The sequence below is a fragment of the Bufo gargarizans genome, chromosome 5 (genome assembly GCF_014858855.1).
Source record: "Bufo gargarizans isolate SCDJY-AF-19 chromosome 5, ASM1485885v1, whole genome shotgun sequence".
NCBI classification, from domain to species: domain Eukaryota; kingdom Metazoa; phylum Chordata; class Amphibia; order Anura; family Bufonidae; genus Bufo; species Bufo gargarizans.
The window spans coordinates 360,093,382-360,381,739 of NC_058084.1; the positions used below are offsets into that span (position 1 = coordinate 360,093,382).

Consider the following 288,358-nt stretch of genomic DNA (forward strand, 5'->3'; position numbering starts at 1 on the left):
ATCCCGATCGTCACCTAGCAACCATGCTTGCGGATGCTTGCGATTTTCACGCAGCCCCATTTACTTCTATGGGGCCTGCGTTGCGTGAAAATCGCACAATATAGAGCATGCTTCGATTTTCGCACAACGCACAAGTGATGCGTGAAAATCTCAGCTCATGTGCACAGCCCCATTGAAGTGAATGGGTCCGAATTTAGTGCAGGTGAAATGCGTTCACCTCACAACTACTAGCAACTACTTTTTTTTATATTTTTCCGTCGATAGTTGTATGAAGGCTTGTCTTTTGCGGGAAAAGTTGTAGTTTTTAACAGCATCATTTTTGGGGTACACATTTTTAACAGCATCATTTTTGGGGGTACACATAACTTACTGATTCATTTTATTAACTCTTTTAGGGGTGATAGTAAAAAACTGAAATACCGCAATTGAGTGTTAACATTATAAATTTTGCAGCATTCATTTTTCGGCATAAATAACACGATAAGCTTATTCTCTTGGTCAGTACAATTACAGCGAAACCAAATATATTTTTACTTCTTTTGCATAATAAAACCCTTTTAAAAAAAAATAATAATAATAAAATGTTTTTGCATCGCTGCACCTCAAGACCCATAATTTTTTTTTTTTGTTTCTACAGAGCTGTGTGGGAGCTTGATTTTTGGGCACAACTCATATTTTTCATTGGTATCATTTGGGGTACATAACATTTAGTTTTTTGTGGCAAATAAGAAAAAAACTATAATTCAGCCATAGGCAATCTTTTGATTGCTTCTATAAAATATTGCATTGTTTATGCAATGCACTGTATTATTTTGTCAGCGCTATACTGTCATCCACCAGCAGGCCGCGCCAGAGAGGTACAGCCTGCTGCCAATACACTTAAGGCAGGCCTGGGCCTTCATTAGGCACCCTACTATCTCATTTGTGAGGGGCTAATGGGAGACAGAGGGAGTTTAATCCCTCTGTCAGGGGCGGATTGGGAACTAAAAGCGGTGCTGGAAAAAAACGTAAAAGTGGCCCCATGTTGTAGATGGGTCCAAATTGACAGACGTTTCGGTCAGCAGCCACTGGCCCGGCATCGCTGGGGGGCCCAACGCCGGCCCAAATGCCCACAAACTACGGCGGGGCATGGGAGCGCATAGTTCCCTGTCCCGCCGATCACTGCTATAGGCTTCAGGCCTAGTAGGCACAAAGCTTATGTGGTAGTAAAATCTCGGCGCAGGCGGGTGTGAGGATGTCATCACGCGCCTGTGCTGGGACGCAGCATAGTGACGTGTGCATGCCTGACTACCATCTACGAGCGAGCGCCAGGAGTCTGGGACACAGGTAAGTATTCGCTTTAATTTATTTTTTTCTGTGCCAACTTTGGTGGACATTACTGGGGGGCACAGGAAGATATTAATAAAGGGACAGTGGGGGCAAATTACTACATGGGGAGCAAACTACTACATGGGGAGGTGTGTGGGAAAATTACTACTGTGGGGCTGTGTGGGGGAAAATTACTACTGTGGGGGCAGTGTGGGGGAATATTACTACTGTGGGGGCAGTGTGGAAGTAAATTACTACTGTGGGGGCAGTGTGGGGAAAATTACTACTGTGGGGGCAGTGTGGGGGAATATTACTACTGTGGGGGCAGTGTGGAAGTAAATTACTACTGTGGGGGCAGTGTGGCGAAAATTACTACTGTGGAGGCAGTGTGGGGAAAATTACTACTGTGGGGGCAGTGTGGGGGGAAAATTACTGTGTTGGGGCAAACTACTATATGGGGGTAGTATGGGGGATGTTTCTATTGGGGAGGAACTATGGGGGCATTTCTATTGCATGGACATATTAGGGGATATTATTTTTCAGGGACACTATACAGGCATTATTACCTGGAGCACAATATAGGATGTTATTATTACTGGGTGTACTCTAGGGGACAATATAATTGCTGTCGACACCATAGGGACATTTGGGGGTCATTTATCAAACTGGTGTAAAGTTGAACTGGCTTGGTTGCCCATAGCAACCAGATTCCACCTTTCATTTTTGACAGCTTCTTTGGAAAATGAAAGGTGGAATCTGATTGGTTGCTATGGGCAATTAAGCCAGTTGTACATTATACCAGTTTGATAAATGACGTTCTGGGTCAAACGGAGGAGAAGAGGAAAGAGAAGGTCTACATGACAGGAGATGTCGCTGGAAGTAAGAGGTATGTGGTGCTGTATTCTACTATATTTAGTGCTGGCTCACTAATGTGAGCTGCGTCTTTTTTTATTATAATTGATGTATTTTAAATTTGGCTCCTAAATTTTTCAGTTTAGGAGCCAATGGCTCCTTGGTATTTTTGCAGTCCTTGCAGTCCTATGTAACACTACAGATAACATAATGTAAAAGGGTTCTCTGGGATTGATATATTGATGGCCTATCCTCAGGATAGGTCATCAATATGAGATTGTTGGGGGTCCCACTCCTGGCACCCCAGCCAATCAGCTGTCTGAGGAGACCGTGATGTTCCAGTGAGCGCCCTAGCCTCTTTGTTCGTTACCAAGCACAGCTCTGTCCATTTGACAGCACTGTGCTTGGTATTACAGCTCAGCCCCAATCACTCGGATGGGACTGAGCTGCACCTAGGCCACGTGAACAACGAATGTGATGTCATATGGCCAAGGAAGAGACTGTGCCGTTCACAAAGCACCACAGGCTCTTCAGATAGAAAAAAAAACTAAACTTAAATTGAGGGAGGGGCCTGAGTTGGGTAGACAGCCCCAGGCCCATCACATCATGCTCTCAATCCGCCCCCGAGTCTATGGCCAATCCACCCCTGCCCTCTATAACCCCTTAGATCCTGCGGTCGCTATTGACCGCAGCATCTAAGGGATTAAATGGCCCTGATCAGCACTTCTGCCTATATGGGCCGTTACAGCAGGAGCCTGGCTCTCATGCCCCGCTAAAAAGGCTATGGCCTAGCCTAAGGCCCCTTAGTGACTGCTGTGAAAAGACGTATTGGGAGTCACTAAGGGGTAAAAATCCAAGCTCTTTCTATGCTTATGAGTCCAGTGGGCGGTCCTACTCATTGATGGACATCTATTTATGTATGCACACTCATAAAAGGAGGCGTGCTAATCACTGTGTAGGACTATTTGTTCCACTGTGTATGAATGCTGTTCCTCAATGTTGTTGGATAGGTCATCAATATCAGGTCTGCGGGGGTCTGTCTCCCAGCACTGAACAGCTCCGGGGCCAGAATCAGGCTCTGAAACAACACGGCTCTGCCACTTGAATGGGAGCGGGGCTGCAGTAACCAGACCCTGGCACTACCCTGTGAACGGAACCTTGTAGGTCCGTGGCCTGATTCTGGTGCTGGAGTGGGTACCCCGCCAATCTGATACTTAAGACCTCTCCTAAGGATCACTGAACTAGGCAATTGCCCAGGGCCCCGATGGTCTAAGGGGCCCCCTACTTTAGCACTGTTCAGGTCCCTGTTAGGGTGGGTTCACACTAGCGTTATGGAGTCCGTTATGGCTTTCAATTATAACAGGGTTATAACGGAATATAACGGAATCTATAGGATGGAATGCAAAACGGAAGCCTTTAACCCCTTAAGGACCAGGCTCATTTTCACCTTAAGGACCAGGCCATTTTTTGCAAATCTGACCAGTGTCACTTTAAGTGCTGATAACTTTAAAACGCTTTTACTTATACAGGCCATTCTGAGATTGTTTTTTCGTCACATATTGTACTTCATGACACTGGTAAAATAAAGTCAAAATTTTTAATTTTTTTGCATAATAAAATACCTAATTTACCAAAAATTTGGAAAAATTAGCAAATTTCAAAGTTTCAGTTTCTCTACTTCTGTAATACATAGTAATACCCCCAAAAATTATGATGACTTAACATTCCCCATATGTCTACTTCATGTTTGAATTATTTTGGGAATGATATTTTATTTTTTGGGGATGTTACAAGGCTTAGAAGTTTAGAAGCAAATCTTGAAATTTTTCAGAAATTTACAAAAACCCAATTTTTAGGGACCACTACAGGTCTGAAGTCACTTTGCGAGGCTTACATAATAGAAACCGCCCAAAAATGACCCCATTCTATAAACTACACCCCTCAAGGTATTCAAAACTGATTTTACAAACTCTGTTAACCCTTTAGGTGTTGCACAAGAGTTATTGGCAAATGGGGATGAAATTTGAGAATTTAATTTTTTTGCCTAATTTTCCATTTTAACCCATTTTTTCCACTAACAAAGCAAGGGTTAACAGCCAAACAAGACTGTATCTTTATTGCCCTGACTCTGCCGTTTACAGAAACACCCCATATGTGGCCGTAAACTACTGTACGGCCACACAGCGGGGCGTAGAGTGAAAGGTGCGCTGTATGGTTTTTGGAAGCCAGATTTTGCTGGACAGTTTTTTTGACACCATGTCCCATTTGAAGCCCCCTGATGCACCCCTAGAGTAGAAACTCCATAAAAGTGACCCCATCTAAGAAACTACACCCCTCAAGGTATTCAAAACTGATTTTACAAACTTTGTTAACCCTTTAGGTGTTGCACAAGATTTAATGGAAAATAGAGATACAATTTCAAAATTTCACTTTTTTGGCAGATTTTCCATTTTAATATTTTTTTCCCAGTTACAAAGCAAGGGTTAACAGCCAAACAAAACTCATTATTTATGGCCCTGATTCTGTAGTTTACAGAAACACCTCATATGTGGTTGTAAACCGCTGTACGGGCACACGGCAGGGCACAGAAGGAAAGGAATGCCACATGGTTTTTGGAAGGCAGATTTTGCTGGACTGGTTTTTTGACACCATGTCCCATTTGAAGCCCCCCTGATGCACCCCCAGAGTAGAAACTCCAAAAAAGTGACCCCATTTTATAAAGTACGGAATAGGGTGGCAGTATTGTTGGTACTAGTTTAGGGTACATATAATTTTTGGTTGCTCTATATTACACTTTTTGTGCGGCAAGGTAACAAGAAATAGCTTTTTTGGCACGTTTTTTGTTGTTGTTATTTACAACATTCATCTGACAGGTTAGATCATGTGGTAATTTTATAGAGCAGGTTGTCACGGACGCAGCGATACCTAATACAATAACTTCATTTTTAAAACCAAAAAATTGTTTAGTGTCTCCATAGTCCGAGAGCCATAGTTTTTTCAGTTTTTGGGCGATTATCTTGAGTAGGGTCTAATTTTTTGCAGGATGAGATGACAGTTTGATTGGCACTATTTTGGGGTGCATATGACTTTTTGATCGCTTGCTATTACACTTTTTGTGACGTAAGATGGCAAAAAATTGCTTTTTTTACACAGTTTTTTTTTTTTTTTTTTTACGGTGGTCACCTGAGGAGTTAGGTCATGTGATATTTTTATAGAGCCGGTCCATACGGACGCGGCAATACCTAATATGTATACTTTATTTTTATTTATGTAGGTTTTACACAATGATTTTATTTTTGAAACAAAAAAAATGATGTTTTAGTGTTTCCATAGTCTAAGAGCCATAGTTTTTTCAGTTTTTGGGCGATTATCTTGAGTAGGGTCTCATTTTTTGCGGGATGAGATGACGGTTTGATTGGTACTATTTTGGCGTACATGCGACTTTTTTGATCACTTTTATTACTTTTTTTGGGAAGTAAGGTGGGCAAAATTTCAATTTTCTCATAGTCTTTATTTTTTTTTTTTTATGGCGTTCACTGTGCGGGGAAAGTAACATGACCGTTTTATAGATCAGGTCGTTACGGACGCGGCGATACCTAATATGTGTAGTTTATTTTATTTTTTTAATTTTTATTCAGTGATAAATGTTTTTTTTTTTATCTTAACTTTTTTCACTTTTATTTTTTATTTTTTGACCCAGACCCACTTGGTTCTTGAAGATCCAGTGGGTCTGATGTCTGTAAAATACAGTACAGAACCTATTTAGGTATCTGTACTGTATTTTACTTACACTGAACAGATCTATGCTTTCAGCACAGATCTGTTCAGCACCATGGACAGCAGGACGCCTGAGCAGGCGTCCTGTTGCCATGGGAACCTTCCCCGTCTGCCACAACTTCGCAGACGGGGAAGGGTGAGGACTGGGGTGTCGGGGGGCTGTCTGGGGGCTCTCTCCCTCTCCCATCGGGGGGCTGCAAAGGCACAGCAGCCCCCCGATCGGAGAGGGAGGGAGCTCCCTCTTACTGTTAACCTTTTCCATACAGCGGTCCGTACGGACCGCTGTATGGAAAGGGTTAAACGGCTGACATCGCATCAACGATGTCAGCCGGTTATACCAGGGTGCCAGCAATGTGCTGGCACCCTGGTATACCCACTGTACACCAACGATTACGCAATGGGAGGCGGGCGGGGGATCGCGATCCTGCCTGCCGCACCGCCCGCCTCCCGCAACGCCCCCACTGCCTGCGACACCCCCCCTGCACCGCCCGCCGCCATCAAATCATGCAGGGGTGCAGGGGGGGGTGTACTATATCGATTTTAGGAACTCTAAAGCTTCTGATCCCCGCGGTCAGGGACCGCGGGGATCAGAAACTGCAAAAAGCGCAGCAAACCGCAGGTCTGAATTGACCTGCGGTTTGCTGCGATCACCGACACGGGGGGGTCAAATGACCCCCCCTGGCATTTTAACAGGATGCCGGCTGAATGATTTCAGCCGGCATCCTGTTCAAATTAACCCCTGCGGCGCCGGAATGCCGATTTTAAAGTCAGGACGTACCGGTACGTCCTCGGTCCTTAAGGACTCGGGAAATAGGGCGTACCGGTACGTCCTCGGTCCTTAAGGGGTTAAAAGGCATTTCGTTTTGCTCCGTCCTAATAGAAGTCTGTGGGAAAGCATAACAGATCCGTCTGGGTCCCGTTATGCAAGACGGAAAACAAAGTCCTGTCGACAGAACTTTGTTTTCCATCTGGCATAACGGGAACCAGACGGATCCATTTTAATTCCCATAGACTTCTATTAGGACGGAGAGCAAACGGAATGCCTTTTAAAGGCGTCCGTTTTGCATTCCGTCATAATGCAAGTCTATGGGCAGCAAAACGGATCCGTCCTTCCATCTTATGGATTCCGTTATAACCCGGTTATAACGGAAAGCCATAACGCTAGTGTGAACCCACCCTTAGTGAGGTAAGCCAGCAAGTTGACAGATAGTCTGGAGTCTCTCTGCTCTGACTCCATATATGGCTTGCGAGTCCTTGCTCTATGCCCATATATGGAGTCAGTGCTTCTGGGAGTCCCCGCTTTAACTCCATATATGGCTGTGTCCATATATGGAGTCACTGCTATAAAGATGAGGGGGTATGCCCAAACATTGTAAGTGTTCTTGGGGATACCCTATGTATTTGTTTTATTTAGCCTGTATTTTTAAATAGTTTCTGCCAGGATGAGAACTCACAACCATCCATATTAAAGGCAAGAGACTTAACCACTTAGCTATAGAGCTCAATGTTTAAATACTGTAGATATATCATGGCTAAAAATCTTAACCCAAAAGTTTGATATTATTAGGGAAAAAAAGGAGAAAAAAAAATACGATAAAATAGCACTCGTGTTAAGCCATGTCCCCAACCACCCCAACCTTTTTAACTTGTGTAAACTTGGCCAGCATTTTTTGTAGGGAAAGGTGACAACCCTAACAGAACCCCCCCCCCCCCCCCGCTCAGGACCTCTTTAGGCCCGCTCACTGCAGCAAACTCAGCCTCAGTCAGTGCTCAAAACGTCAGGGCGCTCTGTGAGGAGAGCGAACCTGGTGCCGCCTCCCCCTTCGAAGGAGGTTTGCGATGTTGTTGGTCGCATGCTCCTTAACTCTTTCCTGATGTGGCGATTTTCCGTTTTTTATAGTTATGTCTACTGAAATGTGCGGGAGATAGTTTTTGCAGGACGATCAGTAGTTTTTGACAATACCATTTTGGGGTGTGTATGACTTTTTGATAGCTTTTTATTCAATTTTCTTGAGAGGTAAAGTGATTACAAAACGGCGAATCAGCCATTTTTTTTCCGTTACGCCAATCACCTGTATGGGCTAACTTCTTTTATATTTGAATAGTATGGGCGTTTACGCATTCAGCGATGCCCAAGGTGTTTTTAATTATTTATTTTTTATTTTAGGTAAAGGGGGGGTGATTGGAATTTTAATATTCTTTTTTTATTTTTTAAAAACTTTTTTTTAAACTCTTTGTTAGGTCCCTAAGTGGACCACAACTTGCAATCAACAGACTCTAACTTATACAGAATAATGGAAATTGCTCCATAAGGATACATGCACACGACCGCGCCGTGTTTTGCGGTCTGCAAAACACGGATTCCTCTCGTGTGCGTAATTTGCGGAACTGAACGGACCGCCCATAGTAGAAATGCAAAACGGACAAGAATAGGACATATTGTTGTTTTTTTTTGCTGGGCCATGGATGGCCTTATTCTGTATAGAAATCCCTATATCACAGTTCAATGCTGCCACCTAGTGGCGTGAACTGGGATATACTAATAATGAGCCTGGAAGCTAGCACAGGCTGGGGCTCATTTTTAGAAAAGGGTGCTTTAGGCCTCTTTCACACTTGCGTTGTCCGGATCCGGCGTGTACTCCACTTGCCGGAATTACACGCCGGATCCGGAAAAACGCAAGTGAACTGAAAGCATTTGAAGACGGATCCGTCTTCAAAATGCTTTCAGTGTTACTATGGCAGCCAGAACGCTATTAAAGTCCTGGTTGCCATAGTAGGAGCAGGGAGCGGTATACTTATATGTGTATACCGCCATGTGATCACGTGATCCATTCGCTTGGGGCGCCCTGACGTCACTCTGGAGCGCTCCGGGAGCCGCACAGACGGTAAGTATACTGCTCCCCCGCTCCCCACTACACTTTACCATGGCTGCCGGGACTTTAGCGCCCGGCAGCCATGGTAACCATTCAGAAAAAGCTAAACGGCGGATCCGGCAATGCGCCGAAACGACGTTTAGCTTAAGGCCGGATCCGGATCAATGCCTTTCAATGGGCATTAATTCCGGATCCGGCCTTGCGGCAAGTCTTCAGGATTTTTGGCCGGAGCAAAAAGCGCAGCATGCTGCGGTATTTTCTCTGGCCAAAAAACGTTCCGGTCCGGAACTGAAGACATCCTGATGCACCCTGAACGGATTTCTCTCCATTCAGAATGCATTAGGATAAAACTGATCAGGATTCTTCCGACATAGAGCCCCGACGACGGAACTCTATGCCGGAAGAAAAGAACGCAGGTGTGAAAGAGCCCTTACCCGATCTCTACCGGGGGAAAGAGCGCCTGAACTGGAATCGTGCGCTTCCGGTTTATAACACTCTCAGGTGCCGTGGTGACATTTGAGTGGTTAAATGTCCCAGGTCAGCAGTACCGCAGATCACAGACATTGGCCGCGGTTGCCTGCTATATGAACTGCAAGCACGCGGTTGCTATGGCGCCCACTCTACTCCAGAGCGGGCGCCATCTTTAAAGACCCGACATGTGCCGTACACGTATGGCAGGTGTCAGGATGGGGTTAATGGTCACATGACCAAATGTGTCAAGGACAGAGCTTTCTTTCTGCACAGACACTGGAGCTCTTGGGTGGGTGGAGGGCGCAGATCTGTGTGTGTGTTTTTTTATAGGGTGTAAACCTGTGAGGAGGGGCATGTGCTGTGTTCTGGGGGACATGAGGTGCGGGTCTGTGTTTGGGGGGTCTTATGGGGTGTAAACCTGTGAGGAGGGGGCATATGGTGTGTTCTGGGGGACATGCAGTGCGGGTCTGTGTTTGGGGGGTCTTATGGGGTGTAAACCTGTGAGGAGGGGGCATGTGGTGTGTTCTGGGGGACATGAGGTGCGGGTCTGTGTTTGGGGGCTTTATAGGGTGTAAACCTGTGAGGAGGGGGCATGTGCTATGTTCTGGGGGACATGAGGTGCGGGTCTGTGTTTGGGGGTCTTATGGGGTGTAAACCTGTGAGGAGGGGGCATGTGCTATGTTCTGGGGGACATGAGGTGCGGGTCTGTGTTTGGGGGTCTTATGGGGTGTAAACCTGTGAGGAGGGGGCATGTGCTATGTTCTGGGGGACATGAGGTGCGGGTCTGTGTTTGGGGGGTCTTATGGGGTGTAAACCTGTGAGGAGGGGGGCGTGTGCTGTGTTCTGGGGGACATGAGGTGCGGGTCTGTGTTTGGGGGCTTTATAGGGTGTAAACCTGTGAGGAGGGGGCATATGCTGTGTTCTGGGGCACATGCAGTGCGGGTCTGTGTTTGGGGGGTCTTATGGGGTGTGAATCTGTGAGGGAGGGCCAGAATCCACAGAATGTAACTGTTGCTGGTACACAAGATTTGGGGACCCACTTTTGTTTTTGCCTGGGGCCACATTTTGTGTAAAGCTGTCCCTGGCTCCCTGGGCGTAATTCTGGAACAGCTGTGGGTGTTGCGTTTTTTCAGATGATTTCTAATAGACTTCTCTATAGGAAAACAAGACTGAAAAACATTGTGCGACTAAAAAAACGCATGAAATGTCATGGTGGCATTAAATCATACCCAAACCCCCTTATTCCATAGGACAGCCTGTGGCACTGAACGGCTGAGGGGTATACAGGATATTGGGGTTATAGCGCCCCCTAGTTTAGAATTATCGGCGCATACACCAGGGGCCCCGCCCCCCACACTTTCCCGTGAAGAAGACGGGAATAGTCCGGTCGGCTCCTCCACCAGGGCCACAGACCGAGCTGAGCTCGCGGGGGATCGTTCCACGGAGCAGCGGCCGGCGCGACCTGACAGCAGCCATGGAAGTGGACAGCAGCAGTACTACGGAGGGAGGAAGGAGGAGGAGAGAGGCAGGGGAGGCGGTGATGTGCTCCAGCTGCCTCCCTGCTGGGGGAACGGCTGCAGATCTCGTCACCTCGCCCAGGGATCTGTGCACCGGAGGAGGCTAGGGGGCATTCTTCTCCCCGGGCAGGCTCCAGGGCTCCTGCAATGTCCGAGGCGGCTGCAGACGGAGGCTCGGTGGTGGGCAGTGCGGCACCCCAAGGTTCTCCGGCCGTTGTGGTAGCGGCAGCAGCGGCTACGGTTGCAGCCGGAGGAGCAGCCCGGGGAGCGGAGAGTCCGGTATTGGGAGGTGCTGGAGCCGTACCGCTAAGAATCGCTGCCAAGAAGGGGCAGCACCGCTCAGCTCCACGGGCCAAGAAACTGGAGAAACTCGGAGTGTACTCCGCCTGTAAGGTAACGTGTGAGGAGTGTGTGACACAACACAGGGTGAGAGGAGGAGTGTGACAGTGACAACACAGGGTGAGAGGAGGAGTGTGACAGTGACAACACAGGGTGAGAGGAGGAGTGTGACAGTGACAGCACAGGGTGAGAGGAGGAGTGCGTGACAGTGACAGCACAGGGTGAGAGGAGGAGTGTGACAGTGACAACACAGGGTGAGAGGAGGAGTGTGACAGTGACAACACAGGGTGAGAGGAGGAGTGTGACAGTGACAACACATGGTGAGAGGAGGAGTGTGACAGTGACAACACAGGGTGAGAGGAGGAGTGTGACAGTGACAACACATGGTGAGAGGAGGAGTGTGACAGTGACAACACAGGGTGAGAGGAGCAGTGTGACAGTGACAACACAGGGTGAGAGGAGGAGTGTGACAGTGACAACACAGGGTGAGAGGAGGAGTGTGACAGTGACAACACAGGGTGAGAGGAGGAGTGTGACAGTGACAACACAGGGTGAGAGGAGGAGTGTGACAGTGACAACACAGGGTGAGAGGAGGAGTGTGACAGTGACAACACAGGGTGAGAGGAGGATGTGTGACAGTGACAACACAGGGTGAGAGGAGGAGTGTGACAGTGACAACACAGGGTGAGAGGAGGAGTGTGTGACAGTGACAACACAGGGTGAGAGGAGGAGTGTGTGACAGTGACAACACAGGGTGAGAGGAGGAGTGTGACAGTGACAACACGGGTGAGAGGAGGAGTGTGACAGTGACAACACTAGGTTGAGTAGGAGAGGAGGAGTGTGACAGTGACAACACAGGGTGAGAGGAGGAGTGTGACAGTGACAACACAGGGTGAGAGGAGGAGTGTGACAGTGACAACACAGGGTGAGAGGAGGAGTAGTGACAGTGACAACACAGGGTGAGAGGAGGAGTGTGACAGTGACAACACAGGGTGAGAGGAGGAGTGTGACAGTGACAACACAGGGGAGAGGAGGGTGTGACAGTGAACAACACAGGGTGGAGAGGAGGAGTGTGTGACAGTGACAACACAGGGTGAGAGGAGGAGTGGTGACAGTGGACAACACAGGGTGAGAGGAGGTGCTGTGACAGTGATCAACACAGGGTGAGAGGAGGAGTGTGGACAGTGACAACACAGGGTGAGAGGAGGAGTGTGACAGTGACAACACAGGGGAGAGGAGGAGTGTGACAGTGACAACACAGGGTGAGAGGAGGAGTGTGACAGTGACAACACAGGGTGAGAGGAGGAGTGTGACAGTGACAACACAGGGTGATAGGAGGAGTGTGACAGTGACAACACAGTGGTGATAGGAGGAGTGTGACAGTGACAACACAGGGTGAGAGGAGGAGTGTGACAGTGACAACACAGGGTGAGAGGAGGAGTGCGTGACAGTGACAACACAGGGTGAGAGGAGGAGTGCGTGACAGTGACAACACAGGGTGAGAGGAGAAGTGTGTGACAGTGACAACACAGGGTGAGTGGAGGAGTGTGTGACAGTGACAACACAGGGTGAGAGGAGGAGTGTGTGACAGTGACAACACAGGGTGAGAGGAGGAGTGTGACAGTGACAACACAGGGTGAGAGGAGGAGTGTGACAGTGACAACACAGTGTGAGAGGTGGTGTGTGAAAGTGACAACACAGGGTGAGAGGAGGAGTGTGACAGTGACAACACAGGGTGAGAGGAGGAGTGTGACAGTGACAACACAGGGTGAGAGGAGGAGTGTGACAGTGACAACACAGGGTGAGAGGAGGAGTATGACAGTGACAACACAGGGTGAGATGAGCAGTGCTTGACAGTGACAACACAATATAAAGAGGAGTGTTACACAACACAGTGTGATGAGTGTGTTAGAGTGCCAACACTCTGAGGAGTGAGATTTTCAACTCAGTGACAACAACCTGTGAGGAGGTGTGTGTAGGACTCACAACACGGTTTGAAGAGTGTGTGACCCCGACACCACAGTAGGAGTGTGTGACAGTGGAAACAGTGTACAGGTATTCTGCTTGTAATTTATTGTGTGACAGTGGAAACAGTGTACAGGTATTCTGCTTGTAATTTAATGTACAAAAAGAATTTGCAACATTGACAGTACAGTGTGACAATGACAACAAAGTGTTAGAGGAGAGAAGTGTGACAGGGACAACACAATGTTATGAGTGTGTGACACAGTGTTATAAGGAGTGTGTGACAGTAACATCATAGTGTACTCTGTAAGGTAATCTGTCAGGAGGAGTGTGTGACTGTAAAAAGACAATGTACTCCAACACTAAGGACACCTTTGAGGACTGACAGTGAAAACACTGTGCGCTTAGCTTGTAATTTAATGTGCAAGATGGGAGTGTGACAGTGACAGCACTGTAGGGAGCAGTGTGACATTGACAACACAGTGTAGGTAGGAGCATACGACTGTGATAACACAGTGTTCTCTGTCTTTAAAGTAGTGCATCAGCACAATTCACAGGACACTGTGTGTTGACACAACATTGTACAGTATGATAAAAAAAAAACTCTGGGCACCGACTATTCACACACCATTGTACAGTATAACACGCCAATCCCTGACTGCTGACACAAAGTTCTACTGTAGGATAATACTACATCTGACAGACTGTTGACAAATGATATAGTATAATAACGCACCTGGTACTGACTGCTCACACAATACTATGCAGTATAACAGATCAGTCGCTGACACATTATACATATACAGTATAATAAAAAAAACACCCAACACTGACTACTGACACATTAGCAAAAATAGAAGCAAAGTGAGCCGATGCAGTTGGATCGCGCTGCTGCTGATTCTACACTATAATACATTATACAGTATAATAATACCACACCCAGCACTGACTGCGGACACAGCATTATACAGTATAAGGCCCCTTTCACAGGAACTATACAGATTGTGTCAGGATCTATTCAGGAAAAAACTGACGGTTTTGCAGGCAAGTTCAGTCAGTCGCGATTTGCGATATTGTTCAGCGTTTCAGTATTTTCCACGTGGGTGAAATCAGTTTTGGATACGTTTTTTGTGCGTGTGAAAAAAAACTGAAGAATAACAACCTACATCTCCTAGCAACCATAACTGAAAAACGCATTGCATCTGGACGCAATACATTTTGCAGAAATGATGCGTTAAAAACAACGCTCATGTACACAGATTCGTTGAAATGAATGGGTCAGGATTCAGTCCGGATCCTATGTGTTTTCTTCATGCATTACACCCGGATGAAAAACTTGCTCATGTCAGAGAGCCCTAATGGTAACAAACCTGGCACTGACTGCTGACACATTATACAGTATAATAATAACACACCCGACACTGACTGCTGACACGTTATACAGTAAAATAATAACACATCCGACACTGACTGCTGACGCATCATACAGTATAATAATAACACACCCGGCACTGACTGCTGACGCATCATACAGTATAATAATAACACACCCGGCACTGACTGCTGACACATTATACAGTATAATAATAACACACCCGACACTGACTGCTGACATGTTATACTGTAAAATAATAACACATCTGACACTGACTGCTGACGCATCATACAGTATAATAATAACACACCCGGCACTGACTGCTGACGCATCATACAGTATAATAATAACACACCCGGCACTGACTGCTGACACATTATACAGTATAATAATAACACACCCGACACTGACTGCTGACATGTTATACAGTAAAATAATAACACATCCGACACTGACTGCTGACGCATACAGTGTTATAACACACCCGGCACTGACTGTTGACATGTTATACAGTAAAATAATAACACATCCGACACTGACTGCTGACGCATCATACAGTATAATAATAACACACCCGGCACTGACTGCTGACGCATCATACAGTATAATAATAACACACCCGGCACTGACTGCTGACACGTTATACAGTGTTATAATAACACACCCGGCACTGACTGCTGACACATTATACAGTATAATAATAACACACCCGGCACTGACTGCTGACACATTATACAGTGTATTAATAACACACCCGACACTGACTGCTGACACATTATACAGTATAATAATAACACACCCGGCACTGACTGCTGACACATTATACAGTGTATTAATAACACACCCGGCACTGACTGCTGACACATACAGTGTTATAACAACACACCCGGCACTGACTGCTGACACATTATACAGTGTAATAACGACACACCCGGCACTGACTGCAGACACATTGTACAGTGTAATAACACACCCGGCACTGACTGCTGACAAATTATACAATGTAATAACAACACCCGGCACTGACTGCTGACAAATTATACAATGTAATAACAACACCCGGCACTGACTGCTGACACGTTATACAGTGTAATAATAACACACCCAGCACTGACTGCTGACACGTTATACAGTGTATTATAAACACACCCGGCACTGACTGCTGACACGTTATACAGTGTAATAATAAACACACCCGGCACTGACTGCTGACACGTTATACAGTGTATTATAAACACACCCGGCACTGACTGCTGACACGTTATACAGTGTAATAATAACACACCCGGCACTGACTGCTGACACGTTATACAGTGTATTATAAACACACCCGGCACTGACTGCTGACACGTTATACAGTGTAATAATAACACACCCGGCACTGACTGCTGACACGTTATACAGTGTATTATAAACACACCCGGCACTGACTGCTGACACGTTATACAGTGTAATAATAACACACCCAGCACTGACTGCTGACACGTTATACAGTGTATTATAAACACACCCGGCACTGACTGCTGACACGTTATACAGTGTAATAATAACACACCCGGCACTGACTGCTGACACGTTATACAGTGTAATAATAACACACCCAGCACTGACTGCTGACACGTTATACAGTGTATTATAAACACACCTGGCACTGACTGCTGACACGTTATACAGTGTATTATAAACACACCCGGCACTGACTGCTGACACGTTATACAGTGTAATAATAACACACCCGGCACTGACTGCTGACACGTTATACAGTGTATTATAAACACACCCGGCACTGACTGCTGACACGTTATACAGTGTAATAATAACACACCCGGCACTGACTGCTGACACGTTATACAGTGTATTATAAACACACCTGGCACTGAATGCTGACACGTTATACAGTGTAATAATAACACACCCGGCACTGACTGCTGACACGTTATACAGTGTATTATAAACACACCCGGCACTGACTGCTGACACGTTATACAGTGTATTATAAACACACCCGGCACTGACTGCTGACACGTTATACAGTGTAATAATAACACACCTGGCACTGAATGCTGACACGTTATACAGTGTATTATAAACACACCTGGCACTGAATGCTGACACGTTATACAGTGTAATAATAACACACCCGGCACTGACTGCTGACACGTTATACAGTGTAATAATAACACACCCGGCACTGACTGCTGACACGTTATACAGTGTATTATAAACACACCCGGCACTGACTGCTGACACGTTATACAGTGTAATAATAACACACCCGGCACTGACTGCTGACACGTTATACAGTGTATTATAAACACACCTGGCACTGAATGCTGACACGTTATACAGTGTATTAATAACATGTCCAACGCTGAGCAGAGTAATGGATAAACTGCAGTACTGTTCTACTATTGCCAGTCCATATGCATATATATACAGTACTTTCGATGTAGCTGCATGGCAGCAGTAGTGTCTCGTACAGAAGGTGTTTTTCACAAGGCTCCTGAATATGGTGCCCTTACAAATCATTGCGTGTGACTCGAGACTATATCTTTATGTGTCAGCAGTTTTATATGCAGGGGTACAAAGTTTTGTTCCTGCAGGTGAAATGTGCATGAGGCCTAATACTATCAGAGTACATTTTCCACACTCCTAGATAGGTATTGTGAATATTGCTAATTCTGCAGGTTAATTGAATGGTATCATTTAGGGTCATTTTACCAGGCATTAAGGGTTCGGTGACAAGAAAGTTGTGCGACATTTTTATGTAATTTTTTCAATGATGTCACAATACGACATGCAGCCTGCTGCAATCGCGAGGTGACAGTTGCAAAACATCCAGATATGTTGGATTTTGTGTTGCACGTCACAGATCGCACACAACTTTCACTCCATTGACTTTAATGTACTGTAAGTTGTGCACGAGACTTTTCTGCTACTTGACTGTGTTTTCAGAGAAAAATCTCAGTTGTAAAATAATCGCCTGATTACAAGTTGCAGACATATTTTTGTGTAGCGCGACTTTTCTGCGTCTTGCTGCCATGCAACACATGTCGTCATGTAGCTTAACCCTTAGGGCTGTTTCACACGAGCCGATGCCGTGCATGACATCCGCTCTGTGAATGACAGCCAAGACCCGCTGCAGACTGCAGAAGCACGGAGCAGTAACATGACTGATAATGCTCTGTGCCTCTCTGTGATCTCTTTACTACAAAATCACAATGACAACTTTATCTCAATGTGATTTTGTATTAAAGAGGTCACAGAGAGGTACGGAGCATTATCAATCATGTTACTGCTCCGTGCCTCTGCAGTCTGCATCGGGTCTTGGTTGTCATTCACGGAGCGGATGTCATGCACGGCATCCGCTCGTGTGAAGCAGCCCTTAGGCCCCTTCACACAGGCGTTGCGGGAAAATGTGCGAGTGCGTTACGGGAATACCCGCGATTTTTCTGCGCGAGTGCAAAACATTGTAATGCGTTTTGCACTTGCGTGAAAAAAATCGCGCATGTTTGGTAACCAAACCCGAACTTCTTCACAGAAGTTCGTCCTTGGGATCAGTGTTCTGTAGATTGTATTATTTTCCCTTATAACATGGTTATAAGGGAAAATAATAGCGTTCTGAATACATAATGCAAAGTAAAATAGCGCTGGAGGGGTTAAAAAAAAATTAAAAATGATTTAACTCACCTTAATCCACTTGTTCGCGTAGCCCGGCATCTCTTCTGTCTCCTTTGCTGAACAGGACCTGGGGTGAGCATTAATTACATGAACAGGACCTGTGATGACTTTTTTTTTTAACCCCTCCAGCGCTATTTTACTATGCATTCTGTATTCAGAATGCTATTATTTTCCCTTATAACCATGTTATAAGGGAAAATAATAATGATCGGGTCTCCATCCTGATCGTCTCCTAGCAACCGTGCATGAAAATCGCACCGCATCTGCACTTGCTTGCGGATGCTTGTGATTTTCACGCAACCCCATTCATTTCTATGGGGCCTGCGTTACGTGAAAAACGCACAAAATAGAACATGCTGCGATTTTCATGCAACTCATAAGTGATGCGTGAAAATCACAGCTCATGTGAACACCCCCATAGAAATGAATGGGTCGGTATTCAGTGCGGGTGCAATGCGTTCAACTCACGCATCGCATCCGCGCGGAATACTCGCCCGTGTGAAAGGGGCCTTAGGGACCCTTTCACCGGCATGTTAGGCTACCATCCTGCTTATTAGTGGATATCAGGAGGCTGCTGCTAACATTACATTTTCACCCATTGTGACTGTGGGGGCCCCCATATGCTATTGATGTATTTTTCTGATTGATGTCTTTGATGTATGCCACTGCGCATTCCTCTCCCATAGACTTCCATGTCAAAAAAATGAAACCATGCCGTACTGGGCTATTTCATACAGCTGAAGAAAATGGCGTACTGACGGCAAATGCTGAATGGGCCCTCTTTTAGCCACCAGAAGGTGAATGGGGCCTTTGGGTCCCTTAGGCTGGGTTCACATCTGCATTTCGGCAGTGTTTTCCAGCAGAGGAACAGACTGATGGAATTCATCTGGCCGAAATTCGTCATACATGCCAGAAAGCAGTGGTGCATGGTGGTATCCGGCCGTGCCGGTTACAGTGAACTCCGACAGTCTGTTCCTCCGCAGGAACAGACTGTCGAAATTAAATGCGCAGGTGTAAACCTAGCCATACAAGAGTGCATTGGTTTCTGTGAGGGTACTTTCACCCGTTCACTTGTACGGAAAAACCTGCGTGTAGTACAGTACCAGCAAAGTGTATCAGATTAGTCAGATCTCTTGTACACTTTGCTGATGTTTTCCGTGCAGAAATTCACCCGCCGTGTGGATTTCTCCAGCCTGTCTATTATATTTGTGGTTGCAGCTGCGTATTTAGCTCTTTTCTAATGAATAGTGAGATCAGCGGTAAAACGCATCAAATCCACACCAAATGCACAGACATTTGTGCGGATCTTCTGCACCCGGGTTCAGATTCCCTTAAAGGAGTTATGAAAAATAAATGAAAATCAGACATCGTATAGCACATGACAATCTCTTTCTAACAAAGCTAGAACCAGCCCTGTACCTCACATGGATCCTGAGATCTCCTCATCCCATGTTGTAGGTGGGTCCAAATTGACAGAAGCGAGGGTAACACAAGTCGGCAGGGCGAGCAGTGCCATAGTGCAGCACAAATTACCGTTCCAGCAGACAATTCCTCCTCCTGAGCTGTCCTTCTGTGGTGGTCATCAGTAGTAGGTCATCTGCCATGTTCTGTCCTCCTCCTCTAACTAAGATATGGAGCAGGGGGCTTAGGAGGTGAGAATGTAAGCCAGTCCTTCAACATGCTGCCTAAACTTCCCTTAGTAATGGGGCTTCCAAGTCACCATCTCCAGTGTAGGCCACAGGCCTTTTCTAGCCTGTGTCCCTGTGCCATTTGTACACTGCCTCATATAGTGGCATGTGACCTATGAGGGTGAACAGCAAGGAGCCTCTGCAGTATTTCATTGTATCACTGTCCTGAGGATTCGGTAGGGCACCTGTACAGAAGTCCCTGATGCTTCCAGCATTAGTTATGGCTACTTTCACACCTGCGCTTTCCCTTTCCGCTATTGAGATCCGTCATAGTATCTTAATAGCGGAGGAAAACGCTTCAGTTTTGTCCCCATTCATTGTCAATAGGGACAAAGCTGAACTGCAGGGAACAGAGTTTACCAGAATGCATTCCGTTCCGTTTCATTGCGTTCCCATGACGCACACACAAGCACTGCAAGCAGCGTTTCTGAGTGCGTCCTGGGATGCAGAGCAAGACGGATCCGTCATGACTCAAAATGTAAGTCAATGGTGACGGATCCCTTTTCTCTGAAAACTGATCCGTCCCCTATTGACTTACAATGGTTTTAGAGACGTCATTGCCGTGGTAAAGATAATTCACCCATATCCGTTCATAATGGATCCAGCAAAAACGCAGTTGTGAAAGTAGCCTAACGTTGAGAGCATTAGATGATTGTGGACTCCGCAGCAGAAATTCCTGTGTGGAAATTCCATCGTACCTTCAGGCCATGTTCACACAGTGGATTTTCATGTGGATTTGGCACATTTTACGCACCAAAATAGGCATGGAATACTCTGTTAATTTGCCCAGTGTGAACCGCATCAAAATCTGCACCAAAGACCAATTAAAACAGAAAAAACACTGTATAAAAAAGCAGTGTGGAATTTTGATGCTCATTCTTTGTGTACGGTACCATCAGTATAAGCAGCCTGTGGCCCTGGGTGTACATAGAGCATTCCCGTGTATGTCACTCATTGGCAATAGAAAAATAACGCACTCAGATAGACGTCGGATTTCTGCAAAACTCGGCAGGTATGTAAATGGTGTGGTCTGATTAGACACAGGGTTTTGCCACAAGAAGAAATAAGTGTGCTTCCCTGCTGCTCTATAAAAAGGCTCTCAGAGGCTACCTTTGGGTAGTGTACCTTTTGGTGAGCGATCATTGACTGCTAGACATGCCTCTACGATGCCCAAGACATTATATTCAGTTGACAGACTTTGAGAGGGGTGCATCATTGAATTGGGAGAAGCAAGATGGTTGTCTCAAGCAATTGTCCACCATGTAGGCCATGTAGCTGTTAGGAAGTGTTAGGAGCAGTGGTTACTTGAGGGCCTGCAGACACGGAGAACAGGCTCTGGATAGCCTAGACAGACCACCAGTAAAGAGGATTGCTTGATCTGCTGAAATTACACCCCCTTGTCTCTGCCCAGAGTCATTTCCAGGCAGTTAGAAGATGGAAACTTGGTGTTATGGTGCCGATGACTTGGTCTGTCATTGACAGGTAGCTACTGTTGCCTTTGTTTGCAGTGGTGTAGTGAACCAGAAACCTGGACTGCTACTGCCTGGAACTGTATTGTCTTTACAGACGAATCCGGGTTTTGTTTGGGATCCCACAATGGTCAGGTTCGAGGATGGTGGATAAGTGGTCAGCTATTCCATCTTGCCTTTGCTGTGGAGCGACACACTGCCGCAACTACTAGTGTGGTGACCTGGGGATCCATCACATGTTACAGTCCGCACCCCTGGTACTCAAACGAAGGACACTAACAGCTCAGTGATATGTGCAAGACATCCTGCGGCCACGTGTGTTGCCTCTCGTGGCATGGCTTCCAACTAGCATTTTTCATGAGAATAATGCTCGGCCACACACGGCAAGAGTTTCCCAGTAATGTCTCCGCCAGATTGCAATGCTTCCTTGGCTGCCCGATTGCCAGATTCATGGGACTAGCTGGGACACCAGCTTTGTCAACCTAGGATTGTGAAGGATCTACAGGCCCAGCTGGAACATCTGTGGGCAAATATCCAGCAAAATACCGTAAGAAACCAGTATGCCTCCAAGTCAAGCGTATCTCTCTTGTATCCATGCTACAGGCGGCCCAACAGGGTACTACTAGAGCCTCCATTCAGTTGTACAGTTTCTCCAATAAACTTATCCTTTCTCTCTAATATTGCAATCACTTACATATATCATGCTTACAGTCACACATGGAAAGTTTCATTTGATTTCAACAACCTTTCATTGTTCTCCTACGTTAACCCGTTTTATGCAGAGTTTCTGACCTCCCTACATGCTAAGCATGACTTATATCTTGAAAACCTAGTGCCATTTCTTTTCGTTGTCCCACATTCCCCGCTGAGGTCCCATCCTTTGACACGTTGTGAACATCCTCTACATCCAGAGTATGTCCTGTGTCACAACACCGACTCATTGTTCACGGTTTCCATTAATGCATTGTGTCTGGTCATGAGAGGGAAGATAGCCATGCATTCATGTGTGAAAGTAAATCCTGTATGTTATGTAACCCTGTAATCCTCACGGCAATAAACTGTATGCGGCTTTGAAGTATGGACCTATTGGAATGAATGCGGAGGCCTGATATACGTGGGAGCTTTTCTCGGACAGCTGTATACATAATACTCACATAGTTCAGATAATTGCATTAATCTCATTATACTGCACAGCACTGTGTATTCTAGAATGTCCCACATAAGATCCGTCATGTGAGTGACACCATGAATAGCGGGGAGGTAATTCCCATACCATTTCCCATGTGATCTAATTGCATATGATTCTGTAGCACTTTATAAAATATAAGACACTGACAAGAGAGGTGCAAGGTAAGACCCTCAATGTGCAAGTCATCTGACTTCACAGTGGAATATACTGTACATTCATCTCCATGGGGCAGCCACAACTTCACCTAACAGAGGTATTACCTTTTTTGACTTGGTTGTGACCACCCTATCCAGACCCAGCCTAAAACCACTGACAGGTGAAGTGAGTGATCTTCATTATGTTGGGGCAATGTTGACCGGTCAAGTGGTGGGATATCTTACTCAGCAAGTGAACAGTCAGTGCTTTGAAGTTGACATGTTGGAAGCAGGAAAAATGGGCAAGAGTAAGCAGGGAGTCAAAGTTGTGAAGTCAGAGTCGAAGCTAGTTTGGTTGGAAGTGGAGCTGGAGTCGGAGAGTAAAAAAATACAGGAGTTGGAACATTGGTTTCCCGACTCCACAGCCCTGAGAGTAAGGACCTTTTCAACTTTGACAAGGGCCATATTGTTATGGTTAGACGACTGGGTCAGAGCATCTACAAAACAGCAGGTCTTGTGGGGTGTTTCCAGTGTGCATTGGTTAGCACCTACTAAAATTGGTCCAAGGAAGGACATATTTTGAACCTGTGACAGGATCAAGGACTCCCAAGACTCTTAGATGCAGGAGAACAAAGGCTAGCTCTACTGGTTTTGTCCAACAGAAAAGCTACTTTAGCACAAAATGCTGAAAAGGTTACTGCTGGCTGTGATGGAAAGGTGTTGGAACGCACAGTGCATCACAGTGATGTATGGGGTGGCATAGTCACAGACATGTCAGTGTGCACATGTTGATTCCTGCCCATAGTTGAAAGTGCTTACAATGGGCATGTGAGTCGGAGAACTGAACCATGGAGCAATGGAAGAAGGGGGCCTGGTCTGATGAACTACATTCCCATTTACATCATGATATGGACGATCAGATGTGTTACGTGGAGAAGAGATGGCACCAGGATGCACTATGAGAAGAAAACAAGCTCATGGAGTCAGTGTGATGCTCTGAGTAATGTTCTGCTGGGAAAGCTTGGGTCTCGACATTCATGTGGATGTTACTTTGCACATACCACCTGCTTAAACATTGTACAGACCACATACACCCCTTCATGGCAGCAGTATTCCCTAATGACAGTGGCCTCCTTCAGCATGATAATACGCCCTGACACACCGTATATACTTTTCAGGATTGCTTTGAGTAACGAACATGACAAAGTGTTCAAGGTGTTGACTTTGCCTCCATATTTATCAGATGCCAGTCTGATTGAGCATTTGTGAGATGTGCAGAAAAATAAATTGATTTATTCACGGAGGTCCCACCACAAAACCTGCAGGACTTCAAGGATCTGCTACTGAAGTTGGTGCCAAATACCGTAGGAAACCTTCAAAGGTCTTGCGGAGTCCAAACCTCAGTGGGTCAGAGCTGTTTTCAACACACAAGGGAAAACTACAGATTATTAGGCAGTGGTTTTAATGTTATGATTGGTCACCACTGTGCACAAGCACTTCTAGGTGCAGGAACCTATCCTAGCACCCTTCTCAATGTAGCACCATATGCTGTCATTCAGCAACCCTTTTCTAATTGGCAAGCTATCATGTGTGCTCATAACATCTGATATCTCCTAATCTATAGGGGTCATTTTCATGCACACTGTTGCAACCACTAGTTTAGCTTTTTTAGGGAACCTTGTACATGCCTACATTTAAGGAGGTCCGTCTTTGTCACGGCTTCCCTTTCTTTGTCATTTAGTAATGTCCCAGATTGTGTCAGGCAAAGATATTAGGAAGGGTTGTTTGCTTTTGTCAGTCTTTGTTTGTTAAAAGGGTTCCCCTAAAATAAGCATATCACAGAGTGTCTAAGGCTAGAATTCCAATGTAATGTTCCATCATAGGAGCAAAAAACTGGAATTCAAGGTGTGATGACCTGTCAAAAGACAGACACCATTGACACCCAACAGACCCCACTGACTCATAATGGGGTCTGTCTGGTTTTCGTCATGGTGTCTGTCATTTTACTGGAAAAACTATGTATGCTGTGCTGTTTTTCTGGTATTTGGAATCTGCACCATCAATGGTCCTCACAGTACGTCCACGGGGTACACACGTTAGTGTGCAGGAGGCCTTATAGAGATTGAGTGGAGTGGCAGTGTGCATGCATGAACACCGCTGCATTCAAACTCCTTAGGAATGGAGTTTCAGACTTCCAGAGTTATGATTAATGGGGGTTCTGGTGGTGGGGGCCTCAGCGACCATACATTTATCTCCTATGCCATTGAGTAGTGATTGATGTTGTTTGTGGGATAACCATTTTAAAGGGGTTGTGTGGTTTAGGCTTGTTGGCACTGTAAGGAGTTGACTGTGGGTTTAACCCCTTTAATCCGAAATAATACATGTGGATTCCAATTTCATTTCTGCTTTGGCCGTGTGTATGTCATGATACTTTTGATGAAATATAAAGAACATTGCAGTTAAAGGGGTTAAATCACTTCAGCCAGTGGCACTTATGTAGAGAAAGTTATTATAAGGCACTGTCTAATATATTGTTATTATCCATATTGCTTCCTTTGCTGGCTTGATTCATTTTTCCATCACATTATACACTGCTCGTTTCCATGGTTACGACCACCCTGCAATCCAGCATCGGTGGCCATGCCTGGACAGTATAGGAAAAAACACCGGCCTCTAGTGGTCAGGACTAGGGATGAGCTAATCGACTTCGGATACTTCATTGGCATAAAACTTCATCTTAATACTGTACTGTACAAACCTTTGTATCGAACTACAAAGGTTTTTTTTTACAGTAGAAATTAATTTCCGAAGTTATTACACGAAATCTCGCGAGACTTTGCGAAGTAGTAACTTTGGCTCAGCGGAGCCAATACATTCTAATACTGGACAGAGCACCCGCTCTATACAGTATTGAAAGAAGTTTTCAAATCTCTTTTTATTGTAGTAAGTAGAACACAAACCCAGGTGGGTGAAGCATATGAAACATTCACAGAGTGAAACGGAATGTCGTCACGCAGGACACAAAAACAATGAGTGTCCGTGTATATGGTCCATCACAACCCATCAAACATTATAGTAACTGTTGAGTACTAACAGAATAGTACATAGTAACTTGGGGGTAGTATATTGTATTATCGGTTTTTATTTTTATGCTAAGAACAAAGTGTAACTTAAACTGAAATAGGCTGGTGCTTTTTCCTGTAGTGTGCAAGCACGGCCACTGCTGCTGGATTGCAGGGTGGTCGTAACCATGGAAATGAGCAGTGTATACTGCGATGGAAAAATGAATCCAGAAGCAAAGGAAGCAATATGGATAATAATACATTAACAAGTGCCTTGTATCAACCTTCTCTACATAATAAATACTATTTGCTGAAGATAGACAACCCCTTTAAGGCCTCATGCACATGACCGTTCCGTTTTTTGCGGTCCGCAAACCGCGGATCTGCAAAAAACTGAAGCCGTCCGTGTGCCTTCCGCAATTTGCGGAACGGAACGGGAGGCCCATTGTAGACATGCCTATTCTTGTCCGCAAAACGGACAAGAATAGGACATGCTATATTTTTTTTGCGAGGCCTCGGAATGGAGCAACGGATGCGGACAGCGTCCAGCTTTACAAGTCATTAGATTCATTGACCAGGGGGCATGAAGGCTATAAACATGTTGTTGTGGGGCACAGAGGGATAAGGGCGGCCAGCCACTGGCAGGATTTCTGTGTGACTGCCTAAATACAAGGTGGACAGATTGTCATCAGCGCTGCGCGCTCTCTAATATCTCCTCTGCCAGCGGGGGGAATAATCAGAGTCAGTGCCCGGCTTATGTCTTCTCTTAATCTTTACTGAGTGATTAAGGGCAGCAGACAGAAACATGGCTTTATTAAAGGCCACCTCTTAGCTACTGAGTCGATTAATTTTAGGTTTGTGCCATAGTTGACGTTATATAGAATCAAATACAATTTTACATGTAAGACAAATATGTCACGAGGGGTTTTCCTGATTAAAGGGGTTGTCCAGGCTCCTCCCAGAAGCAGCGCTACACCTGTCCATGAATTTTGTCTGGTATGACACTTCACCTCCAGTGAAGTGAACAGGAATACGCTGCAATACCACATCCAACCTGTGGGCAGGTGTGGTGCTATTTTTGGAAGAAAGTTTTCATGTTTTTCTAATCTCGGACAACCCCTTTTATTTCTCTCAAGGATGGATTTTAGGCTGTGTTTGCACTGTATATGTGAACGTATTCATGGCGCCCTAGAGAACCGGATGATGCCAGACCATCGGGCAGGTATACATTGTATGGAATGGCATGCTTTGCTGTACTTTTTTATACAGAGGCATAGTGTAAAACACATATACTGCATGGTATACGTTTCTTATTCTTATTGTGGGAGCCTTTGGGCGGCAAATGCCACTGTATGCCAGAGGAGCAGACGACCGAGGGCGGCCTGCAGTTATTAGAGCAGGCTACTCTTGGCCGATGGCAGACCTTATGGAGATACTGCCGGTGTGTGTAGCCTAAAGGTGGATTTACACTGGTTGATAATCGGGCAGATTATCGGGAATTAACGTTCCTGACAATCTGCCCATATAAGGGTCCATTCAGATGGGCGTTTCGCAAATTGCGGATCCCCAAAACATGGATATCGGCCGGCCCTATGATAGAAATGTCTATTCTTGTCCGCGATTGCAGGCAAGAATAGGACATGCTCTATCTCTTTTACGGGGTCGCGGAATGGAACTATGGCACGGTGTGCTGTCCGCATCTTTTGCGGCCCCATTGAAATGAATGGGTTTGCGGAATAGATGCAGACCCAGAACTACAGACGTGTGAATGGACCCCTAAGGTGCAGCCAAACGCTCGTTCATCGGGTGAAATGTTCGGTAGTGCAGGCACATTAATTATTGTTTCTGGGCAGCGGATCATGCGGTCTAAACAGCACTCTGCTGCCCAGAAACAATGCATGGGGACCAGCGATCACAATAGCGTCTGTTCGTCCTCATACTGTGGAGGTGATTGCTGCATGTAAATGCAGCGGTCTCCTTCACTGAGCGAGCAGCCGACTGTCAGAAAGGAACGCTTCCTTCCCAACAATCGGCTTTAGCTCAGCCCATCTAAATTCACCTCAAGGGCTCATTCACACGGCCGTTGCCGTATGGCGGCCTGCATATGGGGCACCGGCCATGTGCATTCCGCATCACGGAATGGATCCGCAAATCCGGAGATGCGGTGCGGAACAGAACCACGGAATGGAACCCTACGGAAGCACTACGGAGTGCCTCCGTTGGTTCCGTTCCGTGCCTCCACACCGCAAAAAGATACAGCAAGTTCTATCTTTTTGTGGTGCGGAGGCACGGAACGGAACCCACGGAAGCGGACGGTTCGCGGACCCCATTCAAGTTAATGGGGTCGCGATCCGCATGCGGCAGCCCCACGGCCGGTGCCCGTGCATTACGGATCGCAGCACGGGCACGGAGGGGCAACGGTCGTATGAACAACCCCTGAGACTCACCAGAGACCACCACCATCATCATTAGTTGTGGCTAAGACAGTTATGGAATGTTTGTGCAACAGTCAAGTATGTGTGCCTCTCTGTGTGCAGATTGCAGTTGGCTTTTAGTGAAATTGTTGTTGCTTCATGAAAACCCAAGTTCTGCCATTTCTTTAATGCCTGGGGTTGCTCACCCACCCTTAGGGTCCATTCACAAGTCCGTTATAACACTCTGTTTCCGTTCCGATTTAAATCAGAACTTTTTTCGGATCCATTAGTTTCAATTGCCTCTGCAAAAATGTGGACACCAATCATAGTGCTGTCCGAATCACGGAATCCGTTCCGTTTTCCTATTTTCGAGTATGCGGATTCTGAAAAAAAATTAAGCTTGTCCTACTTTCTGTCAGTTTTTCGGGTCCGTTGTCCATTCAAGTCAAAATGTCATCCGATTTAGCGGATCCGTTAACAGGAAAATGGATGAAGAAAAAAAAAAACTGAATAACGGAAACACGGAATGGATTCGGAAGCACTTTAGTAAAAAAACGGAAGGTTGTACTGTAAAACTGATCCGCAAAAAAAAGGAACGTTTATCTGGAAAGGTAAAAATACTGACGTGTGAATGGACCCTTACACCTACAAAGTCCGACTGACAAGAGAATGATAGTGTCCAGTTTTCAATTTATTCATACCTTTCCAGGAGAAGGAACGGCAGAATGTAGTTCTAAGAAAAGATGCTCCAGCATTATGATATTGTGAGGTATAGAATAATTTACTAAGGCCTCATGCACGCGACCGTTGTTGTGTTCCATTCCGCAAAATGGGGTTCTGTTGTTCCGTTTTTGTTTCCATGTGTCTTCCTTTCTTTTTGGAGGATCACCAGACATGAAGGAAAGTAAAAAAAAGTCTAAGTCAAGTTTGCCATGCAAATGATAGGAAAAAAAACGGACGCGGATGACAATCTTGTGTGCCTCCGCGTTTTTTCACGGACCCATTGACTTGAATGGGTCCGCGAACCGTTTTCCGTGAAAAAATAGGACAGGTTATATTTTTTTGACGGACTGGAACTACGGATCACGGACGCGGATGACAAACGGTGCATTAGCCGAGTTTTCAACGGACCCATTGAAAGTCAATGGGTCCGCAGAAAATCACGAAAAACGGAACAACGGACACGGAATGAAACAACGGTCGTGTGCATGAGGCCTAAGCCAAATTCTTCCGGATACCTGACCGATCCTCTTCACGTGGTCTGTGCTGGGGACTTTTTCATACCTCTTTTGCCAAATGTGAATGGTAACCATGACATAAAAGCAATTTACACAAATAAGAAAGAAATATATAATAATTGGGATTGTTTATAAAATATGATGTTTGTGCAGGTATATAAATGGTGGCATATCCAGGAGATTCGCCATAAATGATAGATATGGGTTCCACCTCCTGCATCAAGAGAATGGAGGTCCCCAAACCTGGTCATGTGGCTGCAGTGAACGCAGCTCTCTCCACTCACTCATATGCTACAAATTGCCTGAGAAATAGGAAGACCCCTTTAAGTTGACACAACATATCCACGCCATAATGTCAGCAACTTGTAGGCTAGTTCCACACCTGCGGACAGTTTGTGCTCATACCAGAAACCGGCCGGATCCCATTCTAGTCAATGGCATCTGGTAGTGAATAGCAGTATCCGGCAAGGCCGAATACGGTGAACTCTGGCAGGCTGGTTCTCTGCCGGATAGGTTTACCGCAGGTGTGGCACTAGTCTTAGGGTACTTTTACACTTGCAGCAGAGGATTCCGGCAGGCAGTTCCGTCGCCGGAACTGCCTGCCGGATCCGTCAAAACGCATGCAAACTGATGGCATTTGTCGGACGGATCAGGATCCTGATCCGTATGACAATTGCAGTGAGATGCCTGATCCGTCTCTCCGGTGTCATCCGGAAAAACGGATCCGGTATTTATTTTTTTCACATTTTTTGCGGTCTGAGCATGCGCAGACCGCAATGCCGGATCAGTTTTGCCGGATCCAGCATCCCGGCAAGTGTTCCGGAATTTTGGACGGAGATATGGTATTATCTCCGTCCTGAAAAGTCAAAAAGACTGAACTGGAGACATCCTGATGCATCCGGAACGGATTGCTCTCTATTCAGAATGCATTAGGATAACTGATCAGTTCTTTTCCGGTATTGAGCCCCTAGGACGGAACTCTATGCCGGAAAAGAATAACACTAGTGTGAAAATACTCTAACCAGAACTTTCCTCTGTTTAGAAGCGTGCCCCTGGAGATGCAGAACATTGACCACTTCCCCTTCCAGAACATTTCTTCTGTCCTTGGCACCGGTCCAAAATTGTAGGCATTTCCCAGTGTAAATTTGGCACCCGCATCGGCTCTATTTTCCAGGAAAACTCTGTCACAACAGCCCTTTAGGAATGCCCCCCTTCCCCTTTAGCTCTCACGCTTCGGATATTTATTTGGCTTTTATTGACCCATCTGGAATAAATGTGGGCACGCAAATAGCGACCGCATTGTATCGATGGCTCGCTGCAGAGGTTTTAACACTTTCAGTACCACAATGTTAGTGGGGAGGATAAATAATGCTCAGCGACTTCTAGTTGCGTGGATTTGAGCCTGGATGGCCCTGCAGTTTACTTGGTGCCTGTAAACCGTCTTTCTTGTACCAACACACATCTGTTCTCCCTCTGGCGGCCTGTGAGGAGGGGGCACTGCTGGGTGCAGTTAGGCTCCCGTGGTCTTGTTTTGACAGCTCAGGAAGGTGGCGCTTAACTTGTTGCTTCTTCTTCCCAACCGAACACACCCCTCCCTGTGGAGGGACGTGCATTTTTTAACCTGTGATCTGCTGGATAAAGCTGCAGTGACTGCATTATACGTTGTATGAAAGCGTAAAACACATTCTATATTTGGTAATAGGGGCAATCATAATAATAATAATCAGGTATTTTTTAAGTATAGTATTTTATTTAGAGGAAGATTTGCACCATTGAGAATCATTTTCATATGCCACCCCCCACTGAGTGACACAGCGATAGAAAGCCGGGACAAAGGCCCGTAGAAAAGGGGGGAATTTGCCTTTCCAGAGCTTATGGATATGAGGTAAATAGGAGAACGCATCTGTATAGCACTAATCCCACAAGGGATCAGTTGGACTTTCACAGGCTTTGTGAATTACGTCGAATAAGGAAGTAAACAGGAAAAAAATGTATATTGTATTCCAAAAACCATCTTTGCCCTAGTTTGTGGGTGTCGGTGTATAGAAGAGCTTTTGTCAGTAGAACAGTGCTGGTGCTATAGTATGGCATTCCTTCTGTACTGCCAAAACCTCTGGTACCACCATAAATGGTCATCAGCATGAGATTGGTGGGGTTCCGACCAGGGGCGTACATAGAAATCACTGGGCCCCATAGCAAGAATCTAAATTGGGCCCCTAACCCCACCCACTACCCACCCCTGGCCCATCCCACCTCCTGTCCTGGCTCCACCCCATTTGCCCATAAAGAAATGTATACATACGTTCGTACGTATTCGTACTGACCCAGAGAATTAAGGGCACAGGTCAGTTTTGTGGCAAAGGGAATGCCATAGGAATAAAACACTGTGGTATCTGAATCTATGGGACTCCTGTGGATATTCCATAAAAGTTTTATCTGCAGTCCTATGTAACATTTCAAATAACAGTGATAACTCTCTGAGTACAGATAATGATGTAAATGTCACCTGCAGTCCTATGTAACACCACAAATAACACAGCGATAGCTCTCTGAATACAGATAACACAGTGATGGCTCTCTCTGATTACCGAAAATGTAGTAGTGTTACCTGCAGTCCTATGTAAAACCACAGATACCACTAGTGCTGATAATGTTGTAGTGTTACCTGCAGTCCTATGAATAAAACCACAGATAGCACTAGTGCTGATGTGGTAGTGTTACCTGCAGTCCTATGTAAAACCACAGATAACACTAGTGTAGATCATGTGGTAGTGTTACCTGTGTCCTTAGTGTGCCTCTCCCACGGACTCCATGCTGGCGGCGCTGCCTCCTCTTTCTTCTTCTTTCTCTTGCCCCGCACACTGATGCAGCTGCGTCAAGACATAGGAACACTGTGGGCATGGTGATGGTGAAACAAACACAGACACAGGGACAGACACACACACATACAATAAATATGATTACTTCACACATCACTGCTCCTGCCTGTCTGCTTTGGTGAAGCCGGGCATAGATGGCTATGTCAGGTTTGAGCAGAGTGGGCACAGGACAGTGGACACAGGACGCGATATATATGCGAGCACAGCTGAGCGAGTGCAGGGCCGGAGCCCGCATACACATCGCTCCTCCTGCCTGTGTCCGCTGTGCTAAAGCCTGACGTCACTAATCATATGCCCCCTCCCCAAAGGTGACTGATGTGTTGGGGGGTGGGTGGGTTGGGGGAATATGATTGGTGGCTATGTGTACACTCAGCATCAGCAGCAAGGAGTTAGAGGGGTTATCCAACCCCTAATGCCCCCGAAATGTCTGGGGGGGGGAGTAAGGGGAAAGCACACTGTTCTCTATGAACCCCCCCCCCCCCCCGAGTCCTCTATGAGCCTATATGAGCCCCTCCAACCCCTAATGCCCCCCAAAATGCTCAGGACAGTGTGCTTTCCTCCTAATCCCCCCCCTTGGTATTTTGGGGGGCATTAGGGGCTGGGGGGCTCATTGAGGACTCGGGGGGGGGGGATTCATAGAGGACAGTGTGCTTTCCTCCTACTCCCCCCCCCCCCTTGGTATTTTGGGGGGCATTAGGGGTTGGGGGGGACTCATAGAGGCTCATAGAGGACTCAGGATGGGGGAGGCAGATAAATGACAGATAAATGACAGAGTAGGAGGAAAGAACACTGTCCTCTATGAGCCCCCCCATCCCTATGAGTTCTCTTGCTGCATCATGAACCAACTAGACCTTGCCCGGTCAGGAGCGGTCCTTCAGTCTGGGCCAGGGCCTTGGGCTGTACTCACTGCCATTGCACTCGCTGTCGGCTGATGACTTTAGCCAGGCGGGCGGTGAGGAAGGATGCCGGGGCCCGGTGCAGGGTGCAGCACGTGTCGCCTCGCTCTGTATGTAGTTGAGCGGCTGCGGCGCCCGCTCCTGCTGCCTGTGCAAGCAATACACTGGCCAATCAGCAGCTGCCTCTTTGCGCTGATTGGCCAGTGTAAAATGCAACACACCTGCAGCCTGGTCGGATCATTCAGGTCAGAGTCCTCCAGAGTCAAATGGGGGGGGGGGGGGGGGGCGGAATGGGGGGCGGACGAACACAAGTGCCGCTGCGCCAGATATTAACTACTGGCTGTGTCTTTGCACAGTAAACAGAGGGGGTGGGGCCTTCCGTGCGCTCCGGGCCCCCCTGTGCTCTGGGCCCCATAGCAACGGCGTGGTCTGCCTATATTGGCAGTACGCCATTGGTTCCGACACCCACCACCCCGACCAGTCACATAGTTTGCGTGCAGCTCAGTCTCATTGATATGAATGGGCCTGGGCTGCCGTTTCCAGAATAGTCACAGGGCTTTCGCTTGGTTTGCCGTGAGACGGCCATAGCACTCACTCTTCAGCTGATTGGTGGAGTCGGACGCCCAGTGATCGGATATTGATGACCGAGGATAGGTCATTAATATTGTTACTCCCGGAAAACTCCTTTAAGGCCCCTTTCACACGGGTGTGTTTTTCCGCACGGGTGCAATGCGTGACGTGAACACAGCACCCGCATTGAATCCTGACCCATTCATTTCAATGGGTCTGTACATATGAGTGATTTTTTTCACGCATCATTTCTGCGTTGCATGAGAATCGCTATATGTTCCATATTCTGCATTTTATTTTATTTTTTCACACAGCCCTGGCTCCATAGAGGTGAATGGGGCTTCAGTGAAAAACGCATTGCATCCGGATGTAGCATGGACTGAACTTGCTTGTGAAATGGTGCGAGTTTCACTGGACGCATCCTGACACAATCCGTATCGTTCGTGTGAAAGAGGCCTAAGGCTGCCATCATATACAACTTTGGTCTGATGTTTATTGACCACTAAAAAAGTGCAGTATAAGTCACTTGCAAGTTTTTCTATATCGCCTGCATTTTTATGGGGAGTTTTAGTGGAGTTTTTTCAAAACAGTTGTGTGTTTCGAGCTTTATTTTATTTATTTTCTCCCCTATAGAGCAGATAGACACCTGAAAATACTCCATTGCTTCAACATGCCACTTTAATAAAAAAATGCATGAGACAAAAATTGCCACCAAACTGAACAAAAACGTCAGTAGCCCAAAAAAAGAAGAAAAAAAACCTTGTATGTTCTGAATTTTATATTTTCTGTAGACTTTCTGCTAACATCTGGATCTCGTAGGTGTTTTTCAGTTTAAAAAAATGCACCAAAACCACACTAAAAACGCATGTGGGATTTTCAGCCATTTTTAGGGTGGTGTTTTTTTAATACAGACATTTTTTTACATGCATTTTGTTCCTATAGCGAAGTATCAACCCATATGCCATATCTACAGCATGTTGCAATTTGAAAAAAACTTTACGGACCCTGCATCAGATGTGATGGAAAGCCCTGCAGTGTAAACTAACATCTGGCTGCAGCTTAAAAAAATGGCAGGAAAAAGGCAGCATTTTTATTAAAAATTTAATGTGTGAAGCCAAACAGGAGGTAAGGGCAAGGGGACATATTTCACAGGCACTAGAGGTATAATCTGGCACCATACTGGGCATATGTGACTGGAATAGGAGCGTCTGTGGCCAGCGTTATAGAGGGCATCGGTAGCTGGCACCATAAGGGGTCACTTGTGGTGGGAGATCTGTGGCCAGTACCTTTATGGTATTTCGAGACCTCACTGAGACAGTTGTTATATGGAATGTCTCTTTAAAAAAAATGTCAGCAGTATTTTTTTAAGAGATAACACATTCTCCAGTCATTTCTAAATATGTAGTCCCCTTATCATCATGTACACAGCTACACCCCAGAGGTAGAATTAGAATTTAACCCCAAATCCGTGACCACGGTAACATTTCATTTTTAGTTGTTTACTCGAGAGCTGGTGGTCGTCAAGGATTTCTATTCTTAAAAAAACTGTGGTATTACATTGACCGCAAACAATTTCTCCGAATCCACAGCCTCAGGAAAATGTCCTTATGACTGGTTTTACCACGTAATGTTTTAATGTGTTTTTTGGGGCATATTTTGCTCAACAAAAATGCAGCAAGATGTTACTTTACAGTCTGCAGTAAAATGCTGTGATCTGCATACACAGGGTCAATGCTGGCCCATTCGGGTCATGCACACACCTATTTTGTCATGGAACTGTATGTCCCATCTGTAAGTTTCAGCACAGGTCTTATTCTTGTCCATATTTGCTCATGAGCCCTCTTTATTCATGGGAGTGGGAAAATACGGAATTCTCACATAAGCTATCGGTATTTTGTGGCTGAGTGCATGAGGCCTTAGAAACGGTTAGAAACACAAAAATCTAGCATCTATGAAGGATACATTTTTGCATGTATACAATTCTTTAACTGCTTCCGTACCGCCCATAGCCTGAGCGGTCCATGCGTACAGAGCTTTTCCCATCTGGGACATTGATGGCATATTGGTAGGGTATGCTATCAGTGTCAGATAGATAAAGGTCCCGCCTCAAGGGCATGCTCCGATTTCCAGAACAGACCCCCTGAATTAAAGAGAAAGCAGTCATGTATGCGTAGCCATTCTTTGTTCACTGCTATGGGACTTCCTAAAATAGCGCTCGCTTGGCTATTTTCAGAAGTCCCATAGTAGTAAATAGAGAGCAAACCCCGTGTACATGGTGTGCCTGCTTTCATCTCGAGGACCTTGTTCTGGATACATTCTAGCGATATGCCATCAATGTCCCAGGTGGGGATATCCCTTTATTTCTGTAAGGACAGTCTTGAACATCCTTGCAGAGTTAGCAGCCACATGCTAATTGCACAGCTGCAGGAACGGGGAGTCCACTGTCACTGACAGCTGATGCCACATAGAGAACACAGATACAGTTTTTACTGTCCCTGCCTTGTCCATCGCTGTATTCACAGTGCCCAATGATCACTGTGTATACAGGAAGTGGCAGCGCTGTCATTTCTTGCTCTGGACTTAGCGATCCTGTGATCACTAGAGGCCATTTACCTGCACAAGTTGCCCAGTCTTAGCAGACCCATATCAGCTGTGCAGTCACGCCCAACAGACTTGTTCAACATCTGGGTTCTGTATTCCCCCTATAACTGGGGCTAATATGTCAGGAGTAAAATAAAGACTAAATAAAAATCAATTCTACCACATTCCCTACCCACGCGACCATAACACATGCAACCCTATATCAAACCAGGTGTTATGGAAAGGCACATCATTAAAAAAAAAATGCATTTTTGTTGCACTATTGCAGACTATTTTTCAAATTTTCTCTAATGTTTTCTGGGTATAAGAAAATAAATAAAACCCAAAAATGGCAAATATGGTAGTGCCTAAAAGATCCGAGTGGCATGCTCGGCTATTTTCAGAAGTCCCATTGAAATGAATAGGAATCACACCGCACAAGTGTGGCCACTACTCTATCCATTTCTATGGGGCTGACGGAAATAACCAAGCCAGCGTGAATGGAGGGGGCCGCGCATGCGCGCTGCGCCCTCCTGGACTTTGCAGGCTCCGTTCTAAGTTTAGGTACAGGTCCCAGAGGTTGGAACCGCACCTATTAGACATTGGGGGCATATCCTAATGATATGCCCCCAATGTCCGAGATGGGACAACCTCTTTAAGGCTTTCAAAAATACATGTCCCAAAAAACGTGAACATTTATTTAGAAGAAGGGGGTAAATGGCCCAATCTTGAACTGGTTAATGTAATAACTTTGTTTTACTTTACTTAGTGTACAAAAAACCTATTGCTCCCTCCCTCTGCCACACTGTAGTCACGCTTCCTCCCCTCTCCATGTTAGCTAGGCGGAGCAAGCTCTGTGAAGCATTAGAGAACAAAGCAATGCAAGCCCAGATGAGCTGATGCACAGAATAGGGGAAGAAAGGCGCGTAAAATCACATGTAAACCAGGAATATGCAGTGTGTAGGGTACTCTGGGCAGATAAAAAATGCATTATGAAACTGGTGAACCCATTTAACCTACTGCTGACACCTCTTCTGAGAACAAAAGCACTGGGATGTTAAATTCCAAATCCTTTTCCCCAACGACAGATGTTGGGAGACACCTCCATACACCTTAGGCCTCATGCACACGACCGTTGTTTTGGTCCGCATCTTGCGGACCCATTTACTTCAATGGGGCCGCAAAAGATACGGACAGCACTCCGTGTGCTGTCCACATCCGTTACTCCGTTCCGTGGTCCACAAAAAAAATATAACCTGTCCTATTCTTGTCCGTTTTGCGGACAAGAATATGCAGTTATATCAATGGCTGTCCGTGCCTTTCCGCAAATTTCGGAAAGCACACGGACGCCATCCGTGTTTTGTGGATCCGCAATTTGCGGACTGTAAAACACACAACGGTCGTGTGCATGAGTTCACATCACCGTTTAGCTTTCCGTTCTTCATATCCGTCAGAAGAAGAGAGAGAAAACAAAAAACAGATCCTGTTGCATCAGTTGTCAGACAGAAATGGCTCAAACGGATGACAACTGGATCAGTTTTTTTTTCTCCAGGATCCATTTTTTTTTTCTCCAGGATCCATTTTTTTTTCTCTCTTCTGACAGATCAGAAGAACGGAAAGCTAAATGGAGAAGATGGTCCTGCTGAAGCCTGAGGGTTTAGCTGCTGTTAGTCTGATCTGTACGTCCAGCGTAAGTTGAAGATAAATATTCACATTTCCTAAAAGTCACAAAAAAACGTATTGGCTTTGCCTCAGGGTTCTTGCACACGACCGTATGTATTTTGCGGTCCGCAAAAAACAGATGCGCAAAAAATACGGATGACATCCGTGTGCATTTTGTATTTTGTGGAATGAAACAGCTGGGCCCTAATAGAACAGTACCATCCTTGTCCGTAATGCGGACAATAATAGGACACGTTCTATATTTTTGCGGAACGGAAATACGGACATATGGAAACGGAATGCACACGGAGTAACTTTCTTTTTTTTTTGCGGACCCATTGAAGTGAATGGTTCCGCATATGGTCCGCAAAAAAATAAAACGGTACGGACACGGAATGCATGAACCCTCAGAGAGGCAATACGCTTTTCCGACCGGCCGTTCTGCCCATTTCAGGGGGGCTTCACAGTCACCGTTCTCTTTTGGTGCCAGCAGTAAAATCCCCTACTGATCTAATACCGATAGTTATCCCCTATCCTGTGGATAGGGGATAACTTGATATAACTGGAATACCCCTTTTTAGTAGTAATGCCTCCTACACAATCTTCAGTTTTCTTGGCGGACCCATTGAAGTGAATAGTTCCGCATACGGTCAGCATAAAAAACGGAACGGACACGGAAATAAAATACGTTTGTGTGCATGAGCCCTCAGATTGTAATTGTTCATTGAAACTGATGGAGTGTTAGAAGCCTTTTTATTTTTTCCAATCAGTCCTTTCCTGCGCTGGCATTGAGTAGATTGTATTACTAGCGAGCACTGATCCAATTTACTTGGCAAGCAGAGAGGAACGTAAACATGAAACAACTTGCGCCTCTTATTCCTCCATATAAATAACCTAATCTGCTCTTGTAATTGCTGCAATTGTTTATTCGGTAACTTTTTTTTACATTCACACATTTACACACTTAGGCCTCATGCACACGGCCGTGCCGTTTTTTGCGGTTCGTAAAAAAACGGAAGCCGCCCGTGTTCCCTTCTGCAATTTGCCGGCAATATAAATGCCTATTCTTGTCCGCAAAGCGCCGTCAAGAATAGGACATGTTATATTTTTTTTTGCGGGGCCGCGGTCCGGAACGAAGCTACGGATGCGGACAGCACACGGAGTGCTATCCGCATCTTTTGTGGCCCCATTGAAGTGAATTGGTCCGCATCCGAGCCGCCAAAATGGCGGCTCGGATGCGGACCCAAACAACGGTCGTTTGCATGAGGCCTTATTATTAAATTTATTATTAAATTTAAAACAACTGTGAAGCAGAGGTGTACTTAGGGGTTAATCACAGGTATGGGCGAAAAACACATCTATAACATCAGTGGGCCCCAGTCTTAGGTAACACCACTACCTATACTACTAAATAGTGGCTGAATAATACTGCCACACTGTTACTAAACAAAACACTATCAGTTTCACACAGGTCCTCTGCAGAACATGTCGGTGATTACAGTGCACTTATGTCCAGTGACTCACAGTTGACGCCTTTGATTGTTCACTTTCCCTGTATTTTTCATCTGGCTGGATCACCATTCTAGCCACAACTTGTGTCTGCAGAGAAATCTTTGCTCCCTTACTTTTTTCTACCTTTCCCTAAGCTACATAAAGTTAATTGGGGAAAATGCCATCTTTTGTAACCCACAGAGTAAGGCCTCATGCACACGACCGTGCCGTTTTTTGCGGTCCGCAATATAAATGCCTATTCTTGTCCGCATGTTATATTTTTTAGCGGGGCTGCGGAACGGAGCCACGGATGCGGACAGCACACGGAGTGCTGTCCACATCTTTTGTGGCCCCATTGAAATGAATGGGTCCGCATCCGAGCTGCCCATGCGAACCCAAACAACTGTCGTGTGCATGAGGCCTAATACTGATCTTCTCAGTGTCCAGAAAGTAATAATGCCCACCACGTGTAGTATTTGTGCTCCCGACCTTAACTCTAAACAGTAATAATTTTTTTACTTCATCATAATATTGTCCCAGTGTGCACCCTAAAAAGTAATAGTGCCCATGTGGATCTTTTGCAGCCGGAGTGGGAAGCTGCCACCTACTTTTTGTTTTGTACACCTTGCCTCGATCTCATGTTTCTTGTTACCTGTGCACAGCTGGCGGCACGATGCAGACATATTATAACACCAGGACGTTTATGTCCTGTAGGCCTAAAGTGGCCTGTGCCCACAAGATGTTGTATGGCTCCCTGCTCTTCCACACTCATCAACTGCAGACAGAGTGGTGGTCACCCAGGCAGTCGTCCCCTAGTAAGTGGGCTCCACTAGCTACATCTCCGGTCTGGAGTGCTAGTTTAAATAAGGCAATGAGATCCTTTTTTTCCAAATTTAAATTTTCCTCTTGTTTATTTTGTTTTATGTATTTTTGGTAGTAGTAAAGTATAGATTTACCATAATGTACATCCTGATAACGGCTGAAAAGATAATGGCTGCTCACCGGCTGAATCTGTGCATGACTTGATATTTCACCAGGGTGATCCAACACACGATTCATTGCCCATATATTTTAATCTAATGTTGATGGCCAACACCTAACTGATAAAGAGTTGATTGCCCAGACTTGATATTTGTCAGCAAATGCCTAGAATACTGAGCGAGTAGTTTTTGGGGGGAGCTGGCGTCATAACCTGACCATTTCTCTGCCGCGATAAAGACTTTGCTCACCCTTGAATTGCTTGCTAAAGAAAGCAATTCAACATTTTCTCCAGGGCATAAATCAGCAGTGTCCACCTGGCAGCCTGTGTGTGTCCGCACAGGGCATCTGGCACAGGGCCCAAGTTGTTGACAATGCCTACAACCTTTCCCAGGATCATCAGGCAGGGAGTGCTGTATCAGCACAGGGACGCTATGGTCCAAAAACTAGAACAGATTTTTGATATTTTGCTCTACTGGGTTCACTTCCATTTATACCAACCTAATAGAATAATCACAGGCCTTCCTTCAATATGCCAAAATAGGCAAGTCACCAGGTCCAGATGGCATACACCCACGTGTTCAGAAATTATGCACTCTGATACAATTCCCTTTTGATAAGGACTTCCTTGTGATACAATCTATTCTGCAAGAGTGTAACATATGTATTACCAATATCTAAAAAAAGGAGCAGTTAACTTTCTGAGGGGGGGGGGGGGGGTGGAGTTCTGCGCATTTCAATCACTTTTAAAGTATTCATAACTAAGAATAAATCATTACTTGACTCTGAAACTTAAAGGGGTTATCCCGCAAAAAATATTTTACATCAGCCCCCTGATATGAGCTGATGAGGTGATGATATTCTTTGCCCTGCAGGGCAAAGTCTTTTTTGGGAGATCTGGTGATGTATCGGGCTCCCCAGTGTAAAAACATAAACAAAAAAGCCCTTGCCCTGCGCGATACAGCGCATAGCAAGGGAGAGCGTCAGAACATGAAATGCTCCAATGCTCATATCAGAGGGGCTGTCTGGGGGAAAATGGAGATATGTGCAGGTTTAACTCTGAACCCGGACAACCCCTTTAAAGCAGCACCTGGATCTGAATCCTTTTGTGCATTGCAAGTGCACGGCCCCTAAGCTACCTCCTTGCAATAAATCTAGCTGAGCAATTGGAAAAATGAATGTGGAGATCTCCGGACCCATGTGAGGTACAGGGCTGGTTCTAGCTTTGTTAGAAAGAGATTGTCATGTACTGTATGATATCAGATTTTTATTTTTGACATTAATCATGGGATAACCCCTTTTAAAATCTTTATTATTATTATTTTTTCTTATTATGTTTCTGTCTTAACTGACTGGGAGTGTACTAGTGAAGAAGCTTGCAAAGACAAAGGTTGCTTCTCTAGAACTGTGAAGTGTTAATGCATTCCATGCTTTGCAAGGGTGGGATTGAGATAAAAATGTAAGATGACGGGCTCCCTTTAAAAAAGGTAAAAAAAAATAGATTCTATCAAATTACCAGTGGGTTTCAGGGGGTCCCATTCCTTCAAAATATGTATTAGTGACCTTGGTTTTGCAGAACATGTTCCATTTGTGCAGATATTACCAAACTGTGTAGGGCATTTGAAACAGAACATGACGATATTGAATTGCAGAGGGTTCGGAGAAATTGAAAGGTTAGGAAAAGATAAAACAAATTAAATGTAGGAAAATATGAGGTTGTCTGACGTACGTGAAAGAGAACATTTCCAACAAAAATGTAAGTCTCTAGTATAACCTTTTCTATAAAGTTTTCTGTAAAAAGTTTTAATATACTGTTGAAATATTTCTGCAGGTGTCACCATCAGCTCCTACTGGGGATGTTTTTTATGCTCTAGAACCAAGGCATCATTGACATAGGGGTTGTAATCAAATTAACACAATTCAGAATTATATTCTTATAGCCTGTCCACACCTAAATATATTGTATATACACTAAAAACACTTAAACTCCTTGCCTAATATTTTGTAGCTCCCCTCATGCTGCCAAAACAGCTCTGTGATATCTAGCACCAAGACCTTAGCAGAAGATCCTGTAAAGGGTTTGTCTGGTGGGATACATTATTTTTGAGAAAGGACAGAATGGTGTGAAACAATAAATGAAGCATTACTCACCTCACCGATTGTAACAGTCCTACAGGCTCACCTGAGTCAGAGGACAGCTGGCTGGAGGTAGGAGTGGAGCCCAGTGGCAAGGACCGCAGGCAGGTAGTAGGTGCAGGAAGTCTGGCAGAGGCGTAGTCGGTAGGCAGGCGGTGGGTCAGGGCATGCGGCAGTAAGCGTGGTAAGACAATCCGGATGGCAACGGTGGTAGCAGTTCAGTAGGTAGGGACAAAGCAGAAGAGTAGTCGGTAGGCAGGCGGTGGGTCAGGGCAGGCGGCAGTAAGCGTGGTCAGACAATCCGGATGGCAACGGTGGTAGCAGTTCAGTAGGTAGGGGCAAAGCAGAAGAGTAGTCGGTAGACAATTCCTGGTCAGCAGTGGACTTCCAGTAGTAGCAAGAGCAGCAGATGAGGAGAAGCTTGATCAAGGCTCAGGAGCTCAATAATCAGCAAGCTAGAGTGCAAGGGGCTGGACTTATATAGGGAAGTATCAGGTGTGGGGAATCAAGGGTGATGAGCAAGGCTTGGCAAGACTGAGGTTACATAATAGGTTTCAGGGAGGAATGTCCAGAGAGGATGGTAGCCTAGTAAGCAGGGCTACTGCCTGGGATGTGGCTGGTCACGGGTTCGAATCCCGACAGTACTCCCCCCCCCTTCCAAGGTGACCTCCGGGCACCACAGGGGCAGGCTTACCGGGGTGCCGTTGGTGGAACTCTTTTACCAGTCTGGGGGCGTGGACATTCTCTTCTGGCTCCCAGGAGTTATCCTCGGGAGGGTAACCCTCCCACCCAATTAGGTATTGTAGTCTTCCCCGGTGGATCCTGGAGTCGAGGATCTTTGCGACAACGTATTCTTCTTCACCCTGTACCCTCACGGGTGGTGGTGGGGGCGAGTGGCGGCCTGTGAAGGTGTTCTCCACGTATGGCTTGAGGAGTGAGCAATGGAAGACAGGGTGCACCCTAATGGAGTCCGGAAGGTCGAGCCGGAACGTGACCTCATTGATTTGTGCGGTGATCGGGAACGGACCCATGTATCTTTGGGCCAACTTTTTGGAGGGGACCTTCAATCTGAGGTTCCTGGTGGACAGCCACACCTTGTCTCCCACATGGAAGCCCGGGGTGGGTTTGCGACGTCTGTCTGCTCCCTGTTTAAAACGCCTCTGGGCGAGGTGGAGGTTGTCTATAATGTTCTTTTGTGCCTCCTGTAGGGTTGTTAGGCGTTCGGCCACTGCTAGGAGGGTGGAGGCGACGGGCAGGTGGGGAATGAACACCGGGTGCGAGCCTGTGTTAGCAAAGAAGGGGCTGTGCTTGGTTGAGCTGTGCTCAGCATTGTTGTAGGCGAACTCGGCCGTGGGGAGATGGTCAAGCCAGTCATCCTGCAGGTGGGAGCTGAAACAGCGTAGGTACTGCTCTAGGGTCTGATTAGTTCTCTCAGTCTGCCCGTTTGACTGAGGGTGGAAAGCAGAGGACAGGTTCACTTTAACCCCGAGCGCCAGGTAGAAGTTCTTCCAGAACTTTGAGGCAAATTGTACGCCTCGGTCGGAGACCACGTCGTCCGGGATCCCATGCAGCCTGAAGACCTCTCTGAGAATTAGATCGGCCGTCTCTTTGGCGGTGGGTATGCCTTTGTAGGGGATGAAATGGGCCATCTTGGTGAGACGGTCGACCACGACCAGGATGGTGTTCATCCCTTTTGAAGGAGGAAGGTCTACCACAAAGTCCATGGAGATCGAGCCCCATGGGCGGGAGGGAATAGGGAGGGGTTGTAACAGACCCACGGGAGAGGAACGAGGAGTCTTATTGCGGGCACAGACCGCTCATGAGGAGATGTACCTCTTGATGTCCTCCTTTGTATGTTGGCCACCAGAAGGAGCGGGAGACAAGCTCCTGGGTCTTTCTTGTGCAAAAATGGCCGGCCAGCTTGGAGTCATGGTTGAGTTTGAGCACCTTGAGCCGTGCGATTTCTGGTACATATAGTTGTAGGTCCTGATGAAACCAATGACCGTTCTTAAACGTAAGGCTGATATTCCCTGTGGGGTGGGCGAGGAAGGGGTCATTTTCATATCCTTCTTTGATTGTGCCCAGGAGTTCTTTAGAGTAGGTGGCCCCTACGACCCTTCTCTCAGGTAAGATGTTATTTTGGCCCTTGTTACTCTGTGAGGGCTCGGAAAACATTCTGGAGAGGGCGTCAGCCTTGCCGTTTTTTGATCCGGGGCGATAGGTGATGAGAAAGTTGAAGCGGGAAAAGAATAGGCTCCATCTGGCCTGTCTGGCTGAGAGTCTCTTAGCGCTGCGGATGAACTCGAGGTTCTTGTGGTCAGTTAGTACGATTATGGGGTTGGTGGCTCCCTCCAGCAGGTGTCTCCACTCAGAGAAGGCATCCTTGATCGCCAGTAGTTCTTTGTTCCCGATGTCATAGTTCTTCTCGGAGGGGGACATCTGGCGGGAGAAATATGCGCACGGGTGTAATAGCATCTTCTCCCCTGTCCGTTGTGACAAAACTGCCCCCACCGCGGAGTCTGATGCATCCACTTCGACTGTAAATGGGAGCTCGGGGTTCGGGTGGATTAGGATTGGGGCAGAAGTGAAGAGGAGTTTCAACTTGGTGAAGGCCTCCTGGGCCTCGGGTGTCCAGGAGAAGGGGACTGCCTTCTTGGTGAGTTGGGTGATTGGTGCTATGACCTTGGAGAAGTTCCGGATAAACTTCCGATAGAAGTTGGCGAAGCCAATGAATCTTTGTATCTCCTTCTCGTTTTTCGGAACGGGCCAGTTCATCACAGCTTGGACCTTCCCCGGGTCCATACTTAGGCCCTCTGGGGAGATGATGTATCCGAGGAACTGAGTGGTGGTTCGCTCAAACTCGCATTTCTCTAGCTTGATATAGAGAGAGTTCTGTCGGAGTCTCTGCAGTACCCTGCGGACGTGTTCGCGGTGCTGCTCGAGGTCTTCAGAGAAGATCAAGATGTCGTCCAGGTAAACGACTACAAACAGATCCAGCATGTCCCTGAGGACGTCGTTAATGAAGTGCTGGAAGGTGGCGGGAGCATTGCAGAGTCCGAAAGGCATGACCAGGTACTCGAAATGACCATAACGTGTCCGGAAGGCGGTCTTCCATTCGTCCCCAGGGCGGATTCGGACGAGGTTGTAGGCCCCTCGAAGGTCGAGTTTAGTGAAGATCTTCGCTGCCCGGAGTCTCTCAAGGAGTTCTGAAATCAGTGGGAGCGGGTACCGGTTTTTTACGGTTATGTCGTTAAGCTTTCTGTAGTCTATGCAGGGACGCAGGGAGGAGTCTTTTTTCTCTACGAAGAAAAAGGGGGCTCCCGCGGGGGAGGTGGAGGGCCGGATGAACCCCTTCCTCAGGTCCTCGTCCAGGTACTCTTTCAGAGCCTTGAGTTCAGGCTCTGAGAGGGAGTAGATACTGCCAAAGGGTATTTCGGCCCCGGGCAACAGTTCTATAGGGCAGTCGTAGGGTCGGTGTGGTGGCAGCTTGTCTGCGTTTTTCTTGTCGCAGACATCCTGGAACTCGCGGTATTGAGAGGGTAGCAGATCCTTGACGGATAGTTTTGAGATGGTGGTGTCTTCGGGTGGAAGGACGGGTTTGTGGGAGCAATTTAGCGAGCAGAACTCGGACGGGAATCGTATGCAGCGGGTTTCCCAGTCCACCGAGGGGTTGTGGGTGGCCAACCATGGGATGCCCAAGATCACTGGGAACTTCGGGGAGGCGATCAGAGAGAAGTGGATCTTTTCACGGTGATCTGGTTCTATGAGGAGTTGTAGTTCGGTGGTCTCGTGAGTGGCCGGCCCCGAGGAGAGTGGAGATCCGTCGACGGTTTCCAGGTCAACGGGGGCTGCCTTGATTGTCAGTGGAATATTCTTTTCGCGGGCGAAGGTTAGGTCCATGAAGTTGCCTCCCGCCCCGGAGTCTAACATCGCTGAACAGGGGAGTTGTCGCCCCTCAATCTCGATGAGGATGGGGACGATGAAGTGGGATCCATGAGCCGCCGTGTTGTTATTTTCAGGGGCTGCTGGTGGGGTTGGAGTCTGTGGTTGCTCCTTTAGTTCCGTGACGGCAATAGTCTTTCGGATCTTATGAGGACATTTGATGGCAAAATGACCCGGCTCCCCACAGTAGAGGCAGAGGTTTTCGGCCACCAGTCTCTCCTTCTCAGCTGTGGATAGAGACCTACGTAGAGCGTCGACCTGCATAGGTTCAGTTGCTGACTGGGGGTCGCGCTGGGCGGTGGAAGAGAAGGAATAAGTGGGTCTGTGGTCCAAGGACCAGAGTCTTTCTTTCTTCCTCTCGGAGAGTCTCTGATCTATCCGGATGCATAACTGAATGAAGTCATCCAGATCGTCCGGGGCCTCAACTCTGGCAAGTTCGTCCTTTATTAATTCGGACAGGCCTCGCCGGAATTGGCTCCTCTGTGCCGCTGGGTTCCAGGTGGTGTCCGTGACCCAACGGCGAAACTCAGCGGTGTATTCGGCGACGGAACGTCTCCCTTGCTGCAGACTATGTAGTCGCGCCTCGGCTGTCGCACAGCGGTTGGGGTCGTCGAAGACTTGGCTCATTGCGGTGATGAAGTTGTTTAGGTTGTTCAGGAGCTGACTGTTAGTCTCCACGTATGGTGATGCCCATGCTAATGCTTCATCCGTCAGGAGATTGACCATGAATAGCACCTTCTTTTTCTCGGTGGTGAAGGGGGCCGGGTACATCTGAAAATACATGCGGCATTGGTTTAGAAACCCCCGATACTGGCGTCTGTCACTGCAGAATCTTGATGGGAGTGGCATGCGGGTGTCTGCAGCCGTGCCGCGGACGTCCAGGAGTTGCCTCTGTAGTTCAATAATCTCGCTCTGTTGGCTTTGGACTACGACTTGGAGCTGGGCAAATTTCTCCTGATATGTAGTACCAAATTCTTGAAGTTCAGAGACCTGCTTACGCAGAGTGGCCATTGCGGACTCCATAGTGTGGCTGATTATTCTGTAACAGTCCTACAGGCTCACCTGAGTCAGAGGACAGCTGGCTGGAGGTAGGAGTGGAGCCCAGTGGCAAGGACCACAGGCAGGTAGTAGGTGCAGGAAGTCTGGCAGAGGCGTAGTCGGTAGGCAGGCGGTGGGTCAGGGCATGCGGCAGTAAGCGTGGTAAGACAATCCGGATGGCAACGGTGGTAGCAGTTCAGTAGGTAGGGACAAAGCAGAAGAGTAGTCGGTAGGCAGGCGGTGGGTCAGGGCAGGCGGCAGTAAGCGAGGTCAGACAATCCGGATGGCAACGGTGGTAGCAGTTCAGTAGGTAGGGGCAAAGCAGAAGAGTAGTCGGTAGACAATTCCTGGTCAGCAGTGGACTTCCAGTAGTAGCAAGAGCAGCAGATGAGGAGAAGCTTGATCAAGGCTCAGGAGCTCAATAATCAGCAAGCTAGAGTGCAAGGGGCTGGACTTATATAGGGAAGTATCAGGTGTGGGGAATCAAGGGTGATGAGCAAGGCTTGGCAAGACTGAGGTTACATAATAGGTTTCAGGGAGGAATGTCCAGAGAGGATGGTAGCCTAGTAAGCAGGGCTACTGCCTGGGATGTGGCTGGTCACGGGTTCGAATCCCGACACTGATTCCCCACCACTACTATTCCAATAGTTTCCTCGTCCCCATTAGTCTCAGCTTCCTGAGGAGATGCCCATTCAGCCAGTCATTGGCTTACGTAGGTCCCCATTGCAGCCTGTGATTGACTGAATGGGTAACCTGGTTAGTATTGGAATGTCAAGAGCAGAGGATCGGTGCGGTGAGTAATGCTTCTTTCATTTTTTATATCTTTCTGCTCCTTATCTAAAAAACATACAGACAAAAAACTCCTTTAAGTCCTTTAAATTGTGAGGTGGAGCTGTCATGGAGTGAACTTATTTTTCGAACACTAAATATAAGGAGGTGGATGGGCACGAACTGTATTTAAAAAATTGTGGGGCAGCCTGCGTGCATCATATAAACAATATGGAACAAAAAGCAGACACATGCAGCAGAATAGTGCACACCGGTATACAGCAAAAAATAAAGTAAAGTGTTGTCTGCCTGGGGCTGAATGTGAATTGTTTCATAGCAGTGGCACTGTGGACCTTTTTTGGGGGGGTTGGAGGAAATTACCATGAGGGTAATAAGTGTAGTCAGTTTTGCTTCAGTCTGTGTTGGAGTATTTTGCGCCAAGTTTACAAAATGTTGCACGTTGTTTGTTAAATTTGGCAGATCTTTAAACCTAAAACTTTTGTGCCTAGAAAAGCTACTCCAATTTCTTTTTAACTCTTTCCTCGCCTATTGGAGTGAATTTGCTCCTTGTTTTTTCACGACTTTTTTTTTAAAGTTGCAGCGATTTTAAGTCTGGAAGGACACTAATTAGCATGGCTAACCATGACCACTTTCCCATCCACTTTTCAAAACTGGAGTGAGTGGCATAAAATGTAAAAAGTGGCACATTTATGTGCAAAATAAGCCCAAAAAGTTGCAAAAGCACTCCTTTGTGACTTTTTAAAGCCAGAATGGCAAGTGCAAGGCTTGCTAAATCCTCCCTTTCCTTGTATTTGCCTTAATATGAATTTGGTTTTTGTCAAGATTGATTTTGTTGCACATTTTATCGGATAGATTTTATTGACCTACGGCTCTGTGATAGGATCCTCTGCTCACGTGGTATAATCATTTGCATCTAGTGTGTTTTCACTGCTAGTTGTATGTATTTCTTTAGACAATCTTTACATTACAGATGAGCCTCCATCAATCAAAACCATTACTATCATGTCAGAATGGGAAAGAAAGGTGATTTAAGCAATTTTGAGCGTGGCATGGTTGTTGGTGCCATACGGGCCGGTTTGAGTATTTCACAATCTGCTCGGTTACTGGGATTTTCACGCACAACCATTTCTAGGGTTTACAAAGAATGGTGTGAAAAGGGAAAAACATCCAGTATGCGGCAGTCCTGTGGGCGAAAATGCCTTGTTGATGCTAGAGGTCAGAGGAGAATGGGCCGACTGATTCAAGCTGATAGAAGAGCAACGTTGACTGAAATAACCACTCGTTACAACCGAGGTATGCAGCAAAGCATTTGTGAAGCCACAACACGCACATCCTTGAGGCGGATGGGCTACAACAGCAGAAGACCCCACCGGGTACCACTCATCTCCACTACAAATAGGAAAAAGAGGCTACAATTTGCACGAGCTCACCAAAATTGGACTGTTGAAGACTGGAAAAATGTTGCCTGGTCTGATGAGTCTCGATTTCTGTTGAGACATTCAAATGGTAGAGTCCGAATTTGGCGTAAACAGAATGAGAACATGTATCCATCATGCCTTGTTACCACTGTGCAGGCTGGTGGTGGTGGTGTAATGGTGTGGGGGATGTTTTCTCGGCACACTTTAGGCCCCTTAGTGCCAATTGGCCATCGTTTAAATGCCACAGGCTACCTGAGCATTGTTTCTGACCATGTCCATCCCTTCATGACCACCATGTACCCATCCTCTGATGGCTACTTCCAGCAGGATAATGCACCATGTCACAAAGCTCGAATCATTTCAAATTGGTTTCTTGAACATGACAATGAGTTCACTGTACTAAAATGGCCCCCACAGTCACCAGATCTCATCCCAATAGAGCATCTTTGGGATGTGGTGGAACGGGAGCTTCGTGCCCTGGATGTGCATCCCTCAAATCTCCATCAACTGCAAGATGCTATCCTATCAATATGGGCCAACATTTCTAAAGAATGCTATCAGCACCTTGTTGAATCAATGCCACTTAGAATTAAGGCAGTTCTGAAGGCAAAAGGGGGTCCAACACCGTATTAGTATGGTGTTCATAATAGTTCTTTAGGTGAGTGTATGTAAGGGTTCTTTCACACTAGCGTTAGAAGAATCCGGCAGGAACTTCCGTTGCCGTCACTGCCTGACGGATCTGGAAATCCGTGTGCAAACGGATATCATTTGTTTCCAGATCCGTCTGACAAATGCATTGCAATACGGGATCCGTCGTTCCATTGTCATCCTGAAAAAATGGATCTGGTATTTATCTTTTTAACAGATTTAAAGGTCTGCGCATGCGCAGACCGGGAAACCGGAACCGTTTTTCCAGACCACTTGGTACCGAATCCGGCATTAATACATTTCAATGGAAATGAAGTGTTCTGGGATTTTGGCCGGAGAAAATACTGCAGCATGCTGCGGTATTTTCTCCGGCCAAATACCGTAAAAGGGCCTGAACTGAATACATCCTGATGAATACTGAACGGATTGCTATCCATTCAGAATGCACTGGGACAAAACTGAAGCATTTTTATTCCGGTATTGAGCCCCTATGACGGAACTCAATACCGGAACTCATTACCGCTAGTGTGAAGGGGGCCTTAGATGACTATGTTTTGGTGTAGGTGCACATTATAACCATATCCCAGTGGCGCCCCTCTCTGGAGGCTTGCGGTTGTGTTTCTGAGCTCTTTTAGTGCCTTTCAGGAAAGTGCTAACCAAGCCTTTAATTAGCCTGACTGAGTGTGAATGGAATGCCATTAATTTGTGCCCTCTCTCCATCACTTCTTACTGTGATACTTTGTTGTATTAATTTGCTAGAGTAAAAACTGCCAGGCATCCATTATTTTATATGTCGATGAATAAACCTAATGGTTACTGTTAAATAGAAAGATTACAGGATAGGATTTCTCTGCAGTCCATGGAATATTTAAGTGCAGACATTAAAATGTTGCATTGGCAATCGGCAACCATTCTCATTTTTTATATTGTGCTGTAAAAAAAAAATGAAAACAAAGCCAAAGTAAAATTAACTTTTTAAAGGGGCTTTCTGAGATTAAGATTTTGGTGACCTATCCTCAGGCCTTCAGCTTGCCAGGCACCGCGCTGTTCATTGTATAGCAGCCATGTTGGTATTGCAGCTTAGCCACATTCACTTGAAGGGCACCGAGCTGCACCTAGGCCACGTGACTAATGAACATGATTGCACTGGCTGCGACACTCACTGGAGCGCCCGCTACCTGTTCAGCAGATCGGCATGGGTGCTGGGTGTCGGACCCCAGCCCATCTGATAATGATAACCTCTCCTGGGCATAGGCCATCAATATCAGAATTGATAGAAATAATTAACTTGTGAGGCAGTGGAATTTGCTGCACTGATGAATGGTTTAGGCTAGTTTCGCATATGCGGCAGCAATTCTGGCAGGTTGTTGCCAGATGCAATCGGATTGCCTGCCAGCCCCATTAACTATAAAGTGGTCCGGCAGAGATCTAGCTGCAATCCGGCAAAAATGCCAAGTGTTGACCAGACAGAAATCGCTGCATGCTGTACCGGAACTGGCAGCCGGGTCAGATGTGAAAGTATCTTAAAAAGTGTAAATACCCTGTAAACTGTTCCCCTTTACAGATGAATGTACCGTATATCGTTATAGATGCATTTGGTTGTATTATAGTTATATTTGGGAATTCTTTAACGTAGATGGACCAAACAATGGAACACTAAGCGCTCTTTTTACACGAGCGGATGCCGTGCGGGTAATCTGCTGCGTGAAAGACAGCCAAGCCACGACGGTCTTAATAAATGTGCCCCTTAGGGCTCTTTCACACGAGCGGACGCCGTGCGGGTAATCCGCTGCGCGAAAGAGAGTCAAACTCTGTTCCGGACAGCAGAGACACGGAGCATTAACATGATTAATAATGCTCTGTGATCTTTTTATTAAGACCGTCGTTTTAGAACCTGCGCTTTCAGTGGATCCACCTGCGCCTCTCCATAACTTCGGTACATTTAGACCATTTTCTACGCCTAAAACAGGTGTAGAAAATGGTAAATGAGATGGGCCTACCCGCCTGTACCCTTCCCCGCCCACTCCATGCCTACTTTTTTAGACCTGGCGCAAGCGGGGAAAAGTTGCATCTAGCAGTGTGCGATGCACCTTTGCACTGCAATCTGCAACAGAAATACACAGCATAATATAGGCGTATTTCTGTTTAATAAATGACCCCCTTATTTTTCTAAACCACTAAACCTCCCCTTCACAGCTGCCACCTTCCTCATTGAATGGGGTTCCCTTATCAAAACGACTTCTTTCAATATGACCTATTTGGCCACATAGAAATCACAAAGGCAGTGGCAGTCATTATCACCAAGCAAACCACACAAAGACAAGGGGCACAAGAGATCAGGAGGCCCTTTGCTGCAGGGGCGCTTTAACAATAGGGCACAGAATGCATCTTTCCCAGACAACCTGGCAGCTGGGCCCCCGGCAGTAGCACCACTTTCACCTGCATCTGCATCCTCACTACACAGATACAGGTGAATATGCCAGCTTCCCACTCCACTATTGACTCTGCAACTGGTGGTTTTGTGCTGGTAGGCATGGTGAAGTGACGTCATTATGCCTGCTGAGCCTAGCCGCCAGGCAGACCGGAGCAGATCTGCACGGAGAGATCTGCCTCCTTCTTCATGGGAACAAGGGCTAGTTGAGTATTCATTGTGAAGACAGTAAAGGGGCACCATATTGTGTTCAGGGTACATGACAGTGTACTGAATTGCATTGCGAGTACATAAGGGACATTATATGGTGTTACGGGCATATCATTGGGCACCATATTGTGTTGGAGCCGTAAAAGGGGCAACATAGCATATGAGAGGCGCATAAGGGTGCATTATACTCTTTAGGAAATAGAAAAGGAATACTGCAGCACTCTGTGTCTTTCTTCAAAGATACTTCAAATGTATTCACCAAGACGTATGGCTAGCCGGAGTCGATCATCAGGGCTTTTGAAACTGGAGACGTAGAGAAGAATTGCAACATAAAAAGCTGTTGTTTTGTGACTCCTGTTCTTCAGATCAGGTCTCCATCCTTTGCTTTGTCTTGCTACCAGTGAAAATATAGCACTTCAGGTGGATTGTCTGTTGCCCAACGTACTAGGTACCGGAGGTGTTCAGTAAGAACTTACTAACAAAAATTGGGAAAATAAAATAAATCAGTTGTCACCATGTTGAACAAGAGACGTGAGGAAAGTGAAGTTCTTGTAATTGCTCATTCTCATCAACTTATCCTGTAAAGTAAGACATTACAAACAATACATTGAGTCATTTTTGCATTACATACTAGTAATATTATCTATTCATATTTCAGGCTGATGAAACATGTAAATGCAATGGATGGAAGAATCCCAACCCCCCACCCACACCACCCAGAATGGATTTACAGCAGACAGTTGTGAGCCTCACTGAGCCATGTCGTAGTTGTTCTCACACACTTGGTAAGAAAGATTTTTTTATTGTGACTTTTACTAGGATTAGAATATATTAATCATGATATTTTTACACTGAACAAAAATATAAATGCAACACTTTCGGTTTTGCTCCCATTTTGCATGAGCTGAACTCAAAGATCTGCAACATTTTCTACATACACAAAAGAACCATTACTCTCAAATTCGCAAATCTGCCTAAATCTGTGTTAGTGAGCACTTCTCCTTTGCCGAGATAATCCATCCCACCTCACAGGTGTCGCATATCAAGGTGCTGATTGGACAGCATGAATATTGCATAGGTGTGCCTTAGACTTCCCACAATAAAAGTCCACTCTGAAATGTGCACAGTTTTGCCTTACTGGGGGAGGGCGGGGGGTCAGAAAACCAGTCAGTATCTGGTGTAGCCACCATTTGCCTCACTCAGTGTAATACATCTGCGTCACATAGAGTTGATCAGGTTGTAGATTGTGGCCTATGAAATGTTGGTCCGCCCCTCTTCTATAGATGTGCGAAGTTGCAGAATATTGGCAGGAACTGGAACACGCTGTCGTATACACCAATCCACAGCATCCCAAACATGCTCAATGGGTGACATGTCCGGTGAGTATGCTGGCCATGCAAGAACTGGGATGTTTTCAGCTCCCAGGAATTGTGTACAGATCCTTGCAATATGGGGCCGTGCATTATCATGCTGCAACATGAGGTGGTGGTTGTGGATGAATGGCACAACAATGGGCCTCAGGATCTCGTCACGGTATCTCTGTGCATTCAAAATGCCATCAATAAAATGCACCTGTGTTCGTTGTCCATAACATACGCCTGCCTATACCATAACCCCACCGCCACCATGGGCCACTCGATCCACAACGTTGACGTCAGCGAACCGCTCGCCCACACGACGGCACACACACGCTGTCTGCCATCTGCCCTGAACAGTGAAAACCGGGACTCATCCGTGAACAGAACGCCTCTCCAACGTGCCAGACGTCATCGAATGTGAGCATTTGCCCACTCAAGTCGGTTACGATGACAAACTGCAGTCAGGTCCAGACCCCGATGAGGACGACGAGCATGCAGATGAGCTTCCCTGAGATGGTTTCTGACAGTTTTTACAGAAATTCTATGTTTATGCAAACCGATTGTTGCTGCATCTGTCTGGGTGGCTGGTCTCCGACGATCATGGAGACGGCTTATGGTAGAGAAATGAACATTCATTGCACGGGCGACAGCTCTGGTAGACATTCCTGCAGCCAGCAAGCCAATTGCACGCTCCCTCAAACGTTGCGACATCTGTGGCATTGTGCTGTGTGATCAAACTGCACATTTCCGAGTGGCCTTTTATTGTGGGAAGTCTAAGGCACGCCTGTGCAATATTCATGCTGTCTAATCAGCACCTTGATATGCCACACCTGTGAGGTGGGATGGATTATCTCAGCAAAGGAGAAGTGCTCACTAACACAGATTTAGACAGATTTGTGAAAAGTATTTGAGAGTAATAGGTCTTTTGTGTATGTACAAAATGTTTCAGATCTTTGAGTTCAGCTCATGCAAAATAGGAGCAAAACCGAAAGTGTTGCGTTTATATATTTGTTCAGTGTATTTGCATTGCCTTTAAAGGTTATTGTCACTTGAACCTGTTGACCTACTTACTGCCTAGTTTGAGCCCAGGCAGTTTTAAGATGTAAGAAAGTAAACGGAGGAGATAGACTTAAGGATGAAAAATTAAAGCATAACAAGAGAAAGCTAATCTGCTGGCTCTGAATTTGACCCTGAATTCTACGATGCAAGATACTGCAGCTGCCTGACTTCATTTTAGAATTTCTGTTTTTTAAGTTGTGACCTTACATTTATGGATGAGTTTCCAGTGTAGTTTCTGTTTGGTTTGGCCACCACAGTTCTTGTTAGTCAACACTCTGGTTCCAGGTTCTGATATTACAACAAGCTTTAGAGTTTTATAATAACTGTTACAGCGGCGGCTGCGAGCCACCACTGCTCCACCCACTTCGCCTGGGGACCTAGACCCGCCGCCTGCTACCTTCTTCCTGGCGGGCTCTGTCACTCCACGCAGGCTCCACGCAGGAGCTGTCGGCCTGGTGTTTCTCCTGCAGTGAAGTTCAGATCCCTGTATAGAGGGTAAAGGTTGAATTTGAGGGGACTGGCAGGATAATGCCATTATGATTTGACCAAATGCAAATCTGTTGGTTGACACATTGGTTCCGCACCCACTGCCAAAACAATAACAAGATATTACTCTCAGAATTGGCTGTTAATTAATATGATGGTTGGCAGGATTGGGTGGACATAGCCCTAACAGTGTTTGCTGACCAAAGACAGTATAAGATATGCTGTGACTGTCTATGGAGTGGGAACCAAACCTCTGAGACTTGCACAATGTCCAGAATTAAAGGGGTTCTCAGGTCTCATAATGAATTTTTTCATCTGTATTCAGTACCCCAAACAATGCATATTTCTACTCCAGATACTTGATTTGCATATCAGCACTTTCCTTTCTTGACATGAAGGGGCGCCACTGGGCACTGAGTAGAGGCGGGCTTGGGCTCTTCATGGAGCCGGGCTTGGGCACTTGCAAGAGGTGAGCTTGGGTTCCTGCAACTGATGGCCCGCCGGGCACTTGGATCAGAAACAGCAATATTGCTAACAAAGGTAGAGTTGTGATTAGGGTTGAGTTGCTGTATCCAAACCCGATTCTTTAGAAAACTATGTTAAGAATACTGGCTCCATCCTATTGTAAAGTGTATTGCCCTCACAGAGGTGTTTCCGAAGTTTCAGCAAATATCGCGAGACTTACTTCGTCTCACCTCTACCATGTGTCACTTTATTGGCATAAATTACTGTATCAAAATACGAAGCCGAACTCAGCTTCGTGCCTCATTAACCAAGCAGAGTTCAGCTTCGTATTTTGATAGAGTAATTTATGCGAATAAATTAAGTGACACGTGATAGAGTCAAGACGAAGTAATTCTCGCAATATTTGCTGAAACTTAGGCAAGACCTCCGCAGAAGCAATACATTTTACAGTAGAACAGAGGCGATATTCTTAACATAGTTTTTAAAAGAATCCGGTTCAGATACAGCAATCCGAACGCGATTTGCTCATCCCTAGTTGTGATGATGGTAAACTGAAATAGAATGGATTGCCATTCACTACACGCTGGAAAGAGGTGACAGATTCCCTTTGATATATGATTCTGTGATATCATGCAGTGTGATGGATAGCCGTGAAAAATCTTTTTTTTTTGTGGCAGCACTGCATTAATAATGAGATGTTCTGGAGAAACACTGTCCAGTAAGATTTGGCTAAATTATATCTGTAGGTTGACACTTTATCGTCATCGTGAACACGCTATGTACCCAACTGGACCACTTAGCCTCTGTGTATCTACGTTATAAAAGACAATATCCCGGCATCATTTCTTTCTTCACTTTACTGTCTTTCAGCTTCACATGTTTCCCAGTTAGAGAATGTATCGGAAGAGGAAATTAATAGACTCCTGGGGATTGCACTGGATGTGGAATACTTGTTCACTTGTGTACACAAGGAAGAAGACGCTGATACCAAACAAGTCTATTTCTATCTCTTTAAGGTACTGCGAGATGTTCTCAGTCTGATGTTGTTACATATACATTTATCTGGTCAGATGACTTGAGTGCCATGCCTTAAAGGAGTTGTCCAGAATTTGCAACGGTGATGTGTTCGCAAGCAGTACATCACTGCAGTCACGAGCCGATTATGGGACATGTCATCGCTGAGGCCAGTCGTTGGCTGCAAAAGCACATGTGTCTCTGTCCCTTCTGGAAGTTTACATGCAGGGAACAAAATGCAGCGAATACAGCAGTGGATCCAGACAGTTTGAACCGAGTGACGGGAAGCAATTAAGTATGCTTCTATTCACAGGTCCAGCAAGGATTGTTTAGGGGGGGTTAAGGTAGAAGGGAATCCTGGACAACCCATTTAATCCAGACCTGGCCTTCTTGCTACTCTACAAGTTATCAAAAAATCAACATGGTTCCTCAGGACCAGCACTGACGATACCATACTAAAACCATTACTTGAGAATTTTACTTAGCCTCTACATTTATATGGATTGTTATCATTATGGTATGAGGGAATCAGTCGCCCGTTTAGAGACCCTGAGACTCTGAGCAAAATGTCTTTTTGCTAAAATTCGTATTGAACAGCTCCTAGTACATACAAAACACTACACTTGCCAGGGAGTTATCATATTTATGAGTTCCCGGATCTCACCGCCTTCCTAACCCCTTGCGTTGGCGTCACTCTATACAGATTTCAGTAAAACGGTGGCTGGGGCAGTTCAAGACATTAACCCAGCATTTTGTTCAGCGTGTCTGCCACCAATGTATACTGCCCTCAAGTGGAGTGGCATAAAACTGGGGACCGATTCCTTTAATTTATGATGAAGCCATCTTTATCACAATTATAAACTAGTACATTATAAACATCTTAGGTTTTGTAGGATTGTTGAATGAATGCATATAATCTCCCCCACCCAAGTTAATAAACTAGGATAGGCTCAAAATGCATACTTTCTATTTTATCTAACATTTTACCTTTCATATTTAGCTTTTACGAAAATGTATTCTGCAAATGGGGAAACCAGTGGTGGAAGGATCTCTGGAAAGTCCGCCATTCGAGAAGCCCAGCATTGAACAGGTAATAGATCTGTAGTAGTTTCTCATTAGAACACCTGCCGCACTGTCTGCAAAGAAATGATTACCTTTTTCTTGAGAAATTGTTTTGTCCCTGAAATCTTTTAATAGACTGTACTGTACTGACAGCTGCTGGTTTGCTTTTTCACTATGTCTGTATCATAGGTTACAATGAAAATATCGCTAAACTGTGAACAGAAAGTCAGAAAACCATATCTTATTAGCAGCAGTAGATTGCTGGAACTGGTGCACTATTTTTCCTGCTACGTGAAGTTGTCTCTTTCAGAGAACAACCCAGTGACTAGAGATCATCTGTTCTCACTAGGCAGAGAGCGCTGGGAGTGATTACTTTCCCTGCAGTGACTCTGCAGAAGAAATGAAGAATTAAAGGGAACCTGTCATCAACTTTATGCTGACCGTACTGAGGGCAGTATAAAGTAGTAATAGAAATGCTGATGTCAGCGGTGTGTCACACATCAGCTAAAAGTAAGTGATTGCTGAGAACCAGCATCATAATCATTACAGCCCAGGCTTTGAAAAAAAGAGTCATATCTACACGAGAAGAGTCCTGGTTATACATAATCTCCTGCTCTCTTGTCCATCTGCTGCTGATTGGCAGTTCTCTACTAGAGAGAAAGGGGGAAAACTAGGTAGAAGACTGTCAGTCATCAGCAGATGGCAGGAGAGCAGGAATTCATGTATGACCAGGACTCTTCACAGGTGGCCGGGACTCTTTTCCAGGCCCAGTCTGCAATGATTGTGATGTTGGTTCTCGGCAACCACTTACTTTTAACTTATAAATGACAGACCGCTGAAATCAACTCACCTGTCACTACTTTATTCTGACGTTAGTATGGGCGGCATAAGGTGGATGGCAGGTTCCCTTTAAGGCACTATGTGAAATATATAGAAGTTCATATAATTCATCACCGGTCCTCTAGAGAGAGAGCTACTCTACCAAACGCACCAATACTCGGCTAATATTCCACGCTCATGTGAAAAGGGAACAACCATTTTAAGATTTAACTGTGTAGCTTTAGCTGTGTCAATTTAGAGGGAATATGTCGCCTATACTTTTTTTTTTGCCAGTTGAAACTAGATAGTGACACATTGTAGATTTATTAATTCTTTTTCCTGAGCAGGCTGCCATCTTGACTGGGGTGTTAACATTTAGAGATATGGTTTACATTAATATTACGATTAATCGGCATGATCCACAACACGCATATGTACTGTATGTGTAATATATACAGTGGTCAGCCATAACAGTACACTGTCAGGTGAAGTGAATGACAATGGCACCTGCCACAGTGAGATGTATTTCCAATGTTTTCTGTCCATATGGCTTACGTTTGCATAGTTTTATACTCCACCACCACTTTTTAGTATTAGCTTCTTCAGTTTATTTTCTCATTCCGTTGCGTGGGCAGTTTAGTTCATTTAACATTCCAATTCTTGTGACTGCACAATTTCAGACCTAAAAATCGCTGAATCAAGAGTCTGTCATCGTGAAATCATTGTGGCTCCATGGTCAGTGCATACAGCCTTCTTTCAGCTTGTCACAGGGAAAAAAAACAAATCAGCCATTTTAAATCCGGGAAATCTGAATTTTCTGTAGTCAATACGCTTGTTTACGTCGGTCCAATGACATACAGCAGATGTAGCACAAGAAATCTCATGGAATAAAATCATTTCCTCAAACGTTCTCCGATTTTACAGATTCTCAGTCATCACTCTGTATGCTTAGGCCTCTTGCACACAGTTTTTTTTTCCATTTCCTTTCCGTTTTTTGCGTTCCGTATACAGACCGTATACCGCAAATTTGCGGAACGAATCCATTTATACTGTCGTGTGAATGCACCCTAACGGACAAGGATAGTACTGTTCTATTAGGGTCCAGATGTTCAGTTCCGCAAAAAAACGGAATGCACACGGATGTCATCTGTATTTTTTAGCGGATCCGTTTTATTGCGGACTGCAAAACACTGAGCAAGCCATACGGTCGTGTGCAATAGGCCTTAGATTGTCCACTACAGCCTTGTGTTTTAATGCATTATATCAAGATCTGTTGATACGCAGTGCCAGAGCAGCAGCCATTAGCCCCTACTTTGGGTGGTCTTATTAGGTCTAGCACCAGGTGCACAATGCAGCCATTGCATATCATGTACGTGTAGTTCACTGCCGGTTTTCCCGTTTTCAATAGTGTCGAACAGATTTCATTGAAAGTCAGTTAAATCAATTGTATTAAAACACATGTAAAGTAAATTCCCCCTTCTTCCGCCTCACCACACCATAAAATAAGTTAGGTGTGGTTATGACCTATATGACACCCATTATTACACAAGGGGTCCCGAATTGCAGTTTTTGGTGGGAGAGGAGGATGAGCATGCACCATCAGGAAAATATAGGAGACACGAGTACTTGTTTTATACAAGGTCCAGTCATTTTTTATACAGAATAGGGTAGTACTGTTCACATAAAGCTCTAGTTACGTGGCCAGGATCTGTGTATGCAGAGAAAGGGAGTGGATTACGGTGTAAGGAGTGCAGGGGATACTGGAAATTATTTTGATAAAAGTGGAGGAGTCCGTTGATAGGCCTGTCTAATAAAATGGTTTTTTAAGGGGACTTCGGCTACATTCACACAAATGGGAAAAATGGCCGTGTGACTGCTGTTTAAGTAACAGCCATCACACAGCCATTTTTAAAATCAATGGGCTAGTCATATGGCCGTTTTCTTAACGGCCAGTGAATAGGACATGTCCTATTTTGCCCGTTTTCATTGCCGGACAGACCCAATTGAGATCAATGGAACCGCTTTTAATGACCCTTTAGACAGGAGTGCACCTGTTTAATGGCTGTTAAAATGGGTACAAAAAGGGCCTTAAAAACAAAACAAAAAACCTCATCCACTTGACGTCATCAGCGGGGGCTCAGGTCCTGCTGTCTCCAGGGAGGAGGACACTCACTCCTCACAGGAATGTGCTCCCAGCGTGATGACGTCCCCATGCTGAGAGAGCAGGTCCTTTCCTGCTGCATTCAGTGAGGAGTGAGTGTTCCCGCACGTTCAAGTGGATGAGGTTGTTTTTTTTGTTTTTTTTTACACAAGCAGAATAGGGGCCAAAGAGGGACATTAATAATACTGGGGGCCACTAATTGGGGCCTTAATAATACAGGGAGCTGCCAATGGAGGCAGGGACGGACTGGGAACTTAAAGTGGCCCTGGAAAAAAATACTAAAAGTGGCCCTGTTTTGTTGTCCGGTCCACATTGATGGAAGGCAAGGCCAGCAATACCATAGTTTGGCACATTATACCACCTCAACAGAGCCAAATACCAAAGTCCATCACAAAATACTGCCGCCAGCAGCACAAAATACATCCCCAAAAACTTCCACTGGGGGGCTGTGATGAGGGCCCAGGCAGCCCCCTGGGCATCGGCCCACTGGGAAATTTCCCTGTAAAGTCTATGGCCAATCTGCCCCTGAATGGAGGCATCATTCATACTGTGGGCTGCTAATGGAGGCATTATTAATACTGGGAGACATTATTAATACTGGGGGCCACAAATTGAGGCATTAACAATACTAAGAGGGCACTTATGGGGGCATTAATAATAGTGGGTGCCACAAATGGAGGCATTAATCATACAGGGGGCACTATGGATGACATTATGGAGGGCACTGCAGGGGATGGGATAAAAAAAAAGAAAAAAAAAAGAAAAGGCAGTTGAATTCATCCATTTTTTTATGGCCATTAAAAACTGATGCAAAACTGCCATTAAGGCCTCATGCACACGACAGTATTTTTTCACTGTCCGCAAAACGGGGTTCCGTTGGTCCGTGATAGTTTTTTCGTCCGTGGGTCTTCCTTGATTTTTGGAGGATCCACGGACGTTTTGGTGTCCGCCTGGCCGTGCGGAGCCAAACGGATCCGTCCTGAATTACAATGCAAGTCAATGGGGACGGATCCGTTTGACGTTGACACAATATGGTGCAATTGCAAACGGATCCGTCCCCATTGACTTTCAATGTAAAGTCAGGAGTCCCTTTTATACCATCGGATCAGAGTTTTCTCCAATCCGATGGTATATTTTAACTAGAAGCGTCCCCATCACCATGGGAACGCCTCTATGTTAGAATATACCATTGGATTTGAGTTACATCGTGAAAACTCATATCCGACAGTATATTCTAACACAGAGGCGTTCCCATGGTGATGGGGACGCTTCTAGTTAGAATATACTAAAAACTGTGTACATGTCTGCCCCCTGCTGCCTGGCAGCACCCGATCTCTTACAGGGGGCCGTGATCAGCACAATTAACCCCTCAGGTGCCGCACCTGAAGAGGTTAATTGTGCGTATCATAGCCCCCTGTAAGAGATCAGGGCTGCCAGGCAGCAGGGGGCAGACCTCCCTCCCTCCCCAGTTTGAATATCATTGGTGGCAAGTGCGGCCCCCCCCTCCCTCCCTCTACTGTATTAATAACATTGGTGGCACAGTGTGCGGCCCCCCCTCCCTCTATTGTAATAATAACATTGGTGGCCAGTGTGCGGCCTCCCCCGGCCCCCCCCCCTCCCTCCCTCTATTGTAATAATAACATTGGTGGCACAGTGTGCGCCCAGCCCCCCCCCCCCCCAGCCCCCCCTCCCTCCCTCTATTGTAATAATAACATTGGTGGCACAGTGTGCGGCCTCCCCCCCCCCCCCGATCATTGGTGGCAGCGGAGTTCCGATCGGAGTCCCAGTTTAATCGCTGGGGCTCCGATCGGTAACCATGGCAACCAGGACGCTACTGCAGTCCTAGTTGCCATGGTTACTTAGCAATAGTAGAAGCATTATACTTACCTGCTGGCTGCTGCGCTGTCTGTGACCGGACGGGAGCTCCTCCTACTGGTAAGTGACAGGTCTGTGCGGCGCATTGCTTAATGATCTGTCACTTACCAGTAGGAGGAGGAGCTCCCGGCCGGTCACAGACAGCGCAGCAGGTAAGTATGATGCTTCTACTATTGCTAAGTAACCATGGCAACCAGGCCTGCAGTAGCGTCCTGGTTGCCATAGTTACCGATCGGAGCCCCAGCGATTAAACTGGGACTCCGATCGGAACTCCGCTGCCACCAATGATCGGGGGGGGGGGGGGGGGGTGGAGAGGGGAGGCCGCACACTGGCCACCAATGTTATTAATACAATAGAGGGAGGGAGGGGGGGCTGGCGCACACTGGACACCAATGTTATTATTACAATAGAGGGAGGGGGGGGCGGGGAGGGCCGCACAGCTGTGCTACCAATGTTATTAATACAATAGAGGGAGGGGGTGGGGGCGCACTACCCACCAATGATATTAATACAATAGAGGGAGGGGGGGGGGCCCGCACTGGCCACCAATGAAATTAAAACTGGGGAGGGAGGGGGTCTGCTGCCTGGCAGCCCCTGATCTCTTACAGGGGGCTATGATATAGGGGTTAATTGTGCAGGGGGCAGTCATGTACACAGTTCATAGTATATTCTAACTAGAAGCATCCCATCACTATGGGAACGCCTCTGTGTTAGAATATACTGTCGGATCTGAGTTTTGTGTGCATCCGTGTTCTTTCACGGGTCCGTGAACCGTTGTCCGTCAAAAAAATAGGATACACGGATCATGGATCATTGATACACGGATCATGGAGGCGGATGACAAACGGTGCATTGTCCGAGTTTTCAACGGACCCATTGAAAGTCAATGGGTCCGCAGAAAATCACGGAAAATTGAACAACGGCCACGGGTGCACACAACGGTCGTGTGCATGAGGCCTGAAATGGACAGCTGGCCCGAAAATTAATCCAAAAGTGGTTTAAAAATAGCCTTAGACTACATTCACACAACAGTGAAAAAAGTCCACTAAAAATGGCAAAATGGTCTTTTTATAGCAGACCTTTTTTCACAGACTTTTTGAGAAATGGACATTAAAAACCGTCCCCTTCAGTTATATGGAGGCTCTCGGGCCAAAATGGACAAAATAGGACATGTCCTATTTTATGACGTCCATTATTCACTGGTCATCAAAATAACCGGCATGTGGATCCGCAAAACACGGAGACCGGCTGCATGAATTCCGCAATTAGAATGCCGATTGCAGACAAGAATAGGACATGTTATAGCTTTTCCGTGGAGCTGTCGGCATCTTTTGTGGCCCTGTTGAAATGAATGGGTCTGCATCCGTTCCGCAAAATTGCGGAACGGATGCGGATTCATTCATACGGACATCTGAATGAGCCCTCAATCTGATTGGGGCAGCGCATTTCAGAAAACAGTAGTCGAAGGTTTGTATTATGGAGGAGGTTAAAGGACCACTATCCCAGCCTTTTCATCTTCTGCTGGAGAACGACTAGCGTGTACACTAGCATGAGCTCACAGGCAGACAAGAAGTTTAGGAAGGGGGTGGAACTTAACGCTGTATTAACTTTAATAAACATCCAGAGCAGTGTAAAAGAGGTGGGAGCTGAAAAATTTCAGCAGCTTCTTATAAAACCTCCTCCTTTATGTGTGCAGGGTTACTAGACAGTACCAGGCCACTAACCAACTTTCCGAAGAATGTCTGAATGTCAAGTTTGCCTATATAGCCAGGAGGGATTTCTCACTCTCTGTCTAGGAAACTATGACATTCATCAGATTTGGAGACCTGGATTACACGTCTCATGGAGCTGTACACACTGTCCATACAATGTTACCCTTACATAGTGCAAGTAATCCAGCTTTCCCAAATCTGCTAGCTATAGCTCTATTTAGGAGTGAAGAGGGGGATTTATCTTGAAAGATTTAGTATTCTGCACTCTATTACAGTTTCACCTAGTTCTAACCCAGCTTTCCTGAGACACTGAAAGGCAAATAAGCCTAGCTATGGCACTATTTAGGAGTGAGGAGGGGGATTTATCTTGGTAGACTTAGGGCTCATTCACATGGCCGTATGCTATCCGCAAAAATGCAGATCCGTTTTTTTTTTGCAGATTAGATGCTGTCTCATTCACTTCTATGGGACCTTTTCTTCCATTGCACGGCTCAGCAAAACAAATTAAACATGTCCTATACTTGTCAGTGAAAATCAGGACATGGCCCCATTGAAGTCTATGGTTCAGCAAAAAAACAGAATATAATCCGTTTTTTGCGGACATGCTGAACTGTCCGCAAAAAAACGGATCCGCATTTTTGCGGACAGCATTCGGCCATCTGAATGAGCCCTTAGCGTTCTGCAGTTTATTACAGCTCCACATGATTGTGTGGGGGTTTAGCTCTTCTTCGGGGTCATTCTCACAGATACGGCTTCAGGACACCAGGTTTCAGGTCCAAACAGTGCATTTATTGCGCCTCAGCAAACCAAACATAAATACAAAATAAACACCTGCCCGGCTGGGCTCTAACTAAACATGACGTTCCTGACTCACCTAAGTCACAGTCCACACCCTGTGAACCCATGCGGCTTTGTCAGCCAATGTCCCACAGCCTCCTGGCTGCTCCCACAACAATGTCTCCTTGGGGATAGAGATCTCTCAGCCCTCTCGGCTCAGACCACACAGAGCCACTCCAGCCTTCTGTGTGCAAGTCCCCACCCCCTCTCACTCTGAGGATTCCTTTATCCCCAGGTGATTACTGCACCTGGTCTTTCTTCAGACCTGGCGATTCTGAGGGAAGACACAGCAAATCCTGCCATATATCTCCCCTAACAACCATGAGGCATGTCCCTGCCTCACAGTTGTAACCTAGCTTTCCAAGGACCCTGAAAGGTAAGCCTGCCTAGCTATGGCATTATTTGGGAGTAAGGAGAATGATTTATTTAGGCAGACTTATTATTTAGTAGTCCCTACTAAAGGTCCATATAATTTATTTATTTTACTCACTTATATAATGCCAACATATTCCACAGCACTTCACAAGCATTATTATTATTTATTTATTACTCAGCTATCCCCGGACCCTGAATGACAAATCTGTCTAGCTGTGCTTCAGTTTGGAGAATTTGTCACTGGGATTCTTACTACAGGGTGGGCCATTTATATGGATACACCTTAATAAAATGGGAATGGTTGGTGATATTAACTTCCTGTTTGTGGCACATTAGTATATGTGAGGGGGGAACCTTGGCAGCCATGGCAGCCATTTTGAAGTCGGCCATTTTGAATCCAACTTTTGTTTTTTCAATAGGAAGAGGGTCATGTGACACATCAAACTTATTGGGAATTTCACAAGAAAAACAATGGTGTGCTTGGTTTTAACGTAACTTTATTCTTTCATGAGTTATTTACAAGTTTCTGACCACTTATAAAATGTGTTTAATGTGCTGCCCATTGTGTTGGATTGTCAATGCAACCCTCTTCTCCCACTCTTCACACACTGATAGCAACACCGCAGGAGAAATGCTAGCACAGGCTTCCAGTATCCGTAGTTTCAGGGGCTGCACATCTCGTATCTTCACAGCATAGACAATTGCCTTGAGATGACCTCAAAGATAAAAGTCTAAGGGGGTCAGATCGGGAGACCTTGGGGGCCATTCAACTGGCCCACAACTACCATTCCACATTCCAGGAAACTGTTCATCTAGGAATGCTTGGACCTGACTCCCATAATGTGGTGGTGCACCATCTTGCTGGAAAAACTCAGGGAACGTGCCAGCTTCACTGCATAAAGAGGGAAACACATCATCATGTAGCAATTTCGCATATCCAGTGGCCTTGAGGTTTCCTTTGATGAAGAATGGCCCCACTAACTTTGTACCCCATATACCACGCCATACCATCAATTTTTTGGTTCCAACAGTCTTGGAGGGATCTATCCAATGTGGGTTAGTAGTCCTAGAAAGTCACACACATATATAGTTGATAAATCTTTATTAAATAGAAAGATACAATGACAAATATTACATATACAGCAGTTTCAATCAAATGGTAAAAGGCTGCAGGAGGATAAAGTGACGAGTGCACTGGAGCCACCAAACAATCCCTAAACTGATATCTCAGATAGGTAAGATGGTACATAGGGTAAAAAGGACAAAGTGTTATATAAACTGATATAATAAATGGTTGTATGCCAATAAATAATTACACAGAAAGCACAACGTCCCTATTACGCAACCACACATCACAAAATGAGAACATAAAATCGCAATAATGTTGCAGAGAGGTCAGCCCAGTGATCACAACTGAGTGATCCAACGCTGATCCGCCTGCAGCCTGCAATACAAAATACAATAGACGGTGGAAAACCAATACTGACCAGAGTGGATAGAATGATGGCTCTTTGCCCGACGAGCGTTTCGCCTTGCTTCTTCAGGGGGCGCTTTCCACCGTCTATTGTATTTTGTATTGCAGGCTGCAGGCGGATCAGCGTTGGATCACTGAGTTGTGATCACCGGGCTGACCTCTCTGCAACATTATTACGATTTTATGTTCTCATTTTGTGATGTGTGGTTGCGTAATAGGGACGTTGTGCTTTCTGTGTAATTATTTATTGGCATACAACCATTTATTATATCAGTTTATATAACACTTTGTCCTTTTTACCCTATGTACCATCTTACCTATCTGAGATATCAGTTTAGGGATTGTTTGGTGGCTCCAGTGCACTCGTCACTTTATCCTCCTGCAGCCTTTTACCATTTGATTGAAACTGCTGTATATGTAATATTTGTCATTGTATCTTTCTATTTAATAAAGATTTATCAACTATATATGTGTGTGACTTTCTAGGACTTCTATTTACGTACACACATTCTCCTACACGCTAGCCTAATATCTTTGGTTGTGTATACTAATGTGGGTTAGTGTCAGACCAATAGCGGTGGTTTTGTTTGTTAACTTCACCATTCACATAAAAGTTTGCCTCCTCACTGAACAAAATCTTCGGCGTAAACTGAGGGTCCTGTTCCAATTTTTGTTTTGCCCATTCTGCACGCGCCGATCTGGGTCATCCTCGTTGAGATGCTGCAGTAGCTGGAGTTTGTAAGGGTGCCATTTGTGAGTAGCTAATATCCGCCGAAGGGATGTTCGACTAATGCCACTCTCCAGTGACATGCGGCAAGTGCTACGCTGTGGGCTCTTGCTGAATGAAGCTAGGACAGCCACTGATGTTTCTTCATTAGTGACAGATTTCATGCGTCCACATTTTGGCAAATCCAACACTGAACCAGTTTCACGAAACTTAGCAAGCAGTTTACTAACTGTAGCATGGGAGATGGGTGGTCTCGTAGGCTGTCTTGCATTGAAATCTGCTGCAATGACCCGGTTACTGCGTTCACCAGACATCAACACGTGTTAACCTCGGCGACATGTCAATGGCTGTAAACAAAGAGAAACTTGTAAATAACTCATAAAGTTACGTTAAAACCAAGCACACCATTGTTTTTCTTGTGAAATTCCCAATAAGTTTGATGTGTCACATTACCCTCTTCCTATTTAAAAAAAAAAGTTGGTTTCAAAATGTCCGACTTCAAAATGGCCGCCATGGTCATCGCCCATCTTGAAAAGTTTCCCCCCTCACATATACTAATGTGCCACAAACAGGAAGTTAATATCACCAACCATTCCCATTTTATTAAGGTGTATTCATACAAATGGCTCACCCTGTAGTCTGATTAGCAATGAGTTGTCTCATGATAAATATTCTGCAGTTTACAAACCAGTACCTGGATCTGAATACTTTTGTAATTACATGTAATTAAAAATTTTGCATAGCTACTGAGCTATTCAATAAAATCTATCTGTATAGCGCCACCTGCTGTTTGTTTTCTTTCTTATTTCTTTGTCTGTCACACTGAGATGGCCGCACGTGCTCAGTTTCATCCTTCAACTGCCTCCTGAGCTGTGATAGGTAGAGCTGAGACACGCCCCCTTAACTACAGCAGAAAATACACTCCCCTTGAGCTGTCAGCTTGATATAAATCTAGCAGAGCAATGGATGGGGAGTTCTCTGGATCCATGTGAGGTACAGGGCTGGTTCTAGTTTCGTTAGAAAGAGATTGTCATGTACGATATATGATTTTCATTTTTTACGTTAGTCATGGAATAACCCCTTTTGAAGGGGTTGGCCACTATACAAGTACTTTCCACTATATAGTGGGAGGTAGTGTAAAAAAAAAGAGTTTCCTAATATACTTTATAAAAAAAAAGTCTGAATGGTAATGTTTTTATAGTGAACCCCACCCCCTCAGCCCCGCTCTGCACGCAGCCAGTTTGCCCATGACTGCACGCGACATGGAGGAGCTTTAGAGAAAGCTCGTCCATGGCTTTATTCTAACTGCACATGCGCTGCTTTTCCTAATAAGAGCAGCGCATGCCCAGTCTGCCCCTGCCACTAACACGCTCTTACTTTTCTTCCCGCTCCGAACTCTGACAGGAATAAGCCGGTTGTAGAGACGGAGTCCGAGCAGGGAGCGCGCCAGTGGCAGGGGCAGACTGGGCATGCGCTGCTCTTATTAGGAAAAGCCATGTTAGAATAAAGCCATGGACAAACTGGCTGCAGGCAGAGCCGGGCTGAGGGGGTGGGGCTCATTACCATTCAGATTTTTTTAATAAAGTATATTAGGAAACTCTTTTTTACCCAACCTCCCACTATATAGTGGAAGTACTTGTATAGTGGCCAACCACTTTAACCGCTTGCCGTCACGGTAACCCCGATAGGCGTCCGGACGGCAGCGCTCTCAGGTCTCAGTGACGCCTATTGGCGTCATCTCGTAAGACCTGAGATTTCCTGTGAACGCGCGCTCACAGGATTGCGCAGTTCACAAGTTTAATTACAGCCTGCCAGCGCTGATCATTGGCTGTCAGGCTGTAGATTTTTAAAAGAACCAATCAAATTGGTATATCAGACACTATTTTGTAAATAGCGTCTGATATACCTGCTACCTGCTCCTCTGGTGGTCCCTTTTGCTTGGATCGACCACCAGAAGACACAGGCAGCTCTGTAAGTAGCACCAAACACCCCACACACACATTACACTCCCCCCCCCCGTCACTTATTAACCCCTTATTAACCCCTGATCACCCCATATAGACTCCCTGATTACCCCCCTGTCATTGATCACCCCCCTGTAAGGGTCCCTTATCACCGCCAGTTACTTAGCTACTTGTTAGGTAGTTAGCGCCCACCGCACCACAGTCACTGATTAGCGTCATCGCTGTCGCTAATCAGCACTGGTACTATATAGTATCTGTAAGTGATCAAGACTGATCGCAATCAGATCTATATCAGTACATTAGGGTCACCTTAGGCTCTACAAAAAACACAGTGTTCGCCAGATCAGGCCTGATCTTGTGCGCACAATTGCGTTTAGTCCACCCCACCGTAAAAAACACCGTAAAATCGCTGCGGCGCTATGAAGATCACTTTTGAGCTTTTTGGATCTTTATTAGCAATCACAGCTTTACTTCGCAAGCACTCCTTTTTTATTAGACAGGTGTGCTCTTTTTCCTGGGTAGTCTCAGAGGAATACCCCCTAAATTTAGTTAGCCCAAAATGTCAAAAAAGGGGCATTTTTAAGCATTTAAATTCCAAACTACTTCTCACACTTTAGGGCCCCTAAAAATGCCAGGGCAGTATAAATACCCCACAAGTGACCCCATTTTGGAAAGTAGACACCCCAAGGTATTCCGTGAGGGGCATGGCGAGTTCATGTAAAATTTTATTTTTTGTCCCAAGTTATATGGAATATGATTTGTGGACTTTGATTTTTATTTTTTTCTTACAAAGTCTCATATTCCACTAACTTGTGACAAAAAATTAAATTTTACATGAACTCGCCATACCCCTCACGGGATACCTCGGGGTGTCTTCTTTCCAAAATGGGGTCACTTGTGGGGTATTTATACTGCCCTGGCATTTTAGGGGCCCTAAAGCGTGAGAAGTAGTTTGGAATCCAAATGCGTAAAAATGCCCTGTGAAATCCTAAAGGTACTCATTGGAATTTGGGCCCCTTTGTGCACCTAGGCTTCAAAAAAGTGTCACATGTGGTATCGCCGTACTCAGAAGAAGTAGGGCAATGTGATTTGGGGTGTATTTTTACATATACCCATACTGTGTGTGAGAAATATCTCTGTAAATGACAACTTTTTACATTTTTATACAAAGTTGTCAATTTACAGAGATATTTCTCTCACCCAGCATGGGTATATGTAAAAATACACCCCAAAACACATTGCCCTACTTCTTCTGAGTACGGCGCTACCACATGTGTGACACTTTTTTGCAGCCTAGGTGCGTAAAGGGTCCGAAAGTCCAACGTTACCTTTAGGCTTTACAGGGTTGCTCACAATGTAGCCCCGCCCAAAATGCCAGAACAGTAAGCACACCCCACAAATGACCCCATTTCGGAAAGTAGACACCCCAAGGGGTATTCGCTGAGGGGCATAGTGAGTCCGTGGTAGATTTTTATTTTTTTTGCCAGAAGTTAGCAGAAATGGAAACTTTATTAAATATTTTTTTTTCCTCAGAAAGTGTCATTTTCCGCTAACTTGTGAAAAAAAATTAAATCATACATGAACTCACCATGCCCCTCCGCGAATACTTTGGGGTGTCTTCTTTCTAAAATGGGGTCATTTGGGGGATATTTATACTATCCTGGCATTCTAGCACCTCAAGAAACATTACAGGTGCTCAGAAAGTCAGAGCTGCTTCAAAATGCGGAAATTCAAATTTTTGTACCATAGTTTGTAAACGCTATAACTTTTGGGCAAACCAATAAATATACACTTATTGGATTTTTTTTTTTATCAAAGACATGTAGCACAAATTCTGACACAAACCTGTATAGAAATGTAATTATATTTGAACAATTTTACCAGAAAAAGTTAAAAATACACTTTTTTTTTTAGAAAATTGCGGTCTTTTTGGATTAAAGGGGTTGTCCAAGTTATATTTATTGATGACCTATCCTCAGGATAGGTCATCAATATCAGATCGGCGGGGATCCGACACCTTGAAGAGAAGGCGTGCGCGGTGTCAGCGCTGCCTCCTCTTCACTGTTTACCTTCTAGCCGTTGCATCTGCAGTGGTGAGCAGGTGTAATTACACCCAAGCCTTCCTATTGAAAGGAATGGGACGGCTTGGGTGTAATTACACCTGCTCACCACTGCAGATGCAACGGCTAGAAGGTAAACAGTGAAGAGGAGGCAGCGCTGACACCGCGCGCGCCTTCTCTTCAAACAGCTGATCGGAGGGGGTGCCGGGTGTCGGACCCCCTCCGATCTGATATTGATGACCTATCCTGAGGATAGGTCATCAATAAATAGACCTTAAACAACCCCTTTAATATCATAAAAATGAAAAATCTCAGCAGCAATCAAATCCCACCAAAAGAAAGCTGTATTTGTGAGAAGAAAAGGAGGTAAAATTCATTTGGGTGCCAAGTTGCATGACCAAGCAATAAACCGTTAAAGTTGTGAAGTGCCGATTTGTAAAAAAGGGCCTGGTCACTAGGGGGTATAAACCTGTGGTCCTTAAATGGTTAAGTAATGAAGGTGATAGAAGAGTGTTTGAAACAGTGTCTAGAAAGACTAACAATTTAATTAGTTTTCCTGACCAGACAAGCCATTTGACTCCTTGCCATGTGAACAGTACCGGAAAAATCAAGCTCAAACCATTATAGTATATCATGTTTTCCTATAAATGTAATAATTTTACACAATAAGAAAATAGTATTTAACAGTAGACATCCACTTAAGGTCCTTCACACATACATTTAAGGCCTCATGCACACGACCGTTGTGTGCATCCGTGTCCGTTGTTCCGTTTTCCGTGATTTTCTGCGGACCAATTGACTTTCAATAGGTCCGTTCAAAACTCGGAAAATGCACAGTTGTTCATCCGCATCCGTGATCCGTGTTTCCTGTCCATCAAAAAATATGACCTGTCCTATTTTTTGGACGGACAACGGTTCGCGGACCCATTCAAGTCAATGGGTCCGTAAAAAAACACGGATGCACACAAGATTGTCATCCGCGTCAGTGATCCGTGTCCGTAGGCTACTTTCACACGGACGGATTGCAGATCCGTCTGCATAAAAGCTTCTTCAGAGCTGAGTTTTCACTTTGTGAAAACTCAGATCCGACAGCATATTCTAACACAGAGGCGTTCCCATAGTGATGGGGACGCTTCAGGTTAGAATATACTGAAAACTGTGTACATGACTGCCCCCTGCTGCCTGGCAGCACCCGATCTCTTACAGGGGGCTGTGATCCGCACAATTAACCCCTCCCCTGTATTACATTCATTGGTGGCCAGTGCGGCCTCCCCTCTCCCCCCCTCCTAATTAAAATCCCCCCCATATACTATGGCCCCAGTTGTGCCCCCATCTTTATATTTTGGCCCAAGTTGTGCCCTCATACATATACTATGACCCCAGATGTGTCCCTATACATATATTTTGGCCCCAGTTGTGCCCCCACAGATATATTATGGCCCCAGTTGGTGGCAGCGGAGAGTTCCGATCGGAGTCCCAGTTTAATCGCTGGGGCTCCATCGGTAACCATGGCAACCAAGATGCTACTGCAGTCCTGGCTGCCATGGTTACTTAGCAATTTTAGACGCTTTATACTTATCTGCGCTGTATGTGACCGGCCGGGCGCTCCTCCACTGGTAAGTGACAGGTCTGTGCTATAAGCAATGCGCCGCACAGACCTTTCACTTACCAGTAGGAGGAGCGCCCGGCCGGCCACAGACAGCGCAGGTAAGTATAATGCTTCTAAAATTGCTAAGTAACCATGGCAGCCAGGACTGCAGTAGCGTCGTGGTTGCCATGGTTATCGATTGGAGCCCCAGCGATTAAACTGGGACTCCGATCGGAACTCTCCGCTGCCACCAACTGGGGCCATAATATATCTATGGGGGCACAATTGGGACCGTAATATATGTATGGGGGCACAACTGGGACCGTAATATATGTATGGGGGCACAACTGGGACCGTAATATATGTATGGGGGCACAAATGGGACCGTAATATATGTATGGGGGCACATCTGGGGTCGTAATATATGTATAGGGACACATCTGGGGTCATAGTATATGTATGAGGGCACAACTGGGGCCATAATATAAAGATGGGGGCACAACTGGGGCCATAGTATATGGGGGGGGGGATTTTAATTAGGAGGTGGGTGGAGAGGGTAGGTCGCACTGGCCACCAATGAATTTAAAACTCGGGAGGGAGGGAGGGGGGTCTGCCCCCTCCTGCCTGGCAGCACCTGATCTCTTACAGGGGGCTACGATACGCACAATTAACCCCTCAGGTGCGGCACCTGAGGGTTTAATTGTGCGGATCACAGCCCCCTGTAAGAGATCGGGTGCTGCCAGGCAGCAGGGGGCAGTCATGTACACAGTTCTTAGTATATTCTAACTGGAAGCGTCCCCATCACTATGGGAACGCCTCTGTGTTAGAATATACTGTCGGATCTGAGTTTTCACGATCTAATTCAAATCCGATGGTATATTCTAACATAGAGGCGTTCCCATGGTGATGGGGACTCTTCAAGTTAAAATATACCCTGACTTTACATTGAAAGTCAATGGGGGACGCATCCGTTTGCAATTGCACCATATTGTGTCAACGTCAAACGGATCCGTCGCCATTGACTTGCATTGTAAGTCAGGACAGATCCGTTTGGCTCCGCACGGCCAGGCGGACACCAAAACGACTTTTTTTTTTAAACTTTTCTTCATGTCTGGTGATCCTCCAAAAATCACGGAAGTCACACGGAAAAAAAAAACGATCACGGAACAACGGAACCCCGTTTTGCGGACCGTGAAAAAAAAACAGTTGTGTGCATGAGGCTTTACTCTGGACTTTTTTTCCCAGAAAAACGCCACCACATTTTTTGCCACCTGCAGATTTTTTGCACATAGTGGCCCAGATTTACTTATCATGTAGATGGCATAAGCTTAGACATTCTGTCTAGACCTGCACCAGATCTGTCACAGGGACTCAGGCTGGATGACACTTTTCTCTGACTCTATCAACTATTGGTTGGCTTAATGTGAGACGAAATGGAGCATCTTAACCCCTGAGGTCCTTAAGGACACATGACGTACCGGTACGTCATGGGTTTAAAACGCGATTGCGGCGTGGTGGGGGTTAATCGGAACAGGATGCCCGCTGAAATCATTCAGCAGGCATCCTGTCACAACGCCGGGTCATATAACCCCCCCGTATTGGCGATCGCAGCAAACCGCAGGTCAATTCAGACCTGCGGTTTGCAGCGCTTTCTGCAGTTTCTGATCGCGGGGATCAGAAACTGTAAAATGCCCAAAATAAAGATTTTTTCACCCCCCTGCACCCCTGAATGATTTTATGCCGGCGGGTGTTGCAGGGGGGGGGGTTTCAGGCGGTGCGGGAGGCGGGCGGTGCGGCAGGCGGGATCGCAATCCCCCGCCCACCTCCTCTTGAATATTCATTGGCGTCCAGTGGGTATACCAGAGTGTCAGCACATTGCTGACACTCTGGTATAAACGGCTGACATCTGTGCTGTGATGTCAGCCGTTTAACCCTTTCCATACCGTACGGACCGCGGTATGGAAAAGGTTAACAGTCAGGGAGCTCCCTCCCTCTCCCATCGGGGGGCTGCTGTGCCTTTGCAGCCCCCAGACAGGATGGGGTCACAGAGGGAGGGAACCCCCCTCCTTCCCCTTCCCTGTCTGCTCAGTTGTGGCAGACAGGGAAGGTTCCCATGGCAACAGGACATCCTGCTGTCCATGGTGCTGAACAGATCTGTGCTAAAGGCATAGATCTGTTCAGACAAAGTGTAAGTAAAATACAGTACAATACACTATATAGTGTACTGTATTATACAGACATCAGACCCACTGGATCTTCAAGAACCAAGTGGGTCTGGGTAAAAAAAAAATGTAAAAAAAAAAGTGAAAAAAGTAAAGATAAAAAAAAACATTTATCACTGAATAAAATTTTTTAAAATTAAATACACTACACATATTATGTATCGCCGCGTCCGTAATGACCTGATCTATAAAGCGGTCATGTTACTTTCCCCGCACGGTGAACGCCATGAAAATAAAAAAATAAAAACTGAGGAAATGAAATTTTGCCCACCTTACTTCCCAAAAAAAGGTAATAAAAGTGATAAAAAAAAGTCGCATGTACGCCAAAATAGTACCAATCAAACCGTCATCTCATCCCGCAAAAATCATACCCTACCCAAGATAATCGCCCAAAAACTGAAAAAAATATGGCCTATTTTTTTCACGGACAACAGTTTGTGGACCCATTCAAGTCAATGGGTTCGTGAAAAAAAAAGGAGGCACACAAGATTGTCACCCGCGTCAGTTTTTTTCCTATCATTTGCATGGCAAAGATTTTTTTTTACTTTCCTTCATATCTGGAGATCCTCCAAAAATAAAGGAAGACACACGGAAACAAAAACGGACACGGATGACGGAACAACGGAACCCCTTTTTGTGGACCGCAAAAAAATATTGTCGTGTGCATGAGGCCTTACATAAATAAAAAGTATACATATTAGGTATCACCGCGTCCGTTTCGACCGGCTCTATAAAAATATCACATGACCTAACCCCTCAGATGAACACCTTAAAAAAAATAATAACCGGTGTAAAAAAAGCCATTTTTTGTCATCTTGCGTCACAAAAAGTGTAATAGCAAGCTATCAGAAAGTCATATGCACCCCAAAATAGTGCCAATCTTACCGTCATCTCATCCCACAAAAAATGAGACCCTACCTAAGATTATCGCCCAAAAACTGAAAAAACTATGGCTCTCAGACTATGGAGACACTAAAACATGATTTTTTTTGTTTAAAAAATGAAATCATTGTGTAAAACTTACATAAATAAAAAAAAAAAAAAAAAAACTGTCAAGGTAGGGAGGCTCAACACTTGGATGGACGGATAGCGGTGGGTTCACTGCTCACTGGGTCACCCACCCAGTTTAAAGTGAAAATGTAGCAAAAGCAGACTAGCAGGCACACCACCTTCTGGAAAAATGTGGAATACTCTATAATACTGTATTTGAATATTTAATCAATTGTATAGTAAACACTTCAATAGTACAGGATATCACACAATGTGTATAAGAACACTCAATAGAAATACATTCAATAAAGCCACAAAATAAAATCACTAAAACGTCACTGAATGACCAAACAGAAATGTTCAGAGGTGTGGCACTCTCAACTAGTGCGGAGTCCAATGTATACAATCTCCTGAAATATATCACAATTATCGCATAGGAATATCCGGCTGTAACAAAAATAGATGCACTCCACTTTTCTAATAGGCTGGCCATTAGCGTCTGCATAGATAATTGCCAAGCTTATCAGATTGTCTCTATGAGGCTCTTACCACTCCGTAGTATCGGTTTCCGTTGATGTATCAGCAGAATCGCTGGATCATATACCTGCACGGAGAGGTGGAAGGTGTATGCAGGTATATGATCCAGCGATTCTGCTGATACATCAACGGAAACCGATACTACGGAGTGGTAAGAGCCTCATAGAGACAATCTGATAAGCTTGGCAATTATCTATGCAGACGCTAATGGCCAGCCTATCAGAAAAGTGGAGTGCATCTATTTTTGTTACAGCCGGATATTCCTATGCGATAATTGTGATATATTTCAGGAGATTGTATACATTGGACTCCGCACTAGTTGAGAGTGCCACACCTCTGAACATTTCTGTTTGGTCATTCAGTGACGTTTTAGTGATTTTATTTTGTGGCTTTATTGAATGTATTTCTATTGAGTGTTCTTATACACATTGTGTGATATCCTGTACTATTGAAGTGTTTACTATACAATTGATTAAATATTCAAATGCAGTATTATAGAGTATTCCACATTTTTCCAGAAGGTGGTGTGCCTGCTAGTCTGCTTTTGCTACATTTTCAAATAAAATAATTGTATACATATTAGGTATCGCTGCGTCCGTGACAACCTGCTCTATAAAAATACCACATGATCTAACCTGTCAGATGAATGTTGTAAATAACAAAAAAAGTGCCAAAAAAGCAATTTCTTGTTACCTTGCCTCACAAAAAGTGTAATATAGAGCAACCAAAAATCATATGTACCCTAAACTAGTACCAACAGAACTGCCACCCTATCCCGTAGTTTCTAAAATTGTGTCACTTTTTTGGAGTTTCTACTCTAGGGGTGCATCAGGGGGGCTTCAAATGGGACATGGTGTCCAAAAAAACAGTCTAGCAAAATCTGCCTTCCAAAAACCGTATGGCATTCCTTTCCTTCTGCGCCCTGCCGTGTGCCCGTACAGCAGTTTACGACCACATATGGGGTGTTTCTGTAAACTACAGAATCAGGGCCATAAATAATGAGTTTTGTTTGGCTGTTAACCCTTGCTTTGTAACTGGAAAAAAAATATTAATATGGAAAATCTGCCAAAAAAGTGAAATTTTGAAATTGTATCTCTATTTTCCATTAAATCTTGTGCAACACCTAAAGGGTTAACAAAGTTTGTAAAACCAGTCTTTAATACCTTGAGGGGTGTAGTTTCTTAAATGGGGTCATTTTTATGGAGTTTCTACTCTAGGGGTGCATCAGGGGGGCTTCAAATGTGACATGGTGTAAAAAAAAAAAAAAAAACTGTCCAGCAAAATCTGCCTTCCAAAAACCATACGGCGCATCTTTCCCTCTACGCCCTACTGTGTGCCTGTACAGTAGTTTACGGCCACATATGGGGTGTTTCTGCAAACTACAGAATTGGGGCAATAAATATAGCATTTTGTTTGGCTGTTAACCCTTGCTTTGTTACTGGAAAAAATGGATTAAAATTGAAAATTTGCCCAAAAATTTAAATTCTCAAATTTCATCTCCATTTGCCAATAACTATTGTGCAACACCTAAAGGGTTAACAAAGTTTGCAAAATCAGTTTTGAATACATTGAGGGGTGTAGTTTCTAGAATGGGGTCATTTTTGGGTGGTTTATATTATGTAAGCCTCACAAAGTGACTTCAGACCTGAACTGGTCCCTAAAAAGTGGGTTTTTAAAAATGTCTGAAAAATTTCAAGATTTACTTCTAAACTTCTAAGCCTTGTAACATCCCCCAAAAATAAAATATCATTCCCAAATTGACCCAAACAGGAAGTAGACATATGGGGAATGTAAATTAATAACTATTTTTGTAGGTATTACTATGTATTATAGAAGTAGAGAAATTGAAACTTTGAAATTTGCTATTTTTTACAAATTTTTGGTAAATTTGGTATTTTTTTATAAATAAAAATGATTTTTTTTTACTTCATTTTACCAGTGTCATGAAGTACAATATGTGACGAAAAACAGTCTCAGAATGGCCCGGATAACTCAAAGTGTTTTAAAGTTATCACCACTTAAAGTAACACTGGTCAGATTTGCAAAAAATTGCCTGGTCCTCAAGGTGAAATAAGGCTGTGTCCTTAAGGGGTTAAGCCATACCTCTTTCCCACAAAGCTCCTCCACTTCCCACTAAACCCACCTTCTAGTTGGGCAAGTCAGAAAAAAAAGTGTAGAAACCCTAGTTGTGCCAAATTGTGCTAAAATTCCTCCAATTTGCACCATTTTTAGACACATTATTAAATATAAGCAGTTGTGCTTCAGGGTGTTTTTCCCTTATAGAGAAGGTGATGTGAAAACCCATGAAAGAAAGCCAAGAGCTCCAGCATGCTATGTTTTTGAAAAAAGATTTAAAAAAAACAAAATCCCGTATTGCGGCACAGAACCATTGACTTGAATGGGTCCACAATTCCTATATTTTGGGGTGTGGAGGCAGCACGGACACAAAAGCTCACAAAAGAGCTTCTGAGTGCTTCCGATCCATGTCTCTGCTCCGCATCTTGCGGACTGCGCACACATTCATCCTTGATACAGAATTCACATGGCCGGTGCCCGTATATTGCGGACCCGCTGTTTGCGGTCTGCAATAAGGGCACGGATGGCTTACCATTGTGTGAATGGGCCCTAACAAAAATGCCAGTAGCAAAAGCGCTTGTGTTTCCTGCATTTCATATTTCCCATAGACCTTCAGCCCACATCTGGAGCTGTCGTTTTTGCAGTAAAAAATGCTGCAAAAAAAAAAAAAAAAACACAGGTGCAAAAAATGAGGCCACTAAAAATGCAAGTGCAGAAAAATGCCAGCAAAAACCTGCATGTGAAAGCACCTTTATTAAGTGTTAATATGTTGTAACTTTAAAGGGATTTTGTCACCTCGTTTTAGCCTATAGAGATGCGGACATGCACGGCTAGATCGCCGCTAGCATGTCCGCAATATACCTGTCCCATAAAGCGGTGTCCTTTTATTGTGTTTAAAAAAAGATTTTTAGAGATATGTAAATGAGCCTGGTAAGGAGTCCAAGGGGCTGTACTAACCTTCTTGGTGCCCAGCCATGCCCACCTGTGAAGGAGCCCAGCACCGCCTGCGTCCTCCGAATCTCCTCCTTTCTTCACGGTTAGATTGCCGTAATCTCGCGAGCTTGCACGTGCGCAGTGCCGGTATAGTGTTCTTTCCCTGTGCTGGCATCAGCTGCAGGGAAGGAACTGCGCATGCGCGAGCTCGCGCATCACGAGATTACAGCAATCTAACTGTGAAGAAAGAAGGAGATTCGGAGGACACAGGCGGTGCTGGGCTCCTTCACAGGGGGGCGTGGCTGGGCACCAAGAAGGTTAGTACAGACCCTTGGGCTCCTTACCAGGCTCATTTACATATATATAAAATCATTTTTTAAACACAATAAAGGGACACCGCTTTATGGGGCAGGTATATTGCGGACATGCTAGCGGCGATCTAGCCGTGCATGTCCGCATCTCTATAGGCTAGAGCAAGGTGACAGAATCCCTTTAAGTTGGCTATTAATACATGCACCCAGAAAATTCTGTATGCTCATATACAGTAAAGCTGCTGCTTCTGAACATCTCATTTATTTTCATTTTGTTTCCTTTAAGGGTGTAAACAATTTTGTGCAGTATAAATTTAGCCATCTACCTGCAAAAGAACGACAAACTATTATAGAGTTGGCAAAAATGTTTCTAAATCATATCAACTACTGGCATCTAGAAACTCCTTCACAACGAAGGCAGAAATCCCCTGCTGAAGACATTGCTGCCTACAAAGTCAATTATACAAGGTATATATTTTATCAGGTAATTATAAATATGGTTAATTTTACTGGGTGTTCACTGAAGTGCATGTGCAGAAATAGGAATGTGTCCTCTGAAACAGCTGATCACAGTTTAATAACTTGGGGGTTGCGTTTTGAATTTTCATTAGGGAGTGTACCCTGGAAATATTATTATTTACTAAAGGTGTTGTCTCACTTCAGCAAATGGCATTTGTGATGTAGAGAAAGTTAAAGGGGTTATCCGGGTTCAGAGCTGAACCTAGACATACCCATATTTTCACCTAGCATTGGAGCATCTCCTGCTCCGATGCGCTCCCTTGCCCTGCGCTAGATCGCGCAGGGCAAGGGCTCTTTTGTTTACAATAACACACTGCCGGGCGGAGGCTTCCGGTGATGTCACCGGCTCATATGGGCATGCTTTAGCGCTTCCTTAGCTGTTTTACTGGATAGGGTAGTGCTAAAGTCTGCCCATCAGTGCCGTTGACGTCACAGGGCTTCCTGGCAGCCCCATGGAGAACCCGGTTCGTCACCGGAACTCCTGAAAATGCTAAATCGCGCAAGAAAAAGGAGAGCATCGGAGCATGAACTGCTCCGATGCTCAAGTCAGGGGGGCTGCCTGGGTGAAAATGGAGGTATGTCACCCGGACAACCCCTTTAATACAAGGCACTTACTAATGTACTGTAATTATCCATATTGCTTGCTTTGCTGGCTGGACTTATTTTTCCATCATATCATACACTATACCTATTATACAGGGTGGTCGTTTCCATGGTTTTAACCATGGAAATGAGCAGTGTATAATGCGATGGAAAAATTAGTCTAGCCAGCAAAGGAGGTAGGAGCTCTAGGGATCGCACCGTGGCACCGTGGGAGCTCTAGGGATCCTAAAGATATGCCACTAATGTCTGAGATGATAAAGCCCCTTTAAGCAGACTCCTCAGGGTCAGGGTCCATTCACACATCCGCAAGTATTTGGCGGTCCGGCCATGTACGTTCCACATTTTGTGAATAGACCCTTAAAGGGATTCTTTCACTCAGATTTTGTACAATTATCTATGGAAATACATGAGTAGTACTGCAGATATGGAAGCTAGATCGCTATTTTTGATTTTAATACTGCCCCCCGCTCCTCTGCTGTCAGCACTCAGAGGTGCATTGAAATACATTTTCAGGACTGCTGTGCATGCACGAGTCCTCTCCGTTATGTTTGCAATGCACAGCAGTCCTGACTTTGTATTTCAGTGCAGCCTTTAATGCCGACAACGAGGGACCGGGGAGCAGTAGGAAAATAAAATATAGTGATCTGGACTCCTTATCTGCAGGACTACTCATGTATTACTGTATACAATAGTCCAATATTGGGATGACAGATACTCTTTAGGGGGCATACACACCACCATAGTGTCACGATGGGGAGTGGGGAAACCCCTCCACCGTACAATGTCACCAGCAACTAGGCCATAGGCAGGGAAAAGGGGAGCTGGTCGCCTCCTAAGGCTTCCCTAAAATAGCCCTAGTCTCCTGGCTGTATGAGCCGCCTTCAATGGTAAGGGAGCTCATACCCACGAACCTAGAAGTCTAGGAATCCCTGCATCGCCCTCAACATCGTGACAACGCAGAGACCTCCTGTTCATCCATCACCACGGATGAAAGGCGTCTCCAGCGGCCCAGTAGCTGACAGGGATGAAGACAATGCAGCAACTGCGCTGCAGGTAAGAACACTGTGTAACAACAGGACATCAAACACTTACCTGCCGCAGCAAAGATGGAAAACACCAAAACAACCTGGACCCCCATGTGGACACCAGTGCAAGCAGGCTCCAGGCATGGCTGCTAATATCTTTAGGTTCATTCATCCGGGAAACCAATGAGACCCCCTTTCGGAGGTAACACACACAAAGGGAGACGTCTTGCACACATGCAGGGACAAACACCAACAGCATCCCAGACATGCAACCACAAATAAGACGTACAACAAACCTCCAACTTGAACCCACACCATAAACGACACACCAGGAGGGGAAGGAAGACAAGGAGGAAACACTCAGTATGACATTGCTAATAACCTTGATGTCAAACTTCTCTCATGCAAGGCAGACAAACCAAACTGATCTCAGTCTCAAGGCCACAGTATATAAAGAGACCTGAGACAACACCCAACTCACCACTATGCTCCAGCCAGTGACTTAACCCCACACACACCACACAGCAGGGAGACTACAGACTACCGCAGACAACACAGCAGGGAGACTACAGACTACCGCAGACAACAGTATGCGTGCTCAGCAAGTCACGGCGCCAAAAGCAAAACCTGTGACACTGCCACAACATGCCAAAACAGCAACATGTTGCCACCGGCAACAGCAAGCGGGGCAACAGTGTCACGGCGTACACCATAGACCGTGACACATAGTTTCAGTCCACATCTGTTCTGCATTTTTTGCGGACCGATTCACTTCAATGGGACCGCACAAGATGCGGACAGCACGCAGTGTCCATTCTGTGGCCCCTCAAAAAAGATAGATCATGTCCTATTCTTGTCCATTTTGCGGACAGGAATTTCTAGAAGAGGCAGGAAGTGCTTATCCGCTAAATGTGGAACGCACTCAGCCTGTATTCGTGTTTTGCAGATCTGCAATTTGTTGGCTGCAAAAAGGATACAGCCGTGTGAATGCCCTCTTAAGCGGTAGTGGCATATTTTGTATTAGCATTTTATTTCGGGCAAGTCTCTCTAACTCTATTATTATTATTAATAATTTATTATTAAAGCGCCATTCATTCCATGGCGCTGTACATATGATAAGAGGTATACTGTACATAATACAGACAATTGCACTAAGCATGAACAAGACGAGTCACAAACTGGCACAGAAGGAGAAGGGCCCACAATCTACAAGTGAACTACCTTTTACAAGTGAATGACCAGCCAGTAATCCAGAACATGAACTGTGCATCATACGGAGGTGTATAATGAGCTCTTATGTACTAATATGAATGTGCTTGATGTTGTAGGTGGCTCTGTTACTGCAATGTCCCGCAGTTCTGCGACAGCCTGCACCGATATGAGACAACGCAGGTGTTCGGACGTACGCTGCTGCGTTCAGTCTTCACGGTTATGAGACGGCAGCTGTTGGAGCAGGCCAGGCAGGAGAAAGATAAACTTCCACAGGAGAAGAGAACTCTAATATTGACCCATTTCCCAAAGTATGACATACTTACAACTCCATGTAACTATCAGGCTGTTGGGCTGTTTTATCAGATTCCCCTGTGATCAGCTGTGTGGTCTGTGTAAGTGGGAGGAGTTAGGGGCGGGGCTCAGAGGAGTCCGTGGCAGTTGGTGAGTCGCCATTTTGAATGAGTGGTGAATCCCTGAGAGCAACTGGCATTTGACGGGCAGCAGTATATCAGGCGGCCTGTAGTGTGTGGAGTGACCTGCTCATATACACAGATCCAGGCGGGACCCCTGCAAGGTTGAGTTCTCTGACCTGTATACCAGGGATCAGACACCTTCAGCACTCCAGCTGCTGTGAAACTACAACCCCCAACATGCACACTTACTCAGCTATCCTTGTAACGCCTCTAGAAGTGAAAGGAGCATTCTGGAGTTTCAGAACAGCTGGAGAGCCGGAGGTTGCTGATCTCTGCTGTATACCTTCTGCAGCCATAAGTGACCAGTAAAACAAGTATATCCCTGTCATATTCATAGCAGGCCCTGTTTCTGTTGTACGTCAAGCGGATGCGTTTAGAAATGTATGGCTCGCCGTACCCATAGACTGTGATTGGGCAAACATTATTCAGAAGTGCATACTTGTCATTGGTCACGTTTCTGTACATTGTTTTGCAGGACTGAATAACGTTGCATACCACGTGTACTTTTTTTTACATTGCAGCGAATGGGAGACGGATGGAAATGTAAGGGCGGGTTCATGTTACGTTTTTCCCATCCTTTTAACATATACAAAAAACTTATACGTTAAACGGATGCCTCAGACTGATGCCATACAGTGGCATCCGTTCACCATAGAGTTTCACTGTAAAAAAACAAAAAACTTATACTTTTGATTACCATTGTAAAAAAAAAAAAAAAGTATACGTTTTTTACCGGACTGTGCAGGATACAAGAACGTAGTGTGCGTTTTTGTATCCTTTTTTTGTAACGTATACATCAAATGGAGGCATAAAACATGATGTGAATCCAGCCTAAGGATCCATTCACACGTCCATAGTGTATTGCGGATCCACATATTGCGCCTTCGCAATACACCCAGCCAGCACCCTCATAGAAATGCCTATTCTAGGACATGCTCTATTTTCTTGCTGAGCTGCGGACTAGAAGATGGGGGGGGAGCGCTCCGTAAATGCGGATGCGGAGAGCACATAGTGTGCTTTCCGCATCTCTTCCGGCCCCATAGAGAATGAATGGGTCCACACCCTTTCCGCACAATTGTGAAACGGGTGCGGAGAACACTTGCAGACGTGTGAATGGAGCCTAAGACAATACATTTCCATCAGTTAAATGTATGTGTTTTTTTCAGATAATGCTTTAAATCTTTATTTAAAAAAAGTTAAGTTTCACAAAAACGTATAAAACGGACACAAACTTATTGAAATGTATGCACATCTGTCTAACATTTATGTTAAAAAAAGGATAGATAACCGCCAAATTGCATATGTTTGTGTACTTTGTTTTTTCTGCATGTCTAAACATATCCACCTTACGTACAGCAAACACGAGATGTGAACATCGCCTAATATCACCATACATTACCAAAATAGTGCTGCTGTATGCCGACTAGTCACCAAATAATGTCACAGGCTGAGCAAATACTGTAAGGGCTCTTTTACACGAGCGTATGCCATGCGTGTCATCCGCTGCGTGAAAGAGAGCCAAGCCCCGTTCCGGACAGCAGAGACACGGAGCATTAACATGATTGATAATCCATGCCTCTCTGTTATCTTTTTACTACAAAACCACAGTGACAACTTTATCTTAATTGTGATTTTGTAGTAAAAAGATCACAGAGAGGCAGAGAGCATTATCAATCATGTTAATGCTCCGTGTCTCTGCTGTCCAGCTTGGCTGTCTTTCACGCAGCGGATTACCCGCACGGCATCCGCTCGTGTGAAAGAGCCCTAACTCTTGCTTTCTCCACCCTTGATTAGCATACTTGGCATGCTTTATGAATTTGGTTACCATGAAGCCTGGTTCACATGTCCATGTTTGTTCAGTGATTTTCATCAGTGATTATGAGCCAAAACAGGGACTGGAGGCTACACAGCAATAAGGTAGAATGGAGAGATTTGTACCCGCTGTGTGTTATTGACCAGCACCTGGTTTTGGCTCACAATTAGGCCTCATGCACACGACTGTATTCTCAGTCGGCATCTGATCTGCGGATTCATTTCAGTGGTGCCACAAAGGAGGCGGACAGCACACCGTACAGTATGTCCGCATCCGTACAGTATGTCCATTCCTATTTTTGTCTATTTGCCATTAGTGCAAAATGGATGCAGTCGTGATGGAAATCACTGATCAAAACACTGACGAAATGGCATTGATTCAAGGCCCTTTATTTTCCACACCTATACATCTGAAACTCATATAGAGATTTGACTATACATACATTTCAGTTATAGCAATTTGCTGAAATGAAGTAAAAAAAAAAAACTCCTCCTCCTCTGAAAGTCAGTTAATAAAATAAATGAGAACCATAGGAGCTTTCCTCATTAGTGAGCCTGCGTCAGTATATGAGTCCAGGCATGGACTTGCCTATCCTGATGCTGTTTGTTGAGGATCAGGCTAGGGCTACACGACGACATGGGCACAACTACACTGCAACATGTGTCGCGCGACATTGATGTCGCACGACAATGTTTATAATAATAGCCTATGGTGTCGCACTCCGACATGCCGACTCTATTTATTTCAAATGGATTTTTTGCGACTGTGGTGTCACAGTCACAGCATGTCGCAGTGCGACACCATAGACTATCATTATAAACATTGTCGCGCGACATTGGTGCGACAAAATGTTGCGTGACAAATGTCATCGTGTAGCCCTAGCCTTAGAGATGAGCGAAGTTATGAAAATTTTGATTTGGCTGCTTCAACGAATTTCACAAAGGGGGCCCAGTAACTGAGAAAGGTGATCTTGTACACGCCCCCCCCCCCCCCCCCCCCCCCGTCATTGAACCCTCAGATGCCGCGTTCATTACTGTTTGTGGCATCTGAGGCTACCATTTAGGCCGTTCTGGGGTTAATCAGAATTAAAAAAATACTCACCTTATCCATTTGATCACGTAGAGGCCGTCGCGGGCATCTTAATTGAAGACACAGCATGAAATCTTGCCTGTTGACATCATTACGCCATCAAGCTGGCCACCGTGGTGACATCATACATCACCGCGCCTGAGATTTCATGCGGTATCCTCAATCAAGATGGCCGTGACGGCGTCTTCGCGCACAAATGGTGGAGGTGAGTATGTATTTTTTTTGTTTTTACCTCCATTTCAGGGAAAATTGATTAATTAATACGAAGCGCAAGGAAATTTGGCTTGAAATTCAGATCGAAGTCAATTCGTTTGACTTCGATTCGCTCAACACTGTTGAGGATGGAAGCATCGGGGAGGCTATTGGCCATTTGTGACGGTATGCAAAGCTTTCAGAAGCCACAACTTGGCCTGAGCAATTCATTACCACAGCACAGATCTTTATTGTAACCAAGACGTATGACGGTAAAGTTGTTGGCAGGCGTCACAGGTACATAAAACCACTTCATTAAATAAAGTGTGCACAATTGTTATCTAAGTAGGAAGCAGCAGTGAAGTCAATGGAGTGTGTTCAGGAGATAAGGACGAGGAAATGAATGGGAAGGAACCTGTTAACAGGCCAGTGTACTGCTGTAGTCTCCTATAAAACTCTTCATTGTATCTTTAAGATAACAGCTCGTATAAGATGGTTATAAAGTGACCCTCAAAACATAACCTGCTCGTTTACTGTATGCTCTTTTAATATCACCTAAACCACAAGTATTAAAACTGGGAATAGGACTATTTTTATGTTATGAAGATCAAAATAGGTTAGAAAGATGAGAATCGTTTCTACATTACCAAGCAAGCTGCGTGTGTAGGTGAACAGCGGATGGCGGTATACAGTTCTATAATGTGTGTCATTTCAGTAATTAAGACAAAACCACAGAAATATAGTGGCAAATCTGGGGGAGCTGCTCAACCCCTAACACTGTAGCGTGTTTTTCATTGGGGGAGCAGCCCCACCGCATGTGGACCGCAGCAAACGACTATCCCCAGCAAAAAATATTTTGCATACGGTGGAGGATGTCGGCGCGGTCCACATGCACCACAAAGGCATCCTACACAAAACGGAGCATTGTGCGGATGAAAATATAATCATAAATCACAGAAAAAATGCACCACACGTATATGCCACTGACTATACTGGCTAGTCATAAATGCAGATATTAAAAGCTGAGACTTTTGCCAATATATTCCTGCCAGTAATTACAAGTACACCTCATTCACAGGTGGACCGTGTCATGGAGCGAACAATCTGTTGGCAGAATCATATGCATTAGGGTTCATTCACACGTCCGTATGCGTTTTGCAGATCCTCAAATTGCGGATCCGCAAAACACGGACACCAGCAATGTGCGTTCTGCATTTTGCAGACCGCACATCGCCGGCACTCTCTTAGAAAATGCCTTTTCTTGTCTGCAATTGCGGACAAGGATAGGACATGTTCTATTTTTTTTTTGCGGAACAGAATTTCGGATGCGGACAGCACATTCCGGCCCTATTGAAAATGAATGGGTTCGCACCTGTTCCGCAAAAGTGCGGAATGGATGCGGACCCATTTTACGGACCTGTTAATGGACTCTTAGGCCCCTTTCACACGAGCGTGACGGATTAGGTACGGATGCGTTCAGGGTGCGTTCAGTGAAACTCGCACTATTTTGCAAGCAAGTTCAGTCAGTTTTGTCTGCGATTGCGTTCAGTTGTTCAGTTTTTTCCGTGCGGGTGCAATGCGTTTTGATGCGTTTTTCACTCGCGTGATAAAAAACTGAATGTTTACAAACATCTCTTAGCAACCATCAGTGAAAAACGCATCGCTCCCACACTTGCTTGCGGATGCAATGCGTTTTTCACGCAGCCCCATTCACTTCTATGGGGCCAGGGCTGCGTGAAAAGCGCAGAATATAGAACATGCTGCGATTTTCACGCAACGCAGAACTGATGCGTGAAAAACAATGCTCATGTACACAGACCCATTGAAATGAATGGGTCAGGATTCAGTGCGGGTGCTATGCGTTCACGTCACGCATTGCGCCCGCGCAGAAAACTCGCTCGTGTGAAAGGGACCTTACTGTCACCTTTACAGAATTCTGTGTCTATACCCAGCCTTAAAGGGTCACTAACTTTTCATAGAGACATACGAAAAGTTTAGATCGGTGGTGAGGGGGGGGGGTCTGAGCACATCATTCACATCCCCACCCATTCCTTGGTAGAACTTGATGGACTTATGTCTTTTTTCAACATTATTATCTATGTAGCTATGTACAGTGTATATGCTGCCATGTTCTACTGTTGGCATGTAGCGACATTTACCAACACTGTTAACGGTAATTCTTATGATGATAGTAATTTTAGCACTGATCTTTTTGTGCTTTTAGACTATGTATTACCGTAATTGTTAAGCTAGCTCTGAAAGGGACTCGTGAAAACCCCTTCCCACCCTGAACTGTAATTGTATTTCATATAGAGTAGGTCAGTGACTCCGATCCCAGCCACATAGATAAGTGGCGACTCCCACGTAGGACATCTAAGTGGTTTTAAAGAGGCAGGGCAGCTCCTTTGTATGCCCATACCTAGCCCAGAATCAGAAGGAGAACTAACAATGGCTCCCAGGTCTGCCTTGTACAATAAAATAGTCTGTTAGGCAGGAGTAACAAGACTATTGCAGTGTATTATAAAAGGTTGGAATCATAAGTTCTGCGAAGAGACAAAAAAAATTATAAAATGAAAGTTCCGAAAAGTTTATAGAAAAATATTTTAAAAAAACTCCCCAGAAAAAAAATTAATAAAAAACCTTTCCCTTTATAAAATGCACTATTATGAAAAATGAAAATAATACACGTAATTGGTATCACCACATCTATTATAAAAGTAAAATGTTATATGTGCCATATGATGAACTCCACAGAAAATAAATAAACTATTGCTATTTTTTGGTTATCTTTCCTCCCAATAAAAAGTAATCAAAACCCTATATGTACCCTGCAAAAAGAGTCCCACAGCCCTTTTTCCAAATGTAGTGTCAGTCCCATAGAAAAGAATGAAATGATGGACTGACATTCTCACTGTTGCTCCATTCAGAGAGAGGACTCAGAGATCATCCAGTCTCAGGATCCCAGCAGTTACATCTCCAACAATACGACATTTATCACCTGTGCCATGGATAGGTGATAAATACTTTTCATGGGATAGCTCCTTACTTAAAGGTTATGCATACCTTTTGGAGGCAATTTTTTTTTGTGATTTTTTTTTATTGGCCTTTATTAAAAATATTGAGCGGTTCTGTCACAAAGGTTTACCCGTTTGTCTAGATATGTGAATCATACTTTTGACTTTCACTTTGTACCTGTCATCCAATAAACCTTATGCCTAATTTACAAAAAGGTCATAAACACTTATTTAAGCCACATTCTTATCAGTAAGAAAATAACTGAGCTATAATGAATGTTTATAATGTCAGAGATCAGAGATAAGGAGCCCGTCAGCTCCCTGTCTGATGGAACAGAATGAAAATTCAGGTCCCTCTATTAGAGAATCTCAGCCCTGTACAGAAAAAAGGGCTCCATATTTGTAATAAAGGCCAATTTAAAAAGCGATTTTTAGCTCACAATGAGTACAATGCAATATTTATATAAATGCCCCAAAGGTGTACATAGCATTTAAAGGTCCCTCCACACACAAGGAGTAATCCCAATCAATAATGAAGGTCAACAGTCCACTGTAGTGCAAGATAAACACAAACCCACACTACTACCAATATAAAGTGCCAACAGGCATAATACAAAAATTCATACCGCCGAAAGCATCAGAGTATACCCAGCAATGAGAAATGTCAAGGGAATGTATCACCAACATTTGTTTCTGCTAGTTAAAACCACACATACTTTTCTTATCTGTTTTTATTTTGATTGCAATTTTTTTTTTTCTGTTTCCTGAACATGATTATAGGGGTCAGCCATCCTGCCTGAGCAGCATTTAGAAATCTGCATTAAGCAGCCACCAGGGGCTATAGACACAGTAGACATGAGGGCAGTCTTCGACTTCTATGGGAAGGTTTTCTAGGCATGGAGTTCGGGAGGGAGTAGAGTTGTGATATCACCTATTGTGAATGGTGAATCCTGTGTTATCTTTATAGAGGTGACATCTGTCATTGTAATCATATAAGCCTGTAATAAGCGCATAACTGCCGTAAAGTGATCTGTACAGAGCAAGAAGTGGCACCTAGTATGAGGCTTAGGCCTCATGCACACGACCGTTGTTTTATTCCGTGTCTGTTGTTCCGTTTTTCGTGAAAACTCGGCTAATGCACCGTTTGTCATCCGTGTCCGTGATCCCTGGTTTCAGTCCGTCAAAAAAATATAACCTGTCCTATTTTTTTCACGGAAAAAAGGTTCGCGGGCCCATTCAAGTCAATGGGTCAGTGAAAAAACGTGGAGGCACACAAGATTGTCATCCGCGTCCGTTTTTTTCCCCTATCATTTGCATGGCAAACTTGACTTAGATTTTTTTAACTTTCCTTCATGTCTGGAGATCCTCCAAAAATAAAGGAAGACGCACGGAAACAAAAACGGATCACGGAACAACGAAACCCCTTTTTGCGGACCGCACAAAAATACTGTCGTGTGCATGAGGCCTTAGTGGCCAGTGTGAAAACTGCAGGATTGTATGTGTTTCAAATCCTGACATGGAAAATTAGAAATAACTTCCCTAAAAATTATTTTAAATATATTTAACATAATAACTTGATTTAAACAATAGATAATTGTCTGAGGACACATTCCCTTTAAGGCCCAAACTGGGCTGCACCCTTTCAGTTAAGGCTTTCAGCTACACAAATTTTATCTATGAAGATCCCAATAAGCAATCCTGAAGTAGCCAATGTTGCAACCAAGAACTGGTGATTTTTATGATCTGAGTCCTATTCTCTGAGCGTCTATGGCCGAGTGCTTCTTGACGTAAGATGTGGCTGTGCCTATGTGTTTCACAGTAATAGTAATATACTCAGGATATTCAGCGTTATGTATGTTTTATCTTCTTTCCAGGTTCTTGTCGATGCTGGAAGAAGAGGTTTACAGCCATGATTCACCTATATGGAATGAAGATTTTTTATCTACATCTTCTCGATCAAATGAGCTTGTTATTCCAACAGGTATTTGCGTTGCATACACAGTTATATGTAGAAAGTTGTTAAAGTGTTAAATATCTATATACATAGGCAGCCTTATTCCTAAAGGCCCCGTACACATTGGTGTATTGTCTGTAGAGAACACCCAGTTAGGCCGACAGTATAATGTGTATGGGGAGCTCCTGACTCTCCCCCCACAGATGATTTGGGAAATAGAAGGATCGGGCAAACTGAATATTTTCGCCCAATCCTTTTATTCCCCCAGGAGATAAGCCACCCTCAGCAGTGTCTGGCAGCAGCTTTCTCCTCTCTTCCTATTGAAAACACATATACACCCAGCAAAACTGAATGTGTATGAGGTAGTCGAGAAAGATAGCGGTCAGCTATTGAATGTGTGTGGCCAGCATTAGATAGAACCATAGGGCTTTCTTATCAAACTGTCATACTGCATACACCATCAGAAGCATCCCCTTTCATAATTACTAGCAAACTGCTGACACAGGCAGCCAAGCATTTCCCGCAGCAGTATAGTATTTAGACAAAATGTGGCCTTGGGCAAAATCAAAAGGGGGGCCCACATCTTGTAATAATGTGCTAAAAACACAGTCCGACGTCCCCGCCGATCAGCTGTTTGAGGAGACGGCGCATGGTGTTCACTGCTGCTGTCCCATAGACATACAGCAGCAGAGCAGCAAGGGAGAAGGGATACGGCACGTGTGCACAGCGCACGCTCTCTCCTCAAACAGCTGATCGGCGGGAGTGCCAGGTGTCAGACCCCCGCTGATCTAATATTGATGAACTATCCTAAGGATAGGTCATCAATATGAAAAAACACGGAGAACCACTTGAAGCTACCCCCAATACTGTGCCTGTTCCCCCCCCCCCCCCATGTCCACAAACACTATACTAAACACCCAGACTGCCCTCATTAGTAATGGTGGCCCCAATAGTGATAATACTTCCCAAGATAGCCCCCATTAGTAGCAATGCCCTCCATATTGCGGCAAATAATAATAACGGCCCTACAGTACCCTAGTAGTAATAATACAAGCATAATGCTCCCAGTGGCTCTAATGTTCCCCTGTAGTGCCCCCACTAGTTCCAATATATAATGCTTCCCACCATAGTGCCAATATATATATTATATAGATGTTCCACTGTAGTGCCAGTATGTATATAATGCTCCTCAATTCCTCCCCAGTAGTGCCACACTGCCAACTATATATAATGATCTCCTTTTCCCCCATCCCTGGTGCCCCCAGCAGTGTGGACATTTAGTATTAAAAAAATAAAATAAAAAACGCCTCCCTCCCGTCCCCCCCGTTGTCTGCGATGCAGACCACAGTTTTATCTGTGGCTTGTGTTGCTGGGTCCTGATGCATGCGGTCCCAATGACATCACGACTCAGAGCAGGAGTTTGCAGTGATGTCATTGCGGCTTCTTGCTCTGTTCTAATGCCTCACAGGCTTGAGGCCTAGCGGCCTGAGGCTTGTGAAGTTGGATGGCTATGAGTGTCCCCCCCTTTATGGGGCAAAGTGGCGCCCTAGGCGGGTGACTTCCCTCCTCTACCCATCATCCTGGCCTTAATTCAGAGCACATTACTGCAGGAGGTATAACAAAAGAGGACTAAAACTCCCAGCACGTCTAAGCCATTATTTAATATCAGAGAACATTACAAGAGGAGGTATGAGAAGACTACAACTCCCAGCATGTCCAAGCAGTTATTATGTAATATCAGGGTACATTATAAGAGGAGGTTTACAACTCCCAGCATATCCAGGGTGTTGTATTGTACCCTGATATTATATAATAATGGCCTGGACATGCTGAGAGTTGTAGTCCTCTCCTCTTATACCTCCTCTTGTAATGTACTCTGATATTACATAACAAGCTGAACATGCTGGGAATTGTAGTCCTCTCTTCATACCTCCGCTTGTAATGTGCTCTGATATTACATAACAGGAGGTATAACAGGAGAGGACTACAACTCCCAGCATTTACCTTGCACTTACATTGAATCTATACTTCTTCACATGCATGGCTGGTCTTCTTCTTCATTACTTTACTGCACTGCTGAGCTCCACCTCCTGTTCTGGTCACATGATGGTGAGGTCATTGCAGGTCCTTCATCCCCTCTTCTCTGCTGAGCTCCGCCTCCTGCATCTGACATTATCGCAGGTCCTGTTAGCACTAGGGTAATGATTTCTCTTATATGTGAGGGAGGAGACCGTACACTGCATTGTAAAGTCCAGCCGTTTGCTTCCTCGGAGGTCCAGCTGAACAGCAGTACCAGTGGCGTGCCTAGGGTGTTTGGCACCGGGGGCGGGTCCTTTCTCTTGCAATACTTATAAAACATTGTACCCCCTCACAGTAGTATTGCCCTCATTGTACAACCTTCACAGTAGTTTTGTACAAATGTGTGCCCCCTCACAGTAGTTATGCCCACATTGTGCCCACTCTCTGTGCCCCTTTCACAGCTGTAATGCCCTCTTTGTGCCACCTTCACAGTAATAATCCCAATTGTTCTACCTTCATAGTAATTATCCCCATTGTGTCTCCTTCATAGTAATAATCCTCATTGTGCCCCTTCATAGTAATAATCACCATTGCGCCCCCTTAATAGTAATAATGCCCATCGTGCCCCCTTCATAGTAGTAATGCCCTCTGTGCCCCCTCCGTAGTAGAAATCCCGATTGTGCTCCCTTCACAGTAATAATTCCCTCTGTGCCCCCTTCATTGTAGTAATGCCCTCTGGCTCTGTGCCCCCTCTATAGTAGTAATGCCCTCTGTGCCCCCTCCATAGTAATAAACTCCTCTGTACCCCCTCCATAGTAATAAAGTCCTCTGTGCCCCCTCCATAGTAATAAAGTCCTCTGTGCCCCCTCCATAGTACAGTCCTGATCAAAAGTTTAAGACCACTTGAAAAATGGCAAAAAATCATATTTGACATTGTTGGATTTTAACAAGGTTCCAAGTAGAGCTTCAACATGCAACGATTAAACTGAAACAGGCTGTTTTTCAGCTGATCCAAATTTTATGACCACATGTCTTTAAAAGGCCAAATCTGTGCAAAGATATGGATTCAGTGTCATTTTCTGTCAGGTAGTCACACGTTGTGATGGCAAAGGCAAAAAAACTTTAAACGTGGTCGGGTTGTTGAACTGCATAGGCAGGGTCTCTCACAGCGCGCCATCGTGGGACGCAGTTAGACAGTCATTTGGAATTTCTTAAATGATCCTGAGGGTTATGGAACAAAAAAGTCAAGTGGAAGACCCCAAATTTTTTTATCACCACTGAGACAGAGGATCCAATTGGCTGTCCGTCAAGACACTGGACGATCCTCGACCCAAATGAAGGCCCTTACTGGTGCTGACTGCAGCCCCATAACCATCAGACGGCATCTGAGACTGAAGGGCTTCAAAAACAAAAAACGTCTTCAAAGACCTCGTCTCTTTGAACGCTAGAGAACTGCTCGTTTGGACTTTGCAAGAGAGCACCAAACATGGGACATTCAAAGGTGGAAGAAAGTTTTATTCTCTGATGAGAAATTTTTTAACCTTGATGATCCTGATGGTTTCCAACGTTACTGGCATGACAAGCAGATCCCACCTGAGATGTTTTCTACGTGCCACAGTGGAGGGGGTGCCATAATGGTCTGGCTTTTTCCTTCAGTGGAACAATGGAGCTTCAGGAAGTGCAGGTGCGTGAAACGGCCGCTGGCTATGTCCAGATGTTGCAGACAGCATTCCTCGTGACTGAGGGCCCTCGTTTGTGTGGTAATGACTGGGTTTTTCAACAGGACAATGCTACAGTACACAATGCCCGCAGGACAAGGGACTTCTTCCAGGAGAATAATATCACTCTTTTGGCCCATCCTGTGTGTTCCCCTGATCTAAATCCAATTGAGAACCTTTGGGGATGGATGGCAAGGGAAGTTTACAAAAATGGACAACAGTTCCAGACAGTAGATGGCCTTCGTGCGGCCGTCTTCACCACTTGGAGAAATGTTCCCACTCACCTAATGGAAATGCTTGCATCAAGCATGCCGAAACGAATTTTTGAAGTGATAAACAATAACGGCGGAGCTACTCATTACAGTTGGATTTCTTTTTTGGGGGGGTTTATTTTTTTTTGGGAGGTGTGGTCCTAAACTTTTGATCAGCTGAAAAACAGCCTGTTTCAGTTTATTCGTTGTTTTAATTAAATTAAATGCTCAAAATTTTTTGGGTCTCACTCCCATTTCTTCTTGTTGCATGTTGAAGCTCTACTTGGAACCTTGTTAAGATCCAGCAATGCTAAATATGATTTTTTGGCTATTTTTCAAGTGGTCTTAAACTTTTGATCAGGATTGTAATAAAGCCCTATGTGCCCCCTCTGTATTAAAAAACCACAAAAAAAAAAACACAGTAACTACTCCCTTGTCCCGTTCCTGAAGCTGATTACCTCTCTTCCCTGCAGGCACAGATCGCTCTGCAGCACTGTGTGGGCATAACTTATGCAGATTACTGGGCTGCAGGCTACGCCCACACATTCCGGCAGTGCGATCCGTGCCTGCAGGCTAAATGGTGGAGCAGGGAGAAGTCTTCCTGCTTCACCATTCAGAGCGCCGCCGGCCTGAAGGAGGGGAGGAGCGCGGGGAGCTGAGCGGTGAGTGACAGGACCGCAGCTTCTTGCGCTCTAGCAATGTTGATGGAAGCGCTCATTGCTTCTGGCACCCCCCTGAGAGCGGGCACCTGGGGCGGACCGCCCCCTTAGTACGCCACTGAGCAGCACTGAAACAGGGGGCCCCCTAGATAATAGGGGCCCTAGGCAATTGCCCAGTTTGCCCTCCCCTAACGCTGGCCCTGCATGGCAGCCATGCACATGGATGGCCTTACATAACATACAAGGATGTCTTGAATCTGCCAGAACGGGAGGCTCTCTCCATTCTGGTTCATAGAGTGGGGTCCATTGAGTCATATGGACAGAAGTTGTCTTCATGAGACAACCCTTTTAAAATTTAAATTATACTAAAATGCTGCTTAGGATGATAGAAGAATAAATAGAGGAGGTGTATGGTCTCCTTACATAATAGACATAACTTTATGCCATCAGTTGAATGTAAAATTAAGTAAAAATCTCATATACCAGCAACTTAAAATAGAAATGCATAAAAGGTGTAGATAATTGTGTCATTTTGTTATAGTGTGTCCTATTGAAACTTTGCTTTATTTTACAATTGTAGTTATCACAAATCCACCAGTTGCAAGGGCACTTACTTATGTGACCAGCCCGTCATCCTTAGACCAGTCCAACAGCGGAAATTTGAGTCCATCTAGTAAACCAGCACTGGAATCAACTCCAGGTAGGTGTTTAGATCTAACTATAAGGGGTTCTCTACTAGTATTTATTCATTAAGATATACAGTGGGATGCGAAAGTTTGGGCAACCTTATTAATCGTCCTGATTTTCCTGTATAAATCGTTGGTTTTTATGATAAAAAATGTCAGTTAAATATATCATATAGGAGACACACACAGTGATATCTGAGAACTGAAATGAAGTTTATTGGATTTACAGAAAGTGTGCTATAATTGTTTAAACAAAATTAGGCAGGTGCATAACTTTGGGCACTGTTGTCGATTTATTGATTCCAAAACCTTTAGAACTAATTATTGGAACTCAAATTGGCTTGGTAAGCTCAGTGACCCCCGGCCTTCATACACAGGTGAATCCAATTATGAGAAAGAGTATTTAAGGGGGTCAATTGTAAGTTTCCCTCCTCTTTTAATTTTCTCTGAAGAGTAGCAACATGGGGGTCTCAAAACAACTCTCAAATGACCTGAAGACAAAGAGGGACCTGAAGACAAAGATTGTTCACCATCATGGTTTAGGGGAAGGATACAGAAAGCTGTCTCAGAGATTTCAGCTGTCTGTTTCCACAGTTAGGAACATATTGAGGAAATGGAAGACCACAGGCTTAGTTCAAGTTAAGGTTTGAAGTGGCAGACCAAGAAAAATCTCGGATAGACAGAAGCGACGAATGGTGAGAACAGTCAGAGTCAACCCACAGACCAGCACCAAAGACCTACATCATCTTGCTGCAGATGGAGTCACTGTGCATCATTCAACCATTCGGCACACTTTACACAAGGAGATGCTGTATGCGAGAGTGATGCAGAGGAAGCCTTTTCTCCGCCCACAGCACAAAAAGTGCCGCTTGAGGTGGGCTTAAGCACATTTGGACAAGCCAGCTTCATTTTGAAATAAGGTGCTGTGGACTGATGAAACTAAAATTGTGTTATTTGGCCATAACAAGGGGCGTTATGCATGGAGGAAAAAGAACACAGCATTCCAAGAAAAACACCTGCTACCTAAAGTAAAATATGGTGGTGGTTCCATCATGCTGTGGGGCTGTGTGGCCAGTGCAGGGACTGGGAATCTTATCAAAGTTGAGGGACGCATGGATTCCACTCAGTATCAGCAGATTCTGGAGACCAATGTCCAGGAATCAGTGACAAAGCTGAAGCTGCGCCGGGGCTGGATCTTTCAACAAGACGACGACCCTAAACACTGCTCAAAATCCACTAAGGCATTTATGCAGAGGAACAAGTACAACGTTCTGGGATGGCCATCTCAGTCCCCAGACCTGAATATAATAGAAAATCTCTGGTGTGACTTAAAGAGAGCTGTCCATGCTCGGAAACCATCAAACCTGAATGAACTAAAGATGTTTTGTAAAGAGGAATGGTCCAAAATACCTTCAACCAGAATCCAGACTCTCATTGGAACCTACAGGAAGTGTTTAGAGGCTGTCATTTCTGCAAAAGGAGGATCTACTAAATATTGATTTCATTTTTTTTGTGGTGCCCAAATTTATGCATCTGCCTAATTTTGTTTAAACAATTATAGCACACTTTCTGTAAATCCAATAAACTTCATTTCACTTCTCAAATATCACTGTGTGTGTCTCCTATATGATATATTTAACTGACATTTTTTATCGTAACAACCAACGATTTATACAGGAAAATAATGACAATTAACAAGGTTGCCCAAACCTTCGCATCCCACTGTATATGATGTGCAGGTAAAATCTCATTCAATAGCAGTAGCAATTGCACTGTAAAATCCTGGTTTCCCGTTTTCTGCTGCCAGGAAACAACGAGTCATTATGAGGAAGAGCGATGGCATTAGTGATCGCTCCTCCTCATCTCTGGAGGAGATCGGTACCTGCGGCGGTCTCCTCAACCAGCAAGCTACAGATTGTCGGGAAGGAATGCTTCTTTCCTCACAATCTGCTGTAATATCATCCTGTGTAAAGGGACCTTAAGTCTGAACGTGACCCAAATTATGCAGTTGAGCTCATTAGCTGTTCTGATGATAGTGACAGGTCCCATTGGAAGGGTTGTCAGGATTTTAGCATTGCGTTTACTACACAATAAAGATTTATTGTTTTATTTTAACGTTCCATTCAGACAAGTTTATTAGTTGTCAGGATTTTACTATTGATGACCTATGCATATGGCGGATAAGCCATTAATATCTAATCAGCCTGGGTCATCCCATTCACTTCACTGCAGTAACCAATTCCATCAAGGCATTAGTTCCGGTACCAACTTCCAGCACTGGATTTACTGCAGAACAGCCGATCGGTGGGGCTGCCCCAGCTAATAAGATATTGATGGCCTATCAATAGTAAAATCCTATAAACTCCATTAAACCTGTATATATTTACGTTATCATTTTTATTGTGACAGGTGACAAAAGGAAAACCAGTGAACCATATCCTGGAGAAGACGCCAAGAAACCAAAAGTTGTAGGAGACATTCCTATTGAATTAATCAATGAGGTCATGTCAACAATCACAGATCCTGCTGCCATGCTGGGCTCAGAGGTAAATGGAATAAATCACTTACAGATACCAGTCAGCAGGATCAACCTTATTAAACCAGATGACCAAGCTTCACAAGACAGGTACCATTTTAATCAGAAGGATAATCCCTACCAGACACTATGCCTGGTTTAATAGGGTCGATCCTGCTGTCAGGTGTTCTTAAAGAGCACAAAGCTAAAAAAAAACAAAAAAAAAAACAGCACTGCCAGGGTCGCATAGCATTATATTGATTTATGATTCTATGTAACCCTTAGGGCTGTTTCACACGAGCGAGTCCATTGCGGGAATCACGCTCCGTGAGTGCACAGCATTATCATGATTTAGAATGCTATGTGTCTCTGCATGGCCTTTTTTACACAGAATCATAGTGACATAAAGCTGTCAGTATGATTCTGTAGAAATAAGGCCATGCAGAGACACATAGCATTCTAAATCAAGATAATGCCGTGCGCTCCTGCAAGTCCAGAGCGGAGGATCACACTCACACACGGAGCGTGATTCCCTTAATGGACTCACTCCTGTGAAACAGCTCTTACCCTGGGTTCACACCTGAGCGTTTTACAGCGCGTTCAAACGCGCTGTAAAACGCTCAAGACATGAAATCCAATGCTTCCCTATGGGAATGGTTCACACCTGGGCGTTTTACAGCGCGTACGAATGCGCTGTAAAACGCCCGACGCTCAAACAAGTACTTGAGCTTCTTTGGGGCGTTTGGACGCGCGTTTGTGGCCATAGGACACTGCAGTCAATGACACAAACGCGCGTCAAACGCGCGTTTACTATTACAAAAAACGCGCATAAGAACGCGCGACAAAAACGCGCGTTTTACGCGCGTTTGAGAAACGCTCAGGTGTGAACCCAGGGTTACAGTTCTGGAATGTATTGGATAACACTGAAAGGTAAGTATAATGCCCCTCATATACATTATACTTACCTGCTCCCCGACACCTGCATCGCTTCGAATCCCTGCGCAGGCGCCGCTGCATCTCCTGTTTCACTGCTCAAAATATCCGGTGGCGGGGGGATCAGCCAATAGCAGGCCGTGACAGTGACCACCCTCTCTAGTATCATGGGTGACACTAGGGAGGCTCGTCCTCGTCGCAACCTGCTATTGGCTGCTCCCCCCACCACCGGATGTTTTGATCCGCGTGACGCGTAGATGCAGCCGCACAGGGATCCAGAGCAACACAGGTGCTGGGGAGCAGGTAAGTATAATGTATAGGAGGGGCGCGGGCATTGGGGGGTCATTATAAGGGTTGGACATTTGCGAAAGTTGCATAGTAAATGAGCAATAATCCAGGTCTAATCCCACTTTCGACCCTTAAGCATAGACCACTTTGAAATGTGTCAAGGCTCATCATATGTCGCAGAAAATTCAGTGTTCGACATAACATGCAGCATTTTTAGGCCATAAAAGTGACGTGTCTGATTTGATAAATGTCCCCCAGTGTGTATACTAGTTACAGGCCGCAGGTATGGATGGATGTTTTGTGTCTGTGCGCGTTAATTCCTTTCCCTTTCCCTTTCTTCTCTTACATTAGACCAGCTTCTTATCTGCTATTTCTGCCAGAGATGAGGCAGCCAGACTGGAGGAACGCAGGGGGGTAATTGAGTTCCATGTGATTGGGAATTCTCTACACCAGAAACCAAACAAGAAGATCATGATCTGGCTCATTGGCTTACAAAATGTCTTCTCACATCAGCTACCTAGGATGCCTAAAGAGTATATCACCCGCCTTGTCTTTGATCCGTGAGTATATGTTATGAACGGAAATATATTTCATTTTTTATGTTTCTGTTAAAGAACACATCTGTTGCTAGATGCCTGGCTATATAACTTTACCATGGTGTAGAAAGCAGTAAAGGAAAAATATCATGGTCTCATGCATTCTGTTGGGAAATTAGTTTTTTACATATACAGTTTGATTGATCCAATGCATGTCCTTGAAAAGGCATTTGTATATGTCTATTTGTGTACACATTTGTATGTAAATCAGCCTACTTAAAGAAGATGTGTCACCACAAAAGGCAGTGCAATCTGCAGGCTTCATGTTATAGAGCAGGAGGAGCTGAGCAGATTGATAGTGTACTGGGAACACTTGTAAAACTTGTACTTTAAACATTTACATCTTTGCTTAATTTTACATTTAAATCTATGCTTTCAGCTGTACACAGGGGAGGTGTTACCAGTGATTGATAGCATTCTCTGTGTAATTGTGTATACAGAGATAGCTGTCAGCCACTGAGAGCTTTACACAGGGGAGGTGTTACCAGTGATCGATAGCATTATCTGTGTAAGTGTATATACAGAGATAGCTGTCAGTCACTGATGGCTGTACACAGGGGAGGTGTTACCAGTGATTGATAGCATTCTCTGTGTAAGTGTATATACATAGATAGCTGTCAGCCACTGATAGTTGTACACAGGAGAGGTGTTAGAGAGATAGCGGTCAGTCACTGAGAGCTGTACACAGGGGAGATGTGCCCAGTGATTGATAGCATTCTCTGTGTAAGTGTGTATACATAGATAACGGTCAGTCACTAATAGCTGTAGACAGTGGAGGTGTTACCAGTGATTATAGCATTCTCTGTGTAAGTGTATATGCATAGATAGCGGTCAGTCACTGATAGTTGTACACATGAGATGGTACCAGTGATTGATAGCATTCTCTGTGTAAGTGTGCATAGATAGCTGTCAGTCACTGAGCGCTGTACACAGGGAAGATGTGTCCAGTGATTGATAGCTATCTTTGTATACACACTTACACAGAGAATGCTGTCAGTCACTGATAGCTGTACAAGGGGGAGTTGTTACCAGGATTGATAGCATTCTTTGTGTGTATATACAGACATAGCTGTCAGTTACTGAGAGCTGTACATAGGGGCGGTCTTAAGTTCAGAAAGAGCACAGATATAAATGCATGAATTACAAGTTTTATGGAATGTTTTCCCACAAAACTATATATCATTCAGTGCAGCTCCTCCTGCACTCTAACATGCTGCCTGCAGATTGCACAAGATTTTGTGGGGACAGGATCTCTTAAAACGAAACTTTCTTTTTCCAGAAAACACAAAACACTTGCTTTAATCAAAGATGGACGTGTCATTGGGGGAATCTGCTTTCGAATGTTTCCAATTCAAGGATTTACAGAAATAGTTTTCTGTGCGGTGACATCAAATGAACAAGTAAAGGTGAGAACCTGATATGTCCATCGTTTAACTAGATAAGCTATTAAACAGAGCAGAGTTTTAGAGCTTTTAAAGGGGTTGTCTCACATCAGCAAATGGCATTTATCATGTAGACATAGTAAAAAAAAAAAAAAGGCACTTACTAATGTATTGTGATTGTCCATATTGCCTCCTTGGTGGCTTCATTAATGTTTCTATCACATTTTACACTTCTTGTATCCAGGGGTTATGACCACCCTGCAATCCAACAGCGGTGGTCATGCTTAACGCTATAGGAAAACATACCAGTCTCTCTGGTACTGGGCCTGCGGGAAAGCCCATGGGCTGGCACTTTTCCCTATGGTCTGCACGCACAGCCACTGCTGCTGGATTGTAGGGTGGCCATAACCTCTGGATAAGAGCAGTGCATAGTATGAAAAATGAATCAAGCCAGCAAAGGAGGCAATATGGACAATCACAGTACATTAGTAAGTGCCTTGTATTCACATTTATCATGATAAATGCCAACCCCTTTAAATTCTATTTCAAATTATTTTATAGTGTGAATACAATTAAAGGGGTTTTCCAGTGTAAAAAAAAATTCTCCAGTAGCAAGCCTTCCCCATATATGTCAGTAACCTACCTTTAGTTAAAATGTTGCTGCTTTCCCCTTTTTCCTGTAGTTATATCATTCTTAACTTAGGAAGAAATAGTTTTCTCTCTCCCCTGTGACGTCATCTAATCACATAGAATACCCACCTCCACTAGTTCTATCATTCCCTGCAGCTCATGGGACCCCCTCTGATTGAGGTCTAGCTAGCCTACCTATCCAGTGAACCCCTAATCGTTTCCTTATGTTCCTTTGTCACCGCTATTCACCCTCCTTTTCATCAGCTGACACAGCTGATCCAACCCCATTCACCACCGCTATCTTCTAGTCTAAAAGCTTCTTCTGTCCGCAGCTGATTAAAGGGGAAGTGAATAGCGGGGAGAGGTGTCTGTACTGAGCTATTCACTTATGCTTTCGTCAGCTGCAGACACCTATCGAAAGGGGAAGTGAAGCGTCAGGGCGAGGAGTCTGTACTTCGCCCCATTCACAGGCAGATGCGGCAGTGTTTGGGTTGGACTACTTCCCCCTTCTTGAGTTGTGGTCGGCTGATAATAAAGGAAAATGGAGGATCAGGGAGAGAAGTTTGCACTGCACCCGATTCACTGGTAGCGGCAGCAAAAGGGGGGACAGATCACTTCCTCTTTCAGCTGATGAAAGAGAAAGTGAAGAAGCTTGGACAGCAGACATTACTTTACTATTCATGGCGGTGAATGGTGGTTGGGTCTCTTTCTCTTTCATAAGCTGCAGATAGCTGACAAAAGGGAGGGTGAATAGTAGTGACACAAAAACATATAGAAGCGGGTAGGGGTTCACTGGAATGGTGTGCCTAGATTCGCAAAATATGGATACCGGCCATGTGCATCCACACTTTTATGAAAATGTCTATTTTTGTCCTCAAAATGGACAAGAACTGGACATTTTCTGTAGTTTTTGGGAAAGCTGCACAGTAACAGACAGCATATGGATGACATTCATGTGCTGTCCGCATTTTTTATGACCCTATAGAAGTGACTCAACCGGCGTGCAATATGCGCCAAAAATAAAAATAAAAAAGTGGATCAAACGCCGACCTAAAATACGGCTGTGTGTATGAGGCCTAAGATTTGGGGGTACTATCTCTCCTTGGGGAGAGAGCGCCTCAGTCGGTGTGAGGAGACTTATAAGTCAGTCTTCAACCCTTTAAATAGGCCTTGAGACATGACTCGGATACTAAGTATACATTTACAGAAAAAAGATGATTGCGTTTCTATACCACACAAATAGTTAATCAGTATTTCGTGAAGCCTTGTATCTACAACATTGAAATCATTTATTATTTATATTTTTTATCTATCAGGGCTATGGGACTCATTTAATGAACCATTTGAAGGAGTATCACATCAAGCATAATGTACTCAATTTCCTTACTTATGCCGATGAATATGCAATAGGCTATTTCAAGAAACAGGTATTGTTTATTGCTGCAGTTAAAAAAAAAAATAATAACGCAATCTACCTATTGAGTGTTAAGATGGCTTCTTCACTTATATAAACTTGAAACGTCACTTTCCTTGAGTATGTTGGGTTTGTTGGACATTCAGCATCTCAGTCCTGGAGGTCTGGCACTTGAAGCAGTGAACATATCAGGGAAAATTTATTAAGACAGGTTTCAGGTTTTATATGCCTGCCTTAATAAAAAAGTGTGCTGATGTAAGATACAACAAACTTAATAAAAGGCACAGACCTCTTAATATATTTGTTGCATCTTCTCAGAAAGGCGCCATCGCGTTTACAATGCTTGGCCCTGTCAATGAAAGTGTAGAGGACGTGGTAGTTGCAGATAAAGCAGAGCCTCTAGGTGTAACGGCAACGCCCCCATTGCTCCTAGAGGCTCATTTGCAAATATTAAAACATTTTCCTCAGCAATACGGACACATATAAACATGGGACCAATACAGATGCCTTCAGCTGCCAAGTGCACAAACAACAGGTTAAGCCAGTGTCATAGGTACAAATCTGCTGACAGATGCCCTTTACAGGGGTTACCTAACTTAAATAAAAAATCTAACTGGAGCTGTGAATGTGTTCAAGAATAGGCATTTCTATAATAGGCCTCCTGGTCCGTTTCGCAAATTGCGGAAGGCACACAGACGGCATCAGTTTTTTTGCAGATCCGCAATTTGCAGACTGCAAAAAAACGGCACTGTCGTGTGAACAAGCCCTTAGACAACTTTTAATACTAAGAGTCATGAGGATTAGCAAAGCTGCTTATTTATTAGCGGAGTGACAGGGAGCTCAACATGGTAGAAAAAAAAGAAGTCCATAGCTGAACACAGGGAAGTATAAATAACACCTTGACTTCCGTATAGAGTACAGCTTAAGTTCTAATGTAGTTACTGTTTACGTGTTTGATTGCTTACCTCCCCTATCCGCGCCCCTACCCTTCTCTCCCTATCATCAATTTTACATTTTTCAAGGGGACGAGCGACAACCCAGAGTTGAAATGCAGATAATTTAATGGAATGTCAAAGGGCTGCTCTCCCCACAAAAGCTTTCTAAATTGCTGAGACATCTAAAACTCCTGAGGCCTGATATAGTCCTCATGCAGGAAACCCATTTGGAGGATAAATAATTTTTCCGGCTGCGGAAACTCTGGGTTGGCCACGTGTTTGGATCCTCAGCAGAAGACAACAAAGCGGGAGTGTTAACTCTACATCATAAAAATTTCTCAGGAACGGTACTAGCAGAGACACATGATGAGGAAGGTAGATGGCATAAATTACTCTTGGAATATGAAGGTACCAAATATAGTATACATAATGTCTATGCTCCTAATGGAGAAAACAGACCTTTCTTTGCCCAGCTAGAAAATCAGTTATATTCAGATGTGATTCCCAATAGGATTGTAGGAGGTGATTTCAACACAGTAGTCTCAACTCATGAGGACCGTCGCAGAGCGGATAGGGTAGTGGGTCGTCAGTGAGCCACTGACACAGTCTTACAACCTCTGATGACCTCCACTGGGATCCAAGATATATGGCGATCACTACATCCAGATGACAGGGAGTACACGCACTTTTCTCACGCTCGCCAAGCTTGGCCCCGCATCGATTATATAGTCACGAGTATAAATATAGCTAGTAGGGTGACCCATGCAGAGATTCATGAGCTAGTTATTTCAGATCACTCACCTATCTCCATTTCTTTGCAGAATGCCCATCCAAGGGGCTCAGACTACCTATGGTGTTTTCCTTTCTTCCTGGTCAAAGATGACAATTTCAAGGAAATACTACAAGGTTGGTGGCTGGAGTTTCAGGGTGATAATCCCCCAGGTGCATCAGATTTTTTGACTCATTGGAAAACGGCAAAATCCATGTTGCGGGGAAGAATAATGGGTTATAATAGTAACTTGCGCAAAACAGTCTCCCAACAATACTTAGCAGTCAGCACAACACTGAGAAAAGCATACACCAAATTCTTACAGACCGCTGCCATTAGTGATAGGAAAACCTGGCTTAAGGCCAGGAGTGATTACAAGTGGTGGGAAGATAGAAGGGAAGCTATGTACAGAATGGCATTCCAGACGGATCTCTTTCGTTTTTGGAAACAAATCTGGCTGCATGCTAGCAAATTTAGCTAAAGGTAGACTGACCCCCACAATCATCACGTCATTGAAGGATGACCAAAGAGTCACTCACACAAATCCCAAGATAATAAATAAACTCCTGGAGGAGTACTATGCTAAGTTGTACAAAGATACGCCAGGCAATAGGGAGGGAGGAACTAGGTTCCTATCGTCTATTAAGTTACCAACTTTGAACAAACTTCAGCAAGAAAGCCTGAGTTCAAAAATCACGTAGGGGAAGATTTTAAATACAATCAAATCGATTCATTACAACAATGGTTCCTGGTCCAAAAGGGTTTACAGGAGAGTTTTATAAAGTTTTACAAGCCCAGATAACTCCTACCCTGGGTAATTACTACAACCATCTTTTACAAACAGGCTGTTTTCCCAACCATACAAATGTAGCCTACATAAAGCTGATACTAAAACCAAATAAGGATCCGCAGGATCCTAGCTCTTGCCGCCCAGTTTCATTGATCAACCAAGATCTGAAGATCATGACAAAGATCTTGACAGACAGATTGGGAACTCTGATGCCATCGCTGGTGGGACCTTCACAGGTGGGGTTCATAAAAGGTAGATCGGCAGTAGCCAACATCCGAATGGTGCTGGCTACCCTGGACTGGGTCCGGCAACGCCCTCAGCCAGAAACGGCCTCCATAATGCTGGCTTTTGATGCGGAAATAGCTTTTGATATATTTAGGCGGGACTGGCTGGGGGCAGTGTTCGACAGATTCCAGACCTTTGGTGACATCTATACCTTTCTAACTGGTCTCTATACAGACCCGAGGGCCAGAGTACACACAGGTGGGTTTTTGTCCCCTATCTTCCCCCTCCAAAAAGGCACCAGGCAGGGCTGTCCTTTCTCTCCACTGCTGTTTGACTTAGCTCTTGAACCCCTGGCCAGACTCTTAGAAGATTCAGATATATATTCAGGCATTAGGTGGGCAAGAAAGAGGTCAAAATGGCATTATATGCGGACGATCTCTTAATATTTATGTCAAACCCCCAGCAACATCTACACCCTTTGATGGACCAACTAAATTGCTTCAGCTCATCACATAAACTCCGCCAAAAGTGAAATTCTGGAACTACAAACCAAAAATCCCCCACTTTTATGGCAGAAGAACGGGTTCACCACCTCGTCAGTAAAACAACACATAACATACCTGGGACAGAAAATTGGTAAGCTCCCCAGCTAACTATACAATCTGAATTATCCGCCACTTATAGGAAAGATAGTAGCAGAACTAAAGAAATGGCATACCCTTCCTTTGTCATTTCTAGGCAAGTGTCACCTGATCAAAATGATGAGCTTTTCCAAACTATTATATCCTCTCCAAACTCTTCCAATCTTGCTAAAACACACAGATGTTAACACTCTCAACAGGGCCTTCACTGTGTTTGTATCGTCGGGTAAACGGCCCCGGATATCACTACAAATTTATGCTATGAAAGCCGGAGGGTGGAGTGAAATTTCGAAATATACAGGGATATAACATCATATAATGGATTGGATACACGACACAGATCACTTCTCTAACAGAGACTTAGAACAAAGCTTAGTGGATCCTTGGGGCCTGGTGTCTTGTCTACATTCTAACCTGGCTGCTCTCCCTCCAGAGGTAAAAAACTCAGTGCTAATAAGAGACACAGTAGTGGCTTGGAAAATTATTAGGAAAACATTTGGACTTCCTCACTCCATGTCCAAACGGATGCCGTTATGGAATCACTAAGAGTTTCCTCAAGAGATACATGAAAGGTTTTCTAGGGACTGGAAATCCAGGGGCATAGTAAGGGCAGAGCATCTGATGCACATGGGGGAGAAACGATGGTTGTCACCCAGGGAACTGAAGGAAAGACACCAACTTCCAGTTTCTCATTTTTTGCATATTATGCAGGGGATGGAATTCTGCAAACATAAGGTCCGGATCTCTCCAAGGGAGCAACCACAACCACCTTTGATGACATAATAGGTAACTTTCCACGAGTGGTGTCGCTCTCGGGTCTCTACAGAGCCATGTCTGGGAATTTCACGAAAGCGATACCATCCAAACCTTCCTGCAAATGGGAACAAACCATGATGGATGATAAGATCAAGGACAAAATCTTAGAAGGATGGGCAAAGGTCCGCTCCTGTGTCATAAATGAGAGATGGCAAGAATCTTATTTTAAAATGATGCATAACGCCATATATGGATTTAACTTCCCAGCCTTTCCCAATTTCCCAGATCGCATCACCCATTGCCCCAAATGCAAAACAGAGGCCACAGATTTTTGGCATGCCATATGGTAATGTCCCCAGGTCACGAAATTTTGGGAAAACTTAGTATTGTATATGAAAACGCACTGGTTGATCTCTCTCCCCATTGAACCTCATACACTCTTGGTTCACTATATTTGTCTACCAGCTCACCAATCCACTCGCTCGCAAACAGTTCCTCTTTTCTTTCATTCAATTTTGCTGGTGGCTAAGAGAGTCTTATTACATCATTGGCTCCCTGATCATATGCCGGATATCTCAGCAGTGGTCTCGCAATTGAAGATAATGTTGAGGTATGACCGGATTGAGGCGGAGAGGCATGAAGAAAGTTCTGCTAAGAATTTTTTCCAAAAATGGAAAACCTTCCTTATTACGCATTTTAGCTCCTCCGAAATATCGGAGGTGGTCAAACCATGTCAATATACAATACAGACCAAAAGTTTGGACACACCTTCTCATTCAAAGAGTTTTCTTTATTTTCATGACTATGAAAATTGTAGATTCACACTGAAGGCATCAAAACTATGAATTATATACATAACAAAAAAGTGTGAAACAACTGAAAATATGTCATATTCTAGGTTCTTCAAAGTAGCCACCATTTGCTTTGATTACTGCTTTGCACACTCTTGGCATTCTCTTGATGAGCTACAAGAGGTAGTCACCTGAAATGGTTTTTACTTCACAGGTGTGCCCTGTCAGGTTTGATAAGTGGGATTTCTTGCCTTATAAATGGGGTTGGGACCATCAGTTGCGTTGTGGATAAGTCAGATGGATACACAGCTGATAGTCCTACTGAATAGACTGTTAGAATTTGTATTATGGCAAGAAAAAAGCAGCTAAGTAAAGAAAAACGAGTGGCTATCATTACTTTAAGAAATGAAGGTCAGTCAGTCCGAAAAATTGGGAAAACTTTGAAAGTATTCCCAAGTGCAGTCACAAAAACCATCAAGCGCTACAAAAAACTGGCTCACATGCAGACCACCCCAGGAAAGAAAGACCAAGAGTCACCTCTGCTGCGGAGGATAAGTTCATCCGAGTCACCAGCCTCAGAAATCGCAGGTTAACAGCAGCTCAGATTAGAGACCAGGTCAATGCCACACAGAGTTCTAGCAGCAGACACATCTCTAGAACAACTGTTAAGAGGAGACTGTGTGAATCAGGCCTTCATGGTAGAATATCTGTTAGGAAACCACTGCTAAGGACAGGCAACAAGCAGAAGAGACTTGTTTGGGCTAAAGAACACAAGGAATGGACATTAGACCAGTGGAAATCTGTGCTTTGGTCTGATGAGTCCAAATTTGAGATCTTTGGTTCCAACCACCGTGTCTTTGTGCGACGCAGAAAAGGTGAACGGATGGAATCTACATGCCTGGTTCCCACCGTGAAGCATGGAGGAGGAGGTGTGATGGTGTGGAGGGTGCTTTGCTGGTGACACTGTTGGGGATTTATTCAAAATTTAAGGCATACTGAACCAGCATGGCTACCACAGCATCTTGCAGCGGCATGCTATTCCATCCGGTTTGCGTTTAGTTGGACCATCATTTATTTTTCAACAGGACAATGACCCCAAACACACCTCCAGGCTGTGTAAGGGCTATTTGACCATGAAGGAGAGTGGTCACCGGACCTGAACCCAATCGAGATGGTTTGGGGTGAGCTGGACCGCAGAGTGAAGGCAAAAGGGCCAACAAGTGCTAAGCATCTCTGGGAACTCCTTCAAGACTGTTGGAAGACTATTTCAGGTGACTACCTCTTGAAGCTCATCAAGAGAATACCAAGAGTGTGCAAAGCAGTAATCAAAGCAAAAGGTGGCTACTTTGAAGAACCTAGAATATGACATATTTTCAGTTGTTTCACACTTTTTTGTTATGTATATAATTCATAGTTTTGATGCCTTCAGTGTGAATGCCTTAATAGTCATGAAAATAAAGAAAACTCTTTGAATGAGAAGGTATGTCCAAACTTTTGGTCTGTACTGTACCTCCTGGTACCTTGTTTCTTCTCTAAAAGGAACTCTAGGCGCTCTTCAAGTGTAGCATACTCCTTGCCCCCCCCCCCCTTCCCTCTCCCTTCCCTTTTCCTTTTTGTAAAGGTTTCTCAAATATCACAATATTGTGTTTGACTGCCACGCTGATTGTTGGAAGAGATACTCAAAAGGATGTAATGATTTTGAAATCATTATTGATGGCATGTCTTTCATACTGTAGCAACACTTCTGTCTTTGTCTAAATCTGAAATGTTCAAATAAAAAGAATTTGAAGGAAAAACTTGCCATTGTCTTTAACGGGCAGAAGCCACCTAATTAAGATGATATGTTTCCCTAAACTCTTGTACCCCATGCAAACATTGCCGTTACTTTTGAAACACTCTGACATCAAAGGTATGCAATCCATGTTCACATCCTTTATATGGTCTGGGAGAAAGCCTAGAGTGTCCCTATCTAAATTGATGTTGCCTAGACACCATGGGGGCTTGAACATCCCAAATATAAGACTGTATAATCTAGCTTGTTTGTTCAGACACTGCCTAGATTGGATGCACAGATCTCACCATTACTCAAACACCTCTCTGGAACAGCAACTGGCTGGTGGTTGGCCATTGTTAAATCTGTTACATACGAGGAGACGGATACTTTCACCCCATCTAAGACACTCACTGATATTAAAAGACACCATGGTAACATGGAAAGAGGTACGTAAGATAGCCTTGAAATCTTTACTGGCTTCTAGATACCTGGAATTATGGAAACATCCAGGAGTTCCCCTTAGGGGCTCAAAACAAAATGTTCAGGACTTGGAAGTCCAAAGGAATACACAGACTCTTGGATGTCCTTTATTTGTCTGAGAAAAGATATCTGACATTTCCAGAGCTGTGTGACAGATTTGGCCTTGAAAAATCCCAGTTCTTGGCTTACCAACAGCTTATGCATTTCTGCAAACAGAGGTTACTAGATGTCTCTAGCGAATGTACAAACCAATCCCTAGCATTTTCATTAACGCATGGGGACGGTAGACACTCTATTTCCCACATATATAGCAATATCAGAGAGTCTGCAGACAAAAAAGTAGTTGCCGGCCTCTTTAAGAAATGGGAGAGGAAACTTAAAAAATCCTTGCCAGTGGAAGAGGTGTTGACGGGATGGATGAGAGTTTGTAAGGCAGTGCCTTGTGAAAAATGGAGAGAATCACACTTTCGCCTTATACACTCAGCGATCTATGCATTTAACATCTTAAGAAAAGCTCCTAAAACAGATTACTTGACTAAATACCCGAAATGTGATGCAGACCGAGCAGATTTGCTACATTGTGTTTGGGAGTGTTCACATGTCCAAACCTTCTGGAAGGAGGTGTCTGATTGGATCAGGGGTACGTGGGGGGAAACTTTGACTTACAGTCCTGAGACACTCCTTTTCCATATATTTGATGAAGCCTCTAAACCTAAGTTGATAGTGGAGGTTGCTCTTCTGACATCTCTCCGAGGCCTTTTAAACAATTGGCTTAAACCAAGTATCCCTCAAGTTAGTGAACTAATTTCCCAGATGTCCCATTTTATGTATATAGACAAATTGGACACGGAACACCAAAAAGAAAAAAAGACGAGGGGTTTCTTTCGTAAATGGCAAACCTTTATTGAACGACACCTCTCACGGGGGGATGTCGGAGAGCTGATGGCATCCTTTAGATATACAGAGTGGTATTCAAAGGCGGTAATGAATGGGAGCATAGGAAGATTGTATATAAGAAACTAGGGAATGCATAACACACCATTATATTTTTGAAATATATTGTACTGACAATACAGTAAGAGAAGGGGGTTGAAGGATCAGACATCCTTGAGCATGGTGTGGGAGGACTAGGGAGGGAGGGGTTTTGTTAAATGTTATTTTACTTATAATTTTCTTTTTCCTTGCAAGGCATGTATCATACTGATTATACTATTGTGATGTTTTAACATTATGACTGATATTTTGCAATGTAAAAAGTATACTTTATTCAATGCTCTGCGACATGCAGTGAAAATGCTATGTAAGAGAATTTATTTTGAATAAAATAAAGAAAACTTTGTTTAAAAAAAAAAAGAATTTGAAAAAGAAAAATGAGTACAATGCAATAAAAAATTGCCCCCAAATGTGTACATAGTGTTTAAAGGGGTTATGCCAAGTTTATAAGTTATAGCCTATCATAGGAAATGGGATAACTAGCTGATTGCTGGGGGTCCGACTGCTGCATCCCACCTATCACGAGAAACGGGGTCTTTCTCCAGTGGCAGGTCATGCATGCGCACTTACACTCCATTAATTCTCTGTGGGAGTGCTGCAGATGGGCGACCCTGCGGCTCAATCAGAACAGGGGAACGGGACTCCCGTTCTTGTGATCAGTGGGGATTCCAGTAGTCGGACCTCAAGGATTAGATAGTTATCCCCTATACTGTGGATAGGGAATAACTTATAAACTTGGCACAACACCTTTAACTTATTCTAATTTTTTCTATAACAGGGAAATAGATTGCATGTGATAAGTTTTGTGCCAGTATTTTGTAAAAAAAAAACGCACAACATATATGCTCTAAAATTAGGAAGCATTAACTGGGTGGAGGCTGAGCCAGAAAGTTTCCAAAAAATTGTGCAAATTGTAGCCCATCTTAATACATTTGTTTTGTCTGTAGTATCAGGTTATATTTTATAAAACAGACAATGCTAATGATTTGAATTGATTTCCTCTACTTTTCACTCCATATTTTAGGGCTTTTCTAAAGATATTAAAGTACCTAAAGGAAGGTATGTTGGATACATTAAGGACTATGAAGGAGCCACTTTAATGGGATGCGAGTTAAATCCCAGAATTCCATACACTGAATTCTCTGTCATCATTAAGAAACAGAAAGAGGTACAGTATTTGTGGGCAGGCTTGGTTATATGAGTTACCGTCATTTATACTTGATTTTAACTCAAACGACATCTGTCACCAGGGAAATCATTATCAAACCAGGCATAGAGCCTGGAAGCGCTGCCTCTGGCTGCAGAATGGGGTATTGCCTTGCAGGAATGTAGTGGCTGCGCGCGTGCGGTTTTATCAATTCACTTCTATGCAAGTTCTGAAAATAGCTTTATTTTAATTTTTTTCCTATTTTTTTGAACTCCCCTAGAAGTGAATGGAGAAAGTCGCACATGCTCTGCCGCCTCTCCATTTGCAGTGAGGCCCTGTTCTAGAGTTGGGTGTGATCCCCAGAGGTTTGACCCACACTTGTCAAACATTTATTTATAGTATATAAAGTGGATATACCGTTAAATAATGTAAAAAGTGAAAATCAGACATCATATAGTAAATGACAAACTTTTTATAACAGCAGGAACCAGCCCCGAACCTCTCACATGTATCCAGAGGTCTCCCATTCATTACTCCAATTGTTCTGCTAGATTTATTTCAAGCTGTCAGCTCAGGGGGGGTGTGTCCTTTCTAAGGGGCATGTCCTTACAGCTGCAGCTCTCTCCCTGTAACTTTCACAGCTTGTATCAGAAGATAGGGCTGGTGGGAATTGAAGGATGGAACGGAACATGTGATTACACCTCAGTGAAGTGGACAGAAAAATTAAGGAAAAAAACAAACAGCTGGCGGCGCTATACAAATAGATTTCATTTAATCGCTCAGGGTTTATACTAAATTTTTTATTACATGCCATTACAAAAGTGTTCAGATCCAGGTACTGGTTTGAAAAATGTAGAATATTTTTCATGTAACAACCTCTTTAAATGGCCATTTAAGTTGAACGGTACTACAGTCCTTAAAATAACATTTTGGACATGGCTAAATACGACCATGGCTGATAAGTGTATAATGCGCCTCATTAAATGAAAGTAAAAGATTACCGTATTTATGGCGCCACACTTAATATGGTCAGTGAATGACATTTTACCAGCAGAATCAATAATCCGTGATATTGAATAGATGACTTCCATGATGTTATTATAAATCAGCAAAGCGGAAAATTGAAGCCATTAATGAATCCAATCATTGAATTCCTGGGAAATGTTAATTACATTTCAGCTTGGTAAATTAAATACTCAACCTCATAGACAAATACCTGCATTGATCAAATGATAATTAAAGTTTAAGAGTTACATAAGAACAACTGTGAAAGCAATGTCAGTCTTGTAACGTGACCATGGCAGCCTCGCCATAAATTGTGACCGTTGTCTTCAAATGTAAAAAGTTTGCACATTTCAAGAATTCATCTCCATTCGTAGACCTCTGCTTAATGACATTATCAGCCTGTCCACAGTGAAGTCAATATACCATTCAGTATGTGCATTCCCACTATATGGGAATTCCGGTCTTCGTTCTTTTTTTTCCTAAAATGTTCCGCCGTTCAAATAAAATTATTTTAATATTGTAAAAAAAAAGCATCTTGGAGATTTTTTCTTTTTGATTAAAGGTAAAATGCACCAGAAATCTTTTTACATGTCATAATAACTTCAGAAAAGTCAAAAAGTAATTTCAGTGAACTCTGAGATTGAACTTCCAAATTTGACAAACAGTATATGAGCTTCAAACCGCTTCCTGACAGATTTCAGATTTTTACAATTGAGAATCTGAACACATTTCTCTGGAACGTAGTTAGCAGATATTTCATGTGTCACAAAAGTTTAAAGGATAACTGTCATATTTTTTTATTTGCTAGTTTATTAGAGCTAGGCATGTATACCTGAGATTGTCTAAAGATCTGTAATTACCTTATAATAACAGCTTTCATTAATGTCCTCTGTCCCTTTCCACTGCTCCTTTAAAGATAGTTGCTAGGGCTTGTCTGTCTCCGGCTAAGAAGACAGAGGTGCGGTCCTTAACACTGCATGCCTGCATTAGGCTTCAGAGTGAGGAGGCGTGTCTCTCAATAATCCAATCTGATTGGCTGGCAGGGAGCTGCTGGCCACAGCAAGTGTGTATGGGAAGTGAGGGAAAGCAGTTTTGGCCTCAGAGAACTGGCAGAGGATCCATCCAGAGAAGGTCCTCATATTGTAAATGTTTAAACAGCCGTAACTAAGGGAAAAACTCAAGGAAAAATGTGGTATGTGAAGAAACTAAAGATTGCTTTATGGGTTACAATAACTGCCAGAAAAAAATGGGAAAATGAACTCCAATTCTTTACGGAAGAAAAATGGAACGATGCTTTAAAAAACTATTCTGGAGTTTCTAATAGGGGCTCACATAAGATCTCACAATTTTTCGTAGTTCATAGGTTGCATCGATCCCCACGGATATTGAAAAGAATGGGTGTTAGAGTTTTGGACAATTGTACAAAATGCGGGGGAGAGAATGCCGATCTAATACATTGTTTTTGGAGATGCCCAAGACTGTTCAGATATTGGACAGAAATAACAGATACTGTATACCTAATTTTGAAGGTTCAAATATCAGAAGATCCTGTGACTTGTATTTTGGGGGCAACCGAACATTTGAGGCTAAGTGCTATTTAAAGATAGACTCCTTATACTTAAGAAATGGGTAGGGGCGGACCCACCAACAGTGGGACATTGGAGAAAAGCAGTGGATAACCTGATTAAAGAAGAACGAGTGATGGAGGGCCATAGTAGAAAAGTAAAAAGTGTCGATGAAATATGTTTGTTTTGTTTATCACACGTCCCCCTCTCCCTCCCCATAAGGGTGGTACGTGGGTGGGTAAATGGGGATTGAAGATACATGTTTATGTATAGAAAAAACTAGTATGTTTTTGATAGACTAAAAATTTAACTTTTTCTTATTAATGTTGAAATTTTTTCTATTCTGTTGAGATGATGGAAATAAAGAGATATTTAAAAAAAAAAAAAAAAGATTGCTTTATGCATAATGCTGCTGCAGCAGTAACATATGCAAAAATAGATTTTTTGGGTGAAAACATGAAGGTTACACCTTAAAGGCATCCACTCATCCACGTCTGCTATCAGCCGCAGCATGGATATGTAGCCACTTAGACGGCATTTGGGGGACTCTGTTCTTGAGATAGGTGCAGGTCCCAGAGATGCCATTATTGTCTAAGGTGAGAATACCCCTTTAAGTTCTCAATAGAGGCCCCTGCATTCCCTGTGAATGGGACATCACATGGCCTAGGGAAGCCTGGAGAAGGCTGCGGCACTACTATGAGCGCCAATGCCTTCTCAAGCAGCTGATCGGCAGGGGTCCTGGGTGTCAGGCTTCCACCGGTCTGATACTGATGACCTATGCAGAGGACAAGTTATCAGTAAAAGAAACTCTTTTGTGCAAGGATTTATCAAAGGAACCAAATTCAACTGTGTGCAAGGATTTATCAAAGGAACCAAATTCAACTGTGTCAAAATAGAAAAGCTGCTAACCTCATGTACATTTAATGATGTGAATAAAATTTGCCTGCATTCACACAGCACACAAATCTCCTTAAGAGGAGTCAGAGCAAGTATAAAGGCAGGATAGGTCATCAGTAATCTCGGAAAACCCCTTTAATGTGACATTAACATTTTGATACTTGAGCTGTGGAGCGTGGCAGTAACCCAGCAAAGCCACTAAACAGAGGACGGAGCTGTGCTACTAACCCTGTTCTTGGTGTTAGTTGGAGGCTGCTATGAGGCCTGGTGTTGGGCCACCACTGATGACCTGTCCAAAGGATAGGTCATCAATATCTAGAAACCACAGAATCCCTTTAAGTTGCAATGTTCATAAAATTATGTGTTATAATTCTTGATGACTAAACAGAAATAATTGTTATTATAGATTATCAAAAAAATGATTGAAAGGAAACAAGCACAGATAAGGAAGGTGTACCCCGGCTTGTCATGTTTCAAAGAAGGGGTGCGACAAATACCGATTGAAAGTATCCCTGGAATCCGTACGTATCTCATTTTTTTCTATTTGCACATAAGTTTTCTATTCACAATGTGGCTTATGCAACAGACTGTTCAAAATGCCTCTCACATTTGCCATAGTCTTTTATTTTATTTTATTTTTTACACAAGCCAAAGTGAAGGAGGTAGTTAAAAGTTGCGCAGCTCTTAATAGATTTGGCACATGTTGACCTCACACATCACAAGAGACAAAATCAAATCTACCCCTGTTATAAAGCAGTCCTTGTATCCCTTTATCTGAATTGACTTAACCACTTCAACCCCCCTAGCTGAAACGCCCTTAATGACCAGTCCACTTTTTACACTTCTGCACTACACTACTTTCACCATTTATTGCTCGGTCATGCAACTTACCACCCAAATGACATTTACCTCCTTTTCTTCTCACTAATGGAGCTTTCATTTGGTGGTATTTCATTGCTGCTGACATTTTTACTTTTTTTGTTATTAATCGAAATTTAACTAAATTTTTGCAAAAAAATGACTTTTTTCACTTTCAGTTGTAAATTTTTTTTAAAAATGACATCTATATATAAATTTTTCCCTACATTTATTGTTTTACATGTCTGATAAAAAAAAAAAAGTTTGGGTTAAAAAAAAAAATGGTTTGGGTAAAAGTTATAGCGTTTACAAACTATGGTACAAAAATGTGAATTTCCGCTTTTTGAAACATCTCTGACTTTCTGAGCACCTGTCATGTTTCCTGAGGTTCTACAATGCCCAGACAGTAGAAAACCCCCACAAATGACCCCATTTCGGAAAGTAGACACCCTAAGGTATTTGCTGATGGGCATAGTGAGTTCATAGAACTTTTTATTTTTCGTCACAAGTTAGCGGAAAATGATGATTTTTTTTTATTTCCTTACAAAGTCTCATATTCCACTTGTGACAAAAAATAAAAACTTCCATGAACTCACTATGCCCATCATGAAATACCTTGGGGTGTCTTCTTTCCAAAATGGGGTCACTTGTGGGGTAGTTATACTGCCCTGGCATTTTAGGGGCCCAAATGCGTGCGAAGTAGTTTGAAATCAAAATCTGTAAAAAAAATGGCCGGTAAAATCCGAAAGGTGCTCTTTGGAATTTGGGCCCCTTTGCCCACCTAGGCTGCAAAAAAGTGTCAAACATGTGGTATCGCCGTACTCAGGAGAAGTTGGGGAATGTGTTTTGGGGTGTCATTTTACATATACCCATGCTGGGTGAGATAAATATCTTGGTCAAATGCCAACTTTGTATAAAAAAAATGGAAAAAGTTGTCTCTCACCCAGCATGGGTATATGTAAAATGACACCCCAAAACACATTGCCCAACTTCTCCTGAGTACGGCGATACCACATGTGTGACACTTTTTTTGCAGTCTAGGTGGGCAAAGGGGCCCACATTCCAAAGAGCACCTTTCGGATTTCACCGGCCATTTTTTACAGATTTTGATTTCAAACTACTTTGCACGCTTCTGGGCCCCTAAAATGCCAGGGCAGTATAACTACCCCACAAGTGACCCCATTTTGGAAAGAAGACACCACAAGGTATTTCGTGATGGGCATAGTGAGTTCATGGAAGTTTTTATTTTTTGTCACAAGTTAGTGGAATATGAGACTTTGTTAGGCCTCTTTCACACTTGCGTTGTCTGGATCCGGCGTGTACTCCACTTGCCGGAATTACACGCCGGATCCGGAAAAACGCAAGTGTACTGAAAGCATTTGAAGACGGATCCGTCTTCAAAATGCTTTCAGTGTTACTATGTCACCCAGGACGCTATTAAAGTCCTGGTTGCCATAGTAGGAGCGGGCGAGCGGTATACTTACCATCCATGCGGCTCCCGGGGCGCTCCAGAGTGACGTCAGAGTGCCCCAGGCGCATGCATGACGTGCCATGCGATCACGTCATCCATGCGCCTGGGGCGCCCTGACGTCACTCTGGAGCGCCCCGGGAGCCGCACGGATGGTAAGTATGCTGCTCCCCCGCTCCCCACTACACTTTACCATGGCTGCCAGGACTTTAGCGTCCCGGCAGCCATGGTAACCACTCTAAAAAAGCTAAACGTCGGATCCGGCAATGCGCCGAAACGACGTTTAGCTTAAGGCCAGATCCGGATCAATGCTTTTCAATGGGCATTCATTCCGGATCCGGCCTTGCGGCAAGTCTTCAGTTTTTTGGGCCGGAGCAAAAAGCGCAGCATGCTGCGGTATTTTCTCCGGCCAAAAAACGATCCGTTCCGGAACTGAAGACATCCTGATGCATCCTGAACGGATTTCACTCCATTCAGAATGCATTAGGATAATCCTGATCAGGATTCTTCCGGCATAGAGCCCCGACGACGGAACTCTATGCCGGAAGACAATAACGCAAGTGTGAAAGAGCCCTAAGAAAAAAAAAAAATCATCATTTTCCGCTAACTTGTGACAAAAAATAAAAAATTCACACGCCTGTGTGCGCGCGTTCACAGGAATCTCGCGAGAGGCGAGACTGACGCACAGATGCGTCCAGGAGGAATGAATCGACCGCCTCCCGGACGCATCCGTGCGTTATGCAGTCCGGAGAAGGTTAAAGCAGTATTCCAGTTAACTGAAGTTATCGCCTTTACATAAGATAGGGGCTAACTATTAGATCGGTGAGGGTCGGACTCCTGGCACCCTCACTGATCACAAGAACGGCAGTCTTGTACCCCAAAACGGAGCGGCAGGTTAAGCATGTGCAGTACAGCTACATTCATTTCTGCTGCACTGACAGCCAATCGCCACCTCTATCTCTGGCAGTCACATATTGATGAGCGGAGCAGCAGTGTGCATGCTCGCCATGCAGCGCCATTCATTTCAGGGTATAGAGCACATTCTCGAGAGCCAGAAGTCGGACCTCCAACAGTCTAATAGTCACTTATCTTATGGATAGGGATAACTGGAATGCCCCTTTAAAGGGGTTGTCCGGATTTAGAGCTGAACCCGGACATACCCAAAACTTCACCTAGACAGCCCCCCTGTAGTTAGCATCGGAGCATTTCATGCTCCAATGCTCTCCCTTGCCCTGCGCTGGATCGCGCAGGGCAAGGGCTCTTTTATTTACAATACCACATTTCTTTATTCTGCTGTCTGGCATTTTTGATTTTCATTGATGGAGCCGAAATCCTCACCTCAGTGTTGGCAATTCATCATAAAATTTCTCATTAAGAACTAAATCATAATACCTAGCCATATATGCCATCATGTGTATATGATATTGGACGTGGTCCTAGAATGACTGAATGGATCATTGGGAATCAGTTCTGTAAATCCAGGTCATGTGACTGCTGATAAATGTCATTATAGAATCTCCTTCGCTGCTGTACAGATGATTATATATTAGCTGTAACATTCAGGAATATTGCTGAGGTTAAATATAAGTCACCATGTAAATGTGGTTGTGGGCTCTCATTTTATTCTATTCTCTTACAGGAGACACGGGATGGAAGCCAATCATAAAAGATAGAAGGTAGATTACATTTCAGTTATATTTTATGTGGAGTGATATCATTGCAGTATGTCTCTTTTATACAGTTTGGCTGCAAACCTGCTCATTGTCTGTTATGTCGGTAGCATATACAGTGGATATAAAAAGTCTACACACCCGTTAAAATGTCAGGTTTCTGTGATATAAAAAAAATGAGACAAAGATAAATTATTTCAGAACTTTTTCCACCTTTAATGTGACCTAAAAACTGTACAACTCAATTGAAAAACAAACTGAAATCTTTTAGGTGGGGGGAAGAAAACCCAAAAAACTAAAATAATGTGGTTGCATAAGTGTGCACACCCTCTTATAACTGGGAATGTAGCTGTGTTCAGAATTAAGCAAAATCATGTTAAATAGGAGTCAGCATACACCTGCCATCATTTAAAGTGCCTCTGATTAACCCCAAATAAAGTTCAGCTTTCCTGAAATTTTCTTAGTCGCATCCCACAGCAAAAGCCATGGTCCGCAGAGAGCTTCCAAAGCATCAGAGGGATCTCATTGTTAAAAGGTATTAATCAGGAGAAGGGTACAAAAGAATTCCCAAGGCATTAGATATACCATGGAACACAGTGAAGACAGTCATCATCAAGTGGAGAAAATATTGCACAACAGTGACATTACCAAGAACTGGACGTCCCTCCAAAATTGATGAAAAGACGAAAAGAAAACTGGTCTGGGAGGCGACCAAGAGGCCTACAGCAACAAGAAGATGAAAGTTTTGGAATGGCCCAGCCAGAGCTCAGACCTGAATCCGATCTAAAATCTGTGGGGTGATCTGAAGAGGGCTGTCTGACAGATTTGGAGTGTTTTTGCAAAGAAGAGAGGGCAAATCAAAGTCAAAATGTGCCATGCTGATAGACTCATACCCCATGTACCTATGACACTGGCTGACCTGTTACATGTGCTGAAGACATCTGTGTTGGTCCCATGTTCATATGTGCCCGCATGTTCAAATGAAGTTTTAATATATGCAAATTAGCCTCTAGGAGCAACGGGGGCGTTGTTGTTACACCTAGAGGATTTGCTCTCTCTGCAACAGGGCCAGGCAGTAAGCAGAGCCTCTAGGTGTAATGGCAACGCCCCCATTGCTCCTAGAGGCTCATTTGCATATATTAACATTACGTTTTTCTCAGGAATGTGGGCACATATGTACATGGGACCAACAGAGATGCCTTCAGCTGCCAAGTGCACATGCAACAGGTCAGCCAGTGTCATAGGTACAAATCTGCTGACAGATGCGCTTTACAGGGGTTACCTAACTTAAATAAAAAATCAAACTGGAGCTGTGAATGTGGACAAGAATAGGCATTTCTAAAATAGGCCTCCTGGTCCGTTTCGCAAATTGCAGAAGGCACACAGGCGGCATCAGTTTTTTTGCACAGATACTACATCTTCTCTTTATTTTTTAATCCATTACTGGTTTTGGCTTCAAACACTGCATCAAAAACCTGAACAAATCTCACCAAACCCTGCACATTTACAGACAGCTTTACTGAAACGGGTTGTCCCGCCATTAAATCTTATTTTAATATAATTTAGCATTAAACACTAGTTACTTTTATAATTTACTTTCTGTTACAAAAATACTCCAATACACCAACGGCGCCACCTGGTGTTTGAGCTGTATAGTAATATTCACATCCACCTACTAAACGCACGTGTTCATGTTATAGGCTGTGACCGTTACATAAAGAGGTTTAAACCAGAAAGGATACCCCCCACCCGAGCTGCCAGCGTGAATAGAATCTAGCGGAGCAATTAGAGCAATGAATGGGGAGAGCTCTGGTGAAGTGCAGGGCTGGTGTGCCATGTACTATATGATGTTGGATTTGCATTTTTTACATCACTCATGGCCTAACCCCTTTAAAGGCTATGGGCACCAATTGGTCTTTATTAAAATTGTCATTTATTTCTTAGTTTGATAAGAACTTAGCTTGAATGAGTGTTCATGATCTGTTACGAAAGTACAGACAGGGCTGCAGTTCAAGCCTGTAGAGCAGCTCTTTGATGGATTTTAAAAGAGCAGTATGTAGATCGGTGAAAACTAGAAGACGAAAATGTTAAAAATTAATAAATATCAACTGAAAATATAATTTTTGTTCCCCAAGGTGTCCATAGCCGTTATATTACTTCTAATCTAATAAAGTACCAAACATTTTGAATTTGAAATAAACTGACTTAATTCAGCTTAAGGGTTTATTCACACGTCCGCAAAATGGGTCCGCATTCATTCCGCAATTTTGCGGAACAGGTGCAGACCATTCATTTTCAATGGGGCCGGGAATGTGCTATCCGCATTTGCAGCTCCGCACTTCCGGATCCGCAAAAAATAGAACATGTCCTATTCTTGTCTGCAATTGCGGACAAGAAAAAGCATTTTTTATGAGAGTGCCAGGGATGTGCGGTCCGCAAAATGCAGAACGCACATTACCGGTGTCGGTGTTTTGCGGATCCGCAAAACACATACAGACGTGTGAATGGACCCTAAAGGAGAACGCCAGCAAATTGTATTCTCTGACCTGCTAGAAAGGTACATGATGTAATCTGTAGTGAATGTAATCTTCTTACCGGTGTCTGTATTCATGACTTATAACCTTCCTTCTGATCCTCAGCTGTGTCATGTGACCAGCAATCAGACTTTCCAAATAACACAGCATCTTATGTGTGGATAGGGAGTCAGTTTCTCTGTGTATTCCTATGGGAGCCTTAATGTCAGTCTCATAGGAATGAATAGAGAAGTAACTGGCTTCCTGTTCTGTGTCAGTTGGAGGTCAGAGAATTGGTCACATGACACAGCTTAGGATCAGAAGGGAGAGGATAACTCACAAATACAGTCACTAATGAGAAGATTACATTCACTACATATTACATCAAGTACCTTCCTAACAGGTCAGAGAATAAAAACATTTTTTGTGGGACTGCTAGTTTACGGGTGCATTCCACGAACGTATGTATTTAACAAGAGAAAAAAAAAAAGGATGCAACATGGATGTAATAATGCCTATCCTTGTCCGCAAAGTGGACAAGAACAGGACATGTTCTATCTTTTTTGCGGAACTGCAGAAGGACATACGGATGTGGACAGCACGTGGTGTTCTGTCCATTTATTTTTGCGGACCTATAGAAATGAATGGGTCCATGTGTGATCAGGAAAAAATGTGGACTAGATACAGATTACAAATACGGCCGTGTGAATAGGGCATAAGGGAGCCGAGCCACATCTGCTGCTAACTGCCAGGCCGCACCTGTATTCTGCAACTGAAAAAACTGCAGGGACAGTTAGCGGTGACAGCAATGTGGTCACCACAGCTGGGGTGCACTAGTGTAATAGTGTCCTTATTTTTACTTGTTTTCTTTTAACATTGGTTTATGTTTTTTATTTCAAGTAAAGAGCCAAAAGATGCAGATCAGCTGTACAATACACTGAAAAATATTCTGCAGCAGGTGAAGGTGAGTGCACAGGTACTTGTATTGCTTCTTCAGCTGATTTAACCCTATTGCCTGCCTTATCTCACTCAGTGAGGTGTTATATTACTGATCTCACCATGCTTGTAGTAGTAGTAGTAGTCATCTATGTCAGAGGATAGGCCTTTCTGAATGAAGATACATATTTATTATAAAGCATAATCCCAGGAAAAATTGAAAATCTAATATTTGCCTAGGTCACTGATCTCCAACATGTGGCTCTCCAGCTGTTGCAAAACTGAAACTTCTATCGTACCCTGATAGCCACAGCATGTCAGGGCATGATGGGAGTTGTAGTTTTGCCACAGCTGGACAGCCACAGATTGGAATACATTGGCCCAGATTTTCATTTATCCTTTCCCACATTCCAAGCTGTAATTTATACAGTCCCACTTTTGTATCCAGTAGTATCTAACAAAGGGAGTATTCATGCCTAGTCAACATGATTCCGTCACTCCATACAAGTAATAAGGAACTGGTGGATGCAAATCAGAAAAGCCACATTTTTCATTTATTTCTTGATGGATTTAATTTAAGTGCGTTTTCTGTCCTCTAAACATAATTACCGTAAAAAAATGCAATATGCATTTCATACCAAACTCGGGGCTGTACCCCCTGCCACAGTTATGTACCAATGGATAACAGAAAGACTGCTTCTTATTCATTACATTGTCCATCGTCTCGGAAGTTTCGGCAGTGCAGTGTAATAAGTACTCGCTCCATTCACTTGAATAGAGTGAGTACCATTATCATGAAGTGCCACCTCATATTCAAACAGCTGATCGGTGGGGGTGCCGGGGTTTGGACCCCCACCTATCAGGTATTGATGATCTATCGTGACAATAGGTCATCAATATATGTGGCCTGCACAACCACTTGTAAATATTGGAATAACAGTTGAAATGTTTTCTCTTTTCATTATACTACTGAAAGCAAAGCTGTTAGCTGATTTCTGCCGCCCTATCCAAAAGTAGGGAATAATGGAAGGAGAGAAGCTATGTTCTGTGATATACAGGTTTATATGACTTTGGGCAGGACGTACGAATAAAAAGCAGGGTAACTCCTGAGAGTAGAGTTGTTTCGGTTATCGAAATTTCGATACCCAATCGATATTTTTGTTCCGGTTTCGATACGATACTGGGATTTCCATTTTTTCAATACTGTGCTGCGCAGTCTAGTACCACAGAACATGAGCGTGCTGCTGTCAGCGAGCTCCAAGTTCCCTCAGCAGCACAGGGGAGAAGCAGTCACTCTCTCCCTCCCCCTGTGCCGCCGCTGCCAATGAGGAGAGACGGGAGGAGAGGGGGCGGGCGCACTGCGCCACCAATGAAAGTTAACTTCTAAAACAAATACAGGAGGCAGTAGAATCACATAGCCGGCACCCTGCCTCTATGACAGGGAGCTGCGATCAGCCGCAGTTAGCCCCTCAGGTGCGGCACCTTAGGGGTTAACTGCCCCTGATCGCAGCTCCCTATCAGAGGCAGGGTGCTGGCTATGTGATTCTGCCGGCACCGCCTCCTGTATTAAAGGTTAACTATCATTGGTGGCGCAGTGCACTCTCCCCCCCCCCCCCCCCCAATATTAAAAAACATGGGTGACTGGGTGTGTCCTTCTCTGCCTCCCCCCCTCCCCAGTATTAAAAAACATTGGTGCCGCAGTGCGCCCTTCTCCCCCTCCTCCTCATTGGTGGCAGAGGCAACTTCTGATTGGAGCCCCAGCAGTGTAATGCTGGAGCTCCTATCGGTTACCATGGCAGCTAGGATGCTACTGAAGCCCTGGCTGCCATGGTAAGCATCCTGCTGCTGTGTGCACAAAGCCCAGGGCAGCAGAGACAGTGTAAAGTCCTATTCACCCTAATAGAGCTCTATTAGGGTGAATAGAACAAGGGATCAAAGATCACAGGTTCTAGCACTAGGGGGAAATAATTAATAAACAGTAAAAAAAAATAACAAAATATTAAGTATAAATTACCCCCTTTCCCAGTTTTACATATAAAATATATAAACAATAAATAAACATATCACATATTGCCACGTCCAAAAAGTCCAAACTATTAAAATATTTTAAAAAAACTATGCAGTGAATGACAGAACAGAAAAAATTTTAACTGCACAAATCTCCATTTTTTAGTCACCGCACCTTTTTTTTTTTTTCGTATGGTATCGAGTATCGCAATACTTTTTTATAGTATTGAAACCGAATCAAAATTTTGGTATCAAAACAACCCTACCTGAGGGGACTCCTAGGGGAAAGACAGTAAGAGTCCTTATTACCCCACCCACACAGGATGGTTGACAGCCTTCTGTGTACACTCACTGATACAGCGAGAGCTGTCAATTATCCTGTGCAGGGAGGGTAATCAGGACTCTGACTGTCTCTTCTAGGAGTCCTGGCACGATTTACTCTGCTTTTTATTCAGAAATCCTGCACCAAACCATATGAACCTATTACAGAGCTCTGAGTCGCTGTCATATCCCGCTATCAGATGGGCCTGCAGAAATCACCTGACACGGTCACTTTGAACTACACAAACTTAATTTCTTTATTTCAGAGTCATCAAAGTGCATGGCCTTTCATGGAGCCTGTGAAAAGAACCGAGGCACCAGGATACTATGAAGTCATAAGGTTCCCCATGGGTAATTACATTCACTTTTTGGAATTATTCTCTACTGAAAGAAGTAAATCACAAGTACCTACTATAACCTTCCTAATAAGTACAACTACTGCCTTCCCAAAAATCTTATTACACTGTAGGCTTGCCATACAAACTCTAAGGCTAGTTTTACATCCGCAGTAGAGGCTCTGGTAGGGAACAGCCTGCCGGAGTCCTCCGGGTCTGGGATTGCCAGGTACTGCCGCATGTCCGCCGGACCCTATTGACTATAATGGGGACCAACAGAGATCCGGCCGCTACCCTGCAAATATGTCGAAAATTGGCCATTTCCCCACATTTTCTGCTGGATCACACATGCTGTGCGCAGCCACAGCACAGCCGAGAACCAGGAAGCGGTGAGAACAGAGCCTTCACTGCTTGCAGGTCCTCTGGTACTAATGAGTGCTTCCATAATTGAAGCGCTCATTAGTATTCAACCCACTTTTGGGAGGGGAAATGCATCCCTGCAGCAGCACAAAAGCAGGGATCACTTTTAAATATGAAAATAAGCTAATAAAATATCTACTCAGTGTAGCCACCCGTAAAATGACGTTTTCATATCTGCAAATGAGCCTCTAGGAGCAATGGGGGCGTTGTTGTTTCAACTAGAGGCTCAACTCTCTCTGTAACTGCTGCTCCCTCTGCACTTTGATTGATAGGGCCATGTGTGATCAGATTTACACTGCCTGGCCCTGTCAGTCAAAGTGCAGAAGGCAAAGCAGTTGCAGAGAGAGCAGAGCCTCTAGGTGTAACAGCAACGCCCCCATTTCTCCTTGAGGCTCATTTGTACATATTAGCCTAGTTTCACACTAGCGGCAGGGGAGTCTGGTAGGCTGTTCCGGCGGCTGAACAGCCTGTTGGATCCCTCCTGCCGCTGGTTCACGTGTGCCCCCGGACTGCCGCTCCGTCCCCATTGACACAGCAGCTCTTTCACACTGCCACTAGTGTGAAAGTACCCTTAAAACTCATTTTTCTCAGCAATGCAGGCACATATGAACATGGGACCAACACAGATGTCACAGCTGCCAAGTGCACATGTAACAGGTCAGCCTGTCAGGTTTGCCAGTCAGCTCATAAGACTATGGCATTTATTAGACCCGTGGCAGCCGCTTCCCTATCTCTGTTAATGGGCTGAATTTTATTATTTGAAACACTTTTCATATCTGTTTTAAGACACAAAAACATCATTTAATATTTTTCTTGAATACCAGATCTGAAAACCATGAGTGAACGTGTGAAGAACAGATATTATGTGACAAAGAAGCTATTCATGGCCGATCTACAGAGAATCTTCACAAACTGCAGGGAGTACAACCCACCGGAGAGCGAATACTTTAAATGTGCAAATATCCTGGAGAAATTCTTCTACACTAAAATTAAAGAAGCCGGACTGATTGACAAATGAGTCGGGACTTCCGTGTTCCATTAACGTGCCTGATATTATTGGCTTGCCTACTGTTTTGCGCATCACACTTTTTTGCACTCAATCTAAATCCTACTAACTCTAATAATATTGCTGGCCTTTAGCAAGCTTTCTTTTGTTGGTTATGATTTTGTATAGATTTTATTAGAAAAAGGTGCTTTATAGCCTTTAGAGTATATAATATTGGTATGAGATGTTTTGTATATTTAGAATTGTTTTGTATAATGAGATTTATCAACCACATTTATTCAACCACTAATATTACAGAATGGCTTACTGTAGATTATAGATTTCTTATGCCGGCCATAAGTAAAAACATAATCTGGTATAACTACAGGTGAAAAAAAACCTCAAAAACATTAGTTATATTTTTAGGCAGAAAGTGGATGTTAAACTACAATATTAGGCAATCGTCATACTTAGTAACTCCCTTATATAAATATACTAATATTTTTATTGATCCCAGAATTGCTCTCTTTTCAAATGGGAATTATTGGGTAATTACTATGAAAGGAATTTGACACCTGCAATATGCAAGCAGCATGTACAGCAAACAGAATTCTGTCAATGTAGTGCCTGTCTGAATATGGCGACAGCCTGTATTTTCACTGCCTATAAGATGCTGTATATGACCCCTGTAAGCTGTGTATGAATATTCTGCTCACCGATGAGTTTATTACTTTGGAGAAGGAAGCGAGTCACTTTATAATAGTATGTTGAAGAACTGCTGATTATGCAGTTTTGTGCTTGTGTTTATTTTACCTGTTTATTTTTTTCCTAGGGGTTTTTGCTAGGAATGAAACTTTGTTTGAATACTGTACGGAGCGAGCACTCCATACAGTATTAGGGTCTATTCACACGTCCACAATGGGTCCGCATCCGTTCCGCAATTTTGCGGACTGGAACACACTTGTGGACGTTTGAATGGACCCTTAGAATGTTATGGCTCAGATGAGCCAAAGTTATTACTTCATGAAGTCTCGCAAGACTTTGGGTAATAACTTCAAGAATTAATTTCTACTGTTAAAAACCTTTTCCCGAACCCTGTTTCGGTTCCAAGTGGTACCTGTCAGTTTTTTATTTTATTTTTTCAATTTGTAGGGGCAGTCATACTGAACATTTTTGTAGTATACTTTAATTACTGAAATCGTACATTTGTATTAGAAAATAGCTCTAAAGTGCCTTAGCAACACCCTGTCCTCTGTTTACATAACTGTGGAGACTTGCTCAATACTGACTGTGTTATGTAAACAGAAGACAGAGCATTGCTAAGGCTCAAAATGGGGGACTTTAGAGCTATTTTTCTAATAGAAATTTAAAATTTCAGTAAATAAAATATATTTCAAAAATGTTCAGTATGACTGCCCCTGACATTTACACTTTAAAGTCACTATGAAAATGCAAAGTAATCTGCAGGCAGCATGTTATAGAACAAGAGGAACTGAGCAGACGGATATATAGTTTTGTGGGAAAAGATTTGGTAAAACTTTTAATTTACTGTATCTTTCGTTTTATAAGACACACATTTTTTCCCCAAAAGTGGGGGGGAAATGGCTGTGCATCTTATAAAGCGAATACTAGTGACCGCTTACATTATTGGAAGCGTTCACTAGTATGCACAAGGTGCCGGGAGTGAAGCACCGCAAGTGCTTCACCCTCCCCGGTCTTCCTTCCTGGGGCCGGCGCTTCACTGTCCTGACCGCGTGCAGCGTCAGGATGTTGTATGCGCTCTATGACCTGACGCTGCATGCAGTCAAGGTGACAGAGCAGCGCAGGCCTGGAAGACAGGGGAGTGCGACTTCTGCCGGAGGTGAAGGAGCCGTGGCGCAGGACAGGTAAGAGGAGGTTTTTATTTTAATCTGATCTGAAGTCTGATGGGGTCTAACATTGAGGGCTGATCTGAGGTCTGATGGGGGTCTGGCAATGTGGGCTGATCTGAGGTCTGATGGGGGGGGGTCTGGCAATGTGGGCTGATCTGAAGTCTGATGGGGTCTAACATTGAGGGCTGATCTGAGGTCTAATGGGGGGTCTGGCAATGTGGGCTGATCTGAGGTCTAATGGGGGGTCTGGCAATGTGGGCTGATCTGAGGTCTGATGGGGGTCTGACAATGTGGGCTGATCTGAGGTCTGATTAGGGGTCTGACAATGTAGGCTGATCTGAGGTCTGATGGGGTTCTGACATGGAGGGCTGATGTGATGTCCTGATAAGGGGGCCTGATCTGATCTCCTGATGTTTTCGGGGATCTGATATGAGGTCTGATGAAAAATATTGTTTTCTTATTTTCCTCCTCTTAGTGTTTTATCATCGGATGAGTCTTATAAAGCGAAAAATATGTTAATATTCATTTACCGTATTTTTTGCCCTATAAGACACACTGGCCCATAAGATGCACCTAGGTTTTAGAGAAGTACAATAAGAAAAAAATATTTTTCATTAGACCTCAGATCAGGCCAGCAATAAGACCACCAGTGTTAACCAGACCTCAGCTGACAGCCCCAATCAGATCCCCAATGTTAATAAGACCCTCAATCAGACCTCAGATCAGACCCCCAATGTTAATAAGACCCCAGTAAGACCTCAGATGAGACCCCCATGCCTCAGATCAGTCCCCATGCCTTTTATCATCCCCCATGCCATATATTAGCCCCATGCCATTTATGAGCCCCCATGCCACAGAGCAAATAAAATAAAATAAACATTTACCTCTCCTACTTCTTTCTGCTGCGGCTGTGTTGCAACACCACGCACACAGCGTGAGGTCACAGAGCACCCTCACACTGTGCGCAGCCAGAGCACAGCCAAGAACCAGGAAGCAGTGAGTACAAAGCCCTCACCGATTCCCGGTCCTCCGGTACTAATGAGCACTTCCATAATGGAAGCGCTCATTAGTATTCACCCCATAAGACGCAGCAACATTTATAGAGCGTCTTATAGGGCGAAAAATATGGTACATTCCTGCTCATTCTGGGCTTTATAGTCAAGGAGGCGGTCCTATCAGTGATTGACAGCTATCTCTGTATATACAGTCATAGAGGGAAGGCTGACAATCACTGATAGGACCGTCTCCTTAACTTCACAGCCCTGAATGAGAAGGAATTTAAATGAATACATTTCACTGAATCTTTTCCCACAAAATATATACCGTATTTATCGGCGTATAACACGCACTTTTTCCCCCTGAAAATAGGGGGCAAATGATGTATGCGTGTTATACGCCGATTAGGGCTGAAACGTGTCCTCCGGAGGCCAGAGAGGCAGGACTGAGCCGGCCGGCACAGCGGAGGGAGGAGGAGGGAGTCCCTCCCTCCCCACTGTGAGCGGCTGCCGCTGAAGACCAACGAGGACAGAGTAGGAGGAGGAGGGGAGGGACTGTGGCCACTGCGCACCAATGAATGTGCCGGCCATATCCCACAGTTCCGATCGGAGTCCCAGCAGTGTAATGCTGGGGCTCCGATCGCTTACCATGGCAGCCAGGAGTCACGCTACTGAAGCCCTGGCTGCCATGGTATGTTAGTGAGCAGAGAGCAGCGCATTATACTCACGTGCGCTGTGGCCGCCGGTCGCTCCTTCTTCTGTCTGTGCGGCGGATTGCTAATGCTTACAGCATTAGCAATGCGCCGCACAGACCTATGAGAAGGAGCGACCGGCGGCCACAGCGCACGTGAGTATAATGCGCTGCTCTCTGCTCACTAACATACCATGGCAGCCAGGGCTTCAGTAGCGTGACTCCTGGCTGCCATGGTAAGCGATCGGAGCCCCAGCATTACACTGCTGGGGCTCCGATAGGAACTGACACTGCCACCAATGATGGGGGGGAGGAGGGGGACCCTGTGGCCACTGCCACCAATGATTAATACTGGGGAGGGAGGGGGGGGGGGGTTTGCGTTACCAGAGGGGGCAGATCAGAGGCTTTATTTGAAATTTATTTATTTTTCCTGAAATTTCCCTCTAAAATGAAGGTGCGTGTTATACGCCCGTGCGTGCTATACGCCGATAAATACGGTATATCAATCTGCTCAGCTCCTCCTGCTCTATAACATGCAGTCTGTAGATTGCACTGCATTTTGTTGGGACAGGTTCTCTTTTAAAAAGCTCACAGTTGTTACATTTATGTGACCAATTAGACTTTAGGGGTTGTCTGGTTTAAAAAGCCCAATTTCAAATACAGTATTAGGGTTACCAGAGTGGGGTCACCTGTTCAGGGATCCCATCTATTAGCCAGATCAATGAGGAGCTACAAAGAGTGTCTGTTGTACTGGAGGACCTGGGCAGACTATTGATTTCAATGGGCACTGTGCAAGGACATGTTCAGACATGGTGGACAAGTCCTATACTGAAAATATACAACAAAATACTAAACAGCACATATGTACAGGTTTTTCAAAACTGTAAAGATTTTTCAACCAACAGAATGTCTATTAAGTTGCCGAATTGCTGTGAATTTTCATAGCCAATGTCATCTGTTAGGATGCAAAGTAAGAAATCTGCAGCAAAATATGCATGTAACGCATTTTTTGGAGCAGATTTTCTACGGTTTTGCAGCAAGATTCACGGTGGAATGTAAAGGAATTTAACATTCTCAGGGGAGCAGATAGGCTCATAAAAAAATTAAAAACCTTACCTCACCTGCCATTCCAGCTCTGCGGGTACATACCTCGGGGCTTCTGACTCCCGCCAGACACAGAAGTGATGATGTCACATCCATCATTCATGTGACCGTTCAGCAAGTCACTCGCCTCACCAGTCACGTGGCGTTCATGCAAATGTGACCTCTGAGACCAGTGATTGAATGGGCAGCCATGTGAACAATGGACGTAACGTTACTACTTTCAGTCCAGCAGGGACCAGGAGCCTCAAGGGACTGGATGGCAGTTCTGGAACAGGAGGGACCTTATGCAGGTGAGTTGAGCTTGGAGAATTGTTCGACAGCGATTTAAATGGGTCAGGATATTGAGGACTGGTCCTTGGAAATATTGATTTTGTTCATAAATTGTAAAGTAGCCTTTTGCCCTAATGTAAAACAAGACTGGGAACGTCTGTTCTATCTTACTAAAGGTCCATTCACACGTCCGTAATTTGGGTCCGCATTCGTTCCGCAATGTGCGGACCCATTCACTTTCAATGGGGCTGAAACGGATGCAAATCTGCATTTTCGGGATCCGCATCCGTTTTTTCGGGATCCACAATTCCGTTCCGGAAAAAAATAGAACATGTCCTATTCTTGTCCGCAATTGAAGAGGCATTTTCTATTATAGTGTCTGTGATATGCGGTCCGCAAATTGCGGATCGCACATTGCAGGTGTCCGTGTTTTGCGGATCCGCAAAACACTTACGGACGTGTGAATGGACCCTTAATGTGTTTTCTTTTCTATACCATTATTTCTTTTTATATGTTGTACGGATAAATGTTGCTGCAGATATTCCACCCAAGTTTAAGTTACTATAACTTAATAAGTGACTCTGGATAAAAAGTTACAGACCATAAAGGTTAAATGTAAAGTTACTAAAAGTGGTATTGGATTTGTATAATATTTATATTTGTAACCCCATAATAAAGTGGAGTGTAGCCAAAGGGATCCAGGGAAATGCCAGAGATACAGGACAGGTAATCTATGAATAACCGTCATAGTCATGACATCCAATCCAAATGAGCATACTGCGTACATCTGACTACATAGTCACAAACTGATCTGAGTAGATGCACCAGAACTGTAGCATAATTGCCGCACAAATAACAGGCCTACTTGCTTTGTACCAAATTTAATAAGTATTTTGAATACTTTTTTTCCCTTCCAATGAGAGGACATGGTTTAGTCTAAAAGGGGGTGTGACCTACTAGAAAGGGGGTGCGGCTTACAGTGCGCCACAATTTTTGCAAACGATTCTGGCGTAAAGTAAGCCAACTAGAGAGTTCAAAAGTGCGCCACATTTATTATCCAGGATCAGCCACTGCAATAACTGGCACATTTTTAGACTGTCTAGCATAAAAAGGGGGGTAATGTATTATGAGGGTAATATTTGAAGTCACTTTTTTTAGAGCATCTGCTTTTTTTTTAAGCCTTTTTCTGCAACAAATTGACCAAATGTCACACACCAGTTAGGGCCGCTTCACACGAGCGGATGCCGTGCGTGGCATCCGCTCCGTGAAAGAGTGCCAAGACCCGCTGCAGACTGCAGAGGCACGGAGCAGTAACATGACTGTTAATGCTCCGTGCCTCTCTGTGATCTCTTTACTACGAAATCACAGTGTACACTGTGATTTCGTAGTAAAGAGATCACAGAGAGGCACGGAGCATTAACAGTCATGTTACTGCTCCGTGCCTCTGCAGTCTGCAGCGGGTCTTGGCACTCTTTCACGGAGCGGATGCCACGCACGGCATCCGCTCGTGTGAAGCGGCCCTTAAATTTGTGGCACAAATGACCCAGTGATTTTTCAGGCTCAAGTTTAATATTATTTATTATTAAGGCCCTGTTTTTTACTGCACTGGGGCACTGGAGTACACTTTTTTGTGATATATTAAAAAGGTCACATTTGATAAATTTGGCTAAAATTATAACTGCACCCAGAAAACATCTGCCCCCCCCCCCCCTTTTTAGGAAACTAAAAAAGAAAGTTGCAAACGCTTCATAAATGTATCACAAATCCTCCTCTATTGTCAAAATAACTAAAAACAATCCACTTTTCTGTCGCAGAGCCTTTCATACAGCGCTGAGAATACTATGTCCCACTATTTCTACCTGTCTAACACTGGGCAGGCTTATGGAACTGTCGATCAGAAAAACTGTCCGTGTAGCACAAAGTAACAAATTACAACGCAGCTTTCATTTCTTACAGTACTTACAGAAGCTGCATTCTGATTGGTTGTTTTGGGCAACAAAAACAGTTTTTTAGACACAAATCTGCCCCATTGTTTTTTTAACGGGATATTAGTAACACCTTTGGGATTTGGTACCGTTACACATTTGTACATGCCCTGATATATTGGGTGTCAGGGTGGGAGAAATGCCTCTTCAGTAGGTGAAATTCCTCAACAGCTGAAAGAGGGATCACGTGAAGCACTTTCCTGCATCCTAAAATGTTTAGAATTGTGGGCGAGTAGAGCCCATATTAAAAAGAAGGGCACATATTCAACCACAGTTCCATTTGAACTCCTCCTCGCTGCATGATCCAGGCTTCATTACCCCCGTTCTAGCCTCTTTGGCCCAATTCCTAATCTGTAATATAAAAACTGAAGTTTGATAGGATCCACCCAGTAGGGAAGTCTTTATTGAAACTAAGAACTGTTAATGTTCTACCCCTGTTGACATGCCTGTGTTATCACATCTGTCCCCTTTCTAACCTCACTGCATTTTTATGTTTTATAATTTCTAAAAAAGTGATATTTTCCTACATATCTTGTGCAATTATGCTGGAGTAGAATGCGTGGTTTTGCGAATGCTTTATATAGCAGAATAATCTACCTTTGTAAAGTTAATATATTGTATTGTTTCAGATTGGTTTTAAATTATATACAGGTATTTTGGATTTGTCTTTGTGTAAAATATTCAGATATACTGTGTATATTGATAAAAGTAACTATCATTTAGATTTCTATGTAAATAGCAGTTTGTTCAAACGTTTTAAATAATCAGTGTTAATAAAATTAAACATTTGAAAACAAGTTGTATTATGGAAATATTTTCATTTCATTCTGTAGAACATTTCTCTTTGGCTCACTAATGTACTCTAGCTGAAATGAGCTAAACAGGACAGGGACAATGGGCCGAATCTTGCCCCAAAATTCTGACGGAAGTTGGTCCTTCTTTGTTAAACAAATAAATTTAGACCAATTTGTTACAGATTTGCGCAAAAAAGAACAGATGGTTACAGGTTGATAGCGTCTCTAGAAAAGGGGGCATAGTTTTGTCACATCAACCTAGTTTTCTGTTGCCACATAGTGGTCGAAAGCAGGGGTGCACAACCCTCCCCCAGTGCCTCCATGCCATCCATTCACCTCCCCCAGTGCCTCCATGCCACCCACCATGTCCCCCACTCCCCCAGTGCCATCAGGTCAGCTCCTCCATGCCATGTCCCCCAGCACCATCAGCCCTTCTATGCAATCCATGTCCCGTCCCCCCCAGCCCCTCCATGCCATTTCCATCCATGTCCCCCAGCGCCATCAGCCCCTTCAAACCACAGGTGCCCCCCCTCCGGCAGATTCGTGCCCCTACTAACTTATACTTACCTTTCCTGGCAGTGCGCTGACATGGAGTCCACAGGAGACAGACCGCATCTTCTTCCCACTTCCCGGCATGCACTGGGCGGGACCTGACGTCACACACAGCGTCAGCCAGCGCGGTGACGATGTGTGCACGTACTGCCCTGGCCTTCACTCATGCTCCATGGTCACGTGATGCAGGGAAACTGCATTAAGGATTTTTTTTGCATCGATTACATCGATGAATCTTTGCAGCCCTAACCATGAGCATGTTTATGTTTTTTTCACAAATAAACTTGAGCAGCTCTAATATTTAGCAAGTCCCTAAGCAAGTTCTGCAACCCAGACAGTGCCTGGATTTTTCCAAGAGAGGCGATTTGAAACTTGGGTTGTTTTTTCAAGTGATAGCCTAGGGCCGTGATGGCTAACCTCCGGCACTCCAGCTGTGGTGAAACTACGACTCCCAGCATGCTTCATTTATTTCTATGGAGTTCTGAGAACAGGCAAGCAAGTGTGTATATTGGGAGTTGTAGTTTTACCACAGCTGGAGTGCCAGAGGTTAGCCATCACAGGCCTAGGGCAATAAACTCGCCTCTGATAACAGCTTTATGGGCTTCCCAAATGGATGACTATGTAGCTGAGCAGGACACATTGGGCCAGATTTATCATTAGCTCAAGTCAGAATAATGGAGTGAAAAAGTCACAAATTTTTGCACATTCGCTTAAACTGCGCAAAACTTTGCGACTTTTATTGGCTCTGCACTATGCTCGCCAGTTTTCTGAAAGTGGGCGTGTTTTCTTATGTAAATGAATCTCTAGATAGATTTACTATTGTGACTATTTAAAAAGTCGCAAAAAAAATTGCTATTTCACTCCAGTGAGGACCATGCTTATCTTTTGCGACTTTTTAATAGAACATGTGACTTTTTCATAAAGACGTGCGACTTTTGTAAAGCTGCTTACTGACGGATAAACTGCTACCGTCAAACCACATTTATTACAGTCTTAAAGGGGCGATCATAAATCTGACTTGGCTAAAACTGACTTTAGCCATATGTGAAAGTGGAGTGAGCTGCCAGAGTCATGATAAATCTGGCCCATTCTCCTCAAAATACCTAGTGAGTTTATCAGAGAAAGAACTGTCAGTTGCAGTAGATTCTAGCAGAGCAGCATTAAGCTGCCATGTCCAATCTCTCTTTGGAAGTACTGAAATGGTAATACTATGGATATCTGCATTCATGACCTGGGGGAGATTATCTGCTACCCAGTAAGGAATAATCAAGTCTATGGTAAGACCTATGTGCATTGGAATAGAAAGTATAGTCTACTATCAGCATGCAGTGTCCGCCACACATCACACAGATGCAGGTCTTGTAATAGATGATGGATGTCCTTCCATGCATTGAATGAAATGAAGATTTTGATGATGAAGAGTCAAGGATTAGGGTGAGGTTAAAGTCACCTCCAAGTATGATTAGACCAGAGGCAAAGAGACAGATGGTAAGCAAAATATCCTTAGCCATTTGGCTGTGCCAGGTAATATTGAAGTGACACTATGCAATCTTTAGGTCTCTAATAGACGTTTGAGAAGCAGGTATCTCCCCAGCGAGGTCAGAAGTCTTAGAGAATGGCACATTTTTGTGAAGACCAGTACTGACACGTCTAGATGCGGTCATAACAAGAGTGATACCAAGAAAAAGAAAGAAAAAAAAAAAAAGAGTGGGAAAGGTTAGGCACATGTCCTAGCCATTAAGACCCATATGAAACTCTAGTGCTAAGTCTTTAACTTAGCCCTTTATTACACCAACAGATTATCTGACAGATTTCCTGACCAATCATTGGTCAGATGGCCTATTACACCACAGATCTTTTGGTATACACCAACTATCGGTCTGATTAAAAATATATTGGTCAGATAATCTATTGGTGTAATATAGGCCTGAGTGCCATGACCAAACAGAACAAAGAAACAAGACATAATAAAGGAAAACGTTGGACCATAGGAATGGAAGCGCAAGCTGTCATGAGGCTCCTTAGGGAGCAAAGTGGGGGAGGTAAACATGTACGGTATACATTTATAAGCTGATCGGACAAACTCCCACATAATAAGCCTGCAAGTAGTATGCTATATAACTAATGCACCATTGTAGATAAGAGGTAAGTCACCCCTGTCATATTAGAGATAAGGATATGTAAAAAAAACAACAAAAAGCATGCTCATAAAAGGCATTAGAAGACAGGCTTTACTGGAGTTTGATTTCAGGAGAACTCGCTCCAAGCAGCCACCATATAATCTGGTCAGGCTCTGCTCTGGTCACTCCCTTTTTAAGTTGAACCCCTTAAGGACACAGCCTTATTTCACCTTAAGGACCAGGCCATTTTTTGCAAATCTGACCAGTGTCACTTTAAGTGGTGATAACTTTAAAACGCTTTGACTTATCCAGGCCATTCTGAGATTGTTTTTCCGTCACATATTGTACTTCATGACACTGGTAAAATGAAGTAAAAAAAAAAATCATTTTTATTTATAAAAAAATACTAAATTTAGCAATAAATTGCAAATTTCCAAGTTTCAATTTCTCTACTTCTATAATACATAGTAATACCTCCAAAAATAGTTATTACTTTACATTCCCCATATGTCTACTTCATGTTTGGATCATTTTGGGAATATTTTATTTTTTAGGGATGTTACAAGGCTTAGAAGTTTAGAAGCAAATCTTGAAAGTTTTCAGAAATTTTTAAAAACAATTTTTAGGGACCAGTTCAGGTCTGAAGTCACTTTGCTAGGCTTACATAATAGAAACCATGCAAAAATGACCCCATTCTAGAAACTACACCCCTCAGGGCGCAGAAGGAAAGCAATGCCATATGGTTTTTAGGAAGGCAGGTTTTGCTGGACTGTTTTTTTTTACACCATGTCCCATTTGAAGCCCCCCTGATGCAACCCTAGAGTAGAAACTCCATAAAAGTGACCCCATCTAAGAAACTACACCCCTCAAGGTATTCAAAACTGATTTTACTAATGTAGTTAACCCTTTAGGTGTTCCACAAGAATTAATGGAAAATAGAGATACAATTTCAAAATTTCACTTTTTTGGCAGATTTTCCATTTTAATAAAAAAAATTCAGTTACAAAGCAAGGGTTAACAGCCAAACCAAACTCAATATTTATGGCCTCGATTCTGTAGTTTACAGAAACCCCCAATATGTGGTCGTAAACCGCTGTACGGGCACACAGCAGGGCGCAGAAGGAAAGGAATGCCATACGGCTTTTGGAAGGCAGGTTTTGCTAGACAGTTTTCTTTTTTATTTAGCACAGTTTTTATTTTTTACGATGTTTATCTGAAGGGTTAGGTCATGTGATATTTTTTTTCGTACACGGCGATACCTAATATGTATACTTTTTTTTATTTATGTAATAACAGCTTTTTTAAAACAAAAAAAATGATGTTTTAGTGTCTCCATATTCTGAGCCATAGTTTTTTTTTTTTTTTTTGGGCGATTGTCTCAGGTAGGGGCTAATTTTTTGCAGGATGAGGTGACAGTTAGATTGGTACTATTTTGGTGGGCAAACGCCTTTTTGATCGCTTGCTGTTGTACTTTTTGTGATGTAAGATGACAAAAAATGGTTTCTTTAGCACAGTTTTTATTTTTTATTTTTTACGGTGTTCATCTGAGGGGTTAGGTCATGTGGTATGTTTATAGAGCCGGTCGATATGAACGCTGCGATACCTAATATGTATACTCCCCCCTATTGTTTACCATTTTTTTTTTAACTTTATTTGGGAAAAATGACGTTTTGTTTATTTTTACTTGAAACTTTAAATTTTTTTGGGGGAAAACTTTATTTTTTCACTTAATTCTTTTTCCCACTTTGGGACTTGAACTTTTGGGGGTCTAATCCTTTACAATGCATTCCAATACTTCTGTATTGGAATGCATTGGCTGTATGAGTAAGGCCTCATGCACACGACCGTTTTTTTTTTAAGGTCCGCAAAAACGGGGTCCGTAGCTCCGTGATCGTTTTTTCTTCCGTGGGTCTTCCTTGTTTTTTGGAGGATCCACGGACATGAAAAATGAAAAAAAAAATCTAAGTCAAGTTTGCCATTGAAATGATAGGAAAAAACGGACACGGATCACGGACACGGATCACGGATGACAATCTTGTGTGCATCCGTGATTTTTCACAGACCCATTGACTTGAATGGGTCCATGAACCGTTAGGCCGTGAAAAAAATAGGACAGGTCATATTTTTTTCACGGCCAGGAAACACGGATCACGGATGCGGCTGCCAAACGGTGCATTTTCCGATTTTTCCACGGACCCATTGAAAGTCAATGGGTCCGCGAAAAAAATGGAAAAACGGCACAACGGCCACGGATGCACACAACGGTCGTGTGCGTGAGGCCTTATACTGTGTATTACTCATACAGCTTCTGGGGCCTGTGAGATCCAGTGGACTGGATCTCACAGGCTCATCACCGGAAGGCATCGTGCTGCCTTTCATGCCATCGGGTCCCCCACACAGCCCCATGGGGACCCGATGGCACCGCCTGCCGCCGCCGCAATAGAAAAAAGCCAGCAAACCGCATTTAGCCGAGGTGCCTGCTCAATGATTTGAGCAGGCGGCGGTGATAGCGGTTTCAGGATTACTATTCATTATAGCGATTTATTTATATGAAAAAGAAAAGCGCCAAAAAATACAAGCAAAGCTTCAAAAGAGTGAGTATTATTTTATACCTCTCGAATAACCTTTTAAACAAGACTAATACGATAGGCCCTGTGTCCTTAAGTACCAGGGCATAAGGGCGTACCTGTACGCCCCTGTGTCCTGAAGAGGTTAAACAAATGCTTAAAAAAAAAATTATAATGAAAACTGGCTTAGTTGCCCATAGCAACCAATCAGATTAAAGGGAGTCTGTCATCAGCATTTCACGTTTGTAACCCTTCCCATAGCTTTCTAGCATGCTTACAGTTAATAAAAACGTTGCCTTTAGCATCAATCCTGGACTTATAAAACCGTCAAAAAACATCTTTGTAACATATGCAAATGAGGGCTCGCAAGTGCCCAGGGGCAGCGTTACCCTCGTAGGTGCCCTGCTAGCTCAGCCTTTTCATTGCTTCTCAGCGCCCTTCCCTTCCCTCCGCCCATCCTTTCCCTCTGACCGCCTATCTACTAACTTGTTGTTCCGCCGAGATCCCGCGCCTGCGCACTCAGTCCGTCGGCCAGCTCATGCGCACTGCGATGCCCATTCCTTGTACGGCATCACAGTAATTAATGCGCATGCGCCGGCCGGAATTAAAAAAAAATATTTTAAAGCAGAATCCGAAGTCTGCCTTGGTACTGAGGTACCAGCAAGTACTGAAGCAAACATTAAGATTCCTGTTTTAAATTTTTTTTTAAGTTGTAGACTCAAAGCCCAGAGGCAGGTCTCCGTACAACATTAAAACAGAGTTTAGGTACAAATTGACTTCGGATCTTGGATCCGAAGCTCGATTCGCTCACCCCTAGTTCCTAGCTCAGGCTGACAATGGAACGAAGCCAGTATAGGAGGATGACATACGCAGTTTTTAGCTAGAAATAGCCGTAAACCAATGCTAGCCATGCAGAAGAATAAAGCAGAGCTCTCTACAATGTGAAATCAGTAGAAAATGGTGCTGTAGCAATCTTGTGACTTCCCATGGGTGTTTACTGAGGGTTGAGGCTTAAATAGTGACAATTTCCTCAGTTTTTATTTGCAGTCCACAAACCACGGATGACAAATGGAAACAACGCAGCCGTATCTTATTATCTTGCGGAACGGATACATTATCAAAACAGAAGCACAGATGACAAAAATGTGAACGTGTGGTTTGAGGGTCACAAAAAGGCAACGGTCATGTGCATGAGACCTAAAAGAACTGGAACTTTACTCAATGTAGGTGTTCAATGGGATATGGTTTCACTAAAATTTTTATCTAAACATGAGCAAGCTTGAACACAAACTGCCTCTAAGGGCTCATGCACACGACTGATGGATGTTTTGTGGTCTGTAGATTGCAGATACGAAGGACACAGATGCCGTCCGTGTGCATTACGTATTTTGCAGAACGGAACAGCTGGCCACTTAATAAAACAGTCCTAAAACTTGTTCATAATGCAGACAATAATAGGACATACACATAGCAATGTAATGCACACAGTCATTTCCGTTTTTTTGCGGCCCTATCGAAGTGAATGGTTCCGCATACGGGCCACAAAAAAAAAAAAAAAAAAACACCAGAAGACAATAAAAAATACGTTTGTGTGCATAAGCCCTATATTTTGCCTAGCTTGTTTTTGCTTTTTACTTGTTTACTTCCACTAAAATACAAGTTTTGTTGCTTTAAACCAAGCTTTGCTCTTTGATAAATCAGTACAGCTTCCATACATGCTCTACTGATTTTTTTGGGGTTCATTATAGCAAATTCTGTGCTATTGTACATTCAGTTCACACAGAACACTTGTTTTTCTGTTGTGAGCTGCTTTTATAAAATTAAATTAACTTACTGAATTAAGTTACATGAACTTACAAAATTGAGTTCAAGCTCAACTTTAGAGGTGAAACCTGCTGTACTACATTATTGTCAAACTATTGACTGCATAGTGCGAAAAAAATAAAAAAGTTCTCAAATTGTAGCCAAAGCATACATTAAGAAATAGCATTGAATTACTAATAAGTATAATATATCATTCCATAACCCATTCAGTAAAAAAAAAAAAAAAACCTTCATAAATTTTAGGAAGCGCTGTGGATTCTCAAATCTGCAGTATGTCATATCCATTGCAGATTTCAGAAATGTCAATAGAGTTAGGAAAATCTCACGCTAAGGCCCACATACAGCTGGTCCGCAATACACGGGCACGTGTGCACCTCTTATCATGGATGCGGACCCATGAATGGGTCTGGAAACCGGGAGATGCAGTGCGGAACAGAAGCCTCCTCAGCACAAAAAAAAAAAAAGTTATATTTTTTTTACTGCGCGGACGGATCACGGACCCATTCAAGTTAAATGGGTCTCGATCTGTCCCGGCCGCCGCATGGATGTTGCCTGTGCATTGGGGACCACAAATTGCGGTCCCCAATGCACGGAACAGCCACACAACTGCTGTGTGCATGAGGCCTTAACCTCATATTTACTATAAGGACAATACAAGGACAGCCCCAGTGATTATAGGATGACATATAAAAGGAAAAGAGACTAGTGGGTGCCATTTTTGGCTTTTTAAAGCGTCACTGAACTTTCAAAAAAACTTTAGGTACAGTGCCTTGCAAAAGTATTCACCCCCCTTGACTTTTTTTGTGTTTTGTTACATTACAGCCTTAAGTTCAATGTTTTGTTAATCTGAATTGCATGTGATGGATCAGAACACAACAGTCTAAGTTAGTGAAGTGAAGTGGGAAAAATATATAAATAAAACTATTGTTTAGAAATAGAAAATTGGCATGTGCGTATGTATTTACCCCCTTTGTTAGAAAGCTCATAAAAAGCTCTGGTGCAACCAATTGCCTTCAGAAGTCCCATAATTAGTGAAATGATGTCCACCTGTGTGCAATATAAGTATCACATGATCTGTCATTACATATACACACCTTTTTTGAAAGGCCCCAGAGGCCGCAACACCTAAGCAAGAGGAATCACTAACCAAACACTGCCATGAAGACCAAGGAACTCTCCAAACAAGGGACAATATTGTTGAGAAGTACAAGTCAGGGTTAGGTTATAAAAAAATATCCAAATCTTTGATGATCCCCAGGAGCACCATCAAATCTATCATAACCAAAGGGAAAGAACATGGCACAACAGCAAACCTTCTAAGAGACAGTCGCCCACCAAAACTCACAGACTGGGCAAGGAGGGCATTAATCCGAGAGGCAGCACAGAGACCTAAGGTAACCCTGGAGGAGCTGCAGAGTTCCACAACAGAGACTGGAGTATCTGTACATAGGACGACAATAAGCCGTACGCTACATATACAGTTGCAAGAAAAAGTATGTGAACCGTTTGGAATGATATGGATTTCTGCACAAATTGGTCATAAAATGTGATCTGATCTTCATCTAAGTCACAACAATAGACAATCACAGTCTGCTTAAACTAATAACACAAATAATTAAATGTTACCATGTTTTTATTGAACACACCATGTAAACATTCACAGTGCAGGTGGGAAAATGATGATTACACTTACCGGTAATCGGATTTTCCAGACCCCACGACAGCACCATAGAGAGGGATCCACCCCCAGGGACAGGAAACCTACAGAAATGAGAGGGTGGAGCCTCTCTTCCCATTCAGTGGATTACAGAGCAAGAGAGGGACTCCTACACCGTTAATTATTCCAAGTGTAAACTATGAAAAAAAAAATAATATATATATATTTTTTTTTAACTACTCTATGTGAATATAAAAAACCATCACCAAGGGAGGGAATTAGGAAGGGTGCTGTCGTGGGGTCTGGAAAATCAGATTACCGGTAAGTGTAATCATCATTTTTCCCCTCCCCCACGACAGCAACATAGAGAGAATTACAGGGAAAATAACCCTTCCTAGGGAGGGACCACCGCTTCCAAAACCTTTCTCCCGAAAGAAAGATCAGAAGAGGAGAGTAAATCCAAACGGTAGTGATGGAAAAAGGTAGAAGGTGAAGACCACGTGGCTGCCTTACAAATTTGTTCAATGGAAGCCCCCGACCTTTCTGCCCACGAAGTGGAAACCGAACGCGTAGAGTGAGCCTTCACCTAAAGGGGAGGAGACAGGCCCTCCTCCAAGTAAGACTGAATAATGCCCAGTCTAAGCCACCTAGACAGGGTACTTTTGGTAGCCTTCTTCCCTTTATTCGATCCAGAAAAGAGAACGAATAAAGCAGAAGACTTTCTCCAACCTTCCGTAATTTTAAGATACTGTAACAAGCATCTCCGTACATCTAGTGTATGAAAATTAACTTCTCCAGCATTTTTTGGATGGTCACAAAAGGAAGGAAGAATTATCTCTTGTGATCTATGGAATTTAGAAGACACTTTGGGTAAGAAGGCCGGATCAGGTAGAATAATAACTCTATCATCAAGAATTGTAGTGAAAGGGGGATTGATGGAAATGGCCTGCAATTCGCTAATCCTTCTAGCAGTAGTGAGGGCCACTAACAAAACTAGCTTGAGGGTAAGAAATGTAATGCCTACTGAATCAATGGGTTCGAAGGGTGCTTTGGTTAGAGAATTAAGAACTATGTTAAGATCCCACAGGGGCACCCTAGGGGATGAGACTGGTGTCATCCTATCTACCGCTTTAAAAAATCTAACAATCCATGGATTCAGGGCAAAGTTCTGCACGAATAGGGCAGATAGGGCAGAGACCTGTACTTTAAGAGTACTTTTAGCAAGGCCTAAGGAAAGGCCTTTCTGCAAAAACTCCAGAACCTGGGAAATAGGAAAACATCCTGGTAAATGCTTAGGGTTGAGATTACTGAATTCAATAAATTTCTTCCAGGTACTAGCGTAAATGGAAACCGTTACAGGTTTTCAGCTTTTTAGTAAGGTCGTGATAAGTTCCTGAGTAAAACCTTTTTTTAATTAATAGGCTCCGCTCAAATTCCATGCAGTCAGATGGAGACCAGCGACTGCCGGATGAAGGACTGGACCCTGGGACAGCAGATCCGGTAGGTCTGGCAGAATCCAGGGGTCCGAAATAGACATGGTTCGGAGCAGAGGGGGCGATGAGGATGACCCTTGCCCTGTCTTTCCTGATCTTTTTTAGGACTGCTGGGGTTAACTGGAAGGGGGGGGAAAGCATATGCTAGAGGGAAGTTCCACTTCAGGAGAAACGCATCCACCCCATAGGGGGATTCTCTTGGATTTGGAGAACAAAAGATTTCTACTTTCTTGTTCAGGCTTGTACTGAAAAGATCTATGGTCGGCATGCCCCATGACTTGCTGATCCTGGAAAATATTGAGGAGTTGAGGGACCATTCTCCCTGTCTTAAGGGGTATCTGCTGAGAAAATCTGCCTCAACATTCTCCTTCCCCTTTATGTGGAGAGCTGATACGTGGCTGACTTGTTTCTCCAATAACGTTAATAACTTCCCAGCTTCCCACCCTATGGATACCGACTTTGTCCCCCCTTGGTGGTTTACATATGCCACTGTCGTCTGAAAGAATCCTCACGTGGCCTGTGCCTAGGAGGGCCAGAGAAGCCTTCACTGCTAGTTTGACTGCCACCAACTCTTTCCGGTTGGAAGAGAATGCTTTTTGAGCTGGGGACCATAGACCCTGAAAGTTGTATCCCAGCACATGGGCACCCCACCCCCCAGGGGCTCGCGTCTGTGGTCAGGACAATAGGATCTGGGTAGGACCATGGAACTCCCTGAATCAGATTGTCCCTGACTAGCCACCAAGATAAACTTTTCTTGGTCGTGTCCGAAATTCTTATTCTGACATCCAGCATTCCCTTGTGTTTTTTGAAGGCTGTCAAAACCTCAGACTGTAGCTGGCGGGAGTGAAGCTGAGCCCATTCCACTGCCGGGATGCAGGAATTCAGAGAACCTAGGACCGACATGGCCTTCCGAAGAGTCAGGGAGGTGGAAGAGAGGGATTTTATTTGATTCCAAACTTTTGTGATTTTCTCTTCTGGGAGATATGTTCTTTGAGTCTCGGAGTTCAAAACTAGGCCCAGGAATCTCTGTACTTTTAACGGTATCAATCTGGATTTTTTGTAATTTATTATCCATCCCATATCCTGGAAGGTCTGAATAACAGTCTGAACATTCTTTTCGCAGTCCCGTTGAGAATCTGCAATAATCAAAAAATCGTCTAGATATGGGACTATCAAAATATTTTTGATCCTCATGAACGACACCATCTCTGCTTTCGCAAATATCCTTAGTGCCATGGACAGGCCAAAGGGCAGCACCTGGAACTGATATTGTCGGATCTGACCCTCTATCGGAATCGCCACTCTCAGGAATTTCTGAAACCTCTGGTGCATCGGTATGTGAAAATAAGCATCTTTTAAATCCAACACAGCCATGAAACAATGAGGAAAAAGAAGCTGAATCGTATTCCTCATTGTCTCCATCTTGAATTTTCTGAAAACCAGAAATTTGTACAAATCCCTGAGATTGATGATAGTCCTGTATGTGCCGTCTGGTTTTGGAACTAAAAACAGGTGGGAGAAAAAACCTTCGGACAGTTCTTCCTGAGGAACGGGAATCAAGACATTCTTCTTGATAAGGTCCAAAACTTCTTTTATTACAGGAAAAAAACCTCTTACACAAATACTTTTTGTAATAACAAATCTTTGCGGAGGCAAAGAGATGAACTCTGGCTTTAGACCTGAATGAATGATGTCCAGGATCCAAGGTCCTGCAACCTTTTCCCAGGATGCCTGGAAGAACTTTAGCCTTCCACCCACCTCTAACCTGGCGTCATTGTTGGGGTTGTTTCTTGCTAGTAGAGGAAGAGTTTCCGAATAAGAAACCTTTCCCCCCCAAATTCCTGAATCTGAATCTCTGATCCTTTTCTCTGCCTGATCTTCTGCTGGTATTACCTCTAAAGGGACGAAAGGACTGCCTATTTCTGGGACCAAAGACCGCAGCGGAATTAGGGACCGGAAATCTTTTCTTCCCATCTGCCGCCTTTTCTAAAAGGTCGTCTAGCTCAGGCCCAAACAAAAATTCTCCCTGGCAGGGGATATTACATAATCTTTGTTTAGAGGCTAAATCACCCCCACTCCAACTTTTTAACCAAAGGGCCCCACGTGCCGAATTGGTGAGGGAAGCTGACTGAGCGCTGAACTTAATAGAATCAACCGATGCATCTGTCAAGAAGTGGGCTGCTTTTTGCAAGGTTGGCAAAGAGGATAAGATCTGATCCCTAGGGGTTCTATCTTTTAATTGCCCCACCAACTGTTGTAACCAGAAGGATAAGGTCCTAGCCATGACTGTAGCAGCTATGGCCGGGCAAAAGGCTAAGGTAGAGGCCTCCCAGGCACCCCTAAGGAAGGTTTCAGCCTTTTTGTCTAAGGGCTCCTTAAGCATACCCGTATACTCAAAAGGAAGAGAGGACTTCTTTGACGCTTTAGAGATGGCGACGTCAATTTTAGGGGCTTTCCCCCAAGAGGAGGAGGCTACTTCTTCGAACGGATATTTACATTTGAAGGCCCTAGAGGCAAATACCCTCCTGCCTGGCTTCTTCCATTCTCTCTGAATTAAAGACATGATGCTAGCGTGTACAGGAAAACATCGACCCTTCTTCTCCTGTAACCCTTCAAACAAAGAGTCTGCTACAGACTTATCCTCCTTAACATCCTCAATGTTCATAGTGGACCTAATGACTTAATAATTTATCCGTGTCTTCAGCGGGAAAAAAGATGTTGGACATGGACTCATCTTCGGATGAAGAACCAGACTAGGACGACCGTGATGATATGTCACTGTCTTCTGACGAGAAAACTTGAGATGGGCCAGCTTTTGCACCTTTATCCTTAACGGATGTTCTTGCCTTTCTGTCTGACTTCAGGGAATTTTTAACTTCCGTCTCGATGAGCGACCTGATGTTTTCTAACAAGGACGGTGACTCATCCGAAATGGTCTTGTCAATGCATATCTGACACAAACGTCCTGTATAGGCTCAAAGGACCGGTCTGGCCTGCACCGCTTTAAATCATATAGGGATAACCAGGGGTGTCTGCCTCCTATCCGGTACCCGGAACTGTGAGACCGCCGATATGCGTTCCATCTGACGAAACCGGAAGCGCGTCACCCGCTCGCCGCACACCGGAAGTGACACACTCCACGTGCCTGGAAGTGCTGCCTGGCTGTACCGTTACAAAATCAAGTGGCAGAGCCCCGAACCCAAGGATGACCACTTTACTGCGCCACCAGTAGACGCCTCCCATGGGGCAGAGCTCTCCCTGAGAGGTAACCCTGATGCCTGCCGCAAGATACGGAGGGCCCCTGGAGCACCTCCGCATTCTAGGGTCCTGACAGCCTGCCCAGCAGCGCGATGGACCCCGGCAGCAACCGTTAGCCCTCTAGGAATTCCTAGGAAGCAAGACCAACGGTAGGACCTGAAAGGAAAATTGTAGGTCTCCCACTCCAGGGACAGGAAACCACTGAATGGGAAGAGAGGCTCCACCCTTTTATTTCTGTAGGTTTCCTGTCCCTGGGGGTGGATCCCTCTCTATGGTGCTGTCGTGGGGGAGGGGAAAAAGTATGTGAACACCTAGACTAATGACATCTCCAAGAGCTAATTGGAGTGATGTGTCAGTCAACTGGAGTCCAATCAATGAGATGAGATTGGAGGTGTTGGTTACAGCTGCTCTGCCCAATAAAAAACACACACCAGTTCTGGGTTTGCTTTTCACAAGAAGCATTGCCTTATGTGAATGATGCCTCGCACAAAAGAGCTCTCAGAAGACCTACGATTAAGAATTGTTGACTTGCATATAGCTGGAAAGGGTTATAAAAGTATCTCCAAAAGCCTTGATGTTCATCAGTCCACAGTAAGACAAATTGTCTATAAATGGAGAAAGTTCAGTCCTGTAAAGATGACTGCAAGAGCAAAGCGCAGACTGCTCAATGAGGTGAAGAAGAATCCTAGAGTGTCAGCTAAAGACTTACAAAAGTCTCTGGCATATGCTAACATCCCTGTTGGCGAATCTACGATACGTAAAATATTAAACAAGAATGGATTTAATGGGAGGATACCACAGAGGAAGCCTCTGCTGTCCAAAAAAAAAAACACATTGTTGCACGTTTACAGTTTGCACAAGACCATCTGGATGTTCCACAGCAGTACTGGCAAAATATTCTGTGGACAGATGAAACCAAAGTTGAGTTGTTTGGAAGAAACACACAACACTATGTGTGGAGAAAAAGAGGCACAGCACACCAACATCAAAACCTCATCCCAACTGTGAAGTATGGTGGTGGGGGCATCATGGTATAGGCCTGCTTTGCTGCGTCACTGCCTGGACAAAATGCCATAATCGAAGGAAGGAAAAATTAATTCCCAAGACATTTTGCAGGTGAACTTAAGGCCATCTGTCCACCAGATGAAGCTCAACAGAAGATGGGTGTTGCAACAGGACAACGACCCAAAGCATAGAAGTAAATCAACAACAGAATGGCTTAAACAGAAGAAAATATGCCTTCTGGAGTGGCCCAGTCAGAGTCCTGACCTCAACCCGATTGAGATGCTGTGGCATGACCTCAAGAAAGCGATTTACACCAGACATCCCAAGAATATTGCTGAACTGAAACAGTTCTGTAAAGAGGAATGGTCAAGAATTACTCCTGACCGTTGTGCACGTCTGATCTACAACTACAGGAAATGTTTGGTTGAAGTTATTGCTGCCAAAGGAGGTTCAACCAGTTATTAAATCCAAGGGTTCACATACTTTTTCTACCTGCACTGTGAATGTTTACATGGTGTGTTCAAATAAAAACATGGTAACATTTAATTATTTGTGTATTATTAGTTTAAGCAGACTGTGATTGTCCATTGTTGTGACTTAGATGAAGATCAGATCACATTTTATGACCAATTTGTGCAGAATTCCATATCATTCCAAAGGGTTCACATACTTTTTCTTGCAATTGTAGTTTGGCTTTATGGCAGAGAGGCCAGAAGAAAGCCATTACTTTCAGCAAAAAGGCACGTTGTGAGTTTGCGAAAAGGCATGTGGGAGACTTCCAAAATGTATGCAACTTTTTGGTCATCAAAGAAAACGCTATGTCACATCACATCACCTAAAGAGCACCATCCTGGCAGAGAAATCATGCTCTGGGGATGATTTTCAGCAGCCAGGACTGGGAAACTGTGCAGAGTTGAGGGAAAGATAGATGGTGCTAAATACAGGGATATTCTTGAGCAAAACCTGTACCACTCTGTGCGCCATTTGAGGCTAGGACAGAGGTTCACCTTCCAGCAGGACAATGACCCCAAACACACTGCTAAAGTAACACTTGAGTGGTTTAAGGGGAAACATGTAAATGTATTGGAATGGTCTAGTCACAGCCCAGATCTCAATCCAATAGAAAATCTGTGGTTAGACTTAAAGGGAATCTGTCACCGGGATTTTGGGTATAGAGCTGAGGACATGGGCTGCTAGATGGCCGCTAGCACATCCGCAATATCCAGTCCCCATAGCTCTGTGTGCTTTCATTGTGTAAAAAAACTGATTTGATACATATGCAAATTACCTGATATGAGTCCTGTCCCTGACTCATCTCACATACAGGACTCATCTCAGGTTAATTTGCATATGTATTAAATCGTTTTTTTTAACACAATAAAAGCACACAGAGGTACATGGACTGGGTATTGCGGATGTGCTAGTGACCATCTAGCAACCCATGTCCTCAGCTCTATGCACAAAATCCCGGTGACAGGTTCCCTTTAAAGATTGCTGTTCACAAGCACAAACCATTCAACTTGAAGGAGCTGGAGTAGTTTTACAAGGAGGAATGGGCAAAAATCCCAGTGGTAAGATGTGGCAAGCTCATAGAGACTTATCCAAAGTGTCTTGGAGCTCTGATTGCTGCAAAAGGTGGCTCTACAAAGTAGACTGGCTTTTTCTGTTATTTTGTCCTATTTGTTGTTTGCTTCACAATAAAAAACAAAACAAAAAACACATCTTAAAAGTTGTGAACATGTTCTGTAAATTAAATGATGCAAATTCTCAAAACAATCCATGTTAATTCCAGGTTGTGAGGCACCAAAATACAGAAAAAAGTCAAGGGGGTTAATACTTTTGCAAGGTACTGTATGCGATAGGTTTTGATCAATGGAAGTCCAAGTGCTGAGATCCTCACCAATCGCTAGAATAAGCAAATACAAGCCCTCACATAGCATGCTCTCTCTCCTTGCTGTAGGGGTCTGAATAGAAATGGGCTCAGACTTTCTACTGAGCCAGTCTGCTACAGCGAGGAGAGTGCACTATGTGAGATTATCTATTTTCCTCTTAGTGATCAGTGGGGTTCTCAGCACTTGGACCCCTGATGATCACAACTAGAGTTGAGCGCACCTGCCTTTTCGCCGGTTCGCGTTCTCACAGAATCCATAATGTAATTCAATGTCGGCATGAAAGTGTATGGCCAGCAGAACGGAACCCTCGTAGCTGGCCATACACTTGTATTATGTGGAATGCCGGCATTGAATTACGTGATTCATTCAGTGAGAATATAATTCATTACCTAATTCACTTAAACCCGAAACCCACCAAAAGGCAGGTTTACTCAACTCTTATCAAAACCTTTGAAAAAAAATAAAATAAAAATCGGACATAGTGACATATCTAAGCTCAGACACTTTAAACAGCACCACACAATTCTTATAAAGTGGCACAAACATGTTTCAGCTCTATGCCATGCAGTTTTAAAAGCAATACCTCGACTAGCCTTTTATTTTATTTATTTTTTACAAAATTTACATCATGAGTTATAAGAATAAGAAGACCCAATGCTCCAAACCCACAGGTGGAGGAAAAAAAACAAAAAAATATATATAATATACACGCACACACATAAAAGGCACATCCAAAATTTTGTGTAAAGGCCTTCATTTACCTTTTTGAGTTCAAAGCCCACTCTACTTTGAAGCTAGATTATCTCCACTATACTACCCTCATTTGCCAGGGGTTGTCTCACTTAGGCAAATTTATCATGTAGCACTTCCTAATGCAGTCTCCATATTGCCTTCTTTCCTGGCTGGATTCATTTTTCCATTGCATGCCAGGACGTGAGCTGCTGTGCATGTGTGCTCCTATGATTCAGGCAACCAGAGAGGCCTGCGCTTTTTTCTATGGTGTCCAAGCACGACCACTGCTGCTGGATTGCAGGGTGGTTCTAACACCTGGAGATACGCCGTGTATAATGTGATGGAAAAATAAATGAAGCCAGCAAAGGAGGCAATATGGACAATCACAATACATTAGCAAATGCATTGTATTAACTTTCTCTACTTGATAAATTCCGAAAGTGATAAATTGCTAGAATAAGATAACCCCTTTAATAAAATCCACACCATAAAAGACAACCCCCATGTTAGCCTAAAGGAATGAAAAGTGGTAATACCCGAGTTCTGTTCCGATGCGGAATAGGCGTCCCTTAGTGGAACACAACAGTTTTTGAGAGACTCCCTGTAGATGAAGGTCTTCATTAATTTCAATGGAGATGTAATCTGCAAATAAATCTGGGTGGTCCTGCAGGCTGCAGTACTCCACGACCAGTGTATGGGCAGATCCACAGCCCCTCTGCTGTTGAGATAATGCAATTCCTTCAAAGACCAACTCTAAATAGCATTATTTGATGAGAACTGTGACCCCGTTTGCAAATTTGATTGTATCTAGACCATGCTGGAAAGTGGCGCATCTAGCTTTAAAAGAAATCGACTACACCTGTCTCACCATGGGAGTGTTGCCCAATTTACAACATGTTACACCAAAACTGTGCCAAAAGTTTGGCATAAAATGCTGTTGCAAAATAACCAACCAGTAGGCGGTAGAAAGTTAAACAAAAAAATGATAATTTACTCTTACCGGTAATTGGATTTTCAAGAGTCCATGACAGCACCAGGAGAGAGGATCCTCTGCCCAGGACAGGAAACCCACAGATATTTAAGAAGGAGGGGCCTCTCCATTTCTCAGTGGTCTTCAGAGACTAAAGAGCGCATCCCCAAACCATCCTTCTGTCATCCCATCACCAACACCAAAACCAAGGGAGGGAATATAAGGGTGCTGTCATGGACTCTGGAAAATCTAATTACCGGTAAGAGTAATTCTTTTTCCCTTCATCCTATGACAGCACCAGGAGAGATCTCAGAGATAGAGATTAGGAAGGGATAACAGCCTGCAAGACCTTGTGACCAAAAGACAGATCAGAGACAGAAGAGAGGTCCAGTCCATAGTGCCTATAGAAGGTTAGAGCAGACCACCAGGTAGCCGCTTTGCAAATATCGTGGATGGACACATCTGCTCTCTCTGCCCACAAAGTAGATACGGCTCTTGTGGAGTGTGCCGCCCAACCGATAAGCACTGGTTTCTGTAAGAAAACAGAAGCTAGATAGCCTGCTTAATCCACCTGGCTATGGAACTTTTGCCGGCAGCCTTCCCTTTATTAGGACCTGAATACTGAACAAACAAGGCACGTGACTTCCTCCATTCCCTAGTAGCATCCAGGTAAGCTAGAACACATCTCCTAATGTCTAAGTAACTAAATTCCAACTCCTTCTGACACCTGGGATTGGTACCGAAGGATGGAAGAATCACCTCGAGACTTATGGTCGTTCGATACTACTTTGGGAAGGGAAGTTGGGACTGGTCTAAAGACAATTCTATCCTCCTGGCTGGAAGTATATGGGGGATTGATGGACAAGGCCTGGATCTCCCCTATCCTTCTAGCTGACGTGATTGCTACCAAAAAGGCACATTTAAAAAGGCACATGCTGATAGAGCTCTCAGAAATGGGTTCAAAGGGTCCTTTCATCAAACTCTGCAGCACTAGATTTAGGTCCCAGGGAGGAACCTGTAAAACCCTAGTCTGCATGTCCCTTGCTATTGCTGTACAAAATCTTATGATAAGGGGATGAACAGCCAAGCCAACGTCAAACAAAAAGCTTAAAGCCGAAATCAGGACCTTTAAAGAACTAAGGAAAAGGCCTCTCTCTAGACCACTCTGAAGAAATTGCAAAACCTCGGGAATAAAGAGACTGCACTGCGGGACAGGATCAATTTCCAGGAAAGCAAAGATAGCTGCCCATGTTCTAGCATAGATTCTGGTGGTTACCAGTTTCCTACTTTTAAGCAAGGTGGAAATAACAGATTCAGACAAACCCCTATGCATTAGCAGTGACCTTTCAAAAACTAAGCAGTCAAGTGAAGGCCTTTTACTGGAGGGTAGATGACTGGTCCCTGGCTTAATAAGTCTGGGATCTCTGGTAGCACCCAAGACACAATGACTGAGAGAAGCCTCAGCCACGTGAACCAAGCATAACAGGGACAAAAAGGTGGTATTGTGATCACCGAAGCCCTGTCCTCCCTTATCTTCTTGAGAACCCTGGAGATTAACTGAAGAAACGGGAATGCATAGAGAAGACCCTGGTCCCACGGCTGTAGAAAGGCATCTACCGCTGAAGGAAGGTCTCTCTGAAAGAAGGGAAAAAAAAACGTTTCCACCTTTCTGTTGGATCTTGTAGCAAAGAGATCCTCCGATGGCTCCCCCCCAAAGCTGTACTAGCTGGGAGAAAACCTCCCGATTCAAAGACCACTCTCTCTGGTCTAGTTTGTGGCAGCATAGAAAATCCGCCTGTTGGTTGTCGACTCCTCTGATATGAAGGGCCGACAATGACAAGACTCTTTCTTCTGCTGTATTTCTTTGGACCTGGCCCCTCCCTAACCATTCAGATAAGCTACGACAGAGCCATTGTCTGACAAAACTTTTAGATCACTGTTCTCGAGCAAGGGCAATATCTCCTGCAAGGCTATTACATTTGAAGAGGCTGCACATATCGATCCAGCCAAGGGCCTTGCAAAACTCTGCCCTGGACATGAGCGCCCAAGCCAACAGGACTAGCGTCTGTAGTTACTACTATTGGATCCACAATCCTTCAAGGAACCCCCCAGGCAAGGTTGACTGGATCCAACCACCATTTCAGGGAACTGCATGTCTGCCTGAAAACTGAAATCTCTGTCTAACTCCTCTACCTTCCCTGACCAAGTCTGAAGAATCTCCCATTGAAGGCTCCTGGAGTGAGCCTGAGCCCATTGAACCGCCAAAATGCAGGAGGTCAGAGTTCCCAGAGCTGACATGCCCTTTCTGATAGACAGCAAAGGATACTGAATAAGCTGACATACCACTGACCTTACTCTCTGGATCTTCTCTGGTGGCAGAAGAGATTTCTGAGATGTAGAGTCCAGTAATATTCCCAGGAATTTCTGAACCTTCTGAGGCCGAGGGACCATTCTGGACTTTACCACGTTGATTACCCACCCCAGAGAGTTCAGGATGCAGATCACTTGTTCCATCTGGGTGAGACAAGGTTGTTGTGACCGTGCTATGATCAGAAAATAGTCCAGATATGGAGCAACCAGGATGCCCTTTTCTCTTATATGAGCTGCCATCTCCAGTATGAGCTTTGTGAAGATCCGCGGTGCCATGGAGATTCCAAAGGGTAGCACCTGGAACTGAAAATGCCTCAGAAATCCATTTATCTTTAGTGCCACTCAAGAATTTCTGGTGAGCCAGGTATATTGGGAGATAATAGGCGTCCCTGATGTCTAGGACTACCATATAAGAGCCCCTGTATAGGAGTTCCACTACTGACTTCATGGTCTCCATTTAGAATTTTTTGTATACTAAAAACTTGTTTATCCCCTTTACGTTTATGATGGTCCTGAAATCTCCATTTGATGTTTTGTTTTTTTACCAGAAAAAGTTTGGAGTAGAACCCCATACCCTCTTCTGATAGAGGACAAGAGATAAGTGCACCTTTTAAAATAAGATTCTCTACCTCCCTTTCTAGCACCCCCTGAGCCTTTGTGCCTACCTCTGTTACAACAAATTTTTCTGGGGGAAGACTCTTGAATTCCAACCTGAATCCCTCCTGCAAGGAGCGACAGAGTAGTTTAACATAGGATGGGGCAATTTGGCCTTACAAACTCCACATTCCTTATGTTTTGTCTTAGACACCTTCCTGGGTTTTTCCTAAAAGACACTATGCCAATAAACCCACATGTCACGGAAAAACAATAAGGGCGATAGAACCCCCTGCCGTACATACCCTCCAACCATACCAAAGGTACAGGGGTAGACTGTTCCTTCTGTGCCTCTCCAGTGTCCTCCATGCTGTTCAGAAGTCCACAGACGCCTTGAATCTGGTCCTTCCGACAAGGATCCAGAGGCCGCTCTAGCTGTGCCTAATGTGGCTGAAAATTCTAATCTTCCGCGCTCCAGCACAGTAGGAGATGAAGTATTGCGAGATCTCGCTCTTTCTCCGTGGTATCGCGATAATATGGACGGGAGGCGCTATCTTCACAATACCTGCACTCCCATCCTCTTACCCAACTGTGCCCGCTGATCACGTTAGGCAGGAGAGAAAGGGAATCCTCCAGAGGTATGCCACCCATTCCTCTTCAGGGAGCGCGTAGTGGAGAGGTCACCCGGCACGCTCCCCAGCCCAGACGGCGAGTTAACTTGGAGAGAAACTACTCACCAGCAGATGCTAGTAGGAATCCTCTCAGGACAGGAAAACCACTGAGAAATGGAGAGGCCCCTCCTTCTTAAATATATGTGGGTTTCCTGTCCTGGGCGGAGGATCCTCTCTCCTGGTGCCGTCATAGGACGAAGGGAAATGGAGGAGATTTTATCAAAACTGGTGCAAATGGAAATAAGGCTTTGTTGCCCAAGGCAACCAATCAGATTCCACCTTTAATTTTTCAGAGCTGCTTCGAAAAATGAAAGGATCAAGCCCATTGCTTGCTATGGGTAACTTTGATAAATCTTGTTTCTAGTGATCATTCAGCATGAGCCACTGAAAAATGTGGCAAAGTTTATGCCACGTACAGGATTAGTAAATCTACCTCTGTGTGTATTAAGAAAATTGAAACGGCAGATATTAATATAAATCATTTATTCGCACATCTTAACATTGATAAAAATGAAGCTTTCAATTACAAATGGCTCTGGAAGATATTGATAAGACAACTTGTATTTCTACCCTTCATAAGCTATGACCAATCCTTAAAAGAATAAAATCCTTCAATAGCTAATGTACAAACAGGTCAAATTTCAAATAGCAAAAAGATGCAGGATTGTTATATTGCCTAGCAGATAAATACACAGTGAGATAAAGCATGAAAACAAATCAATGTCTTCTAATATGAACCTACACATTTTACCACTACTGGAGCTTCCCAGACACCATTTCTGCATTTGCCATTTTTTAGACAGGTACAAGGGTATGCCATTAAGCCATTTTCTAATAGAGCTAATACAAAGACCACAAAGGCTACCGTATGTCTACTCCAGGCCAACTTCTAACAAGCAGTGTAGCAGAACGAGACAAAATGTACATTTGCCTCCTCCACTTCATGTGTGTATACTTTATGAATGAGTTTATTCAAGGAAAATGGGACTTCACCAGGACGGTTCCTGTGTCACTACAGCACAATGGAGGCCACTACAAGCATTGGTTTCCAAGCCATCACCAATTCAGCATAAAGTTAACTATTAGCTTCTAGAGGCATGTGATAACCAAATCCTAGTATACAAATTAAGTTGCTTTTTACTTTGATTACTCAAATCTCAAGACACTAGAAGGTACATAGTGGATCCATTGTGTAACAGACTTTACACAGTAAAGCTGCTTAAGCATACAATGGAGCATACAGCAGCTTCGGCTCAGGTTGGCTTCTCTTGGTTTACTGGGGAGAGCTCAAGATTGGTTGCAGCCTTGCGTTACGGTCTACGACCAATCTTCTACTCTCCTGTGTAAGGCCGAATACACACGGCCGTGAGCGGTCTGTGGTATCCCGGCCCGGCATCCTGCCGACAGCAGGAGTGCACGGCGTCATAGCAACCAATGACACCGTGCGCTTTTGCTGTCAGCAGGAGGCCAGGCCGGGATACCACGGACTGCTCACGGCCGTGCGCATTCAGCCTAAAGCTGGAAGCAAGACAGAAGAATCCAAAGCTGCTAAGTGCTCTACTGAATGCGTTAGCAGATTTGATCTAATGAATGGGTGGAAGTCTCGGAGCCCATAACGCCTCCAAACTTCTGGTCTCTCTCTACGTCACATTTTCGATAACTGGAGGTACACTTAAAATTATTCTGGTGTTTGAGAAAAGAGTAATCAAGAATACACAGTGGCTTCAGACAATTCTATATAATCTGTACACGTAAATATTTACAAATACATAGATATATATTTTACATAATAACGCTGAGAACAATTCATAATGTACAACACCAACGCTGTAATCCTTAAATAGGGTTGTGCAAGAACAGGGTGGTGGTTCCCCGTGCCTGCGATGCTCCACTAGGCTCCCGTGCTGAAAACATCAGTTTGACATTAGCACAACATATCACCGTCTGTGGTGATGACTGACATCATGATGTTTTCAGCAAGGGAGCCCAACTAAGCATCGCTGGGCTGAAGAAGAAGAGAGCTAGCATCTGGAAGCAGGTACGTAATCTTCCGTTTACAGATCCGGCCAAGCTAGGGGGAGGAGGGGGGGGTGATCTCTGACCAGAGAACAAGATGCTAAAATCATGCAGCGAGCGCCTTCATGGCTCAACAGCAGAACATGGGTGTCTGGAGCTTTAAAGGGAATCGGTCACTACAAATTTGCAGTATTATCAGCTGTGCTACATGAGTAGTACTGTACAGAAAGAACAGATAGCGTTTTTCTATTTCCCCTACCGTCTCCCATTCCCCTGCTGTCAGCGCTTAAAGCTGCACCGAAACACACTGCATGTGCACAGGAGTCCTCTGCAGCTTTGAGCGCTGACTGCAGGGGAATGGGGGACAGAAGTAAAATAAAATCGGACTGCTTACAGCAGATAATAGCTCAGGATGTGTGATGGTGGCAGATTCCTTTTAAGCACTGGACACCGACACCTTTCGTACTAATGACGGTATTATTACAATAGAGTCTTCCAATGTATCACTGTGCCATTGTACACAAAGCTCCAGACACGGGCTTCTTTCCTCGTTGCGAGGTGCATGATGATTTCCTACTGCAGTGTGCACTGCTGTGACATGTATTTATAAGTGACTACCTCCAGCAGAGAAGGACACAAGATGTTAAAGGATACCTACACCTTTGTGGAGGTTCCTGCTCACAACAGGAGTCAGGTTAATTACCAGTATATTGATATCTGTGGCATCCCCCTTTCTAGGCTGGGATTTCCATTTACTAGTAGGTACAAGTCCAGGGTCTGCAGTTCCTGTGAAAGTCATAGCTGAAAAGCAAACATGCAACGTTCCGGATGTCATGCCAAGCAGTAGAGGTGGCCTGTCATCTAAAAGTTATGAGTGGGGGCATCCTGCATTGGCCACACAGACCCTTATTAGCATTTACAGTATGTACATTTACAATAGTTGGTAGTTTTCAGTCCATTAACGACAGCCAACAAATGCTTCATTGTATTTTGCAAGCGATTTCCTGGTAGCAGATTTACGATTTGGATTATCGTTCTTGAAAATGGGAGAAAGTAAAAACTCCGTATTTGTAAAGGGATCGCCTCTTCTGAGTTTCCTGGAAGGTAAAATTACATTGTAAATATTCCTATTTAAAGGGACACTACCATCAAACATTCTCACACATTAACATTTTTTACAAAGAAAGAGGGGATGGTTTACTCGATGTAATGTCCTGGATCTTCAATAACTTCTTAGCATGGTAAACTGCCTCGCTTGACTTTCTCAGTCAGACCATATGTTCTGACCAGAGGAGGAAAGGGGGCGAGCGACTGACAGCATCACACATTACACTGATCAATGCTCTGCTCTGGGCACCTTTAGCTAGGCCTACCAAACCAACAATACAGCCGTCATAATGGGGTTGTGCAGTGCTGTAATATTGAGGACGTATCCAGAGTTGATCGGCATGCCGATCTTACATTGATGACCTATTCTGAGGATAGGTCATCAATTTTACAGCACTGCATAACCTCTAACTCAATTCTACAATCTACTATTATAACAGACACATTTTCTGACCAATCATTGGGCAAATATTGGTCTGATTGGACAGAAATTGGTCAGATAATCTGTTGGTGTAATACAGCCCTAAAGGTCAATTTACAGTGCTGCCCATAATTATCCATACCCCTGGCAAATTTTTACTTAGTTACTTTTATTCAACCAGCAAGTAATTTTTTGACGGGAAATGACATAGGTGTCTCCCAAAAGATAATAAGACGATGTACAAGAGGCATTATTGTGGGAAAAAAACATTTCTCAGCTTTTATTTACATTTGAGCAAAAAGTGTCCAGTCCAAAATTATTCATACGCTTCTCAATAATCAATAGAAAAGCCTTTATTGGCTATTACAGCATCAAACGCTTCCTATAATCACAGACCAGCTTTTTGCATGTCTCCACAGGTATTTTTCCCCCATTCATCTTTAGCAATGAGCTCCAAATTTTTCAGGTTGGAGGTTCTTCTTGCCATCACCCTGATCTTTAGCTCCCTCCACAGATTCTCAGTTGGATTCAAGTCTGGACTCTGGCTGGGCCACTCCAAAACATTAATGTTGTTGTCTGCTAACCATTTCTTCACCACTTTTGCTGTGTGTTTTGGGTCATTGTCATGCTGAAATGTCCACTGGTGCCCAAGGCCAAGTTTCTCTGCAGACTGCCTGATGTTGTCGTTGAGAATCCTCATGTATTGCTCTTTTTTCATGGTGCCGTTTACTGTGATTAGGTTCCCTGGTCCATTGGCTGAAAAACACCCCCAAAGCATTAGGTTCCCACCACCATGTCTGACAGTGGGGATGGTGTTCTTTGGGTTGAAGGCTTCTTTTTTACGCCAAATGAAGGAAACATTAAAGGGCTTCTGTCACCCCACTAAAGTGATTATTTTTTTTTGGGCTAGTGAAATTAGTTATATTGTGATATATGACAATATAATTGTGTTACTTACTTTGATCCAGCAGTTTCTGCAAAAAACGAAGTTTTATAATATGTAAATTCGGTCTCTACCAGCAAGTAGGGCGTCTACTTGCTGGTAGCTGCTGCAGAAATCCGCCCCCTCGTCGTGTTGATTGACAGGGCCAGCCGGGATCTCCTCCTCCGGCCAGCCCTGTCAGTATTTCAAAAATCGCGCGCCTGTGTGGATTCGGCGCAGGCGCTCTGAGATGAGGAGGCTCGTCTCCTCAGCACTCCCTCAGTGCGCCTGCGCCGATGACGTCTTCTATTTCGGTGATGTCATCGGCGCAGGCGCACTGAGGGAGTTCTGAGGAGACGAGCCTCCTCATCTCAGAGCGCCTGCGCCGAATGCACACAGGCGCGCGATTTTTGAAATGCCGACAGGGCTGGCCGGAGGAGGAGATCCCGGCTGGCCCTGTCAATCAACACGACGAAGGGGCGGATTTCTGCAGCAGCTACCAGCAAGTAGCCGCCCTACTTGCTGGTAGAGACCGAATTTACATATATTAAAACTTCGTTTTTTGCAGAAACTGCTGGATCAAAGTAACACAATTATATTGTCATATATCGCAATATAACTAATTTGACTAGCCCAAAAAAAAAAAAAAATCACTTTAGTGGGGTGACAGAAGCCCTTTAAATTTTTGTTTCATCTGACCATAACACAGAAGACCAGAAGTCTTCTTCTTTGGCCTCATGCACATAACCTTTATTTTTTTTCCCCGTTTATGGGTAGTTTTTTGCGTTCCGTATACGGTTCGTATACGGAACTATTCATTTCAATGGGTCCGCAAAAAAAAAACAGAATGTACTCTGTAGGCATTCCGTTTCCGTACTTCCGTTTTTCCTGTTCCGTTGAAAGATAGAACATGCCCTATTGCCCGCAAATCACATTCCGTGGCTCCATTCAAGTCAATGGGTCCGCAAAAAAAAAAAAAACAGAACACATACGGAAATGCATCCGTATGCCTTCCGTATCCGTTCAGTTTTTTGCGGAACCATCTATTGAAAATGTTATGCCCAGCCCAATTTTTTGTATGTAATTACTGTATATGCCATAGGGAAAAAACGGAATGGAAAAAGGGAACGGATCTGTGCAAAACACTGAAAAAGCCATATGGTCGTGTGCAGGAGGCCTTTGTCCAGAGGAGCTTTTGCAAAGGCCAAGCAAGCTTGCGTGTGCCTTATCTGGAGAAGTGGCGTCCTCCTTGGTCTGCAGTGTGCAGTGTCCGTTGGATTGTCTGACTTGAGACATTGCCACCAGCAGAGCCCCGATTCACCAGGATGGCCTTGGTGTCAATCCTTGGATTCTTTTTCACCTCTCTAACTATCCTCCTGGCCAGCACAGGTGTCACTTTTGGCTTCTGACCACATCCTCTGAGATTTTCTACAGTGCGGAACATCTTGTATTTTTTGATCAAATGTAAATAAGCCAAGAAATGGTTTTTTCCACAATAATGCCTCTTGTACATTGTCTTATTATCTTTTGGGAGACACCTATGTCATTTCCAGTCAAAAGAATTACTTGCTGGTTGAATAAAAGTAACTAAGTCAAAATTTGCCAGGGGTATGAATAATTTTGGGCAGCACTGTAGTTGAATCAATCATTCAGATTACTGGGAACAAGCATCTGCAGGAACGATTTACCTTTAGGGCATATTACACCAACTAATTATCTGACCAATCAGACCAATAGTTGGTGTGTATAACACATTGTGTGTGTACAGATAATTTGGTATACACTCCGAACACATAAAAGTACAAGAAAGTTATGGGTGTCGGAATATGGAGACGTAAAGAAAAGATTAGTTTTCCAGTTTTTATTTTCTTCAGTATTAAAACTCTAAATAAATAAAACTATACAAATGTGATATTGCTGTAATTGTACTGACCCATAGAATAAAAACAGTCTGTTTTATCACAAAAGAAACACTGTAAAAATAAAACCCATAAAACTGTGGAAGAATTTGGTGTTTTTTTTATTATGCAACCCCATTTGGAATTTCCCACTAGTTGTATGCAAATGGTGACATTAGAAAGTACAACTTTCAAAAATATAATACAAAAACAAGCTTGCATACGGCTATGTGAATAGAAAAATAAAAAAGTTATGGCTTTGGGACAGATGGGAGTTATATAAAAAATAAAAATAAAAACACCTAGTCATTAAGGTGTTAAATACTGCTGGTATAAACATGGTAAATGTAAGCCTTGTACTCACTTGTTGAGACTTGGCTCTGCGTAATTGACCGTCACTGTACACCTCCTCTTCCTCATGCAACTTCCAGACATTTTCCTTTTTTCGTCAGAAAACGGGAAGGAGTGTTTCTTTGATTCAGTACTCCCGGAGCCTGTGGACAGATTTGTGACATCTAACAGGCTGATACGTTGAGATGCAGAAGTACCCTCAAATTCACCTGAAATAGGATGGCAAAAGAAGGTCTGCGAGTCACTCAAGAATCACAAATAAACTGTCTTAGGCTTTGCACACATGGCCATTAGAACAGTCCACATAGAGCCTTATGCAACATATCAAAAGAAGGGCAGATTAAAATGCCCTTTGGCACAGAACAGATGGACGGCTCTTTATGGCCAAGAATGAATGCCTTTTTCAGAAAAGGTTAGGAGTTATTTCCAAATGAGGGAATTCTTTATATTTTACTTCAGTCTATTCTATTTACTATGCATTTAAGGAATATTTTTTATGCCAAGTGCCAAATTGGTATGCCCATGCAACTGATCATGTGTACACAACCACTGGCCTTGGTCATCACGTACTGTGTACCACTGTCTGCAGCAGGCATGTTTGTATACACACCCCGATACCTTTTAATGGCCAACTGAATAGACAGTAACTAGGGATGAGCGAATAGACTTCGGATGAAACATCTGAAGTCGATTCGCATAAAACTTTGTTTCAATACTGTAAGGAGCGAATATAACTGCAGAAATTGATTTATACTGTAAAAAACATTTTCCTGAACTCTGGTTCGGTTCCAAGGTACCACTTGTAACCAAACTAGAGTTTGGGAAATGTTTTTTTTACAGTATAAAGCAATTTCTCAAGTTATTATGCGGAATCTCAAGAGACTTCGCAAAGTAATAACTTAGGCTCATCGGAACCAATACATTCTAATACTGTACGGAGCGATCGCTCCGTAAAGTATTGAAACTGTTTTATCGAATAGACTTCGGATGTTTCGCTCATCCCTAACAGGAACAAACAGCAGGCTTTTGACTCTATTTTGGTCTTTTCATCATATATGGTATAAGATGAGATCTGAAGTAGTGTGGTAAATGCGGCAAGTGGTGCAAACTAAATACAATTATTTCTAGTCTTTCTGAGGAGTCCGTATAGTGCCACATGACCATTCCAGAATTAGGGACATTTAGCATGCTTCCCAAAGTACAGAAACCTGTACTCATGTGTAGGCACCATCTAGGGGTGCACCGAAATGAAAATTCTGGTCCGAAACCGAAAATTCAGGATACCCCTTGACCGAAACTGCCTTTTTGCCCAAATACTTTTAAAATACTTTTTTTTTATGATTTTATTAATAATTCTTTTTCATGAATTTAATAAATCATATTACCCACCCACCCCATAACAGTGCCATCCACAGACCCCCACCCACCCCATAACAGTGCCATCCACAGACCCCCACCCACCCCATAACAGTGCCATCCACAGACCCCCACCCACCCCATAACAGTGCCATCCACAGACCCCCACCCACCCCATAACCGTGCCATCCACAGACCCCCACCGACCCCATAACAGTGCCATCCACAGAACCCCCCCCCCCCATTGCCGCTCCAGTACAGACTAGTTATTATAAAATGTGTACAATTAATAGAAAATAGCGGGGAGGGACTGGGAGGAGGAGCTGGGGGCCGGTGCGTTCACTGTTCTCCGGCCCCCAGCTCCAGTAGTTATAAAATGTGTGCAATTAATAAGCATTCTATTCATGAGGCCCCCTCTGTAGTAGAACATTCAATACAGCCACATCCTACTCACAGGGCTGTCATCTTAATGCTGGCCGGCCGGGCAGAGGAGCGGCAGCGTCACAACTGACGTCATGTGCCCGGCCTACTTTCTGAATGAAGGAGGCGGCGCAGGCATGTGACGTCAGTCGTGACGCTGCCGCTCGTCTGCCCGGCCGGCCAGCACAGCCCTGTGAGTAGGATGTGGCTGTTCTACTGCAGAGGGGGCCTCATGAATAGAATGCTTATTAATTGCACACTTTTTATAACTACTGGAGCTGGGGGCCGGAGCACAGTGAACGCACCGGCCCCCAGCTCCTCCTCCTAGTCCCTCCCCGCTATTTCCGGCCGATATGTACAACTATCGGCAGAAACCGATTAGGTGCATTTTCGGCCGATATTTTCGGCTGCCGAAATTTCGGTGCACCCCTAGCACCATCATGTACAGGGCACATTTTTGGATGGGTCGAAATTGTTCTTAAACCCTTGGTCAAGAATACAGCCAGCTACCTTCAAGATACAACCAACAATAGGTCCCATGCCAGCCACCATTGAAGTGGAATCTTTACATTCCACTATCTCACCCCAGGAAGGATTAACATCCTGCAAGGTCTTCATGGAAAATAAGGGAATTGGTGCTAAATCTATGGTGTAACTTACTCATAACTACTTTTCATTTGGTGACAGGATATATTTATAACAGACGTGTACTGCAATGGAACCACATTGTTCAGATCTTTCCATGGCCAAGCTTGATGTATTAATAAAAACATTCCATAAACATTTCAATCAGTTACATCCCAGCACTCAACTACTGTAGACATCAAAATCAAGATACAGGACAATAGGATAGAGACATCACTGTACCAGAAGCCAATGGCCCACCCAATATACCTCAGATGCGACAGCTTTCATCCTAAATGCATCAAAAACTATATAGCCTATAGTCAAGCTCTTAGATACAACTGTATATGTTCCAACACCACAGATATGCACTCACACCTTGGTGGCCTCAAAAATACACGTTTGAATCATGCTAACTTTCAAAAACAGTTGACAATCAGATTGCAAGAGCAACCAGAACATCAGAAAGTGAGCTCCTATAATACAGACCAAAACAATAAAACCATCAGATGCTTCTGGTTGTCACCTACAGTCCACATCTGGAGATGCTTAGGAAAGTTGCACAGAAACTATCCAACATTGCAAAAATATGACAAATTTGTAATCCATATTTCCAGACCTGCCCCTCTTCTGCGTTATAGGCACTCCCCCAAATCTGAGATACATCATCATCAGGAGCTCACTGCTCTCCCCAACAATAGGAACATTTCCCTGCAAAAAAGGAAAAACAAATCCCTACATGACATGTGACCCCTGCAGCCAATCAGTAGACTCAGAGGTGTGCTGAAAAGACCATCTATTGGCTGCAGAAATAACATGTTTTTGATGTCACTGCTGCAGCCAGGAAAATAGTTCTGCTGGGAAAACAGGAATAGTAGCATGGGATCTGTGAGTTAAGTAATAATCTATTTTTTATTACAGGTTGACCTACTGAGATGTGCAGTTTCCTCTTGAAACTGGACAACCCCTTTAAGAAATGTGCTCCTCAGACTTGGTGGGTACATTATAACCATGGACCAGATCTCAATCAAAGGACAATACAACTTTCAAACTCTTTCTCCATCAACCGCTCCGGTATTCACTGCTACAACGGTTTAGTGTTCTGTATTAAGTAATTTGACTCGCTTATTATACTAGTCCGATGTCTTTTCGTGTATAACTATTGTGACCGCAGATATTCTGATTTATACAATGCCTGATGAAGAGACCCAAGTAGTCTTGCCATTTGTTAGCATTTAGCCATTAAAGGGGTTGTCCCATGAAAAATATTCTAGTTTTCAAACAAGCACCTGAATCTGAATATTTTTGTAATTGCTCTTCTTCTAATTTCCCTGACCTGCTCACCAAGATGGAAGCACATGCTCAGTTCCATCCTTCAACTGCCACCAGTTGTGGCAGAAAGGACTCATCCCTGATAAAGGACACATCCCCCTAACCTGATAGCTTGAAATAAATCTAGCAGATTAATTAGAACAACGAATGGGGAGATCTCTGGATCCATGTGCGGTACAAAGCTGGTTCTAGTTTTGTCATGTACTAGATTATGTATGTATTTTCATATTAACCATGGAATAATCCCTTTAAAAGCCATCAACGGCTGAGAACTCCCAAGTTATAACTTCTATCTGCTGGCTAACAAGGTGCACACATTTTCAGGAGGTTAAAAACGTATATAAATAAGAGCCTACACATATTCCTGTCTATAGAATACACCCGGTCGTCCTGAGCAGCGTGGACATTCATGCTTAGCTTGGCGGTTTCTTTCGAATTTATGCGTTCTGGCATCAAGACATTTTCTTTGCTTCCATCCGGGGTCTCACTAGGTTTGAGCGCAGTCTCCACTGAGCCTTTGAACCCATTTCTTGTGCTTTTCTTTCTTCTGGCCACATCTGAAATTAAAATATCTTAGATTATGCACCTTAAAGAGGACCTTTCATCAGGAAAAAGTATGTAAACTGACTATACCGACGTGTAGAGCGGCGCCCAGGGATCCCCCTGCACTTACTGTTATCCCCGGGCGCCGCTCCGTTCTCCGGTTATAGCCTCCGGTATGTTCCTAGTTAGGCTCCACCCAGGGGAACTTAGGCTCCACCCAGGGGAACCTGCCGGCGTCTCTTTCTCCTATGCTGTAGCGCTGGCCAATCGCAGCGCTCAGCTCATAGCCCTATGAGCTGAGCGCTGCGATTGGCCAGCGCTACAGCATAGGAGAAAGAGACCGCGGCAGGGTCCCCTGGGTGGAGCCCAAGTAGGAACATACCGGAGGCTATAACCGGAGAACGGAGCGGCGCCCGGGGATAACAGTAAGTGCAGGGGGATCCCTGGGCGCCGCTCTACACGTCGGTATAGTCAGTTTACATACTTTTTCCTGGTGAAAGGTCCTCTTTAAAAGGAAACCCATCAGTGAGAATGAGGAACAATCTGCAGGCAGCATGGTAAAGAGCAGGAGAAGCCATCGACAGTTTTGTTGGAAAGGATGCATTTCCCTCATTTATAAAAGGACATGTTGGCGGGATCAACCCCATTAAAGCTGAAATACTGCCCGTTAGGATTGATCCCGCTGATTACGATAACTGGATGGCAAAAATCCATTGCACCATTGCAGAGAACAGTTCAATTGCAAATTGGGACTCTACTCCATCAGCTCGTCTGCTTCTCTGTGTTCGCCACACGTCCTCTCCACCCCTGGGTGCACTGAAGTCCGACTTTACATGGACTTAAAGCTCTCTGAAACAGTATAACAGATTCTCGCCATGCAGTTTTCATTGTAATCCACAGGACCCTAGCCAACTGTATATCCGTTTTAATAGAATTGATCCTGCAGCTGAGTCTTCTTTAAATCAATGCCCTTTTGATGAAGAGCAAAGTAGGCCGTCCTATTCAGTCTCCAGAAAAGTTGCAGTCAATGACTAAGACCACCCACTTGTAAAAGTAAAAAAATAAATAAAATGCAAACCTACTTATCAATCTGGTCCGCTCCTTCTGCTCTATGGCCTATTGCAAGCAGATTGCACTGCATTTTCATGGTGATGGCTTTGCTTTAATCTCAGGCCAATATATACAACAAGCAATGAGGAAAACTACTGTCCGACATTTGCAGTTTATTCAAATGGTGGGATAACAAGGCAGAGCGGGCAATTCACTTGTCTAGGCAATGGTAAATTGGCAGCAGCCTCTCCTGTAAGGAGCTTGGCAAGTGAATGGTGCCTAGGAGGTCCTGTAGCTCACCTGCCATCAAGCTCCATCACTGACGAGCAATAAGTCAAACTACTTTAGAGCCATGTGCACTACGAGGGAAGATTAGGGTTATGTTTTTCATCATTTCCTACAGAAAGTTAGTGGACAGACTTTGAGACCTGTCAGAAAATACACTACTCACAAAGTAAGGGATATTTGGCTTTCAGGTGAAATTTATGGAAAACGTAAAATGTTCAGTCTACAGTGATATTACATCATGAAAGTAGGGCATTTCAGTAGAAGCATGCAACAGTGATTGCCTCATCTCAAACAATTTTTAGAAACAAAAGCCAACACCAGTGGTGGTTATACCCCCACAAAAAATGTCAATGTCTCAAAAACTTGTCATGTGGCCCTGAGCATCAATTACAGCTGGACAACGACGTCTCATGCTGTTCACAAGTCGACTTATCTGCTGAGGCATGGGGTCCCACTCTTCTTGAAGGGCGGCCCTCAGGTCATTCAGGTTCTGGGGTACAGAGTTCATCCTGAAATTTCACCCACAAGCCAAATAGCCCTAACTTTTTCTGAGTAGTGTATAATAGACAAGGTTCCATGAAACAAAATCCCCAATGGCTGCTTAAATGAGAGCGCATTCATGAACACAGTCCTAGTCATTGTAATGGATAAAACTGTCCATATGCTTAGGTGTAAGGTGATACCTGGTGGGGGGCAACAGCAAAAATGCATTCCCATTATATCATCTGATGTCATACTATTACCGCATTTTTACCTAGGTTTTTGAGGAGGAAAATAAAACTTTTTTTTTTTAACCAAAAGGTGTGCTTTTGGTGGGGTTTAAACCAATGGTGGTCTGTGCATCACACTACTATGGGGGATCTGTGGATGGCACTGTTATGGTGGGGGCGGCGCAGGCACGTGACATCAGTGAGTTATGGCCCGCCCTGCTCTGCCTGCTAAAGGACATTTAGTAAGTAGTACAGATGGGGCTGGGGATCGGAACTTCAATTAAAGTTATTATAAAAGGTTTAGGTATTAAGGAAGTGAGTGAGCGGCGGGGCCGGAGTACAGTGACCGCACCGACCCCACATTGCATGACACCGGCCCCTCCTCCCTCCATCAGCATATGCATCGCAGACTGCGATGTAAAATGGCAGCATTCGCCCCATAAGATGCAGGGGCGTTTCCCCCCACTTTTTGTCTTATGGGGCGAAAAATATACAGTAAATACTATGTCTGTGGTCTTCTACTGCTTTATAGGCTCAACTTAGAGAATGAATATAATATATAACACATCTACACACACAAAGCCACAAACCTTCTTTAGCCGGTTCACTGCTTTTAGTTTCAGTCTTTTCGGCACTTTGCTGCTGCAGAGGTTTGTTTCGTTTGGAGCGCGGTCTTAAAGGAAGTGATGTTGCATTTTGCTCCACATGACGACTTTTGGCCTTGGCTTTAGCAGGCACATACAAGCTGTCATTGAGCTCCTCTTCACTACTACTGCTGGTGCTTTTCAATGACTGGTCATTGACTGGCTCCTCATTCTGTTCGAGGTTGCTGCCTGGTTTGGTTTGCCGAAAAGGTGTTATGTGTATGCTTTCCTCACAGAAAAAATCATAAGCATCACCTGAATTTAAGGACGTGTTAACTTTGTCTTTGGAGATTATCGGTTTGCTTGCACTCCTCTCTCGACTCTTTGATCTGTCTCTCGGTTTTGACTTTTCCCAAGGCTTTTTCAGCTGGACAGGACCTTGCCAATCTGTTTTGCCTTTCCTTACCTTTTCCCTTCCAGCGCGAGACTCTGATTTGCATTTAAGAGACTGAGATTGCTTTGGTTTGGGTTCAGGGGTTGAACTTGATATCTGAGAATGGTTTGTAAATGGAATAAATTCTTCTTTTGATGGGCTCTGATCAGGGTTCAAATCCATTACTCCATCATTACTACTTTTATTTAAGCATTCAGCAGGAATCAGCATTTCTTCTTCAGAAACATCACACCTGGGATTTAGAGTTGGCTCTTCCTCAAGTGACTTTATCATGGGCAATTCCTCTATACAGACGTTTAAGCTAGAGGCGCGGCGTCTTATAGACACATTTCTTAAAAAACTATTATTCTGTTCAGCTTCCGAATTTGGTTTCTCGAGATTCGACTTCGGTTGACTTGAGTTAGAAGCCCATGCTGGCAATTAAAGCAAACAAAAAAAAAAAAGTGAAAAATAATCATTTAGTCCACTATGAGTGCTAAATAAAGGCAGATTAGAACAATATAATATTAGTACAAATGAAAAACTTCTATTACATTATCTCAACCCCTTAGTGACCACGCACTTGGTGCATTCCAAAAGTTAGGCCTAGTTCACACGATCGTTTTTTTTTTTGCGAGTGTATGGGCCGTTTTTTTGTGTTCCGTATACAGAACCATTCATTTCAATGGTTCCGCATTAAAAACGGATTGTGTTCTGTAAGCATTCCGTTTCCGTATTTCCCTTCAGTCGAAAGATAGAACATGTCCTATTATTGCCCGCAAATCACGTTCCGTGGCTCCATTGAAGTCAATGGGTACGCAAAAAAATTAAAATAAAAATGGAACACCTACAGAAATGCATCCGTATGTTTTCTGTTTTTACGGAACCATCTATTGAAAATGTTATGCCCAGCTCAATTTTTTCAATGTAATTAATTACTGTATATAACCGTTTTTTCATCAATATACCTTTATAAGGCCTTATTTTTTGCAGGACAAGTTATAGTTTTTAATGCACCATTTTGGGTACATATACTCATTAACACCAGCTATCTGTCTTAAACACCCTTTGTTTACGTCAGTAAAAAGGTGTATTGGTGGTCACTAAGGGGTTAAGGTACCAAAATATAGACAGTGTACACACAAGACGGTCACTTAAAGGCATATTAACATTTGAACTCCATTGAGATGGCCACGTAGAAGAGGAGGTACTATTCTCAGACATAATATTTATGGGAAAGTGCTTATTTATTGGAGCAATTATGAACTAAAGGGGTTATCCAGGTATTGATAATTATAACCCATCCTCAGGGGGTGACACATGACCGTTGCAGCCAATCACAGGCCACAACTGTGACCTGCTCCCCTTGCACCAGGTCGACGGATGTTGTTCTCAGCATGACAGGGAGAGAAAGAGCCGGCCCAGGAGTAATAGACACGAGCTCCACCCTGGGAGGTCTGTCTTACTCCTGGATAACCCCTTTAAGTCTTAAATACAACTAAAGTAATATAAAGTTTACAGAAAATGTATTTCTCGTGCATGGCATTGGGGGACACAGCACCATGGGGACACAGCACCATGGGTATATGTCCAACTACCACTAGGAGGCACTAGACACAAAAAGTGTTGGCTCCTCCCAGGTGGGCTATACCCTCTCCACAGGCACGAGGCTATTCAGTTTTAGTCTAGTGTCCGTAGGAGGCAGACCTGTCCTGCTTTTTTGCAGGTTCTGCTGTTTATTTTTATTCTTTTTTCTTTTTTTCTCTCTTCCGCAGGTCGGTTTTTTCCACCGTTATACCTGCTGCAGGCTGGGGCTCCATCGTGTTCCACTTTAGTTGCCCCCCCCTGCGGGCGCGTACTTCGGTACCATCGCCGGTCACCCAGTCCCCACGGACTGCATCCGCAGTGGCTTGCCGGCATTCCCACGGTTCCCGTGTTGAGTCTGCCGAAGGGGTGACCGTGCTGCGCCCGAAGACATCGGATGGTGAGTATATCGGATGGTGAGTATACTCCCCTGTCCCTGTGTCCCTGCCCCAGGGTTAGGTTCCCTTCTGTGGCCAGGGGATGGGATCCACCTTAGCTGGGGGTCCTGGGGTGCCTCTTCTTTCCTCCTAGCCAACCCCCCCCCTCCTGGGGGGGTTTATATTCATGGTTTTTCCTCCCTTCTTTTCCCCCTCGGTTGGTCTTTTCTCTCCTCCCTGGCCACACAGTCTCTCCCTGGCTTCCCCACTACTTTAGTCCCCGGCTTCTGCCGGGACTAGGCCTCATCTTCTATGGCCTGTCCCCGGCTCCCAGGTGCTCCGTTTGCCCTGCTCTGCCTATCCCCAGGTGTCGCTTCTCCCCCCCTACCCTACTCACCTATTTTTATGGTCCAGTGGGCCCTCTGCCGGCCGCGGTTCACCCCGCCCCCCTTGCTCCATTCCCGGCCGCCTCATAAATCGAGGCCCCGGCTTTTGGGCCTGCTAGGCCGCAATCTTCCCGGCCCCTCCCCCTTGCTTCCCGGGCTTTTCTGAGACCCGCCCGGCCCTCGGGAGGAGCTATCTCCTCTCCCTTTCCTGGGCTAACGTGTTTTTTCTGTTGGAGGGGGTGGTTAACCCCTCGATTGCTTCATGTCCCCTGCAGCCCTACTGACCACCTCTTTTTAGGGAACGAGCTGCTGCTGCACCTCTTTGGGGGAAACACTGCGTCCGGGTCAGGATAGACAGCCTCTGCTGGCTGCTTTTTGAGCATCTCTTCTCCCAACAGCTCCTCGGTCGCCACGTGTTTTCACGTGCGTCCGCTGTCTACGATGGCTGCCATGTGGTCAGCCTGTCCCTGCTGGTGTGCAGTACCTCTTCCCAGATCCCATTGTTTTCCCTGAACAATCTTTTTGTGTCGGTTCCCCATGAATGGGTCCCTCCGTGTCAATGCCATGGGAACCTTGGCCGACTCTCCCTAGCAGTGTCGCTGGCACGCTACCAACCCAAATTGCGGCCACCTCTGCCCTCCAGGGTCCTCCCTGCAGATGGGGCATGCTCAGTTAGGGGTACCTGCACCCGGGTTCGGCGAGGGGTAGCTCACAGTACACCCTCGGGTGGTCTCGACGGGGTCCCACCCCTCCTCGGCATCCTCGGATCCCCCCAGGACAGGCCTGAGGCTGGTGACGAATCCTTCCTGTCACCCCATCCGTTGCCTCTGGGGACACCTCTGCACCGATTCCCTCGGAACAGAGCATCAGGCGGTCTTCCTCCATATAGAAGCCCTCTGGGAGGTCAAGACTACGTGCACAGAGGAACCTCGCCTACCTAAACAGGGTTGGTATCACCTCTAGTGGATTTTCGGATGGTGCTCCCCTGACCGCACAGGTATTCAACCGCACAGGTAAGGCAGCCGTCCCCGTGTTTAGCATACTGTGTCACCTACCCGGTGTCTGATACGTACGCCTTCTCCTTAACAGGGGGGTTCCTGCACCACTGCCATAGGCTGTCCCTGACAAGCCTTCCTGGTTCCCCTATACCAGGGGTTATCCTCTACACATTTGAGAGTGTTTCCGTGGGGTCCCCATCCTGGTGTTGGTGTTCGCCACTCTGCCTCATTACAGGGAGTTCCTGTTCTGGGCAAGCGGTTAGCTCGGCTATCGCCTCCTGTAGGCTGGTGAGTTAGGAGCACTTGTACAGCCGCCTTGCCCCTTTGCTTAGGTAGTGTACCTACAGAAGCCATTACTCCTGGCTGGCTCTATGGTGTTCCATACAGCACTATTTCTCCCTTCCGGGTGAGATATACAGGCCGCTTCAATTGCCGTTGCAATTGCACCTGTCTGTTTCCAGCCACTTTGCTCCTGTCATAGGTGGAGTACCTACACCATCTCCTGATGCTGTAGCCGATTCCCCTGGCTGGCGCTATGGTGTTCCATGCGACACTATTTCTCCCTTCCTGGCGAGAGATACAGGCTGCCTTTAATTGCCGCTGCAATTGCGCCTGTCTGTTCCCAGCCAATTTGCTCCCTTCACAGGTAGAGTACCTACGCCATCTCCGGTGCTGTAGCCGATACCCCTGGCGGGCTCTGTTGTGTTCCATGCGGCAACATTTCTCCCTACGGGCGGAATGTAGAGGCCACTTTCAATTGCCTTAGAATTGCCCCTGTCCGGTTCAGTTACCTGTCTGTTCCCTGCCGCCTTGATCCCTTAACAGGTGGAGTACCTGAGCCATCTCCGGATGCGGTAGCCGTTCCTCCTGTCCGGCTTTATGGTGTTCCATGTGGCATTTTCTTTCCTTACAGGACGAGATATTGAGGCCTCCTCCAATTGCCGTGGCCATTGCACCTACCTCATCATAGTGTGCACCAAACGGCCATCTTACTCCCTTCATGGGTAGAGTCCCTGAACCGTCTCCGATGCTGCAGCCGTTCAAACTGTCTGGCTTCTAGGGTGTACTATGCGGCCCTGTTTCTGTTGCCATTGCACCTACCTGATTGTGGTGTGCACCTGTCTTGTTCTTTGTGGTACCGTGCGGCCCTACTGGGTTCCATTCTTAACGCGGTTGCTGTTGCACCTCTCTGGGTCTAGGGTGCACCATGCGGCCACATTGCTTCGATCTTAAATGTAGCCTCTAACACGGCCATATTTCTACTTTACAGGTTGTGTACCTGTACCCTCCGAATGCTGTCTCATTCCCAGATGCTGTGGCTATGTTTCCACTCTCCTTAGTTGGCAACATGCAGCCACTTTACCCATATTTTAGGCGTGTGTTTGTAGTACCCCAAGCGCTGGGCCCTGTGGTGCGGTCTGTAGCTCAGACAGTTTCTGTATTACTGGGTGTTTTCTGCCCACGAGTTCTAATCTGTGCTGCGGTTGTTGGTTCCATCCATTTGGTTCTTCCATACATCTGCCACTCCTTTACTGTCGCGCTCATTGGTCTCCTTGTACCTCTCAAGGCACTGTCTGCACCAGGCCCCCTTCGTTCAGCATGTGCATGGTTACCATGTCTGGCAGGTGTGGGCCAGCCCAACCCCCACCTTGTCGGTCTACTGCTACTTCTGGTAGCTCCAGTATATGACCGATCTGTCTGATCCGGCGGGTGGTCCTCATTCAACCACGCTCCCTACTTCGTGGCCAGGTGGTTGTTGGCCTTTGTGCTGTAGTTGCTCTTGCCTTCTCTTTACGGTACTACGGTATGCTGTGCTCCGCGTTACCCCATGTTAAAGGGGAGTACTCGCGTTGTTTCCTGATTGCTGAGCGGCCCATTCCTGGTGAAGTACAAGGATCTCCACTGGATCTTCTACCTTGTTTGGACACGTAGCTGGTGGCATCGGCCGCGGTTGCGGTTTTCTGTCATCGCTGGATGTCCGCCACACGGAATCCTTCTGGGTCCACGGCTTTTATCATTGCTAGACGTCCTCCCTGACGGGTCAAGGACAGGACCTCTGAGCGCCACACACCTGTCTGATTTTTCAGCTGTTTGCTCTGGTATCGGACAGGGCCCCGTAGTTCCTTCTGGGTCCGGGTGTTTTCGGTATTCCCTTGTATTTTCTGCTTAGTTGTGCTACATGGCGAAGGGGCAGTCCTCTTGGACCTTGCCGTCGTCTGCACCTGTCTGGTACTTTCTCCCCCCTGGAAGTTTTCTGTATGCCGGTCGCAGCTGGTTTCTACATTTCTATGTAGGCTACCCCGGTTTTTTCATGGCGACTTCTGCATTCCTTATGCATATGGATGTCTGTCGTTTTGTGGTACATCCCGAGCTGCTGTACTTGCCCTCTCTGGGACAATGTTTAAGGTTTGCTGGTCAATATTCTTGGTACGGCTAGTTGTCCATGGCCAATGCCCCTTCCCCTATGGTGGTTTCTTTTCGCCTTTCCTGGATATTCTGGCTTGCGTTGTCTTCTGGTGGTTCAGCTCCTGTGAGCCCATACTGGGTACTCCTTTCGGGAGTCCCTGTTCATTTGAGGTCCTCTTTGGATTTGTGTCTCTTTTTTTCCACTCTCCCACGTCAAGTACCTGGTATTGAGTGGTTTAGTGCTGCGGTTTGCAGTTCCACCGTATGGTCTCCTTCGGGAGGGACCTCCTCCTGTTGTAGGACCTTTCCTCTTTAGGTTTTTTGGAGTGCTCTCCTTCTACTCCCATGTCTCTCAGTCCAGTGTGTCCTGCCGAGGTTGCCTGGCCTGTATCTGGCTTCTTTTTTCCATGATACTTCACATGCCAAGAGTTTCCTCTGGTCTTACGCTTCACGGTGATATCTTGTTTTCGGAGGCTTGTGCCTCGTCTCCTGTTTTTGGGGACGCAGGAGCTATCGTTCTTTTCCTGTTTTTTTACCTACAACCCCCTCCTTCTCCAGGGTTGGCGGTTTCCTCTAGCAGCCTTGGGTTTTCGCCTTTACATGGGGCGCTTAGCTTCTTTCCTGGCCTTGCGGTGAGGGGATTCCCCTCCCTTCACATGTGAGCCTTGCTATGGCTTCCCCCACTCGTTTGGTTTTCAGTGCTTCCCTGTTTCTTTTCTCCCCTGGCCTTTCAGGGGATGGCCACAGGTTTTTTGGGTCTGAGACAATGTAGAGCGTTGGGTAGTTTCACCACGCGGTGCTGTCCTAATTTTTTCTCCAGCCCTTGGCTGCGCTCTGTTTCCTTTTGCCACCTTCTTGCATTTGGGATTTTCTTCCAGTCATTTGTCCTGGGGTGCTGGCAGTCTTCCCTGCTTCTTCTGAGGTTTCTTCCTTGTTATGGAACCTCTTGCCCATCTCGTGTTTTTTCCCGTTGGGTCACATGGTTCTCCAGCACCTGTATGCCCAACCGGTGGCGCGTCTCTTCTTTTCCCTCCCTCAGGGACTGCTTTGGGACGTCCCATGGTGCTGTGTCCCCCAATGCCATGCACGAGAAAATTGGATTTTTTGTACTCACCGTAAAATCCTTTTCTCGTAGTAGGCATTGGGGGACACAGATCCCACCCTATGTTTTTTCTTCCGCTTCTCCGGGCTGGTCTCTTGATCTTTCCCGGTACGGGAGTTGTTGGTTCCTTGCCTTTCTTCTCTCTCCTACTGCTTTTGGTACAAACTGAATAGCCTCGTGCCTGTGGAGAGGGTATAGCCCACCTGGGAGGAGCCAACACTTTTTGTGTCTAGTGCCTCCTAGTGGTAGTTGGACATATACCCATGGTGCTGTGTCCCCATGGTGCTGTGTCCCCCAATGCCTACTACGAGAAAAGGATTTTACGGTGAGTACAAAAAATCCAATTTTGGGGGGGGGGGGGGGGGGGGGGGATTAACAGTACGTACTCAGATTGGGTCAGCGTTAATAGTAGGGTACCAGAGGGTCAATCATGGGTCCTATTCTCTGTAATACATTCATTCATGGTCTTCGGCATTTCACAGTAAAATAATCACTTTTGGCTGACAATACTAAACGATGTAAAGTAATAAGAGTTTTTTCAGGACTTGGATACTGATGACCTATCCTTAGGCCCTTAATGTCAGATCGATGTAAAATATGAAATGGACGGAGTCGGGCAGCTGGTGGCTGTGTCGTGGTACTGCAGCTCAGCTCTCATTCAAGTGGAGCCAGTTAGATCATGTGAACCCAATGAGACTTTCTGCATCTGCTGTGTAGACAGAGTCAGTTCCTCTATTCATTCCTACGAGACTGACATTAAGGCTCTCATAGGCATGAATAGAGAAAAACGACTTCCTGTCCACACAGCAGATGCTATGGGATCTAGTGAGTTTCACAGAGGGTAACAAACTGGCGAAAGTAATGGAAGAATATACATGACTAAAATCAATCCAACATGTGAGGCTACTTTCACACTCGCGTTCTGGCTTTCTGTTTCCGAGATCCGTTCAGGGCTCTCACAATCGGTCCAAAACTGATCAGTTTTGCCCTAATGCATTCTGAATGGAAAAGGATTCGCTCAGAATGCATCAGTTTGCCTCCGTTCAGTCACCATTCCGCTCTGGAGGCGGACACCAAAACGCTGCCTGCAGCATTTTGTTGTCCGCCTGACGAAACTGAGCCAAACGGATCCGTTCTGACACACAATGTAAGTCAATGTGGACGGATCAGTTTCCTCTGACAATAGATAAAGGATCCGTCTCCCAATGACTTTCAATGGTGTTCATGGCTATAGAAGATATAATACAACTGGATCCGTTCATGACTGATGCATGCGGTTGTATTATTGTAAAGGAAGCGTTTTTGCAGATCCATCACGGATCTGCAAAAACCGCTAGTGTGAAAGTAGCCTAAGTTAGGTAAAATAATATGAATACCAGCTTGCTTACAAATGCGGAGGACAAGAACATTTCTGGGATTGTCTCTTTAACAAGTTATTTTTCCCTTAAATAAGGAAAACTGGCAGGGAACCCTGCTGTGCAAAAGAAATGCTGTGGGGCACTTAAATATAGGAAGAGACCCCTATGACTCTTCTGCCTGTTCTGGGCTCATTATTAACCAGTTGGTGAACTGCGCTGTACATGTACAGTGCTGTGGACCACTATTTCAGGACCAGCGCTGTACATGTACAGCGCTCTGATTAGGCAGGGGCTGCACCCACTCCTTACAGCCGAACCCGTGCTGCATACGCCAGCATCGGTGGATACACAGATGCCGGCGTATTAACCCCTTATATGCCACGGTCAATGCTGACTGGGATTGCGGAGGGCACGGGCACCATCCCCCACCCCATCGGATCCCAGCACTGCGGTGACGGGGCCTGATGGCTGGTATGGCAGCCTGATGCCTTCTACAGGGATCAAGGCTTGCCTCCTACAAAAGCCTATGAGATCCAGTCCCTAGGCTGGGTCTCATAGGCACTCTGCCAGTGTAAAAGCTGACAGACAATGCATTACAATGCACAATGTATTGTAATTCACTAGAGATTATCAGACCACCAAAAGGTGGTATAGTTGGAAAAAAAAAAAAAAAAAAAGCCCAAAATACCTATTTTTTGGTCACCTTGTCTCACAAAAAATGTGACACTAAGTCCTCAAACAAGACTGTTGCCAGAAAAATAAAAAACATTATAATTACTTACCGGTAATTAAATTAAAGTCCATGACAGCACCAGGAGAGGGGATCCGCCTCCCAGGACAGGAAACCCACAGGTATAAATTAAAAGGAGCCATGTTAGGAGGTGTCCGAGGAGCGGATTTCAATTCATTGATGGTTGTCATAAGATGTTGGATATATTTATAATCTGTTTATGATCTGACTGCTACTGATGCAATTTATGTCAAATATTATATGATGTATGAGAACTTAAGGGGAAAAAGGAGACACCTCTTACTTGTTGTATCTTTTACAAAATATATAACAATAAAAATTATGTTTGATCAAATTTTTTTTTAAAAGGAGCCCCTCCCTCATTCAGTAGTTTCCAGAGACGAGACACCACCTTGGATCCATTCATTCTGTTTGGGCCAACCCAGCCTTCTCTTCTTCCTCGGTTAGCGTAAAATTTCCTTTTTTTTTTATGCACACCTTGCGAAAATAGAAACTAAGACCCATCACCAATAGTTTAGGAAACAGGAAAAGGAAGGCAATAGGGTGGGTGGGGGGGAATTAGAAGGGTGCTGTCATGGACTTCGTAAAATCAAATTAACGGTAATTATCATTTATCCCTACATCCTATGACAGCACCAGGAGATATCCCGGAGGGGAGGGGGGAGACCACAGCCTGAAGAACCCTACGCCCGAAAGAAAGATCAGACACCGCTGAGAGATTCAATCTATAGTGCCTGTAGAACGTTGAAGTAGAAGACCAAGTTGCTGCTTTGCATATGTCCTGTATGGAGGCTTCTGCTTTTTCTGACCATGAGGTAGAAACTGCTCAGGTACAATGGGTCGACCATCCGGAAGGAACAGGTTTCTGCATAGAAAGATAAGCTAGAGAAATAACCTGTTCTAGCTAAAGTTCCCTTACTAGCCGATTTCCCTTTGTTCTGACCGGAATACAAAACGAATAACGAAGACAATTTTCTTCAGTCTTTAGTAGCCTCCATATATTCTAAATCACATTTCCCAACATCCAAACAGTGAAACTCCGCCTCCCTCTGATTTTTGGGCTCTAGACAGAAAGAAGGGAGAATCACCTCCTGGGCTTTATGGAAGTCAAATACTACTTTTGGGAGAAACGCTGGATTGGGTCTAAGACAAATTCTATCTTCCTGAATGATAGTGTATGGAGGACTTATGGAGAGGGCTTGAAGCTCGCCTATCCTTCTAGCCGAGGTAATGGCCACTAGAAAAAGATACATTTCAAAGTCAGCATTTTGATTGGCAAGGTATCTATAGGCTTGAAAGGGCGTTTAACCATTGCCTGTAATACCAGACTGAGATCCCAAGGGGGCGTCCTAAGCATCCTAGAAGGGAGACTCCTGGATACTGACTTACCGAACCTAATAATCCAAGGATGACAAGCTAATCTGTAGTCAAACAAAACACTAAGGGCCGCCACTTGTACTTTTAACGTACTTCATGCTAAACCCTTCTCTACACCTCTCTGGAGAAAATCTATTGGAAGGGGATACCCCAACCCCGAAACGCGTCTGGTCAGACCCCCGAACCTATGTGAGTGCACCACATCTCCGGACCTATCTAAGGATATCGCGACAATCCAGTGAGAAGCTCCAGCTCGTAAGGTGAAGGGAGTAAAGCGTCACCGCTCGCATAAGCTAACCCACGTGGAGCAAACATCCAACGCGGTAAAGACGATATCTCCCTAACTGAAAATACAAACCTGAGCAAGCCTCTCCTGGACAGAAGAACTTATTCGCAGTCAAGACCAGAGATCCAACATACCGGTAAGACTGTTCTTATCTACAAAACCGGTATAGTAATCCAGCCAAGGGTGGCACACCACTCTAACCTAAACCCTGATCGCTAGCGGGACGCCGCCGGGTTAGGTACACAGTGTGCACCTATTGTCGATTACATATTTACAAACATCCTTTGATTACGAATTGCACAATGTACAGGCTATTGGTATCCAACAAATATTTTATTGAAGGATTTTACTGACGGCACTTTAAATCCCCCTCTCTTTGGATACATCGAGGGTTATTTTAGGACTGTGCTGGCTACAAATTATTTTATTCTCCACAGGTGGATCCACAATACTGTGTATGCTACAAAGTAACAGAGTTTATTTATTTTCCCTCAAGAAGATACATTACTATTGCGGAAGCTATAGACTACATCATTACTAACCGTTATCACCTCCACTGTCACCAATGCACTTTGTTCTTTATATTGCTGCTATTTTTACAATTTAGAGTACTGTTGGTGAATGTCCTAAATTAATCTATATTATAATCTATATTGTAATTTATATTGTAATCTATATTGTAATTTATATTGTAATCTATATTGTAAACTATATTGTGGCCTATACCCTAATATAATTTTATTCAACTTCGTTTTATCAGAATATTTACCAATTAAAGCATTTGTCCTCATATCCTAGGATAGTGATCAAACAGTTGTATATACCCCAAAATAGAACCAATGATGATGGCAACTCATCCTGCAAAAAATAAGTCTCAAAACAGCTCCATTCAGAGAAAAAAAATAAACCTATGGTTGTCAGAAAGTGTTGAACTGCTGTTGAGTAGCAACATGGTCCATACCGCAATCCAAAATATGCGCAGGAAAAGTCAAATATTGGTCTTTCCTGAACTCTGCAGCATACCCAAACAGAAGTTTACTGCCACATGACATTTCCATACCTAGTAGAATTTACCTAACAATTTAAAGGGAATGATTTCTCAGATGGCACACAGTGGGCACAGTTAATTGGGCTCTGAATTGCCATATGTGTTGAAAATTAGCAATTTTCATTTTGCACAGTCCCATGCTTGTAAATTTTTTGCAAAACACCTGTGGGTCAAAATACTCACTACACCCCCTAAAAAATATCTTGAGGGTGTAGTTTTCGATATAGGGTCAGTTTTCAGGGGTTCCATTTATTATTTCAGCCCAGAGCCTACAAAGTTGTCAGTGTGTAAATCACCACTGGGCCTCAAATGCACATGGTGCTCTTTTACTCCTGGGCCCCGTTGTATGCCAAGGCAAAAGAATAGGGCCCCATGTAGGGTGTTTAATAATAAGCAAGCTTGAGTTTCCCACTGCATATAGTGCTATGAATGAATTCTGCTAAAGACCTGTTGGGTCAAAATGCTCACTACGCCCATTGGTTTCTACAATAAGGTCATTTCTTGGGGTTTCTTTTTTATTTTACCTCAGACATTGTCAGTCAATGCTGTATAAATCACCAAACTAGGCCTCAAATGCACATAGCGCTCCTTCCCTTCTGAGCCTTGCTGTATGCCGATATAGCACTTTATGACCACATAAGGGATGTGGTCATAATTAAGAGAAAATAGGTAACAAAGTATGAGGTGATCTTCTTCCGTTACCAATTGTAAAAATAAAACTTTGGGCCTTTTCGCCGCCAAGGTTTTCTAAATTCTGTGAAATGCCTGTTGGGCCAAGGTGCTCACTACACCCCATTAAAAATTCCTTTGGGGGGGGTGGGATTCTGAAGTGGGATCACTTTTAGGGGGTGTCCACTGTAGGGGTACCTCAGAGCCTCTACAAATGCAACATGGTGCCTGAAAATTATTCTAGTAAAATCTGCCCTTGCTGTAGCACCTAGAGGCGCCGTCTTCTCACCCTTTGGCACGCCCATGTCCAGTTGATTGACGTCCTAGTTCTCCTATGTGCCCGTAAAATCCCACACCTGCGCCGTCCCGTTTAGCATTCGACGCAGGTGCAGCGAGTAAAGCCGGCAGCAGGAGAGCGTCCTTCACTCACTGCGCCAAATACTAAAGTGGACAGCGCGCGATTTTACGGGCACAGAGGAGAACTAGGACGTCAATCACCTGGACATGGGCGTGCCAAAAGGTGAGAAGACAGAGCCTCTAGGTCAGGCATCCTGAAACTGCAGCCCTCCAGCTGTTGTAAAACTACAACTCCTACAATGCCCTGCTGTAGGCTGATACCTGTAGGCTGTTCAGGCATGTTGGGAGTTGTAGTTTTGCAACAGCTGGAGGGCCGCAGTTTGAGGATGCCTGCTCTAGGTGCTGCAGCAATGCCCCAGTAGCACCTAGAGGTTCATTAGCATATTATAAAAGTCATTATGAGGGAACGGCGGCAGGCAGGCAGATACAGTCCTGATCAAAAAAAAGTTTAAGACCACTTGAAAAATGGCAAAAAAATATATATAATGTAAATTTCACAAATTCGCCGTTCAGTAGTTATAAAAGTAGTTTCACCCTCTGCTACCCACTGTGTTTCCTCATAAATCACCATGGCATCGACCTGTAGTTCTGAGCCCTTGTTAGCAACACACTGAGCGTGCTTGACCTATCAGTTCTCTAGCTAAATGTCTTGGGAAACAAAGTGAGTGTTAGCGTGCTGCTGATTACAGAGTAGTAGTAGTGTTCAGCTGTTTGAGAAGGCAGCGGCGCTCCACCAGCGCCGCGGCCTTCTCACTGTTTGCTGCAGGCCCAGTGACATCACGACTAGTATCACTGGCCTGGGGGGGGGGCTAAGCTCCTTCTCGCTGTTTACCGCTGGCCCAGTGACGTCACGACTTGTATTAACTGACCGGGGCTAAGCTCCATTCGAGTTAACGGAGCTTAGCCGCGCCCAGGCCAGTTGATACTAGTCGTGAAGTCACTGGGCTTGCGGTATACAGTGATAAGACTGTGGTGCTCCTGGAGCGCAGCTGCCTTCTCAAACAGGTGATCGGCGGGGGTTCCGGGTGTTGGACCCCCAGCAATCGGATGCTGATGATCTATCCAGAGGATAGATTATCAGTTTAAACAAACTGCAGAACCCCTTTAATGGGTTTATACCACCACATTTTGACCTAATTAGCTGTCAGACACTAGCGATCTGCTAGTGTCTGCTGTACCTAACCATGCTATTGTAATACCTTCCTCTGCAGCGGTTACCCTAAAAAAAAAAAAAAAAATGTATTGCTATGCAAATGAGCCTCTAGGTGCTATGGGGGCGTCTTTCCAGCACCTAGAGGCTCCGTCTACTCACCATGTCTGCCGCCCAGCTCGTCCCTCCAGCCCGCCCATCTCCTCTAGATTGACAGCCTCCATCGCGGCCGAATTCTCGCGCCTGCGCAGGTGCAGCGACTGTCAGACCACTCCCCGCTCCGGCATCTCCACTGCGCCGATGACGTCAGAGTGCTCCCAGGAACAGACGAGGCGCAGTGGAGGTGCGCAGGCAGCGATCTGACAGTCACTGCGCTGAATACAGACGCACACGGCGCAGGCGCTAGAATTCGGCCGTGATGGAGGCTGCCAATCTAGAGGAGATTAGCGGGCTGGAGGGACGAGCTGGGCGGCAGACATGGTGAGTAGACGGAGCCTCTAGGTGCTGAAAAGACGCCCCCATAGCACCTAGAGGCTCATTTACATAGCATTCATTTTTTAGGGTAAAAAAAAAATCCAATCAGCAGCCATTTAACCCCACATATTAGTAAATATGATGGGGTTATATGGCTGCTGTGCTCCTCTGCTCCTTCTTTTCATGTGCAGTAGTGACCCCGTCGCAGCCACCGCAAAGACGTGCCCGTAGAGCCCCTAGAATCCCAGAGGTGCTGGCAAACCCTGATTGGCAGTCCCCAACTTCAGCCGCACCTGTAGTTTTCCCTTTCACTGCCCAGTCTGGAGTTCGGGTTGAGACGGCTCAGATCGGTTCGGCCCTGGGATTTTTTGAGCTGTTCTTGACTGCGGAGCTTTTAGACTTAGTTGTGGCCGAAACAAACAGATATGCCACACAATTTATAACCGCTAACCCGGGAAGCTCTTATGCCCAGTCTTTCCGGTGGAAACCAGTCCAAGTTTCCGAAATTAAAACTTTTCTGGGCCTCCTCCTCAACATGGGCCTGACAAAAAAGCATGAATTGCGGTCATATTGGTCCACGAACCCGATTCATCACATGCCCATGTTCTCTGCTGCTATGTCCAGGACACGATTTGAGACCATCATGCGTTTCCTGCACTTTAGTGATAACACCGCCTCCTGTCCCAGGGGCCACCCTGCTTTTGACCGGCTCCACAAAATTCAGCCCCTCATAGACCATTTCAACCTGAAATTTGCAGATATTTATACCCCAGAGCAAAACATCTGCATAGACGAGTCCCTAATACATTTTACCGGGCGCCTTGGCTTCAAACAATACATCCCAAGCAAGCGCGCCCGGTATGGGGTCAAATTGTATAAGCTCTGTGAAAGGGCCACAGGCTATACCCACAAATTTCTGATCTATGAGGGAAAAGATCAGACCCTGGAGCCGGTCGGTTGCCCTGACTACCTGGGGAGCAGTGGGAAGACAGTTTGGGACTTGGTGTCACCCTTATTCGGCAAGGGGTACCATCTTTATGTGGACAATTTTTACACAAGTGTGGCCCTCTTTAGGCATTTGTTTCTAGAACGGATTGGCGCCTGTGGTACCGCGCGAACTAGTCGCGCGGGCTTCCCCCAACGGCTCGTTACCACCCGTCTTGCAAGGGGGCAGAGGGCCGCACTGTGTAACAAAGAACTGCTCGCGGTGAAATGGAGAGACAAGCGTGACGTTTACATGCTCTCCTCCATTCACGCAGACACGACAATCCAAATTGAGCGAGCAACCCGTGTCATTGAAAAGCCCCTCTCAGTCCACCACTATAACCTCCACATGGGAGGGGTGGACTTCAATGACCAGATGTTGGCTCCGTATTTAGTTTCCCGCAGAACCAGACGCTGGTATAAGAAGGTGTCTGTATATTTAATTCAATTGGCTCTGTACAATAGTTTTGTTCTCTACAGTAAGGCTGGGAGAACTGGATCCTTCCTCAAATTTCAGGAAGAGATCATCGAGTACCTCCTGTATCCAGGAGGTTCCGTGGCCCCATCCACCAGTGTAGTTAGCTGTCTACACGAGCGACATTTCCCCAGTGTCGTTCCTGGTACCTCAAACCGACCGCCACCCCGAAAAAGATGTCGTGTCTGTAGCAGGAGTGGAATAAGGCGTGACACCCGCTATTTCTGTCCTGACTGTCCTGACCACCCTGCCCTATGCTTTGGAGAGTGTTTCCGGAAGTACCACTCACAGGTACACTATTAGCATAGGGATCATCTCACCAGGATAGGCACACAGGGCTATTAGGGCCCATTCACTCACAGCTGCTGCAAACGTCTCCTTTCACATGGGACAAAGTGCATAACGCACTTCGCCACATCTTTGGGCGATTTGCGCTTTGCACATTGACCCATGCGGAAGAAGAGGTTTGTTCTATAAAGGTAAAAAAAAAAAAAAAAAAAAAAAAAAAAAAAAACACCAGTAAGCAAACACGTTAATGTTTAGTTCAAAAAGTTAAAGTTACATGTTCTGTTCCAAAGTTAATAAAATTATTGCGTTGTGGCCTGTTTTTTTCTCTTTTTTTGTCTTTTTACCTTCCAAGTGGACCAACCGATCTACTAGCTGCAGCACCGATGTGCATTCTGACAGAAGCATTGTGCTGCTGTCAGATTACACGCAAGTCGGTGTATGCGGCGCTGCAAGACGGGATTTTCTCCTCTGCAGTGACAGATACGTTTGCCGAGGCATACGAGCTGAGGAGGAGGCGGCGTTCCTATGCTTTGGCAAACACTTTGTATATATATATATATATATATATATATATATATATATATATATATATATATAAAAAAAAATAATCCCGGCAATGATTTATTCATCCACATCGATTGATGCGAATGGAGATATCTGGTTTGCCAGGGCATACGAGCTAAGTGGGTATGGATGTAGGGCGGAGCTCCTATGTCCTGGCAGACGCCTTTCCCCTCCATTTTTTTTTTTTGGGCAGAGATTTTTTCATCCACATTGATCGATGCGAATGAAGAAATCTGTGCCGTTCATTTTTTTCTTTCAGCCCAGAGGCTGAACGGAAAAAAAAAAAATCTCATTACCTGTATGCTCAATATAAGGAGAATAGCAGAAACTCCTAATGCTGGCCATACATGTAATGATTGCGGAGACCCTCAAATGCCAGGGCAGTACAAACACCCCACAACTGACCCCATTTTGGAAAGAAGACACCCCAAGGTATTTGCTGAGGGGCATATTGAGTCCATGAAAGATTTAAATTTTTGTGCTAAGTTAGCGGAAAGTGAGACTTTGTGAGAAAAAACGAAAAAAAAAAAATCAATTTCCGGTAACTTATGCGAAAAAAAAAAAAAATTCTAGGAACTTGCCAGGCCCCTCATTGGATACCTTGGGGTGTCTTCTTTCCAAAGTGGGGTCACATGTGGGGTATTTATACTGCCCTGGCTTTTTAGGGGCCCTAAAGCGTGAGAAGAAGTCTGGGATCCAAATGTCTAAAAATGCCCTCCTAAAAGGAATGTGGGCACCTTTGCGCATCTAGGCTGCAAAAAAGTGTGACACATCTGGTATCGCCGTACTCAGGAGAAGTTGGGGAATGTGTTTTGGGGTGTCATTTTACATATACCCATGCTGGGTGAGATAAATATCTTGGTCAAATGCCAACTTTGTATAAAAAAAATGGGAAAAGTTGTCTTTTGCCAAGATATTTCTCTCACCCAGCATGGGTATATGTAAAATGACACCCCAAAACACATTCCCCAACTTCTCCTGAGTACGGCGATACCAGATGTGTGACACTTTTTTGATGCCAAGGTGGGCAAAGGGGCACATATTCCAAAGTGCACCTTTCGGATTTCAACGGTCATTTTTTACACATTTTGATTGCAAAGTACTTCTCACACATATGGGCCCCTAAATTGCCAGGGCAGTATAACTACGCCACAAGTGACCCCATTTTGGAAAGAAGACACCCCAAGGTATTCTGTGAGGGGCATGGTGAGTTCCTAGAATTTTTTATTTTTTGTCGCAAGTTAGTGGAATATGAGACTTTGTAAGAAAAAAATAAAAAATAAAAATCATCATCATTTTCCGCTAACTTGTGACAAAAAATAAAAATGAACTATGAACTCACTATGCCCATCAGCGAATACCTTAGGGTGTCTACTTTCCAAAATGGGGTCATTTGTGGGTTTTTTCTACTGTTTGGGCATTGTAGAACCTCAGGAATCATGACAGGTGCTCAGAAAGTCAGAGCTGCTTCAAAAAGCGGAAATTCACATTTTTGTACCATAGTTTGTAAACGCTATAACTTTTACCCAAACCATTTTTTTTTTTTGCCCAAACATTTTTTTTTTATCAAAGACATGTAGAACAATAAATTTGGCAAAAAATTTATATATGGATGTCGTTTTTTTTGCAAAATTTTACAGCTGAAAGTGAAAAATGTCATTTTTTTGCAAAAAAATCGTTACATTTTGATTAATAACAAAAAAAGTAAAAATGTCAGTAGCAATAAAATACCACCAAATGAAAGCTCCATTAGTGAGAAGAAAAGGAGGTAAAATTCATTTGGGTGGCAAGTTGCATGACCGAGCGATAAACGGTGAAAGGAGTGTAGTGCCGAAGTGTAAAAAGTGCTCTGGTCATGAAGGGGGTTTCACCTAGCGGGGCTGAAGTGGTTAATGCAGTTTTTCAAAAATTACGTTACTTAACCTCTTTAAAGTTGTATTCCGGTAACCTTTGGTGAGACAACCCCCTTTTAATCACTAGTCAGAAAATATCAGATTTTTTTTTAATATACTGTACTTTGTATTTCAACGTCCCAGGAAGAGGATTTAGAAAGTTTCTGGGTCCTAATTTCCCAAGTCACCCACAGTGATGGCCAACTTTTCCTCTAGGAGTTAGCCTATATGAGCTGGCAGTTTTTAAAATAGGAAATGAAGGCTATGTCTAACCTTTAGATTCTTCCAGACGATTTCTTCTGCCAGGAACTGATCCTCTCTGTAACACAGGGTTAAAATTCCTCTGTGCATCCGTGGCTGGCTCAGACATCTGTACCCTGTGATGGAAGGAACAACGTAAAAGCAACAACATAAATACAAAAGATTATTCTTAAAAAAACCCTAAGGCTACTTTCACCTTAGTGGGCTGTTCCAGCAGAACAGCCTGCCGGATCCGTGCTGCCGACATGTCGTAGTTTTATTCCGGCCGCCTCTCGGCACGTTTGCTGTGCTGTCGCCGGACCTCCGTTCCTTCTCCCATTATAGTCAATGTGGCCGGGGCGGACCTCCGGCGTCACGTGCACTAGTGGCAGCACGGATCCGGCAGGCCGTTCACCCTCCGGTTAATGTGAAAGTAGCCCAAGACTAACTGTTGTTTTGGTTTACTTTTAATACAGTGTAGGGTGATTTTTTTTTTTTTTTTTTTTTTTATGTACTTTGAAGAAAGGTTTCTTTCTACAAAAAAATAATTAAAAAAAAAAAAAGGGAGAAAAAGGGTCTCCTCAGCAAATCTCTAACAGCATTGGTAAGGAGAGTCTGTCTTCAGTCTGCAGAGGAGGCCTGTGTGTAACAGAGGCTCCCAGCCACCTCGTCACTACCCCGACTATGGACATGTGTCCTAACCATCACTGCCCATCTCCGTGCCTATCTGACTTGTTACACACAGGTGTCTTCAGCACTCAGTAAAATACTGAAGACTGACTCTCTATAGTAACGCTCAGTTACATGTGTGATAGAAGACTTCAGCGCCTTCAGACCTGCCCCTGCTGCTTCTGGTCCCCTGTAAGCCACAAGTGTGTAGCCATTCACTGGTCTTAATGTGTCCCCTAACTGGCACATGATTGCTCAGGCCAGTGAATGGCTCAATGCAATGACAGATGAGACGTCACACTTTCGGTCTACAGGGGGACCAGAAGCGGTGGAGATGGGACAATTGGCATTGCAACAAGAGAGATGTTATTGTACACCCATTCTGGCCATTATTTCATTTTGCTTTTGAGGTCGGACAAACCCTTTAACTTTTTCAGTCAGACCATCACTGTGACCTAGAGAGCCTCCTGTACTACTCCTTACACTATCCAACACAATGCTGCTCTGAGGCCATCTTCATCTGGTCCGTCAAGAAAACAATAGAGCTGTTCTATTGTTAGCCCAATTCTACATCTACTAATAGGATGAGGATTACCTTTCAGATAACATCCTTCCCTTAAAGCAGCAGTGGGTTACATAACTACATAGGAGGTTTTAGCATTTCTGTTGACTGCTACAGAAACATAAAATGCTGCATTTAATTTGCAATGTCATATTACTGCCGAAATGAAAAGCTTAAATATTTTCTATATGAATAAGGAGTTAAAGAAGTGTCCATTCTAGCATAGAAAATCAAGTAAACAAACTCACAAAGGTTCAGAAGGCAGAGTAGTGCGTTTCACCTCCACAGATGCTGGGGTACTTGTCGGAATCTAAAATTAAGACCATAAATTATCAAAATCAAGTTTGGTTTTATAGTTAGAAATATTTTTTTAACTTCATTTTCTGGAGTCAAGACCATTTCACTTTTCACAACCAGTTATTACATCAGCCGACTTGCTTTACGTGAAGCAGGACTCCGGCAAACGGGTCCGGCTAAGGGACTTGGTCATACTCACTCCATCGCTGCAACACAAGGCATGTGCAGGGCCAAGCAGGTCCACTGTCTCCACCAGATTGTGAGTGATTTTGGAAATTATTTCCTTCAAGGATGCCAATTTTGCCTAGGAAAAGGAAAATTAGAAAATGTGTGGCATCAGGAAATCACCATGCAGTTCACATTTGGCTAGCTCATTGTGTAGACAGCACATATAGCGGAGCCAGGACACAAATCCCAGGCTTCAGGTCCACTATACCGGACTGGACTTTATCACTTAAAGGGGTTCTGCAGTTTTTTTAAACTGATGATCTATCCTCTGGATAGATCATCAGCATCTGATCGGCGGGGGTCCGACACTCGGGACCCCCGCCAATTAGCGGTTTGAGAAGGCAGCGGTGCTCCAGCAGTGCCGTGGCCTTCTCACTGTTTACCTCTGGCCACAGTGACGTCACGACTAGTATCAACTGGCCTGGGCGCGGCTAAGCTCCGTTAACTCGAATGGAGCTTAGCCCCGGTCAGTTAATACAAGTCGTGACGTCACTGGGCCAGCGGTAAACAGCGAGAAGGCCGCAGCACTGCTGGAGCGCCGCTGCCTTCTCAAACAGCTGATCAGCAGGGGTCCCGGGTGTCGAACCCCGCCGATCAGATGCTGATGATCTATCCAGAGGATAGATCATCAGTTTAAACAAACTGCAGAACCCCTTTAACTATAATAGCTTGCTGTGCATTCACTCCAGACTCCTCCCAGGAGCTTATTAACCTTATCCTGGAGGGAGGGGAGTAATAGTACTTACATGAGACTAAGTTGGAGAGGATGATGTAATTTACATGGGACTGTATGTTGAAGGGGGCCAAACAGAAGGGAAAGATGTTATTTAGACTAATAATGGCGCCCTTGCATAAATACCCACCACGTATGGCTCGTTCACACCACCGCTATTTATTTCTGTTCTACTCCATTAGATGAGCAGAACGACGGAAAAAAAACGCAAGTTCTGGATAGGGCGCATAACAGAGGAACGGAGCTGAACAGACCCCATTGACTATGACTAGATCCGTTCAGTTTCTGTCTTTTTACCAGACAAAAAAGTCCTGCGCACAAGGCTTTCTGTCTGGTCTTGTTGACTGAATCTGTGACAGAGGCCCTGAACGGAGTCTCCAACGCAGATGTGAACAAGTGTAGGCCTACGTATTATGAATTTGTATAACTGCAAGGTTCGTACGCCTCAAAAATGGAAGGAGTAGTTCCAGAATAAAAAAGTAGTGCGACCTCTGGCCACGAACAATGATTTTATGTGCTGCATGTTAAACCCACCAGAGCACACACAGTCCCGATACTGCAGACGACGACTATCACACTCACGTCTGATGAATTACTCTCTCGCTGCATGTTCAGCTTCTTCCGTAGAATAAAGTTCTCAAACATCAGCCTCTGGTGCTCTCGCTTTAAATGAAGAATAAGATCCTGAGCCTGCCTGGTCTTACATTTTTCTGCTTCAACAGCCAGGGCGAGGGATTTGTTATTCGCCTGGAGACTCTTCACCGTTACAGAGCTGTTGTCTGGGCGGACAAAAAATAAAAATATTAAAACATCATTCACCACGTGTGTCCCCCTTCCCCCCTGGAAGGTACAGTTCTTACTGATTATCTTGACTTTGGTGGATAAAGCCTTACTGACAGTGGCCACCTTTGCCAGCTTCTTTGTTCGCTTCTCTTTCATGCGCTCCTTTATGTCTTCCAGGCTGTCTAGAAAGCTCTTCTTCACACACCGTTCTTGAACCATCTTCTCAGAGGCTCAAGTGCACTGCTACATCAGAAAGGAAAAATCCCCGATCAGACAATTCTCAAAAGAAACGCAAATCATCGCCTTCCAGCATAACCAAACGGGTTGTCCCATCTGGACATTTACAGCTTTTCCATAGGATATGCCAAAAAAACGTCTGACAGGTGAGGGTCCCCAAAGTAAGACCTGCAGCTATCTCAAAGGGGTTGTCCGGGCTTTTAATACTGATGAGCTATCCTCAGGATCCGGCACCAACACCGATCAGCTGTATGAAGATGGTGGGCGCAGTATACAATTATTGTAGCAATCGAGTATTCTATCGATCATTTTTTTTTTACGATTACTCGAGTACTCTAAAAAGAGAAAAATAATTAATAGACTGTTTTTCTTTATAAAAACTCATCCGACCCCCTGCCATCAGTCCCCAACACCCTTCGCTACCCCCTGTGCAATCAGCTCAAATGCATCAGTTACCGCCATCAGCTCCCCCCTACCCAGTGCCATCAGCTGTCCCCCACCCTAGTGCCTTCAGCTCCGTTCCCCCAGTGCCATCAGATCAGCCCTCCATGCCATTCATTGCTGGCTGTCCCCCTTCAGTGCCAGTTAAAGAGGTTATCCCCATCTTAGACAATGGGGGTATATATCGCTAGGATATGCCCCCATTGTCTGATAGGTGCGGGTCCCACCTCTGGGACCCGCACCTACAACGAGAACGGAGTCGGGGAGAGTTGTGGCTGGAGGACCCCGGGTTTCCCAGGGTCCGACCACCACCAGGCACAGCTCCCCGCCTCTCCCATTGAAGTGAATGGGAGCGCACCGCACATGCGCGGCCAACGCTCCCATTTATTTCTATGGGGCCGACGGAAATAGCCGAGCCAGCGCTCGGCTATTTTCGGCGGCTCCATAGAAATCAACGGAGGGCGGCTGCGCATGCGCAGTGCGCCCTCCTCCACTTTCTCTGCTCCGTTCTCCTTGTAAGTGCGGGTCCCAGCGGTGGGACCCGCACCTATCAGACAATGGGAACATATCCAAGCGATATGCCCCTATTGTCTAAGATGGGATAACCCCTTTAAAACCAAGAGAACCCCTATACAATGTACAGCGCTGTGCTTGGTGAGCACAGAGAAGGCGGCGGTCACAGCAGCGCCAGTGTCTTCTCAAACAGTTGATCGGCAGGGACGCTGGACCTCCCCACAGATCAAATACTGATGAGGATGGGTCATCAGTTTTAAAGTTTTGGAAAACCCTTTTAAAGGGGTTCTCTGGGTGTTTTTTTCTACTTACCGTATGGTGATAACCTGTAGAGCTTAGGGTACTTTCACACTAGCGTTTTTCTTTTCCGGCGCCGAGTTCCATCCTAGGGGCTCAAATCCGGAAAAGAACTGATCAGTTTTATCCTAATTAGTGTTGAGCGAACTTTTGTTTTAATTCGGCGCCTAAAGTTCGGGTTATCGAAAAATCGCATTAAGGATTCTGCTACCACGGACCATGTCCATAACGCGAATCCATAACGCGATTCTTCGATAACCCAAACCCGAACTTTAGACGCCGAACTTAAAACAAAAGTTTGCTCAACACTAATCCTAATGCATTCTGAATGGAGAGTCCGTCTCTCAGGATGCATCAGGATGTCTTCAGTTCAGTCTTTTTGACTGATCAGGCTTTTCAGAAAACCGTAGCATGCAGTATTTTTACCTCCGGCCAAAAATCCTGAACACTTGACTGAACGCCGGATCCGGTCTTTTTCCCATTGACTCGCATTAACGCCGGATCAGGCGCCGTGTGTTCAGTCAAAACGGATCCGGCTTTTGCAGGTTAAACCCGAAAAATGTGAATAAAAAGTTAAAGTCCATAAATGGCGGATCCGTTTTTTCCAATGCATTTTTTCATTGTGATCAAAATCCTGATCAGGATTCAAATGTAATCCGGAAAAAACGTGCGAAAACGGATCCGGCAGGCAGTTCGTGTCGGAATTGAACGCCGGATTTAAACAACGCTAGTGTGAAAGTAGCCTAAGCTCTTCTCCACAGCACTTACCCTGCCTTGCTCCCTCATACCCACCATCTATGCCGCTTGCTGTGGGCTCTTCCTCACGGGGCCCAACCGGATGTGGGCGCTTCTTTTCCCGTTCGGACTATAATGTGATCCTACCAGGGCACTGCTCTGACTACCACACCCATGAGGGGCTCTCCTTGTATACGAGCAGTATAGTGCAGCATCTGTTATGTGTAGGTCTCCTGCTATCTGCTCGTCCCACCCCTGAGTTACGTGCGCTGAACGGAGAAACAGCGACTGATTGAACTACAGCTTGGACGCGCAGACTACCGGCCAGCACAGTAGTAACTCCACAACAGACTCGCCTGTACCACTGTGCCCACCACACACCAGTTACTGCTACAACAACCTCCGGCACAAGGTGCCACCTACAGCCTGGGCATGCACCTATGCCAGCCTGCGCTGCCCCATACAACATCTTGCTATGGAACAAATATAGTCAGACATCAGCCTGGAGAACAGATCACAGACAGTTTGGGATTAGGCCAGCACCTAGAAGGGCATCAGATTGGCATAGAGATGGGCACAGGGCGCCGCCGTATATGCCAAGCCTCTTGTGGCCAGAATACAATCCATTACACAAGAGGCTGGAGACTACAACTCTCAGCAAACTCTGCCAGGTACGGGCTGTGGTGCAGATACCGGGAGTAACAGACGCTGCACCCGCACCGCTCCGTCCTCCCCTCGGTCAGTCCAGGGGTTACCTGTCCGGTGTGGACGCCGATGTCACCCAGCGCTCCTGCCTGGCCTGTAGGAGGGAACACAACACACAGCCCAGGGAGAAAAGACGTCAGTTCAAACGTGTGCGCCGCGCACTAGGATTCGCTGAATAGCGTGTACCACGTGATCAGAGCGAGTATGACCCTCTAAGCCGGAAGTTATTACTGCGGATACGGCCTGGCGCCATATTTGTTGTGGGCACAGAACCACTGCTGTCGTTTGAAACGGTGTATATAACTAACTGTAGCTGGTGAGTCTGCAGTGTTTTCAATAAACTGTGTGGTTATATACAGTTAGTTATATACAGTTACTCCAAAAGAAAAATAGATTCCAGCTCCTCTTAAAAAGTAATATTTAGTAGCTTCAGATTAAAAACCAGACATCATCAAGGTAGAGAAAAATATATGCAATTCACAGTGACGCGTTTAGGGCAGCAATTAAAGGGGTTGTCCAAGTTATATTTATTGATGACCTATCCTCATAGGATAGGTCATCAATATAAGATCGACGGGGGTCCGACACCCCCGCCGATGAGCTGATTGAAGAGAAGGCGCCTGCCGTGCCAGCGCTGCCTCCTCCTCACTGTTTACCTTCTCGCCGTCGCCTCTGCAGCAGTGAGCATTTATTTCAATGGTACGGATCGCTTCTATACACTTGGACAACCCCTTTAAGGAGCCCGAAACGCGTCACTGTGAATTGCATATATTTTTTTCTACCTTGATGATGTCTGTTTTTAATCCGAAGCTAATAAATCTTACCTTTTATGAGGAGCTGGAATCTATTTTTCTTTTGGAGTAACTGTATATAACAGTGATGGCAAACCTATGGCACGGGTGCCAGAGGCGGCACTCAGAGCCCTCTATGTGGGCACCCACACCCTGGAAAAAGTCTATGGCATAGCAATATGCTTTAGACGTTTCCTGCCATTCATCACCCCCAGGACACACTATAAACAGCACAGGCAGCGCATTAAATGTAGGCTAGTTATCTATTATAGATAAATGATAAAGGACATGAAAGATATATTATATTAGTATTTAGGTTAAATTGCCGTGTCGGCACTTTGCGATAAATAAGTGGGTATGTGGTCACAGTTTTGGGCACTCGGTCTCTAAAAGGTTCGCCATCACTGGTATATAACTAACTATTCACAGGTTTATATTTATTTATTTTATTAAATATTTTGTTTAATATATATATATATATATATATATATATATCAAAAGTAGGGAGGCACTCCTTTGCCAACTGTAAAGTGGGTGCCAGCGGTAACCCCTCGTTTTTGGGTGGTAGACAAGTTGCAAACATTTTTGCTGCAGGATCTAGTAAGTAAAGTTCTCTTTACTAGGGAGTCGGCAGACCATTCTATTCACGTTATTTACCAAGCAATTTGCTAGAGTCTCAAGTGCCGTCTGGAAGATCGTCTTTTTACTATTTCAATGGAGTCTGTCAGCAGGTTTTCGCGTATCAGACCATTGCATTCATGGTGGCCGGTAGGTTTTGAATAGTCGATTAAACCGGACCTTTCTTATGCTAATCCATTTCTGTTCTGCATTCAGTAGAAAAAATGGATTGTTCCTATATGCTAATGAGCTATTCGGAGCACTGAGTGCAGCCTATAGCTCCTTGGTGCACCAACTGTCCCTCGCTGGGTCCATGTAGCTCGTCCTTTCCTTAGATGACAGACAGGGCCTGGAGTTTGACTCCTGCTCTCACCTGGCCCCAGGGCTGCCATCAGAAATTTTGGGGCCCCTTACACAGCTCAAGGCCTGGGCCCCCCTCCTACCCCGCCCCTTTAGAATCTTTCCTGACTCCGCCTCCCGGCCCCCCTCCACCCCCAATTTCATATTTTTTTTTTACAACTACAAAGAAAGTAAAAAGTGATAATTAGGAATTATTTTTTAACCAAATAATATGAAGCCTGCTACCACGACAAGGTAGACTCTTTAAAGCAGGACCCTCCACTAACACTAACTACACTACCTGTTCTAATCTGCCCTAGCAATCTTCCCCTGGCACATTTAAGAAAAAACACAAGGTTTACGTTCGGGTGTCCGCCTGCTGAGCGGAGCAGAGGACAAACGCTGCCAGAGTGATGCATTCTGAGCGGATCCGCATCCACTCAGAATGCATTAGGGCCGTACGGATCCGTTCGGGGGGGGGGATTTGTGGATGACACACTTTTATGGGGGGGATCTGTGGATGACACACTTTTATGGGGGGATCTGTGGATGACACACTTTTATAGGGGGGATCTGTGGATGACACACTTTTATGGGGGGGATCTGTGGATGATACACTTTTATGGGGGGGGATCTGTGGATGACACACTTTTATGGGGGGATCTGTGGATGACACTTTTATAGGGGCGATCTGTGGATGACACTTTTATGGGGGGATCTGTGGATGACACACTTTTATGGGGGGGGATCTGTGGATGACACACTTTTATGGGGGGATCTGTGGATGACACACTTATGGGGGGGATCTGTGGATGACACACTTTTATGGGGGGGATCTGTGGATGACACACTTTTATGGGGGGATCTGTGGATGACACACTTATGGGGGGATCTGTGGATGACACACTTTTATGGGGGGATCTGTGGATGACACACTTTCATGGGGGGGATCTGTGGATGACACACTTATGGGGGGGATCTGTGGATGACACTTTTATGGGGGGGATCTGTGGATGACACACTTTTATGGGGGGGATCTGTGGATGACACACTTTTATGGGGGGGGGGATCTGTGGATGACACACTTTTATGGGGGATCTGTGGATGACACACTTTTATGGGGGGGATCTGTGGATGACACACTTTTATGGGGGGATCTGTGGATGACACACTTTTATGGGGGGGATCTGTGGATGACGCACTTTTATGGGGGGGATCTGTGGATGACACACTTTTATGGGGGGATCTGTGGATGACACACTTATGGGGGGGATCTGTGGATGACACACTTTTATGGGGGGGATCTGTGGATGACACACTTATGGGGGGATCTGTGGATGACACACTTTTATGGGGGGATCTGTGGATGACACACTTTTATGGGGGGATCTGTGGATGACACACTTTTATGGGGGGGATCTGTGAAAGACACACTTTTATGGGGGGAACTCAAACTTGTTAAATGGATCCCAAACACAATATGCACTATTTTTTTTTTTTCTAAGCAGCACACAGCTAAATGGGGCTGGGTGGGCTGGCAAGGGAGGGGTTAATAATAAGTGATGGATCATGGAGGATCATCATGACCCTGGATAATGTTGCTTGGCCTTTGCTCGGGGGTAAAATGCAAAGCTGTTTTCTGGATTATCCCACAGGGCCATGATCCTTCATCACTTATTGTTATTAACCCCTCCCTTGCCAGCCCCATTTAGCTGTGTGTTCTGACTGCAGCCGAACACACAGCTAAATGGGGCTGGCAAGGGAGGGGTTAATAACAATAAGTGATGGAGGATCATAGCCCTGTGGGATAATCCAGAAAACAGCTTTGCATTATCCAGGGCCATGATGATCCTCCAGACCATGATCCATCACTTATTGTTATTAACACCTCTCTTGCCAGCCCACCCAGCCCCTTGCCTTATGGATGGAAACAAGTCAAGTAATAACCTAAGTTAACCTAATGGACCTAATGAATTATTAGGGGGGGGGGGGGGTCCATCCATGTCCAAGAAGATCATGTGTGTGATGGAGGAGGGGGTGAGAGGGCACTAGGGCAGCTGGGCAGGCTTCCAGACCACCACAGTCTCAGACCACAAGTTACCTCCACAAATTAATTTTTCCTGTCCAGTCAGTCCAGATTTGATTAGTTTGCCACCAGGGCCCGCCAGGCAGTCCGTCCCAGGCTCCCACTCCCAGCCACTAGCCAGAGGCCAGACAGTCCAGACCAGACCACGAGACCAGTGAGTGACCACAGACAGTACTGCGTCTCTGCCACTCTCTGCCAGTGCCAGCCCAGAACAGAAGTTCAAGTTCCCGCGCGCTAATTTGAATACCGGCGGCGTCCCGGCGTGAGGCAGCGACGACAGGTACAGCCGCACAGCGTCTGACGTCACGTGCCGCTGCGCAGTTACGTTCCTCTGCGCAGCGGCTCCAGAGCCTTTTAAAGGGGAATGCAGCCGGGCCCGCAATACCGTCCGCAGGTTAGGCTAAGGTGTTGTACTACAACTAATATGGCGCCCAGTCCCCTTAATGCCCCCTTCATGCCACCGCATAGTATTTATGCCCACATTGTGCCTCCTTCACAGAATTATGCCCAGCTGTGCCCCCAGTAATATGCCCAGCTGTGCCCCCAGTAATATGCCCAGCTGAGCCCACAGTAATATGCCCACATTGTGCCCCCAGTAATATGCCCAGCTGTGCCCACAGTAATATGCCCAGCTGTGCCCACAGTAATATGCTCAGCTGTGCCCACAGTAATATGCCCTCATTGTGCCCCCAGTAATATGCCCAGCTGTGCCCACAGTAATATGCCCAGCTGTGCCCACAGTAATATGCTCAGCTGTGCCCCCCAGTAATATGCCACATTGTGCCCCCAGTAATATGTCCACATTGTGGCCCCCAATAATATGCCCACATTGTGCCCCTCACAGAAAGTAAAAAAAAATAAACACCACATACTTACCTTGTTCCTAGCAGCAGCAGGGTAGACATTGGCTGCTCTAGTCTGTGAAGGAGGTGGAGCCGAGGCCGACTGTCAGCTAGCCCCGCCCCCGCACAGACCAGCGGTGTGGAGAGCCGGCAGGAGGAAGGAATGATGAAGCAGGGAGCCAATGCCGGCGACGCCTCTCTGCTTAATTATGGCAACGGTCTCTGCTTCCTATGGACACAGGGACAGCTGCCAGAAAGCGGGACATACCTCCTCCGTACTGGGACAGCAGGACAACCACTGTAATCAGGGACTGTTCCAACGAATCTGGAACTGTTGGGAGGTATGCATCATTATTTAAATGAAAGTCATATTCATTTATATTTGGGCATATGAATATCAAAGATGAATGGGGGAACACTAGTTTATGTCACACAGTCAATGTTCGATCAGTGATATTTAGCCAAAACCAGGTGCAGCTCTAAACACAGAACAGGAGCAGATCTTTCCCTTATGACTATGGAGACTCCACTCCTGGTTTTGGCTCACAACCACTGATGGAAATCACTGATAAAATACTGATGTGTGAATAAGTCCTCATGCACACGACTATGTGCCAGCCTTGCCCATGCTGCGGACCCTAGATTGAGGTCCACAATGCACGGGCACCAACCTCGTGCCTGCCACCTGCAGACCCATTCCGAATGGGGTCCGTGATCCACATCGCACTGCAAAAAAGTAGTGCATGTACTACTTTTACATGTACTACTTTTATCTCAGAATACCCCTTTAAGTGGCAAAACTACTGTGTTTGTTCCCTAAGGAGGCATGCTTATTATGTGAGGGCACTAAGGGTGCATAACTACTGTGTAGGGGCACTGCGGTGGCATAACTATTGTGTGGGAGCATAAAGGGGATAGCTACTGTTCAGTAACATAAAGGGGGCTATTTACTGTGTGGGGTCACTAAAGGGGCATTCTACTATATGGAGTGACTAAAGAGGCATTCTACTATTAAGGGGGCATTCTACCTCACTAACAGAGCCATCTTACTGTCAGGGGGCACTAAAGGGGCATAACTACTGTGAAAAGGCAGGCATATTCCACAGCTGCAACATTCTGAGGCACACTATAGGGGAGCGCAACCCATGAGACACTGTAGGGGACCCAGAACATGATGCATGACAAGAGGAAACAGAGCATCAGGTGCTCTTTTGGAGAGACATGCCAACCATGTCCCTCTTTTTGACCCAAGTCCCTCTGTCCCTCTTTGATCCTTAAATGTCCCTCTTTTTGACCCGGGGAATTAATGTGCTTTAATAAATTTACTAAATTGTTCCTTACTAAAGTGTCTTCATGGTTTCTACCTGTATATTGGACCATAACTTCATTATTTTGTGCAATTTCTACCTTAAAATATCTATAATCTGATGATTTATGGGCTAGTATTTAAATGGATATCGAAGCACAAGAAAAAAATTGTCCGAGGGGCTCCGCATACTGTAATAAAAATAAAGGAACTTAGGGATCGCCTAACCGATCCCCAGCTATTGCAGTTGTATGGAAAAAATTGCCGCGATGCATGCCGGATTATATTGTCCCTCTTTGCGATTTTCAAAAGTTGGGAGGGCTTAGAGCATAAGGCACTAAAGGGGGCACAGAAGAAGAGACACTATATAAAGGGGTCACAGATCTTGGCATTATATAAATCATGCGGTTGCCCCCCTCACCACGCTGTGACAGGGCCACTATGTTGATTTCTCATGAGGCTGCCACCCTCACCAGTCTGTGATGGGGCCACTCGTGTCCCTGTTTGGCTTTGCTGACATCACCATTGATTTTACCCTTCTTCTGATCTGTCAGAAGGACAGAAAATGGATAAACACAACAGATCCTATCTTTGGAGCATCCGCAAGGCCTCTATCACCTGGTCCCTATTTTGCATCAGGATATGCTACTGATTTGGAAGCCAAAAGCAGGAGTGGGTACAAAACACAGAAGACATGCAACTATTCCATTCACGTGTCATCTCTGTTTTGGATACACTCCTGTTTTCTTTTTTTTTTGCTTTAGCAATACTGATGGATTACTGACCAAATGCTGATAGTGTGAAGGCAGAGGCTGAAAAGACAGGATCCATTTTTTGGGGTTGATCATGTGACGGATCAGAAGAAGGGAAAAATAAACAATGACATCGACACAAACTTACTGCTGACACCCTCTCCACAGGTTCTGTAGAAATCGATGTGGAATCAGCTGAAGACGGTGTAAAAGGAGTTGCTCTTTCACTCTTTAGTAAAATCTTGGGCCTCTGCACGGTTCTTCATACCTGACGCTAACATTGACCTGTAAGGCTGAGTTCACGCTTGAGTTATTGGGTCAGTTTTGGCCCTGTAACTGCAGCCAGGAAATAGCTGATTTTAAACATGCTTTGTCACAAATTACTTTGGACCGAATCAAATTTTTTGGGAAAATTCGGCAAAGCGTCCGAATCGAATTTCTGAAAACGTAAACTTCGCAAATCTCTAGTCGTGATGTCAGACCCATGTGATCTTGGAATGGGCTGGTCCATGCTCTCAATCCACAAGCAGAGTAGGCGGAGTCCACTGCTTGTCATATTGGGGCTGTGTGGGAGGAAACATTAGGAGGAGACAGCCAGGGGATGATGGAGGGTGTAGTGGGAGGAGTTTACAGCCCAGGGAAGGGTGTAGTAGGCGATCTTACAACACACGGCACTATGGTAAGTGTTGTGGCTGCAGCTCATCTACACCCACAACCTGGAAGTTCAAGTTGTAAAGAATGGAGCTCAGCGGGAGCGTCGAGATTGAAATGAAGACTTAGGAAAAGTTGACAGGCAGGGGCGTAGCTATAGGGGAAGCAGGGAAAGCGGCTGCTTTGGGGCCCTGACCCAGAAGGGGCCCATCCAGGAGGAGGACTAAAAGATTACACAATGAAATTATATACAGTGACAGTATAGACAGTGTAGGAAATGGATGGAACAGCTGCCGGGCCTGGTCTGAGAGAGCGATCTTTACTAGCCACAGGAATGGTGGCGGCATGAAAGGAAGGGGTTTGCGAAAAAATTACTGGGGGAGGGGGGCCCCATTCAAAAACTTGCTGTGGGGCCCAGTCATTTCTAGCTACACCACTGTTGACAGGTATACTATTATGTTCTGTAGGAGACTAGATGAGGTTTACACATTCTAATGGCTTTTTTTAGGATTCTGCACAACCCCTTTAACCACCTCCCGACCGCTGTACGCACCGATGCGTCCGGGAGGTGGTTGTTTAGTTCCTCCTGGACGCATCGGCGCGTCCTCTCGCGAGACGCGAGATTACGTCACAGCCGGCCCGCGCATGCGCATCGCGGGCCGGCATTTCGCAGAAGACTATTTCGTCAGCAGCCTGCCGGCCACGATCATTGGCTGGCAGGCTGCTGATTTTTTAAAAAAACAATCAGCAGCCATATAACCCCACATATTAGTAAATATGATGGGGTTATATGGCTGCTGTGCTCCTCTGCTCCTTCTTTTGGTCGGTTAGTTCCAGCAGAGGAGCAGAGGAGCACATCATTACTGTGAGTACCCACCACACCACATTTAGCCCCCAGATCACCCCAATTAACCCTTTGATCACCCCTTTTATCCCCCCCTGTCAATCACTAGTGAAAGGAAAAAAGTGATCAGTGCAAACTGTCACTTTTTTTTTTCACTGTTATTGACCGTTAGGTTTTAGGTATAGTTTAGGTCCCTTGGTTAGGTAGTTAGCGATCAGTTAGCGCCCAGCCCACTGCACCGCAGTCCGTTATTCGCTGATTAGCGTATCGCTAATCAGCATTTGTACTTTTATAGTATCTGAAAGTGATCAAAACTGATCACGGTCAGATCTATAATAGTACTAGTGTCACTTTAGTTCGCCCTCCACCCAAAACGCAGTGTTTGCCCGATCAGGCCTGATCGGTCGCCCACACGTGCGTTTGCCCACGCCCGCCCCACCGCAGTGACAAAAAAATATTTTTTTTTTGATCACTGCACATTCACTTTACACGCACTGCAGCGATAAAAAAATCAGTTTTGATATTTTTTATCAACCGCAGCAGCCTCCGGTACTTCGCTAGCCTCCCATTTGTAAGACAGGCTTGCTTTTTTTTTCTTGGGTAGTCTCAGGGAATACCCCGAAATTTAGTTGCCCACATGTCTAACAGGGGGTATTCTTCTGAAGAGGCCTACAGGCTTCTGACCCAGTCGGATGAGGAGTGGGAACCCTCATCTGATGAATCCAGCGGGTCAGAATACGAACCTGTAGAAAGCAGTGGCTCTCTGACCCAAAGTTCGGACGAGGAGGCTGAGGTCCCTGATAGCACCAGGCGTACCCGGCCCCGTGTCGCTAGACCGCAGGTTGCGCAGGATCCGCTTCAAGAGCAGCAGAGTGGGGCTGGTGCTGTCGGATTACGTGGTGAGGCATACACCAGCAGCCCAGCCCTTCCTGGACCTAGTACCAGCACTGCCGTACAACCTGGTGAAGTAGCGAGCACCAGAAGGGCAGTTGAAGCTGGTACGGTGGCACGTGCAGTAGTGACCCCGTCGCAGCCACCGCAAAGACGTGCCCGTAGAGCCCCTAGAATCCCAGAGGTGCTGGCAAACCCTGATTGGCAGTCCCCAACTTCAGCCGCACCCGTAGTTTTCCCTTTCACCGCCCAGTCTGGAGTTCGGGTTGAGACAGCTCAGATCGATTCGGCCCTGGGATTTTTTGAGCTGTTCTTGACTGCGGAGCTTTTAGACTTAGTTGTGGCAGAGACAAACCGGTATGCCACACAATTTATCACCGCTAACCCGGAAAGCTTTTATGCCCAGCCTTTCCGGTGGAAACCAGTCCAAGTTTCCGAATTTAAAACTTTTCTGGGCCTCCTCCTCAACATGGGCCTGACAAAAAAGCATGAATTGAGGTCATATTGGTCCACGAACCCGATTCATCACATGCCCATGTTCTCTGCTGCTATGTCCAGGACACTATTTGAGGTCATCCTGCGTTTCCTGCACTTTAGCGACAACACCGCCTCCCGTCCCAGGGGCCACCCTGCTTTTGACCGGCTCCACAAAATTCAGCCCCTCATAGACCATTTCAACCTGAAATTTGCAGATATTTAGACCCCTGAGCAAAACATCTGCATACACGAGTCCCTGATACATTTTACCGGGCGCCTTGGCTTCAAACAATACATCCCAAGCAAGCGCGCCCGGTATGGGGTCAAATTGTATAAGCTCTGTGAAAGGGCCACAGGCTATACCCACAAATTTCGGGTCTATGAGGGAAAAGATCAGACCCTGGAGCCGGTCGGTTGCCCTGACTACCTGGGGAGCAGTGGGAAGACAGTTTGGGACTTGGTGTCACCCTTATTCGGCAAGGGGTACCATCTTTATGTGGACAATTTCTACACAAGTGTGGCCCTCTTTAGGCATTTGTTTCTAGAACGGATTGGCGCCTGTGGTACCGCGCGAACTAGTCGCGCGGGCTTCCCCCAACGGCTCGTTAGCACCCGTCTTGCAAGGGGGCAGAGGGCCGCACTGTGTAACGAAGAACTGCTCGCGGTGAAATGGAGAGACAAGCGTGACGTTTACATGCTCTCCTCCATTCACGCAGACACAACAATACAAATTGAGCGAGCAACCCGTGTCATTGAAAAGCCCCTCTCAGTCCACGACTATAACCTCCACATGGGAGGGGTCGACTTCAATGACCAGATGTTGGCTCCGTATTTAGTTTCCCGACGCACCAGACGCTGGTATAAGAAGGTGTCTGTATATTTAATTCAATTGGCTCTGTACAATAGTTTTGTTCTCTACAGTAAGACTGGGAGAACTGGATCCTTCCTCAAATTTCAGGAAGAGATCATCGCGAACCTCCTGTATCCAGGAGGTTCCGTGGCCCCATCCACCAGTGTAGTTAGCCGTCTACACGAGCGACACTTCCCCAGTGTCGTTGCTGGTACCTCAAACCGACCGCCACCCCGAAAAAAATGTCGTGTCTGTAGCAGGAGTGGAATAAGGCGTGACACCCGCTATTTCTGTCCTGACTGTCCCGACCACCCTGCCCTATGCTTAGGGGAGTGTTTCCGAAAGTAGCACACACAGGTACACCTAGCATAGGGATCACATCTCACCAGGATAGGCACACAGGGCTATTAGGGCCCATTCACTCACAGCTGCTGCAAACGTCTCCTTTCACATGGGACAAAGTGCATAACGCACTTCGCCACATCTTTGGGCGATTTGCGCTTTGCACATTGACCCATGGGGAAGGAGAGGTTTGTTCTATAAAGGTAAAAAAACAAAAAAAAAACAAAAAAAAAAAACAGGTAAGCAAACAGGTTAATGTTTAGTTCCAAAAGTTAAAGTTACATGTTCTGTTCCAAAGTTAATAAAATTATTGCGTTGCGGCCTGGTTTTTTCTTTTTTTTTTTTTTTTTGTCTTTTTACCTTCCAGGTGGACCAACCGATCTACTAGCTGCAGCACCGATGTGCATTCTGACAGAAGCATTGCGCTGCTGTCAGATTACACGCAAGTCGGTGTATGCGGCGCTGCAAGACGGGATTTTCTCCTCTGCAGTGACAGATACGTTTGCCGAGGCATACGAGCTGAGGAGGAGGCGGCGTTCCTATGCTTTGGCAAGCACTTTGTATATATATATATATAAAAAAAAAAAATCCCGGCAATGATTTATTCATCCACATCGATTGATGCGAATGGAGAAATCTGGTTTGCCAGGGCATACGAGCTAAGTGGGTATGGATGTAGGGCGGAGCTCCTATGTCCTGGCAGACGTCTTTCCCCTCCATTTTTTTTTTTTGGTAGAGATTTTTTCATCCACATTGATCGATGCGAATGAAGAAATCTGTGCCGTTCATTTTTTTCTTTCAGCCCAGAGGCTGAACGGAAAAAAAAATCTCATTACCTGTATGCTCAATATAAGGAGAATAGCAGAAACGCCTAATGCTGGCCATACATGTAATGATTGCGGAGACCCTCAAATGCCAGGGCAGTACAAACACCCCACAACTGACCCCATTTTGGAAAGAAGACACCCCAAGGTATTTGCTGAGGGGCATATTGAGTCCATGAAAGATTGAAATTTTTGTCCTAAGTTAGCGGAAAGTGAGACTTTGTGAGAAAAAACAAAAAAAAATCAATTTCCGCTAACTTATGCGAAAAAAAAAAAATTCTATGAACTTGCCAGGCCCCTCATTGGATACCTTGGGGTGTCTTCTTTCCAAAGTGGGGTCACATGTGGGGTATTTATACTGCCCTGGCTTTTTAGGGGCCCTAAAGCGTGAGAAGAAGTCTGGGATCCAAATGTCTAAAAATGCCCTCCTAAAAGGAATTTGGGCCCCTTTGCGCATCTAGGCTGCAAAAAAGTGTTACACATCTGGTATCGCCGTACTCAGGAGAAGTTGGGGAATGTGTTTTGGGGTGTCATTTTACATATACCCATGCTGGGTGAGAAAAATATCTTGGTCAAATGCCAACTTTGTATAAAAAAATGGGAAAAGTTGTCGTTTGCCAAGATATTTCTCTCACCCAGCATGGGTATATGTAAAATGATACCCCAAAACACATTCCCCAACTTCTCCTGAGTACGGCGATACCAGATGTGTCACACTTTTTTGCTGCCAAGGTGGGCAAAGGGGCACATATTCCAAAGTGCACCTTTCGGATTTTGCAGGCCATTTTTTACACATTTTGATTGCAAAGTACTTCTCACACATATGGGCCCCTAAATTGCCAGGGCAGTATAACTACCCCACAAGTGACCCCATTTTGGAAAGAAGACACCCCAAGGTGTTCTGTGAGGGGCATGGTGAGTTCCTAGAATTTTTTATTTTTTGTCGCAAGTTAGTGGAATATGAGACTTTGTAAGAAAAAAAAAAAAACACATCATCATTTTCCGCTAACTTGTGACAAAAAATAAATAAATTCTAGGAACTCGCCATGCCCCTCACGGAATACCTTAGGGTGTCTTCTTTCCAAAATGGGGTCACTTGTGGCGTAGTTATACTGCCCTGGCAAATCTAGGGGCCCAAATGTGTGAGAAGTACCTTGCAATCAAAATGTGTAAAAAATGCCCTGCAAAATCCGAAAGGTGCACTTTGGAATATGTGCCCCTTTGCCCACCTTGGCAGCAAAAAAGTGTGACACATCTGGTATCGCCGTACTCAGGAGAAGTTGGGGAATGTGTTTTGGGGTGTCATTTTACATATACCCATGCTGGGTGAGAAAAATATCTTTGTGAAATGCCAACTTTGTATAAAAAAATGGGAAAAGTTGTCGTTTGCCAAGATATTTCTCTCACCCAGCATGGGTATATGTAAAATGACACCCCAAAACACATTCCCCAACTTCTCCTGAGTACGGCGATACCAGATGTGTGACACTTTTTTGATGCCAAGGTGGGCAAAGGGGCGCATATTCCAAAGTGCACCTTTCGTATTTCACCGGTCATTTTTTACAGATTTTGATTGCAAAGTACTTCTCACACATATGGGCCCCTAAATTGCCAGGGCAGTATAACTACGCCACAAGTGACCCCATTTTGGAAAGAAGACACCCCAAGGTATTCCGTGAGGGGCATGGCGAGTTCCTAGAATTTTTTATTTTTTGTCGCAAGTTAGTGGAATATGAGACTTTGTAAGGAAAAAAGAGAAAAAAAAATAAATCATCATTTTCCGCTAACTTGTGACAAAAAATAAAAAATTCTAGGAACTCGCCATGCCCCTCACGGAATACCTTAGGGTGTCTTCTTTCCAAAATGGGGTCACTTGTGGCGTAGTTATACTGCCCTGGCAATTTAGGGGCCCAAATGTGTGAGAAGTACCTTGCAATCAAAATGTGTAAAAAATGCCCTGCAAAATCCGAAAGGTGCACTTTGGAATATGTGCCCCTTTGCCCACCTTGGCAGCAAAAAAGTGTGACACATCTGGTATCGCCGTACTCAGGAGAAGTTGGGGAATGTGTTTTGGGGTGTCATTTTACATATACCCATGCTGGGTGAGAAAAATATCTTGGTCAAATGCCAACTTTGTATAAAAAAATGGGAAAAGTTGTCTTTTGCCAAGATATTTCTCTCACCCAGCATGGGTATATGTAAAATGACACCCCAAAACACATTCCCCAACTTCTCCTGAGTATGGCGATACCACATGTGTGACACTTTTTTGCTGCCAAGGTGGGCAAAGGGGCGCATATTCCAAAGTGCACCTTTCGGATTTCACCGGTCATTTCTTACACATTTTGATTGCAAAGTTCTTCTCACACATTTGGGCCCCTAAATTGCCAGGGCAGTATAACTACCCCACAAGTGACCCCATTTTGGAAAGAAGACACCCCAAGGTATTCTGTGAGGGGCATGGTGAGTTCCTAGAATTTTTTATTTTTTGTCGCAAGTTAGTGGAATATGAGACTTTGTAAGAAAAAAATAAAAAAAATAAATCATCATCATTTTCCGCTAACTTGTGACAAAAAATAAAAAGTTCTATGAACTCACTATGCCCATCAGCGAATACCTTAGGGTGTCTACTTTCCGAAATGGGGTCATTTGTGGGGTTTTTCTACTGTCTGGGCATTGTAGAACCTCAGGAAACATGACAGGTGCTCAGAAAATCAGAGCCGTTTCAAAAAGCGGAAATTCACATTTTTGTACCATAGTTTGTAAATGCTATAACTTTTACCCAAACCATTTTTTTTTTGCCCAAACATTTTTTTTTATCAAAGACATGTAGAACTATAAATTTAGCGAAAAATTTATATATGGATGTCGTTTTTTTTGCAAAATTTCACAGCTGAAAGTGAAAAATGTCATTTTTTTGCAAAAAAATCGTTATATTTTGATTAATAACAAAAAAAGTAAAAATGTCAGCAGCAATAAAATACCACCAAATGAAAGCTCCATTAGTGAGAAGAAAAGGAGGTAAAATTCATTTGGGTGGTAAGTTGCATGACCGAGCGATAAACGGTGAAAGGAGTGTAGTGCCGAAGTGTAAAAAGTGCTCTGGTCATGAAGGGGGTTTCACCTAGCGGGGCTGAAGTGGTTAAGTCCAACTTGAAAATGATGACTTTCAGAAAACTGTAGCATCATCTGAAGTACAACAACATATATTTATTGAATTTGCCATTAGAAATATACCTATAACTTTCTTGCAGTTAAAAGGCCACTAAATCACATTTGATGTCATATGTTCTGAGTTTATGAGCCACTTAAAATGTACCTGCTCTGTCCTGGTGAGCTGAAATCCTCATCTGAAAATAATGTGACCAGAATTATTGAACAGGCATGAGTAAGTAAGATTAAGTGACAAATTTCAGTTATTGCCAGAATCCTGCTGATGGTTATTTTTTATGTACAGGAAGAGTACAAAGTAAAACTAAGCAAATTATATCTATGAATTTTTCTGCATTGGTTACATCAATCACATTTACAACAAAGTATACAATATACAGAAGAAACGCGAAAAATTAGAATATCGTGCAAAGTTCATTTATTTCAGTAATGCAACTTAAAAGGTGAAACTAATATATGAGATAGAATTTTTTCATGCAAAGCGAGATATTTCAAGCCTTTATTTGTTATAAATAAAGAGAAAATTATGGACTGGCACTCTGTATGTGTGGATAAAAACAATCCTAAATGCAATATAAAGTGATCACATACAATTTAATTAAAACAATAAGCAATAAAATACACAGTAAAATTCAATAAATGCAAATGTCACCTAGGGGTATAAATGAATAAATAGATAAATCGCAAGATATAACTAAGGGTCGGTGGTATGAAACAAAGCAAACGAATAATACAATGATTCTTTGAAGAGATATTGTAGTCTGTTCTCTACTCCACAGACCTCTGTGGGAAAAAAGGAGGAAAGTCCTGTCTGACTGCAGATAGTAGATCAATGTCCAAATTGTAGGAGCAATGTAATGCAGTTTTATATTGTTTTGAACCCTGTATAGGGTCTTACCTTCTCCTTGGTCGAGGCAAAATATGTGGAAATACAGCCTTCCAGACCTGGATGTTGAAGGAAAATGTTCTTTTAGAACAACCGCTGCTGCGTTAATTATCTCTGGCTTGTTCGTACGGACGCCAGCATGTCACGTAGTCACGTCTCAAGCCGTAGTATGTGATTCACCGCTGAAGGTATCGCGGGACTTGATGCCGAGATTTCGGATGGAGAAAACTGTGACAGGGTTCGGAGCGCTCCAATCTTTCGGGAATAATGACCGAAAAGATATGGTTCAAATTTTCTGCAGATTTTGTAAAGAGGCCTCTTTGTTGTCCAAAAGGGAGTAGTACGCTGTTTCACGCCACGTTTGGCGTGAAACAGCGTACTACTCCCTTTTGGACAACAAAGAGGCCTCTTTACAAAATCTGCAGAAAATTTTTATTATTACATTATTCCCGAAAGATTGGAGCGCTCCGAACCCTGTCACAGTTTTCTCCATCCGAAATCTCGGCATCAAGTCCCGCGATACCTTCAGCGGTGAATCACATACTACGGCTTGAGACGTGACTACGTGACATGCTGGCGTCCGTACGAACAAGCCAGAGATAATCAACGCAGCAGCGGTTGTTCTAAAAGAACATTTTCCTTCAACATCCAGGTCTGGAAGGCTGTATTTCCACATATTTTGCCTCGACCAAGGAGAAGGTAAGACCCTATACAGGGTTCAAAACAATATAAAACTGCATTACATTGCTCCTACAATTTGGACATTGATCTACTATCTGCAGTCAGACAGGACTTTCCTCCTTTTTTCCCACAGAGGTCTGTGGAGTAGAGAACAGACTACAATATCTCTTCAAAGAATCATTGTATTATTCGTTTGCTTTGTTTCATACCACCGACCCTTAGTTATATCTTGCGATTTATCTATTTATTCATTTATACCCCTAGGTGACATTTGCATTTATTGAATTTTACTGTGTATTTTATTGCTTATTGTTTTAATTAAATTGTATGTGATCACTTTATATTGCATTTAGGATTGTTTTTATCCACACATACAGAGTGCCAGTCCATAATTTTCTCTTTATTCTTAACCTTTATCTGTATGGGTGATACAGCTTCTTTGGACTAGAGCACCTGATCCGTATCACATAGAAGTGAGCTATTCCTATCACTTAACAAGTTTATTTGTTATAATTTGGATGATTATGGCTTACAGCTTATGAAACCCCAAAGTCACAATCTCAGGTCCCCTTTGCTCAGGGGGTAGGGACTAATTAACTGGCTAGAGTGTGACACTTTGAGCCTAGAATATTGAACCTTTTCACAAAATTCGAATTTTAAGCTGCATTAATGCAATTCCTTTTAATTTGCATTACTGAAATAAACAAACTTTTGCAAGATATTCAAATTTTTCGAGTATCACCTGTACATACTCTACTATCCTCAGAATAAGGCCTCATGCACACAACCGTTGTGTGCATCCGTGGCCGTTGTGCCGTTTTCCGTCTTTTTTTGCGGACCCATTGACTTTCAATGGGTCCGTGGAAAAATCGGAAAATGCACCGTTTGGCAGCCGCATCCGTGATCCGTGTTTCCTGGCCGTGAAAAAAATATGACCTGTCCTATTTTTTTCACGGCCAACGGTTCACGGACCCATTCAAGTCAATGGGTCCGTGAAAAAACACGGTTGCACACAAGATTGTCATCCGTGTCTGTGATCCGTGTCCGTGATCCGTGTCCGTTTTTTCCTATCATTTCAATGGCAAACTTGACTTTGATTTTTTTTTCATTTTTCATGTCCGTGGATCCTCCAAAAATCAAGGAAGACCCACGGATGAAAAAACGGTCACGGATCACGGAACTACGGACCCCGTTTTTGCGGACCTTAAAAAAAAACGGTCGTGTGCATGAGGCCTAAGCCATCAATATCAGCAGGGGGGGCCAACAACCCACAACCCTTGCGTGGAAGTTGGCACCAGAACTAAAGAGCTTTATAAACAGTGTAGTGGATAGTTCCTATGGATTCTTTTCTATGTCCCCTATTGCAGTCTATGGGACAAGATATCAAACAATCACATAAGGGACTTGACCCCTTAAGGACACAGCCTTATTTCACCTTAGGACCGGGCAATTTTTTGCAAATCTGACCAGTGTCACTTTAAGTGGTGATAACTTTAAAACGCTTTGACTTATCCAGGCCGTTCTGAGATTGTTTTTTCGTCACATATTGTACTTCATGACAGTGGTAAAATGAAGTAAAAAAAAAATCTTTTTTATTTATAAAAAAATACAAATTTTACCAATTTTTTTTTTAAAAAATGCTAATTTCTAAGTTTCAATTTCACTACTTCTATAATACATAGTAATACTGCCAAACATAGTTATTTCTTTACATTCCCCATATGTCTACTTCATGTTTGCATCATTTTGGGAATGATATTTTATATTTGGGGGATGTTACAAGGCTTAGAAGTTTGGAAGCAAATCTTGAAATTTTTCAAAAACCCAATTCTTAGGGACCAGTTCAGGTCTGAAGTCACTTTGTGAGGCTTATATAATAGAAACCACCCAAAAATGACCCCATTCTAGAAACTACACCCCTCAAGGTATTCAAAACTGATTTTACAAATGTTGTTAACCCTTTAGGTGTTCCACAAGAATTAATGAAATTTAGAGATACAAATTGAAAATTTCACTTTTTTGGCAGATTTTCCATTTTAATATTTTTTTTCCAGTTACAAAGCAAGGGTTAACAGACAAACAAAAGTCAATATTTATGGCCCTGATTCTGTAGTTTACAGAAACACCCCATATGTGGTGGTAAACCGCTGTACGGGCACACGGCAGGGCGCAGAAGTAAAGCAATGCCATACGGTTTCTGGAAGGCAGGTTTTGCTGGACTGTTTTTTTTGACACCATGTCCCATTTGAAGCCCCCCTGATGCACCCCTAGAGTAAAAACTCCATAAAAGTGACCCCATCTAAGAAACTACACCCCTCAAGGTATTCAAAACTGATTTTACAAACGTCGTTAACTCTTTAGGTGTTCCACAAGAGTTACTGGCAAAAGGAGATGAAATTTCAGAATTTCAATTTTTTGGCACATTTTCCATTTTAATCAATTTTTTCCAGTAACAAAGCGGCAGGGCGCAGAAGGAAAGGAATGCCATACGGTTTTTGGAAGGCAGATTTTGCTGGACTGTTTTTTTTTTTACACCATGTCCCATTTGAAGCCCCCCTGATGCACTCCTAGAGTAGAAATGCCCAAAAAGTGATACCATTTTAGAAACTACGGGATAGGGTGAAAGTGTTTTTGGTACTAGTTTAGGGTACAGTGATTTTTGGTTGCTCTATATTACACTTTTTGTGAGGCAAGATAACAAGAAATAGCTGTTTTGGCACCGTTTTTATTTTTTGTTATTTACAACATTCAACTGACAGGTTAGAGCATGTGGTATTTTTATAGACCAGGTTTTCACGGACGCGGCGATACCTGATATGTATACTTTTATTTATTTATGTAAGTTTTACACAATGATTTCTTTTTTGAAGCAAAAAAAATCATGTTTTAGTGTTTCCATAGTCTGAGAGCCCAATTTTTTTCAGTTTTTGTGCGATTACCTTGGGCAGGGTATTATTTTTGCAGGATGAGATGACGGTTTTATTGGCACTATTTTGGGGTGCGTGCGACTTTTTGATTGCTTGCTATTGCACTTTTTGTGATGTAAGGTGACAAAAAATGGTTTATTTAGCCAAGTTTTTATTTAAATTTTTTTACGGTGTTCATCTGAGAGGTTAGGTCATGTGATATATTTATAGAGCCGGTCAATACGGACTCGGCGATACCTAATATGTATACTTTTTTTTATTTATGTAAGTTTTACACAATGATTTCATTTTTGAGGCAAAAAAAAATCATGTTTTAGTGTTTCCATAGTCTGAGAGCCCTAATTTTTTCAGTTTTTTAGGGATAACCTTGGGTAGGGTAAGATTTTGGCGGGATGAGATAACGGTTTTATTGGCACTATTTTGGGACGTTTTGATCGCTTGCTATTACACTTTTTGTGATGTAGGGTGACAAAAAATTGTTTAGTACAGTTTTTATTTTAATTTTTTACGCTGTTCATCTGAGGGGTTAGGTCATGTGATATGTTAATAGAGCCGGTCAATACGAACGCGGCAATACCTAATATGTATACTCCCCCCCCCCTAATTTTTACCAATTTTTTTTTACTTTATTTGGGGAAAATGATGGTTTTGTTTATTTTTACTTGAAACTTTTAATTTTTTTGGGGGAAAACTTTATTTTCACTTTATTTTTTGTCCCACTTTGGGACTTGAACTTTTGGGGGTCTAATCCTTTGCAATTCATTCCAATACTTCTGTATTGGAATGCATTGGCTGTATGAGTAATACTGTGTATTACTCATACAGATTCCGGGGCCTGTGAGATCCAGGGGGCTGAATCTCACAGGCTTGTCACCGGAAGGCAGCGCGATGCCTTCCTTAGACATCGCGCTGCCTTCCATGCCATCGGGTCCCCCCACAGCCGCATGGGGATCCAATGGCACCGCCACACGCCACCACCGCAATAGATAAAAGCCGCAAACCGCAGGTCTGCTTTTAGCCGAAGTGCCTGCTGATAAGAAATACACAGGGCGTACAGGTACGCCCTGTGTCCTTAAGTACCAGGACATAAGGGCGTACCTGTACACCCTATGTCCTGAAGAGGTTAAATGGCATCTGTCAACAGATTTGTACCTATAAAACTGACTGACTTTTTGCATGTGCGCTGGGCAACTGAAGGCATCTGCCATCGTCCCGTACCCATATGTGGCCACATTGCTGAGAAAAATGATGTCTTACTATATGCAAATGAGCCTCTAGGAGCAACGGGGACATTGCCATTACACCTAGAGGCTCTGCCCTCTCTGAAACTTCCATGCCCTCTGCTCTTCAACCCTTAGGGGACCGGATGATTTTCTATTTTTGCATTCTTGTTTTTCATTCCCCGCCTCCCCAAAGTCATAATTTTTTATTTTTATGTTCACATAGCCTTATAAGGGCTCATTTTTGTGGCACCATTTACAGTTGCATACAATTTAGAGGGAAGCGGGAAATCAATTCCAAATGGGGTGGACTTGCAATTCTGCCTTTTTTGTTTTTTTCTTTTTTATCTCTATGCAGTAAAATTGACCTGTTACCTTCATTCTACAAGTTAGTACAATTACAACAATACCACATTTGTATAGTTTTTCTTGTGTTTTAATACAAAAAAAAATGTAAAACCTTGATAAAGAATTTTTTTTAATCATTAAATATATTTTTTGTAGTTATGCATACGGAGCTGTGTGGGGTCTCAGTGTTTTAGTATATTTCATTGATAACATTTTGAAGTGTGTGACTTTTTGATCACTTTTTATAAAAATATTTTGAGGAGTTGAAGTGACAAAAAATGGCGAATTGACCATTTTTATTTTTTCCATTATACCATTGGCTCTATGGGATTAATATTTTTATATTTTAATAGTATGGGCATTTTCACATGCGATGATGCCCAAGGTGTTATTTTTTTTGCAGAGAGCAGAGCCTCTAGGTGTAATGGCAACTCCCTTGTTGCTCCTAGAGGCTCATTTGTATATATTAACGCATCATTTTCCCTAGCAATGCATCACATATGAACATGGGACCAATACAGATGCTTTCAGGTGACAAGTGCAACATGCATCAGGTCAGCCAATTTCATAGGTACAAATCTACTGACAGATGCCCTGCAATATGTGTAAAAATAAAAGTAAAAATAGAAAAATTCTAATCACCTCCTTTTTGACATAGTAAAAATAAACAATAAAAAAGTAAAGATCATTTGCACTGCCATGTCCCAATATGCCCAAACGATTAAAATATAAACATATTTATTCTGAACAGTGAGTGGGAAACAATCAAAATTGCCAGTTCACCGTTCCTTTTATTACTTTACCTACCCCCAAAAAATTTAATAAAAAGTGATCAAAAAGTCTTAAAACAAAATTGTATCACTAAAATCTTATGATTGCCCTGCAAAAAATGAGCCCTCACACATCTCCGTAGATATATGAGTATAAAAAGGCTATGGGGGTCAGAATATGGTCAGGCAAATAAAAAATATGTTTTTCCAAAGTTTTTTTTTCAGTATTAAAACAAGAAAAAAATAAAAAAATAAATGTGATATCGCTGTAATCATACTGACACTGAGAATAGGAACAGGTCAGTTTTACTGCACAGGGAATGCCGTAAAAGCGAAACCCATAAAACTGTGTTGGAATTGCATATTTTGTTCTAATTCCACCTATTTGTAATTTTTCCCCAGCTTCCCACTACATCGTATGTAATATAAAATGGTGCCATTAGAAAGTACAACTTGTCCCGCAAAATACATTTGAATGGAAAATTTAAAAAGTTATGGCTCTAGGAAGGCAGTGAAAAAATATTTTTATTAGTACATGCGTTTTCAGATATGATGATGCAATGATGTTTATATTTTTTATTCATGTATTTTTTTGTATTTTAAGGATTTAAATATTTATATTTTTTATTTATTTATTTTTTATAATTTATTTTCTTTTTTTCTCTTTATTTTCTAGCCCCTCTAGGAGGCTACAGTATCCACTATTTTATTTTTTAAGACTGTTACTATACTCCCATAGGAGTATAGTAAAATCTCTAATTGTTGATCTCCTATATTAACCTGCCACCTGCTGAGAAAACATAGGAACTGCAACTCAAATACTCTGTGTCTCTTCAGCATATTAGAATGAATGACCGGCGCCACCGATCGCCGAATGGGGGTGACGGTCTTAACCCGGAAGCATGCTCTTCTGGATTTTTTTCACACTTGAACACGTCATCTAAAGGCTGTAATGACTGCAATTGGCATTATTGCCAATTGCGGACATTAGCATGTTAAAATGTCATCTACTCTGCTGCCACTGTAATATGTGTCAGAATTTTCTGCCAGAAAATCCTGATAAAAAAATCCACTACGAATGAACGCACCATAAGATAACTTCCTTACAATGGCTGTAGATTAGGGTGCTCAACCATAGGAGCAGGACAGACTTTAAAGGTTTTTTTCCAGGTGTTTAATATTAATGGTCATCAATATCAGATTGACAGGGTTCTAACACCAAGCACTCCCCCCCCCCCCCCCCGCTAAACGGCCTCCTTGCAGCTTACCTAGCACAACCCCAAACATTGGATAGCGGCTATGCTTGGTATTGCTGCTCAGCCCAAGTCACTTGAAGGGGACTGAGCTGTGCCTGGGCCACGTGACTGATGAACGTGATGTCACTGGCCTAGGAAGAGACTGCAGCTCTCACCAGGGTGCCGTGGTCTCTTAAAACCAGGAGTCAAACCCCCACCGATCTGAGGATAGGCCATCAGTATCAAATTCTCAGACAACCCATTTAATGCATGCAATAATTGCTTGAAATTGCACAAAGTTTTCAAAATGGCATATGCTTTGTAAATTTAGCACAAGTTGTTAGACATCTCAGAAAAATGTATGATCATGGCACATGTCATTTATGTTACTGTTGAGTGTGAAATGATTTATGTCTAAACACATAAAATACATAGAAATTTTGATGCACGCCAAGTCTTATATTTTTTACAGATTACACAGAATGATGAAAATCTGCAGTTGTCACCGGAGGAATACAATCCCCAAGTATCAGAACATTGTAAAAACCCCAGCCCCTATGGAAAAATCAAGTTTGCACTAGAGTTTCCCTTTAAAGGGGTTGTCCAACGAAAAACATTCTACAATTTTCAAACTACCATCTGGATCTGAATACTTTTGTAATTACATGTAATTAAAAATTTAGTATAGCCACTGAGTTTTTCAATAAAATGTATCTGTATAGCGCCACCTGCTGTTTGTTTTTTTCTTATTTCTTTGTCCTTCTCACTTTGATGGCCGCACATGCTCAGTTTTATCCTTCAACTTCCTCCTGAGCTGTGATAGGGAGAGCTGAGACACGCCCCTCTTAGCTGCAGCAGAAAAGACACTCCCCCTTGAGCTTGATATAAATCTATCAGACCAATGAATGGGGAGATCTCTGGATCCATGTGAGGTACAGGGCTGGTTCTAGAAATTGTCATGTCCTATATGATGTCTGATTTTCATTTTTTACATTAGACATGGGATAACGGGGGGCGTGGCCTGCGAGCGCACCGCTCACTGCTCCTGCTAGTATCCTGTCTAAACGAGTGGTAGCACTCCTCGTTTCTTTGAAATAGCCTTACCTGGTGGAAGGGAAGTGTCAGGTGGGTGCTGTGGTGAATTTGTGAGCCTGAATATGCCGAGGAAGTCGAGCAAAGTCACGAAGTCTGACAGACTGGAGACGGGCCAACATGGCGCCGATGGCGGGGAGGCGCTGGCGCTGCAGGAGATGGTGAGCCAGAGTGCGGCTGCTAAACTGAGCAAGTATGCCCGTACAGACAGCGGAGTGGGCGATTGGGCTGCTGATAAAAGGACTGATATACTTACCTCTTCTGACCAGGAGGACGGTTCCTTAGATGGCGACGGCCTGGATGCAGCCGTCACTGACTCCTGCATGTCCTGCTAAAGATACAGTAGGCCTTAGGGCCGTGACTACAGAGGAGCCCACTCTGAAAGATATTATGGTTGCTGTGGCCAGTTGTAACAGCACCCTGAAAGTGCTCACAGTGCAAGTTGGCAGTTTGCGGTCTGATGTGTCTATAATTAGACATGATTTACACAAGATTTCTGAGCGCACCTCTGAATTGGAAAAGAGGGTGTCCACTTTGGAAGATGTAGTTCAGCCTTTGCAAATGGCGGCAAAAACAACTGCGAAGGACATTGCTGCTCTGTATGCTAAAACGGATGACCTGGAAAACAGGTCCAGAAGGAACAACCTGCGAATTGTGGGAATGCCAGAGAAGACGGAGGGGGCCAATGCCACTGAATTTGTGGAGAAATGGTTGCACCAGTTGTTTCATGAGAAGGGCCTATCTTCCCTGTATGCGGTGGAGCGGGCGCACAGAGTGCCCATGCGGCCGCTCCCGCCAGGCAGGCCTCCTCGCCCTATACTGGCGAAGATTCTGCACTTTAAGGACCGGGACACTATTCTGCTGGCAGTCCAGGGACAATGATGAGATGGTCCTGAACGGGGTCAAAGTGTCCATATTTCTGGATTATGGATTGCCCTGTTTTAGTGTTTGAGGTTGAAGGGGGGGGGACTGATGTCCTCATTTACAGTAACCTGATTATTGGAGGAGGGGGTGGGGGGGGGGGTAGGGAGACAGTTGGGGGATGGGATAGGGGCGTGAACTCTGAGCGGATGATGTTTGAGTGGGCTGTAAGATCCAGATATGGCACAATGTTTTACCATGACACAGGTGATTAAAGTTTTAAGCTGGAATGTGAGAGGTATGGCAGATGCACGGAAAAGACAATAGGCCAGATTTATCATTAGCTCAAGTCAGAATAATGGAGTGAAAAAGTCGCAAATTTTTGCGCAATCACTAAAACTGCGCAAAAATTTGCGACTTTTTTCTGCTCCGCATTATGCTCGCCAGTTTTCTGAAAGTGGGCGTGTTTTCTTATGTAAATTAATCTCTAGACAGATTTACTATTGAGACTATTTAAAAAGTCGCAAAAAATTGCGCAATTTCACTCCAGTGAGGACCATGCTTATCTTATGAGACTTTTTAATAGAACATGCGACTTTTTTGTAAAGACGTGCGACTTTTTCGTAAAGATGTGCGACTTTTGTAAAGCTGCTTACTGACGGATAAACTGCTACCGTCAAACCACATTTATTACAGTCTTAAAGGGCCGATCATAAATCTGACTTGGCTAAAACTGACTTTAGCCATATGTGAAAGTGGAGTGAGCGGTCAGAGTCATGATAAATCTGGCCCAGTGTATTTTCCAATACTTGGTGCGGTTTCAGCCGGCCATATGTTGCCTCCAGGAAACGCATTTGACCAGTGATAATGTCCAGTGGCTGAACAAGAACTGGGTGGGACATGTGGTACATGCACTTCATTCCTCTCACTCCAGGGGTGTAAGTGTGATTGTGCATAGAAGTATTAGATATGAACATATGCAGCAATGTGTGGATGCTGAGGGCAGGTATGTCTGTGTTGTGTGTAAGATTGATGGGATCCAGGTGGTGTTGGTGTCGGTGTATGTGCCTCCACCGTTTGCTTCTCCCTTGATACAGGATATTATGGCGGACTTCCCTGGGTTACCATGGCTACTAGCAGGGGACTTCAATTGCACGCCGAATGACTCCTTAGATAGATGTCGGGTGGAAGGATCAGGTGGATCACCGGGGAGTGTGGCTCTAAAGAATATTATGAGTGAAATTGGTGTATATGACGTATGGAGATTGCGTAACCCTGATAGGCGCGGATACTCGTGCAGATCTGCTATGCATCATTCACTATCGCGCATAGATTTGGCTCTCGTTAATGATGTTATGCTGCCACTGGTTAGGGACGTTATCTATCATCCTCGGTCGTTGTCTGACCACTCTCTGGTGCAGATTGACTTGTGCCTGGGGGTGCTCAGGCAGGGACCGAGGCTGTGGAAATGTAACTCGCACTGGCTGAATGTGCTGGACGACCTATCCGGGGTTTCTCTGGAGGTCAGGGAATTTTTTTATATCAATGGAGGGACGGCTTCAATACCCGGAGTCTAGGATGCCATGAAAGCATTCTTGAGGGGAGTCTTGATAAAGGAAATTAGTAAGCATAAATCTAAGTCCAGAGAGGCGGATGTTAAAGCACATGTCCTAGTGGCCGAGGCTGAGAGGGAGTTTGGTCGATCCCCTACTCTGAATAATAGCGAGGCTCTGGCGGTAGCTCAGGAACAGTTGAGGTGCCATTTAGTGCAGGCCGCAGAGAGGAAACGTAGTTTTTATCGCCAGAGATCTTTTGAGGAGGATGAGAAGGTGGGTCATCTGCTGTCGGTTGTTTCCCAGGCCCAGAGAGGTTCCTCTTGTATTCAGGAACTGAGAGATGGAATGGGGAATAGTAGTCAGGACACGAAAGGAATATTGGATATTCTAAAAAGTTTTTATGTGTCTCTATATGCTTCCACCGTCTCCAGCTCGGAGGAGGCTTTGACCGCCTTCTTGACGGAGGCACAGTTATCGGTGCTGTCAGACGTGGATAGAGAAAGGTTAGAGGAGCCGATCTCACTTGAAGAACTGGAGGCCACACTTGGGAATATGGCGAATGGTAAGGCTCTGGAGGCAGATGGCCTACCTGTGGAGGTATATAAGAGGTTGCAGGGGGTACTCCTCCCCGAGTTGATCAAGGTACTTGAACACTCACTGGAGGCGGGTTCGCTACCACATTCTATGCAGGAGGCTATAATTGTAGTTATTCCTAGGCCTGGGAAAGATCCCAAACTAACAGATTCTTATAGACCAATTTTGCTTTTAATGGCGGATGTAAAGCTCCTAGCAAAGGTGTTGGCGAACAGGTTGCCCAGAGTGATTTTGACCATTGTGCATCCGGATCAGACGGGCTTTATGCCTGGGAAATCGACCGCTATAAATATCCGCAGATTATATGCTAGCCTGAACATCCCGGCAGATAATTGTGGAGACAGGGCCTTGCTTGCTAGGTTATGGGCATCTATTGTCTCATTTTTGTCCTATGTTTCTGTACATTGTATACCGTTGTATAGTGATTCTTTTATGATGATATCATATGATACTGCTGTATATTGACTCTGCATTTGTGAATGGAAAAAGAGACATTGTACTGTATTTGATCAATAAAAATGATTTGATTCAGACATGGGATAACCCCTTTAATATTGTGAACTTTGAAAAAGAACATCCATTTAAAATTTTCAAAACAATCCACTTCAGTGTTTTGCCATCTTATTCTTCCCTAGAGTTTTTGTTACTTCAAAAATTGCCCTTTGTTTCAACGTCTCTACTATCAGAAGATCAGAGTAAATCTCGGGTGGAATATTTGTTTATATCTCAAACTGCGGCTTGTATTTAACATAAGAACAACAAGCAAATTAAATGCATCCGACTTTAACATGTTGAAGAGGTCAGGCGCCGTGGACGAGCAGAGAAAAAGTACACAGGGAAACACATTCCACTGAAGTATCAGCCAGTGCTAAAACAAACAGAAGTCCTGCTTCACTTTACAAGGGTAAAAGATCAGAAGCTTTTCATGTGTATGTTGTGAAATGTGTTAGGGAATGACATTTCAGCATCTCCTATCTCAAGGGAAGAGAAAACAGCAGTTTAAATAAAAGATGTAATCTGGGGTGAACTGTAGTGTGCAGCTGCAAAACTCTACATCCTGTACCACTTAATGAATTCTCCAGTGATAATTCGCTCTCATCATTCCTGTTTGGATTTAAAAAAAATCTCTATGCCTGAGGATGTTTAGAAAAATGGCATTCTGAGACCAGCCAAACTCATCGCACTAGAGAGACTTGTGATTCTTTTCTTGCAGTTGATGGCCATAAATCAGTTTCCAGTATCTGGGCATCACCTGTACTAAGGTGTTATAATATGCTCCTGGTTCATACTATAGACAGTAGCCTCTCAGGGATAATTTAGGAAAATACTTTAAATAACAAAAAAACTCCACCATCACTTTATGGTCATAAATACCATTACAAGCCTATTGTAATGAAAATAAAATCTCGTAAAACTGAGGAGGCAAACCATTCTGCCACCCTCATACGTTGACAGGAGAATGAGCTGACAGGCAGCTAAACTCTTTCATAACAATTCACTGAGGTACACGCTGGGGGTCCTATACAGCTTTAAAAGGATCAGTGTAAAACTACAAGAAATATAACAGTGCTTACTATGAGGCAAATATATACATAACACAGTATACATGACACAGCAAGTAAGACCATATGTAACATACAAACATAGAAATACCTCTGCGTGGCCATTTTCAAATATTTTGCCCATGAATGAAAAGAATTGTTCTCTCATTTCTGGCTTCTTTTGGAAGTTGTGCTTTAATAAAGCAAGGTGTTTTACTGCTTGACAGGGTCTCTGTGTTTTAAAAGGTAGGGGTGCACCGTGCTACCCAGCTATTTGTCTCATCCTTGGGAAATCCCTGTTCCATTATCTTTAGGAAGGTTTTATCTTCAATAGAGTAGGCTTTTTTATGATCTTCTTTTGTTCTTTGGAAGAGGTGATCTCTGTTGCACAAGAAGTCTCTGGTGTAACTAATTTCCATGATGTTTGGATGTAGAGAGTTGGCAAGTTTCTCTTTTATAGGAATTTGTTCGGACAAGGTTGGAAAAGGGATGGACGTCTGCTCTCCAATGTGTTTGTGCATAAGTTCACAGTGTTCGGCTTGTGAATGTTTCCTAGGCAAACGTCTCCCACAATGACCCACCCTAAGTCTAACTTCTGAGCATATGGGGAATTCCGGGGGCCATTTATTTGCTTTCTCACCTTGTGGACGCTGATGATATCTCTCCCAAGCAGAAGGACTTGGGAATCAAGTGTAGGGATGAGATGTGCTATACTTTTCAAGTGTCCATGATGGAATGCTGCCTCTGGTGTGGGAATGTCCTCCCTGTTGTTTGGGATGTGATTGGATTCAATGACTGTAGGAAGAGACAGGGATGTTTGACCGTCCAGGGATTCAATTTGAACCGTCTCCCTGTTTCTTCACTCACACCAGTACATGTTTTAAGTGAATAGTAAGAGCTAAGTCCCTTGGTCTTAAAGTTGTCAAACTGAGCTAGCAGGTGATCTGTTACTTTGATAGTCAAGGATGGCATACAGTCTTATAGCCTTTTCTTCGTGGCCTATGGGGTAAACTGTAACAAGACAAATTTTGGAGCAGGATTTCCAACTGAGACCCTCCCCACAGACCTGAGTACATTGGGGTGTTACTTCAGGAGGTGCAGTATCTTTCTCCTCCCCGCTGTGCTCTATGGTGTCGTCGTCTGAGGGTGTAAAAGTCCATGGTGCTGGCCCTGGGTGTAGAGCTGTATTGTGCTCTTGGCTGTTGTTCTCCGAGTAGGTAATGCTAGTTTTGCAGTTTCTAGCTAGATGAGACGTAGACGCACCACACCTGCAGCAAATGTTGCTTTCCTTGAGAAAGGATCTACGGTCCTTAAGGGATTTTTCTCTGAAACCTCTGCACTTTTGCAGTGGGTGAGGTTTTTTATGTAGAGGGCACTCCCTGCTTGGGTCTTTTGTTAGTTTCCTTTCAGTCTCTGGATAAGCAGAATCAAACGTAGAGAAGTCAAAGCTAAGATCATTTCTAGTCTTTGCCTGCTGGTGTACAAAGTCTACAAAGAAAGAAAATGGAGGGAACAAAACATTGTGTCGTTGTTTGTAGTTGTTGATCCACTTCTCTTGCAGGCTGTGCGGTAACTTCTGTACTATGGATTTAATATCACGGGCTGTGTGTAGGGATGTGAGGACTAAAAGGTCTCTATCTGCCTTGGCGACTTGGAGTTCCATCAGGAGGTCACTTAACTCTCTTAACTTATGGAAACCTTTGTTAGGAATTTTAGGAAAGTCCTCTAACCTTTTACAGAGTGATTCCTTTATAATTTCCGGGGCGCCATAACACTCGTCGAGCCTCTCCCATATCATGTCCAAGCCTCTGCTTGGGTAGTTGATGTTGATATCTCTGATATCTCTGATGCTGCTCGTTTCCTAGCCACTTGACTAACAGTTCGGTCTCTTCACTTGTGGAGAGGCCTAGGCCGGCAGTCGCATTTCTGAATGAAGCTTTCCACATTCTGTAGCTTTCAGGATGGTCATTAAACTTTGAGTCCTGTGGTGAGTAGCTTGCGGTGTGCAAAGAACTTGAGGAAATCTGACAGTTCTTGGTCTTTGCGTAAGTGATCTGGGGATGCGCCACCACCCGATCCTTCCATCTTGAAGGCAGTCACTGTGTTGTAGGAACTTGCTGGTTTGGGTGCAGGTTTCTTTGAGGATGAGATGCAGGCAAAATTACTCTCTTGTAGAGTGTTTGGTCAGTAGACGTTGCTGGTTGTGTGACAGGTTCTTGTTGTGGCGTACCAGCAGGGCGTGACTCCACTCCTGGTGCTGATTGCAGGTAGTCGTCTGACTTGGCGTGCTGTAGTACATAGTCTGATGTACGTAGCGAGATGTCACGATGACTAGGTTCAGGCCCAAGTATGCTGCTGAGTCTTTCACTAGTGGGGTATGCCGCTTTCTGTAATGCCTGTGCTTCGGCTTCTGCCACCGCTGCTTCCTTATCCACAGTAAGTTTTTCAAGGTTAGATTCAAAGAGGAATCTCTGTAGCTCTCTATCAGCTTCTTAGAGTGCCTTTTACTTTTCCATTATAGCTTCTAAGCATGCTTTTTCCTTTTCCATATTAGCTTCTAAGCATGCTTTTTCTTTTTCCCTATTAGCTTCTAAGCGTGTTTTTTCCTTTTTCATTTCAAACTCCTTTTCAGCAAAGGCAGCTCTCAATTTTGATGCTTCTGCCCTTGCCCTGGCAGTGGCAATTGCGGTGCTGCTCACTGACCTCCTTGAGGCTCCTGAGCCTGTATGGGAACGTGGTGCATATTCCTCAGATCTTTTGTCTGACATGATGTCTGTTTGTGGGCTTGACTTCTGCAATTGTTACTTGTGGCGGTCTCGCTTAATGGTGGCACCGCGTTGAGACAGTGTACTGCCGTTCGACCTGTGAGGCGCTATCCTTCTGCATAGCGATCTGAAGGCAGCAGGGAAGAGTGCACGGGAAGTCTCTGTAGGAGGTCTCGCTAACCTGGGATTAGCGACTTACTATCTAGCCTGGGTCCGGTAGCTTCCGCTTACTGATCGGGGATCAGTGTCCTGTGCTTAAACCCGTTTTGATAGTAGTCGTTTTACTGTTCTGCCACCCTCACACGTTGACAGGAGAATGAGCTGACAGGCAACTAAACTCTTTCCTAACAATTCACTGAGGTAGACGCTGGGGGTCCTTTACAGCTTTTATTGAAAGGATCAGTGTTAAACGACAACAAGAAAAATAACAGTGCTTACTATGTGGCAAATATATACATAACACAGTATACATGACACAGCAAGTAAGACCATATGCAACATACAAACATATGGCATGAATAAGGTATAGGCAGATGTGGGCAAGATGGCTGACTAACCATGAGGGAGGCTGACCGCATGGTATAACATGGGTACAGCAAAGAGTATAGCAAATGCAGAGATAACCTTGTGTAGGATGATTAGAAAGGTAGTAAGACTCACTAACTGTGCTATGGTAGGGTTAAACATGTTAGAAAATATATTATAGTGCATTTGTATTGTGCGGCAGTTGTGTGCGGTTCTACAGCGATACTGCAGGTATATAGAGGGACAAGCGTTATTGGAACAAATAATTTCTACTGGTGTGATATACCAGTCGCCCTCCAAAAAACTGATTGAAGCAGGGTGTTATATACCAATATACTTTTCTTTATAGTGCATTTGGGTACTGTATAGTGCATTTGCGCATGCGCGTACACGAAAATTATATGGCCGATATTTCGCATTGAAAAAAATTATGAATGGAGATCGCAAATTCGAATAATACATCTGGTATGTCACTGTCCATGTTGTGGGACTATTTGTGCACTTCTAGTAATTATTTTTGGGCTGTAAATATGAGCTGAAGGTTTTTCAGGTTCGCCTGCCATTAAAATGAATGGGACCTGCTGCGAACTTGCAGTTCGCGAACATTTGATCGTATTCGCACGATCGCGTTCGCGAACCATCCCGGTAGATGTTCATCCATCACTAGTTGCAGCGCTGCTCCTTTATGATTTGGCCCAGTTAAACATCCTGTTTACAATCTCCTTAGCAACATGCAATCACATCACATGCGCTGTCCTCCCTCTTCTGGACGTACTCCGATATGCGACACCACGCACGCCGAGCGTGCACAGTGGTTAGGTATGGACGCGCTGAAAGACGAGGGTGATCATCATGACGGAGCCACGCTGCCTTGATAGTTTTCAGGTTATTACACTTACCGATTCCGCCTTCCCAATATATATAGCCCTTTTTTTATTGTTGTCAATCATCTCCTGACAAAGCCATGGGTGGCGAAACAGCGTTGAGGTGTTTGTGCCGGGGGCAGCATTCTAACTGCAGTTCTCTCTTGTGGCTATTTCTATTGTTTGATTATTATTGAGGCATGTACGTTGTATATATTCTGTATTACCTGAGATTATTTATTATATGAACAGTACATGCTTGAATTGGATGGTTTAAGAGGGGATGCCTTATGATTGTATTTTTGGTATGAGCCTTTATGAGGTGGATAACATTACCTTGTGGAGTGTAACCTACACTAGACTATTTTTAACATAGATCTATTCTATTAGGTGATGCGCCCCCTGTAGATTTTCTGTATTAGTTTCCATTTTATCTTTTTCTCTCTGGTGATTCATTTATTCTATGATCTGAATCAATAAAGTTTTCAATTTATATATTTTTATATAATATGGACATATGTATTTTTTTGGGTGGTGTATAGTGTCGTGTCTGTCTGTCTGTCTATGTACCATGGGGTGTATCGTGTCTCTGTTGCCTGGTAAATATATATGGCCCCATTGCTAGTGTGTATGAAAGGAGAGAGCGGGGGCCGCAGCTGTGAGGGGGAGTGATGTCACAATATTGGAATGTGTGATAGCGAGTACAATGTTTGCAATACTAACAAACTAACAAGGCAATGTGTGTGAGGTACTGAGTGTGCGTGTATGAAGCTCCAGAAAATGTGATTTGTTAAAAAGTTCAAAGACTTGTGTGTGTTAATGTATAGGAAACGTTTATGTCTGTTCTACATTGAATGTTATGTCTGTGTGGACCAGGAATGTGACCTTGTCTGTTGCCAAATAGAAAACTGACTAGTAAAGGAAGATCACACAGCCAAGTTTACTGTGAGCAAAATCACCTCTACTGATGTGATGATGAGGCCAAATTAAGAGTTAAATCAAGATTGAAAAAAAAAAAGAATCATCACAGAGATATAGGGAGCTGTGTGCTCTGGCTTTAGACCAAAAAGGAGTGAGAATATCACAAAGTTTCTCACAGGAGTAAACACTGCACATTCGGCCTTGAATTTAGAACATTCTATGCTCGATATTATGAAAAACAATGCAAGCACCAGCATGAAAATATATAAGTATAAGAAATTAGGCTGGACAAAAATGAAAATGTATGATGAACAGACAAGTAATTATTTTTACATGCCGCTGATACTACCCTCCAAGATGGCGCTGAAAGGGGGCGGAGTCTAGCAGCCGAGCCGGATGCAGGCTGTGTGAAGAGCTCTGCTGCTGACCGAGCCCTTATGAGCATATTACAGCGATTTTCATAGCACAAGATGGGAAAAATCGGCAAGGATAAGCCTAAAGAAACACCTGGGAAGCTGAGGGCTGCTTCAAATCAAAGCGATCTGGACAGATTTGTGAGGAAGGCCGAAGTGAGGTCTGAATCCAAGATGGCGACCGCGCGCCGAGCGGCAGTGACTGCAGGTAAAGACGCTGACTCAGAGGGGGAGAGAGACAGCGATACAGAGGAGACAACTTCTGCAGATGACTTACCTCTGTCCAGAGTCTTTATGAGAGACCTCCTGCATGACGCTTTAGAGCCCCTCAGACAGGATCTATCTGAAATTAAACAGGATATGCATCAGCTTAGTGCCAGAGTGGAAGCACTTGAGTCTGGGCAGCAATCCCTCATTGAGTTTGGGGAGCAAGCGGCAGCTAATATGGACAATGCTCAAGCCCATGTTAACTATCTTTATGCCCTTGTGGAGGACCAAGACAATAGGGGAAGAAGGAACAATATAAGACTCAAAGGGGTCCCAGAATCTGTTCCCATTGAATCCCTGAAGCACGAGGTGGTGCAATTTTTCTCCCGCCTTATACCAGAGTGTCCTCTAGAAAACCTGGAGATGGACAGAATCCATAGGGCATTGCGGCCTATTCCGAAACCACAAGACCCGCCTAGGGATGTTATTTGCCGCATGACCAGCTTCATAGCAAAGGAGCAAATCCTCGCTGCAGCGAGAAATAACAAAACAGCGGACATTGAAGGTTCCGTCATTACACTTTACCAGGACCTTTCACCCATGACTCTCAGGAAGAGAAGGCACCTGAAGCCTCTTGTGGACATTCTACAGCAGAAAAAGCTAACATATCGCTGGCTTCACCCTTTCGGATTACTTATCAACACACCGATTAAAAAGCAAGTTATCCGGTCGCATGCCGATTTACAGAGGGTGTGTGAGGTTCTGGACATAAAGGATCTGGACGTTCAAGACTGGTGCCCTGCACAGAATATGGCCTCGCTACCTTCTCTGCCCATCAGAGATTCCTGGCAGGAAGGAACAAATAGAAGGCAGAAATCAAAGAAAGCCCAGGGACGACTACTCAGCTGAAGACAGTTCAATATGGACGGTCAAGGAACGTCATCTAAAAGAAATATATCTAGCGACCTATTTATATTAGGTCACATGTTCTGGTGTTAAATGTGCAGTAGAGATATATGTTATGTTGCGGTCAAGACCGGTTATAGAAGGTTTCTGTGCCATTATACTTGATCCACCCCTATCTCTAGTCGAAGGTATATGCATCTAATGTTCTTTAGGGCTTTTACAAATGTTGCTCACCTTAACAGATAAGGTCTCTTTCATAATTTGAAAGTTAACTGCTATGTGGAGTTGCACTGGTTAATCATATAGTTTACTGTCTATTGAGCAAAGGGCGACTCCTAGTGGCAATGGAAATAATTACGATGTTTTCATAGCAAGTCATCCTGCATACCACTCAGGTTTCCTAGGTTGCTCTATTTAGTTGGATATAATTCCCATGTCAGCTAGCTCAAGTGGGGACTCGGTCCACATGTGGTAGACCCACTCCCTACCTCAGATGTCTCGCATATGGAGACTCTATGTTAATTGTATTATTGTAACTAACCGTTACTACTGTTTTTTCTTTTTTTGTTATAGGTCCTCCCTCTTTTACCCTCTTTCTTCCCTCCCCCCCTCCTATTGTAGTAAACGCTACTGCCACTGGACTAAGGTAGGGTCTACAGTTTACGTCCTACATATAGTTGGGTATGGCTAGCCTACAGATCTGTACGTATAATGTAAGGGGCTTAAATGCACCTTCAAAAAGGAGCCAAGTGTGTCAATATCTACACAAAATGAGAGTACAAGTAGCTTTGCTACAGGAAACCCATTTCCGTTCAAATCATGTACCTAGGCTGTCTCATTTGCTTTATAGCCAGTGGTACCATAGCACCTCTCCGTCCACGGCCACCAAGGGGGTCAGTATTGCCATCCATAAAAATACTCCATTTATTCTTCAAGACACCTTGGTGGACGGGGACGGGAGGTATGTATTTGTGAAAGGTTTGATCGGGCCCCAATTATTCACTTTCTGCAACATATATGTACCTAACAATGCGCAGACCACGTGGTTTTTAGATAACATAAAAAAACTTTTTGCTGAAGGCATTGTCGTGCTAGGCGGCGACTTTAATGTTGCGTTGGTCCCCAGCCTGGATTCATCCACGGGAACCTCTTCCATGTCTAAATCTTCGCTTTGTAAGATAAGGCAAGCTCTCTCTCAACAGGGACTGATAGATGTCTGGAGAGTGATTCATGCTAGTGAGAAAGATTATACCTATTTCTCTTCTGCTCACCGCTCTTACCAGAGGCTAGATTATGTCTTCTTTAATATGCCAGCACTCCAATATTGTGTCTCGTCCAAGATTGGAATATTCTTCTGTCAGATCATGCCCCGGTTTTCATCACATGTTCCATTCCCAACATGCCAAAAACGGAATATAAGTGGAGGCTGAATGAAACCTTATTAAACAACTCCAGTGTCCCAAAATTAGCAGATCTGATTGAAGAATATTTCACCTTGAATGACTCGGCAGATATAACAAAAGCGATATTATGGGAGGCTCATAAATCTGTTATAAGGGGTCATCTGATTGCCTTGGGAGCTCACGTAAAAAAACAAAAATTAAAGAGAATACAGGAACTCACCTCTGATATTTCCAGACTGGAGCTGCAGCATAGACGTACATTGAAAGAAGATACTTTGGCACACCTGGACATCCTAAGGTCAGAATTAAAAAATATACTAAATGCTAACACTGCAAAGTTGTTCCTATCCACTCAATATAAATATTACGCACACGGAAACAAGGCCACAAAAGTCCTCATGTCTCAAATTAAAAAAAGGAAAATGAAGTCCTACATTTCTCATATTAAATCCCAAAACTCGCAGGACGTATATAAAACGGAATTGATAGCTGAACAGTTCTGCAAATACTACAGTGATTTATATAACATGCAGGCAAATCAAACCCCGTCTCAAATTAGTGAAAAGACAATATTAATCCAAAAATGGTTAGACACCCTTAATCTCCCCACTTTAACTGAGGAAAAAACAGCGAAACTATCCTCCCCTTATACCTTGGCGGAATTGACCATGGCATTAAGGAGTTCTCCATTAAACAAGAGCCCTGGGCCAGATGGCCTTTCAGTCTTTTATTACTCCACTTTTAAGGAAGTCCTACTACCGCGACTATTGGCGGTTTGCAATGATGCAGGGGAGGGGAAACCATTCACCAGAGATATGTTAGCTGCGCAAATATCCATCATCCCTAATCCTAACAAGGACCACTCTCTCTGCTCCAATTACAGACCAATATCGCTCCTCAACAATGATCTGAAATTGTATGCAAAAATGCTTGCTAACAGATTAAAACTTTACTTACCGGAACTTATCTCAGCTGAACAGGTAGGATTTATTCCTGGGAGAGAAGGGAAAAATAACATAGTCAGGGTCATAAATCTTATACAGCTAGCCACCAAATCTAATTCTCCATTAGTTATTTTAAGTATGGACGCTGAGAAAGCGTTTGACAGGGTTGATTGGCTCTTTATGACTCAAACCCTGTCAAAATTTGGAATCCCAGATATGTTCATACGGGGGGTTATGGCAATGTACAGCAATCCAACAGCACGCATCCTGGTGAATGGTACCTTGTCCCCTGTATTCGCGATCTCTAATGGAACTCGCCAAGGATGCCCCCTTTCACCCCTATTGTTCGTATTGGTCATAGAAACGCTTCTCCAATCGTTCAGACAAAATGCTGAAATAGAAGGAATAAAATTGGGTAAGGTTATACACCAATCGGCCGCCTTCGCTGATGATGTTCTCTTATTCATCACCAACCCAATCCGAGCTTTTCCAGCAATTATGTCTACTCTTCAAACTTACCACTTGTTATCCAACTTCTCAGTGAATTTATCAAAATCCACAGTGCTAAATGTGTCCCTGAAGGCGAAAACTATGGCTTCATTAAAGAAAACCACCCCATTCCAGTGGACCAATGAATCCATAGTTTTCTTGGGGATAATTTTGACCCCAATTTTTTCAAACTTGTTTCGGGATAACTTCCAACCACTGCCAAAACGTTTAGAGGATCTTCTGGGTTCTTGGGATATACCATTTGTTTCATGGTTCGGGCGAAGAACACTAATTAAAACAATACTGCTACCCACAGTTCTATACTACCTACAAGCATTGCCGATTCCGATCCCCAAAGCTTATTTTGTAAAACTGCAGGGAATTCTGTCTAAGTTCCTCTGGGGTGGAAAGAGAGCTCGACTACCTCTCACTCTCATGGTGCAACACCCTAGAAATGGGGGTTTGGGTATCCCAGATCTGTATACATATCATAAAGCAGTGATTGCACTTAGATGCCTAGAGTGGTTGAGACCCTATTCAGAGCGATTAGATCTGAATACAGAGGAGAATATGCTAAATCTCCCACTTCACTCTCTCATTTTTTTGGATCATTCCCCAAAACACGCCAGATTACAAACGTGTAGCAGCATCACTAAATACGCTTTGGACATATGGAAAGATTCCAAATGGACACAGCATCTACTGTCTAATTACCTCATTCTAATGCAGGTGCGGGATGTACTCTGCCACTCCTCGACCCAGTTTTGGGAAACTGTATCGGACAGAGCCAAAGCTATTACCACTCCGGTTTTGGCGTTATGCCCAAATAATGATGTCCCAACTTTTGAAGATCTGAAAAACCACCCGACAGTAGCGTGCCTATCGGACTTCCAGAAAGCACATTTTCTTCATTCCATGAGATCCCATCTTAAAAACTTAAGTGCCCCTTTAGAAAACTCCCTTTTTGAAAAAATGGCTCTGCAATTAAAAGACTCAAAGGGTAAGATATCTAAATTGTATAGCCTGCTAACCGCCCTATCCTGCCCAGACAAGTTTCCTTTCATATCTAAGTGGGAGAGTGAGTTAAGTATTCAGTTTTCAGCGAAAGAATTGCATTGTATATTAATGGCTCCTCATGGAGTGTCCAGGTGTGTCAAACTACAAGAGAATAGCTATAAGGTACTCACTCAATGGTATTATACGCCACAAAGAATTAACCGCATGTTCCCTGAATGCAGCCCAAACTGTTGGAGATGTGGACAGGAGATAGGCAATCATAGCCATTTATGGTGGAAGTGTACAAAGATTACCCCCTATTGGCAGAAAATATGTAGAGTCTTGTCTGAGATATGTAAGATACCATTCCCGGTCTCTCCGAAAGTTTGCCTCTTTGGGGTGTTCGGGGATCTCAGGTGCCCTAGAGACACGCGAAAGTTGAGCCAAATTTTACTGGCGGCCTCCAGATTACTCATTGCAGTTTATTGGAAAAAAACGGAGATTCCCCCATTAAAACAATGGGTCACTAGATGTGACCAGTTGTACCGCCTTGAGCAGATAGCTCACTGGGAAGCCCGAACACCACACAGATTTGAATTGATATGGAAACCTTGGAAAGACTATAGAGGTTTCTCGATCTGACCTGTACAGCTGTAGGGTTATCGCAAACATTGACGGTAGCACAACAACTAGTATTTGGTAATAGTCCATCCATGTGGCAACATGGGGATTTTTCTCTTCCCCCCCCCTCCCGACCCCCTCCTCCCCTCTGACCCTCCTATGGTCTTGTCTCCCCCCTTATTGTTTGTTATTATGTGTTTTTTGCACTTTATCATATGACAGTACTGTCTCAAATGCATTCTTGTATTTGCGCCTATGAAGGCAAACTAAGATTGTACGTCTTACTGTTGTAAAACCAATAAAACCAATTTTTAAAACAAGATGGCGCTGAAAGACCCTACCACGCCATCTTAGCTAAGGTAACTTCTTCACCAGCGGCTATCTTAACAAATCCAATTTCCGGCCTGGCTGCCATCTTAACTCCTGTAACTTCCGGCCAGCCCAGTGGCCATCTTAACTGGGGGAACTTCCTGCCCGGAAGCCATCTTAGTTACTGGTATTTTGCCTGATACGGTTACAATCACGAGAAAATACACATAGAGCTAAGTAGCACTACATAGAGTACTGAACTCAGTAAATGAAAGATACACATATACCTATAATTAGGTATTACTGATAGTATTGCTTAATTGTTTAATTAGATGAAATACCTTAACTTCTATGTTTTGTTTCCTTTACTAGGATTAAGTTAGCACTTGGGGGGGGGGGCAACTTCATCTCAATTTATAACAGTTTGTTGTGGTTGGTGCAGATGTTCAGGACTCCAGGTCAAGTGAAGTACTCAGCCCTGGTGGTCCTGCCCATCTGCTAAAATCACAGAAGGAGGGGATTGGGATGGAAATGGTCTCCAGACAGATTTTATTCTTTCTGTCTTTCATATGATGTTGCTGAAGAATGCTAACCTTGATATAAGATGCTTCAGAAGTAGTAAGGAAGAAAGAATGTAGATAGGCAGTGAAGGACATCAGCAAGCTAATGAAATGTGTAGACATGCCCCCCCCCCCCACATGGTAAACTGATAGTAGTAGTGAGAAAAAGCATGTAGGGAAATAAAGGGTGGCTAAAAGATAACACGATCACAGAACAGACAGAAGTCTTCCTACGAGAGGCAAGTGTAGAGAGGAGGAGGTGTAGAGAGACAGAGAAAGTCGGGTTATGAATGTTATCATGATAATGTTAAACCACCTCCCAAACAGAGAAAGGAAAAAGTAAGTCTGCCTCCCTATAATGGTCCTGGGGATGGCCCTGCAGAGTCTGCAGGACCAAGAACCCAGATGGGAGAGAGTGTTGTGCTGTGTGTAGTACTCCTTGTCCACACCACATGAAAGGATTGTATTCTTTGTTGACAGCGCCCTGATCACTGTCCATCCCCACAGACACCCATGTTTTTAGGGATGGCTGGAGAGGCAGTGAGGATGACACAAAGACAGGTGAGGGGGAAAAGTTAGACCAAGATTGGGAAGCCATCCAGTATCAGCTGTGCCCACATTTTGGCAGATTCAAGTCCGGCCCCAATGATATCCCTCACTCTGGGTGATAAATAAGTAGTCCCGTTTTTGATAAATCTTGGAGCAACCAAGACAGTTGTGCACAGCAAATATATGTCCTCCCCTGACTAAATCTCTACAGACACCAGTCCTAGAAGTGAGTGGGAAAGTAGTACACTCCCGTTTTAACAAAACCCATCTGTGTTAGATTTGCCCTTACCCAAGAAGTGCTTGCCTGGTTGCTGGTGAGTGATAACACCCCCTGTTGCCTCCTGGGTGCAGGAGTCCTTGCTTGCAGAAGTACGTGCCAGCATCTCATGCCAGGAGGATGGCGCTGTAAGGCTCACAGGTGCCCTCAATATAGAACATAGAATGTGTCGGCAGATAAGAACCATTTGGCCCATCTAGTCTGCCCAATATACTGAATACTATGAATAGCCCTTGGCCCTATCTTATATGAAGGATGGCCTTCTGCCTATCCCATGCATGCTCAAACTCCTTCACTGTATTTGCAGCTACCACTTCTGCAGGAAGGCTATTCCATGCATCCACTACTCTCTCAGTAATACTTCCTGAAATTACTTTTAAACCTTTGCCCCTCTAATTTAAAACTATGTCCTCTTGTAGCAGTTTTTCTTCTTTTAAATATTCTCTCTTCTTTTACCTTGTTGATTCCCTTTATGTATTTAAAAGTTTCTATTATATCCCCTCTGTCTCGTCTTTCTTCCAAGCTATACATGTTAAGGTCCTTTAATCTTTCCTGGTAAGTTTTATCCTGCAATCCATGTACTAGATTAGTAGCTCTTCTGTGTACTCTCTCCAAAGTATCAATATCCTTCTGGAGATATGGTCTCCAGTACTGAGCACAATACTCCAAATGAGGTCTCACTAGTGCTCTGTAGAGTGTAGAGCGGCATGAGCACCTACCTACCTCTTTCTACTGGTAATGCCTCTCCCTATACACCCAAGCATTCTGCTAGCATTTCCTGCTGCTCTATGACATTGTCTGCCTACCTTTAAAGGGAACCTGATACCAGTTTTATGGTGTCCTAACTAAGGGCAACATAAATAAGTGACTTCAATAATTAGGTATATGTATACAATAGTGCCTGCGCTATCGCTATTAGGTTTTCTCTATGTGCACTAAGGCAGACAGAGCCGCTGCTGAATACCTGGTTGGATGGCGGCTGCTCCGATCCAAAGTGGTATGTACAAAGAAAAAAAAAATGAACAAACTATTGTTCGGTATCAGCGCTGGAGATATGATTAATTGTATTAGTTTGGTAATTTACCTTATTCCGGCAGTGCCAGGGGTTTGGTCAGGTAAGGTATGCACCGACTGTCCGGTGTGGCAACAAGATGAGATGACTTTGCAGTGCTTCTTGCTTGTTTTCTTCTTGCTCAACCTCGAAGTGCGTACGCTGCCCCGGCCGGTGGCTGGCGTGCGCGCGAGGGAGCTGTGATGGTACAGGGTTCCAGAACGTGCGGCGTGACGTCACGACTGACCTACGGAGTAATCCAGAGACCAAAAACGATCCTACGCGTTTCGAAGCCTACGGGCTTCTTCGTCAGGGAACGAAGAAGTCCCTGACGAAGAAGCCCGTAGGCTTCGAAACGCGTAGGATCGTTTTTGGTCTCTGGATTACTCCGTAGGTCAGTCGTGACGTCACGCTGCACGTTTCGGAACCCTGTACCATCACAGCTCCCTCGCGCGCACGCCAGCCACCGGCCAGGGCGGCATACGCGCTTCGAGGTTGAGCAAGAAGAAAACAAGCAAGAAGCACTGCAAAGTCACCTCATCTTGTTGCCACACCGGACAGTCGGTGCATACCTTACCTGACCAAACCCCTGGCCCTGCCGGAATAAGGTAAATTACCAAACTAATACAATTAATCATATCTCCAGCGCTGATACCGAACATTAGTTTGTTCATTTTTTTTTCTTTATAAATAAGTGACTGATTCTCTTAGAAAAATGCTGGGTCACTTTCTTTAATTGACCCAGTCAATCTGCCAACATCTTGTATTGAAAAACTCCAGCTGATAATGATGAGTCATGAATATTTATGAGCTCCTGACACTCCCTGCCTACCTGCTGCTAAGTGACAGTTATTTTCCATATGAATCAGCAGCAGGTGGGCAGGGGAGTGGCTATAGCTCTGAAGTAAATATACGCTGGACTCAATGACATCAAGCTGGACTCAAATCAGCTCATTAGCATGCGGCATCTTTGTGTGTATATCATGAGGTAACCTTCTGTCACACCAGTAAGTGAATACATCTACGGTACTTTTTAGAAGTTAATGATTGTATATAATTAGTTAGATTATAATCAAATATGCACATGACAGGTTCCCTTTAAGTCTTCTGAAATAATGACCCCTAAATCCCTTTTCTCAGATACTGAGATTAGGACTGTATCACTGATTTTGTATTCTGCTCTTGAGTTTTTACGCCCCAGGTGCATTATCTTGCACTTATCAACATTAAATTTTAGTTGCCAGATTTTTGACCATCCTCTAGTTTTCCTAAATCCTTTTCCATTTGGTGTATCCCTCCATGAACATCAACCCTGTTACAAATCTTTGTGTCATCAGCGAAAAGACACACCTTACCATCTAGACCTTCAGAAATTTCGCTGATAAAGATATTAAACAATATGGGTCCCAGAACAGATCCCTGAGGTACCCCACTGGTAACAAGACCATGGTCTGAATATACGCCATTGACTACAACCCTCTGTTGTCTGTCCCTCAGCCACTGCCTAATCCAACAATATGGGAGTCCAAGCCCAAAGACTGCAATTTATTGATAAGCCTTCTATGTGGGACAGTATCAAAAGCCTTACTAAAGTCCAGATAAGCTATGTCTACTGCACCTCCGCCATCTATTATTTTAGTCATCCAATCAAAAAAATCAATAAGATTAGTTTGACATGATCTCCCTGAAGTAAACCCATGCTGTTTTTCATCTTTCAATCCATGGGATTTTAGATGTTTCCACCATCCTCTCCTTAAGTATGGTTTCCATGAATTTTCCCACTATTGATGTCAGGCTTACTGGCCTATAGTTACCCGATTCCTCGGTACTATCTTTTTTGTGAATGGGCACAACATTTGCCAATTTCCAATCTTCTGGGACGACTCCTGTTGCCAGTGATTGGTTAAATAAATCTGTTAATGGTTTTGCTAGTTAGCTGCTGAACAATTTTTATAGCTTTAGGTGTATCCCATCAGGCCCCTGTGTCTTATTTGTATTAATTTTAGACAGCTGACTCTATAAAGACACATGCATCAAAAGATTCATTAGTCTTCTTTCCTAACTGAGGTCCTTTTCCTCCCTTTTCCTTTGTAAAAACTAAACAGCAGTATTCTGAGGCAGTCAGCTAGTTCTTTATCTTCTTCCATATACCTTCCTTCTTTTTTTTTTTATTTGGTAATTTCTTGTTTTAGTTTCCTTTTTTCATTTATGTATCTGAAGAATGCCTTATCGCCTTTTTTTCCTGACTGAGCTAATTTCTCTTCTGTCTGTGCTTTAGAAGCTCTTATAACTTATTTGGCCTCTCTCTGCCTAATCTTATTAATTTGCCTGTCAGCCTCGTTTTTTTTTTTTATAATTACTAAATGCTATCTTTTTGTTTTTAATGATTTTGGCCACTTCTGCTGAGTACCACAGTGGTCTCTTCCTTTTTTTACTTTTACTGACAAGCCTAATGCAATTTTCTGTTGCCTTCAATAGTACCACTTTTAAATAGTCCCATTTCTCCTGGACTCCATTGAAACCGTTCCAATCTGATAGACACTTTAGAAAAGTCAGTTTTTCTAAAATCTAAAACTTTTGTTTTTGTGTGGTGTGACTCAGTCACTGTACTTATAGTAAACCACACTGACTGGTGATCACTAGATCCCAAGCTTTCCCCTAGAGTAATATCAGACAGATACCAAATTCCCATTTGTGAATACTAAATCTAAAATGGCCTCTTTCCGGGTTGGCTCCTCAAGTACTTGCTGTAGAGATAATCCCAGTAGGGAATTTAGAATATCTGTACTCCTGGCAAAACTAGCTATTTTGGTTTTCCAGTTTACATCAGGAAGATTAAAGTCTCCCATAATGATAACTTCCCCCTCCAAAGTCATTTTTGCTATTTCCTCAACTAGTAGGTCATCTAATTCTTTGACTTGGCTAGGTGGTCTATATATCACACCTACACAAGTTACCTTATGATTATCAAGCTGCAAGGTAACCCAAACGGACTCTAAATTGGTCTCGCTAACTTGTATCAAATTAGATTTCATGCTACCTTTCACATACAGGGCCACCCCTCCCCACTTATTGCCTTCTCTGTCTTTCCTGTATAGAGAGAACCCTGGTATTGTTATATCCCAGTCATTACTCCTATTGAACCACGTCTCAGTAACAGCCACTAAATCTATATTCTCAGATGCCATTATAGCCTCAAGTTCATTGATCTTATTCCCTAAAACTGCAAGCATTTGTAGACAAAAATCTGAGCCTGTCATTTCTTAACCTTTGTGCTACTGGCATCTTCTGGCATTGTTCCGAGGGGCTGTCGGACTGCTGGATTATCACTCTTTTGCCCCCCTTTCCTAGTTTAAATGCTCCTTAGCAAATACTTGGAACTGTTTACTGAGGACATTCGTTCCCTTGAGAGAAAGATGCAAATCATCTTTCTTGTACAGTTCTTTTCCATTCCAAAGAGAGCTAACATGAGACACAAAGCCAAACCCTTGGTTCAGACACCATTCACCAAGCCATACATTGAATACCTTAATGCACATCTTCCTGTCATGCTGAAGGTTATACACAGGCAAAACTGCAGAGAATGAAACAGTTGATGCAACCTCCCGTATATCATTTCCAAGTGTGTGAAAAGCTTCCTTCACCTTTGAAACCTCATTGCAAGCCAGATCATTTGTTCCAAGATGGACAATAACATCCACCTCCCTTTCCTGCTTTGCTTGCCTAACAATATTAAGGATCCATCGTCTATCCCTGCTAGCGGTAGCACCAGGGAGACATCTCACAACACAATGACCAGGAACTTTGTTTGTTGGCCGTTAGTGATAAAACTCCATGGACTGACAGTGTCTTGATTCTCAGTGTTGTTGTTTGGTAATGACCACACCTTGTCAGGTGCAGCTGGCGGTCATTACTGCTTCCCTATTTCATTTGGTTTCACACTTCATACCATGTAGGTGATATTCTCTGCTTGTATTTGGAGGAGTTAGTGTGTGGACCTTGCTTGTGTTCCTGCTCCTCCATTTTCTATAAGATAAGTTGTACTGATCTTGTGTTTGGTTGTTCCCTTGTGCTTGTTGTTACTAGGTCTCAGGGAGATGCTGGTTTGTTCACCTGGGAAGGAACCAGTAGTCTCGATCCCTTTCACTACCTTTAGGGCATCTCAGGGCTCCTAGGGTTTAGGTTACGGCGTATGTATTTTCCCACCTTCAAGGTCTATACATACGGACAGGAGTCAGGGCCAGGTCTAGGGGTTTCCTAGGAGGTGACCTTTCCCTTCTCCCTAGCCTTGAGGCCTAGTTCTTTGTCCACTCCTTTCTGTTGTCTTTCTGGTGTCCCTCCTCTTCCCATTATTCGTGACACCATGTTTGTGTCAGTACTCCCCGCAGAAAGAGAAGGAAGCCCTGCTTGCGGGACCCACGGATGTTGGCAAGCTCCCAGTCCCTCCTGTGGAAGTGGAGATGAAACCTGGCCCCCTACTTCCCAGGAAGATACAGTATCTCTTGAGTATGGCACAGTCAGATGGCATATCTCAAACAGTCTGAGACTTTTTGAAAATGCAGAGGTTATCAAGGAGATTGTATCCCCTTCTAACACTCTTTTGTACCCTGTGAAAAAGAAAAGTGAGAAAAGAAAACCCACCCAGTACCAGATGGAACGTGACCTACGTGCTGTCAATGAAGCCACAATTTGTAACAGCCTCATTGTGCCTAGTACACAGACCTTGTTGGCTCAGGTTTCCACTACCCCTACCCATTCCACTGTGATTGATTTGACAAATGTTTTTTTTTTTCCAGTACCACTACATTCAGACAGTTGGTAGTTGTTTACCTTTACACATGAGGGTAAACGGGATACCTGGGTGGTACTGCTACAGGGAGCCCAGAACTCGTACTGCAGCCATGACTCTCCTGACTCTCCTGATCATGGCTGCACGGTAAAAAAGGGAAAAAAATAAAATAAATAATAATACAAAGTTTCAGTTTTGCTGCATTTCTGTTACCTTCATTTCACCCCTGAACGTAAGAAGGCTGTGGAGGACACCCTTTTGCCCAGACACATGAATGCACTGAGGAAATTTTTGGACCTTGTTCTTTATTGCAGACCTTGGATACGCAAGTTTGATGCAGCCTCTTTATGATTGTTTATCTTTTAGTACCTTCCAATTTATAAATGAAGTGGTAGATACCTTTATGCCTTAAACCTGGCAATTTTGTGCTCCCCCGCACTGTATAAGATTATTACATTTAGATTGTATTGTATAGAAGTGAATGGCCATGCCTCAGCTGTCCTCACCCACCTGCATGGCCAGCAACAACACCCTGTTGCATATTATTCAGCCAGACTTAACCCCATGGCCAGAGGTGCCCCTTACTGCGTCAGGGCTGTAGCAGTTGTATAAGCCATGCTTGATAAAAGCTCTGAGATAGTCCTGTACCACAAAGTGACAGTGCTTGTTCCTCATGAAAGTACAACCCAAAAATCTTTTTGTTGCCCGCCATTTGAGAATGCAGTGTTCCATTTTGTTGCCTAACAATGTTACTGTGCAAAGTTGTAATACGTTGAATCCGGCCAACCTGCTGCCTCTGGAGCAAGGGGGGAGAGAAGAGTTAGGGCATTTAAAAAAACCTTTTCTTCCAGATCCAGAGGAAAAGGGTCATGACTGTTTGCAGATTATGTGCTCTTTGTGGATGGATTGAGGTATGGCCAGAATGGCAGGTACTACACAGGTTGGGCAGTGGTGATTAAACATGACACTAAAAAGCTGAGTCCTTACCACCACACATGTCTGCCCAAGGAGCAGAGCTAAGGGCTCTGAAGATGGCTTGCAGATAGGCAGAGGAAAAAAGCAGCCAACATTTATGCTGATTCCAGGTATAGCCCATGACTACATTTGAAAGCCAGAGACTTCCTGACTGCTTTAGCTAAACCCATCAAAATGGGGAAGCAGTGAGGTCTCTGATGGAAGCCCTCATGTCGCCAACTTGAGTGGCGGTGATAAAAACAAAGGTTACTGTAAAACAGACTCAGAGGATGCAAAGGGAAAAGCTGAGGCAGATCAGGCTGCAACAATGGCTGCCAAATTGCCTAGGCAGACACCTGCCTTAGTGGACACACCTCAGGTCCCTGAAATAACTCCTCCTGTCTCGCTAAAAGTTCTTAATACCTTATAGAACCAGGCGGGGAAGGAAGAAAGGGACTAGTGGATGAAAAAAGGTAAACTCTGCATTCCCAGGTCCCTCTAACCCACGATGACACAGGTATCCCATCGAATGACGCACTAGTAAAAAAACTACTTTGTGTGATTTAGTACATGGTACGCCCCAGGGTTCAGCACTGTAGCAGCCATATAAACTCAAGGATGTATGATTTTTGCTCAGAACAACGTGAGACAAGGTGGTTAAGGTACCCCAGAAACACCCGTCTTACCCTTTGTATCTGTTTCAACGCTTGCAGACTACATTCAACAACCCAAGGTGGGTGTGTATGAGTATGAATTAATGTGTGATGACTAGTGTTAGACAAGCAAGCTCGGCCAAACACCAGTTCGGCTCGAGCACCTGCGGTGTTCGGCCAATATCGCGTGTGCTCGAGTTAGTGTATTTAAATCTAATTTAGCCTCTATTTCTGAAAAGTTTCTGGTGGGATTCAAACTCACAACCTTCTACATTACATCCAAGAATGTTAACTACTACACTATAGAGCTGCATGGCCAGTTGCTAAAAAAAAGAAATACGAGACTTCTGCTATATAAGAATACTTACTAGTAGTAAGTATTCCTATATAGCAGAAGTCTCCTTTTTTTTTTTTTTTAAGTAACTGGCCATGCAGCTTTATAGTGTAGTGGTTAACATTCTGGGCTGTAATGTAGAAGGTTGTGAGTCCAATCCCGTCAGAAACTTTTCAGAAATAGAGTCTAAATAAGATTTAAGTACACTGGGGTGTCCCCAGGCACTGACTCCATATATGGACAAACTCTATATATGGAGTCAGAGCAGGGACTCCTAAACCGAACTAGAGTCCCGACACCCTCCCCTCTTCAGAGCAGGGGGTGCCTGGTTTAATGCTCGGGTTCTCCCATCGACTTCCATTGTGCTTGGGTGCTCTGTAGAGCACCCGAGCATCGGGGAGTGTTCTACCCGAGCACCAACACTAGTGATGACTTGTTTTCAGGGTGACCACAACCATACCCGGTAGCTAAGACCCCAGCAAAGAAGATTATGGCCAAAGTTGTATGCAGGTATTGGGTACCTGAGACCACTGAAAGTGACAGAGGTGTTCACTTCACATGTGAAGTGATGCAGGAGATAATGAAGGTTTTGGGTGTAGAGCAGGCCTTACATGCTTCGTACCATCCGCAAAGGAGCGTTAGGGTAGTAAAAAAGGAACTGAACGGGACACTAAAGTTAAAGATTCAAAAAGCCATTAACAGATTGCCTGCTGGTAGCCCTCATTCCAGTAAGGTATACCCCCAATCGTAAGACAGGCTTAAGTCCCTATAAGGTCCTTTTTGGGTCAGCCCCTAGGACAGGATTGTATTTCCCACAGCAGCTCCAGATGCAACATGGTTGTCTACCAGATTATGTGATCAGTTTGCATAAGCATTTGACTAAAATACACTTTTTTGCTTCACTTCAAGATCTTAAAAAAAATACCAGAAACCCACCCACTTGTGTCTGGAGATTGGGTGGTGGTAAAAAGACACTTTAGAAAAGTCCTCAAACCCTGTTATTATGGTCCATTCCAAGTGTTGTTGACCACAAGCACATCAGTGAAGCTCAAAGGAAAGCCTAATTGGTTATACACCCGTCATTGCAAGAAAATGCAATGACGGGCGTGTGACTACTGATCCTGAATCAAAGAATATGGATTTCAAATGAGATAATAAAAATCTTTCTGCCATTTCTTCACGGCAAGCATTGTAATTGTTTTTCTTTTTTCCTCCATCAAGATCTTATATCTCTTTGCAGTTATTCCACCTCCTTCCCCTGCTGCAATAAACTTGTCCAACATATCTGATGTTTCCCTTCGATACCTATCCCCCTGTACCACTATCCGCAATGCATTCCTAAGCTGGAAATATTTATACAAGTCCCTATGGGGGATCCCAAATTCCGACACCATTATATTGAAGTCCTTCAGCTTATCTCCCTCGAAAATCTGTTCTAGGTATTTCACTCCTTTTTTTCCCCAATCTATATAATCCCTTATTGTTTCCAATTCCTTTAAATTAAGATTTTTCCATATCGGTGTATATTTCAAAAACCCTTTAATCTCCAATATCTTCTTAATCCCCCCCCATACGTATTCTAACAGGTTGAATATCCTATTACTAGTATTTTTTTTCCCAAAAAAACCTGACTCCAACACCTCTAAGTGATTAAATTTTTCTTTCCATCCCCATCTATTTAATTCTTGTCTACCCACCTGACTATCTAAGCTATCCTTTATATTCCCATATTGTGTTATTAAATAGTAGAAAAATAGATTAGGAAGCGCTAATCCTCCTTCTTTCACTGGGAGCTGAAGGACTTCCTTCTTTATCCGAGGAATCGCACCCTTCCACATAAAATCCCCCATTAGTCTATCAAATAGTTTAAAAGTATTTTGTGGTATTCTTACTGGGGCACTTTGCAATACGTAGAGTATCTTTGGGAGGAAGACCATTTTTATTAAATTTACCCTGCCCTGCATTGACAGTGGTAGTCTTTTCCATATGTGTATTTTAGTTCTTAGTTCTTTTATTAGAGGGAGAATATTTAATTTTTCATATTCTTCTATGTTCCCGAAGATTTGTATACCGAGATATTTAAAATTTTCGTGCCTTTTTAAAACGTGCACCCGTGTGTCTCTCTGTAGTTGCCCCTCTCCTAATAATAACATGTGTGATTTACCCCAATTAATGTTTAAACCGGAATAAAACCCAAACTTATCTATTATCTCTACTATTTTGTTAAACTGTTCCCCGGTGTTTTGCAAAAAAAGTAAAATATCATCTGCATACATCAGCAGTTTTTCTTCTCCACCCACATATGTAAAACTTTTAATCTCCCTATCATTTCTTATTATATTTGCCAGGGGTTCAATTGCAATTGCAAATAGCAATGGGGAGAGAGGACATCCCTGCCTTGTGCCGCGTGATAGGGCAAACGAGGGGGATAGGCTCCTATCCACAACCACTCTAGCCCTGGGGTTACGATAAATTAGCTGAATCCACCCTATAAATCCTTCCCCTATGCCAAATCTCCTTAATACTGCCCATAGATACTCCCATTCAATGCAATCAAACGCCTTTTGGGCATCCAATGAGAGTATCGCTTTTTCCCCTGCATCTGATCTATTAGCTTCAATATTAAGGAATAGCCTTCTTATATTGGAGTATATTGTTCTACCCGGTATAAAACCTGTTTGATCTTTATTTATTATTTCTTTAATAACCCTAGAGAGCCTGTCTGCTAGAACTTTTGCCAAAATTTTTGCATCCGTGTTCAAGAGGGATATAGGCCTATATGAGCCGGGGTCTGTTTGTTCCTTCCCCTTTTTTAAGATTAATGTAATAATTGCTTCCTTCATAGAGCTCGGTAGATCACCTAATTTTCGAGCCTCATCCAATGTTATTTTTAATTCTGGAACTAATACCTGTGCGAAGGTTTTATATATTTCAAAGGGGAGCCCATCTCCACCTGGTGCTTTCTCGGATTTAACCTTGCCCAGAGCTGAATTTATATCTGCCACCGTTATTTCTTTTTCCAGAAATTCTTTTTGAACCTCAGATATCCTATTAAAAGCAATCTTATCTAAATAGGAATCTAACTCTTGTTTTGAGTATTGTACCCTGGACTTATATAGCTCTTGGAAATAGTCCCAAAACACTTTTTTTATATCTTCAGGTACGGTGAGTAATTTTCCCGTTTTATCTTTAATCACGCCAATCCATGATTTCCCTTTTTGATTTCTCACTATATTTGCTAATATTTTACCGACCTTTTCACCCTCCGAGGCCAACTTAATCCCCTGAAGGAGCAATTCTTTCCTGCTTTTTTCTAATTGATATAACCTCAACTTTTCTTGTTCTTCCTCCCAAACTCTCTTATTAAGTACAGTAGGATGTCTCATACATACCATTCCAGCCTCTTGTAATTTTTTTTCCAATGCCTTCCCGTTCTCTCTAGTGTTTTTTTTCCAATAGTTTACTTTTTTGAACAGTAATCCCCTCAAAAATGCCTTAAAGGTGTCCCAGACCACAAGTCTACCGGCAGAACCATTATTTTCCATGAAAAAAAGTTTCAACTCTTCTATTATACTCTCTTTATCTGAGATTAATAATAGCCAATGGGGATTAAACTTAAACAACGGCAAAGTATTATTTTTGTTCAGGTCCAACTCCATTACCATTGCACTATGGTCCGATAAAGCCATGGGTATATACTTTATCCTAATCCTATTTTGAGATATTAAATTTTTGTTTCCCAGAATCATATCTATTCTCGACCAGGTTTGGTGTGTTTTTGAGTAACAAGAATAATTAATTTCGTCCGGGTTCTGCACCCGCCAGACATCTACCCAATTGAATTCATACACTAATTTGCATAACTCTACATTTTGTGCTCCTCCCCTTCCACTAGACATCCTATCCCTGAGTGGATCCATAACCGCGTTATAGTCTCCGACCGCGATCAACATACATTCCTGTTTATTCAACATAAATCTATACAATTGGTACAAAACATCTGATTTATATGGTGGTGGAATATATATATTTGCAAGTACGGTTTTTTTCCCCTCTACGTAGCAGTATAAAAAGAGGTACCTGCCACAATCGTCGGCCTCGCATGCCAGAGCCTCAAATTTAATCTTATTATGTATCAAAATCGAGACCCCTCTAGAGTAGGTAGTATATACCGAATGATATCCCGCCACCATCCATCTCCTCTCCAACCACCTTACTGATTCTTTATCTAAATGTGTCTCCTGGAGGCAGACGACGGCTTGCAGGAACCTCTTGATCCACTCAAGGATAGCAAACCTTTTAACCCTCTCACGGAGCCCTCTCACATTCAATGAAAGAACCCTAACCATCTATCCAGGAAGGGGAGAAAGAGAAAAAAAAAAAAAAAAAAAAAAGAAAATTTCTCTCCACGCCCCACCCCCCCAAACCCTCCATACCCTCCATACCCTCCATACCCTCCCATCCAAATAGTCCCCCCTTCTGCTGGTCGGCAGTCCGGGCGACTCCATATCTTAGCATATTAGCACCTATCACCACCTCCCCCCCAACCTCAGAGACCCTCCCCGTCCGCCCATTCGCTAACTTCCTCCGGAGTCTGAAAGAAAACGAACTTGCCATTGTGTTCCACCCTTAATTTTGCTGGAAAAAATAGGCTATACTTTATACCTGCTTCCCTTAGTCTTTTTTTTACCGATATAAACTCTCTTCTTTGTGCATTAGTACTAAATTAATAATCTGGAAAAAGTTTAATCTTTACCCCCTGTATATAATATCTTTCCGAGGTTCTAGCGTCAGCTAATATTCCATCTCGGTCCTTGGATAGTAGGCATTTCACCAGTATCGGTCTGGGATAGTCTCCTGGTACCCTATTTTTTGTGGGGACCCTATGTGCTCTTTCGATGGAAAACAGGGGAGAAAGAGTACCTTCTCTACTGTTTTCCCTTAACCATCTCTCCATAAAATCGGTGCAGTTATCTCCCTCCGCTCGCTCTGGAATCCCCACACATCTTATATTTGACCTTCTTGATCTATCCTCCTGGTCTACCAGTTTTTGTTCCATCTTAACGTTTATCTGTTTTAAAGATATCACTTCCTTCTCTAATTTCTGAACGGATTTCTCTAGGGGGGGGATCTTTTTTTCCATCTCTTGCAACCGCTGTCTTACTTTTTCCATCTCCGCTCGTATAACCATGACATCTGTCTGTACTGCCCCAAGCTGGGTTACCAGATTCCCCATTAAATTTTCCATCCGTGAGACCGTACAGAGTATATCCTGCACCATTTTTACATCTGTTTCTGTATATGTCACTGGGGGTCCCCTCTCTGCCTCTCCCCCTTCAACTGACGTCTCATGTGTTAGACCCTGCGGTCTAGAATCCACAGTTTTTTCTTTTTGTGGAGATCTTAGCCCTGGTGAATTCGGGACCAGGTATTTATTTAGGCCTGATTGTTTAGACCCACTTTCCAAACCTGCGGCTGATCTCCTAGCGGTGCTTCCCGCAGGGCCACGCGGTTCCTCCCTTTTCTTGGACGGCATTTCAGTTCTCCACAGTTATTTTTTATTTATTTTTTTCTCTTTTTTTCTTTCCCTCTCTCCCTTCCTTTCCCTTTTCCCTCCCTTCTCCTTTCTCTCTTCCTTCTTTTCCTTTCCCTCTCTTTCCCTTTTTTCTCTTCCTTCCTTTTTCCTTCTCCCTCCCTCTCTCAATACCAGGACGGTTTAAGAGCCCGAAGGAAAACGATACAGATATAACCCCCCTTCTAAGTTAATCACAATCGGAATATAGGCAATAAACTTTTTCAAACACAGAAAATTGATCCAATAATGAAAAAATCAGTTCAAAATCAGTCCAATGATGAAAAAAATCAGTTCAAAGGGAAGAAACGTTAGTGATATTAGTAATGTTAATCAAGACTTTAACCGGGAGAGGTGGATTTCTTGCGGAGTTGTAGCACACGGCATAAGGTCCGGCGTATCGGAAGGTACAGGTAGTTAGTTCATTAAATCAGGGAAAGACAATATCATTGATTCTACAACCTGGGTGAGAACAGGGTTATATATCTTTTTTTTTTTTTTTTTTTTTCTTTCAGTCCGCAATAGCTTCAGACCGCATATCCATCCGCACAACCACAGTCACCGTGGGAAAACCAACCCTCTATCAGCTGCCATCACCGGGGATATCACCCCTGCTACTTATACACCTTCACAGTAGAGGCAGACCTAAGGGCAAAGACTGAACGTAGGTTGAGGTAGGAGGCAATACAAACTGTACCCCCCGAGTTAATCACCCCTGATGGTCCTGTATCAAAGTTTAAAGGACCTGTCATTCGACACTATGGTCGGATAATACAATCCAGGTCATCCGGGTCAGCCTCTCCCACAAAGGCAACAGGGGCAACAGGAATCCACTACAAGCTCAACAACAAGCTAAAATGGCAGCATCCTGTGGAGCTTTTTTTTTTTCTTTTTCCAGCATGCCAGCTCCTCCACTCATTACTCCTCTCCACAGACAGCCGATGTGGCGACTCACCACCTGATGTCTCCTTGCCTCGCAGAGCGGAACGGGGGGTCAGGATACAAGCGCCGGCATTGAAAGCAGGGCGGCCTCAGCATTGCGGCGTCTCAGACTCTCGGCCCATCAGCTGTTCGGATGTTCCAGCGGTGCGGGCTCCGGGCTGCCAGCGAGCGGCGGCGGGGCAGAGGCAGGGGAGGAAGCGGAGGCGGAGCCCTAGCGTCCTACGTCAGACGCTCTCTCATGCTTCCGGCTCTAAAAGGAGAAATTACTTGCAACCATGTAGGGGTTGCCCTTGTGGCCTTAGATTCCTTCACAGAGGAAAAATGGAGTGATGCCCTTAGAAATTACGCGACAATTTCGGATAGGGGTTCGCACAAGATCTCACAATTCTTTATAATACATAGACTACATCGTTCTCCATGGATGTTAAAAAGAATGGGAGTGAGACCAACAGATAAATGTTTAAAATGTTGGGAGGAGAGAGCTGATTTGATACACTGTTTCTGGAGGTGTCCCAAGCTTCATAGATATTGGACAGAAATTATGGAAACTGTGTTTTTGTTACTGAAGGTCCGAGTGCCAAATGACCCAGTAATTTGTATTTTAGGGGCAACTGAACATTTGAAATTAAATAAAAATATACGACTGGTTTTGAATAAAGTATTATTTCAGGCTAGAATCCTGATACTTAGGAAATGGATAAAGGTAGATCCACCGACGGTGGAACAGTGGAGGAAAACAATAGACAAGTTAATTAAAGAAGAACGCGGGACGAAGAATTATACCAAAAAGTCCTCAAATCTCGACCAGGTCTGGAAAAATTGGGTACTTTAGTTTTTTTTTTCTCTCTCTCTCCACGTGGGGGGAAACGGGAGGGTGGGCGTTGGGAGGTGGTCGGGAATGGGGTGAAAGAAATAAAAAAATAAAAATGAAAGATGAATAGTAATCACTATCTGTTAATAATTTTTCTTATGTACTGTTGGAATAATGTTTTGTTATGGATGTATTTATTGTACGAAATCAAAAAAAAAGAAAAAAAAAAAAGAGATAATAAAAATAGGTTTCTGAGCTTTGAAAAAGTTGTGTAAAAGGAAGAACAAAGCTGTTACAGCCTGATACTTCCAGTCCAATGACCCATGCATAGTATCGCCCAAAGATTCCCAGTATTAATAGCCACCACTTAACATCGCCCCCATATATTCTGTATTAGGGATAGGTGAGAATCTGACTTCCCATTGTATAAGTCTATTACGAGGAAGTCTATACAATAGGTATAGGTTGTCTCCAAAGTGGTGAAACAACCAATAGGTGCAATGGGACAGATTGTAGAAACCACTTAGATTAGGGACAGTGTTAGGCCAATTGAAATGGCTTCAAAGGGGGATTGATGTGGATATAATTCTTGATTAAGTAAGATGGCCCCTATATCCTCCAGCTCTCAGCTAACGCCTTATTCACTTAAGTTCCAAAAGGACCCTCTTCCCTGATGTGTCATATATGACGTATACTGTATTGCTGTTAGAGTGAAGCCATTACAATGTGGCGCTTGGACTTAGATGTTTACATAGTTTGCATACCAGAGTTAGTAAAACAATGCACAATGCGCAGATGCCAAGTGTTATCTCTTTTCATATTTTTATATTCTAGCCAATGTAACAATGCTACATGCCTCAGGAGGTATGCCTCTCTGATGTCTTTTTAAACTGCTGTACTTCCTGTAATAAATGAGAATTTCCTTTGATCCCAGTGTGTGTGTAGTGTCCCACTAGGTAAATGTGGGCACTACACAAGGTTCAATATGGCCACGTTATTGGTCATTGTATTTTATATGATGTTTGTATGTGTTGTCCCTGTTATCTCCTGTATCAGGCCTGTTAGGGGTAGTTCCTCCCCCTAGACAGTAGAGGGAGCTAAGGAACCCCTAGTATATATAGTTAGTCCCAGACAGGAAAGGGGCAGTGCAGATAGTCCAGGAGGCTAGTCAGTGCAGTCTAGCCTGCCTGAGGTTTCTGAGCAAGAGAAGCTCAGAAGATGCAACCAGGGGAAGAGTTGCCTCCTGAGAAAAACGAAGTTCCTACAAAGTACAGTGCAGAGCCAAATTGATTCCAGCCAAACTGAGGGCTGAAGGGCAGAAGGATCTATTTAAAGCAAGGAGACATATACCTGAGGAAGTTTCCCCTAACCAAGGATAAAGCCAGCAATAGGGCATACGGCCTTGGGATAAAGACAGACAGGATTCTGAGGAAAAGTGCAGCCTGATCTGTAAGTGTTTAACCCTCTGAGTATCTTGCAAGAACATTGTGCCTGCCAATTGATTTAAAGCCTGAATGTTACTACCTCTTATGTATGGAATTTTGACCAAAGACTGTATATAATTAACTGTTCCAGTAAACAGAAGTTTTGGTTCACTGCAATGTGTGTTCCTCAATTATTACTACAATAAATTGGTGTGCCACCGTTACCGGCACTGGCGTCACGAATTGAAAGTGATCTTGCCATCGGCACATTAAAAACACCTGCAACATCCAGGGCACCTCACCTACCATCAGGCCTGGTCCCTATACACAGAGAGTGCCCCAGAGGAACCCTGTGCCAGCCTCTCCATCACTGCTGTACGCCTGCCCAGGGTATATAAAAGACTGTGAGTACTACAACCTCCCTCGGTTAGTAACTACCCCTGTGACCTCACCATTAGCCTCACCCTGCAGGGCTGCGTACTGCATGTGTCACAGTTATTTTCTTCTGTGCACGTAAATGTAATCTGTTTTTATTTTGTAATTGTAGATTTATTTTATTTCCTGAACATGATTATGGGGTTGACCATCTTGCTTGAGCTGTTCTTAACAGCATTTACAAAGCACTAAGAAAATTGCTTTACGGCAGCCCCATGGGCCATTGACAGGAGTGACAATGGTCACTCCTGTGACAATGGTCAGGAGGAGACTTCATTGACTTCTATGGGAGAGTTTTCTAGGCATGCGCTGTGATCTGTGCAGAGGTCATTGTTAGAGATGAGCAAATTTCAAAAAAATTTGATTCAGCTGGTTCGCCAAATTTTCAGAAAAGATTTGACTCAATCCAAATTTATTTGTGGTGAATCACGTTAAAAAACAGCTATTTCCTGGCTTCAGAGAGCCTATATAGTGGTATAGATCACTGTGCCTTGTAGTTACATGCACAGGAAGTCTGCTGTGGTAGTGAAACAATACTTTGAGTCAATGCAAAGTCATCAACTGCAGAGCTCACCTGTAGGCTTTCTCTTGGAAGCACGAAAAAGGTCCCGGACAATGACCATATAGCCTTCCACAAAGAAAAATAGGATCCAGCTTCCTGTAAAAAAGCTTTATTTCCTTATAATACATCCAGACCTTAGACATAGCGGTCCTTCATCATGAACACATGAATTGAATATTTGCATGTCTTCTGTGTTTTGTACCCACTCCTGTACCCACTCCTGCTTTTGGCTACCAAATCATAAGCCAATTCTGATGGAACAGGAGACACAGACAGGATCTGTTGTGTGTCTCATTTTTCCTTCCTTCTGACAGAAGAAGGCTCAAATAAATGATGATGTCAACCAGGCCAGAAAGGCAAAATAGTGGTACAGTCATGGAGTGGGAAGGGTGGGAGAACAGCTTGAGAAGTCCACAGAGTGGCCTAATAATATAGTGTTGAAATAGCACCAGTATGAGAAGACCACAGAGTGGCCCAGTGACATAGTGGGGAGGTGGCAGCAGCAACAGCATGAGGAGACCATAAAGTGTCCCATTTACATAGTGTTTAGGTGGCAGCAGCATGAGGATTCCACAGAGTGGCCCAGTGACATAGTGTTGATTTAGAAGCAGCATGAGAAGAACACAGAGTGGCAAGGTGACATAGTGTGGAAGTGGCAGCAGCATGAGGAGGCCACAGAGTGGCAAGGTGACATAGTGTGGAGGTGGCAGCAGCCGCAGCATGAGGAGGCCACAGACTGGCAAGGTGACATAGTGTTGAGTTAGCAGCAGCAGCATGAGGAGGCCACAGACTGGCAAGGGGTCATAGTATGGAGGTGGCTGCAGCAGCAGCATGAGGAGACCACAGAGTGGCTGGCACAATGACAGAGTGTGGAGGTGGCATCAGCATGAGGAGACCACAGAGTGGCACAATGACAGAGTGTAAAGGTGGCAGCAGCAGCATGAGGATACCAGAGAATGGCAAGGTGACATAGTGTGGAGGTGGCAGCAGCAGCATGAGGAGACCTCAGAGGTGAGGTGGCAGCAGCATAAGGAGACCACAGAGTGACCTAGTGACAGAGTGAGGAGGTGGGTGGCAATAACAGTACCCACTGACGATGGTGGGTGCAAGATGGAGCACTTGGCATCAGATGTGTGGAATCAGGCGGGTGGCAGCATCAGAATAGTAGCTGAGGCAGATAGCCAGAAGACACCGGTCTCTTTTGTCAAGGTTTGGGTGAGGCAGCATGGATGATCTAATCTGATGTATCAGGCATTGGTGGGAAATCCTGGCTGATCCATGCCTTATTCATCTTGACAAAGGTCAGTCTCTCCACATTTTGGGTGGACAGGCAAGTTCTCCTTGGGGTAACTATGGCCCCCGTCGCACTAAACACCCACTCTGATGCCACACTACTGGTCGGGCAGGACAGCTTTTCCAGGGCAAGCACGGCCAATTGCGGCCACAAATCCAGTTTGGCTGCCCAGTAGTCCAGCAGATATTCAATGTGGGGTGGCAAGGTGCTGTCCAAGTATGCCACCACCTGCTGCATTCAGGTTCTGCTCCAGGTCTAGCTGCTGCTGGTGAATAGTTTCTTCACTAGGCAGGTTAAGAAAGCTGCTCATCATTGACTCTAGACTCAAGCTGCTGCTGATGGAGCTGGTACTGCTCCTACCCCCCCAACCTGCCACAGCAGCCGTGAAATGAGAGCGCAGAGGGCCCCCCGGTCAGACCTGTGAGAGGATGGACGATGGCGCAGATAGGATGTCTCTATAGTAGTTCAGTTTGTCCTCCCCCTCAGCAGGTGTAAAAAAGGCCCCCATTTTGGACCGGTAGTGAGGGTCCAACAAATTGGAGAACCAGATGTCATCCCTCTGCCGAATGGAGACAATTCGGCTATCCCTACCCAAGCAAGTGAGCATGCATCGGGCCATTTGCGCAAGTGACTAGGAGGGACTCCCTCCCTCCATATCCACTGCATACTGCTACTGTGTGCCTGGGTCATCTGCCTCGTCTTCCTTATCTCCCTCTTGCTCCTCCAGCTGCTCCTGCTCCTCCTCTACTGTCACCTGTGTAGAAAAACCACCCATTTCACTACACAGTGCTTGTGCTTCAATGTCCTCCTCGTCCTCCAGTTCAGCCCCCACATGTGGCCTTGAGATCTAAGTGCCACGTCTCCAGTCCCCTGACCAGACAGATTTACCAGCATCTGTTCCAAGACATGAAGCAGTGGAATGACTGTTGTTCATACTGTAGTCCTGACGACTGACAAATAACGTGGCATCCTCAAAGAGCCTAAGCAAACGGCAGGTGTCATGCATGAGCTGCAACTGGCTGACATCGAAGTTACACAGGGCTGTGCTCCTGTCCGCTTGGATCATTAAGAAATTGTTTATGGCCGTTCTCTGTTCATATAGTCGGTCCAACATATGGAGGGTGGAATTCCAACGGGTGGAAACTTTGCATATCAGTCTATGTAGGGGGATGCAGCTCAAAGAGGGTGTGCTTGGCGGTGTAGGAGTGGCTGAAGTGCATGCAAAGTTTCCTGGCCATTTTTAGGATGTCTTGCAGAAGGACTTCAGGAACCACTTGACAACCAGATTGAACATGTGCGCCATGCAGGGCGCATGGCTCAGCCCTCTATAATGCAGCGCTGAAACCATGTTTTTCCCGTTGTCGGTCACCATGGTTCCGATTTTGAGTTGTCAGAGAGAAAGCCAGGATTCGATTTCTTTTTTTTAATTTATTTATATTTTTATTGTAATTTTCCAAAAAAGGAACAAGGGGTAACAGGTTACCAAGGTATAGGCACGCAGGCCAGGCTGAGATGTTTATGAGTACAGTGTCAGTATGCAAAAGATGCAGCAATAGGACAAGATTACAGCTTAGCAAATTATGCTATATCTGAGAGGCTTACAAAAAAACATGTGGACAAGAAACGGAAGATGTACTAGAGATCCAAAGAAAGCAAAGATTGGACATTTAATGGATGTTGCAATAATTTCATAGCTAATGTGTGGGTCGGATATGAAGCTATTACAGATATCAGCAGGAAGTGGCTCGTAGCAACTCAAGATATAAGATGGTTCATCATGTTTTGGGGGCTCTATATTTAGACCAGGAGGACCAATTCTTGAGGAAGGCCACGTGTGTACATGTTTCCCAAGAAGACAGCTCTTCGAACCTATGAAGCTGGTCTATTTTTTGGATCCACTGTTCCAAAGATGGGACTAGGGGTTGCAGCCAAAATTTAGGGAGTAATAAACGGGCAGCTGTCAGCATTTGCGTGAATACAAAGGGCGGCTTTATGTGGGCCTTTTCTTGGGGGAGGGATAGGAGGGCTAGCTAGTCTTATAGAAGTATTGCATATTTTGTTAGCAATTGAGAAAATCTCATTCCACCATTTGAAAATGGAAGGGCACGTCCACCAAATGTGAAAAAAGGTCCCTTTTTCCACGAGGCACCTCCAGCATATGTCCGAAGCAGATTCAGAGTATTTTGAAGTCTTATCAGGCGTATTGTACCATCTGGTGAGAATCTTATAGCAATTTTCCTGAATTTGGACACAGCAGGAGGACCTATGCGGGGATTCTAGGAGCCTGGGGAGAGAGTCGACCGGGACAGTGATGTTCAGATCCAATTCCCATTGTTTAACAAAGGACGGTTTAGCTAACATTGGCGGGAGTCGTACTTTACTATAAATCTGCGATATAAGCTTCCTGGGAGCAGAATGAGGGGAAATTAATGATTCAAACCAAACCATAGGGCGAATTAGGTCACACATTTTAACATGTTGTTTAAGATAGGCTCTGAGATATGCGATAGAAAAGAGGTCACGCGGATGAGGGTTAAGTAAAGTGTTTGTGGCTTCTAGGTCCATCCAGTCTCCAGTGGGGAGTGCCAATGAGATTAAAGAGATTGGGGAGGACTTTAACCCTTGGGAAGTCGAATCTCTCAGGGAGGGGGGAGCCGTGTCTAGTACATCTTTAACTGTTAGTAGTGGAGAGGGGAACGGGATGGAGCAGTGTGAAGTGGAGAGCCAGTTCCAAGCCTCTAGAGTAGGTTTAACAATTGGGTAATGGGATATTGGACCAGGGAGGACCGACTGATGACCTAAGAGGAGTGCTCTAGCTGGTCTATTCAGTATATAGGATTCGATTTCTTGATGAAGGACACAAAGCAGTTCCTCCTCTGTGTGACTCCGTTTGCCCAGACAAATGAGGTATAGAACAGCGTGACACCGCCGTGCCCTGCACATGTGGTATGCTGGAGTTGCACTGTGAATTGTCCCTGCAGTGGAGGCTGAGGACATGGTGGTGGATAAGGAGGCAGAAACAGGCATTGTCGCAGGACCAATGGCGTGATATCATGGAGGCGGAAGCAACGTCCTCTAGCCAAGTTGCTGGTTTGGCTGGGCAGGAACCACATTTACCCAGTGGGCCATAAAGGACATATATTGTCTTTGACCGTAGTTATAGCTACACACATAGACGCTGCCATGCACTTTGGAAGACACAGACAGGCTCAAGGACTGGCCCACCTTCTGTTCTACATATTTGTGCAAGGCTGGTACTGCTTTTTTGGCAAAGAAATGACAGCTTGGGACTCTCCACCTTGGCTTGGACACAAGCCATTAGTTCTCTGAAAGGTGCAAAGTCCACCACTTGGAAATCGAGCACCAGCAACTTGGCAAGGAGCATGTTCAGCTTCTGCGCCGTTGGATGAGTGCACGCATACTGTTGTCTCTTGGCAATCGATTGCTGACGGACTGACTGACAAGGAATATGAGGGCAAGGAGCAGGAGCATCAGGACCTGTAGATGATGGGAAGGACTGACAGCTCCTTTCAGGCTGAGGTGGTGGAGCCTTGACTACCTGAAATTGGATGCGTGCCACTGGGTAATGCAGCGGTTGCTTCAGCAGACTGGACCACCACATTGGAGCCAACAGTGGCACCCTGGCTGCGCTTCACCTTCTGCCCACAGATTCAGCAAATGGCCATGTTCACCTCCTCCAGGGGCTTAACAAGAAACTGCCACACTGCCAAGTAGGTGATTTTGCCCCCAACTGACTGACTGCTACCGTCGCTTCCTCCGTGAACCATTGCACCTTTACTTTCCAGGCAGGTAAGCTCCGTTAAAGGAGGTCTACCCTGGGCATGTTTGGCTCCTGCCCTCCCACTGTTTTCACCGTGCTGACTTCCAGCCACGCTACCGACTTGCTGGCTCCGCCACTGCCTCATGCGCAAGCTGCCACCCTCTTCTCCTAATGATGACGAAGCCCCTTCATCACCCGTTTCCCAATTGCGATCCGCTACTTCATCATCGAGTAGTGTCTGCACGTCACTGATGTCCTCCTCAACGGTCTCTGAGCCAGGAGCCTGACCGCTACCGCAACACAAGCTCCCACACCACTCTCCTCATCACTACTTGCCCGCCTAGCGGAGGAAGCAGCGGATGCCTCCTCTAGATCTTGGCTGGGCAGTAGCTGCTGACTGTCCTCTAGTAGCTCGTCCTCGCTGTATAGTGGAGCTGAGCCCACAGCATATAATACTTGTCTGGCTGAGGGATACAGAAAAGGACAGAAGCAGGTTCAGGACAGGTGAGGGCACAGGGCCTGCTTCCAGGCCATGCCAACTAAGGGTTGTGTCTGACGAACCCACCGACTCTTGGCTGGGGGTGTCTGATGTCTCTTGGGACGAAGTGGATGGCCGAGTCAACCATTCAAATACTGCTGGGTTGCTGGTCAAGACACGACCGCTAGATGACACCGGGAGCTCAGGCCTCTCGAAGTGACCCCTGTTGCTACGCCCCCTTACTCTGCTGCAACCTGTGCCTGCACCTGAAGCATTTAGGCCTCTGCCCCTCCCCTGTGCAGGGCCTGTCACTTCTCTGTCTGACATACTGTTAGATAAAATAAGTAAATAAAAAAGGAAATTAATACACCACAAAATAGGCTGTAATTTTGTCACTTCATCACACAAAGGGAAATAATACTTTTTTTTGCCACTAATATACGTCAAAAAAGGGTTTAGAATATATAACTGCACCGCTAAACGGCAAATAATATATATTTTTTGCCATTATTACACGCCAAAAAGGGCTGTAATTTTCTCACTTCACCACACAACGGCTAATAAGCCCTTTTTTTGCCACTAATATATACCAAAAACAGGCTTTAGAACATATAACTGCACAGCTGAACTGCAAATAATACTTTTTTTGCCACTAATACACACCAAAAAAGGCTTTAGAACATATCATTGCACCGCTGAATGGCCAAAAAAGCTTTAGAACATATAACTGCACCGCTGAACAGCAAAAATACTTTTTTTTTGCCAAGGGTCCATTCACATGTCAGTATTTATCCTCCTGTATTTTACATTCCTTTTTTTGCAGATCTGTGTTTCCAGAAAAAAACTTTAATTCTTTTACAAAAGTGCATCCACATCTGTGTTTCCAAAAAAAAAAGGAATAGATGTTGCTAGGGTACCAAAAAAATAAAATATATATGTTGTAGAGGACATGTGATAGAACATGCGCCATTTATTGTGCTTTTGGTGTCGTTCAGAACTGTGTAAAAAAACTTTATTTGGCTGGCATCGTTCGCGGTCCGCAATGCACAAACACCGATCGTGGGGCAGCCGCTGCGGATCGTGGAACTATTCACTTGAATGGGTCCGTGATCTGCCCGTTCCGCAAAAAGATTGGACATGTTCTATCTTTTTGCTGAATTGAAGTACAGGACGAAACCCCATGGAAGCACTCTGTAGTGCTTCCGTAGGGTTCCGTTACGTGCTTCCGTTCCGCACCATTCCGCATCTCCGGATTTGCGGACCCACTGAAGTGAATGGGTCTGCATCCGTGATGCGGAATGCACACGGAACGGTGGCCGTGTATTGCGGATCTGCATATGCGGTCTGTAATACGGCAACGGGATGCACACGTTTGTGTGCAGGAGGCCTTTGTCAGCGATCATCATGACAGAAGACCTGGATAACGTACTATTTCACTGGATTCTTAATTTAATTAGATCCCCTGTTGTTAGTTTAGATTAGGGACTTGCAAGAAAATGAGGACCCTTGACGTGGGCTTGCGGGCTGAGGTATTTTGTAAAATCCAAGTTTATTTTTAAATTTGGTGTAAATACCTTCTAATACCTCATTTCTAATTACATCTTTAAAAAATTATTTATTCTTTTTTTTTTTTTTTGTGTATGCCCTCACAGCTAAAATCGAACATGTCCCATATTAATAAAAATGGTATATGGCTGTGTTCAGATTTGAACAAGGACTACACCAGATGTAATCAGGCCCGCAATCCACTAAGAATACACTTCTACACAGAAAAGGTAAGTATATAACATATTTTCATCCAGGCAGACCCTGTGATATGAGCATCGGAGCAGTTCATGCTCCAATGCTCTCCCTTGCCCTGCCTTTAACAGGCTAGGTCAGCGCAGAAGCCCGCACATTAGTGCTGGTGATATCACCGAACACACTGCTTGCCGGAAGCATCTGCCTGGCAGTGTGTTGATTTAACAAAAAGAGCCCTTTCTATGCACGATCAAGTGCAGGGCAAGGGAGAGCATAAGAGCATGAAATACTCTGATGCTTATATTACAGGGTCTGCCTGGATAAATATGGTTATGTATGGGTTCAGCTCTGAACCCGGACAACCCCTAGGGGGAGGGGACATGATAACTTCTACTATTTACTCAATCTCCATGCTGCCCAAGCATTGGTGTGAATAAAAATAATAGAAGTCATTATGTGCTGTATCTTAAAAAAGATGATTTTCCATAGTGAGGTCATTCCATGTATTGGTGACCGAAAATTGTGGTCCACAATGCACGGAACAGATGCGCAACATTTGTGTACATCTGGCCTTTTTTAATAATAATGACCTAAACAGAAAATAGCTGCTTGATTTTATGGCACACTTTCTGTAAAGTCCGGAGATGCTGCCGCTACCTCTCTTCATTTGCTAAACAGAAAATAGGTCATCAATATTAAATACAAACTAATTTTTAAATATAAACCTTTGTGAATAAAAAATACACACAAAATGTTAACAGTATCAATCGTTTTTATTACAAAAAATAAAATAAAAATTCAGAGATCATATAACTGCCTCATGAAAGGGCCAGGGGTATTAATGATAGGGGGATCAGGGGGATTTCGGGAAGGAGGGGTAACAAGAGGAAGCATTTGATTTCTGGACATTTCAACATAATTTAGAAGGGAATGTGGCTCCTGAGGCCCTGCAAAATGGTCTATCACCAGCGCTAAAGTTGCAAGGCACCGAGTTTGCCGTTCATCTGGCACACGGCGCAAGGAAGGAGCTAGCCCTTTTAAAGCTAATCTCTTCCTTGGCGTCAGATCAATTCCGGTTTAGATATTCGAGCACCATAGTATCAACCTGTGCTCGAATATCTAAACCAGAATCTATCATGACACGTCAACCTCGTCTGCCAGATGAATGGCAAATTGGTGCACCAGCTTCTACTGGGATGACCTCAGGGACTAGCTGTACGGTGTTTTGATTTACATTGATTTCCCCCATAGGCTGCAGCCCTTGGCAAACAGAAGATTCGCCCAAGGCCTCCTGGTCTTCGTCCTCCACTTGTCTTTGCTCCTCAGTGGACGGTGCTTGAGAAGCTGAACATTCGAAGAGGTTGTCAACAGTTCTGTTAAAAAGAATTTGATTATAACATTTTATATCAAAATTTATATAAATATTCAAACCATAATATAAAATTTACTTACTTTGTTACTTCCATAATTTGTTCTAGAAATTGGAGCTGACGTGTATACATATACGGTTTCTTTTTTTTCCAGCCCGTCACCGCTCTTGTGTTTAATGTTTATATCCCTCCGGAACTGGTCCTGGCATGTGTACCAGCATTTCTTTATTTGTTGTACTGAAAAGATAAAAAATTATTTTAATTTATTATTATCAATACTAATTTACTTGACAAATTTTGAATAAAACCTCAAAGTGAGATTTTGCTCCCGTGCACCCAATCAATGCTGTTCTGTGACATATGGCCTGTTCACGGACCATGTGTCTCAGAAGGCATAGGGTCGTGTGTATGAGGGATGATACAACATCCTTCTAGTATTAGAGCTCATGCACATGGCCGTCGCACGGCCAGGGACGTATTGTGACCCGCATACGGCACTCCCCAATGCACGCAATTTAACGGCCATTTCCTGTGAGCCCTAATAATTAAATTTGTGAAAGAGGTCTATTATCAATTCATATCTAATGAAAATTAGAAATATAGATAATATAGAATAACATAGAAAATATTTGCTATGCAATAAGTTATGCATTGCAGAAAGGGAAAATGTATAATGTACGCTATCAGAGGACATTTTCTGAATAGGCCTCTTGCACAAAATATATATAATTTACTATATTTACACAAAAGTGAGTTGGCATCTGTCATGAAGAAGCATAGAAAATGTGCAAATGAGCATATAAAGTACTGTATCACTCAAAAGTACACTATCTATGCTGTTCCAGGACATATGGCCCACTCACAGAACATAAGTCGTCACGCACACATCCATGGAGCACGGTCCATATAAAACCGGCCTGCCATGTTGTTGGGCGCAGGAGCGCACAGCGTCCTAGCAACCAATGATGCCGTGCCCCCAGAGCACGGCAGGCTGGCTTTACACGGACCGTGCTCCGTGGATGTGTGTATGAAGCAATCCACAAATACACATACTTTTTAATAAAATTATATACTCACGCATTTTTTCTTTCTTTTGCACCGATGCTGAGGTCCATGCAGTGGAAAGTAATTATTTCCCTACTTCCTCCCACGACCTGTCCTTTTTAACCCTGTCATGGTACTCCTCTGCTCTGGTTTCCCACAGGGCGTGGCACTCTTGAATAAGCACAATGAGTTTATCCACAGCAAAACTAATTTTGTATCACCCTTTCAATATCTGCACTTGCTTCTGCCAAATTCTCTACAACTTTCCTTGGTGCTGAAGGTAACAGGGGGCAGGCCTATATTTTTTCTATTTCTGCGGATCCGCAATTGCGGATGACATGCGGATGACATTTGGCACCTTTTCCGCATGTCATCCGTATTTTTGCCGACCCATGACTACAAAGGGGCCACGGACCGCAATTTGCAGATAAAAGTAGGAACATGCTCTATTATTTTCCGGATCCGCAAAAACTGAACTGCGGATGCGGACAGCATACTGAATTCTGTTCGCATTTTCTGTGGCCCCATAGAAATGAATGGGTCCGCACCTCTGTTCCGCAAAATGCGGAATGCAAATTGCGGATGTGTGAATGGACCCTAATACACACCAAAAAGAGCTGTCATTTTCTCAAATAATACTTTTTTTTGCCACAAATACACGCCCAAAAAAGGCTTTAGAGCATCTAGCTGAACGGCAAATAATACTTTTACTCAATCTCCATGCTAATAAGCCCTTTTTTCACACTAATACACGCCAAAAAAGCTTTAGAACATATAACTGCACCGCACAAGGGCAAATAATCCTTTTTTTTCCCCCTACAAATACACACCATAAACGGCTGTAATTTTCTCACTTTACCTCACAATGGCTAATAAGCCCTTTTTTCCCCAATTATACATGCCAAAAAAGTCTCTAGAACAGGGGTACTCAAGTACTTTTTGTAAAGGTCCACATACCTGAGTCTGCTGTAGAATGAAGGTCCGACCTGCAAAACCCCAAAAAATATATGAGGGACAACACCATTGGCGTGTAGCGCTGCATTATATTTTTTCACAGTAGTAATGCCATATCTGTGCCCCTTTCACAGTTGTAATGCGCTCTTTGTGCCGCCCTCACAGTAATAATCCCCATTGTGCCCCCTTCACAGTAATAATCCCTATTGTGCCCTCTTCACAGTAATAATGCCCATTGTGCCCCCTTCACAGTAATAATCCCCTTTGTGCCCCCTTCATAGTAATAATCCCCTTCATAGTAATAATCCCCATTGTGCCTCCTTCATATTAATAATCCTCATTGTGCCTCCTTGATAGTAGTAATGCCCATTGTACCCGCTTCACAGTAATAATGCCCATTGTGCCCCCTTAATAGTAATAATGCCCATTGTGCCCCCTTCACAGCAATAATGCTCTCTGTGCCCCCTCCATAGTAGAAATGCCCTCTGTGCTAGTAATGCCCATTGTGCCCCCTTCACAGTAATAATGCCCTCTGTGCCCCCTTCATAGTAGTAATGCCCTCTGTGCACTGTGCCCCCTTTAGAGCAGTAATGCCCTCTGTGTACTGTGCCACCTCCATAGTAGAAATGCCCATTGTGCCCACTCCATCGTAGAAATGCCCTGTGCCCCTTCACATTAGCAATGCCCATTGTGCGCCCTCCAGAATGGAAATGCCCATTGTGCCCTCTCCATAGTAGAAATGCCCATTATGCCCCCCCATAGTAGAAATTCCCATTGTGTCCCCTCCAGAGTAGAAATGCTCATTGTGCCCCCTCTGTGTTAAACATAAAAACAAAAAAAAACCACAGTAACTACTCACCTTGGGCTCACCCCTGCAGAAACAGATTGCGCTGTAGCACTGTGTGGGCGGAGCTTATGCAGATTTCCAGGCTTCAGGCTCCACCCACACAGGCCGGCAGCGTGATCCGTGCCTGCAGGCTGAATGGTGGAGCAGGGAGAAGTCTTCCTGCTTCACCATTCAGAGCACCGCCGGCCTGAAGGAGGGGGAGGAGCGCGGGGAGCGGAGCAGTGAGTGACAGGACCCAGCTCCCTGCGCTCCATCAGTGAGCACTTCTATCTGTATTGATGGAAGCGCTGGCACCCCGTGAGAGCCGGCACCCGGGGCAGACTGCCCTCCACTTAGCATGCCACTGTGTAGGGGTCCGGACAGCTGGCAACTTCAGTCTGGATTCGGACCACGGTCCGCCAGTTGAGTACCCCTGCTGTAGAACATATAACTGCACCGCTGAATGGCAAATAATACTTTTTTTGGGCCACTAATACAAAAAAGGCTTTAGAACATAAAACAACTGCACCACACAATGGCTAATAAGACATAAAAAAAATATTCACTTTGTCGACTTCGATTCGCTCATCTCTAGTCATTGTACATGGAAAGAATAGATAAGATTTGACAATCACCTATTGCGAATAACAGATAATTAGGTAACTGCAGTAAAGTGATCTGTACAAACCAAGAAGTGGCGCCAATTATTAGACATAGTGGCTGATGTAAAAACTGCTAATATTTTGGCGCAATACGTGCAACTTCACATTTTAACAGGTCTGACTCCATATTACTGATTGGTGCACTAAGTATTGTTGTGAACTTGTGACGTCACAGCACTATGTCTGTAGCATGTATGTATGGACAGCAGAACCTATCACACTACCTAACACCCTGCACTGGAACCTATCAGCTACACTATATCACGATCTAACCTACACTGGCTATCTCCCACTATCTGTATTATATATATAAGCTAACTAACTATCTAATGTAATGACACAGGAAAGCAGAGAGCACAGCAATGACACTGCTCTCTCTCAGATCTGTAAAATACTGTATACAAGGGCTGCTGGGGAGGTTCTTATATAGTAAAGGGGTAGGCAACTTTCCTATTGGTTGCTAGGGATGTTGCTAAGCTCAGACAAAGACATTGCAGCCTTCTCATTGGCCCACAAGCAAGAAGGGAGGTTGCTGATGAAAAAAAAAAAAACTAGAATATTCGAAATTACGAGTATACCTCATTATATTCTAAATATTAGCGAATTCTCGAAGTGCTGATATGCGTAATTAATATTCGCTATTCGAATATTCGCGTCCAACACTATCTGTATTCAGGATCACAATCACTGACAAGTAGGAGAGGAGGATGAGGCAGCTCTTTACCTCAGTGTTATGTGATTAGGACAGGTTTTATGTGTACTAATAGGCCATTATATTTCTCCTAATGATTGCTTCCTAGACAAAACGAGCCGTTATAACTAATGTAAGGTATTTGGGAATATATGTATAATGAAGTAATATTTAAGTATTTGCATTTTCTTAATTCCCGGAGAACCCCTTTAATGTGTAGAAATCTAGACTGCTATAGATATATCTGACATATCTTTTGGGTTGAAAAAGTAAATATACCATCCTAGTTTGGTCAACCCCCTCCCAAACAAACATGGTACTGTGGTGAAGACCTAAAACTATCAAAGTGGTAGGATCCCGCGCTATGTAACAGACACGTCCCTCGCGTGCTATAAGGGTGAGAGCTAATGATGCAAATTAGTAGGTTACAATCTCAATATGCAGCGTTCTCACCTGTAGTGTTATGCTGTCAGTTGCCTCCGATATGTGTCTCCTCTCTAAAGTCCTTCTTTCCTGAATTTTTTGTGCCTTTATCTTTACTCCTCGTATTGGTTAGCTTATTCTGTCCTTTCGCTTTCCCTCTTTTGCGCACGCCGCTCTGGCCGGTAGCTGACATGAGCGCAGGGAAGCTGAAGAAACCAAAGTCCCAGAACGAATCCTGTGTGACATCCCACCTCTAGGTAGGGGTACGGGAAAAAAGACCACCAACGCGCTTCAAAACACTCGTGTTTCTTCATCACAAAAGGTTTTTAGACCTAAAACTAGTCCAGAGCAACCACAGGGATCAGAATTCTACGTATTTAGCTTCCAAAATCTAGGAATGACTATGCTCATAGATGTTATATAATATCAAATACATTGGAGGAGATTTATCAAGACAGGATATCTCCTATATTGCCCTCAGAAGCCTGTGTGCCTAGAATAACAGCTAGGCTAGGTTGTAGGTGGCATAGATTTCAGATTTCATTTATGCCAGAGAACTGGCATAAATGATTATATATCTCCCAGTGATTAGGATGGTGGTAAAACACCACTTGTACAAACATTTTTGGACAAATGGCATGTAAATAGTCACATACCTTCTATATTTCTACATAAATCTGACCTAAAACTAAATCAGAATTTTACAATAAAATGTAAAGATAACCAAATCAAACAAATCTGTCAAAAATATTAGACTTGGTCATTTATTTATTGAGGAAAATTATCCCAAATCAGATGTCTGTGAGTGGCAAAAGTATGTGAACCTAAAGAATTATCAGATTTATAATATAATATTCATTATTGTTCATTTACTGATTTAAGTAGGAGCGCTGTCTTGCACCAGCCAGCCTCCATCTCCTGGATCTGACTGCTGTCAGGACAATATAATCTAAGTCAATGTCAGTCTTAGGGCTCATGCACACAAAGAAACCCGAAGTTACTCCGTGTGCATTCCGTTTCCGTTTGTCCGTATGTCCGTTCCGCAAAAAAATTTAACATGTCCGATTATTGGACAAGGATAGTACTGTTCTATTAGGGGCCAGCTGTTCCATTCAGCAAAATACGGAATGCAAATGGACGTCATCCGCATTTTTTGCAGATCTGTGTTTTGCGGACCGCAAAATACATATGGTCGTGTGCATGAGCCCTTTAGGTGGCCATGCACATTAGTCTAAAGTTGATCAAATGGATGACTTAAACCAAAACGATCATTTGGCAGGTAAAATTTAACAACAAATGATCTTTTGGCTGACAGATGAAAGAACATCATCGTCTGAAAGGAAATTTTCACTCATTAGTCAGACGAAATATCTTTCATTCAAAGCAAGATGTTTTTTTGGATGAAAGTGATCTTTTTGAAAGAATGTTCCCAGGATTATCTTTTGTACAGTACATTTCCGGTTTCATTGAACGTGTATGGGTCGCTTGAACAACTGTAATGGCCAATATGGACTAAAATGTACATGGCTGCGTGAAATTAATATTCACCAGATTACTGTTTGTTCAACTTCTGTTAAACCATAAACCAACTTCTATCTAATGTGTTAGGGCCACCTTCAGTCCTTCGATTAATCAGGTATTATCTTAATGATAATTTTATGCACCAAGGTGCAATTTTACTTTACATCATCTACATAGTGATACATATGAGTGAACAACTTTACTTGTGGTTTAGAGCTTCAGACCTCTAGACATTTTACGTTTACACATTTGACATGAGACCTTTTCCTACAGTAAATTGTTTGATGAAGCTACCATTTTTGTTTGATATGATACATAAGATTAATTTGTTTTTGTATAAGCTAAGTGACACCAATTTTTCAATAATGTGATGCATGAGTCACATATTCAGCTACAGTGACAGTCTATCAATATCCCATTTACTGAAGTGACAAAGTAAGGTGAAATAAAAGACTCAGAGTAGAAATGTACTTGTTTTTTAGCATAAAAAACTATATTCTTGAAGAATTTAGATGCTGTTTTGAGAATCTGGAAATAGACATTTGTTTTTATGTCTTGACTATTGCAATGCTTTATAGTGTGGATCTGTAAGTGCTGAAGTCCTGTACTTCTCTTATCATCCCTACACTGGCTGCATCATGCTCGGAAATACCGTTCAAATTCCTTGTCATCACCCAAAAATATGCCACAGTTGCTACATAACTTTATGTGTTCGGTTCCAAGTTTTAAAGAGATTTTTCGCGATCAACTGCCTTCGGCTCATTGGAGCCCATACATTCTAATACTGTATGGAGACGAATCTCTGTACAATATTTATCTGAAGTTTTGAACGAAGTGTCTTCGGATGTAGCATCCGAAGCTTGCTTCGCTCATCACTAATCTCTGATGAAACTTGTGCCAATTTATGGAGCTAATTTTAGTAAATCTGTTGCCTCATCCTATTAAAATAATCAATTTTCCTCATCACTTTTAAGAAGCAGCGAGAGCATTACAAAATATTTAAAAAAATCACAAATTGTTGCACAAATACACATACATCATATTTGCAACTTTTCGATAGCAGAATCATTGTGTAAATGCAATAATACATTTTCCCCAGCATTTATGCTGCTCCAAGCCGACCTTGGCTAATTGACTTGTGTATTTAGAGTTGTTGTCTTAAAGGACCCACCTTATTTTGAGAGTCTGTTCACTGACATTTTCTTTAGAATTTGCTGTTAGAGGCTTACTGACTTAGGCCTCATGCACACGACAGTATTTTTTCACTGTCCGCAAAACGGGGTTCCGTTGGTCCGTGTCCCGTGACCGTTTTTTCGTCCATGGGTCTTCCTTGATTTTTGGAGGATCCACGGACATGAAAAAAAAGTTTTGGTGTCCGCCTGGCCGTTTTGGTGTCCGCCTGGCCGTGCGGAGCCAAACGGATCCGTCCTGAATTACAATGCAAGTCAATGGGGAGTAGTTTTCTCCAATCCGATGGTATATTTTAACTTGAAGCGTCCCCATCACCATGGGAACGCCTCTATGTTAGAATATACTGTCAGATATGAGTTACATCGTTAAAACTCATATCCGACAGTATATTCTAACACAGAGGCGTTCCCATGGTGATGGGAATATAGTTAGAATATACTACAAACTGTGTACATGACTGCCCCCTGGCAGCATCCGATCTCTTACAGGGGGCCGTGATCAGCACAATTAACCCCTCAGGTGCCGCACCTGAAGGAGTTAATTGTGCGTATCATAGCCCCCTGTAAGAGATCAGGGCTGCCAGGCAGCAGAGGGCAGACCTCCCCTCCCCAGTTTGAATATCATTGGTGGCCAGTGTGGCCCCCCTCCCTCCCTCTATTGTATTAATAACATTGGTGGCACAGTGTGCCCCCCCTGCCCCCCCTCCCTCCCTCTATTGTAATAAGAACATTGGTGGCACAGTGTGCGCCCCCCCCCCGCCCCCCTCCCTCTATTGTAATAAGAACAATGGTGGCCAGTGTGCGGCCTCCCCCGGCCCCCCCTCCCTCCAAGAACAATGATGGCCAGTGTGCGGCCTCCCCCGGCCCCCTCTCCCTCCCTCTATTGCATTAATAACATTGGTGGCCAGTGTGCGGCCTCCCCTCTCCCCCCCCGATCATTGGTGGCAGCGGAGTTCCGATCGGAGTCCCAGTTTAATCGCTGGGGCTCCGATCGGTAACCATGGCAACCAGGACGCTACTGCAGTCCTGGTTGCTATAGTTACTTAGCAATAGTAGAAGCATCATACTTACCTGCTGGCTGCTGCGATGTCTGTGTCCGGCTGGGAGCTTCTCCTACTGGTAAGTGACAGGTCTGTGCGGTGCATTGCTAAATGAACTGTCACTTACCAGTAGGAGGAGCTCCCGGCCGGACACAGACATCGCAGCAGCCAGCAGGTAAGTATGATGCTTCTACTATTGCTAAGTAACCATGGCAACCAGGACTGCAGTAGCGTCCTGGTTACCATGGTTACCGATAGGAGCCCCAGCGATTAAACTGGGACTCTGATCGGAACTCCGCTGCCACCAATGATCGGGGGAGGGAGGGGAGGCCGGACACTGGCCACCATTGTTCTTATTACAATAGAGGGAGGGAGGGGGGGCCGGGGGAGGCTGCACACTGGCCACCATTGTTCTTATTAGAATAGAGGGAGGGAGGGGGGGCCGGGGGAGGTCGCACACTGGCCACCATTGTTCTTATTACAATAGGGGGGGCGGGGGGGGGGGCGCACACTGTGCCACCAATGTTCTTATTACAATAGAGGGAGGGGGGGCCGGGGGGGGCCCCACTGGCCACCAATGATATTCAAACTGGGGAGGGAGGGGGGTCTTGCCCCCTGCTGCCTGGCAGCCCCGGATCTTCGGATCCGTCTGTATAAAAGTAACATACGGCCACGGATCACGGACACGGATGCCAATCTTGTGTGCATCCGTGTTCTTTCACCGTTGTCCGTCAAAAAAAATAGGACAGGTCGTATTTTTTTGACGGACAGGATACACGGATCACGGTCTCGGCTGCAAAACGGTGCATTTTCCGATTTTCCCACGGACCCATTGAAAGTCAATGGGTCCGCGAAAAAAAGAAAGGGAAACGGCACAATGGCCACGGATGCACACAACGGTCGTGTGCATGAGGCCTTAACCTGTAGTTTCATTGAGATCCTATGAAATATAATGATGTCACAATATGGTCTGTACCGATTTTAAATGTTTTTAATGAGGTATAAAGAAAGCTTATCAGTTAGAGCTCATCTTATACATTGCAAAATGTCTAATTTTTACTTTGGATCCTTAATGTCACAAATGTGACTTTTTTTTAACACATGGAAAGTTAAAGGGGTTGTCTGGGTTCAGGCTACCATGCCCATTTTTCAGGCTAAAGCTTGCCCATTAGTGCCGGTGATGTCACCAGGCTCACTGCTAGGTGGATGCCTCCGCTTAGCTTACCCATGGAGAGCACGGTATGTCACCAGATCTCCATAAAAAAAAACTTACCCTGTGCGATTCATGTCAGAGGGGCTGAGTGTGGATAGATGGGGATATGTCCGGGTTCAGCTCTGAGCCCGGATAACCCACTTAATAGTAGAGATGGCCTTGCGGTTTACCAGGCGGTCGTTTCGCTGCAAACTTTTGCCAAACATGCAAACTAATGGCGATGTCCGCCGGCACCATATTCTTGTGCATTGCGCCGAACTTTGAACCATGACACATCCATCAGGTGGTACAGGACAGCCAATTGAGATGTTTCAGCACATGGACACATCCCCACCATATAACAGAACCTGATCCTGCAGCCATTTTACATTCTGTGTTTTGCCAGTGTAGGGAGAGGTTGCTGTGTGGAGCAGGGACAGGCTGTTAGGGACAAACGCTAGCTAATAGAGCCACAAAAGTCCTTTCAAGGACTGTTATAGGTGTGCTATCGATATGTGTGATATACTTATAATATACTTTGTAACATAGAAAGTATATTATAATGCATTTGTATTGTACAGCAGTTGTGTGGGGTTCTGCTGCGATACCGCAGCAATACAGAGGGACAAACACTATTGGAACAACTAATTGCAACAGGTGTGATATACCTGTTGCCCCCCCCCCCCCCCCCAAAAAAAATGATTGAGGGGTGTGATATACCTATAATATACTTTCTAACATAGAAAGTATATACAGTTGCAAGAAAAAGTATGTGAACCCTTTGGAATGATATGGATTTTTGTACAAATTGGTCATAAAATGTGATCTGATCTTCATCCAAGTCACAACAATAGACAATCACAGTCTGCTTCAACTAATAACACACAAATAATTAAATGTTACCATGTTTTTATTGAACACACCATGTAAACATTCACAGTGCAGGTGGAAAAAGTGGCCCAAATGCTCGAGTTTACACCAGATAACCCTCTTTCCCAACAGCTGACTGCTGTCTTGTCGAAACTGCTATGGCCATATAAACTGGTGGACTTGGAGGCCTTTAGAAAATTTGTGGCCATTGGCACACCGCAATGGAAGGTCCCTGGAAGGAAATATTTCTCCCAGAAGGGCTTCTCAGAGCTATATGGTCATGTTCAGCAGCTAGTGAATATATCTCTGGCACACAGTGTCAGTGTCAAGATACATCTGACTACAGACACGGAGTCTAGCAAACACTGGGCAGGGAAGGTACATAACTTTTACTGCCCACTGGGTGAACCTTCTGACAGCTGTCAAGCATGTAACCCGTGGCTCCCGTGTGGATTTGGTGTTACCGCCACGGATTGCATGCAGGCCTGGCTCTCTTCTCCTACTCCATCCTCCATCTCCCCAGACCTTATTCGACGTGCCAGGTGAGACATTGCCATGCTGTGCTGTGGCTGTTGTGCCTGGAAGCCAAGAACCACACCCGATCCTGCACTGCTTTCAGCTCTGCGGTCACAGGCCGATCAGTGACTAACCCCGTTCAATTTGACAGTTGGTAAAGTGGTGTGCGTCAACGGTGCCAATCTGCTGAGCACGCTAAAACAGGGCAAAATGACACATGTGCCATGCAGGGCACATGTCCTGAACTTAGTCGTGCAGCTATTTATTGCCAAATACCCCGGGGTCCAAGATGTCTTGCGGCAGGCGAGAAAAACCTCTGGCCATTTTAGAAGATCTTACACAGCCATGGCTCGCCTTGCTGATGTTCCGCGGCCACACCACCTGCCCGTCAGATGTCTGATTTGTGACAGTCCGACGCGCTGAAACTCCACCTTTATGCTTAATAGTCTGCTCCAGCAGAAACGTGCCGTTAACGACTACCTGTATGAACTCTGCAGCAGGACAGGTTCTGGGAGCTTGGTTTCTTTTTACCGTGCCAGTGGCTGCTCATGCGCGATGCATGCAGACTTCTGCGGCCATTTGAGGAGCTCACCCAAACTGGTCAGTCGCAGCCAGGGCACCATCAGTGACATTTTACCTTACGCCTTCTTTCTCGAGTATGCATTACGTTGTGTCATTCATCAAGCCGTCGAGGAGCAGGAGCTGGAAGATGAGGAAGTTGCAATGATGAATGTATTCCCTGGGGGGGCTACTCCATCTGAGACAAGTCAGCAGAAGTCTGAAGAGGAGTTAGAGGAGGATGGTGGCTGAGGGGAGGAAGAGGAGGAGCAACAAGAGCAGGCTTTGAGGGGGACTTTTTAAACTTTTCGGGGATCCGTGGTGTTTTCCTATGGCTGGGGGGAGGAGACCGAGGACGACATTCTCCTGGGTGATGAGCAGGAGCCAGGGCACTCCACCGCTTCCAATTTAGTGCAAATGGGGGCCTACATGCTCCAGTGCTTGAAGAGAGGCCCCCTTATGAAAAGCATAACGAGCAAGGACCAGTACTGGGTGGCAACATACTTAGACCCCCGGTACAAACACAAAATGGTGGACATGTTACCAGCATCACAGGGGGCTGGCAGAATGCTGCATTTCCAGGCCTTGCTGTTAGAGATGCTGAATTCTTCTGTTGTGGGCGCTGGCAGAGAAATTTCCACCCACAACTAAACAGGTGCGGGTACCAATCCTACCGCACCCGCAAGAGGAGGGTGGTTTGAAGATGTGTTGGTCACTTCGAATGTGAGATCATTCTTTCAACCAACCCATCGACAGGCGCCCTCGTGATACAGCCTCAGGGAATGCATAGACCGACAGGTGTCTGACTACATCGGGTTAATGGCTAATGTGGATGCTCTGAGAAGCGAGGAACCCTTGGATTACTGGGTGTGCAGGCTTGACCTGTGGTCAGAGCTGGCACAATTTTCCATGGAACGCTTGGCTTGCCCCTCGTCGAGTGTCCTGTCTGAAAGGACATTCAGCTCAGCAGGGGGGATCGTGTCCGATAATCGCACTAGCCTAGCTCACGACAGTGTGGACTACCTCACATTTCTAAAAATGAATGAGGCATGGATCTCTGAGGAATTCAACACCTGTGACGACCATGTGTAATTGAATTTCCTTATGCCAGCCCACACATATCTGCCACCACCCAGAGCAAAGAATGGTCCTTGTCTTATGTATATACAGCGGCATACAAGTTATTTTCAGTCAGGTGTATTCCTAATTTTGGGGGCCTTGTCGGGGATATAAAGCAAAAGGCATTATATAAAAGAAAGCATTAAAGAAAAAATGTCAAATGATAATTGATCCTCAAGGTGGACATATATGACAATTTAATAATAATTTAAAATACAATCAAAGATTAATCAATGTGAAATTCAATAATCTGCAATCATACACAGTGCTATGCAGTACCCTAAAATTTGAGACTAAATTGCACCAACACAAATATCAGTGTATACACAGTATCTCTCAGACAGAAGAAAATAATACAATCTGTCTCGACCACACTTTTGAGATATAAAAACTTAATAATGTTAAAGGATAGATAATATGAACCCTTGCTCTGCACAAACCATGACAAATCTCGAATAATGGGGTAGCAATATAAATTATCAAGCTTGTTATTGACTATGGAATGAAATTATTCCAATCAGAGAGTTACCTCTGAAATCAATATTTAGGTCTTCAGTAATATGCATTGTTACTGAATAGTGACAATATTGATGTAGCACTTGTAACAACTATACATCTGCCAACAGCGGGGAGTTTGCTGAATATCAGACTGATTAATTTATATCAATACTACACAAAACTAAAGTTATACATTACTGAGAATGCAGATGATGTGCAGAGACTAAGGTAAGTCAGCTTTAAGGTACGATCTGGTCATTAGGATCTTTCTCCTGGGTTTTCTTTGCTTCTCAGTGTTTTCTCTTTTTTCTTGTTGATCTTTTTGCTTCCGTTCTGTTTCTCTCCCTCATGTGTATGTGGTTTATGATCACAAACTTATCAGTTAGACACACCTTCCTAGCTTGGGGTTTTCCAATCATTGTCGGCTAGGCGTGTATATATGATACGGACTGTGATGTCATTGTATTACCCAAAATGCCCTTCTGCTGTTGGTGTAATGTTACTCATTTACCCCTAGGTGACACTATTACCTAAGCTCTTAGTATCATTCTATTAAGGGTTAAATATCCAAGTATCACTTTATCTCACATTCTATAACCATGACCTCTGGAACCTAAATCAAAGCTAGAGTGATTAATTCTGACACTTCTACCAATATTATTTTATTTTTATATTTTTTCTTCCCTCTACCTAAAAGATTTCAGTTTGTTTTTCAATTGAGATGTTTATAGGTCACATTAAAGGTGGAAAAAGTTCTGAAATGATTTATCTTTGTCTCATTTTTTTTACATCACAGAAACCTGACATTTTAACAGGGGTGTGTAGACTTTTTATATCCACTGTACATAATAATACGTAACAATATAAAACGATACATATGTCTCATTGATTTTCTTTCACAAAACTTAGGTTGATTATAAGTGTATATAGATATCACAGATTTTCTGCTTCATTAATAAATACCAAACTGTAGAGGTAATTAGTACCAGCTACTTCTATAGAATATCATTATCTAAGTCATAAATCCATAAGGAGACAAGAAAGCATCTTTTCAGACTAGTACATCAATGAGAAGAAATCTTATTAACAGCGTCCTTCCCATGACCCTCTCTCGGCCATCTTTAAAATACATACATATAGCAATATGGCCTCTTATAGGTCTAATTAAATCCACTATATTTATGATATTTAGGTCAATGTTTTATACACTTATGAAAAAGCACAACAGCCTGTACTCCAGTGGCCTACAGTAAAATTGTTATCCAGTGACCGCCTAATGTACCTCCAGCCACATCATCACAAGTTCTTTTCTGTCAGGTGAATGCCTAATTTTCTGGGGCCTGTACTCCAGTGGCCTACAGTAAAATTGTTACCCAGTGACCGCCTAATGTACCTCCAGCAACATCATTATAAGTTCATTTCTGTCAGGTATATGCCTAATTTTTGGGGCCTGTACTGGTCTACAGTGAAATTTTTAGCCAGTGACTGCCTAATGTACCTCCAGCCACATAATCACAAGTTCTTTTCTGTCAGGTGAATGCCTAATTTTTGAAGCCTGTACTCCAGTGGCCTACAGTAAAATGTTTACCCTGTGACTGCTTAATGTACCTCTAGCCACATCATCATAAGTTCATTTCTGTCAGGTAAATGGCTAATTTCTGGGGCCTGTACTGGTCTACAGTGAACTTTTTAGCCAGTGACTGCCTAATGTACCTCCAGCCATATAATCACAAGTTATTTTCTGTAAGGTGAATGCCAAATGTTTGGGTCCTGTACTCCAGTGGCCTACAGTAAAATTTTTATCCAGTGACCACCTAATGTACCTCCAGCCATATCATCACAAGTTCTTTTCAGTCAGGTGAATGCCTAATTTATGGGGCCTGTACTGGCCTACAGTAAAATTTGTATCCAGTGACCGTCTAATATACCTCCAGCCACATCATCACAAGTTCTTTTCTGTCAGGTGAATGTCTAATTTTGGGGGCCTGTACTGGCCGACAGTAAAAATTTTAGCCAGTGACCCCCTAATGTACCTCCAGCCACATAATCACAAGTTCTTTTCTGTCAGGTGAATGCCTAATTTTTGGGGCCTGTATTCCAGTGGCCTACAGTAAAATTTCTACCCAGTGACCGTCTAATATACCTCTAGCCACATAATCACAAGTTCTTTTCTGTCAGGTGAATGCCTAATTTTGAAGGCCTGTACTGGACAACAGTATAAATTTTAGCCAGTGACCCCCTAATGTACCTCCAGCCACATAATCACAAGTTCTTTTCTGTCAGGTGAATGCCTAATTTTTGGGGCCTGTATTCCAGTGGCCTACGGTAAAATTTGTATCCAGTGACCGCCTAATGTACCTCCAGCCACATAATCACAAGTTCTTTTCTGTCAGGTGAATGGCAAATTTTTGGGGCCTGTACTCCCGTGGCCTAAAATAAAAATTTCTAGGCTCCAGCAGGGCACATTTTTGAGAGTTTCCCATTAAGATGCATAAAAATGGCCCCTGATTAAAATACATATTTTTTGTGGGAATTTTTGCCAAACATATGTATGTCACTGTCCATGTTGTGGGACTATTTGTGCACTCCTAGTAAGTATTTGGTGGCTGCAAATATGACCTGAAGGTTTTTCAGGTTCGCCTGCAATTAAAGTCAATAGGGCCTGCTGCGAACGCGCGGTTTACGAACATTTGATCGCAAACGCACGTTCGCGAAACAGTCCTGGCCAATGTTCATCCATCACTTAATAGTACCCTAGTCTTCATAAGTATTGTGCGAATTGGGGCATGCAAGTGAATGTTATTTCATCTTTCCTGCATAAAAATTATTATTATTATTTTTTTAATATACTGTTTATTGAGATTTTGTAAGCAATTACAATCATGAGACAATAGACAGTCGTCAAATGATCACATAAGTATAGTATACAGCAATCAGGTTATACATTTCAAGATTTTGATCAAACATATATTCCAACTTGTCCCCCGTTAGAACAACCCCTAAATCCCCCTCCCTCCCCAATATCCCATCCCCCCTCCCCCCACCACTTCTTGCACACCCTTCCTCCAGTATATCTTCAATCTATCAAAAGCCTTCCTAATGTCTTGGCTAGTTTTTCCTTAAGGTACCACTCTGACTGTGTAAAGGGGCCCATGACACCTTTCATTTCTTCATCTGTGAAGACCGTACTTATAAACACTTCCTATTTATGGAAGAATGCATTTACTTGTTTTCCTTTTAGTTGCTCTGCCTGCAATTTTTCCATCTCAAAACACATTCTCGTGTGCTTAAATATTTCAGCAGCCGTAGGCACTCTCTTGCTTAGTCACTCTCTGAGAAGACACCTTTTTGCTGCCAAAATCAAGGTGTGTATTAGTGGGGTTATCGCCACCTTATCAGGAGGCACATGAAACAGGAATAATTCAGGTGATAGTGGGAGTTGTATCTTAAGGTGTTGTTTAACCTGCGAACTGACCATTCTCCAGTACTTAAAAATTATTTTATGTTAACATTTATATTGCTTGACCTCCTTTTTTTGCTATCCCATGTTGGTGTCTTCAGTAGCATGTACTGCCCTGATGCAGTCGAAGTTGTAGGATAGTTCTATATAAGACAAACACTCTTCTTAGGGCGAGTTCACATCACCATTATTTTTGAGTTCACATCACCATTATTTTTCAGTTCTTCTGATCTGTCAGGTGAACAGAAACAAAAACAAAAACAGATCCTCTGCATCAGTTGTGCACATTTGGTATCTGTTTAAGCCATTTCCATCTGAAATCCTACTGCATTCAGGACTTTTTTTTCCGTCTAAAAAACAGATCTCAAATGGAAATGGCTCAAACAGATGGCAAATGTGCATAACTAATGCATCGGATCAGTTTTTTACAGGATCCGTTTTTTTCTTTATTTTTCTGTTCTGCCGGATCAGAAGAATGGAAAAATAATGCCGAGGGGAACTCTCCCTAATTGGGCTCTATGGTAGCAACCTTGGTAGCCCTGTAAAACCCCTTTAATGTACACTGCCTGTCCCAAAAAAAGCCTTTAGCTTTGATTACGGCATGCATTCGCTGTGGAATTGTTTCAATAAGCTTCTGCAATGTCACAAGATTTATTTCCATCCAGTGTTGCATTCATTTTTCACCAAGATCTTGCATTGATGACGGTAGAGTCTGACCGCTGTGCAAACCTTCTCCAGCACATCCCAAAGATTCTCAATGGGGTTAAGGTCTGGACACTGTGGTGGCCAATCCATGTGTGAAAATGATGTCTCGTGCTCCCTGAACCACTCGTCCACAATTTGAGCCCGATGAATCCTGGCATTGTCATCTTGGAATATGCCCGTGCCATCAGGGAAGAAAAAATCCATTGATGGAATAACCTGATCATTCAGTATGTTCAGGCAGTGAGCTGACCTCATTCTTGGATCACATACTGTTGCTGAACCTAGACCTGACCAACTGCAGCAACCCCAGATCATAGCACTTCCCCTACAGGCTTGTACAGTAGGCACTAGGCATGATGGGTGCAATACTGTTTTTATTCTTCGATTTGATTTCACCAAACGTTTAAGTTATCGTCGATCACGATTATTCAGGATTTTTTCCCCGCAACATTTCTTCCTCGAATACGAAGGGTCCCCACTATCCTTCCAGTTTTTAATAATGCGTTGGACAGTTCTCAACCCAATGTTAGTAGTTTCTGCAATCTCCCTAGATGTTTTCTCTGCTTGATGCATGCCAATGATTTGACCCTTCTCAAACAGACTAATATTTTTTCCACGAGCACGAGATGTGTCTTTCTACATGGTTGTTTAAGAAATGAGAAGCAACTCCTTGCACCAGTTGGGGTTAAATAACTTATTGCCAGCTGAAAGATAATCGCCCATGCAGTAATTATCTAATAGGAGGCTCATAACTATTTGCTTAGTTAAATCCAGGTGGCGACTTTTTTTTTGGACAGGCAGTGTATCTTTAGATGTAACTGGTTCATATATCATGAATAAGCATGAGTTTTCAGTGTTGTAAAAGTGTAAGAATTTGCAGCATAAGAACAGTTAATGGGGCATTATTGTGTGCATATATCAGTTTGCCCTTCATTATATGGTAATCGCAGAGGAGATTTTATTTGTCCAGTCCCGTTCAGAGTGCACACAAGCAGATGTAATGAGCTATGGAAGTTTGAACTAATGAAGACTGATTACACTGTGACATTCTAAGATAAAAGAACAGCACAGAAATGCTAGGTGCTTGTGCTGAGAGAATGTGATGTGTCACAGTGCTACGTGCAGGTGTATGGAGACAATAACAGTGAGGCAGGTGGTACAATGTAACAGTTCTTTACTAAATATAATGGTATGACTCAACAGATAACTTGACAGATGCAACCAACTTCCAACTTAAATTTCATTTACACTTCTGATTGTGAAGTCTCTAAGAACACTACTGCATTGTTAGGCGCAACCACAGCAATGCACAGTGTGGGGAGTCACTCTGGTAGACAGGATTAGTGGACGCAGTATAGAGGCAACAACAAGTTCTTTGGATCAAACAATTCTGTGTTTTATTCACACTTTAGGCAAGTGACAAAACAAGCAGTCATATTCAAACAAAAAGTCACCTTGCGGTGTTCGTGGTAATTCACACCATGCAGCAATTCTGCCTCAAAGAGTCCTTGCTGATAGCAGCACCAACCTGTTTTCACACCAAACAGGTAGCAAGCCTTCATCCAGACACAAGGCTCCCAGATCCCAACACAGAGACATGGCTTCTGAGCCCAGCTGCCTATTTAAGGACAGCCAGATGCTGCCAAAACCCAGACCGGCATTTAAAATCCGGTCCGGTATTTGACCTCACCTGGCTGTAAATCAGCCCAGCAGCACATGCTGGGAGGAAAATACCTGTTTTCCCAGACCAAACCTCTCACTGTGTCACAACAGTTATAGTTCAGGTAGCAACTTCCGGCAGCTCCCACTCCCAAGAACCATATCTTATTCCCCTGTGAGACCAACACTCCAGAGGGAAACTCAGGAACCAGATGTTCTTCTCCTGTAAGACCAACACTCCAAAGAGACCAGAAAATTCTGCTTCAAAAAAGCATCTGTGCAACAAGATAGCAGAGTGGACTTCCGGTTCCGGCGCTGGGATGCAGGACGCGGAGTGAGTGAGCTCCGGCGCCTGCCCCTGTAAATCCTCCTGCGCTCCGACACAGCGGACGAAAAGGGACCCCGAAACTCACCTGGGGGATCCCGCTGAGTGCCGGCCGACGGTCCATGGACCGATACTTACTGAGGAGCGGCAGACGACAAGTGGTGAGCGGGTCGAAAATGACCGCATGTGCAGCGCAGGGCAAGATGGCGGATTCCCGCCCTCACTCCCCGATTGCGATCCAGGAGGCCGCAGAGGTGGCGGAAAGCGGAGGCAAGCCTGCAGGGGATCTTAGTGCCATCGACTACAAGACGCTGGCCATTGAGGTGGCCCGCTACTTGGCCCCAGATATAAAAGAGACTCTGGCCAAGACCCTCACACAGTCTTTGCATGAACTGCACTCCACGGTAGCAAGGCATGAGGCAAGCATAGAGGAGCTGGAGCAAAGGGTCTCTGCGATGGAGGATGATGTGACCAGGTGTACTCATGAAGCCCAAGATCTTTATAAGCAGAACATTGTGCTGAAAGACCGCCTGGAAGACCTGGAAAATAGGTCCAGGCGGAATAATTTAAGAATAGTGGGCCTGCCAGAAAGTGTGAAACAGCCTGCTTTGAAAGAGATCTGTGAGATAGAAATACCTCAAGCGCTGAACCTGGCAGGGAGACGTATTGTGGAGCGGGTCCACAGAGTGGGACCTGCGGTGGACTTTCAGTCGCATGACCTTAATGTTTCGCAGAACCTCCAGTCTCGGCCGCGGCAAGTTATTATGCGGTTCCTAGACTATAACGACAAGGAAGCAATCCTGAGAGCTTTTCGGGCTCGCAAAGGGCCATTGAAGGTCAGAGGACATACCTTGCTCATGTTCGCCGACTACTCTGCCATGGTGGCAAAAAGGAGGCGTGACTTCAGCGCGGTTTGCTCGGAATTGTATAAGCGACAAATACGGTTCCAGTTATTGTATCCGGCGATTTTGAAGATCTCAACGGTAGATGGCGAGGTCAAAACTTATCAAGATCCTGTGGCAGCGGAGGAGTTCCTGCGGGCTGACAGCACGGAGGGTGAGCCAAGGCGCAGAGGACGGTCGCCGGGACAGCAACAGCGGAGGAGAGAGAGGACAAGAAGCCCGGAGTGGCGACGTTCGCCTCCCACAGACAGACGGGGACGTGACTGGGAGATGGTTCCGGTGGATAAGAGAGGGTCTCGTCCCTCCAGAAGAAGGGACTCTTGGTCAAGATGAAGTGGACATTGTTGGTAGCTATGTTTAGTTTTGTTCTGAGTCATTTTTCTACCAGCACTGGAAAATGGACACGGTTTAAAATATGCAGCGGGAGTGTGATTGCGCAGGGCAGTATTGTATAAGGTTTAGCCTGTGGGATTGCATGGTTATGTGTTTTGCAGAAAAGAGCACTGCGGTTAGAATAGTGTAAAGTATGGGGGACGGGTGGTTGAGTGCTGCAGCCTAGAAAAAAGGGAAGTCGATAAGAAGGAAGGAGGTTGTTTGTTGGGTAGTATGTGTCACAGGGACGACCTGGTTCTGGGGGTTTTGACTAATAGGGGGGGGGGGAGGGAGGAGGGTAGTTTGCATAATTGTATGTGAAAATGTTCTTGTTTATTTTTGTGCATCAGCTGGCGCTTGTCCTGGGAGCATCTGGGTAATGAGATATGTTTCTTCAGTCATCATTCTAATCATTATCCTAGAATATGAAGATAGTTAGTTGGAATGTTAAGGGCCTCCGCTCTCCGCAGAAGAGATGGATGATTCTCCGCCATCTTAAAAAATTGAAACCTGATATAGCATTACTTCAGGAAACTCATCTACCAGCAGGGGATTTTGGCAGGATGAAAAAGTTATGGGTGGGTCAGGTGATAGGGTCCTCCTCCTCGGAGCGGAAAGCGGGGGTCCTGATCTTGTTCAACAAAGCTTTCAACTTCACCTTGCTGGGTTCAGAAGCGGATGACTGCGGGAGGTGGGTAAAGGTGACGATACGGGTTCAAAATATGGAGTACACTGTTTTCAATGTATACGGTCCAAATGTCAATAACTCACAATTTTTCAGGGCGCTGGAAAGTAGGTTGTTGTTGGATAAGACCTCAAACCTGATTGTAGGGGGTGACTTCAACTCAGTGATGATGGGGCAGGAGGACAGAAAGACTGAGGCGAAAGGGGGTAGAACTACGGTGGCCCATGACGTAGTCTTGGGGCAGTTGACAGAGTCAGTGGGTCTGATAGATCCCTGGCGGCAGCTACATCCTGATGACAGGGAGTATTCTTTTTACTCCCATGCTCAGGATTCTTGGTCACGCATTGATTACATCTTTGTCCGGGGCTCACTAGTGGGGTTGGTAGAGCAGGCTGAGGTGGGGGATATTATGGTGTCAGATCATGCTCCGGTGTCCCTGATCTTGAGAGACACTTTTCCAAAGGGATCAGATTACCTGTGGAGGTTCCCCTCGGGGCTAGTGGGAAATGAGGACTTTCAGAATAAGTTAATTGGCTGGTGGGAAGAATATAGGGAGGATAATCAGGTCCACATGGACAACCCGGAACTTTTTTGGCAAACATCGAAGGTAGTTTTGAGGGGGCGCATTATGAGTTACATTTTTGGTAGGAAGAAAGCTTGTCAGCAGTCATTGGAAAGGGCCAGTAATAGAGTCCGGCAAATGTACAGGCAGTTCACAGAAATGCCCACAGCGGATAATAAAGTAAAATGGGTTGAAGCGCGTCAGGCTTTCGAAGCCAGTGAAAAGCATAAAGAATCTCTCAGACACACCCAGTTTGAAGCTAAATTATATCGTTTTGGTAATAAAGCGGGTCGTTTGCTGGCCAACCTAGCGAAAGGTCGGAGA

At 44.3% G+C, this 288,358-nt stretch overlaps 2 protein-coding genes across 4 annotated transcripts; one reads left to right on the plus strand and one right to left on the minus strand.

Annotated features, from left to right (window-relative positions):
- The first annotated feature begins 10,671 nt into the window (after positions 1 to 10,671).
- Positions 10,672 to 131,362, plus strand: KAT2B (lysine acetyltransferase 2B). 2 transcript variants are annotated; one of them, XM_044294495.1, is made up of 18 exons: positions 10,672 to 11,191; positions 53,679 to 53,805; positions 57,259 to 57,404; positions 58,403 to 58,492; positions 81,412 to 81,593; positions 84,601 to 84,792; positions 92,940 to 93,046; positions 98,247 to 98,366; positions 100,762 to 100,898; positions 102,440 to 102,648; positions 103,964 to 104,090; positions 106,013 to 106,123; positions 115,289 to 115,432; positions 119,285 to 119,399; positions 122,844 to 122,880; positions 126,288 to 126,351; positions 128,918 to 129,002; positions 130,231 to 131,362. In XM_044294495.1, exons 1-18 carry the CDS (start codon positions 10,946 to 10,948, stop codon positions 130,422 to 130,424), a joined length of 2,433 nt encoding a protein of 810 aa, XP_044150430.1. In that variant the 5' UTR covers positions 10,672 to 10,945; the 3' UTR covers positions 130,425 to 131,362. The 2 variants fall into 2 exon arrangements, with proteins under 2 accessions (XP_044150430.1, XP_044150433.1); XM_044294498.1 differs by having other exon boundaries at positions 11,055 to 11,186.
- Positions 131,363 to 161,285: 29,923 nt separating this feature from the next.
- SGO1 (shugoshin 1) lies at positions 161,286 to 198,977 on the minus strand. 2 transcript variants are annotated; one of them, XM_044293634.1, is made up of 10 exons: positions 198,878 to 198,977; positions 195,977 to 196,142; positions 195,699 to 195,895; positions 194,355 to 194,459; positions 194,107 to 194,168; positions 192,661 to 192,764; positions 173,435 to 174,295; positions 170,610 to 170,810; positions 166,535 to 166,664; positions 161,286 to 162,919 (listed from the first exon to the last, which is right to left on the minus strand). In XM_044293634.1, exons 2-10 carry the CDS (start codon positions 196,116 to 196,118, stop codon positions 162,781 to 162,783), a joined length of 1,941 nt encoding a protein of 646 aa, XP_044149569.1. In that variant the 5' UTR covers positions 196,119 to 196,142; positions 198,878 to 198,977; the 3' UTR covers positions 161,286 to 162,780. The 2 variants fall into 2 exon arrangements, with proteins under 2 accessions (XP_044149569.1, XP_044149568.1); XM_044293633.1 differs by having other exon boundaries at positions 166,535 to 166,730.
- Between the last annotated feature and the right edge of the window lie 89,381 nt (positions 198,978 to 288,358).

What these genes read in the sequence shown, in the direction of transcription:
- KAT2B (XM_044294495.1), top strand. Translation starts at nt 10,946, where the DNA reads ATGTCCGAGGCGGCTGCAGACGGAGGCTCGGTGGTGGGCAGTGCGGCA. An exon ending in TAGTTGTTCTCACACACTTG is followed by an intron (nt 53,806 to 57,258) that starts GTAAGAAAGATT and finishes ACTGTCTTTCAG; the next exon opens with CTTCACATGTTTCCCAGTTA. An exon ending in TACAAAGTCAATTATACAAG is followed by an intron (nt 81,594 to 84,600) that starts GTATATATTTTA and finishes TTGATGTTGTAG; the next exon opens with GTGGCTCTGTTACTGCAATG.
- SGO1 (XM_044293633.1), bottom strand. Translation starts at nt 196,118, where the DNA reads ATGGTTCAAGAACGGTGTGTGAAGAAGAGCTTTCTAGACAGCCTGGAA. An exon ending in CAGTGAACCGGCTAAAGAAG is followed by an intron (nt 170,811 to 173,434) that starts GTTTGTGGCTTT and finishes TTTTAATTTCAG; the next exon opens with ATGTGGCCAGAAGAAAGAAA. An exon ending in GCAGAGCCAAGTCTCAACAA is followed by an intron (nt 162,920 to 166,534) that starts GTGAGTACAAGG and finishes TTTACCTTCCAG; the next exon opens with GAAACTCAGAAGAGGCGATC.